This window comes from Falco rusticolus, chromosome 3 (genome assembly GCF_015220075.1).
Source record: "Falco rusticolus isolate bFalRus1 chromosome 3, bFalRus1.pri, whole genome shotgun sequence".
Classification (NCBI taxonomy): Eukaryota; Metazoa; Chordata; class Aves; order Falconiformes; family Falconidae; genus Falco; species Falco rusticolus.
The window spans coordinates 43,054,175-43,312,695 of record NC_051189.1 but is presented as its reverse complement, the minus strand read 5'-3'; the positions used below and the strand labels follow the sequence as shown (position 1 = coordinate 43,312,695).

Sequence of the window (258,521 nt, the reverse complement as noted above, 5' to 3'; positions counted from 1 at the left end):
ACAAATGTGTGTGTTTTGTAAGCGTCCACATTAATCAGACTTACAAGGGAAGCTGCAGCCATATCTTTTCATTGCTCCACATGAGCAAGCAGGAGTAAGAAGTCCTTGGTGAGGGTATTGCTGAAGGAATAGTAAGTGTGCATCCCATCAGAAAATGAGATACCAGCCTAGCTCTCCTCTTGTTGCGTATGTGCTCCCACCACTAGCCTATCATAGAAAAGGTGAGGCAGCACTACTGCTGTCTTGAAAGCAAGCAATTCTTGTCAGCTGCATTTTGGGAGAAGCTCGATACCATCAGAGCATATCAGGTGGCATCTGAAAACACCTGCTTAAGGAGTCCTTCAGCCAAGTTAGAGGAGGAAAATCTATTTACTAAACACTGTAAGGTGACAGAGAGCCTGTGGCAGCCCTCGCCACACAGAGAGAGGCAGCTCCAGGACCCACTAGGTAGCAGGTTGGCAGGTGGTTTTTTTCCAGACTCCATTTGGGGCTCATGTGCCTCAGGGGCCGTTTAGGTGTCCCACTTTGGCTCTAAGCCTTGTTTACAGGTGGGGTATTTAACCCTCTGCCCAGGAAATAAAGGGAGGGCTACATATTCTGTATTATCCTGCAAGCTTGCACCCTTCCTATGTCAAACTTGGATGTGTGTTTTTCTCAGTAAAAGTTTTACACATAAATTCAGATGCTTCTGGGTATTGACAGCAAACAGTAGAAAAGCTTACCTAACAGAACAGTGATAGTGAAAGTTTTCTGGTAGCTGTGCACCACCTAAATCATTGAAGTTATCTCCATAATTAACTGACTGGGTGGCTCCTAAGGCTGATTTGCTGGTTGAAAAGAGAGAATGCAGAGACTCTTACTAATGACCAGGATCTGCCACTCTCACTTACACTGAATATCATTTCACTGCCTAAACTACCTCTTCAGTTTTAGTTGACCAAGTCAAGACATCATTAAATTAGGTTGAGCAGTAATTTATGCCAAAAAATACTCCCACTGGTACCGCTGGACTATTTCTGGAATAAATTGCTATTCATGTTTATCCCTGCTATTGCTCTCTTCCCCTAAACAACAGAGAACACAGCATGGTCATTTCATACTAAAATGTGTAACACAGACAAGAACTTCTTTCTGAAGTGTTTATAAACTTATATCCAGAGACTGAAGTCTTCTATTTGACCATAAATATACAACATGTAACCACAGGTTTTCCCGTTCCATCTACCCTGGCAATATGTTTTGATCCCAGTTCAAAGCAATCACTTCTGAAGCAAAAAGCTCATTCAAGTTTCTATATCCCCGTCTCGTTGGAGTCTCTGTTTTACACGTCAAAACTACATCTATGCTGCGGAGTCAGACCAAACCCTGCTTCAGCTGCATTTAAAACTAGATGAGGCATCTCTGTAGCCCTTACACGCAAATAACAGATAACTTATAAGACAGGCAATTATTCTAAATATGAACAATGATTTTTTTCTGATGAGACGTCACAAATGGACCTGGACTGCAAAGTGAGGGAACAATAAAAGACCTGTTAGTGAATAGTACACATAATGTGTAGGCTGAGCATTTCTTTCCAGGGACATGTATCCCTCTGTTATCATCATATCTGCACAAGCAGAAGTGCAACTACTCCACACAGCTGAAAGGCAGCTATACACAACTTCTGCTTCTCAACAAATACTTTTGAAGTGGAAGACTGAAGGCAAAAAGCAAGGAAATTTCTGGGAACACCTGTGCCATTTGCCATGTTACCTTCTGGTGACCAAACCTGCTGATGCAAGAGCACCCTGCCTAACTTGAAAGGCTTGTGTCCCTCCTGATAAGCGTGCAGGAATCTGCCTGGTTTGAGAGACCCGAGGGCATTGTACAGAGAAGAAACAGCACAGGCCAAGTTCTTTAAAGCTAATCACCGCAGTCTGGCAAATGTTTGGCATGCAGCCACCCCCAGCAGCCATTCAAAAATGCCAGGTGGCTCCATCTTGCCAGCGAGATAATTTGGCAGAGATTTTGAAATGAAGCAATTCAAAGTGAAAATCATCTGCCCTTTCCAAACAGAACTGTCTCAAACACTTGATTAGATTTCAATCCAAAATAGATATTTTTCTGTTCAAATTAACCGACTGCAAAATAAGCCATTTATATCTTAGCCTGTCTGGCTGATTGTGGCTCATAACGACTTTCTGGTATTTTTGCACATTACCTTTGCTCAGGCATGGGCTCTATTATGGAAACTGGCAGGGTATGTTGTAAATGAGAATTATATTTTGGTAATCTCAGTAAGTAGGAACTTCATATTAATAAAAACTCTTCTGAGCCACAATGCACAGCTGCCTGCAGCTTCTTGCCACATGGCATCTCATCTTCAGGAGCAAGGCTTACTAGTAGAAAAAAACGAATCCCGTCTGCTAAATGTGAGCAGAGGTAGTTGAGAGCCTGTAACCGGATTTATTTTTATCTATAAAATATTGAATAGTCAAAACTGAACCTGAGCTAGTTTTTTATAAATTTTCTGATCTCAGAAAGATTTCTGATCTTGAAAAACAATTATCTTAATTTTGTGCGTTTTAGTGTCAAATAATTGTATTCCCAAGTTGAAGACAACTTTTTTGTTTGGGAATTTGATTTTATTTACACCTCAAAAAAATTAAAGGTTTTAAAAAATCAAATCAAGCATATTTTAGTTGACCTGATTTTAACTGCCTTTGTTTGTTTTTATGGGTTGGTTTGTTGACCAACTGAATTTTAAAATGTACAACTTTTCACTCCATTTCAAACTGTGAAAAAAATCATAAGATGAGAAAACATTTTGCTAGACTGATCTCAATAAGGGCATTGTGAAGAGATGCAGAGTTTTTTCTCTAGAGGAAATGGTCTTGGAGGAAAATGTAGCTCTGATCCACAAGTTCTAAAACTCCTCTACTAGAGGGAAGCTCAGCTGGAACTCAGAGCTATTCAGGGTACCAGGTGTGGAGGGAGGAGGGCTTAGGCTGGACACTTCTAGATTTCGTGCATCAACCCCCTTTCCTGGGACTCTGATGATGTGACTGAGACACAATGTCCCATGTCCAGGGTCCACTGACCCAAAACGTTATGCCATTTGACAGAAGAAATGATTTTGCTGTTTCCTGGATGTTAGCTAGTTACACAGCAAAGAAAATACTCCCAAAGATAAAAAGCTTGTCCAGGAAGCAGAAATTGTAACACTTCAAACTGCTGGTAAGTGAAAATTGAAAAGACATGCAAACCTGACAGTGTTTGAGAGGAGTAATGACAGGATTCTATATAGTCCTTGCCCAACTCTGTAACTTAAATATACAAGAAGATCTCTCAGGACTTTTAAAATTGCCACCATAGCTCTAGACCCTGTTAATTACTACGTGCCCCAAAATTTCCAATTAAAAATACAGGAAGTCAAATAAAACACGTAAGAGAACACGCTCAGGATAAATCAGTCCTTCTTCCAGCAGACAGCTGCCTGGACTGTAAGAGGCCAGTTGCTCCGCTCCTACATCCAGCATCCACTGTAAGGTACTAAATATCCTCTGCTAGCAGTGGCTGGGTGTTAGAAGGCATGCAGCTTACCCCACAGTACAGTACCCCTCTCAGTGCCCAACCTAACAGAATTTGCTGGAGGCTGCCAGCCCATCAGTGACCCAGGTCACCTCATTGCCTGCTGACTTGGTGCTTGGGCACCTCTGAGTGTGCTCCGCTGCCCACAGGACATGCCAGAAGAGCCTGGAGGGCATGCATGGTATTCAGGAGGGCTATCAAAAATGACAGGGAGGAGATATAAAATCCCCTCTGGGGATCCCCCAAGATGGCCAACCACCATTGGCACTCCAGACACCAAGCTTATTTCAAAGACGGTGCAATCACCCTTCCTATCCCCTTGTACCTTCACAGCTCCCCTGCACGAGGCTCCTTGCAAGCCCTCATGTCCAGGGTAGTTCACTTCTAGTCCTGGCCACTTTTTCTCTTCCCTAAGAAGTTTTCTGCACATTCGTGGAACTTGGCCTCCTGTCTTTGCCAGAGAGGCCCTGGGAGGAAAAAATTGCAGGATTGTGACTGCAGGGCTCATCCTCCTGCCCCTTATGCTGGGTCACTCCTCCCTCCTTGGGACTCAGTCATTCGCACTATTATCACCTACCTTCTTACATCACCCATCAGTGATGCCACTATGCATGCCTATGTGAGACAGTCACCCAAGTAGGTTAGACAGAATAAGCACTATCTTTCTCGTCCTGCCTTTTCAAATGCAGACATTTCAGAGCTGTAAGACAAGGCAGAGGGGACTGCAAGGCAGATTTCATGCATGCTTTTCCTACACCATTCGCTGACCTTCTGTGTAACATCAGAAGCAGCCACTTAGTTCCTCTACTCAGCTACCTACCTGCAAATCAAGGGATAACCATACCTAGAGGATTCACTACAGTCTGAACATCATTAGGCATAATATTACAAGGATGCTTTTTGTAGCTATTATAAGGAGCCTTTTGTAGTCCATAATACCAAAATATCAGAGATCTACATGGCTTTTCCCATGTTACAGGGCAAAAAGTATAATCATCTCAACCCCATCATGGTTTTCACAGTTACTGTAAGACTGAAAAAACATCTTCATAGGTGTTTAAAGGCCAGCAGGGAGCTCTCTAGGCTTGTCCTCTTGAATAACAGTTTGTAAAGTTTTTTCATATCGATTCCTTCACCAAACTCACTCATCCATGGTTTAGATGTAGCAATTTTCATCCTTTTTGACTTGCGCTTTTTAAGGAGAGGTGTTAACTTCTGTCAGGCCTCCAGGCAACAAAGCTGCCTTTTTAAGCTTTCCTTTGAGATCTCTTAGAAAGAGTCCACAGAGACCAACAGCCTCCTGATTAAATTGATTAGAGCTTATTGTGTTCACTGCTTCAACTACTTGCATACCTGTCTCCAAAGAGCTATCTCTGCTCACACAGACACAGACAAACCTGCAGAGAGCAGCAGAACTTCTAGCCAGATGTGATGGTTAAGGGATTGGGGGAGCAGGGGAAGATTTTCCCCACCACCGGTTTAAGTGTGCCACCCTCTGGACAGCGGTCTGAATCGTCTCTTCCAGACCACCAAAATCTTGAGATAAAGTTCAGTGGGGCCCAGTAGGTTGCAGACCTGAAACAAAAGCCCACTGCATCTGTGTAATACTGAGTCCTGTTTAGCCCAACCCAGAGCAAAATGCAAGTTTTCTGTTATTAGCTCTATAGCCCATTGCTGAAAACAGATGTGATCCTGTGACATCAAGCATTGCAATTTGTTTTCAGATATTAAAAGTCTATGTAATCTGTTTCCACCCTTGGACTACTGCTTTTCTTTCCGTTGTACCTGTTGCAACCAGAGACGTGAACTGCAGCACCACCGAAATCAGAAGATGTGCTAACAGGCAAGACTTTTGCTGTTAAGGCCTTGTTCCTTTCTAATTAATTTTTTTATTTTTCAATTCATTATTTTGTCCATTTTAAGGTTTACATTTTGCCTCAGATCCCTGCTTTGTCTCAAAGAGAAAGAAGCTAGATAGTGCTGTGCAACAGAGGGTCAATCTCTTTGTGGGGGACGGCACAGAGTATTTTGGACTCTATACCTTGCACTAAGCAGCAAGTCTTTTACAAAGAGTACCAAGGCAAAATGCAAACTGTCTTACAGAGCAGGAAGCCACAAAAACACCCGAATGAAGCAAGCACATGGAGCCTCCAGATGGGCTGCAGACTACATGGAAAACCCTTCTCACCAGGGAGACAAACCTGTACTCCAGCATCATTTTTCTCTGTCCTCTCCTACTAGCTTGAAGCCCTGCAACCCATAAACCCAGCAGATCAATTTAAAGTTTTACTACTTAATAGTACCTATAGTCATATTTAAAAATAGTAAACCAGTGTTCCCAGGCCAGGTCAGACTATTCCTTCTTGAGTGAAAACTCTAGGTTTTGTTATTAGATCCTCATCATGGCATCTTCCTGAAACTTCTTGGAAGCAATGTGCCTTGGTGGGCAATTTTATAAGTGATTGGACTACAAGGGACAGAAATGTGATGGAAATGCTGCATAAACCAGGTTAAAATTGAAAGCCTGCATTTCTAAAAGTGACTTATCTAGCATTTGATAGATGGGGAGAATAAGAAAGGAAGAGACATCCCTACCGAAGAGAGCATTGTCAGAAACATTTGTTATCACTGGACAGTAAGTTGACCAAACACCCTGTTCTTAGGAAAGCATAAGTTGTCTTCTCACTTAGGCTGTGAGTTTAAAAACTGTGTTAAAAGAAAACTAAAATTAGAAAATCCAACCACTCAGTACTTTACAATAGGAAAAGAGCTGCCTGTCCAAATTTCCTCTGTCTATAAGCATTGTGAGATTAAATATTCTGTTGTATGACACAGAGTACATACTGTGACGTGGCCACAGCATCATATCCCAGGCTCATCCACTGTGCAAAATAGCTAACGTGCAAGCTCTTATTCAACCTTTCTGTGTACCTTCTTTTGAGGGATGGTTCAGGCATTATCTGCAGTGCCACAGCCTGATGTTTTATCAAGTATAAAGTTATTCCTTACCTCCTGGAAGTTTTTGCGATGATGTCATTTTACAACTGATCCACAGCCATTAGGAATATGTCTATCCAGTATGCCCCAGAGATGAGAGCAAGGATGCTTCACAGCAGGGAAGCTGAGCCACAGGGATATTTGGGTCCAGTTTAGTTGATTGCCCTTCAGGTGTTTTTCCAAAGTTTTTAACATATTACAACTTCATGTGGCATAGAAACCTAGAAAAATTTTTGTATACGTAAGTCCTGCAGCATAATGTCTGAGCTCTGGAGCAGAGATCGAGATCGCACCTAGCTGTCTGAGACATTCCTGAAATGATCTTACAGACAAACCATTTAGTGGCCATTACTACAGAATTCACACCCACTAGTGACTTAAGATTGCACGGACAATGCTGATTCAGGTATTTCCCCACAGTAAGCTTCATCGCACAGAACTGTATTTTTCCTTCTGCATGAGTTGAAGCAAAGCTGAGGGTTTCACATCCACTGTAGCCACAGCTAACAACCATGTCCCCCACCCCTGCACCCCTCATACCTGCCCTGTGTCACCTCCCTGTGTCTCCCTCTGCTCCTAGACATAGTCATCATCTCTTTGCTGCAGGCTAGCTAAGATTTTCAGGCCCTACCAGCTCTTCCAAAGAGTTTTTTCCAGCCTCTGCCTTTCTACCATTTCTTTTGCAACCCAGTGTGACAGATCCCTGTGTTTATCACGCAGACACACTGAGGGGAAGCACCGAGAGCAAGACCAAGTGTGTAAGTTCAGCAGCTATGACCGCCTGAAAGCCAGAGACTCACAATGAAAAGCATCAGAGAATCTGAAGCAGCCAATATTGTTAACAGCTCTCTCTTTAATGGGTGCAGTGGTGGCTGACACAACTGTGTCTTTTCATTTTAACACAAAGATGACAATTATCATTTCATTGTTACTAAGCATTTGCCTCAGTTATACCTTAGGACAATGGGTTCCCCATGGTAGCAGCAATAGCACCATAAGGTCTGGTCTGTGCTTCAATGTTTCATTTGTAATACTAGCAATGATTAAAAGTTCAGAGAAAAAGGAAACAAAATATGCTAGCAAAGAAGTTATTGCTTGTTTAAAATGTGCCTCCACCAAGAAAGCCCACAAAGCTCCCACCAAGCCTTTCTGGCACAGAGGCATACCCTTACCACACTACAGAGACAGCAAGCAGTGCAGGGTTTCCTCATCTCACAGTCCTGGGTAACAAACCCCAGATAATCCTGAGAAGTAGCTCGTGTTCGTGTCTATCCTCTGCTTTTGAGGAAGAGCAAACAACACATAACAGCTGCACCAAGAACAGGATCTGAACTGCCCGCATAACTTCTTGCCAGTACAATACAACTCTCTTCTGTGCCGTGCCACATATAAACCACATCGCAAGGCACTTCCCTGTAGCATGTGTTGTAAAGCTCTCTTTTTAGCAAGCTCGAATTTCTTGTCTTTTGGCCTCAGTGATGGAATTTCACCTATTAAATAATGGGGATCTTTTCCTGGTTAAAGCAGGGCCAGGAAGATCTGCTGTAATTTTGTTAACACTGTGCTGCAGAGGGAAAGGGATGAGATGAAAAGGCTGAACTATGTCAAAGATTATTCAGTGTCTGACACTCAGTGGTCAAAATCCAGTACTGCAGTTACAACCGGGCTACAGAAATCCGTGCCGCCTCAGAAGTAACCCAGTTCAAAAGTGAGCCCAGTCAACACACCAATAGAAATATTAGAGAACACGTCATCTGCCATTTTAATATTTTATTAGCATACGGTTTAAAGCTATGGGATCAACACAGCAAGAATTAAAACCAGGGTTTCAATTAAAGGCAACTGAACCTGAATAGAAGGCACAAAACTCAAACACTGCAATTTAATTATTTCTGAATTAATGAAATAATTTCTGTCTGAATAAATTATTGAGAACAGATTTTTTTTGCACATTTTTGTGTCTTGAAAAACACCAGTCACATTACTGGCATGTTTTAACAAAACTCAGTGGTGATTTAAGCCTACTATTTGGGGAAATTTTAGAAAAGAGTACTAAAATGTGAATTTATTCCCTCCAAAAAATATCTACATGCAATGTCTGAAGTAATCTTAATGCAAAATAAGCCATTACATAAAAATAAATAGATACAACTAAGAATTACTTATAAAGTTCACAAAGATATTTAACTTGCTGCAAGAGAAATCAGAATGCTGTAGTATAGTACTGCAAGATAGGCAGTGAAATCTTTTGTAGCATAACACAATGAAAAAGAATATTCTAAGACAGAATACAAAGATGTCCCCAAAAGGCCTCTCACTGCATGGCATCAGAGAAGTTTAGACTTTGCTTTGCATCCACAGACCTACGTTCAAGCCAGACTGGTGCTGAAGCCCAGCTAGAGGTGGCAGGGTTGAAAACATCGTCTTCTGAGGGTATCAGCTACATTGCTGCACTAGCTACAAAAAGTGGTGTGACCAAACCACCTAGCCTAGTGAGTAACCTTGGCTGATGGGGCAGGTATCAGAAATACAGGTTTAATCCTGCAGATTCAAGGACTCTTAAGAACTACTCCAACAAAATAGCAGCACAGATCATGAGATAGTCCATACCCTCTAGTGTTACATTTCCTGTAGGGGATATAAGTTATCCAAGAAAAAAAAGATGAAAAATATATTGTAACTGAAAACAGGAGTTTTAGGTAAATTCCTGTAAAATCTGTTTGCATAGCAAGAAACAGGGTTTGGCCAGAGGTGTGTAATGTTGTCCAGGAGAGATATTCTAATAAAGCCATAGGAGATGTCAAACAGGAACTCAAAGTCAGAGATAAATTGGTCATTCACTCCTTGAATTTATGAACTGGAATATTCTGGATTACCTTCAGAGCACTGATGGCTTGGTTTTGAATCCCAGCCATGTATGCCAGAAATAAATCTGTGTATCTTTTCAAAAGTCATGTTTCTTTGCACAACAGGAACTTTTCTGTCTCTGAAATCAAGCTGGTCATGCATGGCATCTTCAGCAAAAACAAATACACTATCTTTAGACCAAAACATTTTGCAAACATGTCTTGTTCTAAATAAAAGGGACTGTGCAACCTGGCTGTTAGAGATCATAGGATGTTCCTTTCTTCAGACAAGAAGCCTCACACTCACAGGCCCTGGTCCTCCTGGGAGACTTTAATTGCACCATTATCTGTTGGAAGGGCAACACAGCAGGGCACAAGCAATCCAAGAGGTTTCTGGAAGGCATTGATGATAACTTCCTAGAACAGGTGATCAAAGAGCCAACAAGGGGACGTGCTCTGCGGCACCTCATACTTACAAACAAGAAAGAGCTTACAGGGGATGTGAAGGTTGGGAGCAGCCTTAGATGTAGTGATCATGGGATGGTGGAGTTCAGGATCCTGAGAGGAGGGAGCAAAGCAAATTAGCAAGTTTCCCAGTCCTGGACCTCAGGAGAGCAAGCTTAGACCTTTTCAGGGAGCTGCTTGGAAGAATCCCATGGGATAAAGCTCTGAGGAAAATACAGGTGCAGGAGAGCTTGTTGATTTTTGGGGACCACCACCTACAAGATCAGGAATGTTCTATTCCCATTGTCAGGAGGTCAAGCAAAGGTGGCAGAAGGCCTGTATGGAGGAACAAGGAGTTTGTGATTAAACTCAGATTTAAAAAGGAAACATAAAGAGGTGAAAGCACAGTCTGGTTAAGCAGGAGGAATATAGAGATACCCCATGTGATGGGCTGAGAAAGCTGAAGATCAACTGGAGCTGAATCTGAGGAGTGGCGTGAAGAGCAACAGTAAATGTTTCTACAAGTACAGTAACAGCAAAAGGAAGACTAGGAAAAATGTAGGCCTGCTGCTGAAAGGGGCAAGGAACCTAGTGACAAAGGACGTGGAAAAGGCCAAGGTACTGAATGCTTTCTTTGCCTCAGTCTTTACCAGTAAGACTGGCCTTCAGGAATCCCAGGCCCATGACTGAATGTCTGGAGCAAGGTAGACTTACCCTCTGTAGAGAAGGATCAGGTTAGGGAATATTTAAACAAACTGGAACTTACATAATGGTTGCGTGGGACCTGGCCGGATGCCCAGTGCTGAGGGAGCTGGCTGATGTCATTACAAGGCCATTCTCAATTATCTTTTGAAGGTCAAGGTGGTCAGGGAGATTCCTGAGGACTGGATGTTGCTCCTGTCTTCAAGAAGGGCAAGAAGGAGGATCTGAGGAACTACAGCCAGTCAGCCTCACCTCAATCCTAGGAAGGTGATGGCACAACTAATCCTGAAGTCATTTCCAAACACTAGAAGGACAAGAAAGTGATTGGGAGTTGTCAGCATGGATTTACAAAGGGAGAATCCTACTTAACTAACCTGATGGAATTCTACGAGATGACTGGCTCAGTGGATGAGGGAAGAGCAGTGCATGGTGTTTGTCTTGACTTTAATAAGGCTTTTGACACAACATCTCCCATGACAACCTTGTTGTCAAACTGACGAAGTACAAGCTAGGTAAGCAGACAGTGAGATGGACTGAAAACTGGCTGGACTGCCAGGCTCAAAGAGGGATCTGCAGCACAAAGTCCAGCTGGGGACCAGTCACAAGTGGTGTACCCCAGGGGTTAATACTGGGTCCAGTCCTGTAACATCTTCATTAATGACTTGGACATTGAGACAGAGTGCACCTTCAGCAAATTTGCAGATGATGTAAAACTGGGAGGAATGGCTCTGCATTAGGAAAAGCATTGCCAGCAGGTTGAGGGAAGTAATCCTTCCTCTTTAGTCTGCCCTGGTGAGACACATCTCAAGTGCTGGGACTGGGTTTGGACTCCCCTCTGCAAGAGTCTGGGGAAGTGCCACGTATTAGATTTGTATAACAAGGCTGTAGAAAGGGGGCTACAAGGTTAGCTTCTGTGAGAAGCTGCTAGAAGCTTCCCCTGTGTCTGATAAAGCCAATGCCAGCCGGCTCCAAGACCTTCAACCTCAACCACTCTGTGATTCTGTGAAATGTGTGGCTTTGACTTCACTCTGGCAATGGACTTCCACACAATCCTGTTGCTTCTACAATCCTTGAAAGGCACTTAGTCAAGGCCAGCACAAACAAAAGTTACAAGAGATGCTGGAAAAAGAATTGATCTTCTTAGCCCAGGAACCCTAAAGGATAGATACACCGGGGAAAAAAAAAAAAACAAACCCAACAGTTTCTTGAGAAGCTTTAGGTATTTGCAGCATCCTGAAGAGGAGATTCAGTGCACAAAAGTTAGGCTTTCCTTGAAACATGCTATAAAGTATCTTTATCTTCACTTTATCTTATGAAGTGTCTATGTAAAAAGCTTAAGTAGTCCCGAAGTCAGTCACCCCAGGTGAATCAGGCAATGCACAAATAATGATAAGCCAAATATTTTTCTGAAAATGTCACTGTTATGAATAATAACTCAGTACCACTGAAAGGATGAGTGAGACAATTTCTTGACAGAAAACAATGTTTATCGTTAACCCCTCATTAGGCATGATGAGACCATGAGCAGCAAGAAGAAAATCCTCATTAATGTTCAAACAATGTATCTCTGTTGGTTTTAGCTTTTCAGTATACCTACAGCATAAAAAGGGGGAGGTTTATGGTAAAAGTTTTTCTTTTGATGAATGACCTGCAATTGTTGTAAGTGCTGCGTATCCTCAAGCTCTGACTGTCGTACTATTCTACAACGTGCTGTATGTAAGGAACAGATGTAAGAAAAGCATTTACAAGGAAAGCTTTACAAATATTTTAGAGAATTTTCAATGTCTTCTGAGAACTATTTGTTGTAATTTTTTGTATATGAATTCAGGTTCTTACCTTTAGAAATCTATCTATTCAAGTAGAGTAATAACATTTTTTTAAAAGGGCTTAAAGTCTGCTCCTTTAAAAATAACAAGTGATGAAAAATGATGTGGTTTTTTGTATTTTTTGTATGTGAAGTCAGGTTCTTACCTTTAGAAATCTATTCAAGTACAGTAATATTTTTTTTAAAAAAAGGCTTAAAGTCTATACCTTAAAAATAGCAAGTGATAAAAAAATCATAACTTCAAATGTCATTAGGTAGGATCAGGTAAAGCTTTTCTTTTCTTTGTAAACTTTTTTGATAAATCAGAGGTGTTCATGAAAAATCAGAAGCCAATACCTAGGTACTTTGAACAAGAGAAAAACAATCAAAGAAAATGCAAACAAAATTAATATATCTGCCAAAACAGGACAGAAAAGATGGGGTTTTTTCCCCCCCAGTTTTCATCTCAGATCTCTCTAAGCACAAAAACCTGACATCAGGCATCCTGTGGTAACACTAATATCTTTTTGCTCATGATATAGCATCATGTAGTCTCAGATATAGCGTTGGGTCTCAGGCCTAGGGACTAATATGGACCTCTAACTCTCAGTCCTGGGGAGTATAATTTTGAAGAGAAGATTTAATATTTTGAGGAAAGAAAAAGAATCTGTAACTATTTCAATAGGGATCTTCCTGTATTCTTATCAAAGCAGTTGGATCATTGGCTAGGGAAAGGTAAGATGATGAAAAAGAACACCACTTTGCAGCATGTCCTGTTCCCGCGTACTTATATGTTAAAATCAGACATACACACATGCCTTAACACACACGTATATGTATTATATTCCATGTATCCAACAGCACAAAAACAATCTTCCTCTGCATTAGGAGTTAAAATGCGCTTTGCAAATCAGCCTTCCAGCAACTGAAAATAATGTGACTGAAGCTACAGCTAGACCCCTAGTTACCAGCTTCTGTGTCAAGAAAATCAAGGCTGCTAAGCTCTGCCGTGGTATCATGGGAATATGTTTGGAGGATGCTGTTTCACCAGTAGCTTTTCAGCTTGAACTGACATTTCTCACTATTCATACCCATCAATGTCAAAAATTCTATCAGGTTTTACAGCAAAGTTTCTACATTTGCCTTAAAGGGTGTCAGCCAGCCTATGCTCTGCGCAGTTAGACGGGCTCGGTGGGCAGCAGGACTCCCAGCTGCGCTGAAATGCAGTCTGCACAAACAGTCGTGCTAGACACCTAACCATCCTGACAGCAGCTATGCTCAGAGGAGGGCACACTTTTCCCCACACAGCTGATGCTTTCCCTCCCTGTTACTGCGATGGCTTTTCGCTGGAAGTAGGAGTTAGTGTTACTATGATAGAGTGTTTTTGCTTGAGTTTGTTGTAGGGTGTTTAATAGTAAGCACAGGGTTGAGTGAATGTGTCATATGCCAGACTCTGTACACATTGAGCAGAAGAGAGGGAAGCTGAGCATTCAAGCTGTTTTCAAAGTGTGTTCCCTGATGATTATGGGGGGATTGACTGGTTGCATCACCTCGCTTCATCTCACCTCATCTCACCTTATCTCATCTCACCTTATCTCATCTCATCTTGACCTTGTTTTGAATTCAGTCCTCTGGAAGATAGATTCTGAAGACAGGAAACACAAAGGTAAAATTAAGATCCCAAACATTTTTCAGATTGGGTCCTACAAATAAAAAAGCATCCTTGTTTTACACCCTAAAAGCGATACTCATTTAAAACAGCTCATGATAGAAAGGATTTCAGGGCATTTCTAAGTTCTAATGTTTTTTGTAAGTATCCACATATCTCATCTCTACTTGGATAGTGACAGATGCTTCGCTTTTTTGTAAGTATCTTTTGGAAGTATATCATTGTACACCACAATCTGATAATGAAAACACTATATAGGTCCCAAAAGGGCAAGGCATTTTGAGCTTGTACCCTTAAGTGGGCATAATTGGGGTGATGACCATTCCAAGATTTCAAACTGAAACTTTAGTACTGATAACACTAAACTTCAAACCCCTGAAAAACTACCTACAAAGTTCAAGTTGATCTCCAGGTAATGAAAAGCAACAGCTAACTCCAACCTGAATTCTTTATAACAAAACTCAGTTCCATCACTCAGAAGAGGCACATTTGACCATTTGTGTATCCGAGGATGCTTAAACAAGATCCCAAACATGAGATATACTTCTAACACTGCTCCAGACAGAAACTTTGCTTTTATCTCCATGCATGAAACTTCCAGTCAGTTGAGTCCTGTAGCATTCCACTTACCACAAACATCTGGATCAGTTAGATAACAACTAGACCTTTCCCTGATACAGAGAAGAATAAAGTATATAAGACCTCTACCATGGTTAATCAGAGAAAGGGAAATAAACGGTTTTCATCCTATAATTAGAAGCAGACTAACTCCGAAGAAATTAGGAAAAGGGAGCAATTAATGTGATGAACGTGCAAGATTATTTTGCTTAGAAACTATCCATCTAGTCACCATGTAACAGGAAATTAATTTTCCACATTTTTTCAAGGTAAAAAATTATCTGACAGAAACAAATAGGAAAGTGGAAGATCCTACTATCAGTTTGGAAAACTTGGGGGCAAATGTGTCATTTTTGCTCCTTCACCTCCTTCAGGAATAAAAAGAAGAGGAATTTAGTCAAGATGAAGGAACATGTTCAGCTATACTCAATCCAAGGCTGCTGAGAAGTAGATCTCAAACTGCAACTGAAATACAAATTTCAACACAGCATCTTCCACAAGTCTTATACAAACTGGGGAGTCTTCGCAGTATATATTGCGGCTGTTAAAAATCACAGCACACTCTTCAAGAACTAGTTTATTGTGCATGTTCCCCAGTTTCTCTGGTGTTAGCACTGGTGGTGTTGAACTCCACCATTCAAAGAACCCAACAAAAAGCCACAGAGCACACAAGCTTGAGGCCTTCAGAGGATGGCCTGCATGCATAAGAAGATATACGCAGTATGGCTGGAAAAGGAAATTCAGGGGTTTCTTTCTGTCTTATTTTTGTGACTCCAGCATGAGAGGAGCAAGATTTTCATACAGGAAGAATTAAGAGGTGAAAGTGATCTCTTCCATCTTTATTTGTAGCATACTTCTCTCTTTCCACTCCTTCCTAATGCTACAGATTTACAGTGCCAATAAAAGCAACAAATGACCTGAATTTACCTTCAAATCCCAGGAAACTTGAACAGCCTGTATCCACTGAAATAGCACTGTTATTGCAACAGCTTTGGATAATAAACTCCTAACTGGACTGACAGAAGTCTAGTCTTTGTTGAATACCTTCTCTAATCATCTCAATACAGAACAAGCTGTTTACTTTAATGTTTATTTTCTTGAAACACAACAAGACTTCATTGTTGGAATTACTGCATAAATAAGGAGCTGAGAAATAGTCACTAGTGAACATTATTCATGGATGTCGAGGTCCTAAATGATTCAGACTCTGATTCACTCACATCCTCAATAATTATCACCACAAAAGGGAACACATCTTAAAGAACAGGATGTGAAATTCATGTTCTGAAGAATTTGTAAAACAAAAGCTCTACAGATTTTTTTCAAGTTCACTATGAATTGTTGCTGACTTCTAATAGCTCAATCAGGAGCCTTTCATTTTTAAACAGCCATGGTACATGGATTTTTTTTCATGATAAAAAGACAAAAGAATGGTTAGGTAACTTGAAACTTTTAGAATTGCTTTAGGTCAGTTTAGATCCATTAATGACATGCTTCTGCTTTCATGAGAATATATGGGGTTTAAATCGCTGGATTATTTTGTAGAAAGATGAGCAACTCTGTCTACATCCATAAGAGTCTTCACTCAGCACTGAGCCAAAGCCTTTGGGAGAATTACTCTAAAATTATTTGGAACATCTCTTTGAAAATCAGGAGTCAGTTTTGCCTTCTCTTCTCGATTTTAATGAGTCCTATAAGAGAATTTAAAAATATCTTTTGAAACTCTCTAACATGAACCTAGAGAGCAGCAAATCTGAGATTTGGGTTAGGTAACTGACCAATATTTCTGTCCTCAGACATGGCAAAGATGTTCTACAAATATTAGCTCAAGAGTTCTTTGGAAGTCTCAGATATTTGAACAAACATTGTGTGTTGTAGTCTTGTCTCAGAATCCCTGACTTCATTAATTGACTGTACCATGTGGCATTATGTTTTCTTTGCCACTTGGTGTTTTTCTACCTTTGGTTTTCAGTCATGCAATCAAGAGTATTTTCAACACCAGGTGATCTAAATCAATGACACAGCAAAAGGTAATTTAAGAAAATTGTTTGTATGAACTTTGATGAATATTCCTGAATAACAAATACGGTTGTGCAGAGGAAAATCAGGGCATGAACCATTCTGGGCAAAGAAAGGGGCTAACATTTTGGCAAATGCTATCAGGTAACATTTATTCAATTTTAACTTTGGTATGCATTTGAACCTTTGAATGCCTATAAAATCTGAAAATGTTTTCTCAATGTGCTTGAGGTATACCCAGGTGTAATGGAGTGATGCTATAATTAAGATTTTCCTCATAGCTATAAGATATTAATCAGAATAATGAAGTCGTCATCTAGTATTTTTTGATATTTTCCTGGATCACCAGGAAAACAGCAACAAGTAATTTTATTTACTTCTTGTAAAATGCTTTGAGCAGCAGGTTGGACTAGATGGCCTCCAGGTGTCCTTTCCAACCCGCATGATACTCTGATTCTCTTTCCAGAGAAATCATGAGGTATGTAATAGCGTAAATCATGCACCTGGATCAACATTTGCATAGAAACCTTATGTGTTCTTCCCTAGGTTTAATGATGTTCTACCTGATTTGCACAGGTTGTATAATCATAGAAAATAGGGCTAAAAGAAGAAGGTGCGTGTAGTCTGTGTCCCTCCATCTAGTCCATGATAATCATTTCATTATAAGGCTGGCATCTATAATAATTCAATAATGCAAGTTCTGTTAGTGCCATAGGACTCCAAATGGTCAATTAAAAAGAAAGTTTATTCCATGTAGAAAATATATCTATTTAATTTCATACATTTGACAGTATATATCTTGATTATGAAAAGCTCAGGATGATACAAGTTTCATTTATTCACTAAACATTATTCCCTAGGAACTGTCCTATCATCATTCAAGAGCAATAACGCTACAGCTACTTTCATTGAGTAGACAGTGATTTCTGATGACTGAAAAGCTGCTGGTTTTGAGTGGGTTTGGTTTGTTGAGTTGTTTTTGCTTGGAAAATATATTCAAAACAGAGGACAGAAAATACATGTCATGATAAGCAATGAGGCAAGAGAGCAAGAATACATAAGGCTGAAGTGCAGGAAATGGAGAAGACGACAGTTGCAATGGTTCAGGGGAGAAAAGTGTTAAGGGAAAACAAGTGATGAATAATGAGTCTCAGATAAAATAGGGTTGTGAAACATTTAAACCAATAGATGTGAAAAAGACCGTGCTAAACCTTTGGCAAGGCATCCAGTCATTCCAGTATGTCTAATCATCAGATAAAAATTCATAAATAGTCTTATACAGGTATATGATTTCTATAATTTATTTCAGTAAAAAGTTTTTGACAGCTTTGGGTTTAGCCCCAGGGTTTGGGTTGGGTTTTTTTAGGTTTTCTAGAGCTGGCACATCACTGGGACAATGGATCCTTTCTGAGTGCATCTGCATGTTTTAACATTGTGTTCAGATGCAGGCAGATGTCATCTGTCATCCTGCTGTCTATCAAGGCAGACAACACACAGGAAGATGTGATAAGCTCAAAAATTACAGAGTGAACAGTATTGCTCAGCTTCAGTTCTTCACCAAAAACATAAGCTATCTCTTCCTCCTGTTTTAGCTCCCTATTATTGATCCAAGGACTCTTTGTTTTGTATGAAACACACAAATGTGTTGAATTTGAAAGCTATTCTAAATAGCTATTCTGCTTCTAAACTTCTTGATCTCATCACATGTTGAAAATAAAATGTATACTGTCTGCAGCCACTTCTCCAGGGATTAGAGAAAAAAATAAACATTCAGAGAACGCGGGAGACTTCTCTGAAAATCATGTCAACTTTTTCATGGGTATTTTTAAATTCAATTCAGATTCATTGTTTTGAAAAATCTTAATTTTGTTTGCACATAACTGTTGCCTTTATGTACACTTCTATTTTAAACAAAACTGCAATGGCTCAATAGCCATAAGGTTTAACAGATTCCTAACAAGAATTTACACGTCGTGTATTTTTATCCAAAATTCCCAATCTGAGTACATCCAGAAAAGATGCACATTGGCCAAGTTTCCCAAACCAGAATCACAGACCTGAATGTTATTCTAAAGTTAGATCACCACACTATATTTACTACCCAGATCTTGTCTTCTTCTCTGTCTTCCTATTCTAAGGTAGTCAAACAGCAATTCCAAATCTAAACTGTTAGTAAGGAAAGTACAGAATTTACATCCAATACCACAGTTCAGTTCCTCTTCGTGTAACATCAGAGATTTGCACCTAGAAAATGTGGACTCAGAAAAATGTGAAGATTTTGACTGTGAAGGATCTTCAGCATCAAATATTGAGCCTTGAGTGAGTTGCACATGCCTTTAGAGACTATGGAAGAACTGGACTTATGCTATTTGCTCAGTTCATGTATATGGAGTATTTTATTCAAGTTGTTTGAGATTGGTTTTACCACGGTGAACTGTGCCACAAAGTGACACAAAAGAAGGTCAGTAAGCAAAAAGAAAGAGAAACAGAACTGAACAAGACACTAATCCATGTTCTCCTATGAAAACTACATTTAAACTACACCTGTCTACAATCATATGACCATCTCTGTTGTTCCTGAACATTCACACATCCCATTTTGTCAGTAAAATAGCAGCAAATAAGAGCTTCCTCTGGTTTTCACATCTGTCTCGGACCAGGGCAGGAAGGGTTGCTTTTCCCTCCCCACCACTGCCCAGGACCATCTCCACACAAGCAAATTGTTCTGCCTCTCTGAACAGGTACAGAACTTGGACTGTCAAGTTTTCTTCCACCAGTTTCTTCAGCTGACAGTCTTTCACCTATGATTCAGCCTCCAGCAGATGAATTCAGATTTGTCTGTAACCTACCTCCCAATTTATACTGTCTGTTGTGTTTAAAAAAAACCAAACAACAACAACAAAAAAAAAAGAATTTGAGGTAAAGTTTTTGGAAGGGAGCTGTATGGCAGGACAGCTGATGCTACCGTTGTTACTCTCCATGCGACGGTTTCTGCCTCGCTCAGCCTTACATCATTTTCTCTCACTAAGCTGCACCTAACAATTACTTTTGGTGTCTGTTGCAGAGCTGTCAGCCCCACATTAGCTGTCAGGAGGCTGAATTTCACTCTGTCTGTGCCTCATCCCCACAGCCCTGACTGACAGGTGTCCTGCCGTGTGCCCATCTGACTGCCCCAGCACACCGCCAGCCCACTTCCTTGCGGACCAGGCTCACACTCTGTAGGGTTTAAGCCGTGCTCCCTCCCAGGACTGCCCAGTAATGGGAAAATGCAGGATGCAGTGGGGGTCAGCTGCATGGAGAAGGATGGAGCAGCACAAGCTGCTGACAGAGAATCTTCTTCCACCCCTAGACCTCTCAGTACTGTCTCCCCCATTCCACCCCATGGCACTCCTTCCCAGGATTAAACCCACTTGCTACCTCAGCTGTGCTAACCAGCAGCTTCTCTCGCTGGCAATGCTTGTCCCGAAAGCAGCCCTGCCTCTGGGGCACACGGAGCAGAGGGACTTGGCTGCTTCTGCAGCACGGGTCGACGAACTGAAATAACGTCACTGCAGCAAGGGAAGCCCCAGCCATCTGAAGCTCACAGAGCCCAAAACTTCAGAGCAGAAACAGCCATTCTTTTCATTACTTGCTTCTTTTCAAGCTAGGCCCTTCCTGCTCTGAATCCCTGTACCTTTTCGCAGCTCGGCACTGGCTCACTCTCACCCTTTTTTTCCCCTTTTGCTCTGTCACCTGAGGCACGCGCTGCTGCACAGCACTGCCTGGGTGCTTCAGACCTACAGCCCAAGCTGCAGAAGGGAATTAACGGGACACGTGCTCCCCCCGAGCCTGTGGGTGACAGACACACACAGCACCATCCCATGGGCCGTATCAGCACACAGGATGTTCCTCAGGGAAGGGGGGAAGGAAGCCTCACCCACACAGTGCCGCTGCTTTCCTGCCTGAGGAGCTCTTGCACCCAAGGGACCGCATCCAGCACATGTAAGGGATGCCACACATCCAACCAGAGGTGCACAGAGCTCACCTTTGTCCCTTGCACACACTGGCAGCCTGATGCTGCGTGGACAAAGCCCCGGCCGTGCCTTCCTCTCTGCATTATCTTGAAGATGTATATCACAGTGACACAACAAATATATTTTTTAGAAATAATTTCAGCTTTTAAAGAGATCCAGTATTAAATGTGCAATGACACCACAACAAACAGGATACTCTTAATAAATTTGTGTTGTTAATAGTTAAGTATTTTCCAGTAACTACTTGTGGTATAGTCCAGCTCTTTGAAAAACACTGACTAGTTTGGTCTTTGAGATGAAACAATCTTCTTTTGCAGCTCTGCAGAAAATGTATGTGGACTCCAAGTACTTCTTTGCACATAAAATCTTCAGTGTCAAGTCCAGCTACATGTATCAAAAAAACCCTCCACACATTATTGACTTCTTGTGCAGATGACAGACCCAAAATGACCCTGCCAAGCCATACTACCTGTGCAACTGAAGTGACTCCTGACGATCACAAGAAACGTGTGTTTCTCTCTATTTTTCACAAGCAGGTTTCATTTGGCTGCTAACCAGCCACAAAGTGAGATATTAAAAAAAATTAGCCAAATAAAATGACATAACAATGCTGCCAGCTTCTCCTTTGTTTATATCTACTATAATCTGAAGCCAAGATGTGAAAAGGTTTTTTCTCCTTTTCTTTGTATATAAAAGTATATACATACACATACACAGATACACACACTTTATTTAAAGACTGTAAAATATCAGATTATTTCTACAAGCTGATCATTAAGTACTTAAAAAGAAAAAAATATAAAAGAATAAATTTATCTTCCACAGCACAGCTGAATTAAATGATATGGACAGGTCCTTCTCTAAGCCCCTCAACCTCTTTGCCTTATCCAACATTAACCTTAGAATTGTTTCCCAAAAGCAGCTCAGCTGTTATGAAAAAAGTCATAATACTGTATTTCCAGATGTAATTTTGATGCAATTATTTCCGTAGTTGCTTGAAATAGCAGGAGAGGGCCCATTTTCAACATTTAGTTACATTTGCTCATGACTTTCCTAAGAAAAGAATGACAGCAGCAATAAAAATCATATTGGTATTAAATGCTTTCATTGTTTGGATCTTTTTATCCCTTTCAACTGAGAGAAGCAAGGCTAAAGTTGGGAAAAACATTGAAGAAAGCAAGATGTTTTTTCTTCATTTCTTTTTCTGGTGTATGTGAGTGGGTGTGCAAATTACTTCTCACTCTTCCTTAAACTACATTTTTCTTCTCTCCTCTAAATGCAATGGGGAAAACATTAAAACAACTGATGGAAGGGGAGATATCAAATTACATTTTTTTTAAAGTTAAACAAGATTCATATTTGACTTCACAAAATCTACAATGCAGTAGGGATGGAGACAGTTCAGACATGGGACAAGGATGGGACAAGCCATGGCTGGGCAGGCATGATCAGATCCGAATGGCTTTGCCACCCTGGGTCACGCCACTTCATGGGGACAGTACCATCATGCCGGTTCAGAATTAGAAAAAAGGCCCAGACTTGCCAGCTGCGGTCAATACTCTGGCTCTGGTACAAGAGGGTGACAAGGAGAAAAGGCACAACAATGCCCTGGTGGGGTAGCAGGAGAAGAACCTAAAGCTGCTGAGAGATCCATACCTGATCTACAAGTGAAGGGCTGTTTGATTATTTTCACCTTAAAAGAAAATGCCTGCAATGGAAAATGCTCTGAGCCCTCCAGGAATGCCCCTGGAGTTTTTGAAAAGAAACCAAACCACCTAACATACAACCAATCTGCAGCAGACCTTTGGTGAATAAAACACTTTTGGCGAGAACTGGTGCTTGTCTGGGCAGCTGAGCTACTGCTGACAGTGAGGTGGAAGTGATTGTCAGTCCATGCCACTTTTCCAGCTCTTGTTCATCTTAATATCTGGCTTTGACAGTGCTCTGCACAGGAGGTAAGCTGTTATCCCATTGCTGGAGGTGGGGAAACCAAAGCGTGGGCATAGATCAGCAATGGGCCTTCACCACGCTCACTGTGCAGCTGTGGTTAAGATGGGAACAGACAAGAAGTTACAGACTCCAAATCCAGCTCATTATCTACAGCTTCACACTTCCTTAAAAGGAATTTGATCTTATGCATCATTTTGAAGGGAAGGATTGGGATTTGCTGAACCCACTGCTCACAGTTCTGAAAAGCAATGAAAAGCATGAGCCAGAAGTGTACTGTCCCAGATGAGGCAGATTCCCAATTAAATTTAAAGAGAAGTAATATTTTAGGAAATGTAGATAAATATCCATGCATATGTAAAATGCATATTACATAATATGTACACAACAGATATAATTATATACAAGGCTGGCATCACATATAATGCATTACATATAGTGTATATAAAGTAAGAGGCTAAATATGTTTGTCAGTGAGCTAGGTGAAAAAAAAGGTTTAAATAATTGTTAGGGGTTTATTCTCCAACTAATCTGTGAATACGTGCAGAGGCAAAACACAGTGATCGGGGTGTCTGAGCACAGCCAGCGATGCTTGTAAGACCCAAAACATATGCTAAGCTCAGCAGTGTGGATTACAGAAAACAGACCCTGAAGAAAGATGTCTGAAGATAACACGTTGCAGGGGGTTCAGTTCGATGTTAGAGAAAAGAATCACTTGGGTGTACAGGTGGGAATAACGAAGAGGCACAACAATGCTGTGTGCAGGCCTGGAGGGAGGGCTCCCGAGAAGCAGAGGCACAAGATATCTCTGGCCAACTCAATGTTCACAGTGGGAAGAAAGAAACACCACCACACAGGTACAACACTTTGCCTAGTCTGCTGGGTCATGCTACTACTGAGATACTGCTGTGTGAATCTAAAGGACCAAAAGCCAGAGCATCCTGTTGCTTCCACTGGTAGCTTCCCTGGTGCCCAGTCAGGGTGTCTGTAGAAAGGTAGCTGACCCCATAGCCCCTCTGCACCAGAATAATAGACATGGTGGTAGAAATTGGAAAAAAAAAAAAAAAAAAAAAAAAGCAGAGGGTTTGGAGAAAAGTTATAGGACTGACTAATAGTTCCTAACACATGTTATTCCTTACATGAATTAAGTCTAGTGTGGCCATGTGCAGACAGGCTTGTGAGACCAAAATGCTGGTCTGGTGTTTCTAGCTATGTTAACCTGGGCTCTTGAAGCTCACTTTTCCACTCTTACCAGTTTAAAACAACAAAAAAAATAATCTTTGAAGCTTTGAGGCAGCAGTGCCCATAGCAGCTGTGTCAGACGGATCCAGAGCAGAACTGGGCAGAACAGAAAAAAAAGGACAGAACAATCTGAAGAGAGCAAAGGATGTATTTTTCTGAAAAAACCTTCATATAAACTTGCATTACCTTACTCTTAAGCTGCCCAATAAAAAAAGTTTAACTTACAGTTTACTGAACAACTCCAGGCTAAAATCATAGTACCAAGAGCTGCAGTCCTCAGTCTTGACATGTTAGAAAGAGAAGTACTACCTCCAGATCTTTCTCCAGACTGAGTGGCTTCATGCAAAGTGGAGCACGAAGCTGTGGCCAAAAGATGTGACTTCTAACAAAGGTCTTCTGAGGGTGAACCTGCAACAGCAGCACTTCCCTGGGGCTCTGCAGCTGCCCTCCCACTTGGTGAGCCTGACCACCAAGACCCATAGGGCCACTGACCCACAGCCCCAGCAAGCCGGGGCACCAGGCACCCCGAGCCACAGCTGGAGCAGGGCTACCATGCAATATTGCGAACCACCAAGGTGTAGGGCAAGCCTGAGGAAAACAAAACAGGATCTAGAAACATGTGTCTCCATGGCAAGATCGGACAGGTCTGTAAATTAATCATTGTAACTCACCATCTGGGTGAGGTCTGAACTTTGCTAAGTATTTCATTGCTTATTAGAAGAGGTCAGAAAAGGAGGGGAGCATTCAGTAGGAGTGACAGTTCATGTTAGTTCCAGAAGTGACTTGCATTTGGGAGTTACCATTAGTTTTTTGCCTCAGCTAAGTGTGAGCAGAGTCCCCAGAGTGGTCTGGTTGCTCTGAGACACTAAATCAAGACTAGGTGTTTGTTTGTTTGTTTTTTTTTAAAGGGGCCAACCAGATGCTGGGTGAAATTCTGGGCTGGCCAGAGAAACTGATCCTGAAGATCTCCTGGTGCCCCATGTCCTCTCCTTCCCGACCTTGGCCTCTGGAGTTACATTCCAGTCCTCTCCCAGTACAGAAGGAGCAGGACTTCTGTCCAGCAGCTTCCAAAGGCAAGGACACGTCCTTTTCTCCAACTGATGAGATGGGTCTGGACTTCGGCACCAGGCACTGAAAAGCCTTTGTGTATGGAGTGGGAAATGGGGTGGGGAGAAATGCAGCTCTGCAACCTCTCATTCCCCTCCCCACCAAAGTCACAGAAGAGGACAGTGCCCTTCTGTTTGCTCCCAGAGAACTGGGCAGGAAAATGCCTCTCAGACACTCTGACCTGTGCTTTTCAGGTGGTACGCTTCATGATGGGTTGCTTAAATTCTTTGGAAGAGGATTTCAAACAGCAACTCAGGTACCAAGCTTATTTTTCTTCTCTGCCTTCAACCTGCCAAGGACCTTTGTTAATTATAATTTTGTCTGGAGTTTCAAGTAAGGTCGAGACTACAGGCAACTCTTTTCCAGAGTTCATCCCCTCCCCATGCCACCTTCTCACCAAGCCGTGGCCTTTAGAGAATAAATGCAGAGGTTTTCAACAGAGAATGGAAAGAATGAGGCTACAACTGTGTAAGCATCAGGAATACTTTGTAATTCCTGTGTAGCTTTAAAATAGTAGGAAAAAAGGAGTGCAAGAAGGTAATTTAGAAAATCAGCTAGCTATCCTGCAAACACCTCATAAGGCTGCATAGCTAACATGCACTGGAAGAGGTAATATACAGCATATGCCAGAATTTCCTAATCTCAGTCTGGCTCCACAGTATTAGTCCTATTTATAGGCTGCAAAATGAGAATAGACCAGAGTGATTGTTTAGTCTGATATTCTGTGTAAAAGAGACTTTAACATTCTCCTACATTAATTCTTGATTCAAGTCCAAGAGTCAATTTAGCTAGTCCATTAGTTTTCCACCTTTTACAATTTGCATACTCTTAAACTTTCCAAGAGGTTTGAAGATGGTGTATGAGGATTTCAGGCCCGCTGACAATCAGCTTGCACTTCATAGTTGCCTTTCTTATATCATTTCAGAGTAACCCCTGGACCACAGGTGCTCACAAACATAAAAAAGCACATATACTTTTCAAAAAGCATCCACTCTTAATTTTAAGTAAATCAGAGTTCTTAATTGAGGAAGAAGGAGCCCACCCCACTCCCCCCCCAGTGCTAAGTAATAAATTACCCTAATGTATAAAAGCTCACCATTTGTCATCTGAATTTCTCTGGTTTCAGCTTCCAGATAGCGTACGCTGTGTCTGTTTGCCAGCTAGGCTGAAAAGACCTCCATTACTGTGCTCCTGTCCTGATGTGGGCTCTCAGAGAGTGATCACGTTGCCCTTTTGCCTTCCCCCTTGATAAGTTAAATGGATTAAGCTTCACCCAGCCACACTACAGGGTATATTTCCCCACCCATTAATCATTCCACATTATAAAGTAAACAAACCCAAAAGATATTAAATACATTCTTTGTATTTCTCTGTTCATACTTATGTCACTGCCTAGTTTAAAAGACAATTTCATCTGACTAAGTTATAGATCATTAAGCTGAAAAAAAGTTTGCCCGTTACTGCTGTTTTACCATCTTGCCCCATCTTGTCTCATTAGCAGGAACTGATTGAGCATGAAGGTGTTCTCTGGCTGTCAGTAGATAAAGTAGATGCTCTTGGCTTTCATCTGTTCTGAATTCTCCTTGTCTCATTATCTTCACAAGGTCAGATTCTTTGACACCGGGACTGCTTGCTTAGCACTCCATTCTGGTAATTACTTGCCTGGCAACCTTAACCATAAGTAGATTGCATGTATATGGCAGCAATGAAAGTATCAGCATACAGGCCAACAGCCATATATCCATATAACACAAATACCATTAGAAATGTGTTCATTCTACTGATGTAATTGTTATGCTTCTGTATTATTGTACTGCTGCAAGCACGATGTACACATTAAAATGCACAGTTTATATTACAGCACTAAAACTGAAGTTGCAGTTCAGCTCTTTTAGGCCCAGTCCCTTTTTTCCACAAAACTTCCAAATGGCTTATTCAGAAAAGGCTAAGCTGCACTTCACCGAATCTTCTTTTACCCCGTGTTACAAAGACATACTCAACTCCTGAAATTATAAAGTCCATAGAAGAGTTTGGGAAGTTCAGAAGGGTGACATCTATTGCTGGTGCAAAGACTATGCCCACACCAGTGCACAGTCTACTGCAGAATAAATGCTTCCCCTTCAATCTGTTATGATAAAGCAAAAACTGCAGCCTACGATGGATGCCTCTTACAGCTCTCCTTCTTTTTTCCATTTTATGTTCACGAAATTACTTCCTCTATGACAAACCTATACAGTTTATCAACATTAGTCAAATTATATTTGAGCCACTTACTTCTGCAAAGTTGTTACAATAATATATATGTTGTTTATGTTCTGAGAAAATCCATGAAAAGGATAAAAATTTGAATGCTTCCTATTTTGGCAGAATGCCTAAATAAAAATACCTTCATACCACTGCAGTTAAACCAGATTTAAACATATTTCTTGTGCTAATGCAGTTCATCCACTGATCACCTCATTCTTCTTAATGTGTCAGCAATATTCAGATTTATGACAAAGCTTTCAAATCACCTATTCAATGTGATTTCAGAGGTGGTGGAGTATCTAAATAAAAATCTGTCCATGAGACACTGGTGGTAGGTATCACATTGCACTTACATCGGGCAATTTATTGATGGTGGTCACATCATCCACATTTCACAGATAGAAAAACTGGTGCCCTGAGGAATTCAATGAGTTGACATTAATCGTACAGCAGGTTAGAAATAAAAATTAGACCTGCTGCCTCCCAGTTTTGTAATCTAATCAGTCTAGCTTGTTTTATTCTGACCCTTTTGATAGGCACAGCCCCAAGCTCAGGTTCAAACCCACAGACCCCTCTTTTCTGCCAGGAAACCCTGGGTTTGCTTCCAATGCTCTCTGCAGATCACAGCCCTGCCTCCAGGCTCAAAGCATTTTCTATCACTCTCTTCCCTGCTTACCGCCTGCAGTCACCAAAAATCCATCCTCAACTTGTAGCAATCTTCAGTAACGGGGATCTTTCCTGAAACAGAAGTCATGCCCTCTTCCCACTCAGTTCAAAAGCCCGTTGCAAGGCAGCTGAGGACACTGTCCCAAATTACCCCACAGAAATCCATGTTTCCTCCCTTATGGCCCTTTATTCTCTAAATGAGGCTCTTCTTAATTTACGAGTATAGAGGTATCTATAGGAGCTGAGTCTGTTGGCTGTCAATATACAATCTGTAGCTTTTTATCATACCTCTGCCTTTTGTCTCAAAATATCTCCCAGTTCACTTTAGCACAATAAGAATCAGGATCAGCCTTAACACCTGAAGCCTCAGCTGCATTCAGCAGAACACCCTTCGGGATGCAAGGTGGCATTCACTGGAACATGGTCTATCTAAGGGCAGCATGTGTCCTGCATCCCCACGATCTGGTCCACCCTTTAGTGGATGCACCGGTGCTGTAGAGCACAAGGTGCATATTTGTGGCACAGAGCACTGCCTCCTGTCATGGACTGAAAATATTTAATTGCCCATTACATATTCACAGGGACACTAACACATTTAAGGAAATTTTTGGTCTTGTGCCTGTTTGTGCAGCTTTTAGTATCTAAATAGGTAGGTTTTAATGTCATCAAAGAGAAAAGACTTTACTATTCCCATCATCACTTAATACTAAAAAGATGAAAAATGTTACATAGTAATGTTGGGCCAAGAAGTGAACTGTGGCAGAGGAAAAGTGTCTGCCTGTCTTCCATTTCACCAGGAAAAGCAGCTCATTGTATCCACTGATAGGTTTCACTGAGTGTCACAGAGCTCTCTCTCTCTACTGTTACTTCTCGTCCTAGCACTACAGATCTTGGTAAAAGTCTTTCTCCGTCTTTCTTATAAACCCCCATTAACTACTGAAAGACTGCAATAAGGTGTCCCCAGAGCCTTCTTTTCTCCAGGCCAAACAACCCCAACTCTCTCAGCCTGTCTTCATAGAAGAGGTGCTCCACCCCTCTGATAATTTTTGTGACCCTTCTCTGGACCTGCTCCAACAAGGCCATGTCTTCCTTGTGCTGGGGACCCCAAAGCTGAACACAGTACTCCAGGTGGGGTCTCACCACTGTGCGGTAGAGTGGGACAGTCACCTCCTATGACCTGCTGGCATGCTTCTATTTATGCAGCCCAGGACACAACTGGCTTTCTGGGCTGCAAGTGCACAGTGCCTGCTCATATCTAATTTTTCATCTACCAATGTACCCAAGTCCTTCCTCACAGGGCTGTTCTCAATCTATTCATCCTTCAGCCTAAATTGACATTGGGGATTGCCCTGACTCAGGGGCAAGGTTTTGCACTTGGCCTTCTTGAACTTCATGAGGCTTACAAGGGCCTGCTCCTCCAGCCAGTCAAGGTACTTCTGAATGGCATCCCTTCCCTCAAGCATATCACCTTCACTACTCAACTTGGTACCATCAGCAAACTTGTGGAGGGCGCACTCAGTCCCACTATGTCACTAATAAAGTTATTGAAAAATACTCATCCCAGCATGCACCCCTGAAGGACACCACTTGTAACTGATCTCCATTTGGACATTGAGCCATTGACTGTATACTCTTTGTATGTAGCCATCCAGCCAATTCCTTATCCACTGAATAGTCCATCCACCAAACCCATTTCTCTCGAATTTAGTGACAAGTATGTTGTATGGGACTATGTCAAAGGCCTTACAGAAGTCAAGATGTTCATATTTAATTTAGAACTGTGCAAGATTCCCTGCTGACAGGCAATGAGGTAACAAAATCTGCTGCTTTCTGCCTCTCAGTCCTTTTAGCCCACGTCCTGTCTTGGTGCTTTTCCTGAACTACAATCTCTGCAGTGGTACTGCTTTCCGCTCACTTTGGGAAGTTCATAGTGTCTTTCCAAACACATACACTTTCACAGATCGGGAAATATTAAACAAAGCCAGGGAACAAGTACAGTCTGACAACACCAACACAGCTTTCCTCTCAACAGCACCAACACAGCTTTTCTCTCATTTCTTAACCCAGTTTTAGGAAAGACAATAGTCAAGTCCATGTTCTAGTCCAGCTCTTATTTCTAAGGCAGGCCAAAACCTCAGGAAGCTAGCTATGATGTAGATACTCATCAGCAAGTAATGGAATATCAACAACTGTGGTCTTTGACCCAAAGAAAAATTATAAGTTATTCACCTGTATGGGTTTTGAATTAATTCATACTAAAATTATTGTCACAAACAATGGAGTCACAGATTTACAGAGGAAGAAATACATGATCAGGCCCCATAGTGGGGACTTTACACCTCTTGAGCTCACTGATTAGCCCTTGTCTCCCATTCCCCTTTGGGAAGTTGAGATCATTCATATTCGTAGTGCAGTGCTGAGCTTGAATGGATCATTGGTCATTCAAGGAGAGGAAGACAAGTCTTGATGAACCTTAGTGCTGTAGTCCTAAATATCACCACAAGCTTTTCTGTGAGAAAAATCTCTATGGTCAAATAGAGGGTTTTTTTCCTGATCTGAAATTAAAACTGTAAATGTACATACTGTGAAAGAAAATTGTAAAAATATATTTAATAAAAAAATACATATTTCAGTCAAATATTTTCTTTGAGATAAAGGAATAGTACTCTTTCATCAGCTGAACTCTTGGCTATTTCCCGGAAAGTCAAACATCCCAATGAGTTCAGTGTCCAAGTCCTACCCAACCCCAAACCAGAGAGCATTAAGAACTAATGTGCTTGCAGGCTTTCTTCACCACTGCATCACATGAAGACTGAGGCTGTGAAGAAGATGATTTGCTCTAAGTCCAGTGACAGAAACACCAGAAACCCTGAAGTCATGTCTTATGTGAAAATTATGTCCCAGAATCCTGCTGCAGGGACAAGATGTCAGCCACAGCAAGAGGTGCAGACCCCAGGACCTCTCAGTCCTATGCTTGCTCCCTCACCAGCTATGGTAAGGTTTGGTGATTGGGCTGCCCTAATGTTGCAAACCCTGGAAGCCCTGGGCTTTTCAACTCCATGGTAATCTAAGCAGTAAGACTGCCACAAAAATTCAGCCCAGGCTTCCATGCAGTTGGAGCAAAAACCGCTGATGTCACCAAAAGCAAATTGTTTCCATGAAATGCTTCATGGAGGTGGGATTTTCCAGCAAAATCTTGTTCTAGTTAGAAATCTGCTACCAACTCTGCCCTGGAACTGTTGAAGTCAGTGGGATTTGTGCAACATGCTCAATAACACATTGAGTTCAGTGGAAGTTTGTCTCAATAAAAACAAAGTGTATCCAAAGAGATTGTACTAACCTTACTCGTAGCGGTTAAAACTTAGCTCCTGCAAAGAGTATCCACATTAGCCTCATGCACCACCAAAGTCCCACCTAGGACATTTTGTCAGATGTAAGTGATGCATGAGTCCTCTGGTGGCATTCTGCACAAGGGTCAGTTCATCCCACATAACATTGATAAAGTGTGGCCCTGTATCCCTAAGTTTAACCTAGAACTGCAGATCCAGCTATCTCAGCAGATTCCTTAGATGCTGCCTCTGCAGCATGTTAAGAGTTTCCCACCAGTATTAAAACCATTGACCCAGCCCAGGTTATTTTATTTCCTCATTTACCCAGGGAGAAAGACTCTGATATTTTTTTATTTTTTGTGAAGGACAATATATGACAAGTCTTATTGGGTCTTCTTCAATGTAAACAGGCAATAATTCTTAAGGTCAAATAAACCAGGACACAAGTACAGATTCTCAGGAATGAATAATTAATAGGGATATACAAAATGTCAGAACTCAAGTTTCTAGGATTTGCTAAAACACAGACAAATTGGAATCTGCCAAAACCAAATTGTGTTTAATAACCCTTAAAGACGTGATCCCTGAAGCATCCTGCAGTACTCAAGTCTCCCCTTGTCCAACTTCTTTCATCTTCATTTACACCAGACAAAGACTAGTGAAAATAATGTTTGAACTTTAAGTAATAAAATCAGTTATAAAATCACTTACTTTATCACACATTAAATGCTTTTCCCCACTCTGGCTTTTTTTAACCTTCCTGACTACTTTTAGTGACTGCAGTTTCTAGCAGCACAGAACCACTCTCTGCTAAAGTAGCCCAGTGCCACGGGGGTGGTGCCTTGCAGGTGCAAAAAGAAGCACGTCTCTTGCCGTCTGCTCACCAAGGTGATGCCAAACCTTGTGACTGTAGATCACGCAACACTGAGCCCCAGCTACCAAGCCAGAGATGTGAGATAATATATAGGTTCTGGCTAGCTCAGGTAGATTATAGTTGACTCAGAGCAAGGGCAGTGTGGGGTCATATATAGATAGACCTTATGGGCGAAATCACAAACTAGTGTATAACTCTTGGTTTATGCCTCTTATGTCCATCTTTAAACCTGTGATGTCAGTCTGACATTGGTATCAGTCCAACTTTATCATCAGTCCATAAAAACTGAACCACTGCTGAATTATGTACAGTGCCAAATTAGTCTCACTGAAAGTTCAGAATCAGGCCATCTACGAATAATGAAACAAAGGGACAACGTTAAATTGTTGCTATTTATTCCATACTGGACTTCTGGGGACTTCTTGGTCAGATCTATATATCAACCCTTCAACTTAGAGCTCTAAAACCAGAAGATCCCATGGAATTATGGAGTATGAAGTCGCAGGCAGTCAATCTGGATGTGTCCAAACTGAAACCAAGAAATAATGAGGGCAGGACTGTTCAGAAGAGAAACCACACATTTGAAGTCATGTGCTTTCAGGAGAAAAAAACCTACATCACAAGGATGCTGCAAGAAATTTTTTGAGTTGTCATTGACTCTTCAATGTATGCAATTCACCCAGACAGTGCATTTAGGCATCTCTGTTGTACACATTGCATTCAAGGAAAAGCCATTTTCTCATGAACGTCACTTGGCATATGCTTGGGAAATATTTGCAGTACACATCAGCATTAACACAAAGAATTAGTAATTGCCTCAACACAGAATCATTCAGAATACAGAAACATGCCAAACATTCAGAATATCTGAATTCTAAGATGTTTCTCAGCACATGACACTCTTAGTTGATTAGCTGGGCAAATTCTACAGAATTTACCCCGTGTTTTTATTGAAGTGGCATAAGTAACAGAGAGGATTCAAGCAGCACCCTGGACACCAAAATCTCTTCTTGCCATGAACAGACACAGTTGGTCAGCCAAACAGCCAGCCAGCCCGTCAATCACATATACAACCTATTTATATATATATAGACAGGAGCAGCCTTAGACCTTGAACTGCAAAATTGGAAGCTCCCAGGCAGAAAGCTCAATGAAATCCTTGGAGATTGGCCAAGAAACAGAGCAGTAGCTGCTGGTATTCACTGTCCAATGTCCCACTTCTGCAATGTGGACTATAATTGCCCCCAGAAATGTCCCCAGCACCGTTTATTTCAGTTCAAAGATTAACTGAAAGTTGAGGAGAAACATAAAGAAGCATGAGAGGTGAGGCTGGCGGGCAGAGTACTAACACCTAAGAAGAACGTGCTTAAGAGACACAGTGCTTCTCCATCAGGCTCTCTAGGGTCTATACTAACAAATAAAGCAAGTTTCAGGGCCAAGGCTGAAGCCCAGGATCACTCGCTGTATTGGCACGCTCCCTGGCGCAGTCTGGCCTGTGCCACACAGCAGCTGCCTGCGCTGCCCAGGCACGGCTCAGCGCACAGCAGGTGCCAGGGCGCACGCCCGGGCGGGTGGGTTGCATGGAGCCACCCCGTTTCAAGGGGGACAAGAGTTTAGGCATGTGGAAGTGAATGTATCACGTTGCTTGGCCTCAATGCCAGAAGCCTGTCCTGGACTTTTTTTCAGTAGCAGCAAAAGCATGGCATAGTCAAGCTTTTGCCAAAAGATGCGGGTGGGTTCCACATCCTTCTGTTTGCTCTTGCATGTTAAATTGGCTTGAACTCCCACACTCTGCAGCGGCTGTATGTGCAGTGACAAGTCAGCTGTATCACTCAGAGACCTCTCCATACATAATCTGGACCCCCAACAGAATCTTTATCCTCAGGTTTCAACAGATAGTTCCAGCAGTTTCTCATTAGCTCCTCTCAGATAGGTGAGGCTTTAGACCCGTATTTCATGTTCAGCAGTTTCACGTTTTTGAAGCAAGAAATTCCTCCTCTTCTTTTTCTTGTTCAGGTGCTAGTTTCATACCTTCTATACTTCAGGTAGAAAACAAGGAATGCAGTATTTCCTCTTTTCCTGGTCATTCAAAATTATATAGAAACTTGTGCTCCAAACTGAAAAATTTTGATATAAATATATAAGACTTTCACTTCACATCATAGATTACATGATTTCATTTTTTTACCTAACTCAAGTAATCCTTTTCTGTGTTCTACACTTGATTGATTATCTTGATAAAGGAAACAAACATATTGGAATAACACAACAGTAAACTTCTTCCATACTTGTCCCAGTCAATGCTCTTTGATGCAGTTACACTGGTCAGAGATCTTGCAAGGCTGCTAAATTTCAGATATGGATAATTTTTTTTTTTCCAGATGCGTGAGCAATACAAAGAAACAGACTATGTTTAACTTCACCAAATGACAAAAAGTCTAAAGAAAAACAATTGTCTCCCCCCCCCCAGATTTTGTATCTTTAACTATTTATGTCTGGATATCATTGCTTCTATAAGCATTCAGTCCTAGTTAAATTCCTAGTCTCAACAACATCCCATTATGAGGAATTCTACCTTCTGTTACCTTTTATTATTATTGAACCTTTCACTTATCAGATTCACAGAACAGACCCCAATTTCTAAATCTATCCTTGCCTTTCTAAACTGGCTGTCACCATATTTATCATGGAAACTGTCAGTATTAAGGTTGGGAGCAGTCAGATCATCACCCCAAAGACAGTCATGTTTTCTGTGCACCCTCCCAAACTATGAGGGTTTAAAGAATGTTTAGAGATGCAGAATATGGGATGAGTCTGTGACTGGAACTTTGCTCAGCCTGAACCACAGCCTAACAAGCTGCTTAGGGATTAGCCAGATTTCCAGTTTGGTGGCTGGGCTAGTCCTAATCACTGCCAGCTATGCCCATGGGGGCATTAGCATTTCCCAGGCAGCTGCAGGTCTGGTCTCCTAGGAGGAAGCTCAGCACTCCTCCCTGGTAGATCTAAGCTATAGGAAGCCCTAGGGGAAAAGAGACAGAGAAGATTTGAATCTGAATGGGACCCATGGAAGCCCTAAGCAAGGGGGAGCATCAGAAACCATGCTTACTTCCCAAGTCAGGGCTTTTGTCCCACTGGTACCTGGAGGCAGAGGTGTGCACAGTACTACATGGGTTCAGGAAAGCACCCACAGCTTCAGTGCTGAATAAAAAGATGGGGAAAGATCTTTTATATCTGACCCTGCAGACTAAACATGACTTGTTTCGCTTCTTTTCACCTGTGACTTTATAATGGTCAGTTGCATCATTTTATTTCAGTTTTTGCAAGCCTTTTAACCCCACTCGATTTTCAGCATAGCCAACAAAGCACCATGGGCTAGCAATCCTATAGGAGTAGCAAACCTTAAAACCAAGCTAAAACCCTCTCTAAGTACTGTTTATTTAATTTAACTAATTATTATAACAGAAAACAACTTTGCTTAGTTGTTTAAAGCCCTTTGAGAGCTGGGAATGCCTGCTTCTTTATGGAAGAACTGATCACTAGCAGCAGCCTGGAAAGCTTCCAGACAGTAGCAAGAATTAGTGAGGAGGAAACATGTTATAAGAATGGGCCACAGATGTGAAAGCTCACTCCCTCACTTTGGTGTGCTGATCAATTAAAGGTAGTTAGCAGTTTCCTGACTGGTGTTGTCTTGAACATCTGCAGACCACAAATGCAGCTGCTTCCCATCTTCTGCCTCCCTTAGAACCACCAAGCTGCTGCTGCTGCTTTATGCAAAGATCAGTCATCAAAATGGGTGTAGCATCAACCACCTTGGTCTGAACAGAGTTTTTAAGAATCAGTAACCTGTGTGTTGAAAATATATTGGCCAAAAGCAGCTTCTAAATTGAATATTTTGACAATTACATTTTATATCTAAGTCATTCATTCATTGTCGATACACTAAACCAGAAGGAATGTCATCACCTGTAAAGGTGCAAGCAGACAGATGACCCAAGAGTGTTGTGCTTTTGGGAGGTTGATGAACCACTTTTTAAGGCACTATGAGAACTAAATTATCAGTAAGTAGAAAAGCATCTGAATCACGCACACAGTTTTCACAGTTGCTGGAAGGCATTATATTACTGCCGCCTGTCTTTGTAGTAATGTCAGCCCTATGTGTAAAGAGGGTAGTGAGAGATCTGTTCCCTGGCTCAAAGCACATACAGTGCAATACCATATGCTCCCATCAGAAGTAACTGTGGGTGCTCACAACTAATCAAGATCAATCTCTCAATTAGGCAGATCATAGAGTTCAAACACAAAGGAAAAGTGGTAGCTCCCAGTGATGCACTTACTCTCTTAGCCATGTTGTTTCTGTGCTGGATTATTGCTGAAAGGCTTTGGTGGAAAAAAAATGTGTTTCAAGGAGGAGGTGTCACAATATGTCATTTATAAACAGTGAATTATATTGCATCATACACATTTATAATACATCCACGTGGACAGGTGCAGATGCATGCAGGCTGCTTGGTCGGTGCTTTCAGATGGCTGGACACAAGCCAGCTCTAGTCTCGAAGCTGTTTAGACACAAACCGGTAATATACACAGCCTGTCACCAGGCCTTATTGACTTGAGCACAGTGCAATGCTAACACAGTTATACAGACCAGAAATGGCTCATGTCTGGCCAGCTTAGAGGATGAGAAGACAAATCCCACAGCTACAGCCACCCTCAGAATGGTGCACCCATAGATTTCCCTGAACTCCACCGAGTCGTTAAGATGCCAGCACCTGTGATACAGCCAGTGAAAGGGGCATTTTCCAGCTCAGACAGAATTTAAAATAAAGTCTGTGGTGTGGGAATAAATATCTATATGGGTCTTATCTCTGAGGTTTTGGGGCATAAATATCTATAAAGGTCTTATCTCCCTTAGAGGTTTGTCTTGAATTTTTACAATGTTCGTAGATATGCTGATAGAAAAAAAAAAATATCAGTGTTGCATGTCTTTCAAGCATATGGCTCTCCTTAGAGCCAGCAAGGCTTTTGTATGAAAAATGAATATGAAATCTGGGCAAGATTTTAGTATACCAAAGCAAATTTCCTCCAACGCTATGTACAACAAATAAAAAGAGAAAAGAAAACGTGGAAAATCCATAAGGCAATCAAGCTACCAGTGAGCTTAACTCAGGTCCACAGGCTACCTCAAAGAAAAGATACAAAACAAATGAACAAACAAACAAAAATCCTCCTTCGAGATCATGCCAGTCAGCTGGCCAGAAAAAAATGCCAAAGCAACAGTCTACTGGTGCCATCTGGCTACTTTTCTCCCTCCGATGGCTCCCTGCCATATTCCTGACCAGGATATTGGAAGAACCAGATATAGGCCACATCCAAAAAAATCCTCACAGGTTTTATACTGGGCCCAGTGGATGCTGGAACAGGTTTCTGGGAGTCAATGTTATATAAATGTCACGCAGTGCGAACATGCCTGAAACAACTAATAGCTGAGAACCAATCTTACTGTGTTAAAGTCACACTGGGGCTTTACAGCAGTAAAAGCAGCCCCATGTTTAGACACTTCAGGTTTACAGGGTGCAGCATGTAGAAGCACACTGGGTTTTCTCCTCTGCGGCTACTTTTCATTTCAAACTTCCCTTTCAGATCTGAAATGGGACTGTTGCCTTGAAGAAGATGAGATTTGGGGTCACTTTGCCAGAAACTAATCTTTACCTAAGTTGAAGAAAGCCAGGTTGTGGTTATCAGACAGTTGTATTTATTTTGCTTGATATAAATGTAATCTAGGGATTGAAAGCAAAACACTACATATTCAGAAGATAATTCACAGTTTTAGATATCAACTGAAAATCAAAATATGCACCATTTGCAGTCAGCAACATTCGTGAACCACATGTATGGGGTATGTACAGCTGGTGTAGAATTTAATTTGAATGCTATTTATGTGCTATGCATGCTGCATATAAAGCAGACTGTCAACTGTTCACTTCCAAAAAAGGAAATAAAAGATACAAAAATTCAACCTACAAATCCTAGGAGCTTCAAGTTTTCAAAACAAGAACAATGGTCAGAATAAGGTTTATATCTGTCTTAAATTTTACAGGTTTTTGCCAGTTTAACAGAACCTTTCACTCATTTGGTGTATTTCTCTAAAACACAGTGCAGTTTACAATTGTTTATGTGTGGTTATAAATTCATCTCTCTCTAAGGCATAGGAATGACCCCTGCTTAGTGAATATATATTCCTTGGATTTTTTCCAGCTTCTGATATTTTAATACAAGTAATTTATATCTGAAATAATTTTAGTGCTTTTAAAAATTGTGAGATTGCTAGATTTTTAAGAGAGAAATGTTGGTTATTCATACAACATATACAGTACAGGCCTTTGCAGTGCAAGTATCCTGACGCTGCCCTAATAAATAAGCGAAACACAGGACCTTCGGTTGGAGACTTGCAAAATTTACTTCATGTTCATTTGATCTGAATTAACAGTACAGAAAACTGCAATCCATTATCTGAAAAGCTAGCTCAGAATAACCTAGGAAGAACTGGTGCAATTCACTTTGATTTCAAAAAAAGATATGAATAAACCCCGAACTTTCCTTTCCTCCAGTCTCTTTCCCTTTTACCTTCCCTGTAAGTACCAATGGAAGTTAGCCCTACACAGAGCCAATACCAGGGTCACCACTACTGAAAGTAATGATACAGATAGTAACAGAAATATGTGGAAAGGCCTCTGTTTAATCTAAAAGACATTGGATGACCTCCTTTAGAGACCTATACAGAGCTTGACAATAATTATAATAATACAGAGCTATGCAATAATAAATTTCATTAGTGTCAGATGTGCTACATCTGTGCCAGTAAATAAAATAAATCATGGCCATTTGATGACCCTCGGAGCAAATGGAATAGCACCGTTTGCATCTATGTGCCCAAACTCTTCTCCATCCAAAATGAGGTGGCCCACCCACACTGCCTATTGAGAGTCCTTTCCACCTGGCAAGAGAAGCTAGACATTCTGTGCAAGGAATCACATGTCCCATGTAGTGACCTCAAGGTGAGAAGGATGTCTGAAGCAATATAATCCCTCCATTGTCCCATGATATTCAAGGAAGTGAGCATCTTTTCCACCACGACTGACAGTGGATATTCAATAAAGTAACAAAGGTATGGGACTAATTTAAGCTGGAATAACAAGGTGTTCAGCTACACTTCAGGTATCAAACACCCCTGTCCTGCTTTGAAGATCATTCTAAAATGATTCCTTTTATGTCTAAAACAGCCTAGATGACAAAATGTCCCTCATTTGCAAAAACCATGTTATGATCTGGAAAGTAAAGAATTTTAAGTTGATTTTAAGGAAATTCTGCTTCGGCACAAACACAAATAAAATATGCATTTATAACCCAGAAACTGAAAATTGTTGAATCTTGGCCTTTCTTTCCTCTCAAATATTCTAAGAACTGTACATTCATTTTGTAAAACTCCACAGGAATTCACACTCACTGAAGAAGATGAGTAGCAGAGTAAAGACTGCCCTTCAGGAGAGCAGACTTCAGCTTATTCAGGCATCTTACAGGTAGGATCCCATGGGAAGCAGCTCTGAAGGGTAAAGGAGTTCATGAAAGCTAGCAGGTCTTTGGGGACAGCATCCTCCAAGAACAAGAACAGTTCATGCCAATACTCAGGAAGAAAACAAGTAGATGTACTAGGATACAGGCTTGGCTAAACAGGGAACACACAACAGAGCTCCAATGCAAAAAGGCAGTATATGAGAGCTGGAATCTGGGACAAGCTACAAAGGAGAAATGTATAAATGTTGCCTGAGCATGTAGGGATGATGTTAGAAAAAACAAAGCTCATCTAAAGTTGACCTTTACAAGGGTTGTCAAGGGCAACAAGAAGAGCTTCTACCACTGTTAGCAGTAGCAAGTGGTTGAATAAGGAAAATGTGAGTCAGTTCTGAGTGGAGCCAGTGATCTAGTGACAGTGGACACAGAGAAGACAGAGGTACTCAATGCCTTTTCTCTTTCAGCCTCCCCCAACAAATGAAGTCTTCCAAGCCTCGTTGCTTAGAAAGTTTGAAGAGGAGAACTACCAGTGGTGGTTGAGGATCCAGTCAGGGATTATTTAAAAACTACATGACTCATAGAAGTCTATGGGACTGATTAAGCTGCGTCCAAGGGTGCTGAGAGACCTGGTCAATGTCCTTGCAAGGCAACTCTCTATAATTTTTTGTATCTGTTGTGGAAGCTGGAAGAGATCCGTGACTTCTAGAGAAAGGCAAGTGTTACGTCCATCCTCAGAAAATGCCAAAACAGACATCCACGAAACTACAGGCCAGTCAGCTCACTTCGGTCCCTGGGAAAATCTTGGAGGACGTTTCTGGACACATGAAGAAGAAGATGATGACTGGGAACAGTCAGCATGGATTTACTAAAGTCCTTATGCCCAACACATCTGATCATATTTCACAATTAAATGACTGGTGTGGTGATCAATGTGAGAGCAGTGGATGTCATGTACCTCAATTTTAGCAAGGCTTTTGAAACTGTCTCCTGCAATATTCTTACATCCAGGTTAGGATGTTTTGGTCTGGAAAGCAGACAAGTAGATGCATGAAAATGGTTGGGCTGGTTAATGACTTGAACTCCACCTGGAGGCTAGTTACAAGCTGAATACTGCAGGATCTGTACTGTTCTGTTTAAGAATTTTATCAATGGCCTGGAGGAGGCAACATAATGCACTCTCATCTTGTTTGCAGATGATACTAAACTGGTGATTGTCCATATGCCCAAGAGCAAGGCCAGCATCCAAACTGACCTAGATAGACTGGAGGAATAGGCCAACAAGAACTTCATGGCATTTAATAAGGACAAAGGTCAAGTCCTGCACCTGGGAAGGAAGAACCCATTGCAGTGATACAGGTTGGAGATGCACTGGATGTGGAGCAGCTCTGCTGGAAAGGACGGCGAGGTTTTGGTAGATGGCAAGATGAACACAAACCTGCAGCGTGCCCTGGCAGACAAAAAGGCCAACAGCTTCCAGGACTGTATCAACAGCAGCAAGGCTAATACATCAAGGGGAGTGATTATCCCCCTTTGCTCAGCACTCCTTAGATGACATGTCGAGTACTGTCTCCAGTTTTGCCCCTCCTGGTTCAAGGAAGACATTTATTAAATGGAGCGAGTTCAGCAGCAAGGCCAGAAGCATGATCAGTTCTCCTGTGAAAAGAAGCCAAGGGACCTGCGCTTGTTCAGTCTGGAGAAGAGAGCATTTCACAGCAGCCTTCCAAGACCTACAAGGAGGTCCTCGAGAAGAGGGATCCAGGCCTTTACATGTGTGTGTGACTTTAGAGCTTGAGCAGGAGTTTGGACTGCAAGTCTGAATTATTCTGTGATTCTATGATTCTATTTTGCCATCAGTATTGATTTAAGATCTATCCATTATTATTTAATATTAATGTATGTATGTGTAGGGCAAGATTATCCCTGCAGGGTGGACAGAAAACTTGGCAATCCTTTGAATATGTATCTCATAATTTCTTTCCACAGAAAGACATACCCTCCCAAAATACAGTGAGCTTCCTTCTCACTTCTTGGCTAGAAGTATTTTACAGTTTCTCTATCCCTTTTTCACAGCAGCCTTCATAGGCTAGGCTTCAGAAGTTTATACACAGGTGTGTTTTTTCTGCACTGTCATTCCAGGTTGGCTGATGTCCCTCCAGATTGCACTGAGCAAATGGGGGATTTTGTCAGCACACAAAGGGCGCATTCTCAATTTTTTAAAACTTTGGAGGTTTAGGGTGGAAGAGGATCACTGAACACACAAAGCATGTGTTTCTCTCTGCTGTGAATTGATTCTCACCTTCCTCACCCACAGAGTTTAAGTCCTTGGAATAACCAACAAAGAGGTATGGTAGGAATAGTAAGGACATGTTACTATTCACCCAGTGCACAGGATTAGGGAAACATCTGGATGGCTGCACCCAGCACTGAGACCTATACTTGAAAAAAGGATGCTGATTAGGATACAGACTGAAAAAGATTCAGAAAACGGTTACAATCCATGGTCTGGAAAACCTGCCTCACAGTGAGAAAATAACACGACTCAGTATGGTTTCTCTAAGAAGATAGTAGAGCTCCAAGAGCCAGGGAAAGATTTCTGTCAGTAAGAAATCTGTTCTGTCAAGTAGGCAAAGGCATAACAAACAGGAGGAGTTAGAAGTCTGTGTGCAGTTACAGGGCTCTGATCTCTGGGATCACGCAGGCATGGTGGGATGGTGCACATGGCCAGAGTGCTGCAAAGGAATGATACAGGCTCTTCAGATAGGGCAGACCAGGAAGATAGGGAGAGGGGTTGCCCCTTATGTGACAGAGAAGCTGGACTACATGGAGCTCAGCCTTGGGACAGGTCAGAGCTAGTTGAGAGCTTAGGTCACGATTAGCAGGCAGACCGACATGGGTGCCATCGGTATCCACTACAGGGCACCTGGTGACAGAGGACACAAAAAAGGCCAGGGTGCTCAATGTTGCCTTTAGCTCAGTCTTTATCAGTAAAACCAGTCTTCAGGAATCCCAGGTCCCTTCTACAAGAGTAAAAATCTGGAGTAAGGAAGGCTTAGTTAGTCTCGGTGCAGGAGGACCCAGTTAGGGAGCACTTAAACAAATAGAATATACACAATGAGTCCTGGGAGAACCGGCTGATTTCATCACAAGATCACTCTTATTATCTTTGTAAGGTCTTGGTGACTGGAGGGAATTTCCTGAAGAATGGAAGCAAGAAAATATCATTCCTATCTTCAAGAAGGGCAAGAAGGAAAGAGCTGAGGAACTACGGGCCAGTCAGCCTCACCTCAGTCACTGCAAAGATGATGATGAAAATCCACCTGGACACCATTTCCAAATAAGAAAGTAATTGGGAGTAGTTAGCATAGATTTATGAAGGGGAAATGTTTAACAAGCCTGGTGGCCTTCTATAATGAGATGTCTGGCTTGGTGGATAAGGGGAGAGCAGGTGATGTCGTTTACCCTGACTTTAGTAAGGCTTTTGATACAGTCTCCCATAACATCATCACAGGCAAGCTGACAAAGTACAAGTTAGATAAATGCACGGTGAGATGGATTGAAAACTGAGTAAACAACTGGGCCCAGAGAGTTGTGATCAGCAGCACAGAGTTCATATTGGTATAATTAGTGGTATACCACAGGGTTCAACACTGGTGCCAGTACTGTTTAGCCTCTTCGTTAATGACCTGAACACCAGGACAGAGTGCACCTCAGCAAGTTCACAGATGCAAAACTGGGAGGAATGTCTGACGCATCAGAGTGCTACCCTTCAGAGGGACCTGGACAGGCTCAAGAACTGGGCAAAGGGGAACTTTGTGAAGCTCAACAGGGGGAAATGCCACATCTTGTACCAAGGGAGGAATAACCCCAGGCACCAGTACATGCTGGGGGGCAACCAGCAGGAAAGCAGCTCTGCAGAGAAGGACCTTGGGGTCCTGGTGGACAGCAAGCTGACTGTGAGCTTGTGCACCAGTGCAGCAACAAAAGCTAACAGTACCCTGGGCTGCATTAGGAAGAGTGTTACCAGTGGGTTGAGGAAGATGACTTTCCTCCACTCAGCACTGGTGAGGCACATGTGTGGCAATGTCTGGTTCTGGGTTCCACAATATAGGAGAGAGATGGACTTACTGGAGTGAGTCTAGTGCAGGGCCACAAAGAGGTTAAGGGACTAGAGCATCTCTTGTGTGAGGAGAGGCTGAAAGAGCTAGGACTGCTCAGCATGGAGAAGAGAAAGCTCAGAGGGGTTCTTACCAACATTTATAAGTATCTGATGGAAAGAAAAGGTTGCCAGACTCTTCTCAGTAGTGCCCGCAGACAGGACAAGGAGGCAGTGAGCATAAACTAAAACCAGAAAATTCCATCCGAACATGAAAAACCACTTTTTACTATGAGGCTGGTCAAACACTGGAGTAGCTTGTCCAGAGAGGTTGTGGAGTCTCCATCTGTGGAGCTATTCAAAAGACAACTGGAAATGGTCCTGGGCAACCTGCTATAACAGACGCTGCTTGAGCAGGGGGTTTGGACCTGATGACCTCCAGAGGTCCTTTCCAACCTCAACCATTCTGTGCTTCTGTGAAGTTCCAATAGCTGGCAACTGGCACTGAATACATTGCATTTAGAACTTGTGTAAAGTGTTAATGGTGAGGGTAATTAGACTTTGATGAAATTTTTCAGACTTTCAGATAGCTTCTCATCAGCTGAAGCTTCTGAATCAAGAGAAAATGTCTGCTTGAAAAAGCTGCTCCAGCTCATGCAGGTATTAGACATTATTTATAACAAGAACAGAAAAAAAATTCTGCAGTCTAAGTCAGGCAAAAAGTTAGATCAAAATGGGCAACCTCTAATCAATGTCAGGCTGCTAGTCTTTGCTTCTTGCACTGAACCTGCTCCAGCATCCTCACAGACAGACCTAGATTAAATTATTGTAATGGTGTTTCCTGATTTTAAAATCTGTGAGTAGTTGAACACCAGTTCTCTGGTCTGCAATGCATATTTAAATATAAGTTTTAGCATATTTGAAGTGCACATGCAAATTCCTGTAGATATAGCAGGTGCATTTAAATGGATGTGAATTCCCTGTCAAAATGTAGATGAGGGTTATGTTGTAAGAAATCCTGTGTACAAGAATTTCAGAAGAGTTGATAAAGAAACTCACTGCTTTCTATAATCTGTGAAATACTGGAAAAGTTCACGATGACTAAAAGGTAATATCATGCCTACATCTTAAACAAAATTACTGAGTTGATTGTAAATCTGTCAGCTTGACAAAGAAAGAAGGCTGGGTTTATTAAGGGAAAAAATTACCAATGAGCTGAACGCTGTTCCAAACACAATTCTGGGGCTGCTGAAACCTTTGGATACATAAACAGGGAAATGTCAAGTAGAAGAAAAGAGACTGATGTTCAGGCTCAGCATTCAAGTGGCCAGTCAGGAACTGACCCCCTGAACGAGTGCAGCTGGAGCATGGTGTCCATGCTGCTCACTGCTCAGGAAGGCAGCTAACAGTACGGAAGGGGTTCAGAAATGAATCCGAGAGAGTCACTGAGAGGTGTTTTATCATGATAAACTTAAGGAACTGACTTTAACAAGCGTGAAGTTGGCAGCTTGGTTACATTAGTAAAAGCAAGCTTCAGCCTAACTTAGGAAGCTATAACAATGCTATGCCAAGGAGCTGAAACCAGCCAGATTCAAACCAGGAGGCAGTTGCATGTTTTTAACAGTGAGAACAGCTATCGTTGCAACAATTTCTCTAAGGTCATTGTGCATTAACATAGGAAACTGGAACATTAAAATTTTCTTTCCCATAGACATGACCTAGTTTAAACAAATTAATTCAGTGCAGTCTTATGCATTACACAGGAGGCCCTATTACATGCTTGCAGTGGTTCCTTTGGGCCTTTTAATTGTAATCTGTACTTTATGACTCCCCTGCCCTCTTCTAGACTGTTGTGTACATGTAAATGCTGCTCACACCAGTTCACATGCCTGCAACAGTTACAGTAAGATGAATTGCACACTCCCTCCATGGCACTGTAACCCACATGTTTTATGCTTCAGCATTTGACTTTGGCCCAAAGAAAGAGAGAACAGCTGTTGTTTAGACTCATTAAGAGCCAAGGAGCCCAGCAGAGGTCTGTTCCACGCATTGCCTGTGTGTGAGCGGATCGGTACAGCACTACGGGAGCACAACCCAACAATCGTTTCCAAAAGGCATGTGCCAGTACCATCTCACGACTCACTTCCCCACACCTTCCCTCAGCAGGACCATCACCATCGTCATTGCTTTCCTATGGTTAACACAGCAAAGACCTGAAAATACTTGTAAATTAACTATTAACAGAATTGGTGCTGAATTAAAGACACATATTTGTCATTTGGACCTCTGGGTCTGCTCTGACACAGCCTTTTCCTGACTGCACCATATTTTGGGACTCAGTCAACTCTACCTGCTGGTTGTTGCCTGAAAATGTCTTGTGCAAAACAATTGACTTAATGCCTCTTGTCTGCTCTCCTCTTGGCAGAGCATGTGTCCATCTGGAGTTACAACCTCCTATGACCACCAGGCTACCTCTCATGACACAACCGATATCCTCACAGATATGCAGACTGTTTTTATCAGGTGATGGCAGCTCCAAGGGTGTTCTGGTTTTGCCTTATCTCCCTCTTTTATTTTTGCAATTATCAATATCTCTGGGTTGTCCCCACAAGCAAAATTCTAAGGTCATGTCAACCCTGTTTCATTGGCACCATTCTGTAACAGAAGCACTATACATAGGCAGAAGTTAACTCTGTCACCCTTTTTTTATTCAATGGGTATGTTATTATTTGTCATAGTTTCCAACAAATGGACTGAAAAAAAAGGAAACTAAAAGTTGCTTAGCTACACCTGCACTTTACTGCAAAGTGCTAAACCCATGTCCACGCAGTTGGGACTGTGTGACTCTGAACTGTGCCTGCTGTTTCAGACAGACCAGCAAAAATTACCTGAAATACCAATATCTCCTGTTTAATTGTAGCAAGGCTGTCTCAGGGATATGAGAACAGGGAGGACAGGGAGGTTTCTCAAACATTTCAGTGAATAGCCTATGTCAAGTTTGGTCTAAAGGGATAAATCTTCCCTGCACCAGCTGTGTCACCTATGGGGATAGTTAGTCTTTCTGTCCTTTTGCTTTAATTGATCTGTATGTTTTGTATAAATGATAATCCTTAACAGTGTTTGAACACTCACCATTTTTTGCAGCCTTTATAACATCCCTTTCACGTTTCTCTTGGATTTCCAGTTCCCAGACTATTTCTTCTTATTTTTTTTATAAACCTTTTCCTGCAACTGCTTAAGAATCATGACACAGGCTGAAATAAAATCCTGTGAAATAAGTATTGTGAATATTGTGAAATAAAATCCTGCCTGTTCTGGTCCCTTCCTTCAACTGACAATATTTTTTGGAAATATGCTGTTCTGTCTACCCTATGCTAATATCCTTCTTTTTTTCTTCCAGGGTTTCATTCCAGCAGCAGTTCTGGCAGCTGTTGTCCACCTTTTATTTGAAATTGGATGGATTTCTGTTTTTCTCACAGCATAGCATAAACATGATCTAGCACTAGACTTCGTTACATTGCATTTCTATTAACTACCAAACCTCACTGAGGTTTGTATTCAATCTGCAGCTTCACTGATTTGGAGCTGAAAGAAAAATTTCTGTAATCCCAAGGTAGAAGCTGCCAGGCCCTCCTTAGTGATGGGAGTAAATAATATATGGTCAGTCTCTGACCATAAAGGTCTTTACCATTGATTGGCAAGGTAAAAAAATTTAAATCCAAGGGCTGAAACCAATGACTTTGAGTCTGTGTTTGTCCTTAAAATTTGCTAACCCCCTGTACTAACTGGTTTGGCCAGTTCAGTGGGACAAACTTTCCTTCACCATTTGACATCCCAGGGAAATTGTGCAGCCTTCACTTGTCAGCTGAAATGGTCCCAGTGATGAAGGTTTAAGTTTTTTGCTATATCTGCACTCCCAAATAAAGGGGGTGGGGAACAGTCCCTAGTCCGCAAGGCAAAGTGGCACAAACTGATGGATACCCGCATTGCTAAGGCCAGACTCCTCTTCAGCAGGCTGGCAGGGTGTGTACTAGCAACTAAACAGTGTGCACAGCCCGTGCTCAGGCTCACTCTCTGCCTTTTGTTTTCCTTTTCCTAAGTGTGGTCTACCAGCTGAATCTCTAGTGACTATATCTCTTACTTTTACCTCTTACTGTATTAACTTTCCCTTACAAAAGTAAAAATAAATAAATAAATAAATCTGCACTTTATTTAACTTTAACATTAGGTCTTTTATGTGAAAGCTCTTCAAGTCTTGTGATCTGTTGTTTTCAAAATACCTTTGAGCACGATGTAATAGGTGCTCCCCAGGCTGACTGCAGCCACTAGGATGTTCCCATCTGGCCTGCCATCTTTCCTGTAGCAGACAAATGTTCAAGGAATTAAATTCACTGGGACAGCTGAACTCCTTCTCATGCCTTCACAGCCCAGCACAGAGAGAAGCACACCACTATGTGCCCAGCAAAGCTATGGTGAGGACACGAGGGCAGACAGCATTGTTTCTACCCATGCCCTGGTTTGTTTGTTTGTTAGCATCCAGTCTAAAATCTTAAATGTTCCCCTTGCTTTCTGATTGAGCTTCTGGACACACAACCAACTTACATAAGGCAGGGCATAAAGCACAATAACTCCTTGAGTGCCCACTCCCCCTGGCTGAAGCTCCTGATCCCACAATGCATAAGGAGTAATTTACCCAAATCCACATTTACCATAGGATGAAGGTCTGTAGCCACAGCATGTAAACACAGAGCTGACAGGATCCAAATGTGTAGACAGTCTTTCCCTAAGATTTACTCTTGTTACTTTTGCAGTCTCCTATTTGTCTTCTGCTAAGGAGCTGCCCATTACCCCATAGGATTTCTGCAGCTTGTTATTGCTGCTGCCATTCTCCTTGTCAAAATATCTTTGAGCACAATGCCCATCCCTCTTCTGCCCCATTTGTGGTGTGGTCTGACTTAACCCTGAGGGAAGGGTCCTAGTCAGGCTCCTCTCTCTGCTAACTAAAACCCAGTAACATTTAAGCGCAAACACATTTAAAAGCAAACGCTGTGATTTATAAGGCTTGCTGCTGTCTGCCTGCCTTTCTCCTGCCATCCACTGTCTGAAAACACAGAGTTTAGCCTTCTGCAGCTGCCTTGGGAAGAGTTTCATCTCTGCTGGGCATTTTAACCAGTCTTCTGTCTGACTCAAGGTCCTGGGTTTGTTATAGCTGCTGTATCCCGTGTTGTAACCACTTTGCAGGGGACTGGCAGAGCTCTGTTCCTCTTAGGGCTTAGGTCCAACTGCTCCATGTACCACCACACAGGAACCGCTGTGCAGGACAGCCACAGGCTCCCATGGGCTCACGCCAGAGCCTTTAGATACATGTTGCCTATGGGAAGAGGCACAGATTTTTGATGGAGTGCTTTGTGTGCAGGCAGCAGAGCAGGGAAGAGCAGGCAAAAGGGCTCAGAAATATTCAGAAACAAAGGATGAGGCAGGTTCTGGGTGTGTCTGATAGCCATATCTAAACATGCCCTAAGTGGGGTGAATCCCTTGATCGATAAATCCAGGAAATGCAGGGCACATTTTCTCAGACTCTTGGCCCATGTGCCCTACTCACTGAGCAAAGTGCAGCTATCCCTCCTTGCTGAAGGCCCGCAGATGAGTAGTTTGAGTGTGGGCACCAGAGGAAAAGATCCTCCCTTGGTTCATCCTAGAACCAATTTGATAATGGATAAGTTGCAAATGCAATAAAGTACACTTTTTCCTGAAGGAAATGCTGTCAGAGCATTAACTGAATGGCATTGAGACCAGCAAAGCTTTTTAGAAAGGGACGTATGATTTTAAGGGTAAAAAATAAAGTGGCTTAGGGACAGATTCTGTTGTGGTTCCCCCAGGGTGATTTGCACATCCCACAGTCTTACCTTGGGATTGCACCAGTGCCACTGAGATCAGCCGCTGGCACCAGCTGAACAAGCACCGTTTCTGCCAGTTTCCTGGTGGGAGTGATTGATTAGAGCTGGTTGAGCTTGCTCTGTCCAGAGCAGGTGTGGAGCAAATTTGCCCTGACTCAGTCAATTAACTTTATCAGAGAATCAGAATCAACAGCGTGAATACGATAACAATGTGTTGCAGGCTCCATGCTTCTCACTGTGCCTGGTCTCACACTGCCAGCATAATTCTGAAGTTATCGCTACAAATGGTGCCGAAATCTTGTGATGTATGAGCACTTGAGTCCAGATTCATCCCATGCATGAGTAGAAGATTTGCGAGCACACTGAAACTACACTCCTCAGCACCCTGAGCTTCATTTGACATGCAGAAGTAGTTATCACTGCTGAAAGCATTTGAGTCTTTGTTTTATCTTTGGGTGGAGTTGTTTTGTTTGTGTTGGTTTTTTTTACTTCAGGTGAGAACTACAGAGAACCTACCCTAAGAAGCAGGGGAATCCTGAAGGAAATTGTATGGTATAGTACAAAGAAGGGAGGCCAAATTTAGAACAGCAAAACATGGACTGAGTGGCTAGATGCCCAGATGCCCAAATGTCAAATCTGATGTGGATCATGGGACACGGGACATGCCAGTGTCAGTGCCGGAGCCTCCATCTCCCATCCTTCTGCCATTACACTGGGAAAATCCTGCATAATCTCCTATGGCCACAATTAAAAGGAGGAGGCAGGGAAAATCCCATGCCCTGTTTGGGAAGTCTAAAAAATGTGTCTCATGGATCCTTTGGCAATCCAAGCAAACATCCCCCCAAGTTCAGTGGCTGCTCAGACTCTTGTAAAGTTGACCTCAGTGAACTCACATCTCAGAAAAACTGCATGTCATTCTTCACTAAGCTCTTAATTCAGGGTTATTGACAAGAAGTAGGTAACCAGCCACTATGTTAAACAGGTCTTCTTTCCTGTGTTAACATGGTCTGATGCTATATGTAGATGTGTAAAGGGCCAGGGATGTGAAAAGGCTGCCTATGCCCTTTCTCTGACAGTGCCTCGGCTCACAAGTCCCCAGATGCAATCTTACATGTTTTGTCCATCAGATGCGCCTAGCCTTGCCTCAAGTCACACTGTTTGTTCTCATGCCCATTTAAACTCAAACAAATGTCCAAGTGGATGGCCAGTGAGGGAAATGGGACAATAATGAAGTAAATCAACCTGAAATATGTTCAGATCTCTGTGCAAACACTGTCTCTTCAAAGATGACTGTCACCTTGGTGGATTCAGCCTGCAGGTGCTTGAAGCCCTTTGCCTCCAGCAGTCCTCTCCTGGAATTATCAAATAACTCTGCGAAGGAAACATCAGTAAGTCTCTGTGACAGCCTAAGACTGGACTAAGGACACTAAAAGCTTTTGTCAGCCCTCAAGCATTCTTTGGTCACTTGATCTTACCCTCAGAAAGGAAGTTGTGTGAAAGCTTTGTGGACTTTGTGGATTGACCTTGGTAACTGTGACTGTGCTGCAAAATACTCTGAAAGCAGAAGTTCCTCACAAAATGGAAATGTATGGGGTTTTTTTCTCCATGGATGGCATTTGGCCCTGATACTTATCCCACCCAGTTTGGTTTCTGGCTAAGCTCTGGCAGGGGGTGTGCTAATCCCAAGTTTGAACAAAGTATTAACTAAGGTACCAGCACAATGCAGAGCCACAGCAAGGCTGCTGTAGGCACCTCTGTATGTCAGAACACAGTGGCTGGACCTCTCAGGAGACAGCAAGGTCCCTGCCTCATCTGCTCATGCCTCCCTGCTTTTCCTTCCCTTGCCCTGGTGGCTGCAGTGGAGTCCTTTCGTTTGCACCAGCAGGTCTCTGCCCACGCAGAATCAACGATAGGACTGGAATATAGCTGGCAGCATCCTCCTCTCTGGATCAAAAAGCAAGTTCAAATCCCATTGCTATGGTTTGGCTCAAAAATATTGTAAGCGAGTGTCACAGCGCTAATCAGAGTTAGGCACTGTTACAAGGAGCTTTCCTCTTGGTCATGATCTCTGCTGTTATTGAAGGGTCCTGTCACTTTAAAAATGAAGTGAAGCCATATGGTATAGGAAGCAAGCAAGCAAGAGAAAGAAAGAGAAAGAGGTTTTAAAAAAGAGAGAGAAAGACAGAAAGGGAGAAAGACAGGAAGACAAAGACAGGAAGGAAGGAAGGAAGGAAGGAAGGAAGGAAGGAACAAGCTATGTTACTTCCTCTTTTTTTGTTACGTGCCATTTCCCCAGACCCAGCTGGTAGCCAGAATCATTGTATTGTACTCTAGTGAAGGCAAATAGAAATAATACCTATGAGAAAAAGTGTGATTTAAAAAAGAGAAAAGTTCTCCTACCTTGTATTTTGTGTGATTCCAGGCACTGTAACAGTGAAACATGAGCTGGTATCTCTGTTTCTGTGAACACACTATGTTTTAGAGGATGTTACTCTCAGGGCTTCTAAACTTTGTGACATAAACAGCAAACCTAATTCTGAAAAAAGCACCTACCACACCTGATTACCATAACCAGGAGCCCACACCTTTAAATCAAAAGTCAGTTGAGTTGGAAAAGGTTTAAGTTTTTTCAATAAATTACTTTTTATAATGACTATAAAAGTTATATAGTACACAGAGACTTGCTGGAGGGAGATACTTTACTGTATCTGAATTGCTGGGAATACTTCCTGAGACATAAAGCTGACAATCAGACATCTGAGTGTGTTTGAAAAACATCATCTACCAAAAGATTAAAGTATGAATTTAGCAAAGTAATCCAGGAAGGAAATTCTTTGTTCTTTCTTGTTACTTATCATGGCGACTGAAGGGATGTAATGGGAAATGACCTTAGACTTTAATTCAAAAACAGTTGAAATATAGGAAGAGTTTGGAAACAAAATTATTTTTTCACTGCTAAATATATGGATTTTAACTCTCACTGAACTGTATTTCAACACATTTTTGTATTTTATGCCCATGATAAGTTATTAAACATATAAAATTGCCTTATTTATAGAGTATAACAGCATTGCTAGTGATGGTGCCTCCGTTTTTCAGTGTAGCATCTACTTAGATGTGTATAGATTCTAGATGATCTTTTAATTGCAAGGGGAAGAAGGGAATTGCTAAGAATAAAAGAGGGTTGTTATTCTACAAAGAAGGGGATAAAAACAATGATGATTCTAAATTAGCAAAAATATTGAATTGCATTTTTTAGGAAAAATAAATTATAATTAGGAAAACCTACCTTGTAGCTAGGATTGTTGAGAGAAGGTCATAAGGAAGGTTGAGGGGGAGAAAACTAAGGATGTGAAACTGAGCATATCCTTGTGATGTGCAGCATGGGAAGAAAAGGGAATTAACTAATGAATTTACCCAAACTACTAACAATTATTTTAAAGCATTCCTGGAGAATTAGCGAGCTCTAAGAGGTCTGGAAAGAAAGGCGAGTTTGTTACTGGTCTTTAAAAATGGCAGGGGAAGAAGAAGAGAAAGAGTGAACCTGTCACCTACCATCTGGTAAGCCTAACTTCAGTCTGCAGTAATATAGTGGAAAAAATATTAAAAGGTAAAAATCCTAAGCACTTAGGGGACAACAGATCCACAACCAACAAACAGCATGGATTTATAAGGAATGGAAGAAAGGCACATGCTAGCATTTTTTTCTTCCTATAATTGCAAAGTGGTGACTGAAGGGAATACAGTAGGTGTAATATATGTGCCTACTAACATATAGATTTGGATGTATGGGCTTCAGTAAATTAAATAGGATCTAGCAGTGTGACCAAAAAAGAAAAAAATCCAATGTAATTTTTGGGCTTCTAACACAGAGGCATCGCGTCATGTACCCAGGAAGTGATAGATGTCTCTCTCAGTATACAATACTGATGAGATAGCACCTCAACTACTGCTTTCAGATTTAAGCACTTTCAGTACCAATAAAGGTGAACTGGAAGGAGTTCAAGAAGTGTGGAAGGAAAAGGAAAGGCCTATAGAAACTGTTTGCTGACCAAGTAGTAACTGAAAACAAACATCTATAGTCTGACCAAACAAGGATGGGAAGAGTAAGCTCAGTGCCACATTCCTTACAGTGGAAAGTTTCAAACAGAAACAAAATAGGGTCAGGTGTAAGCGTGAAAGCTGGACAGGGAGTAAATGTTAACTGTACATGGCCAGAGCTCTGACCTCTGCTCCTGCCGAGACCCACCCAGATGTTTGTTGGGAGGTGTTTGAAAGGAGCACAGAGAATGACTCTGGGAGCTGGAAACAAGAGGAAAGCATTTAGTCAAACGGAGCTGTGTGAGACAGAATTCAGGCTGAAGTAGATAAATAAGCATAACAGGCATCTCTGTTGATCCGGGGAATTGTAAGCTACACCAGTAACACTGGTTTGGCCACAGCAGAAATGCACAAGTATGGGGAGCCATGTGCATGAGGAGGGGGATGGCTTGAAGGGCCTAAAGGGGCTCCTCTGGGGAAGGGAAAGAAAGGAAGGAAAGAGGAGAGGGAGAAAAGGGAGGACAGCAAGAAGGAAGGGAGGGAGGGAGCAGGGAGGGAGAAACAAATACCTCAAACTTCCCAGAACCAAACCAGAGCACACTGAACTGTGGTAGGACCCTCTGGTCTTTCTCCACAAACCTCAGTGTGATGCCTTGGTGGGTTTGCCACTGCATATACAGCCAGTGGTGTCCCTGAAACCGGGATATCATCAGGCTCTTCCAGCCGTAATCTTCCGCAGGTACGTTTATGCCCGGGTGTATATATATGTAAATGAATGCATAAAGCGTCCCGAGAGCCTCTTGACTCCTGTCCAAGCAGAGCCTTCAGCTCATAAGGCTTCACCTTCAAAAGGGAGACCAGAGGAATACTTATTTCCTTCCCTATGAACAGGCTGCAGGGTTATTTTACATTTCCATGTTTGTTTGGGTTTTGAGGTTTTTTGGGTTTTGGTTTTTTACTTTTCCATGCAATGTAATATTTCTCCAGCCCCACGTCGGTCGTTCCTCCCACCGCGGCCACCGGCCGCGCCGCCGAGCCAGCCGTGCAATTCTCCCGCTGCCCAGGAGATGGTGCTGTGGATTTTGGATCGGGAGCGCAGCGACCGGGGCCGGGTGGCCGGTAGGTCCCCGCAGAGGCCCGAGGGGACCTAACGGCCACCCGGCGGGTCTCAGGGGACCCTCAGGTGCCGTTGATCCCTTTGCAGCCCTCCAGACTTTCTTTTCCATTACAGCGGTCCCCTCCCGAGGCACAGGGCCAGGGTATCGGGGTGGCATCTCTCACCCCCAGATGCCTCAGCTCTGCCGCACTGGTGGGGTCAAGTCCATCAATGTCGTTTTTCTCCTCCTGCAAAAGGACCGGGGATGGGGAGGGGAATGCTTTCCTCCGTTTCGCAGCCCCTCGGCACACACATACCCCACAAGCCCGGCTGCATACACGCACCCGCCGCGTCCCACCGCCCTGCCCGATCCCCCTGGCCCCGGGGTCGGGATGCTGCGCCGGGCGTCCCGGGGCTGAGAGCATCGGCCCCTTCTCCTCCCCTACACGCGGCCCCGAGAGCCCGGTGAGCTTCTGGGCCCGTGCGGGCTGCTGGAAACACCTCCCAGGCTGGGAATTCACCGGCCTCCTGGGGCTGCCTCTGGACAGACACCTCTGAGGAGGTTTGCACTGGAAGCGAACGTAATGGGAGTGCCATTTAATTTCTTTTTGCTGTCTTTTCTTCACCCTGAACTTCAATAAACTTTGTCTAAGAGTGAAGACGACACAGAAGCAGCTGCGGCAAAGGAGAGCGCTCCCCGACACCGGGCGCTGGGAAAGCCGAGCGGCGCCGGGCTGCCCCCGCTGCACCGGGGGCTCGGTGCCCGGCCCCGCTCAGTGCCCGGCTCGCCGTGCCGGGCCAGGGGGGCTCGGGGCTGAGCTGCTGGCAGAAGGACGGGGAACTCACGGGTGATCCCAAGCCCTCAGCTTGCTGCGGGGGCAGTCCTTGCCGCAGCGGGCACGCCGTGTCTCTGCCCGGAGCAGGCAGGGAGAGGCTGCCTTCATCTGTCTAAAATCTGCCTCGCCAACATTCAGTTCCTGGGCGCCTTTAGGGAAAATTTGGAGAGCGTCCCTCCTCCTGGAGGCTTTTCAGCAAACGGGAAGCGCAGCCCTGGGGAGAGGGAAGAGGTGTTTAACTTCTCTCCCAAGTGGGGGGCAGAACAAAATGACACTCGAGTAGATCTTGCGAAAGACGCCATGGAAAATTAGCAATCGCTGGGGTTGTCCGCTCTCATCTGTCCTCTGGGACCCTCCAGCCTCCTCGCACTCCCTGCCCCTGCCTCCCGCCCCGCCCGGGACGCCCCGTGGCCCGGTCCCGGCCGCTGACGGCGGAGGCTGGGTGGTGCTCCAGCGCGGCCGGCGCAGCCCCTGCTGCGGCTCGGCTCCGGGCTGCTCGTTTCCCGAAATAACGACCCGAGTGGAGTGAAGCCGGTGGCAGAGGGCTGCGGCACAATTAAACCAGGTAACGAGACGCTGGGCAGATGTGTTTTCATTGCGCTGTAAGATAAACGCAGTGTTAAATGCCTGACAACTTCCCAGAAGCAATCAGCAAAAGTTTACGAGTGCATAAACCTCAAAGACCATTCCTCGGTATTTTTATAAGCCCCGCATTTAAAGCTTCTATAAATTCTTCTGCCTGCTTCCAAACTAAAGTTCCTGTAGACTATTAAACAGGCACTTCTTCGGGAGCGGGGGGAGAGGCAGATCACAACAGGCGGGTCTGGGAGAGGCGAGGGGGCTCTCTTTTTGTCTCCTCCGCTTTCCCGTCCCTACACACACACACCCCTCAAGCTAAAGTTTGGAAGAAAGTTTGCATCATTAAAGCACGGCAAGTCACAGGTGAACGCATCGGCAAGATGACTGGGATACATCAATGTCTCAAAAACAGGGGGCAGACCCAGAAGGAACGGGGAAGGGAAGGATGAAGAGTAATAAAAGAAAAAGCGAGGCGCATGAAAAGCTGGGCAGAAGGGGGGACAAGCACATAAACAGACCCACAGGCAGATCAGCAGCAGGTAGGCTGACGGCTGGACAGGGCTGAGCAGAAATCTTTAGACGAGGAGAGAGAAATTCCAGTCGCAGAGCGCAAACCTGAGCGAACGCAGGGCGAGGACACGAGGAGGCGGCCAGGACCTCCTGGAGGTCTCCGCGATGCCCCCGTCCCCCCGCCCCGCCGGCGCGGCCCGGCAGCCTCCCCGCCCCTCGGGGCAAGCGCGGCGGCCGCAGCCTCGGGGCAACCGGCCCCGCCGCCTGAGGAGCGGGAGCGTACGGCGTGCCCAGAGCTGCAGGCAAGAGGGGAGGTAGCACTAGTGAGCCCAGGGATCAGCAGGAGGGATCGAGCCGGACACCTTTGCCTTCGAAGAAATAAGCTGCTCGGAAATAAATGTTTCCCCTAACCATCAAATTACACCAACAGTATCCGTCATCCTTAAGTGACCACATGAGTTTTACAAGTTGGATATTAAACAGATTAAATAATAATAAAAATAATTTTAAAAAATAATCAGCCCCCCCTATTGCGATTATAAAGCCCTTTGCTTATGATCCCAGAGAAAATGAAGTTGCTAATTGGAAAACAATAAACCTAAAATGCCTTTGGATTAATAATGATGGAGGTTAACAGTGGCATCCCTGGGAAAGGGGGAGGGGAGCGAGGCGCTCGGTGACTGCGCTTGGACGGCGACCAGGGACAAGCGCAGCAGCCAAACGGGGCTGGGGGGGCGGGGGTAAGACACCATCCCCCCCCTCCTTCGGAGGGCTCGGCTTGTGTGTTCGCCTCTGATCTGGAGACACGAGGTGAGGAAGGTCTGTATTGTAGTCATGTCCTCGCTAGATGAAATCTCAGTCAATTACTCTGAAATCTGCAGCTTGGCTTCTTTTCATTCTTTCCAGGTGAAAATTCAAACGTTTTCTGTTGTCGCCTGGTCCTTTCTTTCCTGAAACAAGGCACCCAACTGTTCTGATATTACCATTCAAAAACAGGTTCTGTGGCAAACCTCATTTGTGAATCTATTACAGAGATTAATAGATTATTTCTCCTTTTTCAACTAATTCTCAGTGGGGAAATTTAACCATATGGTAAGGAGAGAATTAGAATTTCATCACATTAGAGCAAAATGTAATGAAAAGAGTCCAACACCTGGGGCCAACTCTGAAAGACACAATTAAAAGGTTTTTAATGAAACCAGAGAAACCAAAAAATTTCATAGCCTTCAGTAATTCTGCCACATAAGAATGATTTACTGGAAGTGTTGGGAAATATTGTTTTTACTGATGTCATAAGAATGAAAACCTGCCACTAAATACTCCGAGCGCTAACAGTAAAGGGAGAGCGAGCTGCTCGCCTCGAGCCTTGGAGGAGCAGCGGGACAAAATTCAGCCCGACCCTCGGGCTGCCACTTCGGCTGCTGGAGAGCGCAGGCGAGCGTGTGCCCGGCTCCGAGGGGCAGCCCCGGGAGGGGAGCAAGGGGCCGCCGCGCCCGGAGGAACCGGGGGGCCGGGGCCGCTCTCGCCCTGGCACCGGCGGTGGCATCCCGGCGCTGGGGAGCGGAGCGGGGCGCTCCCGCCGAGCGGGGAGCTTCGGGGGCAGGCGAGAGGGGCCGAGCTGCAAGGAGCTGCTCAATCGCAATAATAAAAAAAAAAGTTTGGTGGGTTTTGCCCTTTCTCACCCCGCCTCCCTCCTCCCCAGATCTGTTCATTCTGAAGGTAACTGATGGGGCTTTATATTTTTTATAGGGACACAGGGGGGTAATGACTCGAAAGCGGCAATCTGCTACTTGAAAAGGGCTAAGGTGGGGAGGAGGGGAACCTCCCCGTAGTTTGGTCTCGGGGGGGGGGGGTGGGGGTGGCGAGAGGGCTGGGGACCATCCGGCTCCCAGGGACGCAAGGTGGACTTTGGCGGTGGGCAGAGGTGGGCACGGCGGTTGGTGTTGGTCCGTTGTGGGTTTTTTTTATTATTTTATTTTTCTTTCCCAGGCGATGCTTTTCGGGAAGACGAGTGGGGGTGGGAGCGGGCTATAAGTTAATGTAAATGCAGGGGGTGGGTGGGCTGGGGTGGGGGGAGAGGGTGTCACTCCTGACTCCATGGCTAAGTTAGCAGAAGTCTGCTGGCAGCGCTCGGAAGGGGAAGTGTTGAAGCGGGCTTTTCTGCAGTGCAGGGCTGTAATTTGCTGAAGGAGGCAAAGAACATCCTTCGATCTAAGTAGGGCTTTTAGTGTGCTCATTGATGAGTGAAAGTCGCCACACATGTCAAGCTAAAGGCAGTTGTTGGGTTACTAACAGGACACAACGTCTTGCAAACATATGCGTTAAGCTGTGTATACAGATGGCAGGGAGAATAATGGAGCAGGCGCCTCTTATAAAGCTCTAGCTGCTGCCTGTCTTCAGACCTGGGAAATGAAACTATTCAGACTCAGGGCCAGATAGCGCCTGGGATTGTTTGTTACCGTTTTAATCCTATTAATTAAAACGTTAACCTGATTGGGTAGAAAGCTCTGTCCCAACAGGCGAGTCTTCTTCATAATAACCTACTCTCAGAGATAATGATGTAAAAGACTCCCCCGTCTGCGGCGGCTGCTGGTTGATGGGTCCGGAAATCTCTTGAAGGTGAATCCAAGCAAGATAAACGGTGGAAGCGGCTCTGCTGGCAGCGCACAATGCCCCAGCGCGGCGCCTGCTGAGGGCGAGCCGGAGCCGCAGCCGCAGCCGGAGCCGCAGCCGGAGCCGCAGCCCGAGCCGGAGCCGGAGCCCGAGCCGCCGCCGCCGGAGCCGCAGCCCGAGCCGCCGCCGCCGGAGCCGGAGCAGGGGCAGCCGCGGCGCCGGGCACCGCGCAGCCCCGGCGGGAGCCGGGAGGCGATTTCTGCCAGCGGGACGCCGGGGAGCCGCCTGCCGCGGCGCGGAGCCTTGGAGGAGCGGGCCGGGAGCTGAGGGGGGCGGAGGAGGCGGAGGCGGAGGCGAGCGGGGCGCCGATGGAGCGGGCGCTGGGGCTGCCCGCAGAAGAGGACCTCTTCCACAAGAGCCTCGCCGCCTCGGCCAAGCGCATGGAGTCCGCCTTCCGCTCGCCCCCGGGGCTCGACCTCTCCCACCCCCGCGACCGCCAGCCCTCGCCGCTCGCCTGCTACGAGGCGGCGGAGCCCGAGGCGCTGCTGCAGCCCGGCGTCGGCGGCGACCCGCTGGCGCTGCCGCCGGGCTCCGTCTGCGTCAAGTACGGCGAGAGCGCCAGCCGCAGCTCGGTGGCCGAGAGCAGCGGCGGCGAGCAGAGCCCCGACGACGACAGCGACGGCCGCTGCGAGCTAGTGCTGCGCGGCGCCGGGGGGGACCCGCGCGTCGCCTCGCCGGCGGCGGGCGGCGGCGGTGGCGGGGGGGGCGGGGGGCTGAAGGCGACCGAGGGCGGCTGCTCCAACAGCCACGGGCACGGCGGCAGCAAGAAGTCCAAGGAGCAGAAGGCGCTGCGCCTCAACATCAACGCGCGGGAGCGGCGGCGGATGCACGACCTGAACGACGCGCTGGACGAGCTGCGGGCGGTCATCCCCTACGCGCACAGCCCCTCGGTGCGGAAGCTCTCCAAGATCGCCACGCTCCTCCTGGCCAAGAACTACATCCTGATGCAGGCGCAGGCCCTGGAGGAGATGCGGCGCCTGGTGGCTTATCTCAACCAGGGCCAGGCCATCTCGGCCGCCTCCCTGCCCAGCTCCGCCGCGGCGGCGGCGGCGGCGGCGGCGGCGGCGCTGCACCCCGCCCTCGGCGCCTACGAGCAGGCGGCCGGCTACCCCTTCAGCGCCGGGCTGCCCCCTGCCACCTCCTGCCCGGAGAAATGTGCCATTTTCAACAGCGTCTCCTCCAGCCTCTGCAAACAGTGCACGGAGAAGCCTTAAGCGCCGCCGTTGCCGCCCCCCCCCGCCGCCGCGGCACCGGGGAGCGGCGACAGGCGGCGGCCCGGCCCCGGGCCTGGGGGCGCGGGGGCGCCGGAGGGACTGACCGCTGCCCGGCCCCCGCCGCCCGCCGGCCGGCCTCGCCTCGCCTCGCTCTTCTCCTCGGGTCGCGCCGGGACGGGACGGCGTCGGGAGCCGCCGCGCGGGCGGCGACGGGGAGGGGGCGCGGGGCCGGAGGCGCGGCGGGGGGGAAGCCCCGGCCCGGGGGGGGGGGGGGGTCGCTCTCGCCGGGCTCCCGCCGCGGGTCCGGACAAAGGAGCGGCCGGGGGGCGCCGGGCCGGGCCGGGCGCGGGGGGTAGCGCCGGGGAGAGGGGCGGAGAGCGCCCTCCGCCCCCGGCTCCCGGCCCCGACCAGGGGAAGGGGACGCAGTCACCCGGGCGCGGAGGTGGATGGGACAAATCAGAGAGGGCACTTGAACATAGGTTGTTTTGGTTTGGGTTTTGGTTTTTTTTTTTTAATTATTATTATTAGCAGTATTATTATTATTCTGAGCCAGGAAACAAACAAACTTGAAATGTAAACTTACTATTTAAGCGACTCGCAGAAACAAAGAGACTGGACCATTGCTATGGAAGACTTTGTATTTTTTATCGTCTCTAAACTTTGATCCTGTGAAAATGCGCAAAGTTTGGTGAGAGTGATTTAAAAAAATCGAGAGAGTTAAAAAAAAAAGACAAAAAATAACCGATCAAAACCCCTACTCCGTGTGGCTGAAAGTATCGCATTTTTAAAAGAAATATTTATGTGCACCTTGTTTCTTTCCACTTTGCAATGATGTATAAACAAGACATGCTATTTATTTGTTATTCTTTAAATGACCCTTCCACGCCAACAATATTTATCATGTGTTAAGGTCATGGGTCTTATGTGCAGTTACTTTAAATGCTTCTACAATTCTGTTTATGGATTAACTTAAACTGTGTGCCAAGTGTTTCAAACGTTTATTTGCCAACAACGTATAACCAGAAATGTTGATGTATCTGAGCTGCTTAGGTTTATGAAAGGTCATCTGGATTTTAAGTTGCATCATCCCTGTATTTAAATTGAGCTTTAATAAATTGCTTCAGTCCAAAAATTACAGGAAAGGTGTATTCTTAATTGCTCAACCAACTGATTTTTGAGAGGGTATTCTTTGCATTATAACAGGTAATAGCTATTTACTTTTACAAGGCATCAGAGCAATAGCTGCTACAAGAACACTTGCCAAGCCAATGTTTTTCCCAGGCGCTGTGTTTTCAAAGGTATAATTTAAACAGCTTTTAATGTGTATGTAAATTATTCTGACTGTGGATGATTATTTAAGTTGAAATACTTTAAAATACTTTAGGCTGATTTACAGAACGCGTGGAATTCTTTTCTTTTTTTCAGGGGTGGGGGGGCGGGGGGTGGGTTATTTTGGAAGAAAAATGAGAGATGAAAAGCAAGAAGTAGCTATTTACCCAAAGTGAGCCTTCAGTTTGAGTTTGCATGGCTGGGTGGCTGTCTCTCTGCCATTTGTAAATTAAGATTTTTTTTTCCTTTTTTTTTTTTTTTCTTTTCAAAAACGAGTCCTGCTATTTTCCACTACTTGCAGATAATACAAATTCGGACTGTCAGGTTGGATGGCAAAATAGGAGCCATGATGGATCTGTTGGCAGGTCACGGATGTGTAAAGAGTGATATATATTAAATCGGTCAATCAGATTATGACAGCAATGTACGATCGTTTGTATGTGTATCTATGTCGGAAAGAATCTTTATTAAAATATTTTGAACAAACGCTCGCATTCCGCCGTGCTTTGTTAACTATCTGTCTCCAGATGTAAGGAGATGGATGGCGGGGACGGGTAGATTTCCTCCCTTTGCCTTGCTCAGAAGGCGCCCCGGCACCCCACTGCCGGCTCGGGGTGCCCCAGGGAGGGGGCGCGGCGCCCTTCCCCGCGGTGCCATTCCCCGCGCCCGTGCGGAGCGGCCCCACGCACGCCGCTCGCTGCCGGGCCCGTGGGGCTGGCTGCGCCCCCCCGCCTCCTCCCGACCCCCCAAGGCTTGGAGCCGCCCCTCGCTCCGTGGGTCCCCCGCCCTGCCCCAAACCCGACGGCTGGGGGGGGGGTGGTGGTGCGGCGGCCCCCCAGGGCTGCTCGCCCTGCGCCGGGCCCGGACCTGGGGGGCTCGGCCTCGCCGGCTCCCCCCTCCCCTTGGGCGGCCCGGGCCGGCGCCGGGTGTCCGCGGAGCCGCCTCTCCCAACGGCAGCACCGCAGGCGGGGGAAGGGGATAAATATTTTCTGCTCCACTTCCCATCAAAAAAGATTAATCAGAACCTGTAACTTTTCAGGAAACATAACTGTAAAGTGCCACGGAGCTGTGGGAAGGCAGCCCAGAGAGGGTGGGCAGATCAGCCCCCAGGCGCAAGGAGAAGCGTCTCTCAGCATTTACTAGACAAAGGCTGGGTGCGTCTAATTATGATTATTAAAACAATTTCCATGACGATGTCTAATATTATGTTAATTTGAAAACAACTGTGTATGAAAACTGTCGACTATAATACCTAAATTCATTTAATGAAACACATCGTTAAGGCAATTAAACCTCCTGGATGTGATTAAGGAACATAATTACGACACTGTTCTGCGCCATAATTGGGTGTCTTTAATCAAGGGGTAAAGTGATCAGCAACACAGCCATTAGTTTGTATTGTTCTGTCTCTGCTGTCCATCATTCTGATTAGGAATTAACCACCGCCACCAGCTTGGCGTGGTGCGTGCGTGCGTGTGTGTGTGTGTGTGTGTGAATGTGTGTTCGTGCATGTAACACCGCAGGACACGGTTGCTGCAATATTTACCGCTTAGTGTCTCCGGCTACCGAGCAGGCTTCCCGCAGAGGTTCCCCTGGAAGGCGCGGGCGCTGCTCGGCTGTGCCTGGGCGTGGGACGGGGGAAGGCAAGCGAGGTCCCAGCAACCTCCTGGAGCTGCTGGGACCTGGGCTGGGGGGCAGAGCTGTGGGAGGCCCGCGCTCAGCCTCCCGGCTCCCGTGGGAAGGGGCCCGAGGCGCGGGAGGCGGGTGCGGGCCCGGCCGGGATGGCTCCCTGCCCCTTCGGAGAAGCCAGGGCGGCCGCTGCCGTCGGTGTCAGACGGAGCGGTTTCTCCGTTCACCTCTCGTCTGCCTCTGCTTCGGAGCGCCGGGAAAGCGGCATGAAAACGCTTTCACTCCTGGCTGCCGCCCGACTTTGGGCTCTCTTGCTTCCTCCTGGCTTGCTCTGGAGGGAGCAGCGGGGTCTCCGCCGGGCAGAGGTGCTGTCACTCGCGGCCCCTCGCTCCTGTCCCTCTGCCCCTCGCAGCCCCGCCGGGAAGCGGCGCGAAGCCGCTGGGCCGGTCCCTGGGCAGGTCTCGCCAACGCGAGCGCCGTGTTGTGCCGGGGGTGGGGGGAGGAGAGAGGCTCCCCCGCCCCTCTTAACGCTTGATAGATCGCTTAACCAGAAATGAACGTGTCCCCCTTCCAAAGCGCCTCTTCCCCGTTTCCAGCCACCCCATCGCACCGGGATCTCCCCCTGCCTCCTCCGCAGGCTCCCGCTGCCCCCGCCGCTCAGCCCGGCTCCCTTACCCCGGCCCCTGGCCCCTTACCCCGGCTCGGAGCCTGAAATTGTCCCAGCATGAGTGACATTGGCTTTCCTAATGTAATGACTTATGAAAGATATAATCATGTGTTAAATTGAATCCTCCGCTTAACTGTTAATGGTGTGCTCTGGGCACATTTACGTATTAGATGCTATGGTAACTAATTACCACTAGAAGAAGGGATAATACACTTTCCAGACTTTGACAAATAATTATGAGTGTTCACATCCCTGCTAGCAGCAGTTGCAGCGGATCTGCTGGAATGAGTAAGTGAATAAATGAATGGGTAAGTGAACTTGTGTGCATGGAGGGGACTAGATAATGAATAGTGGTCAAGTGAGTTTTCTTATTAAAACCTTTAATGAAAATGTGATTTAGGGTGGAAGGGGGAAAAAAGTGCGACGCTGCCTCTAAACGTAATTAAATCGCGTAATATAAACATCAGAAACATAAATAAGTTTGTTTTTAATTAAAACACGGCAAAGTAAATTATCCACGTGCTCGGAAACTTTACAGCAATTAACACTGGTTTTTTGTTTGGCTTTTTTTGCTGCGGTGGTGGCGGTGGCGGCGAAGGGGGGTTGCTGGGGGGGTAAAATAAACGAGCCAGGACTCCGCGCTTCTCCCCGCCATCGGTCGTAACTGACCGCACCCGCTGCCAACAGGCCGGAGGGGTCCTCGGGCTTTGCTCGGGGGGCGGGACAGCTTCTGGCCGGAGCGGGACAAAACTTCGGGGAAGTCGCGCAGGTCTCGGCCCCGGCCCCGGCCCCGGCGAGCGGCCCGATCCCCGGAGCCCACCGGAGGCTTCGTGCCGGCCCCTTGCGCAGTAGGCGCTTGGCTCAGGCAGGCGCCGCAGGGGTTAAGCCGCTCCTGCCCGCCGCCCCGCTGCCAGCCCGGCCCGGGCAGCAGCGGAGGCGGGAGCCGCTGCCGGCACCGGGACACGGCGTGGCCGCCCCGGGCCTGGCTCGGGGACCGCAGCAGACGGCCACGCCGCGGAAAGGGGACCTGCTAAGTGAGCAGGGAGCTGCGGCCAGCCTCAGGTCCCCGTGGTCACTCATCAGCTCGGTGTCAGCCGGCGCCCCCCTTCCTCGGCGTGCGCCCGAGGGGCCTTTGCTCTGGTGTGGCTGGTTCTGCAGCCTCGGGAAGGGTTAAATCCTTCCCCAAGCCCCTAGTTGCCCTTGTCCTCTCGAGCTGATTCCGAGACGTGTAATAAAATACGAAGCAAATTTATGGTCTGTTTCAAGCACTTTATTGCTGTATTTTTAAATTCATATATGCACATACAAGAACTATGATCTGTGAATAATTTGAAATGCTATAGGAAAATGATGCATTTTAGATCAAACATAACCGTTTTCTTACATAATTGTCTCGGATTAAAATAAAAAGAAAGATACATTTCAAACAGAGACAAAGCTGAAAATCTAATGACAGCCATAAACTGCTAGACAGCCATAAATTAACATCTTCATCAAACACTGAAGGGATCAGTGCTTATCTAAATCAACAATTATTTCTTCCGAGAAGTTGCAGAACAGATTGCCCGTCTAATACTATTTTTAAATCCTCATAATTTAGGATTAGGGGCGAACAATCGCCTTTCCGGAGTAAACCTCCTCTCCACCAGCCGAAGTCCTCCAAACTCACCTAACACCCAGCCCGGTCCCCTAAGAACCTCCTCGGGAGTCCTGTCCCCTCTTCCCCCTCCAGCATCCCTGGAAGCACGGGTTGCTTGTGGGATGGGGCGGCAGGAGTCTCTCCTCACCCCTCCCCTCCCCACCCCTTCCCACTTGATTTTTGTAGGGGGTCGGGGGAGCTGGGAGCCAAACCGGCGCCGGGAGCCCGGCGGGCTGCGGGAAGCGCGCAGGGAGGCGGGCGGCCCCCCCCCGCCGCGGGACGGGACACGGTGGGGCGGCATCCCGGCTCGCGGCCATCCCGCAGCGGCGGCAGACCCCGTGCCTCCATCCATCCCTGCATCCATCCCTGCACCCGTCCCAGCATCCGTCCCGAGCACAACTCGCGCCCGTCCGCTTTCCAGGCTCAGCGCTTTAGCGACGCGGCACTTCTCTCAGCTGCAGCTACCTGCCATGCCGATTTCGCGAGAGGCTGCTGCAAAGATTTCATTTTTAGAAGGCAACTGAAAAATACGCGGAGAAGATAGCCGATTCGCTGGCTCACGAGATGGAAATCAGACGGGGAAAGACTTGCTGCCTGTAGGAGGTTAGCGACTAAACTATTTGGAAGAAAGAGGTAGTTGGAAAGATGAACTGATAGGAAAGAAGTCACTGTCAAAAGTCATCACGGAGTGTTTACTTACTGTTTTTTACCCTCCCTGTAGCCAGAACCCAGACTTTATTCAACTTTGCTGTACTTAATAGCTGCTGGCTGGGGGGAAACACACACACCCAAACCAACACATCAGTGTCAAAATCTGTTTAACAAAATCTTGCAAGATAGAATCCTGCAAGGCTCTGAGCAGGAACAGCTGAAGCTTAGGCTTCTTTTGATTATTTATTTTGGTGTAAATAGTTTTGAAGACAAGCACATTTCTGCTATTACAAATGATGTATTCACACAGCCTCAGTACCCACGATCCCAGGCAAGCCTGACACATAGGATAGGCTGTGCAGACACCGTACTGGCTTATACGAGGATAAAGATGCCACTACAGTTTAATTATTTGCTTTCAAGTGCAAGTGGAACATTTTCTATTTTGTATGTGCTTCTATATATGCAGTAACCATTCCTTCATACTTATTATTATTTATAAACATAGATATTAACTTAAGGATCACAATACTTTCTTCAGGGTAGTTTTAAGGGGTGCTTTTGTAATGAGATCATTTTTCTGCTATGTTGTGGGTATCGGGGCACGACTAGCCCGGGTACATAGGCTCGTTTAAGTAATAGGCAGGAAAACACTTTCTATGGTCTGCCAGTTAAAATAGCTCTATTCATATGGATTAAGCATATGTTATGCATAAATTAATGTCTTGAATAATTTTAAAACACAATATAATATAAGTAACACCAAGAAAGCACTTAATGTCAAACCAAGTATTAGATAAAATACATTGTTAGGTCTTAATAATCCGGCCCCCCTCATCCCCTGCTCCCAATTATCTTTCAGACCATCACGGAAAGCTCACTCAGAAATGCGCCTTTATAAACTTCAGTAACTTCTAATATAATCTGGAGTTAAAGCAATTGCACAGTTACAAACACATTTATCAAAACCAGAAAAATGCTGCAGGTCTACCTTCTCTAGGACATATCTTCCACAGCCCTCGCAGACATACCTGACAAGCATTTCTGCATGAAAGAATGAAGAAACACTGATGTCTTTAGGGTACAATCTTCATATTAAATATCTACTTGAAGAACTCGGTAGCTACAGTGATACCTAGAAAAGTCAAGTTGTGCTTTGCTGGCACAGTGCTGTATATTGTAACAATTTTCCTTCATTTCCCCTTTTAAAATGAATGATCTGAGAGGACAGAATATTTTACACTAGGTAGTACATCTTGTACTACACAGAGGTTTGCAAAAGGAAAAGCCTAGGAGCTGTATTTGGGAATCACTGGTGAACTGCAGATCTTTACATTAATTTTGAATGATGTCCTAACAATGTCAGAAGTACCCTTTTTTTCCCCTCATCTGATAAGAACTGGCTTAAGTTTGATGGGGGGTAAACCAGACTTGATAATTTCCTAAATACAAAGGAGTCGCTCCACGCCAGTGCTGAATTAGAGGCTTTTTCTTCCTTACAGAAATACCTTTCAAGATCAAGGAACAGAAAAATGCGGTATGCTGAAGATTAATTGTAAAAATTAAAGCAATAGCTGTGAATCTGCGAGAGAAGTGTAAATGTAAGCTGGAAAAAATACCATAGACAGTCATTCAATATTAAAATAGATATATTCATTTTTATTGTGTCCTTGAAATACAAAATTCACTTAAGATGTTAGATTACTAAAATAATGAAGTTTCAATTTTCTTGCTCAGAAAATCACAATATACCTTATTCGATCTAAAAGTCCTAATGATGGATATTAACTATTAAAGGAGAACCTAACCATTGCTCAGCTGTATACGAAAAGTCAGTTTGCACAATTAAGAGCAATTCACAATCTTTTGAATGTCAGAAAGTTCAGTAACAATGAAATAGAAGATCATTTATAATTCTATAAGAGAAATTCACAGACCAGTAGTTATTCATAAAAATAGCAATGCCAAAAATAGTGACATGCAACTGGCTTAAAAGCATAAACTAAAGAACAACTCTTACACGGTTTTACATTAGCACATTAGGACACATTGGCAGAGATGTGAAAGTCTAATTTGCAAACAGGTACACACAGACTTTTAAATAATGTAAGAGTTTAAAAAGTTAACAGCAGCTTATAGCTGTACTGAGTGCCAGCAAGAAAATGGAGAACATACAATCTGTAAATTAAAATAAGAATAACAGAAAAATCACATTTTAGCGTTCACATGGGTTCATGATGAATTCACTTTTCTTCTCAGGTGCTATAAAGGGCCATACTGACTCAATAAACCTATTTATATGAGAAAAAAAGGAGATTTTTTCCTTTTTTTTAAATAGCAGAAGAGATTACCAAAATGGTCACAGACAGCGACAACTCACAGTCGGAGGCTGGTACTGACCGGCTGAGTCACATCTCACTCTGATCAGTGACCACACCATTTCACTAGAGGAACAGCAGACAAATTCAAGGGGCACATGTGTGCTCCTCCTGGCTGACCCTGTGCCTGCCGGGTCTGTGAGTGAGACAAGCAGGCCTGGCAGACCTCCCTGCTGAGGTGGAGAGGAGGAATGAAGAAGCACAAGGTCCGACTGCCTCTCACCACTCACTCCTGAAGCACCACCAGCACCTGAATGCTTGCAAACAGCACTGCAAATGTTTCTGCTCAGATGATTTTGGCATCTTCGTGCCCTGGTGACAGACACCAAGAGCTGGTCGCTCCTGGGTTCTGTGGCACAGGAGGTCAGCAAAAACCTTATTGTGCCCTACGTCATGAAACATGCTTTCCTCAGCACAGCACGTTGTGGCCAGCTTGGCTCCAGCTGGGGCCTCCAGGGATGGTGCACCCTCATCCCGTTGTGCTGCTATGGCTTATTGACCTGGAGCACCTACACTGTGGGCCTTCCACTCCCTGCTTGACAGAGACCGAGTCACTCCCGGTCAGATCGGATGCTGACTTTTAATAAGTCACCTCCTCAGCTGCAGAGTATGTGGACTAGAAGGGCTTAACATTTCCTCCGCCCTGCTCTAGCTCTCGTGACTTTACGTGGGGGTGAGGCTTACCTCCTCTGCAGCTGGGGTATGCTAGGGTAGTGATGCATTGCTTACCAGCAAAACTAATCTACAATGAGCATGGGTTACCAGGGACACAGTTCCAGGAAAAACTGGGCAGGCCCTGCTTGACATTTGATTATTTTGGTCCCTGAGCAAAAAGAGCAACTAACTTTTACCCCAGCAAAATGCTGGCCTCTTGCATGGTGCAAGGGGTCCTCTCCAACCCCGATGCAAGGCCTCCAGGTGCCTTCACAGAGGTTTCCTGCAACTCCTAGAAGAGATTCTGACCCGTGTCTTTTTTTTTTTTTAAATAGAAGCATGCCCTCCAGATTTAATTCACTATTTTGGAGACAATCTAGCTCTTCTTTTAATTTCAGAATAGATACTACACAAACTGATCAGCAATTAATCTGAAATTACTAATGATTTGCATGTACTTTTGGCACAGTCCTATTATGTCCTACCAATTTATGCAGCAGCCTGTAATATTATAATTCAAAATTCTAAAAATAAATATAATCATAAAAAAACCCTCCTCTGTTTAAAACAAATACCTACTGTTATTTTTGCAGTTGCTTCAGGTTTGTTTCAAAGTTGGATGCCAAAGAAAGATCTATCATAACTGTGGCATAAGAAATTTTACAGCTTACATTTAAGCAATAATGGAATACAGTCAACAGTGTAATGATAGCAACATTTCCTCTCTCAATAAACCAGGCTCTAATGTCCAAACTGGATTGTGAGCTATGGCTGAGTTTAGAACAGCTCCTACAGAGTAACTACAGGAGTGAGTAACTTCAGTACAAGAATCTCTCCATAAAAACAAATTTTATTCTGAGTCACAAAGCAATAATCAGCTTTTGCTGTTGATTAAATGTTGAAGCAAAGTTAAAGCATTTAATCAACTGCACAGCCCATTTAATGTAGGTGTACTCTAACGCTGTAGACATTATTGATATTATATATTAAGAGAAAATGTTTAATACATCTCACAAACCCACAATTTTCTCCTTGGAGGATTTGGAATGTGGCTGTGCCAATCTCTGAAAGCCTTTCTACTGAGGCTTATTTAGGGTATGTGCTTTACATGAATAACTAAACAGGGTTCTACATGAATATCAATAAATAATTCTAATCCTTAGTATGTATGTAGCAGGTTCCATTCATAGACCATCAAGTGCTTTAGAGATGAGCAAAATTCCTGATATTAAAAGACACATGCTGGGATATCCCAGAGAGATGTTTTCTGGGAACACAAGGCAAGGCCCACAGACATGGCTACTCTCCCATCACAATTATCCTCTTGGCAACTTCAGACTGGACAGCCATGAAAATCCTCATCAGTTTCTGAAGCGACGGCTGGGAAGAGAGACAGGGTCTAAAAATCTCAAATTCTACGCACTAGGAAATTAATTTCTGAAACAGGAGCTGATCACTCAGTGAAGCAGGCTGGGCAGCCAGTATACAGATAAACTTCTGTGGCTGGCTAGGCTTTTCACTTGCTCAGATTTTGGCCCCAGGGAAAAACTCATTTTCCAATTTGTAAACGGACAAGTCTGTTTCCAAGCACAGGTCACACTACCCTGCCTAGGCATAACTTCGGCACAGAAAAACACTATTAAAGAAGCCCTCTTCTTTTGCCTTTTTGGAGAAATGAATAAGCACAGGAAATGGTCAAAAAACCCACACAGACGTGTTACCAGGAAAGCAGTGAGACAACAGAAGGTAATTTTTGAGACGATAGAATCATTTCAAACAGGCTCATATATTTTCTCCCTGAAGAATATACTTTTTTGGCTCAAAAGCCAAAACAGATAATTTAGGCTTGATCCAGAGCCTATAATCAACAGAACCTCCCTTCTGACTTTAAATGACTGCAGGAAAATATCACAGATCTTAATTTCTTTGCACTGCATTGAAAAAAAGAAAAAGAAAAAAAAGAAGAAAAGCAAAGCATTCACCCTCAGTACATAAAACAGAAGTCAGAAATGTGTTGGCAGCAAGACATTCTTGCAAATCATCTCCCATCACCCTGCACGGCTTCCATCACATCTCCCAAATAAGGGCTAAGACACTCAAGACCATGAAGGGAACACAGTGAATAAAAAGTTAGAATAATAATTACTAAAAATTCTTTCACCCCCCTAGAATAAAGTTCCCCCTTTCCTGCTGTTATGTTTGTATGAGCAGATGCAGAGATGCCTTCAGATGGTGGGTGTACGGGACCTCCCAATCTAACAAGGGGGAACCCTTGTGACAGAGAGGTGCTGAGCCCATTTCCCACATAAATGGCTTGGATTCAGCTTGATGTCACCCTCACTGTAAATCCTACTCAACTCCTGGCCAAGAGTATGGGGGTCCACCTTGTAGGGACGTTGGGCTACTTACGTGGCCAAACTCTTGTCATCTCACCTCACTACTCACAACTCAGGCAGGACAAATTGAGGTGGCATATCGCTGCATCTGATATCTACCTCCAACCCAAGGGCTTTTCTCCTTCGAAACAAAAAAGGAGGGAGGTAAAAGCAGAGAGGGAAAAGTAAATGTTTCCAAAAATACAAAGCTGAGTGATGAAACAAGAGAAAACATGGAGATTAGTAGAAGGCATATAGGCAGCCGCTCACTTTCTTAAGGACCTTAGCTTGTAACGAAAGGCAATATCAACGTCTGGCAGGAGGATACCAAGGCCCATACGACTGTTATCAAGTCTGACAGCTTTGTTTTCCACTAGTTCTACATCAAAACGAGCCAATAGCAAGAAAATAAACATTTTCATCTCATTCATTGCGAGGAACCTCCCTGGACACATGCTGATCCCAGAGCCAAAGGGCATTAGGAAATACTTCAGTTTCCTTCCTGCCTTGTAGAACGTGGTTTTCTTCTTGCCATTCTCTATGTATCGATCGAACTTGTACTCCTGAAAATAAAAGAGAGCAAGCGTGATATCTAAGAAGGCAGTTACATGAGTTGCTTTGTTTGCACAACAGTAACACTTCTGAAACCCAGTAAATAAGATAAAGAGGAAGACAAGGAGCTGACAGCTTCTCCTTTTTAGTTGGTTCCCTCGAGTTTCATTAACTCACATTATCTTCTCTGCAAAGAACGCTCCTTAAATCCACTTACTTAGCTTAGCCCTTTTATATGAAGCTCCTTCAACTTCCACATCTCATCCACTGAGTGTCTGGCCTATATTGATTGTAATTAGATTTTGACCGCTTTGTAGCAGGGACAATGAACCTTAGTGGAAGGACAATTTTCTTGTAGAGCATCATACGCATTCAGTGTGGTATATACATCATGAATAAGGATAATCTGCCAAATTCTGCAAATGCCTATGAATAAATTAATGCACTGCACCAATCTTGCTCTTGCAAGCTAGAGCAAAATCCATCCTTCTTTTGCACCCAGTGGTGCATATTATTCAAAAACCAGACCTGATGCTTTGCAGTTCCTTTTCCCTTCAGTTAGAGATGGTTGCTGCTCAATTTGCTACATCTTACCTTTGAATGTTTTGCTTTGGAAGCTGTGTGCAAAGCAGGACAACCACCAGTCACTGACCATTAGAAAGAGGATGCTTTCAAGTAAGGCTTGAGGTTGCACTTGTAACCTACATTCTGTAAATTGAACATCTTTCTGACTATTTTCCAGTAGCAGGATCCCTGTTTAGAGATAATTCATGTTTTTGAATGGAGGAGATCTGGCATCCTTACTCAGTCAACGGCAAATTAACCACTTACAAAATCCTCCTGCATGCTTTGAATAAAAATGACAGACACTTCTTGCTTATGGTCACTCATTAGCATTTGTCCTGCTTTGCATACATCTGCTATAGCAGCAGCCATTTGGAGCTGGCTGGGAACAAGTCAGTCAGACAGAAACCAACCTCAACTGATTAAAAAAACCCCACATCACAATGAAAAATACACTGATACCGATCTGCCCATTAGATTAAAGGCTCTGAAAACCATGTACTGCAGGTCTTGCTGTCAAGAAAAAAACAAGTGTCAGGGGAGGTGGTCTATGAGAAAGGGAACAAGTAAAAGGTGCTCTGGAGGGGATGTAACTTCGGTTGCTGAAGAATGGAAGCTTGTTTCTCTAAATGGCAGAGGCCTGGATTTTCCACAAAGATAAAAGTGATTATATGTGTGTTTCAATGGACAAGTAATTCTTTTCAGTCTCTTTGAACATCCCAGCAAAAAAGAAGCATACCTTTTTTTTTTTTTTTTTTTCTTTTTACCGTGCTAAGTTATTGCTTCATTTGAAGCACAGTAACAAATGAAAGCCCAGAATACCACTTCTTCCTTAAAAAAGATTCACTTTTATATCCTGCTGCTCCAAAAAAGCACTGCTAAGTATGAACTGTAATAGCTTAAAAAACCAACCCAACCCAACCCAGAGCTCTTCACTTTGTTGGAACATTTCCACAAGGTGGACTCCTGGCGTCTGGAGCAATTAAGAACTGTGGTATTGAACATAAGACATACTGGGTTAAACCTTATGCTTTCTTTGTCATTTTAAGAGCCATCTGAGACTTGTAATTGCTTTTAACAAAAAATAAATTGGTGTCTAAGAAATTGGGAAAGCAGAAAACAAGTGTGAGACAGGAATGGCGCCAGTGACAGTGACATCAAAGGCAGGCTTGTGCTGCAAAAGCCCCTTGGGTTGGATAGTGTTTCCTTAAAAGCTAGTTCAGTGGCTAAATAAACACTAATTTTTGACAATCAAGGAACTTTCAGCCATGCACAAGGCCTCCTTGGAAGAAACGGGGTGGCTGATGGCCAGGAAAAGTGAAGACACTGAGCAACAACAGGTGATGAAGTTCTGCATGGACAGCCTGCTAAGAGTATTATGAAAACTGAGCAATCTCCTGTGATTGATATAAGTCTCTCCCTGTTATGTCTTGTATTTAGCTTTGTTTGGGAAGCCACTATGTAGGGTTTCCTGATGTTTCACTCTATGGGATTTACAGAGTTTATTTACTGAGCTCTATAACTAGCTGAATTAGGTTTTAGGGGTTCACTTACCCACTTTACAGAAAATGGACTCATTTACTTAGAGATTGATGAGTGGTGGAAGAGGTCAACAATACATACACTACACTTATACAATACGGTGCCAAAGCAGAAGATAGTTTGAACTTAAATTTATGTATCCAGGAGAAAAGCATTGCTACAAAATTATCTCGTCAAGCTGCCTGTTTTCCTAGGAAAGTTTTCCCTAAATACTTGACAAGCTCAAGACTGCACCTTTCAAAAAAATTCATTTTCCATCTCTATCTGATCCTCAGTAGTTATTGTTGAAAGCACACTGCATATTTTAAGAACCAAACAGAACAGTGATTTCCCCACTTTTCGAGAGGGCCCATGTGCTGAAATCAATGTACTGCAATGTGTGGATTGCTCATTCACTATCAAAAGGATAAAATATATGAACTAAAGCTGTACTGTGAAAGCTGAGCAGAGCTGATACTAAGCAGATATATTCAAGCAATGGAAATATGGTAATATATTCCGGCAATTATTGGATAAGGGAGGGGATCAGTTTCGACGCTGATGCTTTTGGTCTAGGACCTAAACAACAGATGGACTTTTGACAAATCAATAAACGTTCTCCAAAATAAAGTGTTAAGAATAAAATGAGAAAAAGCTTATTTGTTAGTTGTTACTTTTTAAGGATAGAAATACTAATCAACTATTTGCCAATATATGGATTATTTTTTAAAACCCTAATTTTCTCAGTGGGCTTTGTCTCCAGTTTTGTGTGAGGACAGCCAGCAGAGCCCTCCTGGATGTCACTTCCATTTGCACGGGTCCAGTGTTCATCCCAGTAACTATATCTTACTTCTGCTAACTATGACACGCTCCACACCTCCTCTCACTGAGGCTGGTGGAGTTCCCGCACATTGAGATGCTGTCCCACACCAACAAGGCACTTGAATCTAATCTTTCCACTGCAGTCTCATATTCTTACACTCCTGAGAGAGCCTCAGGGAGCAATGCCTCTAATGTGGGTTTTCTATAAACATGTACAAAAATCCAGTTCCCTTCTTCTTTGGCTCAAATGCCAAGGATGGAAATCAGCACGGCTGAGAGACAGACATTTGCTTAGGAAAATGGGGATGAGGAATGGATCGAGCGCTTGCCTCTCAGGCAGCAGAGCCATTTAACAGCCTCAGCATGCACTCTCACTCTTCCTCTGTGGCATCCTGGGCTGGGGACAGTAATCCAGGGGAGCAACCTAGCCAAGATGAGGACTATTCAATTTGCATGCAGGTGGTGAACTTCTGAAGCTGTATTAAGGCTGAGGCAGGGTGGATTAATTTCGAGTCTTTGATATTCATTAACTCAAGCGTCAGAGAAAAATACAAGGAGATGACACAATTACCCTCCGAGCTTCACTGCAGAGCAACAGCTTTACAGTCTCGGGTTCACAACACTCTACTAATTGATCAAGAAGGGGTGAATCCCTACGAAGGGAGGTGAAAAAGCATAAGGCTCAAGTAAGACACTGCTATTATAGGACTTCAGAGAGTCAATGATGCTTTGCGGGCACTTAGCTAAATGGCCCACATTATTTGCTATTTAAACCACCTTCTATTATTCAGCCCTCCTTGGGTATCAAATGATCCACTGCCAAACAAAACCCACATTTAGCCTAAAGTTTATGGTAGTCAATGTGCAATTGTCAATTCCTTTGAAAGCAGTGCAGTCAGTCTCATCACCATATTTCTCTCTTCAGGCCATGAATCCTTTGACCTGTAGGGCCCTAGAAAATACATCTGAAAGTAGGGAGATTTGTTCCACAAGAAGGAACAGCAGTAAAAAAACCAAAAAAACAAAAAAACAACCCACAGATCACAAAAGGCTTGGCTGCTCTGATGTGCCTGGAGTAGGATGAGTAGCACCAGCTGAATGTTTACCTTAGGATCTTCATAGACCTCAGGGTCCATGTGCAAAATCTGCGGGTAAAGGGCTATCCAGTCTCCTTTCCTCAAACCGACTTCTTGATTCCCTTCAAGCTTGAGAACAAAATCCTCCTGGCTGATGCGAATGTTCATGGAGGATGAGCACATTCGTAAACTCTCGTTTAAGGCACTCTCTGCGATTAAACAAAAGTGGAGGGGGGGGGAAGTGTCAGAAATATGGGAGATGACTGGAAGTTATACATGGCTACAGCTGCTGAATCTCGACAGGTTTAGTAGGGCAGGCTAAAGGAAAAAAAAAGGAAAAAAAATCACAAACCAAAGCAAACATAAAGCAGAGACCAGGAGGAGGCAATAAACAATACCGCAGGGCGGGGGGGGGCAGCCATGATGCTGAACCTCCCGATGTGATTCTCACTGATGTTGCTGAGAAATTTCGCTGGCTTGTAGGCAGCACTGAGTTTTGGGTGGAAAGACATTATTCAGGCATCATGTTGAAAACAATGCTATCAAAAGACATGAATACATTACACATTTACATGTATTTTGGAGGTCGCAAGCAAATACCAGCAAAAGCATCCATGGAGCTGTTTAGCTTGCCTTTTGAAAGCTGTTGGATGTAATGGCAGGACTGGCTATACGTTGGAAAAATAATTTTTCTTGTTAATTCCATAATCATCCTGAGGATTTAAAAATTTATTTATTTTCTTTTCAGTGACCCACGCTGCCAAATGATAGTGTCTGTTATGGTCAGAGTGAATGAAAGCAATGCATTATTTTCCTGGTAATTTTAAGAGAGAAAGACACTTTTAATTGGCCAAGAGAAAACAAACCATAGTCCTTTCAGGCTTAGGAAAAGCAAGATTTCTGTCTCCACCACCACATCCTGGAAGGCTCCAGAAGCTGAATGTCCTTGCTTTCCCAGTGGCCTTCACCTTTTGCTCCTAGCACGACAGATTTTATGGCTAATTTCCGGCAATTTATCCTGGCAGTTTGAGGAGGAATTCCTTTGGGAATAATATGCATAATTTGCATAAATCATTCTGATAGCATGTATATCAGCATGTAGCTCCTGTCTAGGGCTGCATCTCTCACTTTGTAATCAAAACTGACTATTTTTCCACCAGCATGTATGGGCACTGTTATATGTGACTTGCTTCCTTCTAATCATCAGTGTGAAAAATAGCCTAAAATAGGGTTTCATTTGCACATAATAATCCATTTGTGTCTGCATCTATGTTCTGTGATATCAAATAAGCCTTCTGTAAGTGTTCACCAAGGCACTGTAACTGCTGCACCCAAAAGGTTAGTTTATTAGAGACAGTAGCTACCCAGTGTGGATGCCTCTGAAAAAAAATAATAACAAACGCTCTTTCACTAAAAATTAAATCTGGTGCAGCATGCATAGGAAATAAAGTGGCCCTGGATGCTTTCTTGCAGGAGGTTTTTCCTTAAGCATGCATTTGTCTAAAGAAATGAGGCTGCGGTCAGCTTTGTGTGGTCAGCACTGTGATTCAATGTGACGTACAGTGAGTCTGTGCATATTCTTTTGGACTGCCTTCGTTACTATAATCAGGCAGAGTCAAATCGGCTTGTTGGTGACGAAGCCAGAAAAGAACCCTGGTTCCAGAAGATGGCCTCTACTGCAGATAGCCACAAGGCACCTGACACGATAGATTTCAGCTGGCAGCGCTCTGGCAACAAAACTTTACGCAGTACAAAGAAAGGGTCCAGCCTCTGCTCCCAGACTGTCCTCAACCCGCAGAAAATGAAGCTGGTAACTCCACACCGGTCCACCATTTGGAAACAGTGGTGACATATGTAGCAACAGCAGAAATCAAATGAGGAAGAGGGAAGGAGGGGGGGGAAAAATTATTAAAGCACTGCTGCAAAATAGCAGGTTTACGTTTTACCGCCCAAGCGATGCAGTCACATCCTATCGGTGGACATCCTCCCAGAAAGCGTGGCAGTCCCTGCCCGCTGCCGGATCCCAAATGACAATTGGGCAGCATATCTTATACAGAAGTTAATCACAATAATGGAGCACAAAGTGTGGCTTAGCGGTCAGATCGTAAATGACAAATCTGTTTTACCTTCCAGTACCAGTTATGTGTGGAAGGCGAGCTTGGCTCTTGCTCTGAGCGATCATGCCGATAATCATTAGATGACAAAAGTAATGAGTCACATTATGATCAACAAAGGAGAATGGAGCTTATGTGGCTTTGCAGGCTCACATTAAAAAAATAGACAGTCAGCTTTCCACAAATGCTGGAGCTATACATTGAGAGGAATGACAACTGCACAATAAAACTGCAGCCTTTACTTGCAGTTGTCATAGTTCAGCAGACACCAGCCATCGCCGCTGACAGACCAGCTGGGTAGCTTGGGAGGCCTTCCATTCTGCACCGTGAGGTACAGTAAATTATCCAGCACGGTAGAGCAACATCTGTTTCTGTGCTTGTGCCGAACAAACAAGGCAATTTAAAGCATACCAAGGGATAACCAAGCAGCAAATGAACATGACCCTCATTTTTTTCCCCCCTTCTTACACACATGAGATGCTAAACTTCACTGTGCAAGCGCTACATAAAGAAGCCAGGCTGTTGTTTGATAAGGTGTTGTCAGAGAGATTTTACATATTTTCTAGAGGGGGTTGGGGGTGGGGGGGAGAGAGATATATCTCATAGTATTGTTATTCTTAGAATCCTCCCACTTCTCTCTTCGTTTCTCTTATACTAAAGCTAGCACTCAGCTTCCAATTCATTCTAGATATTTTTTTAAAAACTGTTTCAATATACTTATAAATATTCAGTCTTTAAACCCTAATTTGCTATACTTAGTTCACATGCCTTCAAGCATTTGTCTTCCAATTTCCACTGAATAAATGCGTACTAATGAGAAATAGAGCAAGCTGCTGAGGCAAAGCTGGGTGACTTGAGACTGGCCTGCCACCAGCTTGTGATAGGCAGGCAAATTGAGTTAAAATGAAAAGTCTTGTCAGCTGAAATACAACATGGTAGCCAAACAGCAAGCTGTCAATCATCCAGCCAAAACAAGGGACTGCAGGTAATAAAAGGTCATTGCGAATCATAAGTGCATTTGGCTTTCGTAGGCAAGTTAATTTTAATTAAACATGATATCTATCTGTAAATGTTTTATAAAACTTATTGTGCATAATGGATTGTTAATTTTACACTAACACATAGCAGGTAATAGGGTACTATAATTATTAGAGTGTATTGTAGGAAAATAGCTATCGAGTATGCAAATATTTGGGGGGGGGGGTCATTTACCCACAGGCATCACGGTGTGCCAACAAAAACGATAATCCGAAACAAGTACATTTGCATCTTACTAAGAACTAAATGGTTCTGCCCAGCCCATTCCAGGAAAATATATTCATTTCTCTCAATCCAACCAATGATTTCATAGCTTAGCGTTTGTGTTATGACTATGCACTCTGTCTTAGCTGTTTTTGGGTTCCTACCCTTTCTTGTGTATGAAACAATTTTTCAAGCTGTGCTCTTTTCGCAGGAAATATCTGGGATTCAGCTATGACCTGGGGCAAGAATACTTCACCATATAAATGAATGGACTAATATTAAACAAACGAACTGACTAAACATGCCTAGCATTAAACATGCACTAAGTATATCTCTGCTTTACCCTTCGCATTTCCATTATAACCATAAAAACCAACAGACCATTCTCATATGTCGTTTACCATATTAGAACTCTGTTGTGAGCCGTAAGGACTATTAATATATGTTACTCTGTGCACACAAATCCGTACATTTGTGTTTTGGGAAAAGTCTTACATAGACAAAACCAAGTGTGCTGCCCCAGAAATGTCATGAGAAAAAATAATCAGGGCCAAAATTTGCTAGTTTTGCTGTAGGTTGAAATTTTGGGTGGGTTTTTTTCATTTTTTTAATTAAAAAAATAACATACCTGTGCTTTGAATTTAGAAGTCAATCAGGCCATGTTGTGCTCTAGACCATGTATCTGACCATGACAACAACATTGCTTGCAGAGAAAGGCTTTTTAGCAATTCTTGCTTGTTCTCCATAGCATGAGGAGTCCAAAAAAAGGCTCTTGTTATAGTAGGCCAAAAAGAGGACGGAGAATCAGAGCGCTTAAAACAGGAGAATGAGATGACAAGGTGATGAACATACAAGAATCCCACCTTGTCTGCCTTACTCAAGAGCAGGGACACAAATCTTGATTTCCTATGCTCTGGGTTGGCACAGGGGAGTGGGAAGAGGAAAAGCTCTGTCTCAGAGGTTGGGGTCAGCGAGCTGCAAGGGCGAAGGCAGTACTGGCTCCCAGCCTTCCCGCAACATGCGGATTTTTGGTGCACAAGCAATGCAAACTGGGACCTTTGTCCCTCCTACACATTTATTATCAAAACATCCCTTTCCCCTTTCAATCAAGCGTGACTTTAATTCTCTTATGGTACACATTTTTTTTCTGTATTATTATTTTATAGGACAGTATCCGGCCCTTTATGACTTAAGGGCCAGGAAGAACTGAAATCTAGGTTCTGTTCATATCACATTATGTTTAACTTGATTATAAAATTTAACAAAAGCTTTACAAGAATATTATGAAACAAGATGTGGCACATTCAACACATAAATTGAACCAAGGTTCTTCAAGATTTTAAGGAGCAGCAAAAGAATGACACAATTAATTTTCTAAACTGTTCATACCATTTTGCACCAGATGGTTTTAGTGAAGTATGTATTTTTATTTTCCTATTCCTACACTTCTGGGGTACCTTTTTTTGTGTGTCCTTATTTTTCTTTGCCATTATCATCTCAGTCTCCAAATACAAAATAAACGCTCTCTTGATCTTCTTGACGCTTTGTAGCTTTCCTCTTCTCTTATTTTTTGGTGGATGCTAACTCTGATGTGATGTAGTTTTACTGTGTTCCTTAAAAGTACATTACTTACTTAGAATGCTGTGTTATTCTTCAGAAGTGTCCCTGTCACTCAATACCTCCCTTATTTCAAAAGCCCTCTCCATCAGTTAAGAGAGAAATCTGCACCAAAACAGCCATGACTCCAGATGAAACCCACTGACTAGACTCACACTATATAAGATTAACATTAATGCTCTAACAAAAAGTAACTGGATCAAACTCAATTTTATATTTGTACTATAAGAAACAAATCAAATTTGAAGACAGATTCCTGAGACATGCGACATTGGATGGTCCTGGAGAATGGCAGCTATTGCTTAGATCCAAACCGTGCACAGATACTGCACTGCTCTACCACCCTCTCTTGACACAGCTTCATTTAAGAGTGGGACATCAGTTCAGGCCATGAGCTACCAAGACACACAGACATGAGCTACCAAAATCTATAGATTATGAGCTCAGCTTTAACAAGGGACTGTTTCTGATGTTTAAAAAGAGAGGAATATTGAACCTCTCAGCTTTTATTCAGCTGTTGCCTACCCTACTAACACTATGTATGGAGCCTTTCAGATGCTTCAAGGTTAGGTTCCTACCTGCTACACCCCCTCTCCTCCCTTGGGCTAACTTTAGCATTTATCTTGCCAGCGCCTGTACACTAGCAAATGAAATGAAACCATCAGCTGATGCTCTGAAAGCCTATCCAGCTCCTGGATCAAACAAATTCCAGTACAGGCAAGGGTCTTCCTCTGAACCCCTGATCCAGAACTGGAATATCTGTATCTCCCTCAAAGCTCTCTATTTTGAATCAAGGTACTTTTCTTCAATACTGAAAACACCATTTCTGCTCTGCAAAGCTTCACCTTCTCATATTTTGATTGGAGGCATTCGCTCAACTGAAGCCCGCTTTAGAAGTCTTTTTGTTTTGTTAAGGAGACAGAAAGAAAGAAACTGCTTGTGAAAAAAATTACATTTGCAGTTTAAATACATTATCCTGCTTTAATTTCAGAAAAGGGTCTTTCTTGGCAGTACCATATAGAAGTATTTGAAATGCATTAACACTTCGGCAGATGCTCAGAATCAAACAACTTAATAGGCATCAACTTTTTTTCAAATAATTGCAAAGCTTTGATTTAGCCTTTTGCATACCTTGCATAGTTAATTACCTAGGCTTTAGTGTTTACATGCAATGAGAGTATCTACAGCTATAAACTACATAATTTATAATTGATGTAAATGGGTGTTATTATGTCAATTAGGCAGCTGTGTCCTCCACCTTCTCAGTAAACAGAAATGAGTGATAAAGTGAGTTTGCTGGGAGAGCCCTTCTTTTCTTCCTAACAGATAAAAATAAATTACCTAGGTAGACCAGGTTGTCCAATTGTTCTCTGGTGAGGTGGATGTTATACGTGGGCCCTCTCTTTTGACCTGTTGAGTGCAGCAAATGGTCAATCTCGTCACGCACTGCTGCAAGAGCTTTTGGGTGCCGCAGAAGATAATACATGGCCCAGAATGTAGCTGGAATCGTGTTTCCCACAGAGGCCCACAGGAAGGCAAAATGATGTGCTGGGAGAAAATAAGTGAAAAGGAAGATTAATAGCGTTTATTACACTGATTAGATTTGCAGTGTGCTAATTAAAAGATGTTAGGACACAGACCCAGCCAAGGATCAGTGAATGCTAATGAGGACCAATAGGCTTCTGAAGTCTAATTTTCTGCTTAATGAGAATAGTTTGAAATGTAATGTCGGGGGGGTGTGTGCGTGTGGGGTGGGGGGAATAAGGGGAGGAAATGCAGCTCAGTTATAATCTTTCTCATTATCACCATTAAGTATCTTGTTTTACCACCTCAGCACAAAAAAAAAAATCAATTATCATAGAGGGTTGTTTCAGAGTAAAACATTTTATCATTAGCCAATTAGAAAGAACATAAAAAAATTTCAAGGTCGCCATTTTGCCTTTTTATTTCAAAGGTCTATAGTAAATTATTTTATTTTAGACAAGCAATCATTCATAAGTTTCCTACCTGCTTTGTCATAATCTCCAAGCAGCTCATATTTCTCAAATATATCTTGTCTGGCTTGGACCACTTTTGACCCTCCCAGCCATTTTGTCATGTTCTGAAGTAAAAAATGATGTATAAGCTCCTTCCGAACCTTCTTGGTAGCTCCTAGCAACTCAATTGGTATGTTTGCAGCTAAATAGGGAAAGCTGGCATCAAACTTGATAAATTTGTCTCTGATTTCACTAATAACTTTGTGGCCATCTGCAGCAGGAACTCTTCCATATAGTGTTATAAAACTGGCTTCAAACATTACAGAGCAGCAGAATTTGTACATTTTTTCTGTTTCCCAATCTGTTGCTTGTGAGCATTTCCATTCAAATATATCCTGGAGATTTTTCATCATGTGGTCAGAAATGATATCCAAAGGCTTGCCTTGTAGATACTGGTAGATTCTGTGCAGGTTTTCCTTGAGATCGGGGAATTTTCCTTTTGACAAAGCTGGGTAGTCAAAAGTTTTGGAAGCCATTTTATCAGCGAATTCATGAAATTCAAGTTGCTTGCTATTTCGGATGACATAGACATACTGAAATGGGTCCATGATAAAGGTAATATATCTACCTGAATAGAAGAAAAGAAAAAAAAATAGACATGAACTTTAATAATCTGGTGACACTTTCAGAAGTAATGACTGAAAATAAGCCATTGCCTGGAAAAAAAGCATCCAGAAAATCCCCAAAGAAATTTGCAAAGAAATAAAAAAATAAAGAAAAAAGAAAAAATGAAGAGGTAACAAGTTTTATTTAGATTCCCTTTGTCAGGATGCAGATTCCACCTGTGTATACTTTTATAGCTCTTCTAAAATCAGCATGAAGCCATTTCCATGTAGACTGATCAACTGGTTTTGCCAACAGTAGGGTGTGATCTCTGTAGTTGTGGCACTCTGAAATAAATCATTTATTACTCTGGTATAATACGAAAATACAATCTAAAGTCATAGCAGCATTTGAAAATTGTGGGGTTTTACCAGCAGAAAGGGAGAAACACGCACATTTCACCTGCATGGAAGGAAGTGAATGATGATGGCTGAAATGGAAAATACACCACCTAGGCAGCTTTTCTTCAAGCAGATGACACAGAAACCCCAAAACCTGCCAGTTATGGCTTTAACTGCACACTGCAACCCCCCAACATTTAAAGTCTCTCTTACAACTGTTTTTCTCCCCCCTGAAGTTTTGCTAACTTCTCGTTAAGAATGTGCTTAGTATCCGTAAAACGACTACCTTAGGATCTGATTTTGAAGCCACAGCTTACAATGGAGCAGGCTACCATTTTTAACATGGGTGCCATTTTGGGATGCACACTGTCTTAGTGCTATCATCCACTGTGTCAGTGTACCGACAACTTCCTACCTTTCCCAAGGAACTTAGCGAGGTCAAACAGCTGAACCTTCAGCTGCTTGTACAGAGGGACAGGACAGCATCATCTGATGCTTTTTCAAGCTGCCCCTGCCAGAAAAGTCCTGCGATTTCTCCCCGATCTTTAAGTCCACTACTAAAGAAAAGCGTTTTGGTGAACTATTATGAAACAAAATGCTAATGGCCCCGAAGTTTGATTAAAACTTAACTCTTTATAGATGGTTCCCATGTTAAGTCTAAATTTAGATTTCCCGATCCTTAACTTGAATGGAGAGGGGCATTAGGGAAAAAGCGTACCCATTAAAATGTACACATCCTCTGTGAAATATCCCAGTTACAAACTCAGGAAAACAGTAAAGACTCCAGCACTTAACAGACTAATTCTGTCTCACTAAAGGGACAAATCTCCTTTGGTTTTAATGGGAACACTACACACTTAACTGAGGACCAAATTTGGCTCTGTGACAGATGTCCTGAGATAATGTAGTCACTACCACTAAAAATGTCAACAAGTATCCATGGTTACCATATAGTTATATTTGAATTATCATAGTTACTCCATATTCTGACTTATATATACACACAGTGCTCTATGGTAAATCTGGATGTGCTCTGGACTTCCTCTGAAATTACCAGCTGCCATAATTTTCCTCCCAATTACATCCACTGCAATCCCAGTGACCCAGTAAGGAAACGTATGGGATAAATAGTGACAGAATTTGACCTCCTTTTTTTGTCAACAGTGTATGAAGTAGAAAGTACAGTTTGCTTTACTGTAACATAAACAACCAGAGACATAATTAATTTTTAAAGAATAAATATATCAAGAAACTGGCATGAAAAAGAGATCCTGAAATCACAGTCCTCTTTTCTGATCATTTCTTCCTTCCCAGACCACAGAATATGACAGGAATTTTTAGTCTCAGCCTCTCCAGGATCTTTGTTAAGAGTCCTAGGATTGCTCTCCCTTTCCACCTTTCACCCACCTTCATGATCTTTATTGAGGCCACCATCTTTGCTATAAAAGCTTGGAAAGAATGCCCATTGGAGCAATTATTAATAAATAGATCTGGAGTGTTATTAACCCTAAAGATGAAAGCTGGCTTCCTAACTTTGCATTTACAGGGTAAACAATTTAAGTTAAGATTTTTAATTAATATTAATTTAAACCATCTGTCCACCATCTGCTTATTTCTGATGCAAAATATGAGTTTCTTTGTGATCTTTAATCAGACACTTAGCAAACGCACATCAATTCTTATAATTTTTAAGTAAGAAAATGATTTTCAGCAAATGAGTTTTCAGACAAACAAACTATTTTAGCAATAATTTTAAACCAAAGCTCACTCAACACTAGCACATACTTTGGAAAAAAAAAATCTCTGAGAGAAGCAGAGTATTACAGATCCTGATTTTTATTATTCTCATCAGGTTCCTGGTAGCAAAAAGTAAGTATGTACCAAAAAATAATTCATTTTGTAGAACCAGTTCAGGCTCCAGACCACATCACTGGAAGTCACCAATATATATAAACACATAAACCAAAATACTTTTGTTACTGCATGTAGTAAAGGTCTATATAGTGAAATAAGTGGAACCCCTCTATAACAAAGGCAGCTTGTTTATATACCTCACTGAGAATCTAATTTTAGATCTCTTAATGAGAAAAAGACTAAAATCTAGGGCTAATTAATAGTAGTTAGAAAGTTGTTGTGAGTGTGGGTTTGGGAGCTTTTAGCAGTTACAGTCCTACTCACACACAGATGCACTACACGGCTACACTGGTTACCCCAGCCTCTTCCACCCAGGAACAGATTGCTAATTACAAAACCGTGCCCCAACACCTCCTCTACCCTGAGCAGCAAACATCCAAACAGGAACAACCGTCCTCATCTCAAGTTATGATTTTAAATTTTGGAAGTGTCAATATGGTCCTTAATCTTGCTTTTTAAATTCTGTCTTTGTCCCCAATGAGGTCTCTTCCCTCTGACTGTCCCTGATGGTGTCAGAGACCAACAAATGCCAATCTTTCCTAAAGTCTCCAGCTTGTATTTGGCATTTTAAAATGCAGCTTCCCCCCTCCCCTCCCATGTCTTTCCATTGCAACTAATGCCAAGAACTATCTCTTAAAAGTAGTCTTTTCCGAAACCGAAACAAATTTTGATGCTCATAAATTTCCATCAGGGTATCGGTAAATGCCAGATGAGCCAAAAGTGGAGGCATACCACACGCTCCACAAATCAGGAAGCCTTAAATATTGAAGATATTTATGTAGAAACCACTGGGGACCAACCCTTTCCTTGTTGAATTGTTAAAAAAATCCTTCAACACTAAAAACTAAGTAGAAATGTCCATACAGAAATGCCACACTCCACATCCCAATAGTTTAAATCCCTGAGCTATTTTACTTAGTACCATAGAAACATGACAAAGTAAGAGATGTATCCTTGTTTCTGTAAAAAGTCCTCTGAATTTTTAAAAGATATGGCTACAGAGAATTCTTACATCCCCATCCAATCCTTCAGTCTGCATTACACTCCTGCTGCAAATAGCCTGGTTATCTCCATTTAGTTTCTACAGTCTCCTAGAAATAAAAGATTGATGTGGAAAATATGAAAATTGTCAACTTTGGTAAATCTGAGCACAGAAGCCAGTATTTGTATGATAGTTAAGAAATTACTCTAATAATGCATTCTGGAGCTTTTTAATGCTAATGATGAAAGACAAGTATTTCAGATGGCATCTAATGATGGATGTTATTTCGGTAATGCTTGCAGCAGGCTTCAGCTTCATAAGGAGTTAATGTAAATTACCTTTTGCCTAAGAGAGAAAAATGTGATATGTTACTGTAGGTGTACCATGATTTAAAAGAAAAGAATGACTTCGCAGCAGTATTCGAAAAGGCAAGTGTGCTTAGTAAAAAACCCTCAGATTATTTTATTGAAAGTTGAGTTAGTCTCAGAGAGAGTGTTGAAAAGTTCAGTATCATTCCTAATAACTTGTCAGGAAAAGGAGACAAGGTTTAATCCCGAGAAACAATGACAAAACTGTTTCAAGTTCTTTAAGGTCTTACCTAGCCGTCTGCCTATGCTGCTGAGCCTTAACAAGCAGAGGGGCTGGCTTGGGAAGTAAGATCATCTCAACACCACAGACTCTCTCTCCCTCTCTTTCCCCTCCTTATTCTTTTTTTTCCCCTCTCTCTCTTTTTTAAAGGCAATCGCATTTACGTAATCGTCCTCTTATTAGGGAGATTCTGCTGAACTGCTGACAATGATGTACAGTGGTGCTTCGCTGCCGTGACGTTTGGGGAAAACGATTCTGCTGCACCACCACACAAAACCAATTAGAGAACTATTTTCTGCGACAGGTCAGGAATTTACATTGTTTCTCATAGAAAGATGTGCTTTTTAATTTCTTTATTAAGATGACATCCATGTCCCTTGCAACTTTTAGGGATGACAATCATTTGCTCATCACATGGGAAAGTACGATCAGCGAAATCGCATTACCAGTACGGGGCAACGCCAGAAACTCCGAGCATCGTTCCACATTTTCCAAATGAACTAGTTTGAGAACCAATAATTAGAACAATATATATTGATAGAATTTTTTGACAGGACCTTTAGACACTGACCAGGGGCATAAAGCAATGATAGTCCATACACAACAGACTACGTTATGTTTGCCAAACATATAAACATCATCTTTGTCAAATCAGTAAGACATATAGAAATCCTGTATGTCTTCGGGACATGATAGAGGTACTAACTAGCTTCAGCTTCTTCCTTGACTTGTGGATGACAAACTGCTTCTCTTGATGGTCAGTAATTTTATACCAAAAAAAGAGAACTTAAAGTGGCATCTCTGTTATGACAATTTCTCAAAATCAAAGATTTCCCTGCATAAGGCTAAAATGATACTGAGAACTCACTGCATTTACCTCAGTCTTTATCAAGGAAGGCTTCCTTAGAATACCTGAACACAGGGAGATTAGCTGAAATGGAGTTTTGTTTAGCATGCAAATGGAAATTTGTGAAACTGAATTATATTCATAGATTGCTTAAATATACAAATGTCTAAACATAGCCTTGGATAAAATAATGAAGAAGTGAAAGAGAAATAAATATTTGATTAAACACATTAAGGATTCTGAAGCATGGCTGTATCTGGTTTTATGAATGTATTAAGGTAGGCTCTGAATGGTAATTATTAATCTGTATTCGTAAGAAGGCACAACTGTATAGAGTGTGAATGTACATTAACAATAAAAAAGACTGTATTTCAACGAAAGTTGGTCTTGTAATGTGTCAAACTCACTTTCAAGATGGAAAAAATCTGAGCATACCAGTTTCCAAAGAAAAAACCCTGAATGAATAAAAAAATAATCACACATTTAATAACAGTAAAAGTGCTCTTTCAAAGGATTTTCCAAAGGAAAAAAAAGAACAGATTTGGTAAGAGGAAGACAAATTTTATTAATTAAACATACGGCTTGCAATTTAATTAATTTAGTTGTAATGAAAAAAATTATTTTTATTGAAAAATAGTACTTATTTGGAAATATAAAGATAATGCTACTGCCATGAAATTAAAAAGCAAACTATACACTTTACATTTTTATTTGAAACTCCCTAAAAATATAGGTATAGCTAAAAATGAGATAGACTTAACTCTAAATTTGATCATCAGTACAAGGATATCGGCATATAAAGAGGCAAAAGATCCATTACATCCACCTACACAAATAAGAATTTGCCTTTTTGTCAACAGAGGAAAACACTGGATTTTAAATTGATTTTGGTAAAAAGTACATCTGTATATATGTGTGTATATTTATGTAAAATTATATATTTAAGTTTCATTTAAAATTCCAGTTTCATTCTATGTTTTTCTTCTACAGTTAAGCGTCTATGTGAAATCACTCAAATGTTTCTATTCAAGCTAGTGTAGTAGTACAGCTATAAATACAGAAAACAGCAAGGTTATATCATACTTTATTATATTGTTATTTTCAGCAGGCATGATCAGAGTAAGAGGCTGGCAACAGGAAGTTTCTGTGTTCCAGTCCTGATTGTATCACTGAGTCAATATGTCATTCATTCCCTTGTGTTCCTGTCAACCAGTTGTAAAATGTGTGAGAACATATTCTGCACTTTTTTTCTGAAGTGTTTTCTAAATTTAATCTGATATTTTTCTGTGCGGTGTCAAGATGATGTTAGTTTGCCCTTCTTTAGGAAAAAAAACCAATACACAATTAAACGTGCTGGCAAAATCCATGTTCATACATTACATGCCTACAAATTCTGTCAATAAGCATACAGACCTATAGCTGTATATAAAACCCCCTTGCTCATAATTACATCCTATGGATAATTATTATGCATTCAATACATGTGAATTTAAGTAATTTTTATCGGCCTATGCTAAGCAAAAGTTTTTGGTTATGGAAGATTCTCAACTAAACATCTGAATTAGTATTTAACTTCACTGATGGAAACAATTAAGAGAAATGCTAAAATATTTCTCACCAGCAATATGTACAGTGAAAATATCTCCAAGTTTCTTTTGCTGATCCAGTAAGAATTTGAAAGCATCTTTTCTAAAAAGCAAAGCCATCCCAAGGTAAGGAATCCAGCCATTTATTAGCGGGGGCTCTCCAGTCTTCCTGTTAAAGACAGAAAAAATAATAATCAGGAATTAACTTTGCCATGAGGGCAACTCATCTTTATATCTATGTATATATTACACTTAGTCCCACCATTTACATATATAATTCTTGCAGTGTATAATATGTTGTACAGAAAGTTCTTCAGATATGATGGCAGGTTAAATCTAATCACACCTCTGAGCACAGAAGGCTCTGTGTGGTGATTAGGAAAAATAAGTGAGAGAAATTGAGATGCATTTAACTACAGGTCGTCCAGTTATTACCATCAAGTTATGAACACAGAAAAATGACATTCGGTAGAAAATCTCCCAGCAAAGAGTTGTCTCATTTTCAATATTTGGCGTGTCAGAGGAAGATGTATCGGAAGGCAATTATGACAGATTTAGGTAAATAGGACGCTGACATACCACACAAAACAACTACCCTTACAGATAAGGTTTTAAGAATTTCAGTTTACCAGCACACAGAACAGCTACTATTCTAACTAAATATCTTTAAAATACAGAATAATAATAGAGGCTGAACATTTACCACAATAAATCTTAGCCTCTGAGTATTTATAGTCTCCTGAGCTAGAAACGTGTATGAACAGTTTAACATGAAATTCTAGATAATGATATTTACATCCTAGTCTAAAAAAGCAGCTATGGTGTATTAGTTATGTTTATGGAATAGTATAAAATACCTTTTAAGAATCGAATAAGTTACATTTTTCATTAAAAAGGAAAAAAGATTTCCACACTGTCCTATTCCTGACTGCAAGTAAATGTCTCTCCTTCATGTGGGTCTTTAGTTGCTTGAATCTGATTTACAACAAAGAAACATAAAGCGTGGTTGCTCTGGAAAGGATTAAAACAAATATTCGTGAACAACTCTGCTGCTACATCCCATCTGTGAAGGTGACTTATACTACATGCAGAACAACTCATTCTGATTAAACACAAGATATTTACTAGCTTGGATCTAATCAAAGATCAAGGGATCACAAGCTTTACTACTATCATACACAGCATGGATTTTTATGTAGCTGGATTAACCCTATCATAGTCACATTCTCCCTTGAACTGCGGTAACAGAAATGAAAAAAAAAAAAAAAGGTAAACATGATATGCTGTATTTACATTTTTTATATTCCTAATTAAAACTTTCCGAGCAAGAAATTACGAGCCAGAGATTTATCCTCTTTCTTTTAAAAGTTGCTATGGATTTAATTTACAGATAAACAGATGTGGCCAAACCAAGCTGCAGATCTCAATCTCTTTCTGTTTAACTGACTACTAATTCTGAACATTAGTTTTCAAGAACATTCTTTTGCCCTCTGGAAAAGCAGTAAACCTTCTGGTCCAAACCCGACAATCTCATAGCCGACACATTTGCTCTGGCTTTTTTGTTTCTTTGGTTTTGTGGCTTTGGGATTTTGTTTGTTTGTTTGTTTTGAGGTGGTTTTTTTTTTTATTTTGTGGAGAAGATAAAGCTCCTCTTTTTTCAGTACCTCCCATAAACCATCAAATTACCCATCCTAGTGGTCAAATAACAACATATTTACTCAAGTGGTCCAGAAAACTCTGTAATGGTTAATTCTGTATTAAATGAATACAAGAAAAGAACTAATCTGAGATTACACAAGAGGGATCACCAACCCTGGAATTGTAACAGCCAACTCGATACCCTCAATTATCCCCTCCAAACCCATAAAGAATCTGGATGAATTACCCATTTCCCAGCCCTCCAGACTATAAAGTCCTGAGAGCGGCTGCCTTTCACTTCCCGGGCTGGACACTATGCCTCGTAAGTAGCATCCTGACAAATATTTAGATAGGCTTTTTGTCATCTTCTAATTGAATGCATCTAATTTCATCCTCCATGTTCTGTCATTCGGTCAGAAGCTGTATTCTTCACAAGCTCTCCACTGGGTAAAAAGAAGGCAGCTCAGAAATCCAGGGGAAAATTAACTTAATGCTCCAAGTCTGTGGGATCACATCAGGGAGACATTTTGCTATCGCAAAGACGTGAGGGTCATCGTTCGCTTCAGACATGTTTAGCTCAGCAGCAATAAGCTTAACACTGTTAAACACCGTGTCAAGGCTACGTGGCTTTCAGAGGAAAATATAACACCAGTTCAACTTACGACCCACAGCAGACTGATAACAGAAATGTGTCTTCATTTCTAGCTTTCCTTCTCTTTGGAAGATGGAGGTCATCTCTATGACTTATTGATGTCTGCTAACACACAGCAAAGAAAAGAGTGCTGGGTGTATTTTAGTGCCTCTCAAAACACAATGCTTCACTGCACTAACTTTTAAGCAGTGCAGTGCAGCTCACCCTGGCTTCCTGAAGGATTCTCACCCACATCCTGGGTGCCTCCAGAAGTTCTCATCAGCTTCAGATGCTACACTGAATGATTAAAAAAGCCCACAGAGACTTTTACTGGTTAATTGATTTGTTTATGAACTTGGACACCAGACACACACTTCACAGCCATTGTAAAATTTGATAATTAGGCAAATATTACAAATGTTTCTTTTTTTCATGAAACTATATATTGTTGTACTAAATCTAAAATCTAAAAATTAGCTAAGAAATATAGAAGAGCAATATGAAGAGTTTTGATGGCAATTTAAGATTGCAACTTTTTTTAACTGAAGCATTCAGAACATCTTACCAGATTACATTTTATTCAGACCTAGTGTAATTGCTTAAATTCTAATTCACGTAACATACCTTGTAATATTCCCAGGCCTTTTTGCTCCACATGCCTATGTTTTTTACAGATTGGGCTAATTTTGCTTATATACAGGGATATCTTTACTTATCTGAGAAGCTTCTGTGAAGTCAGTAAGACTTAACAGACAAATTTCTCACACATGTGAGTGAATTTTACAAATAAAGCATCAGCAACATGTCCAATGCAATCTATAAGTAGACGGATCAGTTACAAAGTGGAGGGAAAGCAACATAGTTGTATCATCCATTATTGTTAAATGGATAATTTCAAATGGCATTATACAAAAATCAGCTGGCTACAAATACAGTCCATAAATAGAAAGAACAGACTCTGATAACTGTATTTTTTCTTTGCTTTCACAGTGAAAAGATACTTTCATGTTAGCAAGTAATAAAGTTGCAATGTCTACTCCATCAAAGAAGCAAAGTTTTAGAGTTTGTTTAGTTTTCTTAAGGTGATATTTTTCAGCTCACCCAAAACACAGAGGTCACTGACTCAGGTGTGATTATTTAGCTACTAAGGTAAGGCAGTATTAAAAAATGTGGATATCTTACCTATGCCTCATTTATGCTAAGCAGCAGTGATACAATAAAGCAGGAGAAAAATGGGCTGCAACATAAATCATGTGAAAAATAGATTAAAAATATTTTTTTAAGAAATTCAAGGTCTCTAAACACTATGTTTTCAATTAGTGAAAGGGAATTATTTCAAAAACCCAAATAAGATCATTTGTTAAGCTCTCTGAACATTAATATTTTTTTTATTCAATTACAGAGAAAACACCCTTAAGATTCACAAGAAAACAGACTTTGGCAGCATTACATCTTATAGAAGTGTTATTGCTTTACAAAAGCACACAAGACTATTCTTTTGCTGGTTACACCATTTCAACATCACTGCAGTGTAGGGCATTGGATCAGTGTAAATGAGACAAGAATCCTTCTCATTTCACTGGTTATTTGTATTCCAAAGGAGCAGATGCCTTCCAAATTATGCAAAAATCCACAGCGCATCTCGTACTATAGCAGATGAACAGGTTAATTTTTCTCTTTGCACATAATAAATCATAAGTGCTTTAACACCCATAGTCGCATTTCATGAACATAAACCTTCTGTTTAATAATGTCTGTTTACAACTAGAATCAGACATACAGTAATCTCTTGCCTGGGATAAACATTAATCCAGATCTGTCTAGAAAAATTATACAATTCATTACCATAAGTAATCTCTATTGTGCCCTGTGCTTAACCTTCATCTTTTTTCCTGTCCTATAATCTTGCAAATCCACTGGTGGTGTATGATTGGCATCTGGTGTTAACACAGCCTTCACTGCACACAGCACAGCTGAAAAAGCCCTATGTGAACATGTCACTCTGCAGGGTACCGCTGGTTCAGCTGACCGCTTCTCAACAACTTTCACCAAAGGGTGAATAAAACTCACAAGCCGGGGAGAAAAGGGTCTAACAGTATCATTTGCCACAGAGGGGTCATTTTCACTTTCCAAGCCATTGTCACCATCCACAAACATTAAAGGTATCGGTCTGATTTTCCTATAGCATCTGTGGTCAAACACCACATACCACATCCAAGCTGGAACACTCCGTGCTGGAGGACTTTAAGGAATGGAAATGGATAGGTACAGAAGGAGAACAAAAGCTATTATGGACATGTCAAAGCAGTTTGAGATTATTCACAGGCTCGATCACAATATTTAAGCAACAAGACATGACAGACAGTGTCTTTCCAGGAGCTTATGAACACTCTTAACTGTGAGGAAAAGAATGAGGCCAAAGGCTTCAATCCCAAGAAAGGTAATCCCCAGAAACGTGGTGTCTGGAGTGTCGTCTTGTATTATGAGAGAGAGAACAAAAGAAACTTAGGACAGGAGAAAGCCAGTAAGTCTACCTTCCTGTATTTTTAATTTAGCAGTAAGTTTCCCCCTCAGACCTGCTCAGAACATTAGGTATTTTGTATCTATGAGGACAGAAGAAAATACTATCTTCCCACATTTTCCCACAACACATTTTTTTTGATAATTGTCAAATTTTGCATGCCTTAAATACCCCATCCAGATTATCTGCCTCAGTGATCTCCTAGAGCTCCAGTTTCCAGGCTCAATACATGCAGTATGAAAAAGTGTTCCCTGCAGAAGAAGCCAGAGGACAGTTTTAGCAATATACAGCCTTCTACCTTTGAATTCTCAGCTTACATACCTCCTACGGAGGTACGGACCAGATGCCACTCCTATCTGATCACTATTTGGAGGCTTACAGGGCGTAAATGGATGCATCAGGCCAAGTCTTGACAGACAGATGCAGACATGGATTGACTCGGTGAAGAAGAAACAAGAGCCTCAGAATGGAAAAACCTCACACTGCTGCCTGCCACCTATACATTTGCCTAATAAACTGGATCACTCATAAAACAAACCTCAGGAAAAAGTAGCAGATGCACTTTTGAGCATACCAAGGAGAGAAGAGTTTCTCTATGCTCCCAAAAAGAGCAGTACAGCAAAGACAGAGTCTAGTGGTATTGTGAAACAAACTGGAAGAAATGGTGATGAAAAAACCCCAACCAGCCAGTGAATTTTTACAGTGATTTTTTACAGAAAAATGCAATCCTTTTGTTGAAAGTTTTTCATGTCAAGAACTTCTGGGATTTTAATAAAAAGATTTTTTTTTTTTCTGTAAAAGCATACAAGTTTTTTTTGGTAGGATCTCTAACCTGTGTTGTGATCCGTTCAACACAGCAGCACCTTCTTTTTCTCTCTTCCAGTAATTTCATTTGGGTCATCCCCAAATATCCAAAAAACACTGATGCTCAACAACTCATTCAATAGCCCTGAAATATTGCTCTCTAGGAGATCTTACTCCTTTGCAGTTTTTCAGGCTAAATTATCTCAACAATTGTAGGTTGACATTGTATGTACCAACTTTTTACACTTCAGACTTGTGTGTTGAAGGACACATGCATAAATTCAACCACTACCTTTAGTGACTGGTTGGGATATTGCCTAAAAAGCCAAAAGGCAAGTAAGTACCATTGTGGAAAAGTAATCTGAACAGTTTTAAAATATAAACCCACTGAAAAAGCCCTTTTGACTCAGGTTTTATTAGAGGCTGAAAATTCCCAGAGAGGTCCTACACAAAATGTAATGTAAAGTTTCATAACAGCTGGGGCAGGAGTTACAGCAGAAACAAGACCTGACCAATGTGGCAATAATTCAGCAATACTAAGAATCAATATAAATTCAGTGCTTACGGCTGCACCCTTGAAATCCTACTTTGTTTCTGCTCTGGGTGAGAACAGTGAGAGCAGCCATGACTACTCAAGACTGCTCCTGACTAAGCCCAAGGTTATTCTATCTCATTTCACATTTGAGATCACTTGTCCAGCCCAGGGCTTTTCCTTTCTTAATTCAGCTTTAATCAAAGAAAAATAGGCTAGGAAGGGATGACAAGATGTTACTTATACCATGCCTTGTATCCCAGGTAGGGTGCTGTGCACCTGTATCTTCCCTCATATTTGTCTATGCTGTTCTTGAAGATACCCAGTAACAGAGTCTCTACAGTCTCCCCCAGCAATCTGTCCTTATTATCAGAAAGTTTCTCCTTACATCTAACATCTATCTTCATGTCGTACCTCAAGCCCACTGCTTCTCATTCTGCCTGCAAAGGATAAAAGAATCAATTATTTCCTTCACTTCTGCAGGAGCACTTAATGTATTTAAAGGTACTGATCATGTTTTCCCTTACTCTTCTTTAGGTTAAACAGCCTCAACTTCTTCCAGTATTTCCTCATACCTATTTTTGAGACCTCTACATACTTAATGTCACTCCTTTCTTGATTTTCTAATGTTAGCCCACACTTTCCTCTATGGCAGTGTCCTGCACTGAGCGCACCAGAGCAATTACCTCTTCCATCTTGAGGGCGACACTCCTGGCTTTGCCTCCCAGCACAACCTCGGCTTTCTGTGCAAAGTCACCACCGTGTTGATAAAAATCCATCTTGGGAACCATTACAGCCCTCAGCCTATTCCCAGAGAAAAGATCGTGCTCCTGTCCAGATGCTGTTGATTAGTCCTCTGTGTTTTCCAGTTCGCCATTTGGAACACTAATCCCTCTTCTGCAGACTTGCAGCCGCTCCTTTTTTGGTATTATCCACAAAAATAAACATTTTTTTCTCCTGTATTCATAATAGAAGGATGGGATCAGAAAATGGAAGTCCACCAGTATTCCCTTTTACCACTATCAGGAACATATTTATGCTGCATATTAACTGACTTTACCTAAGAGAACCCAATGACTCTCGCCTAATATTCATCTCTTTCATAAGCCATTTCTGCACTTCAATATACTGCCTTGCTGCAACACATGTTAAAACTGTACGCAGTAAGTAGCTCATAGTAGGAAATCATATTAACCGCCTGGCCTAGAAATGACAAGTGAAGTGTGGATAAGAATGTCAGCACTCCCCACAGAAATGTATTCAAACAGGCAGAAATCGTTCCTTACGTAATAAAGAGCAAACAAATAAATTCAGGAAATCTCAGAAACAGTGATGGGACATTATCATGTTTAAAAAACCCTGGTAACAAGGAAAGAGAGGAGAATGTTAGATGGAAAGATATTGCCACTTCTGTGTGCAGGTGTGCAGTAACTGTATTTTGTATGTAGTATATAATTTCAGAAGTAAAAAAAAATTATAAAAATATTATTTCCTATAAAACTGTATGAATGCTAAAAAAATGCAGATGTCCATCAGAACAAAAAGGGTAAAGAAAATAGACTTTTCATTTCATGTAACTGAGCTGTCCAAAAGTTTGGTATCTTGGTTAAGGTGGACATCTTTTAAGTTCTCTATAACCACTAGAGAGAAAAGGAGTGAAAGGGCTTTTTGGAAGGACTGGTCTTTATTAATGATACAGATAAGTTAAGAGTTGCTCACTCAGATAGACAGCGAGGATGACTCCCTTGCATTTCCCTAGTTGTCATGTCTCTTCCCACATTTGTTTTTTTTATGTCAGTTTTCCCGGCCCACTCATCTGCAAACTTTTTTCTCCTTCTCATGATCCCTCTGTGTACTTCCAGCCTGGCTGCCCATCCCTCTTGGGATGTGTCCATGGACCTGCCACCACCATTGAGCCCCTTCGCTCACTCACTGTTAACTTTCTTCTCAAACCAAGCTCCTGTTCAGATCTGGGGAGCCTCTGCTTTAATCTTCTGCAACATAGTCTTAGTCCAAATATTGTCCACTAGGTTTCACTTCCAGTTCATTCTCCGTCAAATCCCTTCTTGAATCCTCACCACCGCTGTCACCACTGTGGACCACATACATACTGCACTGGCACAGAGGATGCACAAGGCTGCTGGTGGGTCTTGCCCAGTTTCCCCACCATGCTCTCCTGTCTGTCTATACTCATCTGTTGTCACCTGTCTTGAAGATAAGAACAGCTTCTCTACAGTGTATGTCTACACTGTTCATTGCAAAATTGATCTGTTTGTGAGATTGACTAGTATTGATCAAATCACTCCCTCTCTCCATTTCCCCTTCCAGGGAGTATTAGCCATTTTCAAGAAGTGGGCACAATTCACATGGAATGCATAGCTCTGTGTGTGTACATGCATTTATGAACACAGATTATGTGATTATAAGCATACTTATTTCTATATATGCATATATGCAAACAGAGTAATTTCACCATGGGAAAAATTGAGTAGTGTGGCAATTTTTTTTTAATGGTAACACAAACTTTTAGTTTTATTGCAGTATTTCATTTTATTGCTGTAAAATTCTGATGTTACAGCCATGGTGGTATTGTATCAGCACCACCCTTTTGACCCGAGTGCATTATATACTGTTATAGGGCAATAACAGAACACCGCAGAAACCTGTTCTCTCCCTTGCTCTGTCTACCATGCACAGGATTTTCAAATACCAGCAGCCCACTCCTGATTTATGGAGGTAATTAGTTTAATGAGAAAAACGGGGCCACTCACTCTGTCTTAAAATCTGCATGCACATAGCTTTAGATGGATAAAATATTCTTCATTTTATTTTTAAAAAAGGATGCAACACAGCTATGAAGTTTTTAATTAATGATTTTGTGACTCCCACAGTTATGGCCATGCATTCCCCAAGTGGAAGCACAGAAGAACATGGCGATCTGCAAGGAATTTCCCTCCTCTCCCCCAAGAGCTTCGTATGTCAGACATTTCATGAATCGTATCACAGAATGAACAGTCAGGACATACATGTTTTGCTCAAAAATGTATTGAAAAAGTCCAAAGTATAGTCTGAATAGCTGAATAAATATGGAACTACCCCAAGTACCTTACTTAGTTCACTTATTTGTAAATACAGCTTGAAGTTGGAATTGTATACTGAGAGAAGGTGGCTAATCCTGGCACTAATGCATATATCACAGGAAAATAGCAACTGAATATAGTAGAGGTGAACGTTTCAAAAGCCTTAATGTTTGTGAGATGAATATACAATTAGTAGGTCTTCCTCCCTTTCAAATTATTACACATATTTGCTTCCCAGATCCTTGTTTTCCCTCTTTTCCTTCCAGTGCTACTGGAAGTCTATTGCACATATTAAGAGAGTTTTGTAACCAGACTTTCCATTACACATTCATTCTCTCTTGCTTCATCTCCTTGGGCCACCGGCCTATATTAACATATCAGTTTCTCCGTCTGAACTGATTTTGTTCTCTCAGCAGAAACTACAGGTGATTTATTTTAGAAAAATGCATGTTGCAATCTGTGCTCTCAGTCTTTTGCTCCTCACTAGTTGCAACAACTTTCTCTTTTTCTTCCCTCTTCCTAGATGTGCTTCTGTGCTCTTTCCTCACATCCCTCATCTTCCAAAACTCCCCCCCTCTGTTTTCCATTTCATTTGTGCCCTTTCTTCTCCTTTTTCCCTGAGCTCTGCTCTGGCTCTGCCCCTGCCTGCAATAGCACACACGGGTCTTTTTCAAGCCAGACTTTCTCATAGTTCATAGCTGGATAAGTACTGTCCCTGCCTTAACAAGCTGCCACAATTAGGGAGCAACAAACCTGATTACTTGCAAATTTATTTTACTAGGGCTGAGTGGTGATACTTTTCACATTACCATGCACATGAGCAGCACCCTTCTATAATTCATGTTACATGCTATGTAACACCAACAGGATGGAGCATCTAGTCTGAAGTGAGCAAATATGAAGTGCAGTATTTTACTGAGCATTCCTGGGTAGGACTAGCCTGAAAGCAGACCTCTCATTATAAGGGAAATTCTGAAGTATCTTAAAACATTTTTATTTTTAAGGATTAAAAAAAAATATATTTAAAATATATTTCCCACAAAACAGCTGCTCCTCAATTTTATTTAGCAAATATCAGAATGAAGACAGTTGCAGCCTTTCTGTATGCCCACAGCTTTTCCTAGGATGCTGAAAGGACTAACAAGAGGGATGGTTGTGCCCTCTCCTCCCTGGGTGGATTTGTGGAGCAGCCCACAGCCACCCACAACCCATGCAGGCACCCTGCGAGCTGGGCTGTGGGTTGTGCGTCTCACAGGCAATCTCTGTCCAACCTCCCCCTTGGGGTACTCCCATCTGCTTTTCCCTCTCCTGAGCCTAAAAATCTGCTGAGCCCGCAACAGATATAGTATCTATTAATCTAAGAGCTTCAGTGTATTGCCTAAAAACAATAGTCTGATGCTTGGAAAATATATTCCTTCAATTGCTCTGTGGCTGTCCTTAAATATTTATGTAAACTCTATTGTGTTTAAGGGCATAAAGGTTAACTCTAAGTGTAGCTCCCAGCCTTGTATTTGTAGTGAGTCCTCTGGAATGTACAACATCCGTGTTGGTTTTAGGTAACCTAACTAATTTCAGTTTTAGGTAAATCAAGAATACATTTTCATTCTGCAGTCATGGAAAGTAAAATACTATTAACTGAAGATCATAAGATGGAACAGTAACTGGGACATTGTAGATCTGAACATGTTCTAAATCCCTCTGCTGTGAAAGATGAAGTAGAAAATACAAATACAATTCTCAATTTTTTTTAATTAAATTGAGTAAATGTCAACTTGGGGACTGTAATCAGAGACATTACAATTGAAAATGAATACTTGTTTAATTGTTTTCCTAAGTTGTTTCCCACACAAAATAAAACCTGGCTTATAAAAGATCATCTTTCTAAAAAGTCCAAGACTTGCCTGTCCTAGATTTGCTGAAATACATTATCCTTTATTTTTCTTTTAAAAACAGATATTGTCCAATTCCAAAATTTCATATTATTATAGAATTGTTTAGGTTGGAAAAGACCTCTAAGATCACCAAGCACAGCTGTTAACCCAGCACTGCCAAGTCCACCACCAAAACGTGTATCTAAGTGTCATGTCTACACATATTTTAAATAGCTCCAGGGATGGTGACTCAACCACTTCCCTGGGCAGCCTGTTCCAGTGCCTGACAACCCTTTCAGTGAAGAGTTTTTTCCTAATATCCAGTCTAAACCTCCCCTGGCACAACTTGAGGCCATTTCCTCTGGTCCTTTGCCTTGTTACTTGGGAGAAGAGGCTGACACACCCCTTGCTACAACCTCCTTCCAGGTAGCTATAGAGAGCGGTAAGGTCTCCCCTGAACCTCCTTTAATCCAGGCTTTTGGCACATGGGGACGGCCCGCTCCTGCACCTTTAAGATGTCCTTCTTGAAGAATGCCCAGCCTCACTGGACTCCTCTGCCCTCCAGGACTGCCTCCCAAGGGACCCTGTCGGCCAGGCTCCTGACCAGGCCAAAGCCTGCCCTCCAGAAGTCCAAGGCAGCCATTCTGCTGACTCCCCTCCTTACTTCCCCAAGAATCAAAACCTCTATCATTTCGTGATTGCTGTGCCCGTGACAGCCTCCAACCACCACATTGCCCACAAGTCCTTCCCTGGTTGCAAACAGCAGGCCCACCAGGGTGCCTTCCCTAGTTGGCTTCCTCACCAGCAGTGTCAGGAAGTTATCTTCCGCACGCTCCAGGAACCTCCTAGACTGTTTCCTCTCTGCTGTATTGTATTTCCAGCAGACAGCTGGTAAGTTGAAGTCTCCCATGAGAACAATAGCTTACAATCACGAGACTTCCCCCAGCTGCTTATAGTGTATTTCACCTGCCTCTTCACCCTGGTTGGGAGGTCTACAACAGACTCCCACCCTGATATCTGCCTTGTTGGCCTTTCCCCTGATTCTTACCCATAGACATTCAACCTTATCATCACCACCATTAAGCCCTACGCTATCAAAACAGTCCCTAACATACAGGGTGACCACACTGCCTTTCCTTTGCCTGTCCCTTACAAAGAGTTTTTAGCCATCTACTGCAGCACTCCAGTTGTGCGAGTCATCCCACTATGTTTCTGTGATGGCAACTATATCACAGTTTTCCTGCTGCACGATGGCTTCCAGCTCCTCCTGTTTGTTGCCCATGCTGTGTGCATTGGTGCAGATGCAATTCAGCTGGGCTATTGATCCCACCATGTTTTTGAGGGGAGAAGCCCTAATTCCTATGTGACCATTCTTGGGTGTTTCCATGGTTTCTAACACATCAGTAAGCCTTGTGTCCTTGCTGCCACATGGATCTCCATCCCCTACCTCCACTGAGACTGCAGACTGAAGGACCTAGCTAGCACACCATCCCTGAAACATTGGTGTGCTGTCCCCAGGCTTACCTCTAGTGAGCCTGGGTTTATCCCTTTCCCCCTTCAAACCTAGTTTAAAGCTTTCAGTAAGCCCTGCTGAATCCCGTGCAAAGACCCTTTTCCCCTTTGAGACAGGTGTACCCCATCTGTTGCCAGCAGGCTTGCTGTCATATAAACTGACCCATGATCAAAAACCCCACAATCCTGCTGTGGACACCAGGCTCGGAGCCAGGTATTGAGCTTCTGGCTCATTCTCTTTCCTTCCCCATCATTTCTTGCAACTGGAAGGCTAGAGGAGAACACTACTTGTGCTCCCGATCCCTTAACCAGTCATCCCAAGGCCCTGAAGTCTCTCTTGATTGTCCTTGGACTTCTTGTTGCAACTTCATTGCTGCCTATGTGAAAAATCAATACTGGATAATGGTCTGAGGGCTGTACCCAGGCAGGCAGCTTTCCCTTCACACCTTTACCCTGGCCCCCAGGGAGGCAGCAGACCCACCTGAGTGGGTTTGGTCTGCACACTGGGCTGTCTGTTCCCTTCAGAAGGGAATCTCCTCTGACAACAGCCCACCTTTTTTTCTTTATGGAAGTAGTTTTGATGCAGGGCATAAGCCAGCTTAACCTCAGCAACACCTCCAAGTCAGATGAACTATCGTACTCTATTGTTGGGTTCCACTTGCAGAGCCTCATACCCGTTGTGCACAGGCACCTGGGCTGGTGGGGCAGGCACAGAGAAGATGGCCCGCTGTGCCGGGCAGGAACTTGTCCCACTGTCTCCTATTCCTTCAGTCACTGTGCTCAGCCAGGTGGAGAGAGGATAGAGATTTCTCCATATCATTCATCCTGCCTGCCTGTCCGAGGGAGGGCAGGGGGTGATCCCAGTGGTGCGTCTCTCTCTCACGCTCCCTGATCTCCTCGTGCTCCCCACCCCCCACGGGGCTCTGTCACTAAGTGGGGGCTCCTGTCCCCAGGCACACTCCCACAGCTGTGCCCGCTGCTGCGGCTGGTGCTGGTATAAAAGCAGGGCACAGCCGGCAGCCCGGCTCCTGGCTGGCAGCGTGTTGCCATCAGTGCTCTGCCGGGGCAGCTGTGTCAGTTGTGGTGGGTGCAGAGCTGAGAGAGGCCGTGGCTCCCTGCTGGGTGGGTACCGCTGCGCCCTGGTTGAGCTGGCAGGGCTTCAGCACCCCTCCTGCATGCCCTTCTGTGCAACCTGCATTGCCATGCCCTTGTTGCTTGTGCTCCCCAAGGGCTTCTCTTATAGGTGTGGGGGGCTTGGCCACCATTGCCCCTGGCCCTGCCTGGGTCCCATCAGCTGCTGCTGTGCAAGCTGGGGGGTCCTGGTGGGTCTCTCAGCTCCCTCTGAGGTTCTCCTGTTCGGGAACCCGCTGGGCACCATGCTACAGTGCTCCCCTGTTGATGTACAGGGACCGGGGCCACTTGCATCAGCGACCGAGTAATTCCCTACTTAAGTTCAAGGGTAGATCTAAACTCCCTGGTGCAGTTAACCATAATTTCCATTTTACTTAATGTAAGTAAATAATGTAAATTATGTAAGAGGCTTGAATTCGAAAGTTAATAATTTTGTTAAAGCAATGTTCAATATTTTCCAACTAGCTGTTCCAGTGGAGTACTATTACACCTGTTTTAAAGCCCCACGTAATTAAATGCTGATTCCCAAACAACAATTGAAGCAGTTGTCTATACACAGGACACAAAATTCATTGAAGTGTCAAAGCTTCACGAAATCTTAAAAGTTTTAAACATTTCTATTGGGGAGATAATGAGCTTTACAGGTTCTAATGAAAAGAAAGTGGATGCAGCCAGAGAAAGAGACAGAGTTAGGACACCTCATCCATGTTAATATTACTGTGCAAAAATGGATGCAAACTTGGGATCATGGCCAAGTGCCTCATCCATTCATCATTCCCCTTGCTGAAATGCCTCTGAGGCTGGCTATACACCCACTCATCTGGTACAGAAAGCTGTAGGTGTAGGTATTTTAGAGTGCACTCAGGGGTGCTCTCTTGTGTGGTTAGCAAACTGACCTGGCAGCTAGCCCATTTGCACCTCAAATTTTGTCATATAACTGATGCTGAACAGACAGACACAACAGCCCAGATTTCTTCCTAGAAGGACCTCAATGTTGCTTGCCAGTAGATAGTTGGATCTGTAGGAAGTCTGAAAATCCTCTAGCTCAGGTTGCTAGTAAAGTTCATATGAGATGTTGGGTCTTGTGCATGCCCTGGACGTCAGACCCTGTTGGCATAAGCCACCTCAGAGAGATCATTGATGCAGCTTGCAATCTTATTTCCATCTGTATGCCTGAATTCCAAAGTATGTAATTCCCATTGTCCCAGTATTTGAATATTTGGAATTCAGTCAGATTCTGCAACTTTTATTTGTTCCAACTGAAGGCCACTGTGTCTTATAAGTACAATGGACTTCCATTATACCAAAGGGTAGATATCAACAGCATCATAAACAGATGGAGAAATGTGCAAAATAAGGACTCACTGAAGTCAACACTAGCCTGACTATTCAGGCTAATGATGAAAAGATTTCATGTTGTGTGCTGAACCGAGAAGAAAGGTATGGGGTATGTCCTGAATTTCATATTAAAATCTACATGTTGTCCTGTTGTTAATGAACAATTGGTGACATCATAGGGATGGAGAGGAGTGCATCAAAGGCATGGCCAAAGGTTGTGCATTGGCCATGCTGAATTTTGTTCTGAGGGTAGGCAGGAATCCTGAGTAACAGGTTTTCCTATCTATAGCTCTACTTTGGTTATAAACTTGAGTTTTTACAGAAGGAATTTAAGTTCTCCATCACAAAAATGGTTCCATTTATATGTTGTATTATGTACCTTTGGCTTTATTATTTTTCAATTAGAAAAAACCCTAAGAAAATGAAGATTAGAAATGAAAGGTTATCAGTAAAAAAATTTAACATTTCGATTTCTAGCACTTGCACCATTCTGATCCAGTGTAGCCTTCTGTTAATGATACATCTGTCATTTTATTGACACCCTTAAACAGCTTTATTCTCTTTTCTAATTAAGAGACAAAGCTGATTATGTCAATCTATGAAATAACATCTGAGTGCTTTTGTTATAATGTAAGAAGCCATGAATATGACTATTGTTATGCTAAAACAAAAAACTTGGGAATTTTAACTGGAAAACCCAAGATAGGAAAATATATAAAGGCTAAATTAAAGCAGATTCTTCCTATTCATGCAAAATGCACGTGATTGTATTATATAATTAAATGAAGATACTGTGTGAAAAATTAATTCACAGTAATAGAAAACATAAAGCAACAATGATACATAATATGCCTGACTAAAATATGTGAGGAGAAATCATCAGATCATAAAATATCTCAAACAAATAAATGACAGACTAAGCCATCAATCCTCAAGGAAAAATTAAGCTATTAAATAAACCAAAATGGTTGCATGTCAGGACATGATTTCAGCTCCATCCTGCTGCTAAATCAAAGATACCTGCTCAGTGGGCTCTCCCATGGAAAGGAATACATTTGGAAATATTCCCTGGTACTGTCCTATGCATTAATTGGGAGTGCAGAGAAAATCCAGTTTTCACCACTTCCCCCAGGCTACCATAAATATTCCTCTGTTTTGTGAACCAGAACTAGCTGCAAAGACTGCTCAACCTAGTGAACTGGTAGGTGTTTTTAAGACAATAGTGTGGATGGGATGAAATGCTCACCATTGTAGGAAGGTCTTTGTGTTTGGATAGACACAGATAAGAGACTGGAACAATCTCCCACATGCCAGCATTAATTGCTGCAATCTGTACTACCTAAAAAGGCCAGGGAGAAGACACAATATCAGATGATCTTCAACAATTTATAATGTTAGCAGTTTTCAGACTCTAAAATAACATGAAACAGTTTTCCCCTCACTTGTGATTAAAGGCAACAGACAGAGGTTATGTGTCTCTTCTGGCAGCACTAGATCTTCAGGACCACTGCCGGTGCTGAAGCTCCTGGCAAGAAAGCACCAAATCTTCTCCAAGGAACTCCACTGATCCTGTGTAAGAGGTTCCTGCTGATGGTACTGGGTGTCCTCAGGACAGAGCTTAAAGTACTGCAGCCTGACACAGCTCTCCTGGCATCAACTGAGCTAAATGAATTTACACTCTGAAGATCCAGTCCTCAGCTGCTGAATGTGTCAACCAGTGCTGACACACATCCAACCAACACATACATCTTTCTTTTACCTTTAAAAACTTCTGTTGTAAATAATCAGAAGAAGCCAAGCCATTATAAGCTACAGTATCAATGGCATTAAATTTCATTATGGATTTTAGCATTTCTGCTTCCTCACATGCACACCACACCTGTAGTTACAAACTACCATTCTCACACAATTTGCTGGTCAAGGGATCACGTCCCTTTGCCTCAAATAACTAGAGGCAGTGAGTGGCTGTGTCTGTGACCTTCTGTCTCTGTCTTCATGGAGGTTTAGTCAGTGGGGATGGTACCTCCTTACACTTTTACTAAAATAGATCTGGATGTATAAACTGTATCCTTTGCATTGGATGTGCGGGTTATACATATGTTTCTGCATGCCTGCAGAGATATGCAAGATAGGAGATGTCTACTACTTATAAGGTTCCAGAATGTATGCCCCTTGGCTTGGAAAGCACCATGATCTGCTAAGCCACAAACATTTTGCTCACACTGAAGTAGCAAGATTGGGACATTAATGAAGAATTTGGAAACACATCACTCTTAACTGCAGCTTCCATCACATATAGGATCACCTCAGAGGTGACTGACAACAGCATCAAAACATCCAAATCTAAAATGTAATTATCTGGAGTTAGGATTACTGAACAAGAAATTATTGCTGATATTTGACATTTATATTCTTTGTAATTTTCTTCTTAAAAGAAAAAAAGAAAGGAAAAAATCCAATCACAGTCTCATGTTTTTCTCCCAGTCTGGGATATGCACTTAGTTTATAAGAGCAGGTAGATAAAAAACAATTGAAATCAAGAGCTAGACTCAATGGTATAAATCCATAGCAGCATTACTTTAAATATTGCTATTGCTAGGCCAAATGATGCCGTGTAAAGGATAATACCTGATTAACACTGGTACACTAACAAAACTGACTGTGGCGGTCACAGAATATGAACACCTGCCAACGTGTAGGACCTACATACCAGTCACCATCATGATGAGATTCCTGGAGAAAGAGGACTCTACATAATCTGAAGAACTCTCAAAAAATGCCTTTGAAAAGCAGATTATTGAAAATAAACCCTACCAGTGCACCCAGCCATTGCCCAGCCACAGAACTTCTCTTGCCTGTGCTGGGATCAGTTCCCACCAGTCAGCCACTGGACCTCTGCCAGCCATAGCAGAAGCAGAGGTCTTCCAGCAGAACAGGCACCACAGCCGTTTCTATGCTTTCCCTTCTCTTTTCCCCCCATTCCCCCTCACTCCCCTCCCAACAGCTCCTGTGGCTGGGCTAGAGGACATGGCCAAAGGAAGAGAAGTACAGCCAAGACTTTGCTATGCCCCAGCAATCCCTCTCTGCTGTTGCAGGGTCACTGGCAGCCAGAATTATTTAGAGCAGCCTCCAGGCCATTCTAACTTGCAGTGAGGGACTTGACTGACTCATTGCTGCTCCAGGACTGTGGGAATATAAAGCTACCTTCAAGCCATTTTCAGACATCCCTGCTTCTGAGCTGTACTATTTTACCCTTGCCTGTGACTGAAAAAAACCCTGAAAGCACAGGTTGTTTACACATCCTGCAGCTGCAGCAATGGGGTGGTTTCCTTTGCCTTTCTTGTGCCTTCATTTTTTCTGTCTGTTTTGGCTTTACAGATAGCTCTGATAGTGTTCATAGCCCCACAGTCCATCTGAGATAGTGATTCATAGCAGTCTCTGCTCTGTTGATTGGTCTTCAAAAGCTGAGGCTCCCGTCAGCTGCAAGGCTGCAAGAAGACATGCTGCGCTGGAGTACGCTGTCTGCAAACAGGACAAGCGATGTTCTTGTGGTTCACATGCGTGCTGTGCCCATCAGGAATAATTTTGTAATTTAGTGTCCTAATTTTTACAGAATCAAATGAGAGTGATAGTCTAGACAGAAGAGAGATCAACTGTTTCATTTCATTGCTTATCAGCTTTGCGTATATTTTTACTCTGGAGGGACTTCAGTTTAAATTCCTGCATTGATAATCTATTTTGTTAGTGTACAGAAAATATCACACTACATTTATTCTACTAATTTCTGTAGTATTCATGCACTTAATTTATAGCTTCTGTGTTCTCTTCCTTTGTAGATTTGCCATTTTAATTTAATGCTCTTGATTGCATATTTTTCACACTTACCCTCTTTGTCCTCTTCTTCTGTAATACCTTTAACAAATTCAATCTTTTTATAAAAAAGTACTTCCATTTTTTAATATTATTGCTTCTTCTCTATCACCATCTAGATTTTACATTTCATTAAGCAGACAGTTTTAATTTTACTTTTCTCTGACTGTTCCTTTCATTAGACTGTTTCTTGTCTTGACCCTTTAATTTTATTTTTCTCTTCTGCAATTTGCCTTTACCCTGCCTAATCAATGTGCGTCTCTTTTCAAGTGTGGTTTTATTCCCTGTTACTCTCCTTGTGAGTTCTCTTTGTTGCTCAGTGCTGACAGTCTTCTTCCCCATCCCCTGTGAGTGACAGTGACAGCATTTGAGTGGTAGCTGGCAGATTTAGGGACAAGAAGTATCTGTCTGAAAAGATTTTATTTGGTTTTATTTTTATTTTTATTTTAACTGTAAAATCAGACCTCTCAAATCCTAGAGCACCAGGGGGCATTGTTTCATTTAGAAAATAAAAATTGTCATGATAGCTATTAACTTCCCAACAAGTCCATCGCAATACCAATCAGAGCCAAAGGAAAAAAAATCAAAATGGAGCTATTATGTCAAATGCAGCAGTGAAGGTGGGTTGCAAGTCAAATGTTTTAATGCTTAAAGATGGGTATTATTTTGGAAAGCTGCTCCACAGTGAATCAGAAGCACTGTACCCCTGATCTCCATCGCTGTACACCTCAATATTCAACTATAGCATCCAGGGGGAAATAAGAGATTAGAAGTTACAATGACAGGTCCTAAGCACAAACCGCAATTTAATCAACAGGGGGAAATAAGAGATTAGAAGTTACAATGACAGGTCCTAAGCACAAACCTGAATTTAATCAACACTGGAAAATATTGACTGAAGTATCTAGAAGGAACAAGCAGTGACAGCCATGGGAAATTACACATAAACATAAAGGAACAGCCTGAACTGCCATTAAAATGAACGGAAATGTAAAGCAGCAGGAGAAAGTGGAGTATCCCCCAGGATCGGGCCCAGTGGTTACATTTTAGTGAAATAATTAATAGGCTACGTTTCATAACCAAGTGCAGGGTAATAACAAATGTAAGTGCAGCTTCACAGCTGGCTAAACTCACAATAGCAACAGGCAACTCTATTACCACTAGTGAAACAATCCTGTTTGCCAAAGAAAAAGAGAAAAACAAGGCAGCAAAACTGTCTACAATTATGAGGGAAATCATCTATGTAACAACTTAACTAATGCCCAGAAGCCGAATGACTCACAGCATTAAGAAAATTAGAAAGGGTGCTCAGTAGTATTATATAATTCAGGACACGTACATTACAATATCGTGGTCTTAACATGCCAGCAACAAATTTAGGCACTATGCAATATATGGCTCCAAACCCTGCAGAACACAAGCAAATGCTTAATTCAACCACACTGTAGGATTAAGTGCACAACTATTTACAGATTACGGATCTAAATGTCCAAAGGTGAGTTTTTCTGTTGTTGTTGAGGTTTTTTGTTGGGTTCAGTTTTATTTCCATGTGATTTGATGCTTGGGTAGCTCGAAGACTTCTTGCTATAAGTGTGTTTATAAGGAAAAGATGACACGTAGCTACCTCTGAACCACCTGCTGCAGGTGATGACCTCCTTATTGAACTGATGGACAGCACTGTGTGAAACATGGACTCCGCCCACAGTGCCAAGTCTTGCTACAGCTCTGCTCGCTCAAGTCATCTTGACTCAAGCCAAGAGCCAGGCCACACAGTGACCTTAAAAGAAAGTAAGAACAAGCTTGATGTAATTCACTTAATCCAGGAATCTGGGACAGTTTCCAAATAAGGGTTAAAAAATGACCCTTTTTTGTTTGAGCCCCATTTCAACTATAACAAGGAGAATCATGGGTTCTCTTGACAAATACCTGCTGAAACCCACAGGAGCTCCTCCCAATCCAGATTTCCCCTTGGTAAAGGCATAGCCCAGGAGATACTGTGTGTGCCACAACATGAAGTCAGCTGGAAGGCAACAGAAATCAGATACCAAGTTCAAAACTTACACAGCAAAGCTCTTACAGAGCAACTATTTAGTAAATCTCCACTTCTTCACGTTGTCTTCAGCTTTTGAGCCTCTGCTGCTCCACATCCCAGTAACAGGGCACAAGCTGGCACACGATACTCTTCCTCTGAACGGCACATTGATTCTCCATATGAAAGAGAATCACACAGCAGACACTTCATGGTTTGCTGCAAAGACTACTTATGATCAGAGAAATATATGTCTGTACACACACAAATAAATCAAAACCCAACATATCAACCACAAAAACTTCCTTTTACCTTTCTATATTTCAGGCAAACTTTTTCCTACTACATGCAACAGATCTGTTTTCTTCATTTTTACTAATAAAGCTCATATTGACCTCTCTCCAAGCATACATTCACATTATATATAAAAACATAACATTATTACACACACCTATACAGAGCTAAGTTCCTGCCATTTTTGTTACTATCAGTTTTGTATTTTACCTACTTGTGCATTATCATTTTACTGTTACCACTGATATGACTTATGCTCGTTTTCTTGTTATAAGCAACCTGTTGAAGTCTAATTGAATATCAGATAAGTAATTGAATCTTGAGCTTCTACTGCCATCTGTAATATTAGCAAAATACTGTAGGTAAATTATAACCATATACCCGATTGGTTAAGAGTTTACAGTCCTTCAAGAAAATGTTCAGCACAACAGCTTGCAGTAACTCTGTGTTATTTTCCATATCTACTATCAACAATATATTTTATCTATTTTCTTGTAAATGAGCTTTTTAAAAATTAAGTGTTTATGTTTATTGTTTCCTTAGGTTTCCATTAAGGTTTGTTTTGGAAATAGTATGGCCAAGTTTGAAATATAATGTTTACAATTAACAAAAATTAATTCAAAGAATGCTTACTTGCGGAGTTAATGTATTTAAAACACAGGTTAAAGCTCCAAAGGAGGTGGACACAGCATCATTAACCCATCACCTAGATACAAATCTACAAGTGAAATCTGGGAGCATTGTTACAAAGTAAAGCCTATGAATACATTTAGGGCAAGTCTTAAAATCTCTAGCTGAAGCATCCTTTCAGGATATATAGAGACAGACCTTCTGTATCTACCCATGAACACAGACCCACATCTTCAGGAACTGCTTGGAAATCTCAACCTAAGCAAGTCTGTAGGGCTGCAGCTACGTTACATCTGCCATTTCCTAGGCTGTAATGATAAAGAGAATGTTATTGTTCATTTCAATTTAATGTGTGGATAATACTGTCCCTAGGCACCAACTTTCTACCAAGGAGGTTAGATTATTGTAATATCCACATAATTAATTGCATTATCAATTTTCTTACTTTTTAAACATTTGCTTTTGGTTAGAGAAGATTATTGCATTGCTTCTAAAAATGTCTTTACAATTAATTATCTTTCACTGCAGCAAGCAACTAGGAAATGGATATTAATCATATAAGACTTTCTCAAATTGCTGGGATTATCTAATTTTTAATTACAGGTGGCATAAATGGTTATGAGTCTAGTTGTTTGTGTAGGAAATGTGGCAAAATACTTACAGCCTCTGTAATATGCTGTTTTGTACAGCATTCAGTCCACTTATTTGTTTACATAAAATATTTTATGTTTCCAGTCTGCCTTGGAAAGGCTCTTCAGCCTTCAATATCATCTATGGGAAGTTTCATCACAGAAAACAAACATCAGCCATCAGTTCAACTCTGCCTTACAGCTAGCTAGTGAGTCAGGGATGTCCTCCTAGGGGCTTTAAACAAGTTGTGCTCCCTGCTCCCAGAAAACACAGAGCAATGCCTGCATCTCATTTTAAAGACATCACTGACATATTAAAGGCCCGTGTTCTTAATTAGAAGCTATTTTTGACTCAAGAATGGAGCCGATAATCCCAGTAAAATGCCAGTTTTCTAACCATCAGAACATCCTCAGTCCTGGGTTGGTAGGATGCTCATCTCCCCTGCCCAGCTTGACATTGTGGCTGAGTGGAGGCATGCTTGGTGGTTGCACTGGCTCCATCCATGATGCGCCTGCAACACCCAGTGGTCAGCTAGTGGGTCCCTTCTCTGAGTGAAAGCACAGCAGACACCTTCCCAACCAGCCAGCTGGGCAGAGATGCCTGAGATAATTTCCTGGGAAGGGGAGAAAGAGAAAGGAGAACAGGATGAAGAATGAAACAGTGGTTTTAGCATTCATCATGCTAAAAAAGAAAGGAATAGATTTTGGAGTCACTCAAAGATCTAGCAAGGGCCAGAAAACAAGAGAAATAAAAATGCTGAACTTCAGGGTACAAGAAGGCAATATTGTTGTAATCAACTTGGTCCAGATCTCATAGGCTTTAAAGGGCTGTCCTTTAACTAAAGCCTGGCAGGGTGTCTGTGGAAACCATACTGTAGGAACTAGAAGTTTGAAATGTTAACCAAACAATTAGCAAAATCCATGGATGGAAAGTCTAAAAAAAAAAATAAAATACTGCTCATAATCCAGAAAACACCTGAGTCACAGATTTGAATAATCTGGAAGAGGCAAAAGGCATGTGTCTGTGCATACTTCTCCTGCCGTGCACTCCCTGGCACGCACCCGCTGCTGCCCCTGGAGTCGACACAGAACCCAGCTAGGGAAGCTGTTAGTCTCATCTTGACCATTCTGACTTCTAAACATAAAATGAAAACCACAAAATGTTAATAAATCAGGCTTCTGACTTGGGGAGGAAAGGAAGGAAGCCAGAAACAGACATAAAAGAATATATAGTCTTCATTCAGATATACCCCTAGACCAAATGCTTGCCCGTTCTGTATTAATAGATCATTAAAATTTACTTGCAAAAGAAAAATACTAGATAAAAACATGCAAGCCAATGTATGGTTTTTTGCAGCTAGCGAAGAAGAGGTCTCATCTCACAGACACAGTATTAAAACTGTACTGCTTCACATGTGTCCTCACTGCACTGCTCACAATGTTATTTTTTTTATAAACTCATTCTTATGTAGCTTTTTACTTCATCAGTTGAAGTTCTGACTGAAGTTTTAACCTTATTCAAGCCATATGCAAGATTTATCTGATTCTTTCCTTTCTTTCAGGTCTTTGTATTCCTGGAGAGTTTGTGTGTGAATACTTACTTGTTCATCTTAAAAATAAGCAACTTGTGGGTTATATAATGACAGACTATTAGTTCCAGCCAATATGACCTTTCAGTGCAATCAGTGCTAACATGCAGCCTTTCTGCTGCTCACACCTGTACCACCTCCAAGGACTATCCACAACCCACCTCAGAGGATACAGTGAGGATTCTGATGTCCAAATCTGCTTTATTTTTCTCAGAATGCACCTATGTCTTTCTGATGCTAGCACTAATACTAGGGACGAAACCTTCTGATTCTTGCAGGTGATAGTGACTGCAGCTGTCTACAAAAATATTATAGGGCAATATTCCCACCCAATAGTCTTTGCTTTCTTATATTGTCTCCTTCATCTGAGACATCTCCTGAGTCAAATACTGTCTATAAATGAATGGAGAGGACTATGACTTCTTGCCACTAATTCAGCCCTTCAGCAACGACATTTTATGAGAGTAGACAAAGAGAATAGATAAAACGTTGCTACAAAGGGAGGAAGAGTGAAAGGAGGAAAGACAAGGAGACAGGGATTAAACATTATACAGTTAAAAGCAGTAAGGTACAGGAAAAGGAGTACGGATCATATTTCCAAGTGTACTTGAAAGATTACGCAAGAAAAGAAACTGCAAGGAAAACATGGCACGAAGTAAGAGATAGGAGGAGTACAGAGAAGATGCGGGATCATGTAATCAACCCATTTCACAACACTGCTCTAATGAAAAGCAAGATTCTGGGCAGAATTACTCTGAAGTAATCTATCCTAAACAGTTTGTACACTATTAAATGTGCTAGCTGGAATTTAAATTCAAAGCCTACATCTCTTTCACAGTTACTATGGAAGCGCCTACCCTCTGTATATTTCAGATCTACAGTCTTAGACTTGGCCTTCTTTGCATATTAGATTATAATAAAACGTTGCCACTCCCTCCTGAAAATATCTCTGAATATTGACCTTTCCCTTCTTTCACACAAGAAGAAATCTCATCAAATGTCTATGTCATATTGCCCCTCAAAGCTACTGGACATGGTTCCGTAAGGATTCAGTTCTTCATTATGAGCCCTTCAGAGATGGGGTGTTTGGTGGGGAAGGAGGCTGCACCTACCCTTTGACTTTCTTCTCTCCCTGTGCTGGGTATAAATTTACCTTCTCTACTGCGAAAACTCTTCATGGCTTAGCTGTGTTCTTGGGGAACAGAGTTTTAAACTAAAGCTCCAATCTGTCAACAGTACTCAGGCGTCCCTTTCTTGTTACACTACCCGTGGTTGGGAAGAGACTGCTCCATGCACCCAATGCCCAGGACAATGGCACTTGAGAGAACAGCAGGGATGTAGCCCCCTCACTGGGGCCATTTGATATACGCATTCCCGTACCACTTTATAAAGCTAAACAGTGCCAAACTAAGATGTGTCTGCTCCCAGTTTTCACAAATGGTTCCTTTCTCACACTGGGTGATGATGGTCAAAAGTTTTAGCTATCATAGCCTGGGTGAAATGAGTTCGTGGCTCATTTGTATCTAACGGATATATATCAATAAAACCACCATTGCAGAACAAAGGTCACTGTCCATGGCAGACGTACACGCCTTCACCTTTACGTGTACACTTAAATAAGTTCTCGTGCAGAGACCTCTCTGTGCTGAAAATGGGTAGGCCTGAATAACCGACACCACGCCGCACCAATTCCATGGAGTTACAAAGGACTCCAGGACTGTCTGCAGCATTTGCCACAAACTCTGGAAGTGCATAAACAAAAATTAGTTCCACATACACATAATTTTCTGCATTCATATTACAGACTGTGTCTGTCCCTGGGTTATGCATCTTCAACAGTGTCTTTGCTGAGGATAGGACCATAAGACTCCATAAGAAAACGTGCCACCTGAGATCTTTTCCGTAACAGTACAAACTAGACTTCAGTAACATTCATAAATATGACAACTAACACTGTCAAAGACTACCAAGTGTTATTTTAAAGCAAAAGACCAGGGTGAAGAGAGACTATTAATTCTTGTCCAGGATAAAGCAAGAAGTTCCACATTGTTTTGAAATGGTAGATCTAAAACTTAAATCGAAAGTAAGTAAACAGAAACAGGGAAGCAATGACATTTCCATTTTCCCCCATGATTATTTAGAAGAGAAATATCTAAAGACATAGCAGCATATATAAACCTTTATGAAACAGGTAACTCTTTGGAGGAGTACATAGGACAGACATACTAGAGAGAGTTAGATAACACGCTACTCAAAATAGACCAGAGCTAAATATGCAGTCTCTGCTCACTTTCCAAACTTTTTTTTTTTTTAAATGCTGACCAAGCTCAGCTGGGCAAGACCTGCTTAGTGTAGTCATTTTCACATTCCCACTGAACATATCAGCTCTGACAATATTTTTTTTAAATTTCAACTGCAGAGACTACTACATAATTCCTTCTAACTCAGCCAAGAAAAAAAAAATCAACCTTGAGAAACTAAAAGTGCAGATATAGTATTATATGAAATTGCACCAAATTTTACAACAGTCCGACGTTCCTGATATTTTTATCTTAACACATCAAGGGTGATAGAAGCTTCTTTTTGCTGTCAAAGTGATCAAAGAGAGGTTGAGAAAGAATCTATAAACAGATGCTGCCCAGTGACAAACCTTAAAGAACAAGACTGTGGGGCCAGATGTTTGAGTGACCTTCGGACTACAGAACATGTTGGCATGGTGTTGATTTAGATAGCTGTTGGCAGGGGCTTTCGATCCAGCAGCTGAAAAAAAATATCTAAATTATGGAAATATTTTTTCTCATCTTTCCCCTAACTACAAAAACTGAAACTACTGGTCAGTGGGGCTGATGGCTGTCAAAGAAGTTGAATTCACCACACAACCCTGCCAGTAGGTATCACATCAAAAAGGAGTTAGCTGAATGAACAAGAACATCTTCAGGCTGTGCCATTTTGCATCCCCCTCAACTTTCAACAGCTGTTTCTTGAGTGAATACAGATGCAAAATAATTATATGAAATGTTTTCTGTTTTCAATATACTACATAATGTAAATATGGAATCTATGAATACCTATGGGTAATACAGCATAAACCACCATCAGGAAAGGACTTGGGAAGTGAAATAGGAAACAGATTGACTAATCAATAATGGTGACTTTCCTAAATTATGTTCTTTATACACCTGATTTGTAGAATTAAAATGGTATTACAAAAATACCCCAAACAACCAGAGATAATTGATCACATACATATTGTTTATGACAAATACTAGAAGACCCTGGAAATTTTTATTACATGAAATATTAGTTGTGCTGCACTCTTCCAATTCTCAGTCTCAGCAAGCCCTTTCATTGTTTAATCAGATCAGAGAAATTGCGTATTACAAAATGCAAAAAGAAAACAAAGTTCACAATCCAAAATTCCAGCAGATACTCAAGTCTGAGCTACTCCATGCTACTAGAACAAATGGAGAAAGCAGAAAAAGTCTTGCTTTGTAACATTAAATGTGATTGAAGACTGTACAGTTCTTCTTACGCTTTTAGACGTTTTGTCACTTTACCTGGAGAAATATACACTGCTTATTCTGAATTGCTGCTGATGTCCAGCACTTGTCAAAACCGCTATCTGTCAAGCACTTCACAAAGTGTTGCAAAATGACAGATCAGGATGTCTGAATAGATGGAGCCCCAGGAAAAACAGAACAGATAGAAAATTCATGACTCTAAACTACATCAAAGCGACTTCTGTCAACATCATGTCAAAAGAAGGAAAAAAAGAACTGTTCATTTTAGAGGGTTTTTTTCATTATATAAACACTTTTTTCACGTATGAGCTAAGTGTAAGGAAAAATTAACTTGGTGTACAGTATGATCATTTGAATGTGCCAAAAATACTCTTTAAATAATCCAGGAATAAGGAAAGTTCTAACAGTAGATGCTGTCTGGCAGTTAAAACCAATGACATCCAAAAGAAACGCATGAAGAATCTATCAGCTTAAAATAGGACAAACCATCTGGCTCCAAAGAAATAAAAGTACTCTGCTGTGCGTGTTTGTTGGGTTCACAGAATCCTACAACTGGATTAATTTTGTATTTCCTCTCCAATCAGTTTTGATCATCTCTACTTAGCCTGCCGATTGTACAACCCTAATGCAATGTTATATTCCAGGCAGGAGATTTAGTAATATCAAGGCATTACTTTAATTTAAAAAAAGAAAAAGAAGCACCACCAGCATCGCTGGACCTTCCATTACAGATAAATCTTTTAAATAGTTCCTCAAAGCAGACAGAAAATAAGTGGGTTATGACACATGACTATATATATTCAAATTATACATAATCAAATTTTGAGAAAGAATCACATACGCGGAACAATACTACTGCAGATCTAAAGCACTTTCTGTATCGCATACCTTTCACTGTAGGCACTCACCACCGGTACTACATTCAAAGAAGTTTACTAACACTGTATCCATCTCTTGAAATGATGAGGCTAAATGACCCGGTACAATGGTTTTGGTGGCTTTTAGAGCATTGGGAAATATGAAGCGTGCACACACGCACAAACTTGGAAAAGGGAAAGCGGCACTTCATGCATAGTCAAGTAAGCATTAGCAAAGTATGGCATTTACATCAAGTTTGGAACTTCAGATTTTCCACATTTACTGTCTCTGGTGTCATCTTTGCTTGCTGGTCTGCAGTTTGTGGAACCATATAGAATGAGTTGGATTGGAAGGAACCTTTCAAAGACTGTTCGGCCCAACCCCTTGCCCCAGGCAGGGACGTCGCTCTTCCACCCACTCAAAGGCCCTATAAAGCTGCTGCTGCCACTGCTGCAGGCTCTGACAGCAGCAACCACTGATCCAGAAACCGGCACTTGCTCAATGGTGCAAACATGCTCCAATTTTCCTCAGAGAAGCTGCCCGCTAACTGTTGGCCAGCAAAGTTTTGTTGGCTTCAAAACGTTTGCAAGATACAAATGAGCAGGAAAAGAACTAGTGCCTTCTGGTTCAGAAAGGTGCTTTAGGATGTCCTGTTGAATGTGTACACACAGCTGGGAATTGCAGTCTATTAATACTGGAGTACAGCGGAAGGCACGTCTGCTTCTTATTGTACGCAGAACTCAATATATCTTGCTTCCTACTTACAAAAAGATGTTTATTACCTGTAACTGTACAGAGGTGTGTGCTTCACAGCAGCAGTGATTGGTAATAAGCCTCCTTTTCTCATTTACATTGATAGCAAGCATTAGTGAAGATATATGCATTTCATTTCATGGTTCAGAAAGAACAAAGTATATGTATATGTGATAGCAGTGGGTGGTTAATGAAATGGTCTGACAAACATAAGCTAATACATAATCATACTAGAATGTGGACTGGAACACCTGTTCCTGCTTCACAGGCTTACAATTCTTAAAGAAAAGTTACTATTTGCAAGAACTGAAATCACTACTATTTAGACATCAATATGCTCCGAGGAAATTTTAGTCATTTTTTGCAAACACTAAAGGGGGGAATTTTAATGATATCAAATCTCTTTTGCTTGTGTCCTATGAGTAATGAAAACTTCACACATGCATGAAGCTCCAGTAATTATTTTAAACTGCCTTCTGTTGTCCCCCTGAGGAACACGGTGGTATTTGTTTGATGCAGTTTAATTAGTGTCAGGGTAATTAATGCTATGCTATCTACATGAGATCAAAACCCTTTCTTTGTAACACTCTGGTAACTAAGAACTAAGAAAAGGAAGTGGTTTGAAAATGTGAAAGCTTGGCAGGATAGATTCAGAAATGAACCGAATTGCTCAAATATGCATTTATGCACCTGAAATATTAAACACATCCAGCCAAGTCAGCACCTTCAAGTGTGAGATTGGGATCATAACGCATTAGAACAGTGCCGTAAGACAGGAGACCCACTGCCTCCAATGTAAGTGAAATGCTTTTTCTATGGATGTAATCAAATTAAGTGAAACATTCATGGACACCACGCACCTTGTAAGGAGTTTAAATCCTTTAATAATGAAATTATATACTTTTGCACAACCGGATCACCATAGTTATTTATAAGCAGCATGTGGTGCTACCATGTGCTGATATATTTTTCTAAATAAAAGCATCATTTGAGTTTAATGAATGAATGTGATTCTGCTTTAATGCCTGAATAAAATTTGCATTTAATTGAATGTTCAGTCTCCACTTCAAAATAGTGCCCTCTACAAAACGGACCAAGGAGGTACCAGAGTGCAGAAGTTGAGAACACACAGAGAAATGCCAGACACACACACTGAACACACGACATAAATCCTTTTTAACTGTTTCTTTGGTAATAAGGAACTGCGGTATAAATCTTGCAACACACAAACTCAGGCTGATTACAGGCTTAAGGAAATAGCTACAGTTATCTTGACTGGATAAATTATTATATCCTAGAGGTTATTCTGTTTTTTCTGGTAAAGCTTCAGCAGCAAACAGAACAGAAAGAAAGAAGGAATGAAGGAAGGAAGGAAGAAAAGGAAAGGAGAGAAAGAGAAATCAAGAAAAAAAAGCTTCTGATTTTTTTTCTTTGCAACCAAAGAAATTACGGGCTTGCCATAATGCCTTTGACACTATTACTTTGAAGAATAGAAAATATTTTAATTTTAGAGCCATGCACATAGCCTGGAAAACATGTTTTATGCAATAATACAGAGTTTCTGTGAGGCTTCTTCCAGAAAAGGAAACCCTGATTTGAAGACAAAGTGGCTTGGTCTATCACATGCATGTCCTGAGGGTGCAAACAATAAGAGCCCTGTTCAGAAATGGCAAATATTCTGCGAAAAAACACAAGCAGTCGCCCTGCAGCAGTCTGCAGATTGCGTCGGTACCCATCGCCATTAAATTCATGTTTATCTTTATCACAAGAGATTTCACTAGCCTATGCTGGTGGCACAGCAGGGTCTGTGGGTCTCTGCTAAACACTGCTTTTGAGGTCATCCATGACCGAACACCCCTGTGGATCAGCTGACCAGCAAAATATGCTCTTTCCTCTCTCCAGTTCTGCTTCCTGCAACTCGGTTGTTTATCAATTAAAGTGATAAATACAAATGACTTTAAAAAGGCAGGCGATGTAGTAAAGCAACCTGCCAAAAGCCTGCCATAAGAACCGCCCGCAAAGTTCAACAACTGTGAAAGAACTATTAAAAAGGACACACAAACAAGTGACCTTGACTGACAAGCGCACTTCATCCCAGCAATAAACAGCGGCGGGGCTGATAAGTGTTCATTGGCGCAGAGAGTAATTACCTATCTGTCAGCGTTGCTGGTGTGTGCGAAATAGTATAAATGAAACATACATAATGTACAGCAATAATATCGGGCATGCAGAACCTAATGCATTATCATCATTCTCAGGGCTCAGGTTTATGTGGCTGCCACCACTGAGTAAATGCCTTCTAGCCATGATAATTTCATTCTAATCTCTGTTCCATATTATAATTTTCATAGCTAAAAGATACTGAGGAGCAATACGTTTCAATCAAGGGCTAAATAGAACACAACCTGTAACTGGGTATTTTATACACCTATATATATTTTTTTCTTTCAAAAAAAAATTTAGTCAATTTATGAATAGACTGAAATAAGCTGTAAATTTATGGATGACAAACTCTGTCTGTAGCAATGTCACAATGTCTGGAGACAGGCTTTACATATCTTGTACAAGGGATGCCAGCTTTGTCTATCATATCTCACAAAAGAATTCAACCCTCTGGAAGAATAAAGGTTTCTGTGCCCCCTCCTAGCACATTATCAAACAAGGTTAATTTTTACATGAACAAAAGAAAGGTCCTACTGAGTTAAAAATAATAATAAAAAACTTTCAGGCAATGTATGTTATTATGTTAAATGCTGTTTAAAGTGCTATTTTATTACATAACCTTTACAGCTAGACCACCACTGTGGTGAACAAATCCGCCTGCTTCCTCATTAGTATCTACTTTACAGCAAAGCCTTTGTATATTTTGACATTATTTGGGGAATCTTTATGGAGAGGACAGCGATTTAAAGGCATGCGCAGCCTCCCCTCTCCACCTCGCCAGGAAAAGGGGGAGAGAATAGCACTTGCTGCTTTATCGAATTCATTTGACTGGATTTCGGTATCGGGGGGGAAAAGCGCAGTGGAACGTGTGCCGGAGCTTGCGTGGCAGCGGCAGCCCCCGCCTGACCAACTGTTGCGCCGCTGGCCTCTGGCCACCATGCAGGCAGGGTGTGCAGGCCTAACACATCCGTGCTCAGCGAGCTTCAACATGGGGCTTCAGCCGAATGGGCATGCTCCGCCGGCACCCCAGGGGGAAATGGTGCCCCTGGGAACATTCTGGGGTGCAGGCGACATCCTGGGGCACGACGGTGTGCTGGGAGCCACCCTGTGTGGGGGGGAGGGGAGGGAGGGAGGGGGTGGCCAGCCCAAGCCAAGGGCAGCCTGCTGTGGCCCCCGTCCTCACTGGCTCCCACCCCACCTCCAGAGGGATTTCCACGCACCTACGCTCGCCTCGGCCAGCCCCCACCCGTGCCAGGACTCATTACACTGACACCCTTCCTCATTAGATAAGCCACGCACGTCTGGGAAGATAGGCAAATGTGAAAGCTCAGTGATTACATGAGCAGGGGTGGGAGGTTTGTGCAAACCTTCATTTCAATTTCCATCAGCAGCCTGTCTCATCATTTGCTTTTTTGACCTTCCATCTGTGAGAAACTCAACTCTCTTCCAAGGCTCACCTGGACCCAGCCCTGGTTTGCCCAAATTTCCCCAGCAGTGTCCGTAGCAGCAGGCAGAGCCTCCGCCGGCCTCCTTTGGAAAGCAGCCCGCGTTCGACGACAGATTTCACGAGCAACCCCTCCAACAAACCCAGACGAAGCTTCAAGTGGTACGGAAACCTGAAAGCCGGCATGTTTTGCCTGGCTGGGAGTTTCACTAGAGAAATTTCACATGGCTCTAAATATAACTCAACAGCAATATTTATTTTATTTAAATGTCTCAGAACATTGCATTTGACAGAAGACAACAGACTGGAAAATTGCTTATACAAAATGCAAGAGGTAGTTGCAGTATTTTCTGGCACGTGGCACTGCTCTGCACTTCACTGACACCCGTATGGCTGCAGCCGCCCCTTGCCCTGTCCCAGCACCCTCCCGCTCTCTGCTTTCTGACGTGAGGCCTTAGATGATCATATTTCCAACAATTATCCAAGACCCAGGAAATGGGCAGACACAGGGCAGCATTTTGGCTGCTGAAAGTTCTATTTTTACTATATGCCAATGGCTGGAAGTCAGTAGGGTGAAACTTTCTGCTCAGGTCAGAGTTGGATCCAAGGATGGACATAGCAAAAATATGTGACGAACTCAGCCCATAAGCAGGATGCTGGTGACCTGCATTATAAATTTAATGTTTCCAATACCAAAACATTACACATTTTTTGTGATGTTAAAAACAGAACAAAGATACCCAAGGCAGGTTTCTGTGTCTACCTCACAGGATTAAAAGCGTAGCCCAGAAACCTATTAAGCTACTACTCCTGGATTTACAGCCAGGATGAGTTTTAGAGGAACAGGAATTTAGAAACAAAGGGCTTTTTCTGTCTGTGTTCAAAAAATGAAACAGCCTCTTGAAGAGGGGGAGGGAGTAATAATGGGAGGCTTTTTTCTCTGAGAAATGAGATGACAATGAAAATGATTTTTAGTCCAGCTCAGCATGCTGGAGCGAGCAAAACAAACCCGGAGCTATTCCATCCCACTTGCATCAGTTTGCTAAGCTGAACCGGCATCCTAACTGGAATACAACCCCCTGCTTTGTGATGCTCGCCGACATCCAGACGGTACACAAAATTTAGTGCCTTGCTCCCGAGTACCACTTGCAGGTGTGATAAAAAGGAAATACAGCATGCTTAAAGGCAGCAAGAGGCAGGGTCCCCAGGAGCCATCACCCCAGCAGAAGCCTCCTCTTTGCAGATTGTGCATCAACCCCATGAACAGCCAAATCATTCAGAAAGCAAAGACATCCAGGGCTCAATACATCCTGTCCCAGGCTGCTGGGGACTCTCCCCCCAACTGTTCTCCAGTCCTCCTTTGTTTCTTTTTCAATCCTGCTAGATAGGGCACTGTTCGAACGTGATGTGCATACCCCTGTAATAGCCGGTGCCTAAAGGATAAAAAGCTTATTACGCTTTCAGCTAAAGTTGTTAATCCCCTAACAAGCTGAAACAGAATGTGCTGTAGTCTCAGAGGCCGAGGGTTGGACAGGCAATCATCACCTATGTAGGAAGTTGTTGCTACAATGGCAAGCAGCACGGTTCCTTTTGACTTTCTGAGAATACAAAGGAAACAAACTCCAGGAACGACACTTTAAATCTCAAATTAGAGGTATGTTGCTTTACCAAGCATAAAGTTAGGAAGCATCAGAATTAAAGCTACCCTCAGTTGCTGTATACCATTTTATACGTTACCAGCCAGTCATCTGCTGCAGGCTTGTGTATGTTCTCTTCTTCCACAGCCTTGGTGTATCATAAGGATAGTTTTCAGGAAGCAAATGAAGACTATGTAGTAAATGAGGCTGTTTTCAGAAAGGCTCCTGCCTCTAAACGGCTCTCAGGGTCAGAGATCTTTCCAGCAAGAGAGAGGGAAATTAAATGGTTTTAGGGAACTGGAGAGAAGCACTGGTGTGGTCAAGGGAAAGGAACAGCAAACCAAAACCTGTCCTGCGCCCCCCGCTCTCCCAGACTTCTAATGTCACATGTAGCAAGGCCTTGAAATTAACATTTTGACAGACGTCTTTAACACGTGTCTCATTCTTTGGATGCAGAATTTGTGGTACCTGGAGCCTGAACTTAAGCAGGCTTGAGGCACTTACAGCTGGCGTAGGTCTAAAAGGGTTTGGAGATGCAGTACGTCTAGCGGTAAAACAACACGGCTTGCAGACGAGGTGGAGGGCTAGGAATTAGTTAGAAGATGTTATGCTGTCATCTTTGCTCCATCAGCAGTTCACCACACAGAAGTGAGTTGCCCGAAACTATCTCAGTTTCCCCATCTGTAAAACAGAACTAATAACAATCTTATATCTCCCAAAGGAATCATAAGGATTAATTAAATTCACATTTAATGGTCTCTAAAATCCTCTACTGAAAAGTACGAAAAACCCCAGCTAAGTCTGGGTTGGTTTCAGTTGCTAATGCAGTGAGGCACGTTTCCAAGAAGTTCTTAAACCATCCTCACCTCCTCAATCACGAACCAACCAATCACCTGAAGAACAAGATATCAGTGGCTATTATGTGGCAATAAAAAACTCATTATTGCTTATAGCATTGGATCTAACCTTCAGGACTACCTGTCTTGAAAAGAGCCAGGAGGCCTTGGGAGGCTCACAGTGCCCTTAGACCTGTTAGCTCTGCTGAGCCCTGCAAGTTCTCAACATGGCGTGAAAGGGGAGGCACCACACGTGAGCGGATGGTGTACTTTAGAGACTACAACTTGAAAGCCCAGAAAGCTAAAACTGTAAAGGTACTCTGCCCTCTATCCTTATTGGAAAAGAATGCCAGGAGTTACGTTATTCTGGTGCTTTATATTTAAGATAGAATAGTCAAACTGTGGGGGTTTTAACCCTGGTAAAAATAAATGTTCCTAGCTGGCCTGTTCCCCAACCCTAACATGTGAAAAAACAAGGAAATGCAATGGAGGAGTCTGTTAGCCTTTGATGTTCCTTTTCCCAATACATGGCCCAAGCGGAAAATATGACTCTTTGTTAAAGTAATGCAGTACATTAGTAGCTTCCCCCAAGCCTAATGATGCCAGGATACTACTGTTTTTATTTAATAATTAATACATTCTTCAACTATTAGTATTGCAGAAGCAAACAAAAGTTCAATTAAAATTTGAAATCCCTTGTAGTAGGTGCCTTCATACCTGCCTCTCATGTCCTTTTGTGTTACCGTCAAACACTGAATTTCCCCCAGTATAAATTTTTCTCTTGGAAACCACTGGCATCCTCCTTCCTAAACAGCCTTGTCAGAGAGTGGACTAAGGCAAATTACATTGAAGCCAAGAATATGCCTATTCTGGCTATATACTTATTTAAAGTCAAGGACATTTTAAAGAGCAGCTCCGAGCTACTGTAGAGATGCCAGCCTATGATATCTTGTGAAGTATGTCTGTGGAGTAAATAAAAATAATAATAAAAATCCAACATGTAAATTATCTGTAATCAGAGACATTACCCATTACACAACAACCCTGAAAACCCTAGCTGTTAGTCTGAAAATAAAATACAATACACTACAATTAAAATGCTCTAATATGCATTATCCTTCCCCAGAGATTAATTATTTAAGAAATTACAAATCGGTATTTTTTTCACTAGGTGCTTCATACAGATACTTGAATAGTTCCTTCTACTCAAGTAAACTGAATTACTCCAATGAGCAAGAGTGGCAAAATTTGGGCTTTTATTAACAAATATCTATGCTTCTCTAATTCTCTAAAAGGTCCTTTTCTTGTCCATAAAGGCTGGTTTATGCAGCTTCAACAACGGTAAGAATTCCTGACTGACTAGTGAGATGTTATTTTTCTTCCAGGAGAAAACGATTAATAAAATATTGCCTCAGCAATGTGAGATGATAATACATTTCTAAAATAAAATAAATACATAAAATAATATTTATTTCACACAGTTAGAGATACCTACTGAAAGTCATATCTCATCTTGTCCAGGATATAGGTGTTCTGTCACCTATACCATGTACCAGATCGTAATTGCAACAATGAAAAATACCAGAGCTTTTCTCCCAACTTTTATGTAACATTATTCAGATCTTTGTAACTTTCTGATAGAAGAAGACTGTATGCCACAACCAAACATATACACAAAATGTCTGAGTTATGAAGCATGAGAAAAACATAAACATGGAACTGTTTCATTTTTATTAATTTATGACATGGTAGCATTTGAATGTATGTTTTATGGTTGGATTTTTGAAAAAGGCCTCACACAACGTCTCATTTCACATCCACATTTTAACAGTGTTAAATTCAAATCTGCACCCATAGTATGCGGAGAAGTAGGGTTATCTTATCAATATAGCTGGCTGTGCTTTCAGAGCATATGTTGTACTGAACATCCAAATGACATTAGCTACATCCAAATCTAGCTATTATGTGAAAGGGAAAGATTAAGGGTTTAAGGTTTTTAAAAACAGACATTTCCCTTCTTTAGTATTTTTATTATTAAAAAAGACTATGTGTACACACATACAGACATGAAGTCTTATATAAATAAGAGACTAAAGAGCTTCCATATTCCTGTAAGAATGCCCATACTAAAACAGTTGCATTCATTTCAATAGCTGTGTTTTGAAATATTTTAATTCAGTCAGGACAAAGCTCTTCTTATAAAAATGAATGTTGAAAATGTACCGGTTTTGTAAATTTACAAAGCAAAAATCCCACACTCTTAAATTGAATATAATGGAAATGCTTTCCAACTGAAGAGAGGCATACACAAGAAACCATGGCCGTGCCCTAGTAAAGATATTGTTTAAATCACTCATTTTTTATCAGCCTGCAGCTTGGCATGGGTTTGAACCCAGTGGCTGGAGGTGAAAGATCTCTGTACTAATTTACTGCACCACTGAAATGCATTCTAATCCCTTCTGTGACTCCAAATTAATTTAAATCTGGTTTTGTAATTTTTTTCTTTTACATCCTAACATATTCAACAACAACTTTTACTAACACTGAAGATTTCTGCTCTTTCTTTTTTTCTCTGTAAGTAAAAAGAATCTGAATGGATATCAACATCACTCATGTTCCCGAGACAGCAACACATTTCATCCTCTGTATCTGAATCTAATGCAGCGCAGTAGTTCACATCTACAGTCATGCAGGTTACCAGGAGCAGTTTGCACTTACTCCCTGTTTTCAAAACCTTTGAGAGACTTGCACAGCATTCATAGAAGGCAGCCTCCTCTCCTTTAAATGTCATCCATTCCCGACAGCTCTGCTCCTCAGGAACTCTGAATCCTGAAGGATGACTTTTGTGCTTTCAGAAGAAGCCTCCTTCAGTACCTGGCTTCCTCCACAACAAGCCTAATACACAACCTGTTAGCATTCACACTAAGGGGAAAAAACAAACTGGATCCTACCCCTTTAGGAAGAACTATCAGGGTAATTTTTCCTTAAAATGCAAACCTTTTTATGTTTTCCTTTTCTTTACAAAAGTACATATCTCTCTATAAATAAATATGTATATATAATCTCTCTTTCTCAATATCTATGTATATAGTATATATGTATAAACAATGAGTTTTAATACTGTAGTCTTGGGCACTGTATGGAAATATGGAGGAATACTTGTGATTTCTGTTTCTCCTTGAGCTTTATGATGATTTCTGATGACAACCTACCTTGTGCTAAGTTCCAATAAATCATTATATCAGTCCAAGAAGTTCCTAACTTTGTCATTACAACCACCAGAAGAAACAGCCTGAAGACTGCCATGGATTTACAACAAACATTTCATATGGTCTGCCTTCAATATACCTTTTTCCAACTGTGGTCCATTTTGGTATCAGATTTTATTTTATTGTTGCATGGGAAGATGACTGAATTCAGTTGGGGATATCCTGGCCACGCTGAAGTCAAAAGGAACGCCTCCAAAAAGCATGCAAGCTCTTAGCTTCCAGGCCATCTTGAGGACAAACGGCAGTGGAAACGAGATGTTATTGCACAAAGGCCAGAGGCACCTGAGATGACAGTCTCCTTGGATCTTCAGTTTAATCTGCAGTCACTCCTCTAAGCAAGCAAACCCCCGCAGCACTGGAGAAGGGCAATTTGAGTCCAGGGGGCTGTGGCTAAACATCTGGACCTGGAGAGAAACTGGGAATTCCACACTGCTTGGGACTAACCTCCCTCTGCAACGGCAGAAGGTAAGAGATTTCTTATTCACTGGGTCACCCAGTTAGCAGAAATGAAAAGAGTGGTATTTGTGAGTTAAGGCAGGATGGGCTGGGTCACCAGTGATGCTCTGCCGATTTACGCTGCCTATTATCGAAGGAGCTCCACTAACTTTCAGCAGCAGAGGTCCTGTCCTATTTATCGAAAAGCTTTCGGCATCTGAATTTTGTGCACATTTATCTCAACTGCACTTCCACCTGACTGTGTAAATGGGCCTAAGGCAATCTCTTTACATGTACATTTATTCAATGCGTATGCCTTATACAAAATGCACACAGCAGCAGAGAGGTGACAGACATGTTAAAGCTCCTCCTCTTATTAAGTCTCCCCAAAAAGTAATCAAGCCATTAATGGTTAAAAAAATATAGCACATTCATTAGATTTAGGAAATATAAAAGCTTTGCAGGTAATATGCAGCTCCTCTTTTTTCTTACCGTATCTTGAAAATCCCCTCCTCCCCAGACTTCATCACTTGCAGCACAAAATTATGATGACACAGTGAAGACCATCATCATCATCATCATCCTGATTTAGGTAAAAACCATGTTTATCATATCCAACAGCACACTGCTGAGGTCCTTCTGATAAAAAAAGAAATTAGGCCTCCACACAGGGAATACAGTGCCTGTCTAATCTTTCTTCTTCTGTTACTGTGTCAAGAGGCAGATCTTTCCAAAATACAGATCCTCATTGGACTCAAAGCTATTGCAGGAAGCTTTAAAATTAGATATATGGGCCATTCTGCTCAGCTCCTCTGAAGTCTTTAGGGCCTTGTGTGCCTGCCAGATTACAATTTGCCTCTGGCAGAGGCCACTATTTTTTGAGTCAAAACTAAAATCTGTGTATAAGAAACTAAGAACTCATTTTCTAGGTAACTATTCTGATGATGCCTATTTTGTCAAACAAAGTCTGAAGTATCAATTAGAAATAAAATTATAAAAAAATATCCAGCCATCAATTAATGAATTAGGGCTTTCTCTTTGCTATCCATATGAGGTTGTTTAAGAAGTCAACTTTAAATTCAGTCAATTAAGAACATGATTTAAAAGCAGCTTCAGGGGCCAGACCTACCCCCAAGCCAATTTACCAACTTTGTGGCTTTGCAATCAGATTTGTGCATTTTTGTTGAAAAAAAAACAAAACCAAACCAACCTTCCTTCTCTGTCAAAGGCACAAACAAACAAATGTCAAATCTGAATAATGTTGCACTGGCTTCAACAGGCTTTGGATCCCTTCTCACCATTTCCTTCAGGGAAACAGTGTAACAGTTTGTAAACAAAGTACTACAAAACATAAGTAAATGGAGAAAAAAATATTTTCCTTTTTTTTTCAAGACAGTAAACTGCCTTGGAATTATAACAAAAATGCAGCTTAAACTGCTTGTGTCCTTTATTTTTGTGTTTAATAGTCCTGAATGTTTATGGAAGGTTTTAGCTAGGGATGCTCTTACTTTATATTCTCAGAATGAATTATTCTGACTTTGACATTTAGAGGAATTTAAAAGTTACTGCTTGCAAGTAAAACTATAAAAAAGACAAGAAATAAACAATACTATTAGAGGTAATCAGTAGAACAAACTCGTTGTACGTTTTTGGAGCTATGTCTATAACCTAAATCATTAACCCATTGCATTAGGCAATGCACAAAGCCAAAGCAAATGAAGAAGGCACTTTCTTCCTCAAAGATCTTACTTTAGACAATAGGCAACAGCTGTTTAAAGGCAGAAGGAAACGGCAAAAGCATTCAGTTAACATCAGTTAGCAGTCATCTTGGCACATAAGCAGACAAACCATTTCTTGTGTCGTCAGAAGGAAATGCACACTCTGACAGTTGTTTCTCAAGGGCAATATCCTCAATATCCTTGAAGATGAACTGGCATTCTGGGCTGATAAGGAAGGCTATGTAAACACTTGGATACTGTACGAAAGGTTAGTTCAATCAGTAAGATGAGAGACCATGAGAGACTGCAAGAATGAGACCAAGCATGTTGCATTTGATGGATTCATCACTAGTGGTCACATGCTGAGGTGCAATAACGGAGTCATAAGAAAGCAGGGAACTGAACAAGCATGTGAGATATACAGACGGACAAGAAAGGTGGTCTCTTAAAGACGTTACGCAAAATAATCTGTAAGATTTGGCATAGTCTGGCTAGAAGACGCGAGTAGATGATAATGATGTCTGTACCACATGCCCAATTCACAGGAAGACTGGTGGCAGGGACTACAGCAATAGGGAAAAGGCCAAGAACAGTGGGTGCTGGAAGGAAGGTTGGAAGAATGTAAAGCTGCTTCTTATAATGAGGGGAGAAATCAGAGAACGAGGCACACCTATTAAAATCAAGTGTGTGCATATTTATGCCTTTAAATAAACCAGTTCAACTCTACTACTGGTGTTTAGGGAGTTAGGAGCTGTATTTGCCTGCATAACCTAGATGATTATCTAGTGCAAATTTTTGGAAAAGATAACTCTTTAGTGTCAAAAAGATTGGCTGTTCATCATATGACCAGTAATAAATGTTGAAGCACTAAGTACTTACTGTATGGCATGCAACCTTGTAGTGAACTTAAGAAAACCAAATCCAAACTTTCCTCATCAAGGATAACAACTATCAGTCAGAGATGGAACAATACTCTCCAGAAGCCAGTATTACCTGGGAAATTATGAAAGTGCTATTTGAAATGTTCATTCTGGACCTGCAAAGGTGAGTGACTTGGGTTCAGGAATTAGCCATAGTTTCCTCAAGTTCTGAGGACAAATTATTATAAACATAAACCAAAGAAATGTTTCTTTCAACCTTCTTAGATAGCTGCTCAAGCTGTAATTGAACATCAACTAATACCTGAGTTGTTAATGCTCTGACCAAAGGAGACCTCCAAATTGCAAAAATTAAAAAAGGAGAAACAGAGACTACATTGCTCAAGGGTCAAAATTCTGTATCCAGATAGACTAAGCACATTGCATGTCTTGACTTCATTAATTTCATGGAAAACCTGTACAAGTCAGTCCACCCTGAGAAATGAGCCCCATGGTCACTAATTAACCCCTTCAGTGGCTGTTCCACTACTCACGATTCCTTCCTAATCTCTACTAAATTGACCTAGCTTTACAGTTTATGAACAACTGCCAGGTAATTTGTTTGCTTCTAGGTCTTAGTAGACTTGATTTTTTTTCCCAAGCTTTTATCAACAAACATTAAACAGCTGTTGACATATTCTGCATGAAAATACAAGTTTTTGCAAGATGCTTCCTAATGTACATAATACCACACCCATGTTTTGCATCCAAGGGATCAGACAAGGGACAGTTTCTAATCTGGGCCCAGTTTCTGAACCACCTAGATGATGTCCTGTCTTTACCAGCTATAATCCGTGTCAGAGTAGAAGAGACAATATACAGCCAAGTGGATGCAATGACCATGTGGGGTATGCTCTGACTTAAGTTAGAACACAATATATCAGATAAAGAGAAATTATTATGATTACAGGAGTAGAAACAACCCCGATATTTATACTAACAGTGTCCATTTCAATTCTGCTTTAGTTCCTCCCAGTTACTGGGGCTTTGAGCAACCTGGTCTAGTAGAGGGTGTCCCTGCCCATGGCAGGCGTGTTGGAACTAGATGATCTTTAAGGTCCCTTCCAAACCAAACCATTCTATGATTATCACGTTCATTCTGAAATTTCCTGATCTTGATTTCTGTTTGAACATACTTTTTAAGGAAAGCTTGAGCATCAACAGCTCAGTCATCCATGAGAAGTGAAATAAAGTCTTGCCATAATGAAAAAAAATCATTGCATCCCTGCTTTAAATAGCTCCCTAGTCAAGATGGCCACAGTTGGAGAGCCAGCATTTGGCAAGAAAATTTATCTCAGTGGGAAGATATCTTGGCTTGTTTGAAGGAAAACTTGCTTTGATTTGGTACCTTCTCTTCAGTACATACTGAAAGTTCACGATACAAGGTCTGCTGGAGTGAAATCTTGTCACCGACTTGTTTGGTTTTGTACCAAGCCCCAGTAACTAAAGAGCTATTTGGTACATAAGCCCACTTCAGTACTCCCAAATGTGCACTGAAAAGCATGGGGAAGTCAGTGTTGTGAAATGGCAGGAATACCAAAGGTTGAAGAAAAAGCTCCTACAGTTCTCAGAACCTAAGCAGAAGTATTCCTGTCACCTTCCATGATCTGAAGAAGTTGTAACAGCTGAAAGAATGGCTCCATGGATGTTTGGCTGCACCAATTGCTTGCATCTTAAGTATTATCTTACCTACTGCCAAATGGATTTACTTCAACATCTCAGGAAACATCTGCCCAATAATGAGCAAAGACCTACCGATCCCCCCTCCCCTATTTTTATGTGTGTGGTTTTGCTGCTATTGAAATAAAAAAAAGCAAACCCATATAATCAATTTCAACTCAGTCAGATCCTGTACACTCAATTTTGGAAACTTTTAAAACCAAAGCTGTAGTACCTTGAAAGCACAGGCTCCAAGAGAAAAAGCTGATATATCTTAAATGATAGTGTGACTATCACATTTTGGACACCCTGGAGTTTTCTAAGCCTCAAACTTCTCTATGCCTTTGGGCTTTGTCCTCTTACATATCAGCCATACAACTGTTGCATCTGAATTGATAAGGAATGGTTATGATTCTACATACAAATCCACTTACACTTCTACTTAAAGCTCTGCTACCCAGACCTCTGTATGTGCGCTGCAATTCTGCTGTAAGAAGAAAACAAACAGAGCAACTGTAACAGTGCTGCACAGTGTTGGGGCATGAGTCGCAGAACTGGAAGGGTGGCAGGAGCCAAGAGAAAACTGCCCTCCTGATACCAATCACTTCACCTGTCAGTCTCTGAAATGAGCCACTGCTTAGATGAAATTAGGGCTTAAAAGGATGTTAACAGCCTTGTTTGTTTCTGGAAGACAAACAGTGTAACTCCTTCTAATATTGTTTCATTATTCCTCATCAAAGCAGCTTCACTTTTCAGACAGAAAACTTGACAGGCAGGTTGTGCTGCCTATAATCATGATTTTTACAGAGGAACTAAGACCTTCTTTTAGTGGAAGCACTCCTCCAAAGAAGAAAACGTGGGAGAGGTGGGATTTGCCCTGAAATTTGAGGAATAACTCATTTTCATCACTGGATCACTGGATGTGTCTGCTTATCCTAATCTTATACCCTTTTTCTGTCTTTGGTCTCCTTATAACATGCTCTACCCTTTCCTCCCTTAGACCTGTCAGTCTGCCAAAGAGTTGCTTTGAGGTAAAAATTCACCAAGCTATTCTTTCCAGGACAATATGTTTCTACTTCCCCCCAGTATATTAATAGAACTAACTGCAAATTACACCTTAACAAGCATTCTAAATAAGAGGTGTACTGACAAATCTTTTAGTAGCATAAAAACATTTGGGTCCAATAGAGTATAAATCAGCAAGTTTTTTGCAATCTGGATATCAGTAGAGAAACCAAGCTGCCATGCCCAGGAGTACTTCCCTTACAATTAACTTAACGCTGGAATGGCGCTGCCATTTTTTAATGGTAAAAACATTTTCTAAATGTTATGATGTATTAGTATTTGTTTCCGAAATATCTTGCAATGAAATCCAGACCCCAGTAGAAACTGTTATTTTTACAAAACACACCTTACAGGTGGGTGGGAAGGGATAGAGCAGAATGTACTTCTTCCCTTGTCAGCAGTGTACTAAAACCAGTAACAGGCAGGCACTGGAGCTAAGCTCCATCCTAACAGGCTATCCACCCAGCCAGTATCAACAGTTTGAATGGAATACACAAATGTGGAGTTCAGGACATAAACACACATTGGTCTCCTAAACAGGCACTATACAAATCCAAACATGATCATACAAACCAGAAATTACCACCATAAAGGGCAATTTCAAATATACACCCTTGACTTCCAGTTACACAGTAACAAGATGCTCAGAAACCAGGCTTATAAACGCAGCTAAAGCCTAAGACCTGCAAACACTGGATGGAATTCCCACTTCACTGATGACAAAACTGAGCACCTATCTAGTTAGAAACGCACCTACATCTTCACACTGAAGAACTCCAAAAATGCAGTTTTCCTGAAAACATCTGTGTTAAAAATCTGTGGGTCTCCGAACGGAGGAGTATCTCAGGTGGGACGCACCAAAGGCACTGGGCACACCTGCAAAGTGGCCTCTGCCGAGGGAAGCAGGGGACAGGAGGAGTTGGGGTGGGTGAGCAGGACCTGGAGCAGCTCCATCGTTACTCAGTGGTTCTCCATTTCCCTCGTACATGCATGCACGAACAGGGACAACGACCAGCCTCATCCGGCAGGGAAACAAGGCCCGTTGGGAACATTTATATCACGGCTTCAAACAAAGCCTGCAGACGCAGCCTGCCACAGGAAGGGTTTACTGTTCATACCACAGCCTGTCATTGTAAGTGACTGTACAGATACTGCATAGCGATAAATTAACTAAAAGACAATCACCCATGCTTAGTCTGCTTAATTTCAGAGACACATTATCATGGCTGTAAAATGCTTTCTGAGCATAAAGCTCAGAACTGGTCTGTGCCTTAAGGCACTTCTGCTCTGCTTGAGCCCTACCTACCTACGACACCAAAATGTATTTTGTGACAGTCCAGATCAGTTAATATTTCTGTGCTGGTCACTCCCTGATTTTAAGGCTGATGGCATTGCATTTCCAGTTCTTTTTAATGAAGAGTCAGAACTGTGATGAAATGAAAAACTGTTGGCGTTATCTTCTATAAATATTATGAGAGCAGCTGTTTGACTGCCCAGGTTTGCTCAGACACCTGCTTATCTGCATGAGTTTGCTCAGAATCAAAGCAACTATAAAAGCAAATATGTAAAGGAAAAGTTAAAAAAGTAATGACAGCTTACAGGTACACAGCTTCAGAGAAGACAAAAGTATCCATAGTTGATTTTCAAGCTACAATCCTCCCAAGATCAAGCCTGCGATGGGACAGAAACTTGACGTCTTCAAAGACTTGAGAAGGGACAGGGCTTTTTCTAGACATGCCAGAAAAATCAGAGGGTATGTCAGTGAAACAGCCAACAACTTGGAAAAACTGAGAACCAGAAAGCAGGAGTATGTTGTGGGCTGAACAGGCTCCTCCTTCCAACTCAGACATGAGAATTAAACTGGACCCATCTGAATTACACCATAGAGATCACATTTAGGTAAATGAACATATGTATTTTTATATATACTATTTTTTTGCTATTGTGAACCTTTGGTCCAGTGTGCTTGTTAGTTTTGGAAATAAATATTTTTTGCTCTGAAATAGTAGTTTTGAGTAACTTCAATCAGCTGCTTCCAAAGGAAATGTCTGGATGGTCCCATAGCACTGGGTCTGCTGACACTGTCAGGAGTCTGTAAGAAGAGTAATATAATGTAGGTCTTAATTTGAGAAATGTCATTGCAGCTAGCAATTCTCCGTAATAATTAATATCTACAGCATGCCCTCACAGATGAGGAGGCTAAAATATTAACACAGATTTGAAAAAAAAAAAAAAAAAAAAGACATTCTACTTTATGTTCATAGATTAAAGTAAAATATACATCATTAGTACTGGAAGCTAACTTGATGTGCAGTTTGGAAGTCTGTGAAGAATATAACCCGTTAAGACTATGCCATAGACTAAAGTATTAATGACTGACTTCTGCTAAAGGAATTCTTTAAGTGTACACTAACTCCAGACTGCACCAGCAGAATTACACACTTAAAAGAATGGAGTTTTCCATGACTCCTGCCTACCAAAATTTTGATTGAAATCAAAGTGGCAGCACTGAGAACACAGGGTTGACATAACAAATGCCATAGCCAATTTGAACAATTATGAGCCCAAATCTGCCATCATTTACATATACATGTGATTCCAGCTGGTGAGCTCAAATTATGTATGCACAACCAACAGAGAATACTTTTTTATATATCTGTAAGTTTCACCACAAAAAATATAATGTAAATTCAAGCAATAGCATTTAAACACAACAAACTGTGCTATAAGGAATATGCTGAAAACCACCTGGTTCCATGTATTTCTCCTAAACACTGGAAGAGTTTGATAATGATGTGTAGTTTTGCATATAAACTTGCACTGTAAATACAAAAAGAATGCAAAAGGATGCACTAAGGATGTAAAATGTAGCAACAAGTCAACTTTTTTTTATACCTCAGCTTGTTGTATTGCGGTTTGCGCTGCTCTCCTCTGTGGGTATGCAGCTCAAACTGATGACAGCAAGGCTTCCCAAACGGGAGCATGACTTGTGCAAGTCTCTCCAGTGTCCAAAACAGAACAAAATAATTTCTGAATATGACTGATTCAGTCTGGAATCTGAAACAATCAGAGATGAAGATGATCACACTGTGCTTCTCCTTCCAAGTGCGAGATGGAGGAAGTTGTGTTTACACACTTGCTCAGGCAAGCTTTACCTGTATGAGGTCTGACAGTCCAGCAATAGAGCTTGAGCAGCAAGGCAGCTTCTGGTGGGTCTGCCTACACCACCATAGCTCTCTACAGCCACAGAAATATCTACCACACCTGTAATAGCCACCATGACGACTGCATCATCAGTGCATAATTTTAGCAGCCTAGACAGCACATAAAATGAGATGACACAGTCCTCCAAATGCCAGGAGTTTTCAAAGTGTAATCCCTGAATCTTTGAGAATCAATGGGTTGCATCTCAGATGTCTGCAAAGGTTAACTGAGAAAAGCAAGTCTCTTGCAACCAGGAGAGGTCTGCACCTCCACAGGAAAAAGACAATAAATGACCACAGATCAAATACTTTGAAAGCATCTAACTTGCTCCATTTCAGCGGGGTGAAGGCACTAAGAAAAAGTGGTCTCTTGGAATCTACATGACAATAAGTCAGGGAAGTTTGCTGCTCTGCTTCCAGTAGCATTTCTTTCACCCATTCCTCTCTGGGAAGAGTTGATAACGCTGTCTATGGTTCATCTACAAGTGCTTTCCACTAACTTAGCTGAGAGATCACAACTTTTTCAAAATGGAATTTCTAAACTCATGAAAAAGCCAGATCTAAAGAACATTCATATAATCTGTGGTTTAACACTTGGATACTACTTTAAGACACTACAATTAATTATATTTTTCTTTATTCATGTTTTCCTTTACATGCTTCTTCAATAGTATTACAATATTGTTTTGTAAAAAGACCTATTCTTAATTGAAAAAACCTTGTGAAAAGGGAGCATCTTTTACTAATAAGAGCATATAGTTTGAAGCTATCTTTTCATTAAAATCATAAAGGCCAACTGCAGTATTTCCCCTAAAATGGATCGCTGCATTTCTATGTTTCATTGTGAAAAAGTATAAAATAGCCGAAAGAGTGTAACATATGCCTATCGGCAAAACCAAGGCATACATAACCTGAGACTTTCTGAGATCAGTGTGCATGTCTAGCAAGATAAACCAGGTGCAATACAGTATTCTTCCATTTATGTTACAACCTTCTTTTATTACGTTCACTGAACACTGAGTGTTTCAGCAGCAAAGACTTGCAATACCACCAGTTTGCATTTGCTAATCAGCTTTTTCCCAAGAAATGGACAAAACAAGTCATGACCAAAAAATGACCATCCATCTCATGGGGAAGGGCTGAAGCAGAAACATAGCATGTAAAATGGCATAACAATATGCGACTCTGACTTGCTATGCTACAGCATACCACTTGCTCTTTTGCTAGCATACCTAAAAACATATATTGAGAACAAATGGTGCATTTGACCTTACTGACAGTAGCACCGGAGGGAATCCTGTGTTGTTTCAGAGCTGGTAAACCTGTATATATCATAACTGCAGTGCAATTTGTCCTTATTTTTCTTAAAAAACAACCACCCCAAACCTCCCCAAACCCCGTACGACATAAAAACAAGTCCTTTTTTTCATAGCACTGGTATTTTAAAACGCTATGTGTTAGTACATATACATTGACACTTTCTGGAAAGGAAATAAGGACTCGCTTGACACCGTGAGGGTAAATTAAGTTTATGCATGTGTAAATAAAACCCACAAAATACTATGTTTATGGTGTGATATGATAAATGAAATCAACCTTTCATGATTCATGATGAATAAATTTACTGAATTACATTTTTTTACCTTATGAGCACACGTATTAACCCATGTAAAGAAAATGATTCCTTGGCACTATACTTGGAAGAGAAAACTCAAAAGGGCCCGCCCCTGTAACCAAATAACATCTAAAGCGGTGCACACTGGGGCAAGGGTAGGGAGGTTAAACAGCAGCAAGGGGCAGATAGAGATGAGACTGAAAGATTTCCACCCCTTTGAGTCAACAAGGGAGTGTTCCAGCTGACATATGCAGCCTCTGCTTGCCCTTTGTCATGTCTGTGTTTCACCTCAAAAACTGTCAGTGACTTGTCAGAATCAATCAGAAAAGCTAATGCAATTCTGCAATGATGTACAAGTTTGGACAGCATGACATCAAATTTCTGGTAGTGTGTGTCAAGTACCATATGAAAACAGATGTCCTCATTACTCCACTGCTTTGGTACAAAAGAGTACATCTTACCTTTTTGACCCGTATCTGGCAATTGAGGGATTATAATAAAGGACAGCAAGCTATACAGCCTCTAGCCAGTACTTCTATCATATACATCGAATTCTAACGCTCCTTATCTTCCAGCAAAATAAGTTTACTTTATCAAGTACAGTTTTCCTACTGGATGCTGCTTTATGTTCCAAAGACTTGGAAGTCAGACTGTCAGTGCTCTGCTGAACAGAGACGACCCACCATCTTGCTTAATGTAACAGGGGTTGCCAGAGCTTGAGTCATTAACTGCTACAGCTTGACCAGGAACGCCAAAGCCTGTTACTGAGCAGTTGTGCAGCTCCTGGATAGAGCCTGAGCGTTAAGCACGACAAGTGACCCGCGATGCAGTCTCACCAAGGGGTTTCATACATATCAGTCCTTTCCTACAGACAAAATGCTTGCTCCTAATACATTCCATGGTCCTCAGGTGCCACAACTGCAGGTGATGCATGGAGAAGGACCTACGGCTGCCAATCTATCTGAAATACAGCCAGTATTTTAACTGCACATTTTATTTCATTATATTAAATGATGAACAGCACTCTTCCAACACACTTCCCTTTCACTAAACCAGGGCATACAAAACCAAACTAGTCTTCTCTAGCTACATCTCTCCTCTTTGACACCATCACCAAAGCTCTACTGATGCTATGTAAGAGAAGAGAGAATTTTCTGGGGGAAGGTAGTAAGAGTTAGGGTGCCAGCTGACTCTAACTGCTCAGGAGTCTTTCGCCCAACGTGTAATTGCTGAAACTGGTGAAATCCCCAGGTGAACTAGTCCATCCAAGGCAAAATACAGATAACCATGCTTTGGGACATCCTTGTGGGAACAACAGGCAGATTGTCTAATTCCATTAGTAGAGGAATTAAGGCAACTCTATAACCTGAGGTGTATTAGCAACTAAAAGAGGCCTGATACAAAACCGATTTAAATGTAAAAAGAATAAATTCCTACCACATGTAAGTAGAGTGAGAGGAATAATTTTATCTCATGAGGGAAATGCAAGCACCCCTCCCTGTGCCAGGTAATACCTAGGAACAGACTCATAATTAGATGCCTTAGGAAGAAGTGCTGCTCTCCCTGCTCAGAGCACACTCTGGAATCTGAATCTTCCTAGAGAATTCCCTTTGTGCTAACAGGGAACGGCAAAGTGAGTCTCTGAATTACTTTGTTAGTTGTGCCTCTTCCTGTCACTGGGCTTTTTGAGGTGTACAGCCTGCTGCTATTTAGGTTGTCTATACAGCCACAAGCCCTCTCTGGGAAAGAGCTGGCAGTGAAGCTTCTGTGTAAGGATAGGCACTGGCAAGGGAATGAATCTCATCTGCAAGAGCTCGTATTATATCCCCCAGCAAGGAGATTTGCTTGCACAAAGCCATGTGGCATAGCATAATACAATAATATCTGGAGTTTTGTATCACTATTCCTGTTCAAATCTCTAAGCGTGTTACAAAAAGAGAAGCAGGAACCAGTAAGAAGATCTCGTTCATGGGAATATATGATCCCTGCTTTAATAACAGGCTATGCTACCACCAGAACACAGTATTCTTCAACAGCAATGGACAGATTAATGTAATAAGGATGGAAATATCAGTTGCAGTCAGATGGAATCAAGCCTTTGAATTCTTTCAGTTAGTGGCTTATCTGCTGAGAGAGATAAGAGATCCTGCACAGTACAAGTGATGGTTATTAATTTTTTTGTGATTTAGATTGAGGCTGCAATTAGTGCACTCACTCTCACAAGCACCTGAGCAACTCGGACGCTAAACAACTTTGGTCAACACTAAATTAGCCTGACTGTTAATTTGCCGTGGAACTGGCTTCATCTGCATCCACTCTTCACAGGGATTATAGCAGCTGACTTTCCTCAAAGTATTTCACAGCTTCTTACTCTAAGTTCAGCCCTTCCAGCTACCCACATCCCAACAGAGTGATACACACATTTTATTCCACTATGACATCTAACACACTTTGAGTTAAAGCATGGTTTGCAAGAGTATGGTAATATCAGCATATTTAGCACATGAACAAGACGAGATCTTTATGGCTATGAAGACTAGGGTTGGCATATTGCATTGCATGTACATAAACGGCTTCTATACCTCATGCAAAGTCAGACCTTAAATACATACTGGTGCACAGTTTAGAGGCACATAGCTACAGTACAGGATTCTTTAGTATACAGTAAATGCACCCATTTGACCTCCCACACCTTGTACAGTATTTCGCCTTTCTGTGCCACCCCTTCTCACCAGCCCAACTTGTTCTAGAAGATGGACAAAATGCAGGTCTTTGAGTGAAGAAAATAAGAAGTATTTTCATCCCCACCAAATGCAGAAGTGAAGAATGATCAACAGTGTTCAGTGCAGTGCCAGTTAGTAAAGCAACTGTATCAAATATTAAGCCTAAACAGAGAATTTTTTCAGGCATAATAAGCATGCATCAAAAAGATCTGCCCACCCTCCCCATGTACTGTATATGAGCTGAATTTGCTTTGATTACTATTGCAGATTAAAAGCTCATCATTACAGGAGAGGAGTTTTTTTGGCATTCAATCTGAGAATGACCTCCTATTCCATATGCACACTGCACCTTTCTCTGCTCTCTTTCCTGAAACACACGCCAACAACATGGAGTATAAGAACCCAAGCAACTTGCCTACCAGAGCAAAATACTGCACAGCATACAAAAACATGCTGCTGTTTAAGTTGGGAGGGACCTTTTGAGATCGTACAGTCCAACCCACCTGCTCAAGCAGGGTCATTTACAGCTGGTTGTCCAGGACCATATATTGGTAGATGAGAGACTGTCTCTAAGATGTCTGGGCAACGTGTTCCAATGTTTGACCACCTTCATGGTAAAAAAAATGTTTCCTTGTGTCCACATGTAAGGACTAACAGAGAACACACCACACATGACAAATACTAGCCATGCTACTTCACGCACCACTGTAAGATGTTCTGATGCCTTGGTGTTGAAGAAGAGTAAGAACCTCGGAAGATTAGAAGGGACAGATCTTAAGTGACCTTCATGCAAGTGGACAACGGACATTCCCAGAGAAACCTCTCCCGTTTTCCCACAACCTTACCCTCTCCCTTCCGCCATCCATCCTGAGAGTACCCACACCTGCACTCCCCTGCATTTTCCCAGCTGGTCAGGGTTCCTCACCCTCTCTCTTCCCCTCTTGCCTCAAGAATTGTAAAACTCCAGGATACACAATGCATCCCTAAGACCAAATACCTTCCACTGTATCTGCGTGACACCTCCAAAGTGAGGCCACTAGCTGCCACACTCCAAGTATTGCTGCTCATACAAAACCAGTTCCAACACAAATATTTAACCATTTTTTCTCCTTAAAATTGAAATGAATGGCATTTCTTCAGTAAATATGCAGAATATTTTAATTGAATTTTTATTTGCTCTTCTGTTCACTGAGATCTCTTTGGACCAAGCAACAAACGAATCTGGCTCTAGGACTGCCCTATCTGCAAAATAAACCTAATTTCTCATTGAAAAAAACCCTCAAAACCCTAGGTTAATATTCTGATTTCTTACTATACTGGATATGAATCTTTCTATGGTTCTTTTGCACTTGTGACTCTCACCTCTCTCACAAAAATATTTTACTAATTTCCTCAAACATTAGCAGAGGCTTCCAGTTGTTAAAATTGTTCCTTCTGATATTTGCTTTGTAAAAACATGACCAAGGACAGCACAATTTAACTTCCACAAACATCAAATTTTTATAATAAATCAGCAGGGCAGCAGATACATGTATTATGAAGTTAATGGTCTGTCAAGATATTAACAATGTTGATTCCTGAAGAGAAGTCTAGAATTTAAAAGACAAAACTGGGTTTATCGGATAGGACAGATTGCTGCTTGTCTGACCGACTTAGTCTGTGTGACAGAGCTACAAGCTGCCTTTGGGTTCACAAGTCCTTCAAACCCGAAGATTCATGGTAATAGAAAGCTTTTCAGCATAAAGCATCCAACAATCAGAGTTAAAGTTTTATTTATTGGCTCTGACCATCTACTTCTGTTATCAACCATAAGGGCCCATACACTTCATCAACTCGCAACAATAGCCGCAAGCTTGGACAATCTGTCTTGTGTCTTCATTGGGTAAAACTTCAATGGAGCAGCATCGATTAAAGAACAGCCCACGCATAAAATGGAAACTCATTAAAATAAACTTTTTCAAAGGGGGAAGAAACTTCAGTTCCAATTGAATTGAACTGTTTTTATTTCGGAGATGAAAGCTCCATTACCCAGCTATACATTCATGTGCTCTTGGCTTAAGTGCTTTTTATTTGACTTAAACTTTTGGTTTCTTCCCATGTCTTTTTGGAGGCTTGAGAAACATAATAGGAATTCAGAGCTTATTGAGCTTGATTGGAACACAGTATCTGTGAACCTCATCATAATACCTCCTGGACCTTTATGTTTATCGTCTCACTGTGGCCTCTTTTGTGGGTTTTCCTGGCCTTTCCTACAAGAACAATTGTCTCCTTTCACACGTATTTGCAGAGACGTTTTTTATGCTTTAAACATTTTTAAATGAGCAGCCATAAAATAATGAAGAAATAAAAATAATGCAGGTGTAGTCATTTACATTATAGATGGAAGACTTCATAAGCTGCTGATGTCAAGCTAGCTTTTCTAAAGTGTTTCTATGAGAACTGACTTGCAGCTTACTGCCTGAAAATCTCACCTTGAACTTATTATGAGGGCAATAATAATATGAAAAAATACAGATGGTAACCTGTGCTATCCGGAAACTTCAGTTTAAACAGCAAGCTTAATACATGGTAGATTACTAATTTATATCAAAGCTAAGTAATAATATCCAAAATGCTTTGATTTTAGATGACTGAACACTAAATGAAATGAACTGTATTCTCAGTTACTTACATATACTGAATGTCAAAAGAAATTTGTTTAACGCTGCAGAGCTATACAGAAATATTCACTGACTGTACCACCAAACACCCCGCACTGCAGAAAACGAGCCTGCAAATGCTTTACAAAATTTCATCCCACTATGTGCTTTTGTCCTCATATATACTTCTATGAAATGTAAAGTAATCGAACTCTATTAAAAATACATTCAAGTATTTCTTAAAGCTTTCTTTTTAAATAATAGCACAGAACTTGCATAAAAATTAACATACAGAAGATGAAAATATGTTTGTGCTTCAGATTCACCACCAGTATTTTTTTGGCCTAAATTCTGGTTTTGGGGTGAAAAAAAATCAAATCACCTTTGATTTAAGCCAGACACAGATGCACACAACAGAACTCGGTTCCTCAGGTTTACATATGGCCACACAAAGGCAGAGAAAACACAAAGGTCTATTAATGAACATCTCCCTAGAACACAAAAAATGTACTTCATACAGCACATTATTTAAAAACAAACAATGTGTGGGAATCAGACAGATTTAAGACCTGCATTATTCTAAATTTTTGCATAAAGACTCAGTGTTGATTATAAATTAGTTTTTCTTATCAATGTGTTCATTCTCACACATTTAATTCCTGAGGCTGATAGACATTAGTCTAACACTTAGACAAGACAAGGAGAGTCTGAATGCTCAAGAGAAAACCATGCAAATCTGGGAGTCTGGGACTCCAAAATCTGATCATTAACTTACAATTTCTGTATTGCATTTGTCCTTAGGACAGTGAATGAAGGTACAGTTCACACTCCAGCTAGGCAAACCCCGATTAGCTTTCATTTTGGTACTACAGACAACATCAGTGAAAATATACCTAGGCTGCCCCCAAGCCCATGTGCTGACCACTATGCTGCCACAGCTTCCCTACCCTCCCTTGCTCTCACTCTAGCTAAATTAAAAGTGGCATGGTTACGGCACCCTGCGCTTCATTTGCTGCACAGAGATGCCAATCACTTAAGATATGCTTAAGTGCACCAGAAAGCCCACTTTCTCCTTCTCTGCCTCAGTTTCACCTGCTGTAAATTTAGCCTGCTCCATGGAGATACTGCACTAATTGGTTTGCACTTGTACTTAATGTAGTCAAAGAGTTATATAAAGATCAGTTTCCAAAAACATTTCTTTTAAGGGATTCTATAGATGTTTTCCACTCTAAAAACATTTTTAAACGTTTAAACAATTTAAAATGCAAAATGTCTCAGCATTAGAAAAATCTATGTCCTGTATTTTTTATTTAAAATCTCAATGTAAAAGGTCATTTGAGAGAACAGCCCCACATTACTCAGGCCACCAGAATCTGCAGACAGGGTTTTTCTGCACAGAAAGTCATCCGAGAGTAGGGTGGAAGTTTGGGTACACAAGAAATGAGGGATCAAGTACAGATATGTTAGATTGCTTTGCCACTTGACATTTTTTCATGTAAAATTCAAAAGGCAATTTAGAACAAAAAAAAGCATAAAATATAGAAATGTGTAAATGACATAAAAATAAATTATAAAATAGGTAGATTAAATGTATGTGAAAAATACAGCATGATTACTTGTCATGATAAGTATTTTCACAGTATTTCTTGATGGACTTTGCAGCTCAAACACACTTATGTCAAAAGTTAAACACAAACCAAAGTCTATAGAACTGAGCTATGCTTCTTCATTGCTGTTCCTAGAGTTTATGTGCAGTATAATTCACAGGGATTGCTACTCCCTATCAGACATTCTCAAGCCAACTGGAAAGCCTTTAAGAATAAAGCAGAATAAGAATAAAATAGGATACAGAATTCTTGCTTACACTGTCTTCACAGGCCATTTCATTATTTTACAGGTGGTTGCAATCTGCTTACATTTTACGAAGATATTTGATATGGTCATACTCAGGTTCAAAAATGCCTTTTATAGCCCAAAACTGAATGCTGTAATTTAAAAAATAAAATACGAATACATCAAATTACTATAGTTTAACTCAAGACTATTCTTTTTTCCTGTTCTCACCAAATACAAACTTGTATCATGCACGCAGACAAAAAAATATTCAGAAAACTTTGCTTGTACTACTATCGTAACTGCTGGCACGGAGCTTTATCCCAATTAGACCTTAAAGAAATGTACTGTCCTATTATCTGAGTGTGTTTTTGGAAATGGCAATCAAAGAAATATTCTAACATGAACAAGTGTTTCTAAGTGCTAATTATTCATGGTATCACTTGCTGATTGGTGCCTGCGGCCATGAAAATTTATTTCTAGGCTGTATTTACAGTAAAACCAAAAGTGCTTAGTGGCAAGTAGCTTAATCAAATTTAAGAACAGCAGACAGATAACATAGGAGAATTTTTTTTTTTTTGTTGCTTTAATCCTCTCATTTGGTTTTGAAACATAAGGCCCTGTTCACTTCATTTAAGTCTCACAATGACTGGAAGCCTGATCAATCTGTCTTGTGTCTTCTTAGGGTGAAACTGCAATTGAGTGGAAGCAACAGATGAACAAAGCCCACATTCAAATCTGTAGCTCATTAAAATAACGTTAAAATAGGGTAAAATCGCAATTGTAAGTGAATTGTAGTTGGCTTCTTTCAGCTACATACATTTGATTAATAAACCATACATTCATTAGCCATGAACTGCTGGTCTTTAAAGTAAATTTAAATGAATGACCCTGCTTTTTTGATCTTCAGACAGTTTTGAAAACATTTATGAAATAAAGCTTAAAAAAATAGGTCAAGGGCTGTTTCCTACAAGCCGCAGAGCTAATGGGATACGATCCGTCAAATCCCATAATCAATTCACATTCTGATACAGAAACTTAGAAAGCTGCAAGTTTACAAGAGACATATTGTAAAACAGCTTTTACAGAGGGAAAAAAAAGAAGTATTGTTAATTTGCTTTAAACTCACAAGCAGTCCAACACTTCCAAGAACATATTTTAAAAAAATACTGTAAGAAGACAACCTTAATTAAGGTTACAGCAACTCAAACAACAATGAGAGAAGACAGGCCTGGAAGAAACCCCCTAAGACATGGAGCAGCCTGCAGGTATTTATCCCAGACCGTCCTGTTCAGAAACCTAAACAAGGGTGTTTCTGCCTCGAAACATGGGTAGAAGTCAACCTAGTATTTTTACACTGACTTTCCCTCAGGATCATCACCGGGATTAACCCGAGCTGCTGAGCTAGGAGGTTGCTGCTGGCAGACAGGCTGCAGCCTCTCTGCCACCACCAGTAATGCCTCAGCCTCGTGGAGAGACTCAGGGCAGCACAGGCACCAGTACTTCACATCTGGACAATCCACATCCCCCTCTACCCTTCCGCTTTGACTCTTAATCTTGAAAAACACTCAGCACTGTTGCAGTCAAGTGGGCAACTCACTGCAACAGGGTTGAAAATACAGTGGAAGAAAGTACCTACAGCCTGAAGTGCCTATGAGCAGAGCCACATGCCTGCAAGAGTTACTCCTTGTGCAGATCCAAGTAAGAGCAAAACACACAGTCCTAGCAGCTGGACAAAACTTTGGGGCAGGGGTCCCCACACCAGGCACCTCTGCACAGAAGAGATGCTCTCCAGGTGGAATGGGACTCTTAATTGGCCACCTGGTTTTGTTTCCCAGAAGAGCTCTTCTTTCTGCTTTCCAGAGAGAAGAAAACTAAATGAAGAATAGAGCTTTGTCCTGCAAACAGAAACCATTGTTGGAGGACAAAAAGAATTATCAGGAATTGCTCCTAAAGAACATTAGTGTATTCTAGGGACATTTCAGTATTCCCAGGAATTAAGCAGACGTTTCCCCTTCCTTCCCACAGGAATAATTCCAACAGTCGGCTATCGTTCTTTTACGAATTCACCATGGAGAAGACACAGACTGGAGGTCATGGTGATAGTTGGAATAAACCATTGCTAATCCCATCCCTGACACAAAATCATCAGACCATGTTTTTAAAGAAGATGAGCAAGAAAATAATTCCTAACTCAAATTCAAGACTCAGCCCCAACACCTGAGTCAGCCATCCACCAGATCTGTTTGCCTGTCTTCCTAACACTGCTGGGGTATTGCTCTACACAGACTATTATACTTGTTTTACGTTTTGGGGGCTCTCTCTGAAGCTCTAACATGAAACAATTTAGGCTGAGATTCATTTCCCTTAAATTAAGCAATCAGTAAGGATCCTAATCATGCTGCATATCCTATACAGCTGATAGAAAGTATCCCTCCTAGCGCCTAGTGCCAATTCAGATGCTCAAGCTCTGAATTCCTCTATAGAGGTACCTGTCTTACGCCCCTTGACTGCAGAGGGACAGCTACAGTCTTCACTTAAACTGGTCAGGTACACTAACTTAGTAAGGGTGGATGTATCTTACACTTCATTTACCAGAATTTCACGTTTTACTTATAGATGAGTACACACCACGATGGCTTAAGGTTGGTAAAGAGCAGCATGCCAACAGTTGCCAGCCTGCATCCCATGTAGTACCAAAGATGACAGTAAGTATCCTGTAAATTTAGGTATCTGAATGTAGACATCTAAAGATGTGCTACCTATGCTCTCCTCCCACCCCCAACAGTGACCAGCACAGTCAATGGAGCCTGAACAGATTTATTTCACCTGAAGTAAACAAGCAGGACTCAATTCAGCTGCCTCAAGACAGGGGTCTATCTAGTACTGTGACATGCTCCACGGCATTTATTCCACATTCACACAGAGTTGGCAAGTCTAACACTGCCATAGAGGGAGAATTACATCCTTCTGGACCCACAGCTGGAGGCCATGCAGGACAGACATCTCTGTTTAGGAGAATGAATGGTGCCCTTTATGTCTTCATTACAGCATGTGTCTGCATTGTAAATGATTTCCACAAAACCATTAACAGCATCTCAGGAGAGGTGACCACGGAGAGAACAAAACCAGAGTACAAACTTACACTGGAACTGCTCTGAATACCCATTTGGATGCACAGCAGACTCAAAGGGCTCAGCACACTGAGGTACAAACACCACCACTCAAACAAGGGGTTTGTGCATGCATCCCACCAAGCCTCAGGTAGGGCTCATGCTGAAAACTGGACATCACATATAGACTATCTGGAGCAGAAAAGCACTCCCACTTCTCACGTGGCAGCATTGATTTTACCCTTTAATAAAGCAAACACTTTGACATGTTTCCTCACAGTATCTAAACAGTGTCAACACCCATTTTAGCAAAAGTTACTGCAACTGTGGCAACCGTTTTTAACTCTCCTGTAATACATGCCATAACATGGTGATTTCTCCTAAAGGTAAATCATCCAGTACATCTCAGTTCTGCAGGACATGAGGAATCTGAAGTTAAACTCTTTTAATCTCTTTCCTATAGTGGCAATACAAGTCAACCCATTTAACCCTTAGTGAAATTTCTCATAAAATTAAGAAAAAGTTAAATTTTACTGCTAAGCCATTTTGAAAGAAGCTAAACAAAACTCTGTTTCTTTTTTAAAATTATGCCAAATACCCATTTTACTATAACCACCATCTATGGGTTATCACTGTATTTGAATTATCGCTATGTTATGTAATTACACAGCATTTTCCATCGATATTTTATATCACATTTCTTGTGTGTTCAGTGCAGGATAGAAACTAGCTTTAAAATAGAAGTGGAGGTAAATACCCATCAGCTAAAACCAAAGTGATGGGAGCAGGTTTTTGACCTAAAATCTTTGAGATTCTGGAACTATACTGATATTTATAACCTTTCATTTTTTTTTAATGTGTAAACTCTTAATTTAGCCTCATTACTATCATTAAACATTGATTCACTCATTGCTGGTATGAGAGGGTTCATGTGTCATTTGAGAGGAATGCCTTTACTTCAAGTTGAAGGCTGAGTACACATTCCTCATTTGATATTTATTACTATTACGCTTGCATATCGAGGACTGAATGTGCCGTATTTGTCTGCAGTGAATACTGAATATCAATTTTGTTAAATAAATCTATACACAAAAGTTTCTATGTCTTTAGAAATGCCACATCACCCACCTTCCCAAATATAGAATTCATACAGGAACAGAGAGGTCAGCAATTCCTCGGAACAAAACATGACAAAGCTACCTGAGAGCCAACTCGCCTGAGGAAAACAGAAATAACTCCCGTTTTGCTGGCGACCAGCTCTGTTTTAAGGGCCCACCCCACTCAGTTACATGAGATGCTATGGCAGTGCAGCCACTCAGAAGCTGCTTTCACCGGCTTGGAATGAAACCATGGACAGATGAAGATATAAAACAGAGAATGCATTGTCAAATTAAACATAAAGCAAATATTAGTAAGGGGAAGGTATTTTCTGAGATGAGTGGGATACATGACTTGGTAAGCATCTAAAGCAGAACTGGATGAGCATGCGGGACAAAGATTGCGACAGGATGTCTTCATAACCATAAGCAGTCTCCTTTTTAAAAACTCATTTACAAGAAAGTAGGATAATTTTTTTCTCAGCATGAATGGGTCCATATCTGTTGGCTTATACTTGGAAAACTGGAAAGGTAACTTCCAGGACTAACAAGTTTCTGATTAAGATCAATTCAGAAACGGAAATTCTGCATGCTGAATTGCTGCATAAAACTCCTTCTTGTGACATACAGCATCCATAAACTGCAACTGAACTTCATTTCCAAATACTGAAAAAAGATTTAAACTCAGGAATAGTCTGCTTTGAAAAGATTACTGTGCTGATTTTTTTTTTTTTAATAAACACACTCTTCATAGAAATCAGGAGCTGCACAGTACAACTACCTGAAAGGAGGTTGTAGTGAGGTGTGTGTCAGTCTCTTCTCCCAACTAACAAGAGATAAGACACAAGGAAATGGCCTCAAGTTGTGCCATGGGAGGTTTAGATTGGATACTAGGAAAATTTTCTTCACCGAAAGGGCTGTCAAGCACTGGAACAGGCTGCCCAGGGAAGCAGCTGAGGCACCATCCTTGGAGGTATTTAAAAGATGTGTAGATGTGGCACTTGGGATGTGAGACATGGTTTAGTGGTGGACTTGGCAGTGCTAGATTGACAGTTGGACTTGATGATCTTAAAGATCTTTTCCAACCTAAACAATTCTATGATTCTATGAAAATTCTCATTTCTTCCTAATGGCAATACTGTAGAAAAGCAATACTAGGGGGTACTACACACCTTTACAGATACTGAGGTTTGGAAACGATTTTTGAAAGAAGCAAGCTAGACATAAAATCTTTCTTTTCCAGGAGAACCGCTATTTTAGGTTAAAAACTAAACCAACAAACCCAGTAATTCTTAATCTATCTGGAACTCTGCAGAGCATCTCCAATAGTCACAACCAGTTTAAATGGAGAACTGGAACTGGCTGCAGAAGCCAGTGGTTTACACAGAAAAAAGGATGATTCATATGGGAAGGAGGTTACTAGTGAAGTACTTCAGGGACTGGCTTTAGGATTAGTCAGGTTTAATGCTTTCACACACAATATATTAAATGTGAGGATGTTAATGAGAGCATGAAGTTGGGACTCACTGGCAACAAAAAGGACCAGAAACCACAACGAAAAACGTGGGACACCAGGTGCTTCAGGACAGAAAGAATTTCTGCTGGGTGCTGGGCTTCCACAACTGAAAACACACAGGAGGCCAAGGACCAACAGCTATTCATTTCTCCTAGTAATGAGACACAGAAACAACAGTATTATCAATCCACATATTGTCAACAGAAGTATTTGTATCACCCCCTAAAAATCTCTGATGAAACCTCACCTGGAATTTCAAAGAAAATTTAGTGGACAATAACAAAATAAAAAATAAAAAATAAAAAATAAAAAATAAAAAATAAAAAAAGGAAAGATGAATTTGTATGGTAGAGGAGTGAGACCAGATCTTTGGATGTGAAGATATACTGATTTAACATAGTAAAATTACAGCTTTCTAAAAATACACCAGGAAGAAGTGGAAGGTGAAACGAGCAGATTTATTCAAGCTAGTACTAAAGTGTGGGCATAAAAGTCTGAGTGCAAATTACCTGTGATCTCATTTGGCATTGAGATGAGAAGCCTAATTTTTTAAAAAAACTTTTCCCCTCTTTCTGTTTCTGTTCTCTCAAACAGAAGAATGATGCTTGGGGCCACAAGTCAGGAAATTTGTTTGTGACCTTACAAAGATGAAACTCCTAGGCAAGCACTTAACTTGGCAAGTTGAATCCTTTGGAGAAAGACAAAACCTAACAAATCCAATCTTCCAAATTTTACAAAACTTGTAGTAAATGACAGTTTGCTGCAGAAAGAGTGTAAATCAAACTCTGTAAGAGAAGTCCTTCCACGTCACAAATTAGTCTTGAAAAATCAGATGCCTTGTCATACAAATTTCGAATTCACGTGCCAAACTGTGGGTAGCAGGCAGGCCTGCCTTCCCACCATGGTGAAAACCTGTCTCTGCCTGAAGTCCATGGGTGACATGAGGATTCTTAGTAATCTGACAGCTAAAAACGTGACCCACCTTCAAAAAAGAAACATATGGCTTCCAGCACCCATTTCTGACAACATTTTGTCCTTATTCCAATTTTGTGCCAAATTCTCTAACTCTACTACATTTTCGCCTAACATATTATTCACCTTGTGAAAGGATGTTAATCAGTATCGTTGTCAAAATGCTTCTTTGGGAAGAAAATTTTCACCAGGAAAAAGAGACTGCTTAAAAATCTTTTTAGGGGATTATAACAACACATGTTAAAACAAAAAAATAAGGAAAGAAATAAGATGGCTTCAGATGTATGCATTTTTATACTAAGATGACTAAAACACTAAAGAAAACAAAGCAAATCAGGCTTTATCTCTGTGTGCCCACCCCAAAGAAATATTATTTATATAAGATTATAATTTCCCCATCTCCATTAGGATTTAAAGACCTGAATCTTCCATTGCTCTCAAAAAGAAACTCCCACTATTTTTCCCTAATAAAAACCCCCAGCTAAATAATGTTCATACACAGACACACAACACTAATGGTTCCACGTTATTTTTTGCATCTATCACTTTTACAATCCATGTTTGTATGGGGAAATGCATGGCAGACATGGGGACCCCTGGGTTGACCAATGTGAAGACTAATTCAGTCTGTGACCATAGGTGAACGATCACTCAGATAACCGTAGCATAAACCCACAAGCTTTAAAATACCCATGTGCATCTCCACCATTTTTCTGATGAAAACTGGTCATGGGAAGAGGTTAAAGTGTAATACACTACTGATATATTATTTTTCCAAGGCACTGACTTCTGTCTATCTACATACTCACATTGCTCTCCATCTGAAGGACTATAACCGAACACTGATATTCTGTAGTTCCTGTTCATGTAATTCCATTTGAAGTAAAGCAGATGCAGGAATTGCACTTGGTAAAATCTCCGAAATTAACTGAAGATAATTTCACACTGCCAATATTTGGTGCAATTGAGTAGCATTGGAAGTGGGCACTGGAATCAACCACTGATGGCATATAAAAAAAGGAGCGTAATAAACACCTACATCCAGAAAGCTGTGTGAGAGCAAACAAAAGATTAAAAGAAGAAGGAAGCTGCTAATGGTTTAAAGCAGCTGGGTCTCTTTCAGGATGGGAACAGGTCTTACCAGTATTTTGTACAGTGCACAGAACATAGCTGAAAGCATCCTTGAGCAGATGACTTTGGTCTCCACCACAACACGAGATGAGACAAACATGAACCTGAGTCTGATGCGAAGGGTGAAACTTTGAGCAGACTTTCACAGATGCCACATAGAAGTACCCGAGAGTGAACAAAGATTTCCAGGATTCCTCCAGCCCACCCTTTCGAGGAGGTGAATACGGCAGGTGCCTTGGATCCTCATCATCCCTGAACTTCACTGGTGGCACAGCATCTCCCTCTGTCTCTCTCCTGCTCAGAGGTTTGGTCCTCTGGCAACCAGTGAGTAGGTGTCTGATACATTTTTTTCAAACTTTATGGCAAGGATTGCACTTTGTTAATACTGCCAGACATATATGATAGCTGTCAAGCTGGTGAGTTATTTTAACACTTGGAGAACTGGCTCTGAAACAGTCAGGTAGCAAACTGCTAATGAAAAAGATAAGCAAATGAGTCAAATCAAACATGCTACACTGTCTGTGTTAATGTTGCTTGGTATGTCTGGAAAGAAAAAGAAGCCTTTCCAGTGACCAAATTAGTTTTTATAACATGCAAGTGCCTTCCTGTAATTCATTAACTGACCTGACTCACATGTCTCCCCTGGGGCTCACTCTCATCTCCAGGGAGAAAACTGCAGGTGCAGTATTTTGTAAGTACTTGGGGTTTTATTCCTCCTACCCACCTCCAATTCTTCTCTGTGGAGTTTTCCTGCCAACCACCATGGACCTACCTGCACTCAGAGGGGTAGAAGGTTCTGAAGAATATTATTCTTTATTATTTAGTAGAAGGAAATGCTTAGAATAGTTGTATACACTGTATGTGCTTAAAAATGAACCATCTAAGGCAGAATTTGGCCCTCAGGGAAGTGGCCACTACTTGACACTTGTATGATATATTGCTTATCTGCTTTACCATAGTCTTTTGTTTCCTAACAACTACATGATCTAAGTGAAGACTTCATTAAAAAAACCCACAAAACAACCTATAAAAGCAGGCCAAATCAGAGAGCAACCAGTACAGGAGCACCACCTCATTCAAGGAAATCAAGTAGCTTTTTTTTTTTTTTATATCAAAGAGTTATTAATCAATTGACAATTCATTCTGCTGCAGTGACTGGACATTTATACATCAGATGGAGAGTTCTGAAGACTAAAGTAATTCAGATAAGAAGGAAGACCAGGAAGAAAACATTCATATATACTGCTAAAAAAATGACTTCTGAAGAAGTTAATGATGGCACAAGGGCAAAGGGACAATATAATTATTTTTACTGATGTTTTTCACTTTTTACACAGAGGCTGGCACTGGTTTAGTAACAGTTTAAGTTAGTGTGGAGTGTCCCTTCAGAAAATTATGCAAGCAGCTTGAAAAGAGAATACATGTGAAAAGACACTCTAAAACTGTGAAAGGAAATGCGTTGCAGCTGGTGCAGGTGATCATCCTTTCATCCAGGCTGCCATCCTCTTCTTGTTTGCTTCCCTCCTACATGCACATATACGTCATTGCTAATTTTAAAAAGACATATCTTTGAATGTATTCCCTCTGCAGATTCTTTACTACCTCATCATTTCCATCCATGAATCATGAAGAGACAGGAAAAAAGACTCTTAGACAAAGAAATACATATTAAGCTTTATGTGACTGTGATGACTTTGAAAGACAGCAGTCCCCTAACCACAGTTGTTGACAATTACAATACATTTTCTAAAGCATAATTACAACTTAATTGTAAGTTTAGATTTTGTAATATCACAAATAAACAAAAAAGATGTATCTATGTATTGTAATTGGCTGATCATACAAATACTTATTAAATATAAACACATATGCTTTTGTAGATTTGTTAGAAAGATTCGTTAATTGCTTAATGAAAGATGTCTTTCAGATACTAATTCCTTCATTTAGTTCGACAGATTAAATTTTATATGAGGAGATATTAGCATGCATGCAATGAAGTGACAAGGACAACTAAAAAGCTTAAAATGTTAATGGATGAAGTGGAGCTTTCTCAGTTACTCTAAACTAAAAGCTATAATCTTCATTACATGCACTAAAGATCATCTTTTCCCCTGCTTTCTGCAGAGATAAGACAGCTATATTTAACACAGAAACGAACACCACAATATGTTTCGATTCAGCTGCTATATTTTCATCATCATAAATAAATTATGAAAACTTTAAACAGTGCATGAATGATTCCACATAGAAAACAACAACAAAAATGCAATTAATTTTTATAGAAAAGAAAATTGATAGTTGACATCCAAGCAATCCAATTGCTCTTATATTTCATTGCAGTAGCTTTAGATAATTATCTTCTTGATAAACTCTCTCTGCAACGTGCTTGCGGAAAAAAAAACTCCAAACAATTGACTTTAATTACTAAAGCACTACAGGGTTAATGTCAACCATTGCTGTAAAAAGCAAATTACTAGCAATACCAACAGTCCAGAGCCTTCCTTTTTGCTATAGACTGGAGTTCAATCTGGCATCATCTTTTCTCTTTCCCCAGTAGGGTGCAGGGAGCCCTCTAGCTTCCATGCGGGTTTCCTACTGTGGTACATATTGGCCAGCATACAGCTGCTCTAAACAACTATTTGCATCTACAATGCGGTCATCCCACCACCTTCTTTTGAGATCAATATGATTGGGACAAACAATAGTTTGATTTTGATTGCTCTATAGTACGCTTGGGTAGAGCCTCTGAATGCAAGCGAATCGTTCAGAAACAATGGGCTGGTTCATCATCCAAAGCGTCCCTTTTCAAACAGCTGCCTCTGCCACACTCACCCTGACAAACGTCCAGAAAAACAGATGGTTTCAGCATTCATGGGCAGTTTAGTGAAAGCCCTGGAGTCAACTATTCAAGACATTTTATCATCTAGCTGATAATAGAGCACTGCTTGGAGATAAAAATTAAAAATACATTTAAAAACTCTATTAATTCACACCCACGTGCAGCTCCCCTTGCACACACGCAAAACAACTTCCCTGTGCCCTATAACACTGCAAAGTGCAAGTGCTAAAGGAAGCTTCACTCTTAATCCCTTCTGTGGGACAGCCGCATCACTATGAAAAATGACAATCAGCGGGTAATCTCACAGACCACATACACTGCAATATCCACAAACAAAAGCAATGAATTAGTAATTGAATGGGAAGTTTTAACTTTGAGCTGCTGGGGGTTTGCTGTGGATTAAACCAGGTTCTGCTTTTTTTTTTATTCTCTCGCTTTTTTTGTTGTTTTTTTTGGGTTTTGTTTGTGTCTATGTGTACATCTAAGAGACAGATATTTTTTGCTTGGGTTTTTTTTTTTTTTTTTTTTTCAGGCCAGCATGAATGCTTTCGAGGCATTGTATTGGAAAGGCGCAGGATGAGTTGTGGTACAGATTCTGCTCATGCCTACAGTTAATCGCATAATTTCCACCCAAGGCACAGGTATTAGCAGCCTCCAAGGCAGAGAAGCAGTGGTACTACAAAGCCAAGGGTCTCTTCTCCCTTGAACACAGCTGTGCCACACCTTGCACTGGAAGAACGTGAAAGACAGGCTGACGTGCATCTATGACCGTGGCTCCTCAGCTCCACCAGCCACAAAGCCTGATCTAGGGCTGATGAATGGGCAGTACTATCTGTACTATCTGTACTATCCTTCCGGGATGTCTGGGAAGTATTATCCTTCACAAGGATGCAAGACTACTTCCACTTGCTCCACAAATCCCTACAACTTTGGGGAAACTTAAACTCCCTCAAACCACGATGGAAAGTCTAACTCTTGTTGAGGCAGGATAGGAGGATTTGGCTTCCGGGAAAAAAAGGAGTTATATTTATTACTCTTCACTTAACAGCTTACAAAGATTTATTATCTACTGATTATTACTATTTTGTCGGTGATCATACGAACTCTGCAGCAAAGACAAATGCGCCATACCTGGCACTGCATCCAGCAGCCACTGAGATGAGCTGAGCTTGCTTCGCAGTTAATCTGGACGTGCTTACTCTAATTCTACCTTTCAGCAGAGCACACAGGAACAAATACTGGGAACTTTTTAGTAGGTGTCATACAGCTTTAAAGAAAAGCAGAGAAACAGGAAGCAAGGGCCAGCAATCATTTTTGCTGATACCTCAATCTCTAAATCATAAAATTCACCAGATGTGTCTTGGAATTGAAAAATAAGCATAAAAAAGGAAAGAAAGAAAAATTTGATCATATATGTAAATATGGACTTATTTCTTTCTTTAAAATTTGTACTGTCTAAAAACATTGCTCTCACTCTATTGCATTTCAATTCAGGAAAAAAAAAAAAACTCTGGATCCAAGCAGAAATCTCCAGCAAAGAAAACTTTACAGAAGGAAACCTCTGAGTGTTGAAGGATGGTACCAACTTGTCAAAATGATGATACTTAATTCCATGTGGCCATACACAAAAATAATCATCATGTATAAATTGGGTTTTCTCCACACTACTAACGATGTCAGTTTTGAACGCTGCCTTCTCTATTTCCCCAATGAACTCATCTTCCTTACTGCTGTACTTGCTGTACTTGTACTGAAGCCACTCCAAGTATCTGCTTCCTCGTTCAGATCTTTTCTGATGCCTCTGCTACGACATCTCTAAAGATGCCTCTGTTATGACATCAACTAATTGTGACTGAGATGAGCATGTTATTCAGATAGCCAATACTACAGTTAGGACTACAAAAACATAGGACTCTCACAGACCTCAGGAGACTGTCTAGATCCTCCCGCTGCATAAAAGGGGTAAGGGGAATAAGTATTCTAGGCAAACCTAACTCCTTCAACCTTTCCTTTGCAATCATGCTTTTAAAATTCTTCCTTTCCTCATGATTTCTTTTGGAAACTCTCCAATTTATCTACATCTTTCTTTATATGCAGTCCCCAAAACTGGATTCAATACTCCAGCTGAGGCCTCACCAGCACCATATGGTGCAAAATAATTACTTCCCATGTCTTACACATGACACTCCTGTTAAAGAATCCCGAAAAAAAGACGTGCTTTATTTGCAATAGCATGTCCTTTGTGAGTTATATTTCACTTGTGATCTCCTAAAACCCCAGACACTTTCTGCCTTCCAATTACTTCCACCTTTTGTCTTTGTGCATTTACCCTATCTTTTCCAAGGGCAGTATTTTGCACTTCTTTACTGAATTTCACCTGGCTGCTTTTTATATAGATCCTTCTGAACCAATTCATTCCTCCGAAGTGTTGCAAACCTCCTCCCCGACTCAGTGTCCCCGCAAAAAAAGAAAGTGTATTTTCTCATTAGCATTTTGAATGACGGATTAGAGAGCAGAACTTGCCATGGATGAGACCAGTGAGTTGCGCTAGGTGAGCTGCCCCTGCTGCAGCTGGGAAGAGCACCACCAATAACTTCTCTTTGAGAACACTTTTTTCAACTGCTTTGCAGCCACTTACATGGCGATTTCATCTAGGCCATATTTTTCAAGCTTGCTTATAAGAATGTCATGTTGGACAGTGTCAAAAGCCTCACTTAAGTCAAGATACATCACATCTCCTACTTCTCTGTTAACCACCAGACCAGTTACCCTGTCAAAGAAGGAAATGAGATTGGTTTGACACAATTTATTCTTGACAAATTCATGCTGGCTGTTTTTCATCACCTGATTATTGTCTAGGTGCTTATGAATTGTTTTAACATCTCTCTGGGGGATCAAACCAGGGCCAAACTGGACCTGGCAACTGGAAAAAGGAGTACCCAGGGAATTAATGACAAGTCATAAGCCTGACTTTCTTCAGCCCTGCCAGGCTGCTTCTGTTTACGGCAAACATAGCTTATGCTTTAAGATCAAACCAACAAAACCTGGCTACCTTCTACAGTAGGACCATCTTGCAGTTAACTGCTGTAGCTGCACCAGATCGCTACTGTGCAAGAACCATTTAGAAACACTCCAGATGATTCCCATCCCAGAAGCTGCAGGGCTAGAATCCTGCTCCCACTTTCCCCAATGAGACCAGGACTTTGGTCTTGCATCCAGGGATGAACCACCTCAGACTTCTGCTGCTCAGATGTTCAGAGCTGGCTTTACATCTCTTACTGACAGGTTATTGCAGTATGAAGTCACTGGTCTTCTAACACATTTACGGGAGTCTTCACACTGCTTGTAACAGCCTTTGAACCAGGCTTCAGGACACAAAATATATCATCTTTCTTTGTTTTCATAGCCTCTCTCCCAGAAAGGTCCTGACCTTGTTTGAGACTTTGGGTGGTACTGCAAAACCGATGGGGAAGTTGTAAATCCCACCTCTGTGTACAGAATGAGAAGAAGTTGGGAAATTAGGAGATTTTTAGCCAGAAAAAAAAAGGGGGGGGGGGGAGGAAAAGAAAAATACAGCAATCTGGGAGCATTCTGTTGCCAATTAAACAAACAAACAAAAAAAAAAAAGCAAAAAAGCAAGCCCCTTCCCTCTCTGTTTTGCTTCCAGTTTAATGTTTCCCTAGTCAGCTTTCCTGGCTCTCTTTCTTTTGCTAATGTTCAAGTGAGCTATTCCTCAGGCACAAGTTTTTACGCAAAAGACAAACAAGAGATTCTTTTCTTCCTTCCTTCTATCACTTCTTCTCAGGCTTCCCCTTAATTTATTCCTTTTTACCCCTTTCGGTCTCCAACACACTCATCCTCCCCCACAGACTCGTATCTCATCCTCTGCCATGCCTTTTTCTCTCCTACTGCACAGGAACTACTTCTTAGTTCCCTTCCAAATCTTCTTAACCATACAGACTTTTATGCAGGTATTGAACTAAGTGTTGAACATCACCTTGCAGTCACACCTGGCTTAACCTCAATTCAGCTTCCCTTACTGTTGTTTCCATTCATGTCTCCTACAACACGTCTCACCCTTCACATCAGGGAGGTTACAGAACATCAAAGAGAAATAGCACAAGAAGGGCCATGGAAACAGCCATTTCAGCACCTCTGAAGACAAGCGAGTGTAGATGGGGAAGAGCACAAGAACTTGCAGCACAGAACGTAACTTCACCAGTGAGAAACAGACCTGAAGGACAGTTCGCACTTGACTGTGGTAACGGCTGTTCCTCAGCTTTATTTAGATGGGTGGTTTTGCAACTGCTGGAGACCCCAGGTGGTCCACATACTGTTTCTAAGGAGGCTATGGTAGACAGCTAATGCATGCTACGTGGCAGCCTACATGCACCATGGTCCTAAGTCTTAAAAAACCCAGATAAGCTAAAACAGCAGTTCTGATTTTTTTGAAGGTGGTACTGAAGACATTCAGTAGGACCTTGTTCCAGTACTCCTCGATGAAAATTTTTGACCTACTACTGAGCAGGCCATTCCAGTTCATCTCTGTTTCCTCTATGGCCATCTGTTTGTCTTGTTTTCAAGATGCAGTTTCTTGAAGAAGAAATTATTTCCAGCTTTTACCATCCTAAGCACTAATATAATAATAAATAGGTCTGCACTAGTGTGCAGTGACACTAATAACATAATTAGATTCTCTAATCTCTATTTATTTGTGAAAATAGATTTTGTGTAAAAAATTCACATAAGAATTTGTGTTAAAAAGTATTTTGTTTTAAGTCTGTTCTATTGTTATTCTGCATAAATGGGTTTCCCCCTGCTTTTGTGACAGCCTTGCAGGAAAATATACCAGTAGAATTACAGAAACTGGCAAGATAACATAGAAATAGAAACATTTCCTGAAACCACTAGCTCTTTTTTTTTTTATGAAATGACTAGGTTTCAAGTTGATGTTGTCAGTGGAAGTAATCTTGAAATTTACACTACAGCAGTTTCACTATCTCAAGTCAAAGGCAGAGACTGTAAAAGAAAAAGTCCTTTTTTCAAAGCTTATGCATTAAAACTTTGAAACTTATTTGTTGGTTTGATGAAGGTCATTGTGTTATCCACAGAAATCCTAGTATTTTTATTAAGACCATTAAGACTGTTTGTACCCATATGGCTACAAATATTTTGCTGCAGTCATCATCATAACAGAACAATACATGATAAAGTTTTAGATTTTCTATCCAGTCTAAGTGCTGTGAAATCCGTTCACCTAAAAGCATTAAGCAGTAAGTTCAGTTTTTATACTTAGTGTTTCATAGGAAACATAACACTAGATCATTCAGGGTTAAGCGCAAGATTATAATAAAGTATATCCTATATATTTGGTATATGATATAGGCTGCATATGGACAGTTCTTCCATCTGCCTAGATGACTACAACAAAGAAACAAGCAGATAAAAATTGCAGTTAATTTAGTAACATGTACCCACATAATAGCAAGTCCAATTTTGATTGAAATCATTTGAAGGTTCTAACATTTGCATCTCTTCAATCAGCTTTCATTTCTCGCAAAGATTCATCATCTTAGTATCTAGCTGGATTGCACAAAAATATGGACCTCCATTAATTTCTAGAACAAAAAATTGAAACTAATCCCAGAGACCATCTGGAAGGCACGAGTAGCATAAAAATTCATCTCCTTGCCTGTAAGGCCACATCACTTTATTAAAAAGAACAAAAGTAATCACACAAACTTGGTTTCATTTTCGGTTACAAGTGCGATTCAAGGACCTCTGTACCTCACACATGTCTAGGCCGTGGTTGTAATGAAGGCAATGCAGCAATCAAACTAAGAAGTCAAAAGCCTAGGAAGTTGGGAGCTGATGGCCAATATCTTTCAGAGCATTCACGTCTTCTAGCTGCAATAGTTCTGAAATGTAATGAAGACTTTCTCTTGATGGATATAGAGAGGACAAAGTGAATGTGAACTGCATATTTTGGGACAAATCTTCAAACAATTTTTGATCCTAATTAAAGGTGTCTATGTGAACATCAACCTTGCCAGAAAAAAAATGGAACTGTCAAGCCACAGAAAGAAATGGTAGGTGACATATCCCTTGTCTCATGTTACTGCTACTTACATGCATAGCTTCACTGTACCAAGTTTGATCATACACACACAAGAGTTCATGTATGTATATGCACACTTACACACAGGTTCACAAAAATTTCTAGTCTTTTACAGCATCAACATATATGTTTTTACCATTCATCCTCTTTAAAAATAAATCTCATTACAAGACTTGAAAAGTTGTATACCATAACAAGATTAGAAAGGTGTTTATATTCATGTTTTTCCTGAAAAGACTCTGCATTTTGCTCCAGGGTAAAATGTATTTGGGGAAGAATGGGCTCATTCAGAATAAATGCTTCTTTAAATCTGCTTTAATTTTTTCTGTTGAGTTAATCAGGTATGACACTGATTTTATCCTGTATTCAGAACCTGTTAGGTATTCTGTCCAGCTGAAGTACAAACACTGTTTCAATTACAGAGGAAGGCAGGTAGAAATTAAAAGAGGCATTGCTCCTTTAGGTTTAAAGTCGCTTGGCTAGTCAGATCTTCAAGAAGAATCTCTGTTACCGAGCTGAAGATTTAAACAATCGTGACTTTCAAGAGTGTGTTTCCACCCCATTAGTGATATAGTAGTTCACATCAGAAAGAACTACTGCACTTTACAGAATTCAGCAGAGAAATGATTCTTCTCTAGTACTCAGTAGTGGCAGTATTTCAGGTTTTTTATGCCATGGTTTTTACAATCTAAACACAGAAATTAAATGCCTGTAGTCATAACTCATACCCTCCAATTGCTTTAAAATGGACATTTAGCTCCTCAAAGAGGTTGACAACGTCTTTTTAAATTATGACTGCTGATTTATATCACTGTAATATGACAAAGTAGACTTACACTCCTCAAATCTGAAGATAGAACAAATATACTTTGCACACAGTAACAGCAAAGGTTCTTCAGAAATAAAATATGCCTGCCCTCTACTGACCATCTAAGAAACTCTTTTAAAAAAAACCAACAGTATTTGCACCAGTAAAATTTTTAATCAAATTTTAAATTTAATTTACTTTCCTCATTCCAACTGTCTCATAATGTCATGTCTCCAAATTAGATTTCCAGTCTTCATGTACTTGTTGCATCCCTTCAGAAAGCTCAAAGCCTGTCAGTTTGCACAACATGTTATAGGCATCCAAATCTTTTTTTTGTGTGTGTGTGTGTTTGATTCACTGGTCTCCTGAGAAAACCAGGGGGAGAGAATGGAGTAGCCCAGAGTTTAAAATCTGACTGTCTGCCCAGAATTGTTAATGTAAAAGACTCCTTTTTTTGCAGCAGCTGTTACAAATCAAGAAGCAATTGTACTTTGGACATTCACACAGAATGAATTTATCCTCAGGAGAGCCTAGAAAAACAGAAAAGTGTTTGCAAAATTCATCGGATACCAAATTTCCAGGATATTTTTAATCCTGTTTGAAACGCTGTGCACATGTGCTATCAGAATGGCCAGTTTTTAAAAGTCACAAGAAAAACAAAATCCTGGCTAACATGTATCTGGCTGGTTCTGGCAGAGACACACAAGGACACATCTGGATTAGCCACCTCCTTTTGAGCTGCAATTTGTCTAATCTGTTTTAGACTTGGTTAAAATGAGATGAAGCAAGCTTTAGAAGTGTTCCCTTCCCCCAAACATGCATGCATGTCAGATGAACCACCAGGAAGGTACTTTGCATTATTACTTAGGCGAACCACAAGCAAACATAACCCACATTGAGGAATAAAAGGAACAAAGGAAATACTCCTAGCAGATCCAAGGACACAAGCTGCTTCAAAGCACAAGAAGGAGGAGTTCAGTCCAGTGAGGACTTTACCCTTGGACTCTGGGGATGAATGGCATTCCAGGTAATAACCTTACCACCATTTCTTTTGGGCTAGGCAGGACCAGTACTGCCTCCAGCAGAAGCCAGTACTAACTGCTGCCATTTTCAAAAGCTCTCAGAACTTGCCTGTGCACAGCCAATATGAACAAGTTAGGATAAGAACTCCAAACAGACCAATTATTCCTGACCATTTCTCCATGTATGCATTCAAGGATTAAGAAAGCATCCAGAGCAAAAGTTAACCACCTGATCATACAAACAGGACCCAGACCAACTCATAAGTGCTATTAAAAGCCAAAGAAATAACATATAATTAATCCATTGCTCTTGCCATTGAAAACCCATATTCACTTGCTGTAGTCCTGTACTAATGCAGGACTACTATACCATGCCTTACTTTCTATATTAATGCTATGACTTCCTACATTCACCAGCAAGTGGATCCATTCCAGTGCATGTTTTCATCAGGCTTTGCAAGGGAGTTGGTATCTTCAAAAACTGTAGAACCTTTATAAGCACAAAATTCTGAACAGGTGTATGAACAGCATTGGGGCAGATCAGTGGAGAATTTGAAAAAAAATAATCTATTGAGGAAGCAATTTTCTTTTCCTATGTATATCCCAAATTGTGCTATCGGGGTAATATTTGGGTAAATAACCTGAGAAGAAAAAAAGCAACTGAAGTTGTATGTTTTAATAAGCCATGCGGATAGTGTGCCCTTTTCTGATTGTATCTCTCTCTTTATGGTATACAAAGATACAGAGAATATGTAGAGATATATATTTTCCCCCAATAAGAATAATATATACCTACATCTTTTGGGAGACATACAATAATGGTGCTTCTGCTACTGCTGCTAGACAGCTGCCTAATGCTTGCCTGCTACTGAGAACCAAAAATGGTTTGCAAACAGCAACTTTCTGAGGCTGAATAAAAAGAAAAATCTCTGGAATAGAGTATTTTTAAAATGGAATCACCTGCTCATGAGTGAAGAACAAAAGCTTTTATAACCAACTCTCCCCCTACCTGGGCATTTGAATACTCTCCCATCACTCCAATTTATAGAACCCTGTTTTGAAAAATTTCTCTGCTGGGAAGCTGAGGCTCTGCTCTGGAAGTCCACACATCACAGGCAGCAACACCAGTGCCATGTAGTCACTGGAAATCAGTCCTTGTAGATATGAAGGTGAAAAGGAGATGACACACTAGCCATACTTCTATCACCTATTTAAAGATGAACCTTCAGTATAAAACCCCATGACAGAAGTGACATAGCAGAATTAGTAAATATGAACAATATATGGATTATAGTCGTATGGATTACCTCTGGTTCTTATGATAAGACCAATAATTCATGACTGAACATAAGTTTCAAATAATAAAAAAAGTCATGTTGATCAGATACTGATAATTAATAAAGCACACATGATGCATCTCACACAAGCCCAAAAGGATTACTTATCCATGTGGAGACAGCAAGCAGCAATTAATCCTCACAGTATTTACAGCAAAATTTCCTTTGGGAATTTTTCATCACTCTTTCTTTAAGAACAGCCACAGGCAAAAAAAGGTTAGTGTTACCTTACATTAAAATTAATCATGACCTTTTAGAAAACCTAACTACAGCAACACTGAAAAACTGAGTCCAGAGACATCTTCACTATCTATTTCTTTCCTATCAACTTTGCTATAGATACCATAACAGAGACAGATGCACAGTATCAAGAAAAGCAGTTCTGAGCGCTGCCGCTGCCAGACTATTGAGCCTCACAATGTACATAAAAAAGTGTTACCCCTGAGGCAAATAAACATAGCAAACACAGTCCTCCAAGAAATACTACACAGTATTGGAAGTTCTATGCTATATTTAAATCTTGTCCTCTCATTTTAATAAGGAAATGTTGGTGCTGCGAGAGGAAATTACTCTTCCTGCTAATTTAGAACAGGCTGTTGATTTTTGCAGTAGGACTGCTGAGTGCCCTTTTGAGGTTCCCCTAATCCACACAGCCTTGGAGAGGCAGGACCTGTCTTTGGAGACAGAGGGTGAGCATAGCAAAAGGACACAGCTCTCTTCCTGGCACTGGAGAACTCTGCATTCCCTTGTCCAGTAGATGATGTCCTCTTTCACCTTAACACGGAGACAGGAGTCCTTAGGGTCTTGTACAGTGAGGAAACATGGGGTTTCAGAAGCGGAGGACCTAGGGAAGAGTCAGGTATTGCCACCAGACACCACCTCCTTAGCCAGATAGATGATTAAAGAAGAAATGCTAACCTGCACTCTGCAATTTATTGCTGAACACTTCCCAGATAAAAAAAATAAAGGTGCCTCTTTAAAAACATCTTTAGCTCTTTCTTTTTTCCTGCATGCCAGAACACAAGACCAATTGCTGTAATCTCCTGTCTTTAAAAAAGAAAAATCTATCATGGTAGCTTTCACTTAATGTTACAGGTTTTAGTTCTGATCTTCAATTTCTTCCTTCTCCTTCTTCATTTCAGCTTTCTGAAACCATCTGCTTTCTGTTAAGATGAATTCTTAAAATCCTGTGAGCTGCTCATATGAAGCGAGTAAAAGCTGGATTTTCTAAAAGAGGCAGAGATTTGCAATGTAAACAACCTATATGCAGCTTATATCTTCATTCAGGTTTATAGCAAGTGGGTGGATACATTGCATAACTACACTTCAGAAGGGGTAATTAGGTGCTGAAATACGCATTTGCTTGTGTAGTGAACCAGCCGCACTAATCCATACCAGCACGCATATTTCTGTGCTCATAATGGTGTTCCTCTACTTTCTGAAAACGTGATCTCTTATGAGAATGAATATTCAAGGTCATAAGAGCCTAAAAATCCCTTTCACCATTGCCTGTAACTTCTGAGCTTTGCTGTCTCTAGTTACTCTTCACCACTTAGGAGAGGTTGAGCCCCACTGAAAATATTTACAGTGTGGTTAGCCAAGGTTGGTAAGGTTTATGAACTGCTTCATAAATATTAAAAAATAATAACACAGCAAACTGTATCAGATTTGCTTTCTTTAGGTACATTACATATATAGCAAACAAGCAAGCTGCAGCCCAGAAGCAGCCTCACTGCCTGGGAGCAGCGTGTGCTCTAACGTGCCTGCTGACACCACGCAGGCAGGTCACCGCCACAGAGAGAGCTGCACCGAGCATCACACAGCGAGCATCACACAGCCTCGTCAGCTCCTGCTTGTTTAGAGAAGTGTTTCTGTTCCCACTGTGTTGTTTCTACTTCATTGCAAATTAATTGAGATGGTCTGCAGGTTAAGACAGTAAATCAATAAACATTCAGTTGTGGTGACCAGTGTCCATTATCAGATCCAATGCATGGGAGATGCCCTTGCCAAGGGGTCAGACATGGTTCCTGTGGCATCTAAGTTTGGCTGCAGAGCCCAGCCCCACACCAGTCCAGAATCCATTAACTCACTTTAACAGCATCTTTAAAGTCTCTGTCTGTTCCTCCGTCCCCTCATCAGTAGGTTGCGGACAACAGTGCTCTCTGGCCCCGAAAACCTGTGATGACAGGATCCTCAGAAAGGAGGTGAAAGATGATTGTGTAACATTACTAAGCACTGCTTTGTTCTTTTTGAAGCAGACGAAGCATAGGTCATTTTAGCCTTTAATCACAACTGTGTCTTTTGCTCTGACATAATGGCCCGGTTCAGTCTAAAGTTACTGATGAAGACTATTTTTAGTCACCAGAACACACTGAGAAATCATTTTAGGTCTTTTGCTTTTAAATACAGACAGCTACTTCTCCCTGCCTGAAAGGAGTGGATCACATTTGCAACATGGTTTGTCCCTCAGCATTTTGATCACCTCTGCTTAGAAGACCTCAATGCCACTCAGAAGTTCCAGGCAAAGGACAAGCTCATATTCATATTTGAACCGTGGGGTTAGGCAGGATCTGTAGATCTGATCTTGCTTTGGAGAAGAAGGGGTACAAGAGGGATGGCTACATTTTCAGAATTTGAATCGGCAGGTTATTGTATTATCAAATATATACATGCAAAAATGTCATGTGTCCTGTTTCATAAGTGATGTACACAAGTAACTGATTCTGGGAAGAGACCAGCTGCGAGTGGCAGCTGTGAGGGGATAACGCAGGCATGGTAAATATAGGTCTCCAGAACAGAACCCCAAATCCTAAAGGGTGACATAATCTAACGAGTTCTGGATCTTAACCCCATTTAGTTCTGCATAAACCACACAAAACCCAAACAATCATTGACCACACAGTGTCTGAGTCATTAAAATGCCAGTGGTGTGATGTATCTCTGGAGACACTCAAGCGGCTAAGAGTTCAAGCACAAGGCAAAGCACTCCTTGCCAAACTAATTGGTCACCGTAAAAGCACTAAATTAAGTTGTTCAGTTTCAAAGGAAAAATCGGGGAGTTGAGGGGGAATGGATTGTTAATAAATCTGCCCTCTAATGAGGATATTCTATTACAAAATAATGTTTAAGTATATTAACCTGTAAAAACAAATTGCTGATGGGTTCATGGGTTGAAAGAGATTTTTGGGAGAACCATTGAATATGACAGAGTACTGACAACAAGGAAAGGAATGAAAGTATTAACTGAAAATCAGGACTGCATTTTTTCCATTACATTTTTTTACATTCATGCTGGTGTACAGGTACTAATTTATGACAGCATTTACACTTTGTTCCCTGTTTTATGAATTGTACTTTGAACCCCTTTTTCCCTCTTCACACTGTGCCAAAGAAGCCCTGCTTTTTTTTTTTTTTTCCTCACATATGCATTTTTTCATGGTTTTAGTTATAAATACACATACTAGGTCTTTGGGAACTTAATGGATGACTGAAGAATCAGTGGGACTGTAACATCAGAGGCCTGAGCCTGAGCAATGTGAAAAACAGATTTTTAACCACACTTCTGAATGTTACTTTTCATTCAAGCCCAGTTTATTCATTCATTCTATAAATTAGATCATAACAATCAGATCAGATGCGATCTTTCAAAGCAATTATTGTGTAACTGCGGTTGCTATTCTGGGATATTCAAGAATTCTTGTAAGGCAATTTTTGACCACAAATAAGTAGGTCGAAGCCCTAACAGATATAGGGAGGAGATGTGAGGATGACTTAAGGACTGGAAATTGGAAAACAGTGAATATAGAAAGAGAATGCTGCAATACATACTTGATTTTTATGGAGAGTCTAAAACTAACCCAGGAATGCCAGACCTGACACTAAGGAGACTCTGAATATAAACGTCCTCTGACTGAGCACTATGTTCTGTCTTCTCTGCCAGTGGTGAAGAGAGAGGGGGAGATGCCATTGTTCATGGCAAGGTTCCAACACCAGAGCAGCTATCAGCAATATATATTGAAAGGAAGAAGGTGAATCATTTCTCGCTATGACAAGAACTGCTACGTTGCCATGAATCCTTTGTTAAAACAAAATTTCTTTAGTTTCAAACATTTTTAACAAGCAAAATGTTCTAAACTGGTATTTTAGAATTTGCATAAAAGGAGACCTCTTGGACACACTTCATCATTTCAAAATATACACTTTACACCTAGGAAAATGTATCAAAACCACAAATGCTTTGGTCAAGAAGTTTCACCCCTCTTGAATTGACTGATGATATCATATGTTCTAGGAATATTTTTATCATCTGGCATGTTGCTCGGCACCATATGGCACAGCACACTGACAAGAGAGAAAGGACTAGTTTTAAATATTATATATATATAGGTAGATAAAAATAAATGTTACACTTCTATAGAAGTATAAAGACACTATTGCACATTTCTGTATTTCTTATTACAGTAGGGGCTCATTGTGGAAGGTATGTTTTTTGTCCTCACACTGAAATACAGAATTAAGAACTATGGAAGTGAAGTGCAGAATAGTTTCAAAAAAAGAAATGCAACCCTTCAAAGAGAGCTTGAACTGAATGCAACACTTATTTTCTCACTTAGTAATGGTTCTTTTTCCAAGACTTGTAATTACTGTAATAATGACATATTAACCCTTTCTCTTAGAATTAATTTCCTCCAGTTAATTCAGATAGACATATTTTATAGGCACTTATAATTTTTATATAGAGCAAATGCTCCAGTTGTGTTAGTACTGGATGGGTTGAAGTCTGCTTGTTTATCCAAGAAAACTTTTTAAAGGGAAGCTCATGCTATTTTGCATTAATATACATAAATATTACGTCTTCATTTTTCATCATAATTGAGGTAAAATGACATCATGAATTGTATGAAATACTGTGCTGAATATTTATGTAGGTAGAGATTATAATTTTTTGTATTTGGCAAAGAAAACGTTAACTTTTTTTTTAGGTGAGGTCACTAACTGGGTAAGATGGAACGTTTAGCCCAGAAAAGCCTTCACCATTTTATTGAAAATCGAAAATCATGAATTGTATGAAATACTGTGCTGAATATTTATGTAGGTAGAGATTATAATTTTTTGTATTTGGCAAAGAAAACGTTAACTTTTTTTTTAGGTGAGGTCACTAACTGGGTAAGATGGAACGTTTAGCCCAGAAAAGCCTTCACCATTTTATTGAAAATCGAAAATCCTCTTTTTCTCTTCCTTTGTGAAATCTTCGGGTAGTTCTTGGTTTGAGCTCAAATACAGCAAGATCTCATCTTATTCTCTGACACAATGATAACCCAGAATGTAAAAATTTGTCTACAGAAACAGGAAGTTTAAACATATTCTGTACTATAACAAAGGCAACCAAATGTCCGTGGCCTCCTCTTAGTCATCATCTTCTGCTGCAATTTCTCCTTTCATAATCCACCATTTTAGGAAGAGGATTCTAAACTGAGCACAAATCTTCTCACACTTTTAAGGACATCTTCCTGTCCATTCCCTGTGCCTCCACCACACAAACATTTGTCTGTGTTAGGGCTTTTCCAAGATACTTCCAGAAGGCCCAAGCCTGTAGGAAGCCTGACCCCAATGACAGTGTTCATTTTCCTCCCACGTCCAGACAAAAAGTCTACTCCACCTCCATGAGATGCCTGTGCATATGAGACAGTACTGTTCAACTTTGCTACTGTTCAGATTTTTATTAACCCATCCATGCCCACAAAAAAAATGGTGCTAGCCAATCCCACAAGCTGCACTGCACTGTCCTCCTGCCCACCTGTGCTGGCACCGGCACGCTCCCCATCCTTCCACCCAGTCTTCTCATCTCGTCAGGAACAACTTTTCCTGGTTCCAGGCCCTGGAAAAAGTCTTTCTCCTCCTCACCAAATATCCACATAATCTAAAATCTTAAATTAAATTACTGAGTTTGTCTCATAATTGTTCCTATTATAGTATATCTGGCATTAGCATAGTACAGTGTAAAGACAGCAGAGAAAAACCCAAACCTGTTAGTGGTCTGTTTTGAGTGTTTTCAAAATGTCACCTACTCCTTAGAGTTGAAAGTTCAAAAGAGCTTGAAATAAATGGTTAAATGACATACATTAACACAATATCAACAGCAAAGCAGTCTGCTTTGCAAGAACAACAGCTGCCCTAACTTCAGCCATTTAAGACCAATGAGGCTGCAGGGCGGTCAAAGCAGAGGAACTGCAGGGCTCAGAACAGGCGCTGGCAATCAGCAGGGCAGACGCTGATGGGTCTGAGAGCTCCTGAAGGCTGTCTCTGTGCTTGCTTCATGCTGTGGCTGCCCAGCTGTGTTCCCAAGCTTCAGCTCTTTGTGCTGGACCTTGCATCAGAGGCATGGTGGGGTGGAGGTTCATGGCTACGTATGGTTTGCAGACCCCATGGCCCAATAAAGCGACGTTATTGCCCAGTTTCATTGTAGTCTCATAGCTACAGTTCTGTGCTCGAGTGGTTTGGGGATGAAGAGCTGATAAAGAAACCATGCATCATTATTAAAGCTCTTCTCACACTTCAGGAAAGCACTCATTCTCATGCAACTATTCAGTATGTGAAATAAAATTATTTTGCTCTAAGGGGCTTCTCTTTGGGTGCCAGGCAGACAGTCAGAAAACACCATTAAAGTTTCCACCTCTTATCATCACTAGAGATACTCTATTCAAGACTAAGTAACTATGCAAACATACATAGATGAAATAAATCTTTGGGCTGGAGGCTGCTATTGCAGTAATCAGTAATCATGTCCTGGACTATGTCCAATGTGGACAGTTCCAAAGTCAACAGCTTTAAAGAACAGTTTCCAAATGCTAGGGGAAAGCTTAGTAATAGTAACTCAGGAGGGCAAAACTAGAATGAGAAAATGTGAATGAGATTTAAAATCCTTCAAGAGGACTTAGATTTCCATTAGCCAAAGTGCCAAAGTTTAGAAAACTATACAACTTGGGTCACTAAAGAACTGAAAAAACCCCCCATTTACTGTGGACAGAAACGGATACCCTATTTTACCTTAAAGACTATACTTTCTATCCCTTATTTTTAATGGCTATTCTCTTTTGTATTTAATCCTGTGTAACAATCTTTCTCAACCCCTGAGTAAATTAGTTTGTTGTAACTAACTATGGGCAATTGGAGCCACCACAGGGTAAAGTTCAAAACATGGTAATGTGGTTGGTAGGACTAGAGATGAAAGAATAAGGACATTAGAAACTGTGGAAACTATGAAAAGAAGGAAAACTGAACTTTGTAAGAAAGCATATTAGCTTAGACTTATGGGCAAGGATATTAGTAATCAGCAGGCAGGGCTTGAATTTCAGCTGTCAGACAAATAGGGTTTGAGCCCCCAAAATCTCTTATGAAGACACCATCTCTAAAGAGGGAAGCGAATCAACCACCATGCAGGTAAATAAAGAAGCCTTCAAAGATTCAGTTAAGTCTTAATTTAAAAACCTGAGCCTTAGCAGGCTTTCATCTTACAGGAGAAACACATAGCAACCACCAGTGATGAGGAAATGACAAACCCTAGTTATAAATGTGGTATTTTAAACACAAGGATGAGGAACAAAAAGGAACCAGCTTTCAGGAAAGCCAGGGGGATGTCTTCAAGACGCACACTCTCCAAAAACACGTTGGCATGGCACCGCCAAGTGAAATGCTAAAGCCTGCTTCAAGCAAAGGGTCACACTAGATGCTCTCACAGGCTCTTGGATCTGTAATCAAAGGGATGCTAAAATCAAACAGATTGTGCTCAGAACAGGCCTAAGCATAGCAAGGCAGCACTTCTCAAGGCAGAAGAATCATCTTCTCAACAACAGCAACCTGGAAACAACAGCTCTCCGTCTATTATTAATTCCCAAATTATTTTGCCCTGAGTCCCGCTCCCTGCCACAAAACCCACCATTTATTCAGTTCTCCCACACTGGGACTAATACATCCCCTTCTCTCTCAAATATTTGCTCCTGATCACTTTTTCACCCAGCTCCAGGGACCTCCAATTCCCTGCAGTTTGGTTAAGTGAGGAGGAGAGGCAGTTTCACAGGCAGTTATGATGCTGAAGTCTCTGCATGGGTTCTAGCTACCATCCAGGGTTTGCATTAAAGAACACCAACCATTTCAATATACAGCTTAGTAAGACAATATCAAAGCTGACTCCCAAATCAAAGTCTCAAGCGCGCAGTTACAGAGCAATGGAAAAGAAGCCAAGTTATCCATAGGACCATCTTAACTGCAGCATTTAAGGAAGGATTTGGTACACAGCAAGTGTATCTCAGCAGGCTTAGTGGGCTTGAAAAACTGGCCTCTAAGGATTATCGTTTCTGTAAGGGCCTCATTAAAACAAAAATTACACTCTTCTACTGACTGCTTTTTCTTAAACTCTTTCTGTAAATATTAACATTCAAAGTAATATCCAGAATAAAATCTCATCTCCACTTCCAGAATATTTGTAAAACTACCAATATAATTTTACTATGAAAGGACAATTTTGTTTATTTATATGATTTATAAACCTTGGGAAGACCTCAGTCTAGACAGTTTATCAAACCAGTTAGCGTGTGAGAAGCCTGTTCTCCAATTTTTACAACTTACCTTAGCACAGTAAATAATGCTGGTGTGCAAACAGCTACTTCTTCCATCAATTAGTTTCTAAAGTGGTGGAGGAAGGCTAATGAATTGCAGAGTCATATAGAAAAATAAAGTAAGATTATTTAATTCAGTATTACGTGTGCTCAAACTTGTTTTGTTTCAGACCATAAACTTTGGTGCATCTAGTACAGCCAAATATCAGTAGTATCCAGGTTAAACAAGAAGAACTGAGCCTATCAGAGAACCAAAACCATGAGAGGTGGAGATCCATCAACTCCCCACAGTGACCAGTGACGCAGATGGTCAGGATTTTAATGACAATGGCAGGATTTCTCCTGGTAAAATTACTGGTAAAACCTCATTTTGATAGATAACACCACCATCATCAGGCTCAAGGAATTTTATTTATAAAACCTATGTAAAATCTTACATGAGAACCAGAATAAAAATTCTCAGTGGATCTAAGCGGTTGTTCAAGTGAATGGAAAATCTAGCTGTTCGCTGGAATGAAGGACAGATGCCTGGTAGCTAAAGCTCCATGAAATACTCTGCAAATCTATGGGTATATATTAGCAACAGAATAAAACACTCCCCTCCAACTTCTGACAAAACCGAAAACATGGAAACAAAGATGTAAGTTAAACAACTCCCTTCTGGAAGAATGCTAATTAACTTTTATAGGTTACATTTTCTTGATATACCGAAATCAAAATGACACAGCCATTTGTTTTCCCTGGCAAAGTCATGCACATCACTGATTATTCAGGTTTTGAAAACCGTGTATAATACATACTACCACCTACACAACAGCACAACGCTGACATTTCAGCACGGAACATGTTGAAGCAGTATTTCTGTACTGGAAAAAAGAACAACTAACAAAGACATTTCCTAGAAGGTATCCATCGAAGAGAAGAGAATAATGTATAAAACATGGGCCTTCTCTTGAGAGCCTTAGGTTACAGATGCCGTTTACACCACATCATGTTCCCAACATAACAAATCTGGCAGAAGCACCAGGTTGAAAAATGGAAAGCAATTTTGTTTTGATTTTGTGGAGCAAAAAAGACTTACAACTTCTTACAGTAATTTTTGTGAGACAGAGTACATTGAGGGGAATTACAAACAAATTGCCTGAGTGCCTTTGCTCCATATTCTTTCTTACTTTAAAAAAGCGTTAATTAATGGAGGCATCACTTTCAATAAGCCAAGATAAGATGACTGTATTCTTAATGCCACATCAACCATCTTCTTGTTGCTCCTGCTCATGAGAAAGCCTTTACTTTTCATCCGTGAGAAAATCCAAGTGATCCTACAAAACTGTACATGAGTTCCACCCAGATAACTTTCTAATTACTCAGGAAGAATGGACAGTGCCTCCTTACATAACAGCGTGCTGCCTGCTGAGCAAGGGAGGCACTCCCTGCTCTGCAGGAGCCAGGTACACTAGGTATCACCTGAATCTCTGCTGTAAATGGGTGACTTGAGTGAAGTCAGCAAAGTCCATCAGTCCAAAAACAGTGCGACGGGCACAAAAACCAGGCTGGATCCTCACAGCACTCCTGGCACTAGCATGAGGGTGAGGAACTAGCTATGTTTTCTCTGAAAAAGTACACACCAGGTGCCCTCACAGCCAAAGCAGAGAAACATGGTAGATGATCCAGAACAGAAATTCCAAGTGTGGACTAACTCCTTGCTGAACTCTTGACTAATCAGCCTGTAAAAAGGTTAAAAGTTTCTGATAAGGCTGTGTGACTGTATGATAATAAACTGCATTTTCCCATGAACTTTAGCAGTGAACACTCAGCATTTTTATTTCAGTGAGGTCTTGTTGAAATAGCAGTGATTTGAGCCCCAACGTGGTTCCATCACTGCAGGCACAGAGCGAAGATGACCTGCTGGTACCAAGCAGCAGCACACTCAGCCACAGATGACTTGATTTAGAGATCATCAATACGGCACACACAACAGGCTTCCAGCACTGCCATAGCTGTGGCAGCACAGTTAAACCACAAATCTAATGAAAGCCAAAGACTACTAACAGTTTGGTTCCCTTAACACTCTTTTTGTTAAAAAAAAAAAAAAAAAAAATAGAGAGAGAAAAATGGGAGCTCAGAAGATCATACATGAACTCACAGAACACATTAATTTCAACACATTAATAAGAAACTCACTTTAAAGGAGTTGGCCTTTGCTTCCATTTTCACCCAAAGATCTCAAAGTGTCTGAATTGATGATAAATGGCAAATGACACTAAAGAGAATGGTAAACAATATAAATCAGTTTTAAGGGGAAAAAAAAGATCCTTTTCTTTTAAGTTATTGTCATAAAGCTGTAGGCTGAGAAGACCTGTATATTAATATTATTTAAAAGATATGTGTCATGAAACATTTCTCAATTTAGCTAAGTTTCATTTTTGACACCAAACAGTTTAGCCAAATGAATGTAAAGCTTACATCAAAATAAGCACCTAAAATAGTATCTTTAGGAGTTAATCCAGAGTTAAAGGAGAATTAACTTATTTACAAGCATTCATAATATATCAGTTATGGTTAATTAGCGTGGTAGATTGCAGGAATGTTTGAATCTGATAGTAATCAAAGGATGGTTGGGGTTTTCGGTCTACTACTCTCTTTTGATGCGCTTTTTTTGTTTCCAAAAGCTTTACCACCTATTACACCCCAATTAAACTACCTACCCTATGTCTTTTCCATCGTACACCCAGGAGTTATTTTCCCATTTGCTTATAGTCCTCATTAATTTAGGAAAAACTGCCTAGCTAAAAAAGGAACAACTCCGAAGTTGAAGCAGAAGTTGCCAGTTCAGAACTGAACATGAGGATTAGGAGAAGTGATACTCCAGACAGTAAGGAAAAAACAGCAGAGGACTTACACTCTCCATGATTGCAATGGCATAAATATGATTGCTGATGAGGCAAATGTCCTTTCTTTTGGAAAACATTAATTAAGCTCAGTGTGGCTCTGTTTACAGGGTAGGACAAGGATCACTTCCCAGATACTAGGTCCTGTCACACACCCTAAGCCCATGCTGGGATTTCCCCCAGCCTCCCTTCCTTCTCCTCTCACAGCTGGTTTCCGTGGGAAAGAACCCATGCACATTTCACAACTGAAAAAACCCATTATTTTTACTACCCACACACATTTTTTTTTCGTACTGGAAGGAACTACCTTTTACTAAAGTCACCAGAAGAAATTCTTAAAAATTCAGTGATAACAATCTGCAGCCAGCTCTGGGAAGCTGAAGGCTACCAGAGGAGCTCTCATGGAACAACTCACTCACAAACTCAGGATGGATTTTGTTGAAGTATTGTCTCAGTTTCCAGATGCTCAAAACAAACAAAAAATACTATGATGTCACAAAATCTTTGTGGCTTAAAAGCCACTTAGTCACTTTCACAACTATAAGATCAGTTTTGCTATCATGATTACAGAAAATTCACATCTGATGTCATCCACAGCTGGAAGACAGAAGCCCTTGACTGTTCTGCATCTTACTGTTTACAAATGAAAAAAGGCTCTAAAGGCTTCAGCCTTCTCAATCACTGAAGCAGAGTACTTTTGTTCTGTATAAGTCAGTAGAATTACATCTTCCCATCTTTTTTATGAAAGGAGAATAAGCTTCAGATTGCTTTTAAAAGGTTAGTCTCCCACTGGGAAACACCAGATTGGACTCCTCAGCAGATATGGTTAAGCTCCAGTTTACGGAGAGAAAATTAAGGGGTCGGTTTAGCAGAGGACAGTGAGTGTGCCAACTCTGGCCAGCCATCCACAGCTGCTAGCATTACAGACTCAGAAAGGAGTTTGAGAGACAAGTCACTGGGAAGCAGTGTTAGGAATGTGAAAAAACCAGTTGCCTCATCATCAGGGCCATGCAGCCAGTATAATTCCATGCAATCCACACAATTCAAATATATGTAATACTGCATATGAAAGGAAACCTAGAATCAGCCCCAGCTTTTTAAGCTGTCAACCAGCATGGGTATGCAGATGGAAGTGAAAGTTCTATTTTTAAGTAACTCAGCTACCAGCAACAAGGGGTCTCATCATCCATGAACTTCTAGGCGATTAAAATCGCATTCCAAATACTGAGTTGCAAACTCTTCAAGAACCAATGAACGAAGGCATTTTAACTGTATCAAAACTGAGTTCTGAAATCTGTTCAAAGCATAAAATTAGTACCACGTTTTCCCCAAAAAATCAGTAGCACTAAGGTGAGGAATTCCTACTGTATATTCTGTATCAAACATCAAACCAGACATTCACATTTGCCTTAGCAAGAAAGTGCTGACCTGTCAAAAAACTTGAGCTACTGCTCTACTTAGAAGCTCAAGTCCCACTAAAATCAGAAGATATTCAAAGGCTTAAAAGGAAGCCACTGCTTCAGCAGTTCACTAAATCAGAACACAAAGGAACTCTTATGAACCCCAACTAAACCTGCAAGTATCCCTTACATGGCGAGGTGAGTCACCATGTAAAGACATTGAGCTGGTGAAGGTGAGGTCCAGCAGAAGCAAAGAACTAGTGCGTGGTCAGGCTGCGTGTCTTTAGCATCAAGATTTCCACTCCCTCCCATACGGCCTGGTCCACCCTACTCATCAGTAAATGCCATGTGAGCAAACACACCTCGAACAGACACACCTAAGCTGGTTCCTCAACCTGAAAAAGTGATAGCAGCAATGCCTCCTGTCCCCAAAGTACTACTGCTTCTGCAGGCACAGCTACGATGGTGGGAAGAGGTACAAATTGCAACCCTGTCTCATGAGGCCAGGTCAGCAAAACCTTGTTTAAGGTGTCACTGAGAAACTCAGTGACTGTGACTCTCCCAGAAGCACCCTGAACTACTATGTATTTGCATCCTGCAAAGTAAAAACACAAATCTCCCTCTGTAACAAAACCCAAAGCCACTTCTTGGTAGAAGCAGGACCCACAAACCAGAGCTCTCTTCCCTTTTCAAAAGCCCACAGTAGCAGGATTTGCTGTGATTTTGAACAGTTTTTCTTACTGCAAAAGTATTTCAGTTGTCACTGATGTGTTATGAACCACAAAAATGCTAAATCTATACACACCACTTACGGAAGAGGTTATTTCATTTGGCTATATGATAAAGCTGCAGCCACCACAGCAGCTCTGTGCTGTGAGTCAATATCTAAAGTAAAATCCTGGGCTTCCTGAAATTAGTGGAAAACATCAAATGTCTAAAGTAAAGCCAAAAGGTCATATCGGACACTACAATAATATAAAGTCTGATAAGAGTCTGTTATCACTTGTTAACATGAGATTAGGAGAATTAGAGGCCTAAAGGTTAGAAAACACCAGCTGTAGTAGATATTTTATAGGGAGGAAGATAAGCACAGTGAAAAACAAAAGGGACTACGGATAAAGAAATAAAATGCTAGACTGAAATGACAGAGAAACTGCCAGAAAAATCACGGAAGACTTAAATGCACTAATTTTTTACTCTGTCTAAAACTGTTGAAAATCAGTTTGATCAGCCAGTCAAGAAGATTACGCTGGTGTCAGGGCAATGACAGAATTATATAAATGAAGAGAATAATGATGGATCTAACCCCTTCCCTGGGTGAAGGAGGGAGTCCTGCAGAAAGCAGGTGCTGCAGGAAAAGCAAGAAGCTTTCAAGCTACTCTTGACCATGTCAAAGATAAGAAGGCACTACAGCATAGGTCAAGGGCGAAGTTTCAAGCTAGCAAAAAAAAAAGTCCCAATACACCTTCATTTAACATAAACCTAGTGAAATTCACAAAGATCAATAATTACGAATTCAATGGTTCAGTCAACTCTATTTGGATTCAATGTAAATTTTCTTCAAAAGCCAGAGCACAGGTCTACCTGGGATTCATAGAGGCTGTCCACTCCTATGTATGTTTGACCAACACCTGCCATCTCATTCCTGGGGCTTGGAATTCATTCACTCATCTGTTTTTAGGAAGTTCATAAAACCTAATACTATCTTCATGCTGAAAATAATGATATGATCCTGTGGTACGTGAGCGCTTAGGTTGATGATCATATACTGATCAAGACTTGGGGAAGAAGATGGATACACATGGATAACTGGAGGAGCATGTTATTTGGGAAGGATAAAATGCTGAAGTACCTGCCCCTTAGGTCTGCAGAAGTAGCAGGCTCTCGGCATGATGTGAGCTGTTAAGGAAGTGATGATACAAGGATGAAGTGGGATGGGGAGAAATCAGCCACGACCACAGGACAGGGGAGGAAGCAGGATGAAATTTCTCTTCCTGCTGCATGCTGACCATCCTAATTTGCTCCTTCATTCTCCCTACTCCTGACTGGATATGTACTCCATCATGACCTGCTTTTGGGTTTCATCCCATCAGTTGAGGAATAAATCCCACACAAGGAGAACAGAGGGGAAATAAAGGACAATTAGAGGCACTGGACGTTAAGAAGTCACTCACATCTGCTGACAGCTATGCTGAGGGTCCAGGCGGAATTGCCAGGTGACTTGCCAACAAAAGCGCTTCATTTTTTTATTGTCATTTTGTCTACAGAAAATCCCCTTACAGGTTCCAGTGTGATAAAAGCAATTAGCAAAACCCACTCAAATGAAACAATGAAGGGTCTCATTACCCTAGCTTACCCCCTGAGCAGAGCAATGGGAATTCATAGAACAGTTTCTATACCGCGCAGTGAATTTTGTGAACAGTGAAAAAGCAAACTGAGAAATCAGAAAAAAAAAGTACTCTAACACCTAACTGAAAAAAAGGGATGATACAGAAGTATGTGGAAAGAGCAGAGTGATAAATACAGACTTAATCTTTTACTGACATAAATCTAGCATTACCCACCAGCCAGACTCTGCAGCCAGGTTGCAATGACTATCAGCAGAACTGTGGTAGGGCCCAAGGACCTTATTTATATTACAGAATCCAACTGTGCTGGTTGCCTTCCATATAAAGAGCAGTTTTCAGAAATTTAGCATACAAAGTCATGTTTATTGAGGCTGCTTTGATCAGCCCAATCTTGGAAAATGAGAGAGATGTCCATATTCTGTACTGGCTTGCAGTAAAATTCATACTTTGGCAGAGAACTAAGTGATCTGTCCCTTCCACAATTTTGAGAAATTAACTGACTGCCATGAGCAGGGAGGACTTTCCAGTACCTTGCTGCCTTTAAAGAGATTATTTTATATTTGCCACCAAAAGTAAAAAGAAGCATCTGATACAGCAGAGCTGAATCTGTAGCAGTATCTGATTGGTGTGCCTGGGACTAAATAGGATATCAGAGGTAGAAATGGTCACGGGTGGTAACAGCAGGGATTTTGTCACCCAAAGCCTTGGGTTCTGCCCACTGAGAAAAGCTATGGGACATGGCGATGTCCTGCATGTGTGGGAATCCTAGGGCAGCTTTCACTTTGGAAGTCACCATCATCACAATGCACATGGAACTTCCATGTTCCTGCCACCTCCAACATTTCAGTCTTTCATTGAAAACTGAGCCCAGTGTGAAGTCTTCAATTCAATGACTGAAGGATCAAACCCATATCTCTGTTAGACATTCCTAACACCACCAATTACCTACAAAGTTACAGCTATAAGCATACTGTTGGGTTGGGTTTTTTTCTTACATGACCTGATGACAGAAACCATCTGATGTTCCAAATCAACACACTGTATTTGTGCTGAAAACAATTACAAGAAAAATCTTTGTGGGCTTTTGTTTTGATGAAATGAGTCTTATTACAGTTTAAGTTGGCTTATCGCTCACATTACCATTGTATACAGTGCATTTGAGTCTCTGGAACTGTTGAAACACAATTTGGAGTCATGAGATCACTCATACGCCTGGCTCCTAAACAAGCCTCAGAGGTATTATTAATCACAAAATACACTGAAACAGTGTGCAAAACAAAACAAAAGATTTATTTACCCTCTAAGCAAAAAATTGAAGCATTGGTTCATGAGGTCCCATCTGAATTATCTGGTCTTTTATAGCCTTGGTTAAAAAAAATGGCTGCTCTTCTCCTTTCTCCCAAAACAAGCAAGCAAGCATGCAATGCAGAGACTACAAAGCAGCAACAGGCAGTAGACACACATTGGTCCACCCAAATGTTCTTGGGGCTGGGAGAAAGGGTAGACAGCAAGTTAATTCTGTCTATACTAACTTGTCATTGAGGCACAAATAAAGCCGCATCAGATGAGCTTGCCTGCACCTTTAAGCAGGTATTTATTTGCAACAGCAGTATTCAACACTTTGAACAGGAGATAGGTTTGTTTGTTAGTTTTGGATGCAGTCTTAGGCTGTCTTTCATTACTTTTAATTAAGCCTTTTCAAGGTTTAAAAGGACATATGCATCCACTAATGAGAATGAATTTACCTCCCCTTCTTAAGGCAAAAGCAGAATGGTAAGAACAGCCTATGTGATAAGCACTGTACTACTCATCACTCAAAAGAAAAAACAAACCAAAGGTAGGACATCTTTCTGTGCACAATTTCCAGTACAATTGTGTTCAAGCACAATATACTGTAGCTGATGCGGAAGGCACTGCTATGGCCTAGACTATGCAGGAGATAAAACTGGATGGGTCACAACAGCCGTGCTTTATTGGACATCTGTCCCTGAGGGCAAAACATGAAGGTATGTAGGAAGCCTGAACTTTCTTCTGAGCCCAACGGACCATTAATGCTTTTGAGCATTGTCTATTTTAGCTTCTTACCGTTGCAGAGCCAACAGGAGTGGCATGCACAGTTCTATTTTAAAGTCTTCATAACAGCAAGTTTTTAAGGCTCTACATTTATTATAGCTGATATGGCTCTATCTGAGCAAGTCTACAGGTTATGAAAAAAACTCCTTCACTCATAATGTGGCAATGTCAAACAAAGATCTAGAAGCATTTTTACTACATAGGACACAGAAAACTAAACAGCTTACAGAAAAAAAATAATTCTGACTCATTCACATATGCAAGATTTCTTTGAAGCTTAATTATCATTTTTGTATCTTAAAGCAGCAATGCCAGAAATTCAGCTGTCTGTTCAACCACAAACCAGACACTGCACAAGCAGCTGTTTCCCAAGCCACTGAACGCTGAAATACATGGGGAACCTCTCCAGTCCTGCTGTGAACAATTCTGTGTTGCCCCTTAGCAGCGACAGATAATTTAACCTGGCTTTAAAGGATATTATGTGCAAGCTGCTAGGACACAAACTTCAAATTTCCCTCATTCAGTCCTCAGAAGGAGCCCAGGCTCTGAACCTGGCTCGTTGCACTTGTTGCAGGGTCTGAAAATGAATCTCCATCAGTCACGTATGCCCTGATGGCAACTGTTACTGAAAAGCCCAAACATCTTTTGTGTACTGTCATGCACTGTAAGCTTAATTTTCATCACCACATACACACATCTAAGTCCTACTGCTGCTGAATCAGAAGCTTTCAGGCATGTATTTGGGGTTAAGAAAAGCACCATGTACAAGCCTGCTCCCCCAGTACTTTCATTTTTCCTCCCTGTTTTGCTCAAGTATCAATTCTGTGGGTTCATCGTGTTTTTCAAGTGGTTCTTGGATGACTCCTGAACTGAGAGACATTTTCACTTCTCATACAGCTACACAGCTGCTCCTTTTAAAATGGGAATCACACATGAACATTGCAGTGCGGGCTCTGGCAACATGCCTCACCCTCAGCTGTAGGGCTTGGAAATTTGCTATTTAAGCAAAACAGTCATCATGTTGAAAACTAACCTAGACATCTGAAAATCTTTAAAAAATTGGAAAAAATCCCATCCAACAGAATAGCAGAAGTTTTCAAAAAGAATAAGGAAAAAACACATAGTCCACTGGAAACATTTTACGAATACTGGTACCTACCGAAACAAATGTAAATCTTCAAGGGAGGCTCTTTCTGTCTTAATGAAGTATAAGTCTGAGAAGAGTACATATCACAGATCAATTCCTGAACAAGTGAAGGAAAAAATTATACCTTATTATCAATCCACTGAGTTATTTTCAGAGAAGCTTCCCAAATGCAACTCCCAAAGCTTCTCATGCTGAAAAACCAGCTGGAGAGAATTAGTACAGCTATGATCTATCACACACCAGAAGCTCTGAAAAGGAGCTACTATAACCTAAAAAACCATGCCAGCACTGAAGAGGAAAACATGGAGCAGTACCTCCCAGCTAGGGAAGTGATGACCAAACACTACTGTAGCATCGGTTGAGTGGAGCAACAATGGAAATCACTTAAATGCTCTTGGAGCAGATACCAGCAATTGTCCTCCCTTCTGTAAGCATCCTTGCAGCCCTATTAGAAAGTTGGAAATCATCTCTCTGAAGCCTTCAGAGACTAACTACTGTAATAAACTGTGATTAAAGGGGCAAATCCCCCCTTCTGCCAGCATGCATATGACGGGGAAGAAAGAGTACAAAAAGACTAAAATACTGACTTCTCAGGAACTTAATTTTAATGACCAATTCTCTGTCAACTGTCTACTGCACTAACAGCAGTAGTTCCTCTTGTTACGGAATAGACAGGTTCGTATTGGTTTTGTTTTTGTTTTTTTAAATTACTGCCACAGCTAATAAATTGCAAAACTTCTGCATTCTCATACAGTGTTGAACTAATACCATCACTTTTTTTTCCTAAATACTACCTCACCTTAAAAAGTAATGAAAATGTGGCAATTTTCTATGATCAGTTTTTCAACATATTATTAAAAAATTTCATATTTTGTTCAATCTTTTTTTGCAAGGCTAGTGACATCAGAATTTGTGATGACCGCACAAGAAAAAAACTGGGAAAAGGGCTTCTGAAAAGCAAGGAATTGGGGTAAGGAAAGAGCAGACCACGAAGCGGTTTGCTGATTTTTCTGGAGAGGCACAAGAAATCAGATAGACAACCACACCTCGCTGTGCTGCACTGTCTTAGCCATCACTAGCAGATTGATTCACACAAACATGGGTGTAGAGTGAGGCTGTCAATAAGCAACATGAGTAGCTCGTGACAATCGTTCACAGGCTCTCCGGCAAGTCCCTGGGATGCCATGGACCAGGAAGGAGATTCTTCTTCAACTTCCCGCTATGGACATGAGCCTGCAACATGCAGTGTTGCAATCTGGGTTTTTGCTGCAGCATCAGAAAGGGACAGCTTAGGACAGAGAGGACATTCTAACATCCCATTTTAGCTTCATTTTACTTGTCTGTCCCTCCTTCATCTGCCTCCACAGGGCCTGCGCAGGCTGCCCTGTCAGGACACCATGCAATACTCTCCCAAGTAAACAGGGACAGATCCACTGCATTCAGCTAAAACCTCCTACTGCCCAGCCTACAGTATGAAAGCGCATTATTTTTTAAGAACATCAGAATATTGCTTAGGAAACTACAAGATTAAATCACGAGAAGCACAACCATAGCATTTTTCTGCTGATTTGAATTACGAATAGAAAGTACGAGCAGTTAAGAGGAAACAAGATATGTTCTATACAAGAGCCAAGATTTTTTTTCCTGACATGTGCCAAACAAGGAGAAGAAACAGAAGAATCTGGCACCATTAAAAACAGTTTGTGGAGAAAGGAACTGAATATCTACAGCCAAGCTCCATGTGGTTTGTAAAGAGGAAACTTTTGTTTTATGGGACTCTCAGTCAGCCAAAATTCTCCCAGACGGCGTGCAAATGGATATTAGCCTAAAAACCTACATGCATCTTGTAGAAGGATCAGTAAATGGTGGGGAAAGAAAAGGAGCACTACTCAAGTTTTAAATCAGAATTCAAAATCTGCCTCATGGTTGAAAAAGTTAGTTTACCAGACAGCTATAATGTCATATATGGTAAGTGTGTTGGAAAGGAAAGGCAGCAAGTTAAAAGTACAAAACTAGAAGTCAGGAAAATGAGTTCCAACCCTGGCTCCAGTACCAAGTAGCTCTATAAAATTTGGATAAAAGAGAAAAAGACTGCCAAGTTAACTGAGATTTTCCTTAACTTCATATAGTGTATTAACATTGCACTTACGCTGTTTCTTTTAGCTTCTATATTTCCCCCACTCCCTGGCATTATGATGCACTAAGTTTAGTAAGAGAGTAAATGGAGTACTGTGAACACTTATATTACTTTACCAAACCAAGCCCTGCCCAACTTCTTAATCAAAATACTTGACTGAAAAAAACCCCAAACAATCTTTATGGGGCTGTATTCTCATAACTGAGCAAAACACTAAAGCGGCTGACATGATCCAACAGCTTAGCTGAATATTGCAAAAAAGTGTGGCATTTCTGGCTTAAAACAGTAACTAGAACTTGTACTTCAGCACACAGGAGAAAGGGAATGGGCAGGCAACAGTTCCTCAGCGCATGCTGAGTGGTTATACCATGGAAGAACTTTTTTCAGATTCTCTGACAGTTGTCTGAAGGCCCTGTGAAGCATTCAGCCATGTCACCCATAAATCAAGAGGAGAGCACATTTACCTTCTATTTACAGCAGGGGAACTGAGGCAGAGTCCACAGGCAAGACTGCAAGGTCAGGAAACATCCAAGTCCCAGCATCCCAAAGAAGTCAGTCCTCAATGGGGATGCCAGAGGCCCAGGTAGCTCTGTGGGTCGGGCTCCAGTCTGTCCTGCAGTTGCCTGATGATGCAATTCTCTGGTTATATCACCAACAATTAAAACACATCAGGTGGCAAACTTTGCCATCGTGCTTAAAGGTGAAGTAGTTAATAATGCCTGTGAGAGGATACCAGGATTAAGATTTGCCCCTTGGTGTCTTCCTTCACACGAGCCTTTACATGGAATGTTTCAGCTAAAATTTGCCAACTATCATGCCTTCCTCCTCTAAATACAGTAGTAAGCATGAATCTCATTTTTGAAGCAGTCTGTATTTGCTTGGGTCTTCCTCATTCGTTACTTTACGTGCCTTTGGAGGAGGAGCAGAAGGGTTAATCGTTCAGTACTTTCTGTAAGCTATATGCATTTGCGTACAGTGCTCTAGGTGGACGGATGCTCCATGCTTGAGGTTGCACTGGAACAATAAAAGGAGCTGAAAGCAATTCTCTTTAATTCTCGCTCTTTAATTTTATTTCCTCCAAAGAGTAATGAACAGAAGAAAGACAGACCAAGCACTTAAAGGGGAAAAAAAAAATAATTACAGGCATTTTTCACAAAAACACTGGAAGGAAAAACCACTGTAAAAGTAAAAACCATTGTATTTTAGTGAGAAACCTGAAGCTAGCAGTTCTTATTGCCACTACAAATATCTCCACCCCATACACACATACATTCACCAAGATGGCACCCACCCATGGGTTCTGGATGCTAATCAAGACCAGACCAGGTACAAACTAACACTGAACAACCCCTGACAAAGTAGGTCAAGAAAACTGGGAAGAAAGGAAAACTGTTGCTAGGTGGCAGTGTACCTTAAGTAAAGAATACTGTAAATCATACATTATTGGAAAAGTTTGTTATCTGCTAAAAGAGGTGTCATCTTCAATGTCATCTTGAAAGACTTGGTAGAAAGCAGAACCCAAGATGTACATGATACCCAGGATACATATGAGAAGGATGAGAAGCAGCACTGAAAAAAAATAAGAAAAACTTGTTTTGAGACATGCTCTTTGTACAAGACCCATGGTGTAACGGCTCTCCAGATCTATTAGTGCCATAAGAGAACCCAAAAGCCACTGAACTGAGTCTTGTACATCTTGAGAAAGCTATGGTTTCGCTTACTTTGTTTTATTTGACCTTCACTATGCTCTTACCAGGAGAAGCTTCCACCACATTTTGGCACAGCAGTCAACAGCTGACAGAAAACCCAAGTGTGGTGGCAAGAAAGGTTTTTTTAAGGCAACTTAAGAAACAGAACTATTACTTTTCTCCCTTATAACAGTTTCAGTCTCCAGTCTTAATCTTTTCACAGTGGAGTAAGAGTGGACAATGACATTGAACATAAGAAGGTCATGAAAACGCATGCGCTTCCTAGAACTCCAACCAAAAGGATGGAGAAAAAGGCCTCTGCAGACAGCCAAGGTAAGAAGGGAGAGGCTAGATTTTTCTGGTATCCTTCTCTCTGTCCTTCCTGATGTTCCCTCCAACTGAAAACTACCTTAACATATTGCCTAAATTAGCAGAAGTGGTAAAAAAGACAGGCTGATGACATCTTGTGAACTACAATTCGCTTGGTAAGAGAGCTGTTAGCAAGCTCACAGCTTGTCACAGAGAAGGATAAGATGTTCTTGAAGGCAAAGACGAAATCTATATTCTTTTCAAGAGTATCTGTCTGGGTTCAAAAGAGCAACTTTTTGGAAAAGTATCTTGGATTAATGTGATTGTATAGATTGGAGCTATTTTAGAGGATAGAATAAGAGAGAAAAATTAAAGATACTTTGCTGCAACAAGGCTTTAAATCTGTAACTCAGGCCATAGCAAAATCCTTCCTGAGAAATTTATCAAGTAATTCTTCTTATGCTGACTTTAATCTATGATTATACTGTTTAAGCCTTTTTTATACCTTGTTCTGACACATTAGAAACTGGTCAGAAATAATATATTAGAACATATGTGCCCCATCCAACCCAGCGTGGGAATTCCTACACTGCTGTACAGTAAAACCCACACAGGTTACATGTGCCATATAGTGTATTCATTCCTCACAAGCAATGACTGTGAAGCCCATACATAATAATTAAAATACCAACCTTACCAACCTGTAGAGTTGCAGAGGGAATAATTTTTACAAACTCCTTCATTGGTGTAGCTCACATAGGACGTGTGTTAACTTTCCAAGCAGACATAAACCTCTGATGAGTATTTCCAGGTTGGGTCTGTATCTTCTTTATCTGACAGAACTTTGGGATGCAAACCTCAGGACAGCGGGATCCAATTTCAATGGATAGATACAACAATCTTTGTTCCATTTCTCTCCGCTGTTTCCTTCCCCAAAACTGGTGGTTTTAATTTGTGGTCAGCCTGAACCTCTTCCTCTTCCTGCTAATTTTCAGCATCTGCCCCGCAAAGAGGGAGGCAGAGAGTGTCCCAGACTTGTCTCCAAACTGTTGGTTACAGTTTGTGATCAGTTTCAGCCATGGACATGCAATAAACACTAGCAGACAAAAATAAGCATAAATTTGAGCAAGAAAAAGTGGAATAGTACCACACCTATAGAAGTCACTAGGAGCCAACCCCTGCTGACCTCGAGGGCTCTTCCCTGACAGCATTACTTGCAGAAGCCAAGCAGGAGTTGGCTTCACCTGCCGTCTCACCTCCTGCTCTGTGAGACTGTGCACAGCTAATGGAAAAACGGTTTGAAAACAAAAAAAGCCATAAAGCTGGAGCCGAATTAGGCATTTTACAAAGACAAAAGCAAATAATCTGTGCAACCTCGGGACTAGGAACTCATCAGGTTTTGCCATAGCAAAAATACTTTTACGTGGTGGCACAAAGGAAGCTTGCTCTAGCCTATATAGGCTTTTCTTCATTAAACAGTACAAGGGAGATCTTTCTGTAGCATGCAGAAGGCACTGAGCCTCATTTGACACTGAAGTTTAACTCAAAATAAAATTTTCTGTGATTAAGGAAACTTTTGTTCTACTTCTGTTTCTTCACCATCTGTGATACAAAACCTGGCAAAGTCTCCAGTTAGTTTCCTTTGTGTTATTGCTGCCACCAGCACTCAAATGATAAACATTTATACGAAAGGAAATTCCTCTTCCTTTCTTTGCAGTCTCCAAAGAGTAGATCTAAATACTTTGATAAGAAAACCTGCACTGAACTCACCCTGAAATCTTGTTATGCCAGATTACACCAATTGTACTACAGAAAAATGCAACAGCATATTAAGCCAATGCAACACCCCTCCTAACAAAATCTTTTGTCCAGTAATGAGCACTCAGCCTGAAAGGAAACAAAGCAGAAGCATCTCACGTGAGGAAAGGTAAAAACCTGTAACACCTGTTTAAGGAACATTAGGGGTGGATTTGGGGAGTTTTCTTCTCTGGGACATACAACCCTTGTTACATGCTGGATGCATAGCTCTCAGAGCCACGTAGGTGCTTATGCCTCACCTCAGTTGAGCAGGAATCATCCAGCAAAGAAAACTTAACGAACTCTGAAGTACAAGTTAGCACTTTGTGGTGTATATTTACTTACTTAAACTCTTCATTTATACATATACAGACACGGCTACTGTTGCTATCCTGATGGAATCCATGCATGGCTGTGGTTATTAAATTTGATTATTCTGGTAAGGCTTATCTTTGTACCATAAACACAACAATCCACTTATACAGAGTCTGCACACTGGTGCAAGCATACCAACATTAGGGCGACATACTAAGTTCTATAAAAAATGTGCATAGGTGAAGTGGCAACTTTTTTTTTCTAGCAGAGACAAGCTCTACAAAACCAGAATTGTTCATGTTTCTGTTCAAATGGGTATGTTCCGGGACCAGGAATGTAACTTTGTCTTTGGCATTTACTGGGGCAGCGATTTACCAACAGCCTCTGTGTCACCAGGTTCCCACATGGTGGTTGTGGATTCCTGGGGAGGGTAGCACCGCCTGCTGCTGGGTTTGTCAGGTTCAAATAAAAGCAAGGGAAAGAAATCCGACATGTGGAGGACACATGGGATAAACAGATAAGGGTCAGATAAGCAAGAGGAGATCACAAACTTGCAGCAAATCTGAGGAGCATGAACTAAGCCTTATCCCCATGTTTTAATCCACTGCACCCTTACTATGGCTTTTCTTCCTGCAGATCAGAACTGGCTGCTGAAGGCTGCCAGGCACCTCTCAAGACCATGTACATTTTCTTTTCTTCCTTTATGCTAAAAAAATTAGAAATTAATTGCACATTTTACTGGAGCAGGATAGCACTTCAACACCAGCACCTTATGCTGAAGGCTGTGCTACACATAGGTTGATGGGTTTTTCCATTTTATTTTCAGTTGCTTTGCAAGTTTGCACAGGATTTAAACAAGTAGTTTATTAATCAAACAGCAGTTTGGGGTTTTTGGGCAAGACAACAGCCTTCTTGCTGTGGCCTCCTGTATAATATCATTCCGTTGTGGCACAAATGTCCAAACAATTTTGCTGCGGACTCTAAAAAGCGCACTTAAACTCTATAGCCACAAGGGTTATGAATATAACTCAAAATGGGTTCTTCAGTCCTTTTTTCCTACCACTCACATCTGGCTGAAAATTTTAAATGCAACAGCTTTGCCTGTTTCCATTTTCAGAAATCCAGCCTTTTACAATTCTACTGGAATTTCTACTAACGACAGGTACAATTTTAGAATATGGTTGGGCCAGTATGACAGCTTCCAGCCCTAAAATGACACTCAATCCCACTTGGCCTCACTGCTCCCCTGTTGTTTTCTGTGCTGACCTCTTTTAGGGAACTAAACTGGCAGGAAACTAAACCTATCAAAAAAAGTAAGTACTTTTTTTCTGGTTTAACTCCCAGAAGCAGCTCACAGGGGGTCAGACAAGCAACAGGGAGGAGTTGAGGAGCAGCAGCTATCCATTCCATAAGCTGAGCTGAAACACGAATCCACATCCCGCCGGAACGCTGGGATAGATGCCTTCGCTTAAGAGACGGATTGGGCTTTCTAACTCAAACCACACTAATAACAGTTCCAAAACAGACATTATGGAAATAATCCATCTCTGTTTACAATCAGTGACCACATGCCTTCTGGCATCAAAACAAGAACTTTCACTGTTTTTCTGTTATTTGATTCATTCTATACATGGTCCCAAAGTTAGGGTTATTGGTCTAAAAACTGCCAGACTGGCTTTCTGACTCTTCATTTTAGACACTACTACTGCAATTTCTTTTTTGAATTTGTATGTCTACACCTTCCAAAAATAACTTTTAATGATTAGCAAAAGTAACTGTTTACGATTCAGAATTAAATTTAGTATTTGCTATGCATTTCATTATGCAAATTAAAAAAAAAGAGCAAACAATACAGTGAATACTGATCCCTCCCCTTCTTCACTCCTCCTCCACCAAGCCTTTACACACGTTTATTCATCAGACACTGAAGAGCACCAAGTGTTGGCAACGTAAGTGAAAAATACCCAGGAAAAGGTTGGCCTATAAAGAAGCAGGTATTGTTCAGAAACAGAAAGAACGGTTCCAGAGAGCGCTTCTTTCCCCCATCAACCCTGCAACTGTCCCAAAGCCTGTGTCTACCTCCTGTGAAGCCTTAGAAACTAAAGGTAACAACACCGTGGGAGACACTACGGAGAAGTCACCAAAACGTCCATGACCGGAGTTCTAGGGGCTCTGCTATACCCCTGCCAGGGACTCACAGCACAGCGCCGTTCATGCTGCAGCCCAGCCGCCGCAGCTTGTGCCCACCTCGCCTGGGCAGGTGGGTCGGCACCCCCAGCACCCCGGGGCAGGCTGGCAGGGGCTGCACACGCTCCCTGGTGCCACACACGGCACGCACGACATCCAGCTCTTCAGCCAGCCTAAGGGTCGCTTATACGCATACGCCAGAGTGCCAGGGGCCGGGCTGTGGGCTTCGTCCGCCCCTTGCTCCTCCACGCACCCACGAAAGGCGAGACCGGCCCCCCGCGGCGCCCCGGCCGCGCCGAGCACACACGTGCGAGCGGCGGCCCCCCCGCCGGCCAGGAGAGGAGAGCAGCGGCCGCCCCGCACCGCCCCGGCCCACCGCGCCTCCGGCCGCGGCGCCGGAGCCCCGCCGAGCGGCAGCCCCCCGGCGCCGCGTTCGCCCCCGCCGCCGGGGCCGCCATCCCCCGGGGCCCCGCCGCCCCCAGCCCGGCGGGGCGGCGGCGGCGGGCGCTGATAGGGCTTCCCAGCGCGGAGGGGCGGGCGGAGGGAAGCGCGGCCCAATGCGCGGCTCGGCGGCGCGGCTCCCGCCTCGCAGCCCCGCTCTCCCGGCGCGGCCGTGAAGGAATGCGGTGGCCGCCCCCGCCACCCCCGCCGCCCCGGTACCTTTTCCTCCTGCAGAGCACGCACACGGCCCAGAGGAGCAGGGCGGCGGCGGCCGCCCCGCCGTAGGTGCCGAGCTGCAGCGCGTCGGGGCCCATGCCAGCAGCGCTCGCCTCGGCGGCCGCTGGTGCCTCGTCGCCGCCGGGAAGGAAAGTTTCGCCCGTCCTCCCGCTCCCCGCAGAAGAGGCACCCGGCCGGCCGGCCCTCCCCGCCCACCCCGAGTCCAGGGGGCTGGGTTTGGCTGCTCGGAGCCGGACTTGGCGAGCGGGCCCGGTGCGACCCGGCCGGCTCCTCCCCGGGGAGCGCCCGGCGCGGGGACGGCGGCGCCTGCCCGCCCCCGCGGCCTCCCGGCGGCGGAGGAGAAGCCCCGGCCTTCGGCTTGAGCGGGAGGGCTGCGATGCGGCGGAAAGGTCCCAGGAGGGAGCCCGGGGAGGGGGGTCTCGGGGTCGTGCCGCCGCGCCGGGAAGCGGCCCTCCCGCACGGCGGCGGGGGCTCGGTGCCCTCACAGACGCGGCCCCGGGTGGCAGAGCGGCCATGGCCTGTCCCCAGCGCGAACGGTGCTGGGCTGGGGCCGGCAGTGGCTCCGGCAGCCCTTTGACTTACACTTGGGTTTTGGTACCGATACCCGATGTGTATCCCCTGCTTAAAAAACAAGAAGCCACCTCACCCACCCCTCAAACCCAGCTTCGTAAAGCTTAACCTGATGTAGGCTAGATGAGGCACGAATAGTGGAGGTTGGCTCCTGATGTTGTGCCCTGTGAGAAGCTGGGTCCAGTCCTCCCACCGTGCCAGCCCCTCTGGCGTGTTACAGAGAAGGGCAAGAGAGGAAGAGGTGAGAAACCCAAAACTGAGGCAATGGAGAGATCCCCAGCTTGAGGAAGCCTGGCAGGGTGGAGAGGGCCAGAGCTGTGGGGAGTTTGGCACTTCATGGTGGGGCGGAGGGCTAACAGCATCCCGGGACAGCAGTGGTACCTTACAGCTCTGCTGCCATTTCATACAAGGTACGCTCAGAAGTATTGCTCTAGGTAAGGTACTGTACCGTTCGGCGCAAATTCACGCTGAAAGATGGAGTAAGATGCTTCAGTCTCTGGAATTGTGTGGTTTGATTGAGTGAAGACAGAAGTTCAATACCTTACTCATTCTCAGCTGCATGCAGTATCACACGTTACGTGTTTCACAATATTTGGTGGTTTCATCTTGGAAACAAGTTGTACAACGCTCAGTTTTCTGAGTTGCCCTGTTGTAAGTTTTCTCTGAATTGTAGAGACCCAAATATTTCTTAGAACATAAAGAATTAGTTTGCTAATAACCTTCCTGACTTCAGCAGGTCTCATAATTTTTAGGGGCCTGACTCACAGCTGAGGGTGTGCAGCTGACAGTGCAGTGTGTCTTTTTCCTTAAACATTCCTGTTGATTTCCATTAAATACTCAGAAATGCCATTGTATTAGTTAGGAAATCTAATTAACATGTCTAATATTAAAGTGTCTCAGAATCAGGTCACTACTGCTTAAAACCATCAGCTGTGCCTCCTGAGATCAAAAGATCAGACACTGCTATTGCACAATAGGATGCACGGAAGGAAACCGTAAGAAAAACTTCATGTTTTACTTCTAGCTCTGTCAGGCTTTTTACAGGGAACTGTATTTGAAATCCCCAGCGTGGGAATCCCAAGGAGTTTCTTAGCTACTAGTACTGGTAATTCTTGGAAAAGGAGTAATACAGGACTGAAAAGCATTGTGCTGTAAGACATTACACAGTGTAGAATATGACTCATTTTACAAGTGACCTCTGCTGTGAAAATTTAGTGTTTCACTTCAGTATACTGAGAAATAACTGTTCACATACAATTAAATAGCTATGGCAGCTAGAGTAAGCTCTCATCCAGACTCAAAACATCAAGAAAATCACTGTAGGTCTGGCAGAGGGTGTGAAGAGGGTTACATTTTTCAGTTTGCACTTTTCATATTTGCTGAAAGTTACTCAGATCAATTGCAGATAAAAACCCACACGCACACCAAAAAGCACCACACCACAAGCAAGACTGTGTTATCTTAAAATACAAGGAACACAACCTGAAAAGTCCTAAGTACCCTAGGAGTGCTGTGTATTCTTCTCTGTCAAGCCTTTAAAAAGCTCAAGAGCATGGATTAATTTCTCCTCAAACTAGTAAAGGAACCTCCAAGAGTCAGAATCCCAAACCTGTTGAAGTTTGGTGTCATATGTAGTATGAACTACCTCAGTGCAGATCTAGCTGGAAGATATTTGCACATCGTGTACACAGTTAAAATTGTAATAGGTGTATCTGTACATATTGGCATCTCAGCTAACTGGGGAAAGAAGGGGAGGCTGAGCAGTCCCCTTTAACACAACTGTAGCAGAAAAGAAGGTATTTATTTCATTTTCAGGAGGTGCAAGCCTAGTCTTATACGGTCTCCTGTTGAAAAATGACTCTCCTAAGAACTGGGGGGATTTTCAGTTTCAAGCTGTCATGAGATCTTTATGGAATTCTCACTGCAGCATGGTCATAAGTGAGCAGAAAGAACGCAAATGTTGTTACATTTGGAAAAGGATAACATTACTCTCCAGCTGAATACTACTGTGTCCTGTTATCCATAGTGCTGGGGTGTAATGGCTGTTGTTCCATGGCAGTAGTATTGGCTCCTTTGCAAATTTCTGGAAGTGCAATTCACATGCTTAGAAAGCTGCTAGAAACAACTGCAGGGTGGAGAGAGGTGAAGGCATTTGCATATCTACACTGGGTTGGGGGGAGGGATGGAAAATTCGTAAGATAAGCTCGGAGGGCTTTTCAGCTGGAAGACACCAAAGATTTCAGAGAGGTTCCTAATACCATGGTCGTAAGCCTAGATAGATAGATAGATGCTCAGTTACATTTCTCCTGTTTAAATTGTGAACATTCTGTACATATGCTACAGTTCAAAATGCATACTGTGTGTATGTTTCATACTGCCAATGTTGTAAGATGATATAGATCATATTTTTTTGTCTTATGAAAATGCAGAAGACTCAAAATAAACTTCGAACAGTATATACTGCAATCTGTACTGTATGTTACACATCACAGTGTGATTTTGCTATATGCAGCACATGGACAAATGCCTGTTCTGCTGGGTAGCTTTCATGTGCACAAGGATTTAAACTACCAGGCTTAGACAAGAGCAGATTCTCCATCACTGAAACACCAGTGACATATGTGTTATAAGTGACGGCAGAAACAAGGCTTATTTTTCTACTCACCCAGTGCTACTCATTGTAAGGCTAGTTTCAACAGCTTATAGCTTTGCTCTGCTGTAACCATTGCACTTGCAATACTGCAAGTCCATTTTTGCCTTCAGTTTAAATGCACATGAAGTATTTCAACCAAAACCGTCTATGTACTTATGTGAACAATGCTAAGGAAAAATACCCGGTGGTAACATTTTTAGTGATTTTGAGAAACGACAGTGGCATCAGGCTTTGAAATGGGGGTCAACAAATTAACCTCTCTGTCAAAGATAATCTGTCCAAATTTATTTAGGTTATAAGCCCCACAAGAAGAGAGGTTTTGTATACTCTAGTGACCCGCTGGACCTTTGGAGCTTAATTCCGTGAAGATGCCACTGGAACTGGGTCTGCTTCCAGCTCTTAGCTCAGCAGCTATTTTCTCTAAAAGTGAAACTCTGAGCTAATAGAGATCAGGCTGAATTCAGGGCAACGAAACTAAAAGCCTTTTTGTTCACTGCTCTCAGTCTCCCTTCCTGCTAGAATACAGGCAAAGAGAAGTGCACTGATTTAAGTGTAGGATGAAAAGGCTACAGACCTCTCAAATCTCACTCACTAGATTTAAGACTGATACATGTGATTCTCACTTTGTGTTCTCTCCGAGAACAGATCAATCTGCATTTAATGCTTGTGTAAGACAGTGCTGCAGCCTCTCTCCCATAGCCTCCTTTGCCAATCACAGCCAATCGGCCTGAGCTCTGTGCAAGTCCCCATGCTGAGAGGGGCAAGGAGTCCCACTCATCTGCCCCTGCACTTCAAAAGTTGTAGTCCTACTTCCCACTGTTGTGTGTACCAACATGCCAAACACATACCTGTTACATGCACCAACACATGGACTTGTATCATGTCAGGGAAAAAAAGAAGCTGAGAGGTCTACGGGGACGGGGTGGTGGAGTTGCCTGGTAGAGCTGGGGAACTGAATAGGCAAAGAGATCATGAATGGGAGCCACAGAGGGAAATAGAAAAGAGGATTAGGAACAGATGAGTGGAAACTGGGGATGAATGAGCAAGATGAAATCGGAACCAAAGGAGAGGAGAGTAAGAATAGGAAAGATTTTGAGGAGGAGTGTGACAGAACTGACACCGCCCCAGTGTAGAAATTAAGATGTGGAATTGCCATATGACTCAGAGGTAAAATCAAAGAAGAGAGATGGAACTGGAAGTGTGTGGGAGTGACAGTACAGGAGAGCTGAAGCCGAGAGGACTGAGGTCAAAACCACTGGGATGGTTCCTACAATTTGCAGGCTGGGTCTCAGGGGGAAAGAAGAAAGGGATTTGGGTCAAAAACTGATACTGGGAAAGGATAAAAGCAGTGGGCAAGAGGCTCAAGAGAAGAAGGGACCGAGAGAAGAGGCTACATCTTCCTGGCTGCAGTTTTATCTTGTCTAAGATGGTACGACTGCAAAGAGCCTCAAAAGACATGGTCACATTTCTCCTTGCTGCAACCTGTGCCACAAGTCATGCAATCTTCCCTTGTATCTAACAGTCATGTAGGACTGGTTACTTCCTAGTATGGCAGAGAAGTCACTCACCGAAGGAGGAGTAGCATGCCACCAGATAAGCCATTGATTCAACTCATCCTGAAGCCATTAGTCACTAGCTTGTGCAAGGAGATGGGCTGGCATTCCAACGTGTGGACTATGGGAAAATGAGACATCCTGTTCTGGGAGTTAAATGAAAGGGAGCTGTGCTGCAGCATCAAGGTTCTCAGCCCTGGTGATGCTCAGAGGGATGCTAATATGATCCCATGTGGGAGAATTTTCACATTTTCACTCCGACTTTTAAATGAGAAAATTTTAATATATACGCATATTTATAAGGAAGTAATTTAAGAATGAGCTTTACAGATAAATCTAGATTATGTAGACGAGGGTGGAGAGCTCCTGCTTTTTTCTTGTAGCTGGAAACTTGGTGAGGCAAGGAAGTGATTGCAAGAGCAGTGGCTGTCCTGGCTAAGTTCACTAAAGACTGTCCTTGAGAGTTATATTCCACCCCTTTTAGTGTAAATCATATAACACCATACCACTCATAGGCTAATTATCCGATAGTCCCTCATCTTCTGCAGGCTCAGCCTGAGAGCCTGAGTCTTGATTTGCCAAAGTGCTAAGCACATCAAAAGAGACATGTATCTGTACATATCTAGATGTAAACAGCAGTGGTGCCTTTGGGACTTGCCCTTTGAACCCATAAAGACCTCTCAGCATGAAAAAACCCAGCATTTAGCTTCCCTACTGATGAGCAGGGATGAAAATATTAGAACTGGTGTGCCCCCCGCCCCCCCCCCCCCCCTACAAAATTTTGAAGAATGACATATTCCCTGCACAGGATTATGTAGACAGAATTTGTCAAAGTTCTGATGAAAAATAAATGAAACTATGTTATACTTACCTTCATTAAAGGCTTAAAATTCTGGGATTTCCTAACTTTCTAATAGCTGACTTTGTAACCTTCAAAATGTGCTTTTTACTTTTCATTGCTATAATTCAGCTATATTTGCCTTGGGAGTAGTACAGTCTTTGCTAGCAACAAATATTTGGGGCAAATAAAGAATGTTTGTACTACTATAAAAACAAGTATCATGTATAAACTCATTAACTGGCAGGTGTACATATATAAACAACATCTGGACAGTTTTCATTTCTCTGGAGTACTGAACATAGCTACAGCACAAATAGGAAGAGAGGGAGAAGAGAGAAAAAGGATTGGGTGGGAAGGGAACATAAAATTTCAGCTCTTATAGTCCTGTCCGTTATAAGAAAGAATCAGCTACAGGGTGAAATACCCTGATCTGCAAACATGAACAGTTCAAGAGAAAGTCTTAAGAGTACACAGTTACCCCAAGAGAAAAGAATGAATGATTAGCAAGTGTATTACTGATGGACTGTGATGTAAGCATGTTATGTGAGCCAAATTGTAAAATCCCGACAGGTTTGTCAACAAGGATGATAATACTCCTGGCTTCAATGCAACTGGGAATCCACCCACAATTTCTGAAACCCCACACAGGGAAATGCAGGAAATATACAACACAAACAAAAGAAAAATCACTGGCTGGGGTGCCATTCTAAAACAATCAAGCTTTTGTGTCAGGAATGCTAACTGCTGCAAAACAGGGCAAATAAATACATATAGCAGGTATATTTAAAAAATAGAAAATGTTTAAAAAGGAGACTAGACCTTCTAAACCGAAACAAAGTCAGTAGTACACTCAACAACTTGTGAGCTGTCTTGGCAAGAGCAAGCAAGGTGGAGCAGTGCTGAACAGTTCAAAGTGCAAAGAAAATTTTTGAAGAGCAGTGGTAAGAATTACTGCATACATAGAAGTTAATTAGCAATAAAATACAGGGTAATTATCAACTAAAATCACATTTTATGTCAAAAAATGGAGATACACACAAATTCTGAATGCATGCTTGTGTGTTCGTGTTCACACTGAAAACAAATGCAGTTAACAAGTAAAGTTTCAAGAAACAAAAACTCATATAGGCTTGAAATGTGACTTGAACAACTTGACTCAGAGGATTTCTAAATCTAGAGTTGATAATGATTCCAAGGTGCTAACTATACTCCTGCACAATCAGTTTTTTTTTTCTTATTAGTCACTTCTGGACTACAGTTTATCAATACATTAGTGCTACAGATCTTTTAAACCAAAACCATGCCTTTAAATGTGATAAATTTGTGTTTGAGTTTTGTTAACTTACTGCGTTGCTTGTTCAACTGATTATTACTTTGCATTAGTGGTCTTGCTGATCAGTCATGTCATGATTAAGATATTATTTAAAGGATTTGGGTTTATATTTTATTGTACTGAATAATTTGAATTAAACCTAACTGAAAAACAAAGATCAAATATCATAGCACAGCAAATTTGAACAGTGTATGGAGAATCTAAAAATTGGCTTAGCAAGCCAGTTTTTCAGAGTTAATGTGTGACCAGTTAAGTCAAAGGTACTCGAGATTGCTTGTGGCATACGAAGGCATGGACCCCAAGTGAGATTCCCCATTGCATACATAAGTGCTGGTTATAGACAATCGCTTATCCACCCAAGTTCTGCCCTGGCATGTGCCTATGTGGAGCAAAGCACCTTTGGAGCCAGTTCACGCTCCACAGAGCTGTTTACTCCCTCTGTGTTCCTCTGAGGAGGTCTCTTCTTCCCCAATACTTAAGATATGGGAAGACTTGGGCACGCCCCTCCCTGCAGACAGGTGTGCACAGAACTGATTTGCAGGTAAGCTCAGAGCACTACATTTTAAGACATACTCACTCTGCAACCTGGCACCCAGACAATGAACAAAGCCTTTTCTCAGAAAGGGCCCTTACAATTGCTCAGCACTTCTTATGATTGACTTTAAAAAAACCCAAAACAGATGTACTTCAAGATGACTTGTATGCTGCTTCTTTGTTTTCCATTAGTCTCTGGGTTTATTACCTTTACTGTTTATTCTGAGAACTCTCTTGATTTGAAGCCAATACAGAAGTGTTTTGAGTCTCAAAGTGTAGGGTTTTGATGGCAGTGTACCCGAGGATTAAAATCTGGAGCTGTTCTCTTCCACCTGTCTGTGACCTCTCTAACCAGTGCTTACACTCTTAAGGCGAAGAGATTTGATTTGCTCATGAATCAGCCTCTGATGCATCAGTTTGCAGTTGTCTGTATTAAAGTAAACCAAATCTGAGTTAGGCCTTTTAATGAGCAATGCTCTGCTCGTTCATGGGGACATGTACATTCTTGCCCCAGAGACATCATAGAAAAGCTGAGGCAGGCACTAATGACCCATAATTATGTCAGTCAGCTGATTTTCATCTTGTGCTGCAAATCCGTCAAAGCCTGAAGTTGGCCGGTGAAGCTCTTGGGGTTGCTGTGCATGGGGCACACCTATGGAAGGTGTTTTTATTAAAAGAATTAGGGAAGGGGTGGGGTGGAGTCTGTACTTCGGCCTCTATGCTAAATAGATACTTTTGCTCCATTAAATTTTCTGTAGCTGGATAAAGACTGAGCTCAGGCAGGTCTAAAATCAGACCTCAGAAGCTACTTTATCTTAATTTCTCCCTCAAGTAAAGAGTGGAGCCAGCACAGATCCTTTAAAAAGGGAAGCGGGAAATATATTTGCAGCCAGCATATGCCCGGAGTTACCTTCCAGGTATGTGCACTTTATAATGATATTAGAAGGCACTGGAACTCCCCTCTACACATGTACTCAGACTGGCCTCCAAAGGGAGATGATACTTTCCTGGGTGTCATCTCCATAGACAGAACTGATGCTGCTAAGATGTAGGAATAGAAAAGAGGAATAGAAAGTACATGCAGCCCTATGACTTCAAGCACTGGGCTTTCAAAATAGGAGAGAACATGTAATTCCCAAGCAGAAATACTGAGTTGGATTAGGATTTGTTCTTTAGCCTATACACACTTGCAAGTGCGATGGTAAAAGCAACGTGGCATTTTGGTCACCTACCTGCTGACCACGTAACCTCTTAAAAAATCTCCACACATCAGCATGTAATGCAGTCTGTGGGTCATCACATTAAGTAGTTGATGAAGGGAAGGGAGCAGGAGGTGGAGACATTTATACCCTTCTGGGTATCTAGAGCCACTCAGAGACACCTTTTCAGTGGTTCATTTGTGTGTGGACACTTGTGCTATAACCAAAATTAAATGGTGGAGTTTGAGCTGATTATAATGTTGAAGTGATGGAAGGAACACTTGAAAGTTATTCTGCTTTATGTCTATAGCACAGCCAAGGGAATGCTTGATTACTAGGGAAAAGGAGTTTGAAAAACGAAAACTGCTTGAATCCATTCAGTTTCTATCAAAGCTGTGAGCCGGAGCTGTGTGGAACTCATTGGTTATCGCTATGTGTCTTTTGCCCTGATAACACAGACTTTCTAAGGCCAGTTAAAAATGGCTGCACTTAGAAAACCTTGTCTTCGAAAAGTGTTCTGGTTTTAAAAATATTCTCTAGAAGCGTGCTTCTGGCTTAATAGTCAAGGCCTAGTTAAAACCTGTAAAAAAGTATAGTGTTCTGCCTGTGGGGCAAGGTATTTGAATTTGTGGGCTTGTCCATACTTTAATTTAAATGATCAGTTCATAGTTTGAATTATACTCTGCAAAGGCTGGAGGAGCTGCAATAATATATTATCAGATGCAGATGTCAGAGGTTTAACCAAAGCAACAGGTTCTCCTGGTCATATCACACACTGCAAAAGTAGGCCGAGATGGAGATCACAAACACCAGTTAAACAAATGGCTGCTGCCAATAGTAAGCAAGTGAGAACACTTGAACAAACTCCTAAACCGGAAAAGAAGTATTTCAAAAAGGGAAATAATTGTTTACCTTAAAAGACATTCATCATCCTGTGATTTTTTTTTTTCCTTCCAGGAGTAAAAATTTGTAGTGAGTGGGATCAGACATTTCCTTGATGCAGCCCTATCTCTTTACAGAGAGCGAAGGCCTGATCTCCAGCTCAGACTAAAACAGGGTGTTTCCTTCATTTGCATTTCCAAGCCCTTCTCCAGCCATTATTTTTTTCTTCTGCCAGGTCTACCACTTCCTGCTTTTGCTCTTTGCTTGATGTTTCAGACTGTTTCTCTTCTGTAGATCAGAGGTGGCTGTTGCTTCCAGACACACCTAATGGTATCTTCCTGCCCAGTTTCCCCAGTTCCAGTTTTTGGGTGAGCTGTGTTTTAGGCTGTGGCTTCATTTCCTTCCCCTTACTCCAGATAAGAAGCATCACTGCTCCTATGCTTGTAGGAGGAGGCCCTGTGGAGGTCAGCAACCAAAGACTTGTCGTCCCTGCATCCATTGTCTATTCTATTCACAAACACTAAGTGGTGATAAATATATTTAACAGGCCCCTGTAAATTTCAAAATTGTATCTATTCAGAATGTAAATTGTCATATTTCCTTCCTTATTTTGGAAAAGGTTCCATTTAATTGAAAAACAGGTCTTTCCTATTGCTTTTTGTGATAACTTACAGAATTCTCTATCGCCTCAGACACAATTTTATATTACATAGCATAATGATGGTGTGATTATTTTCTGTTGAATTCTGTATTAATTTATGTTACATCTAATTACATTTCTCTAATACTACATTGGACTTATCCCTAGAATTCCATGCATTTTTTTCTAGGTAAATTACAATTAACCTTTAAAAAAGTAAAAGAAATTCCTAATTAGTGGTACCAAATTCCTGATAAATTCTGTTTTTCTTGAGCTTCTCTCAAAATTAAAGTTTACTTCGACTTGCATTTAGATTTCTAACCCCAGGACTTTAGAGGAGAATAAAAATTAATTTGCTTAAAGAATCTGTTTATATCAGTTACTTGCTTAAGTATCCCTATCAATCATTTCATTCTATAAAACTTTGTATTTTTCAGTATATATATGTTTTAGAAAAAAGTTGGTCTTCTTCCAATATATCACTTAAGCACATGTTTAGCTTTAAAAGCCTGAACAGTGTCACTGAACTCAAACTGAGAGACTACTTAAGTTCAATGACATAGTGAGGAGCATCTGCTGGAAATTTTGCACTTGTAACAGATAACTATTTAAGCTCTGAAAACAGCACCAAGGACTTGAGCCTGTAAGTCTTTCACATTTAGAACTCCTACCAAAGTCAGGGGAAATCTTCATGAAGCAGAAAAGTGTAATAGTGTAATTATTCATCTGCTGGAAGATGGCATATTATTCTATCACCTATTAAAATAAAATTGATACCTTTACAAGTTTCTGTCTCAACAACTTTGAAAGCAGTAAAATATGTGCAGGAATTGTTAAGTATTTTTTTCTTTTCTGAATCTTGAAATTTTGTCCTTAAAAGTTTACAGAAAGTCAAATATGAGGGAAATATTTTCTCCACTGCAATGGTATCCATCTTCTCACACAGTGTTTTTGTAAGCAAAAGCTCAGGGAATGATATTAATGACAAACTACTAAATAAAATTTAAATGTCTCAATTCACTTTTATTTAAAAAAATGTTAACTGACAGTACAACAAAGCATTTTGCATTGTAATTTATTGGCAATGCAACATGTTGAGTTTCAAGTGAACTCTTTGTCTTCTAGAACAGCCTGGAGAAAAGACACTCTGAAAGTACACTCAGATGTGAATAACTGTGGTACCTCTCACTTATTAACTGTGTAACAATTCATGTTAGTTATTGCAGATATGAAAATAAGGAATTGTATTGAAATTGTTTGCAAAAGTAACTTTTCTCTTTCCAAATTAATATTCCTGCTCTAGATGACAGCAGATGGAGTGAGGCAACGATCAGGTCCTTCATGATCTGGTACCGATGGGTGTGTCTCTCTGGGGTCTCCACTACAGCTATGCCAGGTTACATCAGCTGAGGATATGACCTAGAACTCTGAAACTCGGGTATCATTATACTGGCTGTCATGGGTGGCCTGCTCTTTTTGTCTAGGCAGTGGTTGGCATCAAAGGCAGTAGTGTAAGCAACAAGATCCTTGCAGAAGCTGGAGAGTAATTTGTGTGAGAGCTAAGCCTCCTTCTTTTCCCAAGGGAAATTTTGCTTCTGCTTGGAACAATGAGAAAGTGCAGTCCTTCCCAAACACCTGATTTTACCGTAATATATAGTATTGCAACTATGGACATAGTTGTTATTATTACCCTATTAATATGCCCCCCATACGCTTTTATAGATTTTGCTCACGTGAAATACCTGATGATTGTTTTTAGAAAAGGTCTGATCCTGCTAATCACTTGACCCTTAGCCTTCATCTTGAAAAATTTTGTGTTCATATTTAGCTTTGAGCATGTGAGTCCAAAGTGCACCCATGTTCTGGCTCCAGCATCTTGGCATAGAGCTGCTCCAGCCTGGGGACTGGGTGCCTCAGCTCCACCTTAAATCTTTGGGTCTGGTCCATTTGACATGTTCTAAGTGTTGTCCTTTTGAAAGGTGCCAGATCGGTGGTCCTCAAGGCTGAAATCTTCTGTATATTCACAAAATAGCAACAACATGGACAGCAGCAATGCAAGGTTTATCACACATCTTAGCGAACAGTGCTGTGCAGGAGCTATGTCAGCCCTGAGAAGGTGCTTCAGCCATTGGGTCATTCGGCTTGATCCAACGAGTCAAGAGCCTCAATTCTTCAGCTTAGACCAAGCTGTCCACTAATTTATTTAACAGCTCTATGAACAGCTGCCTAGCCCAGATAGTGCTTATTTTGACTAAGAGGTAATAGAGTTTCAATAAAACGTGGCACTAGATTCCAGACTATCCAGAACAATCAAAACAAGTTGTATCTTTCCAAAGCTCAGTGTGCACTGTCCTCCTCTCTTGCTGAAAGGTTCTCAGTGCTGCAACTTGGCAGTCAGCAGGTTATTGCACTGAGAGAGAAATTCAAATTCAAAGACCATCCCGAACTTAAAATGTCAACAAAACACCTGCTCTTCCAGTGTCAGGAGACCACTGATGAACCATAAATGCCATTTTTAATTATGTACAGATTACTATATGGGAAATTGAAATCAGCTATGTCAAATTTTTGGTGTAAACTTATGAAACAGTGAGTACTTAGTCTGCCAAGGCATGCAGGAAACCTGCCTTTTAAAACAAGTTACTGGTAATACTCCACAGCAACAGACCCAGTGGTTCCTTGCAGTCCTTCCTGTGGCAAGCAAGGTATTGATCCCTAACATCTTCACTGTCTTAATCAGCCTCTCTTTTTGATGTATGGCATTTTGAAAAGTAGTAACTAACACTAGATCAAAAGCAGATAGTTCATTTCCTCTGATGTTCCCTTCTGATACTGCTTGCAGGATGAAAATGCTTGGGGGCACAGGATTATATTAACAAAGTGCTGCATGCAGAAGGTTCAGCCTTTAGTGCTAATGTGCAGACAGAACCTGTGTCCCCTTAGGTTTACCTGACTTTTGTTGATCAAATTCATCTGATACTTGAATTGTTCTTACAGCCTTTGCTGGATCTCTGTGTTATACTGTAATATAATAATATAACAGTATTATTAATATAGTAATATGTTACATAGTATTATGCAAATAGTAATTAATATTGTAATAATAATATAAAAACCACAGTAAACTCAAGCTGTGTCTTGGGATGCTCAGGTTGGTCATTAGGAAACAATTCATCACCAGGAGAATAATGCAGCAGTGGCAAAGGTTACCCAGAGTAATCAGGGTTTAGCCCACCCTTGGAGGCTTTCAGCAGCTGGCTGGAAGAAGTCACATTTAGCCTGATCTTGAGTTGATGATAGTTCTGTTTCAAGTGAGAGGCCGCACTAAAAAATGTCCATAAATCCCTTCCAACCAACATGAAACATTTGCCCTTTTTTACTGACATTAACATTCTGCTTTGGAAAAGAAAAGCAATTGTTAAACCTGGATATTTAAACTGAACAAAAGTTTTTTTCAGCAATGACTAACAAAAAAGGGGAATGAATATAGATTCTAATATTGATATATTAAAATTAAAATATATGACCTCAGAGAGCTACAATGGGAGTATCTCCCTCCGCACCAGCCCACAGAGGTTTGCACATATGGTAGCCCACTTTGCATTGCTTGGAAACTTTATCACAACATTTGCAAAAAGTGATTTGTGTTTTGGGACAGTAATTCATTTTTTAGAAACTTTCTTTTTATTGACTGCTAGAGATGGGCTGAAGCCAGTTGTGTCTGAAATGAAACCAAAAGCCTCATGAGCAGATGGCCTAGCATGTTCAGCAAAAGTGCTATCTGGAAATGTGATGTATTCTTCACTAATGAAGAACCTTGAGGACTATCCTCTCTGTTTATCATCAACCTCTGAATGTGTACCATTCCCTTATTCTCACAGGCACTACTGCAAATGAGGAATAACAAGTCGGAATAGCACTAAGATTTGAAAGTCACACCATGTTTATATTTTTGTTCCATATTGAAAACATTAGATTTGGGGTGGGTTTTTTTCCCTAATATCTAGCAGCACAAATGCTTCTAAGAGTTAACTGGTCCATATATACACAAACTGAAATATATCCATTTGTGAATTGAAACCACACTAAATGAACATTTTACTATCACTTTCACTTTCCTTACTGTAGGCTACTTCATCTGATTTTTTCTCCAATTTATTCACTGTAGGGGTGGGGAGGAAGAAAAGGAGGAACAGTTTCTACATGTGTTCAGCCAGTTTCAAGTTTACAGCTGCCTTCTCCATCCACCTCTTTCCTCTGGTTAATGGCATGTTTGCTTGGCTTCTACTGCCAGACTCTCAGCTTGCCTCCTGCCACATCATTACCTGCCATTTCAACATAGCCTATTATGTTCAAGATCAGGCCACTTAGATGTGTTTTAATATGCAAAGATGAATATGTAGGTATCTACAGATGAGGTAGGTAGTTAAACTCCCATTATGGTCAATGGAGACAGTTACCCTCCAATGGACAGACATTACTGTCCTTAGCTCTGGGCTCCATGTAGTGTAGCTCTCCAGTGAGCACCAAAGGGAGTTGGACACCTAAAGCAGATGCAGACCCCTACAAAAAACCGCTTAAGCTTAAGGTGTCTCAATATGGAGCTGAATCCCACCCTGGCTGATTGCCAGCAGCACTGTCTCCAAAAAAATCCCATTCATTTTTTATCTCTTTCCATTTCTGTTCTTCTGCTCCTACATGTCTTGTTTAATTCCTTGTTTTGTTGTCTCATGCCATCATTTGTTCTGGAACAATGTATTAAAAATCTGCTCTTTAATGACAACCTTTGTTCATACCTGGTTTAACTGCTGCTCCGATAGCACGACTTCTTCCTCCTGACAGTGTTTAACACAAATCATTTATCCTCTTACCTCTGTTTCATATTTAACATACAAACATGTTTGGTTGGTTGGTTTTCTGAGAGAGGGAGATTATAAAATTTAGGTTCTGTTGAAGAAAAGTGAATTTGTCATGACTATGTTTTAGTGTTTTAGCTAACCATTTCTAAACAAACACTGCCTACAGTCTTGTTAACATGCCTGGTCTTCAGGCATGCTGACGTTTACAAGCCTTTAAAATCAATGGGAGCTGTGGAAGCTTAATCTGTCTCCTGATTTCTGTGATGGGTTTTCTCTATGGTGGTTTGTGACTGTGTCTATATGAATAGCATGGCAACAGTAAAGCAACCAAAGAGTAGAGCTTGTACACAATGCACAAAGGATGACAACAACACTGGAGAACCCTCACATTTCCTCAAATTTTTCTCTCTGAACAAGTAGGAGAAGACTAGCTTACACAGAACAAAACTGTGGGCTATATTCTGAGCTTCATTGCCCTGGTTTAGATCTGGAGTGATTTGATTTACTTTACTCCAGCCTAACTGAGATCAGGATCTGCTCATGTAATCAATACAGTAGGCATATTGACCTAAACCTTCTGGAAATAAATAAATACTGTCAAGAATAGTCCTCTCGCAAGGAAACAGAAAAAAACACCTGACTTTAAACAGACTTTTAAAAAATACATCTTTCATGAAACCTCTGGGGAGCAGGAGTTCTTTCAGTCTCCCGGGGCATAGCAAAGCAAAGCAAGGTAAGTTATCTTGACACCAAGTCCTCGAGCAGCAGATCTTTCGGGGAATGAACAAAGTGCTCTGTAGAGCCAGCCTGGCTTATCATCAAAGTCTTCCGTATCCTTGAAAAGTACAGCTGGGGTTAGGGAAGCTGCAGAGAACACTCCTGTTACACTGATGTGCTTCTCCGAGCAAAGGAATCAGCATGACTTCAGTTTCAGGGTATTTTTAGTGCTCCTTTCCTCCTGAGGGGGGGTTCTATCATAACCTATTGATTTGCATGGAGCTTATGGTGAGATGTAGGTGTTTTTTTGAATTTTTTCTTTAAAAAGGGTGAAACATACTTGAAGATTTCCCATGCTTTTCAAGAATTTTCCTTAGTACAGTACCCCTGTATAAATTATTTCCAGCAGTCCTGAACTTTGAAGTGGGACTCTTTATCTTACTAGTTACTATGTTATGCAAATAAATATATGCATATGCATGTGTAAAAATCTCAGAAAATATTTCTTTCCTCTGTTTTGGGCATCTCAAATAATTCATTGACACTTTGGGAGTCATGCGAATTAATGAGAACAATGCCCAGTTGACCAGTCTGCCAGGAGAAATAAGTTTGTATTGTAAGAAAGGAACAAAGATTTTTTTTTTCCTCCTGGAGTTCTGATTCCTCATCAAATAGTAAGTTACTTTTGATAGTTGTTCATTTTTAATCTTGGCCATATGGAAGCATAGTGGAATGATGTTTTGGACATTCTAGCAATCCAGGAATATAAAAAATGAGGGAAGCAAATGTCAAATCCAGAAAACCATACAAAAATTGTTTTTTCTTCTAAGATTTTCCCCCTAGAGAAGGTAAAAAAGAGGATTTCCCAAAGGTATCAACTATAATTCTCAGAAGTCCTGACAAGACTGTGCTAAGCGACTGGAAGCAGGAAAACCCCTTGCAATCTTGGGGTGAGTCAGTAGGATTTTGAGGGGTGGGTGTTCTTGGTTCGGATGAGGATACTATTTTTTGTACTTCCTGCTGTAATCCACGTTTACAAGTAGCCCATTAGTGCAATTTTGCATCAAAGCTCCCCGAATTTGTTTTATTTTAAATCATATTTGTATAAGCTAAACTAACAATGTACAGACCGGAAAACTCGGTGGCTTATGTTTTTCATTTGCATGTGCTGGCAACAGAGGCGTTGCCTTCCAGAAAAGGAATGTGAATTGCTAAGGAGAAGAGACATGGGTAGCTGTGCCCTCCTCAGTATTTTCAGGCTGCTATTTCTGAAAGAAGCAATTCTAAATTGAACATTTCATCTGTTTATTTACTACATGCAGGAGCCTGGTTTTCTCAGTTGGTTGTTAAACAAAACAGCTGTCTACTACACATCTGTTTACAAAAAATATTAGCAAATTGTGCAATGAAAGATTAGGGAAGCTTATTTTAATATGAAATGAGATAATGGGACAATCTTAAACCCAGGGTTTGATCCCGAGTCTCTGTTTTACTCTGAAAAACAGTGCTGAGCAGGTAATGCTCGTTATCTTCCTGCCTATCAGGCTAGACCACATGGCAGCAGCCTTTGGTCACACCTGTTTGAAGCTTGGGGAAACCAGTGATCAGAAGACAAGTCAATGAAACATTTCTCCCAATTTATAACAGCAAATTCATGATTTTTTCAAGTCGTTATTGAGAAACCTAAGCACAAGATTTGAAGACCGGTGACAAGGGGAAACATTGCTGTGCACGATCTAAGCCACTACACCTCTTTCACCAGGGACTGAGATAGGCAAATTAAGCTTTCATTTGCCATGGACTAAGCATGTATTCATAGATGGTTATTGCCCTTCAGCTGATGTGAGACAAATAGGAAAGCTGCAAGAATTTGATGTCCTGAGTTTGAGCCCTGAGTTCTGATTTGAGCCTGGCTTCTACCTGTGTAGCTTCTCACTGCGTTTTTTCATTTCTGACACACTTTTTCATGAGTTGAAAAGAATTTCTTCACTTGTGAAGGATGTTGTGCTAATACTTGCAAGGTGCTTTGAGGATGTAATTAACTGTGCCATGACCCAAACCCTATTTGAACTAAGACCTATCTGGGTGCTTTCTTTTCGGTGTTTGAATTGTGACAGCTTAAAAAAGCCCCAGTCATTAGAAAGATCTCAGCAGCTGATCTCCGAAAATCAGAGCCATTGAAGACGTTGGCAGTACCAGTTGTGTTCAGATGGGTATCAAAGCAGATCTGACAGAGCTTACTTGAGGCAATGAGAAGCAGTGACTTTCAAAAAAATCCAACAAACAACCAAACAAAACTACCAAAGAGAAGAAAAAAGAAAAAAATGCCAAATCAACATGTTAAATAGAGATCAGGAGACACCCTGTCTTCTCCTGTAGGTAAGCTTTCTCCTTCAGCTGAGCTCTGTGAGATCCTTGCCTAAGATGTCTGGACTTCCTGCAACGTGCAAAGAGTTGTATAATCAAGCTGGAATGGCTCTTGCTGTGACAAAGTCTCCAGCTGTGTAGAATTTCTTTACGATAACAATTATTTTTTAAGTATGAAATTCACTCCTTTTTGTTATGGAAAATTCCCACAGCTTCTCATTTCTCAAGGGGAATTCCAGGCACATCAAGTGAAAATTGTTTAAAGGAACAGCTGTTTTCTCTCATAAATTATATGACAACATCTTAATAGAAACACAACCCGCTTGTATATACTTCTGTGCTTTCACCCATTAATTACAGAGAACATTAAGGTTCTATTTTACTGTGCTTTAAACATCTGGTGCCAAAAGAAGCAGCAAGGAGAAGGGAAGTGTGATTATGTTATTACACCCAGCAGTCCCAAAATACTGATCAGCACTCATCATTGTCTGCTGCTTCCATATGAAGCGAGTCTTTAATGCACAACTCACTGACTATACATAGATATATCTTATCAAATGGATATTTAAAATAAATATATAACCATAGATACCATTTTATCCTGTTGTGCAGCATTTTTTAATAATCTCAATTTATAATGGTTAACAAAAGCATCATGTGGTCTAAATTCATCCACCTTTGTGATTTGTAACACATCCACATTTAAATCTGGTGTCCCTGAAATACCTGCAAGACTTTCTTAGAATCCAGTACTACATCGGGAAGGGTGTTACTGTCAAGCTTTTAGTTCAGTCCTGTGTTCGTCAGGCTAAATGACCAGCAGAGGCAGAACAATCAGCCCTAACCCAGCGGGAGCGATCCCTCCTTCACTTTTATAGGGACCACAGCCAAGGCGCAGTGTTGAACACTGCATGATAGTTGAGACTGGACACTTCGACCTGACTTCCCGGCCTAAGATGGCCACAGCAATATCAGCCAGGTCTGCGTCCAGGAGAGAACAGCAAATGATGGTGAATATCCGTAGGTTTCTAAGGGAAGGATTCCACTTTATTTGAAACTAAAGCAGCTCCAAGTTCCAGCATCTGTTTTTATGCTTTAAATTACCCCAAGTAGTTTCTTCATTTTCCAAAATTGCACTTCCTTAAAATGCTTCCTATTACACTATCACATTTTACTGTGCATTAAACATCTGGTATCAACAGCCTAAACAACAAAAAAGCATGATTATGCTGTCAGACTTAATAATTCAGAAATATTAACCAGCTCTTATACTATCAGGAGTTTTTCATGTGAAATTGGCCCTTGATGTGTATTTTGCACTTATGAGACTTTGCACATACCGGCATAAGATAACAGTGTTCAATCTTTCATGTAACTAACAGAGTTAATTTGCCTAAATGAAATCACTTTATCAGCAATACTCTTGCCCTGCAAAAACCAAGGGATTATCGTAGTTTGTTAAAACATACCAAACTGTGATCTGGAAAATGGGGGCGGGAGGGACTTCTTCTGTGCAATAATAGATTAGGAAAGCTATTTAGCCTTAAGCAAACTTGAGAGCTATGGAGGCTGAACCATGTGGAAGGAGACCATAAAGCTTCTTGCCTGTTCAGTAACCAAATGACTGCTGCTTAGTTAGCTGTAAGCTTCAGTTTGAGACCTTTTGCTCCCATATTTAATTAAAACATCATTGTCATCTTCTGTGAGTACTGAGCTGTAATACTGCAGGTCTATTCAAGATCTGTTTCTTAATTGGTCTTAAATAGGTTAATTGCAATTCAGAGAACAAGTCATTACCAGTGGGATGCAAATGTATGATGCAATGGGACAGAGCATGAGCTATTGGCTGAAATGCCTGATGAACAAGGTAGTTATTATTTTAAGGTTATGATTGGAAACATTTTTATTACATAGATTTCCAGAGTTTCTTTCACCAGCCACCTCCTCCATCCTACCTTTGCTCTGTGAGATCTACCCTTGCAGCTGTTACAGACTTCATGTCCACTGCTTGTGCATCTCCGCACTAACGAAGTGGCTGGGAACCTTTAATGAATAGGACACCACCAATAATGGGCATTTTAAGAGACTTTTTTCTTCTCCTTAGTAATCAGTGGCAGTCTCAAGACAACAAAACCGATCTGAGTACCTGTGAGGTCTCACTGCCTGCAGAAAACAGCTCTTGGAACCCCCCAGGGCATCTGTGTGACAGTGGTATGAACCCAGGATTTAATGGCACTGTCATTACATTATGAACACTTTTGTAATCAGAGCATTTCAAAATGAAACCACAAGCATTTTCTAACTTGTCTAGTATCACTTGATTGAATAACTCTGTGCAGCTTTTTTTCCCCAGTTATACAAAGAGATGCTATTAATATATTAACACTTCTGTGTGGGGGGCTCTGGATAGCCAGCCTTTTCAGGTAATCTCCTTGATATAGTGTTGTGTATGGAAAATGTATAGTTATATAATCTTCAGAAAGTCAAGGTAATTTAGGCATTCAACTATGTAGATACAGATTTTGCATGAATGTTTTAAGGAAAGTTGCATTTTTAATCCTTTTACTGTCTTCTAGTCTTGCCAGGCACATAGTAACATCCCCTCGAAATTGAACAGCGCATAATGTAAACCTCTTCAACAGGCAACGAGACTACTGTCTTCCCTAAGTAACCTGAAGCACCAGGGGCTGGCATGGTCTTTGGCATGAGGAAAATGAAATAGCTGACCAACTTGTGTGGTACTTGCCTCCACCTTTGCTCACCTTGACTTCAACCTGCAGGTCCTGGTGCAATTGCACCGTGTGCCCACTCAATGGCTATAGTCCTGGGAAGCACAATATTTTTTTCTGTACATCTAAGGGTTTTATACTGCTGCCAGAAGTCCTGGCACTATATGAAGGCATTTTCAACAGCAAAGTGCACAGAGGGATTCAGGGAATCTCCAATACCTTTAAGGCCAAAGCTGTGTTGGGGTATGGCTTTCTCAGAGAAGAATTTGAGATGGAGAGAGTGAAAGATGTTCAAGTGGTGTATTGCAATCTCTGGGGCTGAAAGGCTTTCACATGGCTTTTGCAACATTTCCTAAAGCTATTTTCCTCTGGACTGTTATTCCTTAGCCAGATACCCTGAATGCAGAATGCTGCATCCCCAGCTTCAATCTTAGCTTTGTGGTCAGCGTAGTCTCTGAAGAGCTCAGCTGGCAGCAGGATTCGTAGATGCAAATTTGATACAACTGGGGGCTAAACCATGGATTATTTGCAAAATTAGGACAAAGGTCTTAGTTGGCATTGAAAAACTGTATCAAGGTAGTAGAAGACACGAGTGCAAATCCGTATTTAGTAAGTCCCTGTCTCCTAATTTCCTGGCTGGTACTTTGCTGGTTGATACTAGCTCTGGACAATAGAGTTTGCTGTCAAGATCAGGTAGATCTATGTTCTTCCCCTTGTTCTTGCATTTGACCTAAAGAGCTTGTTTTTGAGGAGGTACAAAAAAGCATATTTAACATGCCTGAGCAAATACCCCAAGCATGCAGGCAGTGGCACTGGAGCAGGTGGATGGCAAAAAGAAGGTTATTTTTAGGACTTTGCAAACCCAAAAGCTGAAGACTCAAAGCATGTCACAAAACCCAAACAGAAGGTTTTAACTAACTAAACAGTCTTTACACATCCATTTAGCTGACAACAGTTATTCCTGTGTGCAATATCAGGATTCAAAGGAAGACTTAGTCTCAGACTTTCCAGAGAAGTTGTAGACAAATAAACTAGTCTTGAGTCTCATTAGTCTTGAGTCTTTCTGCAGTGGGGGGATCAACAACCTCAGAAACTGTAATCAAAACAAATGATAGAATTACTGCTGATCACTACCCAAAGGGTTTTAAGAACATGCACAAGTCATGGCTTGCAGGTAGAGATAGTATCTGCCATCAGAACAACTGAAGTCATTGAGAAAGCTACAAGCTTTTAGGCATACAAACATTTTCCCAGCTCTAAAAAAATCTCCTTTTTCAAACAGACAAGGGTAACTTCTGAGCTAAATACAAATGGAGAACACTTGGCTGGTTGCACATTACCCGTTGATATAAGGCCACATTTTAATGTACATTTAGGGGCACCCTATTCTCCAAATAACCTTTCTTGTATCAATTTATTATTTGTGGAATATACTCCTTATTAGTCAAGTCCATGTGACTATTAATCTCTTGCTGATAAATATCAACACTACTTGATCATATATGAGACACTAATCACATGCGAAGAACAAAGGCTTCATGTGAGGTTAGGAACAAACATCCAAAATTACTGCAGTAAGTCAGCTTTTGGGGCTAGTTGAAGAGTCAAGTAACTTGGACACATCAGTATCTGTGTGAAGGTCTTTTCTATATTTTTCCCACACTTCTGTTCACATTTCATCAATTTCCACTGTCCTCCACTGACAGAGATGATTGAAACTTACATGGCAACTTGATAAATACCTCTTCTTAAAAAGATCCCAAGACTGATATAACATGACAGAAAGCAAATCTTTACACTTGAAATCTAAACAGCCTTCTTGTCCCAATTCTTCCAACTACCATAAGCTAACAAAAGGATGAATCCAGGCTTTTGAATAAGCATGGGATTTCACTCTTACTAGACCAACAAATTATTTCCCATTGATAATACTTGAAATATAGTAACTATTTGGAAAAAAAAAATAAAACAAACAAAGCTTTCCCTTCAGAAATCAAGGGTACCTGGCCTTATTCCCAATCCTGTTTTGGCAGATGTGGGCCATCTGTGTTGTCTGAAGGTAAATACAAGGCATTTTTATATTTTCATTTGGCCTTTTCCATTCATCCCAATTAGTCCAGATGTTGGTAACATTTAAAAGGAAGCTGTGTATTACAGTACAATCTATATTCTGTCTTGTATTACTTACAGCTGTAATTTTGTGATTTTTCAAGCCAATTAGTTTCCTATCGCTCTACAGATTTCTTGATTTTCTGAATTATTGAATATATAATTATATTGTTAACTTAGAAACAAACCTATGGGCACCAAGACGTAGATTGTCCTGAAGGACTGGAAAAGAATCAGGGGAGAAGACTCAACTGAATACGAAAGGCAAGTAGGAACAAAATACCTTCTTCAGAGAAACACTCTTCTGGTCAACTGTCCAAAGAAGGAAAAAAATAAGAAAGCATAAATTCCAGCACTGTAAATGTAAACGCTAATAAAGAAAGCAAAATAAAATACTTACAAATAATCTGATAAAAGCATAAAACCAATAACAAGAATGTTTTTCATAGCAGAGAAGAAATTATGTGAAGTAAGTTTTGAGGGCTAACAAATCACTCAAGTGTGAAAAGAGACGTCAAAGATCATAAAGTCATAGCAGAAAAGCTGAATAGATTCTCTATATTGGTAGTTGCTCTAGAAGAAGACACACAGGTTCCTGTACAGGAATTTTTCTATACAGGGAACAAGTTGTAGCAAGAAGAGATCAGGTGTCACAATGAGAGGAGAATACCCTGAGTCTTGCAGGGATGGGAGCTGGAACCTCTGCTGTCCAAATTATAAATAATCGGGAAAGAAGGGTGGTAGAGTTGCAGATGATTCAAAACCATTCATGGTAGTAAATGTCTACAAAGACTTACAAAAGGCTCTTGCAGTACTGAATGACTAAGAATAATACAGGAAATTCAATATCTGTAAATGCCAAATAATGCACATAGGGAAAAACAATTATAAACTATAGATACACAGTGACACTCTCTAAAATAGCTAATACCACTCAGCAAAGAGATCTTGACTCATTGTGGGTATAAAAATGTCAGCTCAAAACTCAGAGGCAAACACCCCCAGCAACTCCAACAACCCCGCCCCCCCCCCCCCCCCCAAGAGATTGTTAGAAATTATTGGGAAAAGGATTGAAAACAAAACAGAAACATCATGAGCCCCTCATGTGTTCCATGAGCACTGCATGCGGTTTCGGTCCCCTCCATATCAGGAAGGCTATGGCAGCAGCAGAGTGTGAAAATGGCAATCAGAAGAACAGAGAAAGGCTTCCTTCATGAACAGGGATTAAATAGACCCAGCTCCCCTCCCTTTGGAAAAGAAGAGGTCAAGGGCAAGTCTGTAAAGTCACGAATGGCGTGGTAAGAACTGGAAACAACTAGTAATTGTTTTTCTAATATGAAAATCAAGAGGAAAACAATTGCATTATGGCCAGCAAAACAAGAGGTTGTTTTTTTTGCATGGTAATTAAATCATAGAGCTCATATGATATTGAGGATATCATAGAATGTATGCATTGGTGTAACAAGAGGAATGTTTAAATGGAAAGATGTGGCTGGCATGTCCAGCCCATAAAGTCCATAAGACTGCACAAAATGGGAGAGGGTGTTGTGGTGTGCGTGCTCTAGCAGTGTCATATTTGCTATTAAAGGTCAGCTACTGGATACAATAGAACTGTGGCCTGGCCCAGTATGAGAAGATGAGTCCAGCACATCTAAGAAGCTTTCCAGGCTTTCACCATCAGTAGTTAATGTGAGTCTGTGCCTGTCTGATAGATATAAGCATCTAGCACTAACAGGGGATTTCTCTGTTTGTGAAACAACTTTAAGAAACAACACTGCCTTTATGTGCCACATAGCATCACTTGGTAAGAATAAATAAGAGGATTTATGAAAAGAAAGAGACTCAGTGTGAGCATCACTGGCCTCATTTGTGGGATTGGAGGGAGGTGAGGAAATCTCAGAAATTTCATCAAACAGACTTTTCTTTCACTCTTAATACACAACCAAACTCTGTAAGGCAGTACATCCTGCTGTAAGTTTCATGTCTTACCTATGTCTGGTAATAGGCACAAACATCTCTCTTTATGGTCTCTCTTAATGATGGGCATTCTTCATTGCAGACAAACATTTTGCACATTTCTGGTTTTAGCGACATTATAAATCTTACCTCATGCTTAGTGCTCTAAAACTGCTTGCAGCAGGAATGGGGAAACAATGGTTGTAGAGAACATTATGCTTCAAGAAATTAAACTAACATAGTACCAAAGCCTTCTGAGCAGTAATTTTGCCGTGTCCCAATATTTGGGGTCTTTGTGCCATGTTATTTCCCACATCTGGGCCTTGGCAGGTGGAGAGGTGCACTTAACTTCCTTCAGCTCCGTACCATTACACTGTATTTGTTTTCACTGTTTGCACAGATGTAACTGTAAAAACTTTAATGAGAGCTGTGAGAGCTTGGGAAAACCCACCTGGAAAACCAGCTTGTTTTTTAATATATTTTGTTCAGAAAAGCTCACCAAACTTGTAGGCTTAGGGAGAACTTAAATAAAACCAGTGAAGAGTTTTAAATGAGGGAGAGGGGAAAGGGGCACTAAGCACAAAACTGTAATAAAAAGACCAGATGACAGACAGTTCATGGGCAGTCAGAAGTGGATGCTGCCAGTCAGCATTGATTTTTTAGGTGAAATGTATAAAGAGTGGAGAACATGACAGTGGAACCACCAAAAGGTTGCACGGGAATTTGTCTGACCTCTCTGCCTTGTCTGGAAAGGACACCTGCCCGCTACACTTCTGCTACCCTGCTGAGCCTGTGGGACTCCATGCAGAAGTACGCCAGACTGAAAAATGACGGCCTGGGACTAAGCATTCAGTCAAGTTCACAGATTCAATATTGACATTTTGTCTTCTGCTGACAAATGAAGAGCAGCTTTTTTTCGATGATAGTTGTGAGACATGATGGCTTTGCGGCAGCAGCAGCATAAATACTCCCGGCCAAAGACTGGCTTTCAAAATACCCATGCAGTTCCTCTCATGTGGAGCAAGACTGTACAGATGTGTGGTAGAAATGAAGGGGCTGAAAAGGGTCACCGAGGGGTCCTTTGTTCCTGGCAGTGATTCACTAGGAGAGCAAAGTTTCAAAGTCCGGAATGAGTCTAATGTGCTTAACAGCTTTCCTATCAAATCAATGGGAGCAGGAGCACCTCTGAATGCTGTATGTACAGCATTACTGTTATAAGATTGGCATGCTTGGTGGGAAATATTGCAAAAAATTCTGTGATAAGGTCACGGGTTGAGGAGGGAACATTTTTTGCTGTTGTTTGATTTGGGACAGCAAATATTCCCAGCACTCTAGCTGTCTCAATACTATTTTAATTCCCATGAATCTTCGTGTTTTCCAAGCGGAGTGAGGGCCAACACTTCAAAACTGAGCTGGATGGCAAGTGATAATGAAAAGAAGGGAAGATTTTCCAGCAACCTATAAAGTTCTGAAGACTGAAAAATAGAAACACTAACACTTCCCACCTTCTTTGGAAAATAAGGTGCATTCTGAGATGAAATCTATAAAATGATAGTATACCTTTCGTTTTTGCAAAGATTATTTTTAAATAAAATCCCTTCTTTATTTTGTGCAGGGCATGACTATTCAGACAATTGCTAGTGACAAAAATGGGAGACCCAAAACTTCAGTAGTTTTAGCCCTTGAGGGAAAACCAAACTAAATTATTACTATTTGTAATACAGAATTAGCCAATCAAAGGCATGATACACACTTAGAAAAAGGCATCATTACCCCAAGGAACTTAATGTTGATGAAGATAGAAAAAAATATTCAAAGTATAAGGAAAGAGGGTTTTCTTCCATCCTAAGTAGACAGAACTGATAAATTCAAACCCAAATTTGTCAGGTTTTTACAATGCGTGAAGTATTCTACATTGCTCTTGGAGCAGATCATTCTTAGCTGGATGATTTCCTTAAGGTTTGAAAACAGGTTTGAAACCTCAGATTTTCACCCATGATTTGAGTAAATGTTTTTGCAGGAGTAGCTCAGTTACATACTTACTACAGTAAGCAAAATGAAAAAGCAACAAAGAAGCCATAGTTAAGAGGCCAAGTCCTGATGCAGTACAAACGGATGTAACTGTCTGACTTGTTTTGCTAAGCCAGTGTGGACTTAGCTATCTGGGAAGGTTTTCTATCTATCAAGTACCTAACTTGAATTTAAAAGCTAGGCAGATTTATTCCTCTTCCATAGCTATCTGAAGCTTCAACATGTGTTTTCTGCAAAAGGGTACATAAACTAAACCATAAGGTCACATCATCCTGTTCAGAAATCTGCCACCGCTGATATTCTGATCTGCCCTGGAATCCTTGTTCTTCTCAGTATCCCTTTTGGGGAAAAATCCCCTGAAGTCTTAATATAATTTATGTCTTGGCATACTAAAAATCTTGGTTTGCCTTTTGTAGATTTATTGACAATTTCCCCAAAGCACAGTTTTGTAAGGCTCTGGCAATGTCTGTAATATGGAAGTGAGAGCATCTGTTATTGGAGGTGGATGTTTTTCTGGCTATAGCTTGCTCCATATCAAGATATGAACTCCATACCCGCATGTGAACACCGCATCATTTTAATCTGAAAGAAAAACATGAACAGCCAGGAAAGAGGCATGGTGGTCTAGTCCCTATGCCAGCAGAAGAGAGCAAGGGGAGCCTGAAGCATGCCCATAGTGCAACTCAGAAGGTAAGTAAAGAGACAGCCTAAGGAAGATACAACTTGTACTATGTAGATGTGATGCTCACAGAAGAGTTACAATGGACCAAGTGAATTTAGTTATTACTGCTCCCCAGAAGTTGGCAGGATAGTATCTGTTTGGTGATATGAACCTGTTACTTACTTGGTTGTGCAATGGCAGGGAAATAGATATAAGCAATTACGTAGTGCAGCTTGACTCATCTTGTTCTTCAGTTTTACAAACTCAGGATGGGATTTGTAGTAACTGGCCTGTAATATCATGACTGGCTTTCTGCATCATTTCAATGAATAATAATTCCACTGCAGTCAATTGAATTACATACAAGTAAAATTTGTCTGTATTAACAGACTCTAACTCATTCGCTTCACCTGCATAATCCACATTTTCAGTGATGCAATTTGGTAGAATCAAGTACAATGTGAATCTTGTAGCTATTCTGGAATACACACCAAATTTAATCCATGTGCTATTGAAAACATCTAACTGGGCATTAAGGAACGTATTTTGCAACCAAACATTTATGATAGAAATGAATCATCAGCAAACAAATCTGCTTTACTACATCACTAAGTGCAACGTAATACCATGTAATGTTACCAGCGACAACTGGTACTCCTACTACTAGTAATGGCATAAAATTCTTTGGTATTAAAGAGAATCAAGCTCCCTAGAAATTGATTCACCTATCAGAGGCATTTCCTTTAATCTAATTTATCTGTTGCTGTCAAAGATATGTATTTTTAAAACTTTATTTCTAGAAAACCATTAAGTGATTAAAACCAAATAAGAGGAAAAAAGACAGTTGGTAGAACAACATAAATCATAATCAAAACCATCCTGGTAGTATAACACCGCCAGACATTTTGAATGGTTTGTGAGGCTCTGAAGAGTTCCACGGTAGTATGGCTTTTTAACATCCTGCTCAGTAGTTAAAGGGTATTCAACCCGATCTGCCTTTGTTGATAGCTGATATTATTTGACATTTTAACAAGGTTCTGTATTTGCAGAAGCATCTTATGGCACCGCTTGCAACATCAGAGTCTATCACAAAAACCATTTTAACTGTTTTGCAAACAAACTTTCTTCCAGTTAATAATTAAACAGAGGAACAGCTTGCAGTATATGCTTGGAACTAATTTTACTATATATAGTTGGAAATGACAAGAGCACATGAAGATGTGACTGAAGCCTGGTAGCATTTAAATACTCAGTACTTCCTCTGTTACCTTGACTAGTGTAAAGTTGGTTCCCAAGGTAAAAACTAAGTGGTCTGCTGGCATATGGTATAACCTCCATTTGAGCGCTAAAAGCTGGATACTGTTTTTGTGAAACAGATGTTGTCGAGTGCAGCAATGCACAACTGACTCTATCTAACAGCTGGGAATCCTTCGTGACCCATATAGCTAGAAATAAACATGGTCCTATGCTTGGCAAAAGTGTAAGGAAGCAAATTTTCATTTGTTAAAGGCTTATCAAAATGAAGAATAAATGTTTTTAGCCATAAACTGATTTTATTCACAAGAGTAATCTTTCCAGCAGCTTATGCGATGGCCTCATAATATTACAGGCACCCTTTGCCAGATGAAGACTGCAGTTGCACTGACATATAGTGCAGATGGAAAATAAACATCTGCCTCAATCAAGAGAGAAGACCAAAGACAAGGTTGACGAATATTATCTGGCATGACTATCTTTGCAGGAAAGCATATAAATGCTACAGGACCAAAACCACTGGCATCGTCTGGTGTTGTCCTTATGTGGTTACTGACCATGAAGAGAGATGATTAGTATGCACTCTCCAAGGAGGAGTAGTGCAGATGCTCGGGATGATATGATTCCAACTCACTAGTATGTGTTTTGCTATAGCCATACTATGCTAGCAACAGAACAGTATAAAATTTTTTTCCTAGTGTTTCAATGACATATTGTATCCTCAAATGTACTTCTTTTTGGGGGTGGGAGGTGGAGGAAAAGGAGGCTTAGCAGGAATTATGTTGTTAAACATAATTGAAAAATGGATATAATGGCAATTTTCAGCATTTTTTTTTCTTAAATCACATTAGGAAAAATATTTCTGTCCTGCTTTAAACAGAGTTAGTTTGTAGAGGAGTTAAATGTGAATATCACTCAATTAACAGCAAACTATTCAATTGACTCCCATTTTTCCTTTGGGAGAGAGAGCAGCATACACTTAAAGTAACTCTACACATATGCACGTAGGCACATACCTAATTCTGAGGTGGTATGGAGTTCCTTTGATTCTCCCACAAAGGATTACATGATGCAGGATGGATGCAGCTTTTCAGGCTTTGTTATTCTAGAAGGAGTTCTTTGTCAAATTAAAATAGGAATCTTACCAGTTTCTGGTCATTTTGATGGTGTCTGTTTTCATATTTAATTTCTGGCTATATAAGTTCAAACTGCCTCTCTTTGCTCTGGAAGAGAGCTAGTTAGGAGTGGCATATTAACTATTATTCAGTCTTAATTATTGCTTTTGTTCTGGTAAGAATTACATGCATGATGTATATGAGCTAATTTAGTGGGAAATTTATTAGACAGAAAACAAGTTTAATATGAGGATGCGGGCATAAATTTAAAGGTTGGAGATCTCCAATGTAAACAAATCCTGGAGAACTACAGGCAAAGTGCTCAGCAGAGGAAAAAATATGGGATCTGGAGTGTAAAGCATAATATTACAGGTACCCTTTTCCAGATGAAAGCTGAAGTTGTATTGACAGCCATTTAGCTACATATAAGTCCAAAAATCTCAACTGATGGTAGTCTGTCAGACACAGTTTTTAGGATATGTATCTCATCAATGTGATAATCACATCAATGTGGCCATTCCTATTTGTCCCTGAAGTTGCATTAGGATTCAGGCTTGGATTTCTTAGGTGCCTCAGGAGCCAGGGAAGGCTGTTGAAGCTGCGGGTATTAAATATCCACATTACAAGCACAAGGAATTGGAATGGGCATCAAATGACATCTGAGGCTGAGGCAACAGCATCGTCTCCTCTGTCCTAGATGAATATTTCTATTAGAAAGACCTTGTTCAGGAATGTCCTGTACTACCTGCTCTGCTTGCACCTGACTAATATTAGGGAGCTCCTCAAAGGGACTCAGGTTTTGAGTGTAGTCAGAGCTACAGGTTCTGGACAGACTTTTAGACCCAACTTCGTTGTTTCTCCTTGCTAGCACAAGTCTCATGGTTATTAGAAGGTATTTTCTTTAAGCTCCAGATCTTGGAGCCTCAGAAGAATCTCAGTTTTCTTTAAGAAATAATTTACTTTATAAAAATAAACTAAAAAGTGAGCTTTCAAAGTCCAGAAATCAGAAGGAAAGGAAAAGGAAAAAAGGAAAAGGAAAAGGAAAAGGAAAAGGAAAAGGAAAAGAAGCCTCACATGCAATCTTTTCTTCACTTTGAGGGTGATGGAGCACTGGCACAGGCTGCCCAGAGACGCTGTGGAGTCTCCTTCTCTGGAGATATTCCAAACCCACCTGGATGTGATCCTGTGCAACCTGCTCTGGGTGAACCTGCTGTAGCAGGGGGTTGGGCTAGGTGATCTCCAGAGGTGCCTTCCAACCCCATCCATTCTGTGATTCTGTGATCTCAGAGTCCTTACACCAATCTCCTGGTTGTCATATCTGCTTTGTTTATCTTTTTATCTTACAAATAAAGCTTCTCCCCTTTCGGGAATGTTCTGGGAACTCAGCATTTGACTTGCACAGTTTAATGGGTGCACAAAGCTATACACAAAATTACATTTCCCTGCCACACGCCTTACAAGATGTATCAAACAATGGAATGCTAAAAAGGCAACTACAGCATCCTTTACCCCTCATTGTTGCAGTGCCAACACGCAGGGTGCAATCCATAAAGCACTTGCAATTTTCAAGATTTTTTACCAACACTTCTCAAAAGTCAACCACTATGGTAAGAAAAATGTGTAGGATAAGCTAGAACTGGCAAAGCCTCAGTTTGAGTTTGGGATATTAAAGAGGATCTGGACCTTTTCCCCAGTTTTGTTTTTTTTTTTTAACAAGGGTTATTTCAACTGGTTGCCTCCCACCTCTCGCCTGCTATTCAAACAGCAGCATGTTTCATTTAGGCAGTTTTCTTCCCTTATGTGCTGTTTTTATTTCATAGTCTAGCCCTCAGACTTGTCTTTCCAACTGTAGCCTCAGCAGACATACTCTCTAATGCTCTAGTCTTAAAAAATTAATTTGAAGTAATAGACTAAAACAAGCTTGTTAAGGATGGTGCTAGCGGAGCCAATCACTAAAAGCTCTAGTTCCAAAAACATATACGTGTCTATATGTGTGTATGGCACAGGGGAAATAGGAAAGTGACTTTCTCTAAATGTGCATGGAGGTTCACAGGCTATGGCAGACTTCAAAATGGACAACAATATCATAACAGTACCCCAGATATCACCCAAAATGCCTGTTCCACCAACTGTCTTTTTTCGTGGCAACTGTTTGCAACAATGTGAGTATATGTACGTGAGACAAAGGAAAACTCAGAACGTCAAGTAAAGGAAATTAAAGATGGGGGTGATACTCTTCTCCCACTGACATCATTAGTGAGGGCAGAACTGCTCCAGTGACTTCTCTAGATATGAATAAGGAATGACCTTCTGGATCGCGGTCCAAAATAGCCCTAAACTTGTTCAAGCACTAAGAGTCCTGGCATATTCTTTAAACTACTTCTGTCACATTGCCATTTAGCACTTTCTTGCTGCAGTTAAAGCACTCACCACAATTCTTGCTTCTCAGTCTTTTCCACATTTTTTGGATCTATGTTGTATTTCAATGGTTTTATCATTTCAGTCCCAGACTAGTTTTTCTTTCTGATACATAGACTGAGAATCGACAGGCTGAAATGGTACAGCCAATCTCCTATATTCGTCAGTAAAAACTTCCACCTGGCAAGTACTGTCAAGATGCGATCTTTCCTACTTACCTAGAACTTCAATCAGTTTTAATGTTGGAGTATGGACACAGGATTTAATCCTTTGTACAGTTAATGCAGAAGACTTAAAATGGGTTCACGTGTTTGAAGTTATGCGTTATTTTTGGTTTTTTTTTTAAAGTAGCTCTTTTCACAGCTTGAAAAATAAGGGGAAATTTTGTTATAAGTTTGCCCTGTCCTGATATTTTCAGAATAATTTTCTTCTTTCAAAAATTTAAAATTTTTCTTCTGTTTTAGTCTTCTATATTCCATAGACTTTCTGTTTGATACTAAATAGCAGCACTGAAAAACCATGCTGGGATGCTGATAGAGTGAGATGACAGATTTTTCTCATCCCTAACATGTTAGTAATTTGTTTGCCCTAGTATTTCTTCATAGGATACCAGTCTGTTCAATGATAGTGGGTTTCTCACATGATACGACATCAGCCAGAGATCTATATGGTTCATACCTTCATCAGCAATATCTCTATTTTCTATTAAAAACCAGGCATTCAAAAATATCCATAGATATTCCGTAACATTAACAACCTTCTCTTGATGGGACTGAAAGTTAATTATGAATATATTTAAAACCGTTCTGTGTATTTACAGTTCTTACATCATTTTTACATCTTTAATGTTTTCAAGCAACCTGAAGACTGGTTTCATTTTGCTCAACACTACTGTGACTTATTCCTTAATTTTAGAATAAAATGGTCATCTAGGCCCCTATATACTCAGTGGAAAGATAAGTGCTTCCAAAGGACAATATACTATACCTTCCTAAACACTGATTTTCAGAGCAGAGGAAGTGCTGTGTTCAGGTTCAGCTGTCTTAGACTAGAAAATTTATGTTTAAGCAGCTTAAGTTAACACAGACAGATAAGTATCCAGCTCGACACAGCATACCACAAGACAACACATGTGGAAGCCACTTTTCTGGTTCTTCATACCCTCCTGCATTGGTAACATGGCAGGTATTGGGTTCTTGCTTGTCTTGATATTTAAACATGGAAAGGATGCAGGATGTTTTCTTTGTTAGGTGTTTCATATGCTTATAAATATATATATATATACATGCACAATATATCTAAAATGAAAAAAAAAACAGCCCTGGGTAGGTGACCTTGTGGCCTTCCTAAGTACATTTTTTACTTGAGACTGCTTAATGCCAGCATAAGCACAAGCTGCACCTAGGAAAAACATTGAATTATTACAACCACAAAATGGAGTGTTCCCAACTCAGTCTAGGCCTAGTAATGCTAGGCGCATCACTCCTAAAGGAGCAAAGGAAAGCGGACAGAGTCTGTGCCCTTCAGCAGGCGTACTGAGTCATTTTCACAAACTTCACCTCATTTCTGTGCACAAACAAAGAGTCTGTGCCCTCTCTGTGGGGAAAGGCACGGACGATGCCTGTAACACACTAGCTAAGCTTTTTCATGCAGCTTGTTCAAGCAGCAGGTAAAACACTGGTTAAAAAATATGGGAGGTGTTGCTGCCTCCATTTTACAGATGAAGACCATGAGGCAGAGGTGTGATGAGCTGCTTGAAATAATGCAATGAGTTAGTGGCAAAGCCACATCTAGGAGGCCCATTCTTCAGTGCCTCAGCCCTGAAGACCATGGATCTCCTGGTTCCTACAAAGCCACTGTTTGTTAATTATGTTGGTTTTGACAAAAAATACTTATAGATGGTAAAATATTTCTGCGTTACTGCCATCATAAGATATATATGAAAACCTAAACACAGGGGAGTCAGTTCTACAGGCTGTTTTGATTTCAATGAAATAAAGACATTAATACAAGAATTTCAGGGCTATCAGAAATTGCTTTTATAGGAAGAAAAGGAAAAAGCCCAGCAGTAACACATGGAAGCATAATATTTTATTTTTAGAAGAATGGTAATATTTCTTCACAAGTAACACCTGATTAAGCAAACTTATTGAATAAGGTCCATTATATCTGCTTGAAAAAGCTATAAGTTGAGACATTTTAAGATAATCAGATTGTAAAAGTGCACTAAATTCTCACCATTAAGCTACCTTACCTTCATTGAATCCTGAATTCTCATTACAACTAATCATATTTCCATGCAAAGTAAAAATAATTCAGTTACTTGAAACTGGGTATATTCTGCTGTCACTACTCACCTATATCTCCTACTAGCAGTAATGGCAGTTAGACACAAAATGGGAAATGTATATATTTATATATCCCAAGTTATTTGCAGGGTGACAGGTACAGCCATTATTTTGGTGAGCAGAAAAAACAGGAAAGAAGCCTATACATTCCAAACACCAGTTTATCTTCACACTGAAGATTTTAGACAAAACATTCATTTATCTGCAATTGGCAGCATAGCTTCACTGAGGATGGGATTAATCTCATTTAATCTAAGTGACCAAAGGTTACATACCTAAATCTAAACTAGCTACCTAGAGATGCATTGAACTTTTCACTGCCTGGAGAAGTGAGATTGATTTTAGGAGGGGTTGACTATGTCTCTCCCTCTTCAAAACAGCATAAATTTTGAAATAAAAACTAGGTGAGGCACCTGCTAGGGTAGATATCCTTTAAAGAAAATGTAACAGCTTATGTGGGTGCGTCTTCATCTGAAGCAATGGAAGTAAGAACGGGGGCAGTCTCCAATTTCCAAGTGAAAAATGAGAGGGAGAGAGGGAGAGAGGGAGAGTCCATTTCTGAAGATTGATACAGGAGAGAAAGACATATTACTTGGCAAAGTCAAGAGATGAGATGCGTAGTAGTTATACACGTGTTTGCGGCTGTGGAATCTCTTTCCCAAGGTCTGTCCTCATCTGGAGTTGGTCAAACAATTACTTGCAAACAGGATTTATTATTAACCTCCTTTTTTTGAGCCAAATAGTTTCGGACACTTTAGCTGATATCTAAAGAAAGTCAGATACAACATTCTCAGCTGCTTACAGATCTTGATTTCTATATGTCTCACGTGATTGGGTGAGTGATACTTTTCCTGAAGAAGGGAGTCTTTAGGCTAACCCCCAAATCTGCTGAACTTCAAAGATGGGTTCTCAGTTTAAAAATTAATTCACATTTCTACTTTATCTAAGATATTTCTGACATTTTTCTGCCGGTTTCCCCACTGAAGTCTGAAGCTTGGTCCTAACATGGGGTACATCATTTATCTGCTGAAAGAATCTCATCATCTGCATAAGACTTCCCAATGTTTTTATTTGTATATTTTGAGTGTTGAATTCCGCAGTTATATTTCAGTGTGGGATTTAGCTGAGCAATTAATTTCAGCTGTCTCTGAAGATCTGATATCCATGTGATGCACATTGGTTACTTGTATTTATTATTTCTGGGAAACTTCAACTCTGCAATGGGTTTTTAGCACTTTCAGAAAGGCTGACACAATAAAAAACACCTTGGTCTTACAGGGTGTTTTCAGGGGTTGTACTCAGAAATGAAGTTGTGAAGGACACTGACTCTTGGTGGTGTGCTTTTATAGTCTGTCTTAGTGTAAATAGAGCTGCACTGTGTTGGCCATACAGCTTCTGTGGTGGAGCTGACACATTTATTTTTTTGGCTAAAAAGAAACATTTTTACCACTGACGTGGAGCCTTCCTGTCCTGCAGCATGGCTGAAAAGAAAGCCAAGCTGGTTAAAACCAAAACAACACAATGAAACGAAACAGCGTGCAGCTGCCTCCTCAGGAATATCCCTGTAAGGCAGACAAATGGATACATTTATTTTCCCAGATTTATTTGCTAATGTAAAGATCCCAGTGCAAGCATTAGCACTTCAAATCATTATATAGTTCTGGGGCAATCTTGAGAGGAGTTGAATTTCATGAAAACAAATTAGTAATTTGAGATTGCAGTAAGTGTAGATATAATCTTGTTCCCATATATTTCATGACACAGTGCAATTCCTTAGCTCCATAGCTGAGCATCACCTTGCTACATTGAGCAAAATACACAAAAAATATCATGGCTTTCTTCTAAGTTTGCACCTCTGTTGACCAAATAGTACAGGTAGCAATTTTCAAATGCTTTTGAAGGAGTAGATGAAATAACTGCATACTATTTAGCAGGAGAAAGCACCATATTTATTAATTTAAAGAGGAAACAGGACATTTTTCTCTGCTATTAAAGATCTAGCTTGCATGTCCAGCTGGTACCAAGTGATTGTACCCTTAGTGTGAGGGTTGCAGCCCTGCTGGAGCCAGCAGAAGGGACTGCATTGCTCAGCAGAGCACAGGCCAGCCCACCACCAAGGGCACGGCACAGCACCCTTCCCACCTGCCCATAGCCACGCTGGCTGCCTGTTGCACCTCTTCAGTCCTTACTACGTGTGGTATTGGCTCTTGCAATGACCCTGTCCTGACTTTGCTGCTGCCTGAATTCATCCAGGTGCAGTCGCTATAAGGCATTGCATGTTACAGGCTGGTGACTGGGACGACTGCACAAAGCCACTTCACATTGCGGGCAGGAAGGACATGGCTTCTCTGTAAGGGGGAAGGCGGGATCAGGCTTTCTCTCCACAAGCACTGCAACTCACTGAATGTCCATGCCACAGCCTGGGCTTGTGTCCATATGCTCTGGGCTTAAGCACAGACTCATTATAACATAGCTATAGCCAATGAAACCCAAGTCCCTCTAGAAAACATGTTAGAAAGGCTCAGAAATCTGCATATAAAACCACAGCATATTTGTAGTCATACCTTTTTAATGTACCATCCTGAAGCAAGGCGATGCTGATGGGCAGGATGGTTTTGTCAGTGCTGTGTGGGTGGGAAGGGTAATTGAGACCTCCACTGAAATGTGATCAGCTCATATTGTTCGTCCTGGCAGGGCAGACCACTTCAGCCAATGTCTCTAATAAGGTTCTGGTGCTTTAATTTGGACAGTCTGTATGGGTAAATAAATCCCACCCTGGGATATCTTTAACTCTGATTTGTATGCTCTACATAGGTTAGACATTGCCTAAGCCATATAGGTTTTCATGTTGCTGCACGGCCTGTGACACCGCAGTCTCTGAGATGTTGCATGGTACAACCTAAACCTCTGCCTTCTGTTGTCTATGCAAAGCGTTCCAAGCCACCTCCAAAGAGAGACAGTATCATGTCTTTATAGGAGTTGGGTTCTTATTCACTTTTTCATAACTGTAATAATCTATAGAGAAAATGGGCAACAGAAAAGCTGCGTCCATATACTGAGAGACAGCTTGAATGTGTGTGGAATGTACTGTTCAATTCACTAAGCCTGAATAAGTAAAATTGCATGGAGAGATCTCAGTATCTAAAAAAGTCCCCTTTAAAACTAACCTCAACTTTGTTTTGCAAGAACCTGTCTGCACAGCATTTTAGCTCCAATTAGAAAACTACTTTATGAATACTGCACTCAGGCACCAATGACAGGAACACAAATTCGTTGGGTTTTGTAGTTTGAGGAGGGCACTGTGAACAAATAGCAGGAACATACATCAAGCCCCAACTGCTGACTAATCTGCATTACAGTGAGGATTTAAGCATGCAGATAGACAGTCAAGAGGCCACAGCTTTCTCTGGCATGGGAACAAACAATCATAAAATACATAGTTCAGAAAAAATGCAGTTTCTTTTACTGCTTCTTTTCATGAATTAAGCTGTTCATGTGCATTGTAAAATCAAACGGGGATTTAATAACTTCTGTCAATATGGATGAGACCTTTGACTTACACCAGGTGTGTCAGACCTCAGTCCTTGTTCCAGTGCATTTTGACAAATCTACCACACAATTTTTGTCCTTCATTTCAAAACCTTTCAGAATGTCTTACTTTGCCTAGAGTAATAATGCATAAACAATGTTTAAATAGAAGGGCAAAAAAGTGAGCCAGTGATGAAACACCAGGCTCCAGCAGAAGGGTGAGTGAGCACAGAAGTTTAGCCAGCTGTTTCTGTGAAACCCAGGAAGAAAGCAGAATGCCACTTGACAATTTTTAATTCTTCTGGAAGAAACAGTTGGAGATCATATGCTCTCTAGCAGTTAGAATACCAAAATAAGTACTCCTTTTGCCAGCAGCAGTAGGAAAACACTTTTTTTGTCCCTTCTGTACTTTGTACCATGTTTCCTAAAATCACATACTGATATCACAGCCGTGTTCAACCTGTGAGATTTGAGCAGTAAATTGAGCTAAAATTTGATGGTTCTGCTGTCTCATGGGACACAGCCTCTTTGTATCATTTAGAAAGACAAAAAAATAGAAAGCTCATCTCATTTTATACAACTGATATACTTTGGAGAAAACAGTTCTTCAGAAGTGCTTTTATGAGTCCTGAGAGTTAGTCATGTCTGGCAAGGATGGGGAAGCCAAATGTAGTTTTTTGGGTAAAAGGGAAATAGTCCTGCTTGGGCTCTTGGAAGTTCCCAAGCATTCCCCTGGTGAATGACTGTGCTGGAGAGCCACAGACATCCTCAGCGTGTGCCACCAGAGCTGGAAAGCTGGAATCTTCATCACAGCTTCCTTCATTATATGTTAGTCACATAAGACAAATCATACTGCAGCTGGGATGTGATGTTTCTCAGTGGCCCTTAATAACTTCTCACCTGTGACTAGAACAGAGAATCCAGCTCTGAAGAAGTCCTTCATAGCTTCTTTCTAGAGAGTGAGGAGGCAAGTGAGCTGAGGATGGAGACAGAAACACTGTCTTGATTCTCTGGAGCCACATGGATAACCCAGATACTTTTTCAGCGCTAGCGCCTGTGTCCATGTTGTTACAGTAAACAGTGGCTTGCTATATGAATACTTCCTGAAATTTCTCTGTTTTTTTCAGATCTGCCGTATTCTGTTTTGATGGGGGCAGTAACTGCAGCTTACATAAAGGAAGAACAAGTGAAATCATACGATTTCTGATTATGGAACACAAAAGTAAGAACATTTTTGGCAACATTAATCAAAGAGTTCTTTGACCTGTCTTTTTGTTCATTCAGAGGCTGACTTCATCCTCTGACTCAAGCCTTGGATTGCTGCTGGTAATTACTGAAGCCCATTTAGCACACTCTGGATTAACTAAGGCAGAGACCCAGTGTAAGCATCAGAGTGCTGCTTACGAGGGCAAGCTGATCTGATCTAGAAGACCATGTAGGAGTATGGCAAGTTGTCTAGCATAAAGAGGACTTGCCTTGTCAAAAAACTGATCTCAGAAAATGTAGACTTTTTCAAAGTCAGCATACAGCAGAAAATCAGCAGAGTGTGGGGATGGGTGAGGCGGGGAGTTTTGGAAGGTCTACTAAGCTGCCTGCTAATGAGCATTATTTCCCACCACCCCCAGTGAAGGTTGGCAATGAAGACTATTTTCTTTCAAAAGATGCCTGCCATCAGGTAATGTTTTCTCTAAGCTTCCAAACGTTTGCTTTTTCTTGACATTCCTCTTGAGATACTATTTCAGGGTTAACAGCAAAGGACAACTTCAGACTTAAAACATCTGTGGAAATGGACACAGACTGCAAACACTGCATGCTACAGGATGGCCAATTAGTACCACAAAACTTAAGAGTCAAGGGAAGCCACTCTTTTTTAGGGCTTTTATCCACATTATGCATTGTCCAGGTTCACTATCCAACATTGCTAAATGATGCTACTAGTATTAAGAAGAGTCCTTCAGCAAATATAGTCTGTCTGCTATTCCAGCATTTAACTGCAAAGGTGGATCAAAAGCGAGCATTTCTTGTTTTGTAATCCATACTCTTTTTTTTTTTTTTTGGCATTGCCAAACTGAGGAATTAAAGAAACCAATCTCCTTTAATGCAGTAACTCCTCCATCTCTCATATCCCTCCCACCCCTGCCCCCACATTTTCTTCATTTTCATGCTATAATCGTAGGCCAACTAGCTAAAATGGCCACATTATTTCCTTGAATAAGTCTCAATAAGGTTTTTCCAGAAGCTTTTGACAGAATAAAAAAAAGCAGTACGGGGAACGTCACTGTAACAATGTAAATTGTATGCCTGCATTTTTTATTAATAAGGCAAGCCTCTCCAAGGGACTAAGTTACATTGTTTTATGAGATTAAATTATTAGACCTGGAACTGAGAGGGGCCTTGTCCCATTGTTGAAGAGGCTACTGGGGAGCATGGAACTGCAGGAAGCATTGGCGAGTCATGGTGAGATCTTATTTCTCCATAGAGAACTAATATCCCAGCTGCTCCAAATGCACCTGAATGGGTACTAGAGAGACGAGGAAGCTAACTTGTGGCAGATGGGACCAGACCAAATGGTCAGTGAAATGAACACATTCAACTAATGCACTAACCATCTCTAAACTGTTTTCCATCAATAATTTAAGCTGTTATGTCATAGTTTGTTAAAAATTATCTTTGATTAGTTGTGTTATTAATACAATATGCATATTACAGTAGTGTCACATTTTCTATCCATCAAAGTCAGAATAAGTCAATATGAGTGCATCAATAATTTATATTGGGTGTACTAGTCAATTTTCTGCATGCAATAACATTGACTGCTGGCAATTACTGAATGCAACTGGTGCTTTTACCTCTATATTCACATTTTAAATTTGGTCATATTTATTTTCCAAAATACTTGTAATACTGGATTATTTGAATTTTGCTGTTGATTTTTAAAAACTGAAGTGTTTTTTTACATAAGTCTCCAAGCAGAATGAAGCAGATACTGTCTGTGATATTTCAGAAATAAAACCAGAGTGTACATGACTTACTGCATGTTGTTCCCATAAGATCTAGCAACAAGCAAACCCCACAGTTGCTTTTTCTTGTATGTGTGTAAGTAGAAAGCATTATCCTTAATTTAAATACATTTACAGTATCACAGAACAGAATCTGAACCACTGATTTGCAATCCTTATGCATTTAGTTTTACATAAAATAGTACCCCACTGAAAACCTTATTTGCATGACAGCCTCAGGGGAAAAAAGTTACAGCTTGTGTAGGGCTTCTAAATATCCATATCTTTTTATTTTTTTAGGATGCCATCAGACTTGCATGTGTAAGGCAGTATCTTCCAGAATGCTATGGAAATCTACCTTTAAGGAATTAGGCCCCTCATCTGGGAAGAACAAGTCACTCTATTGCCTGTATTGCTATGCACAAAGCAAAGCCAGAGCTGAGCGTACCAATATCTGTGTAAATGCTAAGAGAAGCTAAGACCTGTTTAAAACAAAAATTCTTTACCTATGATTCAACAAGATGTGGGAACTTGTTTCTGAAAGCAAGTTGTGTATGTTGATAACCTCAAGCATTTTGTCTTTGTAACACTTTTCTCTTAGTTTTGGATTCTTCCATGAGGCTTCTCCTTTCATCCATTCAGTCAGACTTTGACTTTTGGAAACTTGGAACACTTTTTATGGATTAGGATGGGAAAATACTTGTGTGGTTCCATATCTTACATAATAATTTTGCACTTCAGTAAAATAAAAATCTGTCAGAACCAATTTCTTTCCTTTGCTTTTCCTTTTACAGAAAAAGACAAGGGACAGATTTTAGAGGCAAAAGACACAGTGGTGCAGCAGTACATGGAACAGGCTGCTGCAAATCAGATTTTCCTCACAGAGGATTGAGAATTACCTTTTTCTAGGCAATAAAAGTCTTCAGAAGCAAGTTCACTGGGCATACAAAACAGATACCAATAATACTAGTGTTAACCTATCTGCCAGTTTTATTTTTAAAACAGAAATACAGATTCAGATATTGGTTTTCTTTTAGCTAAGAAAATGAGGTACAGATTAAGAAAAAAAAAAAGAATGAATCAACACTGCTTTCTTAAATGACATAAGATAAATTTACTGAAGAACTCTGGAAGGTTGGCTACTGAAACTAGTTTCTGGCCATTTCTGTCTCAATATACCTCTATAGCAGATAGCAAAGCAAAAATTCTGCTGTTGTAGGCTCACTTCTTGCATATTTTGATATCATAGGCACAATAGAGGAAATAATTTAATATGTTTATTGGATGAAGAAGAATTTTAAAATGTAACAGAAATGCTTTGGCAGTTTCAGCCTATACTCCAGTGATAAGGGATCTACAAGTCACTGTAGTAGCTCCGAGCAGCCTCGGGATCCACCCTGGTTACAGCTGCCTTCTGCTGCTGAGGCAGTAGATATGCTTGAAGTGGGGTTAAGGTGCTTGGCCCCCATTGCTTCCCACCTGCTCCCTGAACAGCTTGTTTTCATACCATCAGCCCTATGCTTGGTGCTGTTGTGCTCTTTTCACTCTGAATGGTCTTCATACTCACAGCCACAAAACATGACAGAGTTCAAGATACCAGCTGACACTTTTATGCCATGGAGCTTCAAGAACTCAACTTAAGGAGCTTGTTCTAGCCTCTCTTTTACTGCGGGGATATGCAATTTCCCAGAAGTCATCTCCTTTGTCGTTCTCATGTCAGGTGTGACCTGAATTTCATACAAGCCTCAGGAACCTAGTTTGCATGTTAGAATTCCCCAACTTAGGAGGAACACATCAATAGCATATACCATCACCATCATGTTCATCAAAAGCAGCATGTATTTCCCTATGAAGGTAGACAGGTATTGTGCAGTAGAGATGTGCAACACAACACCTTTCTGAGAGATAGAGTCCCTTAGTCCCATGTTGATTGCTTTGACTGCTTTTGAGTATACCAGAATCATCTTGTAAGCCACTTGGAGGCCCTGTGGTATGAATACCAAGAAAGGAAAGTGAACTATTGCTATCTACATCAGACTAGTAGTGCACACCATACCAAACTTCCATTTTTCCAGTCGTACATACTGTTTAAAAATATTTAAATATTTTTTTTTAAAGCTTTATGACTTTTCATTTCTGTGGATTATGAAAGCAAAAGTGCAAGCAAACAGAAATCACCTGCAGAGTAAAATCTGAAGTTGTTAGGATTTTTAAAACCATTAATTATAACCAATTTAAGAAGGAATATATCATCTAGGATGTAAAAGTAAAAACTGAATCCAATAAAGGGTTTCATATCTAACTTCTATAATAAAAAAATTGAGATCAACAGCCTGTTCTAGTCATCATCATGAAAAGCCACTGAATTTACAGAGAAGCATCCACTCAGGTGCAAATTTTGGCTAAATAGCAGAGTGTTCCTGTTCTTCTAGTAGTTTCTATGGATCACCAGACAGCCTATGGATCACCAGACAGCCTGAAATCAATCTTTCCAAAGCATAGTGTATTTTGAATGCAATGCAGTAGTCACCTTGGTCACAAACTCAGGATAGTTGCACCTGCTTTGAAGCTCCCTCTGAAACTTGCAGCATGGGAAAAAAGACAGACCTAGGAAGAGAGTAAATGATCTAGAGCAGAAGTCTGCACCTCTCCAAAGCCACTATAAAAGCAGATGGCTTTATGGTTTGAAGTAGGTGGCAGTTGTACTAATAACCTCAAAATTAACCTAATTAATTTATGATTGCGGAATCAAGAGTTCTCATAGCAAAGGGAAATTAAGTATTCAGCGAGAAACAGCTATTTCTATTCTTCCTGTTTGCTTATCTGAAGAGCATACAATGCCAGTTCTGGATCATAGTCAGCAGCTATGAAATGCTGTCATTTCATCAGGATTGTACATTTAAGTTGAACAATCACAGAGAAAACTGTAATGGAAATGCGTTCTTAAAAGAATTCTTCTGCCTATAGATAGTCTAAAAGATTATAGAGAGTATCTGAATATTTTGAAATATTTCGTTAACTGATCTCAATGTATAAGTGTTCTCTTCCTCCTTTCCACAACAATGTTTCCACTAAACATCTGCTGGTATGAACCACACTATAAAGAGGAGCTATCAACAGAAGGGATTTTAATAAACACTGTTCTTTGTTACTTGTATTTTAATGACTGATATAATTAGAATGAAGGTTAAGGGAGTATTTGTTTTCCTTCCCCTCAGGGTTACTTTGAAACAGTTTGACTTGCAAACAGCATGTCAAACTCTTGCAGCTAGAATCATAGAATCATTTAGGTTGGAAAAGACCTCTAAAATCATTAAGTCCAACTGTTAATCCAGGAGTCCCAAGTCCACCACTAAATCATGTCCCTAAACACTGTTTTTTAAACACCTCCAAGGATGGTGATTCCACCACCTCCCTGGGCAGCCTGTTCCAATGCTTGACTACCCTTTTAGTGAAGAAATTTTTCCTCATACCTTATCTAAGCCTCCCTTGGTGCAACTTGAGGCCATTTCCTCTTGTCCTGTTGCTTGTTATCTGGGAGAAGAGATTGACACCCACCTGCCTACAACCTCCTTCCAGGCAGCTGTAGAGACCAATGAGGTGTCCCCTGAACCTCCTTTTCTCCAGGCTAAACACCCCCAGTTCCCTCAGCTGTTCCTCATAAGCCTTGTGCTCCAGCCCCTTCACCAGCTTCGCTGCCCGTCTCTGGACACGCTCCAGCCCCTCAATGTCCCTCCTGCAGTGAGGGGCCCAAACCTGAACACGGCATTCGAGGGGCGGCCTCACCAGTGCCCAGTGCAGGGGGACGGTCACTGCCCTGGTCCTGCTGGCCACACTGTTTCTGACACAAGCCAGGGGGCTGCTGGCCTTCCTGGCCACCTGGGCACACTGCTGGCTCACGTTCAGCCGGCTGCCGACCAGCACCCCCAGGTCCTTTTCCTCTGGGCAGCTTCCCAGCCGCTCTGCCCCAGCCTGTAGCGCTGCGTGGGGTTGGTGTGACCCAAGTGCAGGACCCGGCACTGAGCCTTGTTGAACCTCACACAACTGGCCTTGGCCCATCGGTCCAGCCTGTCCAGATCCTCTGCAGAGCCTCCTGTCCTCAAGCAGATCAACATTCCTGCCCAGCTTGGTGTCATCTGCAAACTTACTGAGGGTGCACTCAATCCCCTCGTCCAGATCATTGATATAAATATAAACAGGACTGACCCCAGTACTGAGCCCTGGGGAACACCACTTGTGAGTGGCCACCAACGGGATTTAACTCCATTCATCACCAGTCTCTGGGCCCAGCCACCCAGCCAGCTTTTAACCCAGCAAAGAGTACACCAGTCCAAGCCATGAGCTCAGCCAGTTTCTTCATGAGAATGCTGTGGGAAACGTCAAAGACTTTATTAAAGTTCAGGTAGACAACATCCACAGCCTGTCCTCATCCACTAAGCAGGTCACCTTGTCATGGAAGGAGATCAGGTGAGTCAAGCAGGACCTGCCTTTCATAAACCCATGTGGGCTGGGCCTGATCACCTGGTTGTCCTGCACATGCCATATGCTTAATACTTAAGCATTCTGATGTTGTACGAGTTAAAAAAAATAAACGGTTAAGCAGCAACAGCACCACCCAGGGTCTTTTTGCCAAGTGATTATAGCAAAGGACTTTATGGAATCTAGCAGTCCCAAACCTTGTTGCTACATTATCCACAACTGATCCAGCTTTGTAACACCTCTTCCAGAACCCAGGCAATGATGATACATGTTCCAGAAATGTCATGGTGCTTGGAAGATCAGGTTTTTCAGGAATTCTTAGGGTCTAGTCAGAGCCTAGCTGTGTGTCAGTATTCATATTCACTTACATTGATACTTAAAATTGTTCGTTCAGCAAACAGCTTAAACTAGACATCATCTTCCACTAATTCAGACAAACTGGCATTAGAAAAAGTAAATGTTTTTTCTAAACTTCACCATGAACAGGTCAGAGACTGTGTTGTATAGTCCTTCATGCCAGCCATCTTCATGATAGAATCAACGGCAATACAAGATTGATTCAAGGTGAAATGTAGATTCGTAACTGTCATATTAGTCAGAATACAGATTTCATTCTGTCCATATATTTCTATGTAGCTCTGTGTCAGCCGGGGGAGGCTAGGTGATGCCTGATTTAGCAAGCAATTACATCTGCATGTATAGACAGTACTTGATCTGTCATAAAACCTGCTGTACAAAGACAACTCTTCAAAAAAGTTTTAAAGGGTTTGAACCAGTTGAATGAATTCATATTAGGCCAGCATTTCTAAAGTTGTAGAGGACTCAGGATTTGGGGTCAGTCAAGAACCAAATCCTTAGGCACTCAAAGATTGGCGAAGCACTATCAATCCGTATAGGATCTGGTGTTGGATCCAGCATCATACCTAACTTTTAGGTACCTGACCTGCAGAGTCAGAAATCCAGGTTTTTCTCTTCTGCATGAAATCTCCTCTATGAGGATGTGGAGAGCTTCACACTTTTCTAAGTGTTGCAGAAGCAGAGCAGTCCAGAGAGAGCTACCATTTGGCCCTACCAAGTATTTATACTGAAGTCTATCTAGAAACCTTAGATATACTCCTTGTATTAATAACATTAATAACAAGGTTAATAACAGTACTTAAGTCCAAACCCTTCAGGAAGTATTAGATGAATCTTGCATGCCAGATAGAGTTACTGTGGACAGGGAAGAGCAGATACTGTGTTTCTGGAGTGGATGGTGCAAGCAAGGTCTACTGGTAGTAGATAGTGTGCTGGTAAGAACATTAGGGAGGAAAACATCCCTGTAAACTAATAGATAATTTTGAGAACCAGATCCATTACAAAGCAACTTGAATCAGCTAGCCAAATTGCACATATTATAAATACTTTTACAAGGCTGTACAGTCAGCATAGGCCAAGGAACACAGCCTGGCAGAAGTACAGAAGTGCTCGTAGCCCTGCGAACAAGTCAACCTATTAGAGCCATTACAAAGGAGGTGACAGTGTCCCATATCCAGTGGGAGAAAGGCAAGGACTTGGGAACACAAATAGATCATGTTCATTGTAGAAGCCTGGAGAGCTGAGGTGGGATTGCTGTTATAAACAGACCAGACAGGACAGCAAGGGATGCCACAAAACATGTTGTCAACAGTCTTCTTCACATACTAGAAATTTTGAGTGATTTGATAATCGAATATGGAGTCTTTCACATCCACATTGGAGGATCAAGCCCAGTGCCTTGTACTTGTGGTTGGCTGGTCCATAAGAAAAATTGCATGTGTAGTGTGAGTACAGATCATGGTAGAACATTTACTTCACCACATCATCTTGGTTCACTTTGTCAGGGTTGCATTGCCTAGACCCGCTTCTATGAAACTATAGCCATGAGCTGAAAAGACTTATTTTTTTCTGTTAAAATATTTAATCTATTGAAATAAGAACCATCATTTGTTAGTTCGTGACATGGGTTTTGGTAATCAGGATATTCAGTCAATACGGTACTTTACCTTATGCAGTAACGACACAAATAAAAGCAGATACTGACAATAATTTTTGCAAAGCAGAAATTCTGTCCCAGGATTTTGATGACTTACATTACTGGAATATTACATAAGATAAGCAGGTAAACATCTCCATCTTTTGCATGACACATTCTGATACACATGTCTAAGGCAGATTTTGACTACACATCAAGGAAGAAACAGATACAGAGATGATCCATTTTTTTTCTACTGAGGCAGTATTCAATGTGTCAATGCCAATTGAGAATTGCTTTTGTTTCTATTTGATACAAAAAATACTGTTTATAAAAAGACTTGGTATGAACACCTCTAATCTGAAGTCACATCCTTCAAATATAATAAACCTTCTACTTGAGGTTTGGGGGGAGGAGCAACATACATTACTGAGAAATTTAAAACAGCGTGTACAAGCTGCTTCATAAAGGTGCTCTGAGAGCTGGGTGAAACCAGAACCATCAGAAGTAACAGTACAAATCTGGTGGTGTTTTCCTGTTTGTTTTTAACAGAAATACTTCAGCTTCCCACCTTACTACGCACTTTTATTCCATTTTTCTTTCATATTTAAGCAATGGCTTTTGCTTTATGTTTTTGAACAGGTATAATTGTTTAGCATCAAAAACACAATTAGAAGTTGCTCCTTGATGTCAAGATGAAAGTGACTGCAGTCTGAAGTAAGCAGAATTGACCCCAAAATAGCATTGAGGAAATGGCAACTTCTGTGAACATTTCACTGCAGCCAAACCCGCCGGAGCACCTGCCCACTGAGATTAGAGCCTGGGGCCACCTCACACTCCACCTCTGGTCTCAGTTCCTGAGCTAAGCTGCTCTGGTATGCAGCACATGGCAGCGCTTGCTTTGGGAAACTGGATCCTAAAAATAAATAAATAGTGGCAATGCCAGGAGGAGCTTCAACAAAATGGCATCCTCATGCTCAGCTAATGGCTGCACAAGTCTCACACGCCATGTGCTCGAGCCTTGATAGCGAGAGGTCTGGTTCCCTCCCAGCAGATGATTGTTGCCTGGGTCAAACCCTGTCATGGTGCCTGTGCTGCAAAGTCCCTTTGAATTTGCAGTAAATTAACACAACTAGACATAAACATAAGAGAATTAAATGACTGAGTTTAACTTCCTGGGTTTAGATAGCAGCTGCCCTCTTGGCAGCAGATTTCACTGTCTGTCTTCTCTGGGAGCAAAGGCTGCATTTAGCAGGATCCTTTTCAGATCTGCCTGAACCCTTTGCAGAGAAAGCCCTCCAGAAACATGAAGGTTTCTCCAGCTTCATCCTCATCCTGCAGGTGATCACTCTTTCCTTGGTCCTACAAAAATCTGGCTAAAATGCTATAACAGCAACAAACCTGAACATTAATCATTCCTAACTTTTAGGGATTATATTACACCAGTGAATCCCCACTGAAATATTTATGGTAGTGCTAATTTATAAGTAAATGTTACTAAAAGCATGTGAAGACTGGAAATGCCTTCCAGTAAGATCCAATCAGTAATACCAACTGTTATTGCTATCCCCAATGCTTGTACAGGCTCTTGGACCTAATAATATATAATGCTGCCATTCAGATTTAGATTAGTATTTCTACACTTTCATTTCATGGGACATTTTAAATTGGGTGAAGGACAGGTGCTGTTACAGTTCAAAGAGCTCAAAGCATGGCTGGGGTAGGGAAAATTGATGTCCAGGGTCTTTAAAAAGGAATTTCATCGGTTTATCCAACATTTGAATTTGTTGTACACAAATATAACTTTACGCCAGGCCAGTGGTGGTTTGACCCTACTTAATAATCTTAAACTCATAGCTGAAATAAGAAAACATAATTTTGCAAGAACATGATGATCTACCCAGCTTATTTTCTGAAGGGTGTTTGGTAAACACAGCATCCTATTTTAGATTTTTTTTTTCTCCTCTTACAGAGTGGCCCAAAAGGGAAATTCCAAAATTTACACAAGAAAAACAATCACTGCATTGCCATTGTGTAACACTGTGACCTTAAAAAAAACCACAGTCACATTTAAAAAAATTCTTTTCTTTGGATTTTTCTACATGGAAGGCTATAGTTAGAATATTCAGCACATTTTGGTTATTGTTAGAGACAATCTGGTAGCCAGGATCTCACCTGGTACAAACTGGCATCAGTCTCCTAAGACTGATTCAGCCTCCCTGGTTTGTAGTGGCTGGAAGTCTGTGGGGTTTTTTTCTCAGTTATCCTGTGTTGGTTCTCCAAAGTGATCTGCAGGGCTGCTCCCACTGGGGAGCCCTGCACTTCTGTGGGTCTGTGTCCACTGGTAGCATGCAGCTGGCTGGGTGGGCAGTCGGTCCCTGTGGCTCTCCCTGGCCCTCCAGGTTCAGCTTGGCTTGGAAGCACTGCTTGGGTGGTGTCCAGCTCAAAGGTTTTCTTTGCACTTTGCTGTAAAGCAGCTTAGTTTCTGCTATTATTTATGCTGTAGCATCTTCCCTCATATACCTCAGGCTACTGGCATGAAGAAGCATCACTTAAAAAGTAATTTAGCAAATAAGTATACTTTCCCTAGGGTGCAAATAAGAGGAAAAGTTGTAGTAAATAGCTAATGTAAGCAAAAGGTGCCTTGGGGGAACCCTAAGAATCACTTCTTTGAAACCAGCAATAACTTCTGGTGCTATTGGTCCTGAGGCAGCAGCAGTCAACATTGTTTAAAAAAGCTCCCTTATGGTGTACTCATTAATTAACTGCACTGTTTGTTGATTCTAGATTGATTCAGTTTTTTCTCAGGAGAGTGTTTTTGGAAACTCAGTAATGCCTTGATGCAGAATTTCATCTTCAGGCCCTAAATTCCCAGGATGCTGCTTTACTGGGACATATAGAAGATGAAGTAAAAAAGGAGAATTTGTTAGACAAAAATGATAATCAAAATATTTTAAATTCAGATGTAATTTTTGAAGATTTTCCCCACAGAGCTAAAAAATTACCTGCAGCAAAGTTTGACTGACAGGCAGGCTTTATCAAACAGAGAACAAGACAAATGGCATGCAAAACAGAGAGGAAAGTATTTGCTCCTAATTACTCGAGAAAGCATTTTAATTAAGTTGTTTGCCAATTAATGCCTAATTTTTAACATTCCATAAATATTTAAACATGTTTCATAAACTTTTGTTCACAGGGAACACTTGTGAATGTTGTTAAAGAGATTCTTTGGGATGATCTCTTAATGCAACACACTTCACAATTTAAGTTTTATTTGTTCTTCTGGTGAATAAATGAGTGAAGAAATATGTCATTTCATGTCAGAAATGGCATATCAATATGTCTATATTGAATCTATATCAATATTTGAACTATCCTAGTGTGAGGACACTCCTTCTATTGTATGAATGAGAAACTGGGAATTATGTTGAACTTGAACTAGAAACAGACTAGTGAAATGCAAAAGCAGATAATGCAGATGCCTCTCCTTTTTCATGCTCCTCCAGACTGATCACTCAGAGCCATTTATAACCAGTCCTGCTACTAAAAAGTATTTCAGTTCAAGAAAAAATAATTAAGCAAAAATAAAAAGCTAGTGGCATGAAGGGAAACTGGAATGATCTCAGTAGTCCTGAAGCTTGATTCAGGTTGCATTTAACCCCCACACAGCTATACCCTTTGTCCGTAGGGACTTTCTCAGCTTACAAGCTTAAACACTCTCTCTCTCAGCCTTGTTAGAGCAGAAACCTGCTCCTATGCCCATGTCCAGCAAGAGTGGAAATGAAAGTACCCAGACTCAAACCACTGCTCTCCCCATCTCAGCAAGGCCTTGGTTTTCTGCACACAGAAAACAAATGCCTCTTTCTCATCATATTTTAAAGGCTTCCTGTTTTTATGGAGCAACTGACTCTTTAGTTAAGACTTCACATGGGCACGTTATCTGTTTATTTATTCATGTGTTTGTTCTCTCCAGAACTTTCCTTACTTGTACAATATTTTGTTTGCTCAAATGACCACAACTTCCCTTATCACAGAGCTTTACTCTAGACTTTGAAACCCAGATCCTGCCTCACGCCACAATTGCTATCATTAGTCATTTATGCCTGGAACAAGGCTCTGTCTGACAATGTGGAAGAGAGACAGCTTGGGCCTAAAACACCAGTGGGTCTGGAGCAAAAAGAACACAGGTATTGGGGTTTATGTACAGATGGGCAGGGGGACAGGACAAAATTGTGGAGGAGGAGGAGGAGGATGCAGCTGGGAAGCCCACTGCTGGGTGAATCAGTATGGCCTCAGCACATCTCAAGGGCTTTCCCAGCCCTCTGCATCATTGGGTCATTTCTTGCAGAGACTGGGTCCATGCTGGCCCCCTGCCATCCAGAGCTGCTGCTCAATCTGTTTGCTCAACATAAAATGGCAGCAAACTCTGACCTCGGGGCAGGAGGGGGCCGGGTCTGGAAGGCGGCACTTCGGTTTCACCTCCATCTCACCAGAGCAAAACCAGGGATCTGCACCTTCCCAGCTGTGATTGCCTAACGGACATCACAGACTGTCAGCTGTTTCTTTGACAGTATTTACCTTAAAAAGTTTTGTTCCTAAAGGCTTGTCAATTTATAGCTATAATCAAATGAGAGCTCAGTGGAGCTGACTGGTTCCACAGCACTCAAGTTTTTCTCAGTCTGTGCATCTGTACCATAGAATAAAAGCCTGGAAATTATGTTTTCTTGGATATCTCAGCCAAATTTATGACTAGTCCTCTTTTCTTGCCCATTTCTTGCTGTCTTTCCTAGTCCCCTTCTCACTCATCTTTGGGGCAATTTGTGCCTGCTGTGAGGCAACCCTCACCTGTCTGTGGAGACAGCTGAGCTACCAGTTGTCCTGGTTTCAGCTGGGATAGTTATTTTTCTTCTTAGTAGCTGGTACAGTGCTGCATTTTGGATTTGGTATAAGAATAATGTTGATAACACACTTATGTTTTAGTGGTTGCTAAGTAGTGCTTAGTCAAGGATGGCTGGACTTGATGATCTCAAAGGTCTTTTCCAACCTAAATGAATCTATAATTCTAGGATTCTAAGTTTCCCATGCTCTGCCAGCGAGGAGGTCCATAAGAAGCCATGAGGAAGTATAGCCAGGACAACTGACCCGAACTAGCCAAAGGGATATTCCATACCACAGAACGTCATGCTCAGTATATAAACTGGGGGGAGCTGGCTGGGAGCCTCTAGTCATGGCTCAGGGACTGGCTGGGCATCAGTCTGCAGGTGGTGAGCAACTGTATTGTGCATCACTTGTTTTTCTTGGGTTTTATTCCTCCGTGCCCGCCCCCCCCCCCCCCCAGTTGTTGTTGTTGTTATTATTATTCTTGCTATTATTTTATTTTACTCTATTTCAGTTATTAAATTGTTCATATCTCAGCACGTAAGTTTTACCTTTTTCTGATTCTCTTCCCATCCCATTGAAGAGGAGAGGGGAGTGACTGACCAGCTTCGTGGTACTGAGTTGCTGACTGTGGCTAAACAGCAACAGAATGATGTGTTTGCGAAACAGAGTAATAAGTTATTAATTGGTTTAGAGGGTAACTTTTGCAATCAGTACTCCTAAAGTCATAAGGGAGTAAAACAAAACAATTCCAACTAAAATTGTTTATTCAGAAAATGCCTTTAAAAAGAAACAAAGAATACTGCTTGTTCAAACTGTTCCTATTACGAGAAAGGAAGACCTCAAAGGAAATTTTCCCTAGCAGGGGAGTTTCTTTGTAACAGTCACCAAATAAAATCTAGTAAGCCCATTAAATTAAATACTTTTTCTGCTTTCTCCACTGATTTTTAGAAACAAGAACAAGAAAGGGGTGACAAGCCCCTGAGAAAGAAAGGGAAAAAAGCAAAGTTGTAAGAAGGTAAAAAGCAGAGAGAAGCCCTATGAACAGGTAAATAGAATAAAGGACAATAAGTGTTTGAATGAAGGTTAGCACAAGGGAGTCCTGAGGCTGACGTAGGCTCCTGGGTTCTGCCATACTATGAATATTAAACAACAGCTTAGCTTTTCCTCTGTCTTGAAATAAACAGCTCCTCTCAGAGTTTTTGCCCATGCAGATGCTAAGACAGGGCCCCTGATCGCACTTAGAGTCCAGAGAAGGCACACATCAAAATAAGCAGCACTCCCTTTTTTTCCCCCACCATTTGTAGTGGAGTGTTACCCTCCCAGGAATCAGTGACTTCTGACCAGATTGCCTTCAGAAAGGGGCACAGGTATTTCCACAAAGGTCCTTCAGCCAGGCCGAATAGGACACCTCTTTCCAGAGCAGCAAGACCTCTGTGACCAGGGAACATTTCACCTCTGCTCTTTGGAGGTACAAGAATTCACCTACACTTTCTAACAACATCTCACTGCTGAACTTAGCTAGAAAATTATGTTCATATATGACTACTCACAGAGAAAATATACTGTCTGGCTGAATGGCAGGAGCTCATAATATCTGATAACCTCGGTGTTTCACAGGGGATGTGATTCCTGCAGCTCCCAAGTGTGTGGGAGGAACTTGGTAGGGCTGGGGAGACTGAGAAGCAGTTGTGCTTGAGCTCAAAAGCGTGCCTTCCCCTGAGGACAAATAGAAATAGTAGAAATAATAATACAATAGAAAGAGTAGAAATACATAATAATACAACATTAACAATTTTTCTTTTACCAGTGTCATGTGGAGCCGTCTACTGCTGCCAGCAGCACAGGTGTACTGCAGAGTGGGGACTGGAGCCCATGCTCGGTGCATTTGGGACAATTGAGCTTTTCTTCTATTTCCTGGTTTGAATTTCAGCTGCAAGCAATGAACAGTCTCAAGTGAAAGGCAAGCACAGGGACATCAGTATCTGTGTGTCAAGCACAGATTTACCACTAGGCAGACAAGCAGGTTTTAATGTCAGACAATGCCTGACTGAAGTCTTTCTTTCTCCTGCAAGAGCTGTATGAAAGAGACAAGTCCATTGCTTGAGGACTTGTTTTCTGAGTCTGGATTTTTCTGATGGCAATAAGCCAAGACTTCAGGTTTTAGAGGACTGATTTTGCATAGTCTTTTGAGATGAATGAAGAAAAGTCATACTCAATATAACCAGTTTGCAAGGTTTTGATAGCATATGTAGGAAGGGTATTTCCTTTCTGTCACACATTGTGCTCATGGATGTTGTTTTCTTAAACTTTGTTCTATCACTTGCTGAAATTGCAAAATTCAGGGGATTTAAGGAAAGAAAATCACAGCGTGTCCTTGTTAACAAAGATCATCCAATAATCAGTTTGATGGCTAAAGCTCAGCGTGGGAGCAAACCAGGGATCTTTGGCCCCTCTTACACATTTGTTACCTTTGTCTGCATTAAAGAAGAAAACTATGAGAATCTGGAGTAACTCCAAACATTTGCCAGCTGGTTTTGAATGTTCTCAGCTGTGTGTGCTGGTGGATAATCTTAGACTTATTTTGTGCTGTTTGTTGCTGCCAGATAGTGTTACTGTTTAATGACAGTGTTAGAGGCAGCAAAAGTAGGTCCAGCTTCTGAGCTAGAAATAAGCCTGTATAGCTGTGGCTGAAAGTTAATTCAGTTTGAAAAGAAAAAAAATAATCCTCCAGTGTATTCATTTGGCTGCTTCTCCTAATACTTGTGGGAAAATAAACAATTTTCAAACCTTAGTTTTGATTTTCTTTCCTTCCATTATTAAGGCCAGTACTTTTCTCTGATGTGAAAAAACCCAAAAGTACAGACTAAAAGCCCTTGCAGAATTTCTGTCAGGTCAGTCTGATCACCAGGAGAAGTTATCTTGGTTGCTTCCCTTAACATTGCAACAAGTTTTGATGATTTTCCATCCAGGCTCATGGAATTTTTCTGATCTACTCCTAGATCCAAATAGAAGATTCATAGGTAATCAAATACTCCTGTTTTCTGAACACTTACCCAGCAGTTCAGCAACCCACTATTATTCTCTCTTAAAAATAAGAAGTTGCATCTTGACCCCTAATGTCACAGTCAGCTTCTTCCCAGCACAAGGTCTAATTAAAGCCACAAGTCATCTGATGGAAATTTTACCAAGCTCTGTGAAAAATATGCATCAGAATTTACTTAGAAAAGGCAATGTTTTTATTCAGTGAATTAATTCAAAACAGCTGAAACTCTTAGTTAAAAATACTATGGGTCTGTTCAATAACATATACTTCGTTTTTTTATCAACTTTTATCTTAAAAATATCTCCCAGTTTTGGGGTTTTTTTTCCTCCTTCAAATTCTTCTCACACTTTCAGATATCACTTTCATTTGCCTTATAGAAAAGTTCCACTCTCTTATTTTAAATATGGAAAGTAATCAGTAACTCGGACACTATTCACCTGTTCACATCTCTTCAATCAGTCTGATCTGTGGAGCATTTACACCACTAAAACCTGTAGTTAGCTGCAAATAACTATCACACATTTCTAGAAATGTCTAAAAAATCAGCTATGTTTTTGCTGTCCAAGTCTAGAATTGATAGCCTGGCGAGAGCCCAGTTCTTGTAGACTCTGTCCTTCTACACTTAGAGCTTGTGGACATCTCTCTACAGCTAGATTCCACTAGAAGATAAAAACATGTCACAAGCAAAAGCTCTTCCCAGCAAAGATCTATTTTGACCCAAATCTCAGCTGGTTTTGGATTGTTGGAATGCTTCATTTTGCTCCCTGGAAACAAACAAACAAACTTAAGTACATACTGACTTCAAATGATTACAAACGTGTGATAAACTAGGAAAAAAAAAAAAAAAAAAAAAAAGGTTCTACCATGTGCTTCCCCAAAATATTCACAGAATTTTGAATCTCACAGGTACTATTCCCACTGCATCGAGATCCTGTGGATCTGTTGGGTTTGGACTGGGCCTGCTGTTTGGAGGAACGATGTAGGCAGAGCTGGTTTGGGCTCAGCCAGGCCCTGCCTAGCCCCCTGCCTAGCCTGTGGGATGCAGGTGGTTTCCAGGAGCAAGCTGGCTCTGTCTGGGTGAAATTCAGGGGGTTTATCTTCTCTGCCTCACCATCCCAGAGCCTGTTTCCTTCCACAGAAAGGCTACCTGTGTGCAGAGGCCGTGTGCTTCCAAGCTCCTCCCTGCTCAGAGGACTAGAACCCTGGTGTGGGCATACACCTACGTCTCATTTTACATGCAGCCTAAGCAGGGTTTCGAAGGGCTGCAATAACTCTCATGGTGAGTAATTGAGACAGTTTTTGAGAAGGTCTAGAAGCACCCTTACAACTGTCATTTCACTCTTACCTCCACGACGCTTCCCATGGAACAGCCAAGCACCACCATGAAGCAGCACAGTGTTTTACAAGAAGGAGATAGGCTCAGAAGGACTTGAAATTATAAATCTGTGCTGTCCTCATCTACCTGACACAGGCTTAAGAAATGAATAGTAGACTTGTTCAAACAGAGCAGGAAAATGATTCAGTACTGTGCTGTTTCAGCCCACTGCGTAGACACCGTGAAAGCTCCTGTGTGCATCTGGTGCTCCAGAGATGTGCAGCTGGTGCAGGGGGTAGGATGAGCAGCAAACAGCTGCTCTCTGAGGTACGTTCCCCTCGGGACTGAGCATATCTCTAGTCAGAAATATGTCAGGGAGTTAGTGCTAGCTCAACCAGAAGTTCCACCCAGCTGAAACAGCCAGCAGGGACTGCCAGGGGAGTCACACCACAGAGGGACGGAGAAGACAACAAGCAGTGCAGGATGCCTCTGTGTGAGTGCAGCCTTGCATTGCAGACCCTCAGAGCATAGCCCATGTAGACAACAGGGGCCAGCCCCCACCTGCCCCCCAGGCATTCCTCATTGCCCTGCTGCTAGTCCTTGGCACAAGGGAGCTTCGTGCCTGGCAGCTCAGACCGTTCAGCACAACCCTCTCCTTTAAAATGGTGGTCTCACTTGCTAAGAAAAAGCCCATGCATCCACAGGGAGACTTGGAGTCCACACCAGAGGTCCTGACCTACCAAGAGGCCTAGGGGGAATTTAGGGACCCACTAAATGGAGGATATGTGATGAACCTGAGCCCCCACGTGCCAGCTTTGACTCCACCCCAGAAGCAGGGGAGAAGGGAATTGCCACCTTCTCCAGGTCCTGTCATTTAATAAACTTGTGCCCTACCTGACTGCTTGAAAGGAGACCACATCCTTGTTTTCATGAGAGATTGCTGTGACCTGATACTTAGGATTATTCCTGTCAGTGATATTCCCTTACTTGTCTGGGCTTCAAATGTTGTGCCATGCCCCTGCTGGCTTCTGGCAGCTCCTTACTTCTAGTAGTATCCCTTTTGAACTCCACTCCAAGACATTTAACTCATCCCGCTTACTGCATTTGGAACCCAGTGGCTTCCCAGTCTGAAGGCCTCTATCATTTTTAGCTGCAATACTACGCTCGGCCTGTAGGCCAGAAGTATAAACCTGACATAAACTGGCAGTTTATCCTTCCCCTTCCTTAAATGGGAACTTCTTTTACCTCCTTCCTGAAGGAAGCTGGATCTCCCATGGAATAAATGCACCCTTGGGCAAGTTTAGTTTCCCTTTTAGATGGGCTTAGGCTACTGTAACAAAAGGATCTTTCTAAAGGTGTCATGGCTTAGCAGTAGAAAGAGTCCTTGTGAGAAGAAAAATGAAAATCCATGCCTAGCTTTGCTGTAGCATGTAGTTTTCAGTCACTAACTTGCAGAATTACAGTAAGGCTCCCACATCCTGGTTCTCAGTAGAAGCAGACTGCCTGGTCCCACACATAGCATGGACTTACTTCCCACCTTTTTCTTGCTGGACTCTAGTAAGTATGACTATTTAGTGTTGTCCATTTTGCAGAGATATAAAAGACTAAGAAGACACAGTGCATATTCTCCTTGTTCCTCAATGTGTCTCCCAGGTCCTCCTTGTTTTTAAATTGCTTCACCCACATCCATTGATATATAGGCAAACATATGTCAAGATAAATCTTTCACCTTGTCCTCCACTGACACATTACAAAGATAACAGCTGCCACTAGATTTTGATTAACCTTTTTAGAAGATCTTTTGCTAACCTGCCCCCAACCCAAATCTCTTACTGCTGAGTGTAATTTGTTCCACATCCAGACAGCAAAAAAATCTATGTTCTGGTGAAATGTGCCCTACATAAATTAAGAACTAAGAATTTTCATGTTGGTTTTAAGAACTAGACGTAAAAAAAGAAAAAAAAAAAAAAAGAAAGATGCTGAGGCATCTGAAAGTGCAAAGAGATCCCCCACCTGCATCACTGTCCTTTGAAACCTGACCCCTGAATCTCTTAGGTGCATCTAGAAAGTGTTTTATCCCATGTCTGAGTATGCTATATTGCTGTCTGGACTTTGCTAGTGAGTACAGTTTTAAGATACAAATGGTATTTAAGCTTAGTTGTGAAGGCAGGCACACAAATACATTTTTATATTGTCATCCACTTCTGCATGGATAATGATCAAAATCCTTAATATCCTAATACTAGCCCTCTTTAAACAGAGATTTACACACAGATTTATTTCAATTTCAGTTGATAATGACTTGTAAGAGTCTCAATGTCTTTGGAAAAATCAGCGTTGTCAGTTCTCCACTGACCCCCATAGTCAAGAGCACCATATCAGCTTGAAAATGGCTAATTTGTGTGGCTGAAAAGAAAATTCAATCTATGTACATATTAGGTCAATTATTTAAATAAATATTATAATAAGTCTTCCTTTTAAGTATGCTTGGAATGATCTGGCTCTGTTATTTTTCACAAAATATCAGCTAAATATTTATCTCATTGTTGTTTGTATTTAACATAACCTGCAATCGGCACTGGGGGTTAACAGACTTACCTTTTGCATTAGGGGAAACCAGCATGTGGGTTGTATTTCAGCTACAATAAGTGGTACTATATTCATGAAATAGCAAAAACTTTTGTGCAGCATAAGTTATTTTGAGGAGAAAAAAAATCAATACGATGTAGAAAATGACAAGAGTAAACAGGGATATTAACTCCTGGCACATCTTTTGTTCTGGGCTGTAATATTCATATTAATATTGCCCCTTTTTAATAGCTTTAGAATGAATTTCTTGCATAATGGCATTTTAGTCATCATGTTAATGTCAACAAACAAGGCAGATTAATGCTTATAATCCTGAGCTGTCTCACACTCTGCTTATTAGAACTGTAGGCAGATCTTCATTAGGATGAATGACATCTGAATCTATAAGCTCGTCACAACAGAGGCACCTTCTTGCTGTGGTGTCACCCTGCAGATGACAATGTCGGCCATTATGAATGACACTCCACAATTCGTTACTTCCTGCCTCAAATTGCAGTTAATCTTTCATCCAAACTGTACACATGTGCAGCTTTAAGTGGGCTATCACAGCAAGTAGCCAGTAATGCTGCAAGCACATGGAGAATGACAGAAGGTAAATTGCTTGTCAGGAGGTCTGTATTTCAATTCACAGCATATTCCAAACACGTTGTGGTGAAAGCGCTCCACAACAGCTGCTTTCATTGCTAACTATTTTTGATGTAAATGTCAATAAAGCTCCAGGCCCTTTCATATTTTTGGCCAAGACTGTCCATCTTTCCCTATGCAGGCTGGCAGGTTGAGCTCCATTTATCTACTCTTAGGAACATGTCCTATAATAATGATTGTCTCTGGAGACCGTTTAGAGTGATTGAAAGCAGTGATTGGGACAATAGGCTGCTGAATTTCATTGCTGGATTGAGTTGACAGGTGACTGCTTTTATATCCTTTAATCTGGAAGAGAAGGAAATAAAAACACAGTTATATCTTATCAACAGAGAGGCATCTACCGATTGCAAATCTGTACCTTCAGCTTACCATTCTCATCAGAACAACTTAATCACGAATTATTACAGGACTCTCATATTTCTCCAGTGGTCAGAGGGTTTTCAGAAGAAGGGAAGATGGAGCAGGTATGTTTTGCCTCACTGGAAGTGAGAAGTAGGGAAAGAACAAGTCACAGACTGTACAGTTCTACCAATAGAAAAGTCAGCTGCTGCTTTTAGTAACCACAGTTAAGATCTCCATTTTGCTTAATAAAAATCCCAAGTTGCTACAGAAAGAAGGAATTTAATTTTTAATCAAAGAGGACATGAATGTTATACATTGCCCATGAATTTTAACATACTGATTGTAAAAATGTGCTTTTTTTTCCCCCTTGCATTTCAGCAAAAGTTCTGTAAACTCACTAAGCTTACTATGGATTTCTTTTTTTTCTTTTATGAAGTTGGTAATTAGCACACTGCTGGGTTTTGCAAAGGAGATGGGAAGATGATTAGGTAGAATTCTGAAAACAGTATGGCAAATGGTCTAAAATATTCACTCCGCACCAGCATCTGGCTCTTTGGCAGACCCCAAAGACAGTTGTGCTGGCACCTTTGAAATTCCCTGTGAGTCCTTGTAGTTGCCCATGGTTACACAGCAGCTGGGCTCTGGCTTCCCTGTCTTCCCTGCTACCATGTCCCCCCTACCTCCATTCACCTTTGCTTCTGTAAATCATACACACTTCTGCTCATTAATGATGCCCATGTTACATCCATTTCCCCCTCTTATTTGCAGATTAGGGGTAGAAGGTAAGTGAGAGTTTACCCTTGCCCACCTCCCTTTGGCTAAATCTACACTGGTGTGGTTTTGTTTACATTTTACACTGATTTTTATTTATTAGAATCTCAATCTCTACAATACTGAGCAGCTTTCTGTAGCTCTAGGCAATGCTGACACAAGTTGTGAGAATAATATGATCAAAAGCAGTTAACTGCCCAGCCCTTAGCTGTCTGAATCAAATCTCTGACAAAAACCTAATTCAAAAAACTCCACACTGTACTATCCACTCCATGCCAAGTTCTAGCCTTCAATTAAAAAAAGAAAATAACTGAACACTTTTTTTACTTTGGTAAGCCTTTAATAACAGCAGGTTTATTTCAGAATTTTGAGGGTATATTGGGTTCACACAGCAAGGTTTTGGTAGTGGTGGGCTACAGGGGTAGCTTCTGTGAGAAGCTGCAAAAGAAGCTTCCTAGCCTATGTCAGATGGAGCCCATGCCAGCCGGCTCCAAGATAACCCACCACTGGCCAAGGACTCTTCAGGGGCTGGTATTGGGACCAGCTCTGTTTAACATCTTTGTTGGTAATACACAGTGGGACTGAGTGTGCCCTGCTGAGTACCGATGACACCAAGCTGTGTGGTGCAGTTGGCATGCTGGAGGGAAGGGATGCCATCCAGAGGGACCTTGACAGGCTTGAGAGGTGAACCCGTGTGAACCTCATAAAGTTCAACAAGGCCAAATGCAAGGTCTTGCACATGGGTCAAGACAATCCCAAGCACAAATACAAGCTGGTAAGAGAATGGGTTGAGAACAGCCCTGAGGGTAAGGACTTGGGGGTGTTGATGCATGAGAAGCCCAGCATGGCCCAGCAATGTATACTTGTAGCCCAGAAAGCCAATCTCATCCTGGGCTGCATCAAAATAAGCATGACCAGCAGGTTGAGGGAGGTGATTCTGTCCCTCTACTCCACTCCCCTGAGAGCTCATCTGAAGCCACCAGGACATGGACCTGTTGGAGTGAGTCCAGTGGAGGGCCCTGAAGATGATCAGAGGGCTGGAGCACCTCTCCTATGAAGACAGTCTGAGAGAGTTGGGGTTGTCCAGCCCAGAGAAGGAAAGGCTCTGGGAAGACCTTATAGCAGCCTTCCAGTGCCTAAAGGGGCCTGCAAGAAAGCTGGAGAGGGACTTTTTACAAGGACACGTAGTGATAGGACAAGGGGGGATGGCTTTAAGCTGAGAAAGGATAGATTTATATTAGCTGTTAGGAAGAAATTCTTTACTGTAGGGGTGGTGAGACACTGGAACAGGTTGCCCAGAGCAGCTGTGGATGCACCATCCCTGGAAGTGTTCAAGGCCAGGCTGGATGGGGCTTTGAGCAACTTGGTCTAGTGGAAGGTGTCCCTGCCCATGGAAGGGGGGTTGGAACTAGATGACCTTTAAGGTCCCTTCCAACCCAAACCTTTCTATTATCTATTATTCTATATGTGAGAGCAACCACTCTGCAGACACCCAGGTCAGTGCAGAAGGAAAAACAGGAGGTGCCACAGGCACTAGAGCAGAGATTCCTCTGCAGCCCATGGTGAAGACCACAGTGAGGCAAGCTGTCCCCTGCAGCCCATGGAGGTCCATGGTGGAGGACCCCATGGTGGAGCAGGTGGATGCAGCTGGAGGAGGCTGTGACCCCATGGGCACTGCTGGAGCAGGCTCCTCGCAAGACCTGTGGCCCTGTGGGGAGAAAGGAGCCCAGGCTGGAGCAGGTTTGCTGGCAGGACTTGTGACTGTTCCTGAAGGACTGCACCCTGGTGGAAGGGACCCATGCTTGAGTGGTTTGTGAAGAGCTGCAGCCCATGGGAAGGACTCATGTTGGAGAAGTTTGTGGAGGACTGTCTCCTGTGGGAGGCACCCCAAGCTGGAGAAGGGGAAGAGTGTGAGGAGTCCTACTCCAAGGAGGAAGGAGTGTCAGGCACAATGTGTGATGAATTAAGGGAGCTCGATGCATTGCTTGAGGGAGGAGGTAGAGAAATTACGAGTTAAGTTAAGCCCAGGAAGAATGGAGGGGTGGTGGGAATGTGTTTAAAGATAAAGATTTAGGCTTTATTTCTCATTATCCTACTCTGATTTGATTGGTAATAAATTAAATTAATTTTCCCCAAGTCCAGCCTATTTTGCCCATGATGGTAGCTGTTGAATGATCTCCCTGTGCTTATACCAACACATGAGCCTTTCACCTTCTTTTCTCCTGCCACTGTCCAGCTGAGAAGGGGAGTGATAGAGTGGGTTTGGTAGGCATCTGGCATCCAGCCAAGGTCAGGTCAACCAACCATAGAGGGGAAAATATCTACTATGTGACAAATATTCATAGGAAATTTTACTTCTCCAAGGAAATAAAATCAGCTCTTTTGAATAAGATTCGCATTGGAGAGTCAATGCAAATTTTCTCTGGAAAGAGAAAAAGAAGCAATTCTTTCCAATCCTTGAATAAAAATTTTGTACTTTTGCTTGAATAAGTGTAGCTGATAGGTCACCAAAGCAATCCTTTCTGGTTTAAGACCCTAAAATCAGTTTGGAATGTTTAAAACGTGGTTAAAACTATAAAGACTAGGTGCCTCACATCAGATCCTGAGTGCCATCTTCCCAGTTTGTGCAGTTACATAAGCCAGGGACAGAAATACTTGACATCTTTCAGGCCGCATGAGGAGGCTGGAATGCCAAAGGGCATTATGTTTTTTCTTTTTAATGAGATATAGTTTTTTAATAAAGGAAAAAAAAAACACCTGAATTTTTGGTAAATATATGCAAAGAAGCTATTACAAATTCCTTTGTTGGTTAAACTGACAAACTATAAAGAACAAAAGGAAATAAAAAAAAAATATCAAAGAAATAGAGTGTCCAGGAAGAGAGGATACATGAAACAAATAACCCCCCCTTTG

General features: G+C 41.4%; 2 protein-coding genes and 1 long non-coding RNA gene across 5 annotated transcripts; 2 read left to right on the top strand and 1 right to left on the bottom strand.

The window, feature by feature from the left end:
- Window positions 1-58,591: 58,591 nt before the first annotated feature.
- Window positions 58,592-60,813, top strand: BHLHE22 (basic helix-loop-helix family member e22). The gene has a single exon (XM_037380726.1). The coding sequence runs from the start codon at window positions 59,700-59,702 to the stop codon at window positions 60,603-60,605; it is 906 nt and encodes a 301-aa protein (XP_037236623.1). The 5' UTR covers window positions 58,592-59,699; the 3' UTR covers window positions 60,606-60,813.
- A 7,338-nt stretch (window positions 60,814-68,151) lies between these two features.
- On the bottom strand, window positions 68,152-194,433 carry LOC119144252 (cytochrome P450 7B1). 3 transcript variants are annotated; one of them, XM_037379339.1, is made up of 6 exons: window positions 194,237-194,433; window positions 90,365-90,501; window positions 83,443-84,039; window positions 82,777-82,983; window positions 76,493-76,671; window positions 68,152-72,490 (listed from the first exon to the last, which is right to left on the bottom strand). In XM_037379339.1, exons 1-6 carry the CDS (start codon window positions 194,329-194,331, stop codon window positions 72,194-72,196), a joined length of 1,512 nt encoding a protein of 503 aa, XP_037235236.1. In that variant the 5' UTR covers window positions 194,332-194,433; the 3' UTR covers window positions 68,152-72,193. The 3 variants fall into 3 exon arrangements, with proteins under 3 accessions (XP_037235236.1, XP_037235240.1, XP_037235239.1); XM_037379343.1 differs by lacking the exon at window positions 194,237-194,433 and adding an exon at window positions 97,145-97,168; XM_037379342.1 differs by lacking the exon at window positions 194,237-194,433 and adding an exon at window positions 93,784-93,809.
- A 53,485-nt stretch (window positions 194,434-247,918) lies between these two features.
- LOC119145070 lies at window positions 247,919-253,251 on the top strand. Its single transcript, XR_005103284.1, has 2 exons — window positions 247,919-247,948; window positions 248,711-253,251. It is a non-coding gene; the product is annotated as an uncharacterized LOC119145070 (long non-coding RNA).
- The last annotated feature ends 5,270 nt before the right edge of the window (window positions 253,252-258,521 follow it).

What these genes read in the sequence shown, in the direction of transcription:
- BHLHE22 (XM_037380726.1), top strand. Translation starts at nt 59,700, where the DNA reads ATGGAGCGGGCGCTGGGGCTGCCCGCAGAAGAGGACCTCTTCCACAAG.
- LOC119144252 (XM_037379339.1), bottom strand. Translation starts at nt 194,331, where the DNA reads ATGGGCCCCGACGCGCTGCAGCTCGGCACCTACGGCGGGGCGGCCGCC. An exon ending in TTTCACTGTACATATTGCTG is followed by an intron (nt 84,040 to 90,364) that starts GTGAGAAATATT and finishes TCTTCTATTCAG; the next exon opens with GTAGATATATTACCTTTATC. An exon ending in GGACAACCTGGTCTACCTAG is followed by an intron (nt 76,672 to 82,776) that starts GTAATTTATTTT and finishes GTTTAATCGCAG; the next exon opens with AGAGTGCCTTAAACGAGAGT.